The sequence below is a fragment of the Bactrocera dorsalis genome, chromosome 4 (assembly GCF_023373825.1).
Source record: "Bactrocera dorsalis isolate Fly_Bdor chromosome 4, ASM2337382v1, whole genome shotgun sequence".
Taxonomy (NCBI): Eukaryota; Metazoa; Arthropoda; class Insecta; order Diptera; family Tephritidae; genus Bactrocera; species Bactrocera dorsalis.
Window position 1 is genome coordinate 14,320,308 of NC_064306.1, and position 288,358 is coordinate 14,608,665.

At 35.9% G+C, this 288,358-nt stretch overlaps 20 protein-coding genes and 1 long non-coding RNA gene across 72 annotated transcripts; 11 read left to right on the plus strand and 10 right to left on the minus strand.

The window, feature by feature from the left end:
* Positions 1–10,903: 10,903 nt before the first annotated feature.
* Positions 10,904–14,971, minus strand: LOC105222969 (DNA replication ATP-dependent helicase/nuclease DNA2). The gene is made up of 5 exons (XM_011200549.4): positions 14,264–14,971; positions 13,950–14,183; positions 13,062–13,892; positions 12,593–12,998; positions 10,904–12,530 (listed from the first exon to the last, which is right to left on the minus strand). Exons 1-5 carry the CDS (start codon positions 14,843–14,845, stop codon positions 11,197–11,199), a joined length of 3,387 nt encoding a protein of 1,128 aa, XP_011198851.2. The 5' UTR covers positions 14,846–14,971; the 3' UTR covers positions 10,904–11,196.
* Positions 14,972–15,454: 483 nt separating this feature from the next.
* LOC105222967 (hypothetical protein) lies at positions 15,455–21,020 on the plus strand. Of its 7 annotated transcripts, none has more exons than XM_029548983.2 (6): positions 15,456–15,653; positions 15,758–16,070; positions 16,218–18,245; positions 19,742–19,993; positions 20,230–20,354; positions 20,867–21,020. In XM_029548983.2, exons 2-6 carry the CDS (start codon positions 15,924–15,926, stop codon positions 20,886–20,888), a joined length of 2,574 nt encoding a protein of 857 aa, XP_029404843.2. In that variant the 5' UTR covers positions 15,456–15,653; positions 15,758–15,923; the 3' UTR covers positions 20,889–21,020. The 7 variants fall into 7 exon arrangements, with proteins under 7 accessions (XP_029404845.2, XP_029404843.2, XP_019844741.2 ...); XM_019989182.3 differs by having other exon boundaries at positions 15,782–16,070; XM_011200546.4 differs by having other exon boundaries at positions 15,782–16,070; positions 19,745–19,993.
* On the minus strand, positions 21,015–23,826 carry LOC105222968 (plectin). Its single transcript, XM_011200548.3, has 3 exons — positions 23,153–23,826; positions 22,293–22,805; positions 21,015–22,238 (listed from the first exon to the last, which is right to left on the minus strand). Exons 1-3 carry the CDS (start codon positions 23,439–23,441, stop codon positions 21,142–21,144), a joined length of 1,899 nt encoding a protein of 632 aa, XP_011198850.2. The 5' UTR covers positions 23,442–23,826; the 3' UTR covers positions 21,015–21,141.
* An 860-nt stretch (positions 23,827–24,686) lies between these two features.
* Positions 24,687–68,464, plus strand: LOC105222966 (inositol hexakisphosphate and diphosphoinositol-pentakisphosphate kinase). 19 transcript variants are annotated; one of them, XM_049456714.1, is made up of 21 exons: positions 24,688–25,034; positions 26,498–26,823; positions 28,513–28,568; positions 47,874–48,065; positions 48,151–48,382; positions 48,445–48,599; positions 48,662–48,749; positions 50,131–50,347; positions 50,418–50,699; positions 50,763–50,951; positions 51,023–51,108; positions 51,915–52,083; positions 52,147–52,344; positions 54,014–54,947; positions 55,022–55,132; positions 55,243–55,468; positions 59,735–61,402; positions 64,166–64,651; positions 66,175–66,295; positions 66,522–66,768; positions 67,182–68,464. In XM_049456714.1, exons 2-21 carry the CDS (start codon positions 26,592–26,594, stop codon positions 68,163–68,165), a joined length of 6,873 nt encoding a protein of 2,290 aa, XP_049312671.1. In that variant the 5' UTR covers positions 24,688–25,034; positions 26,498–26,591; the 3' UTR covers positions 68,166–68,464. The 19 variants fall into 19 exon arrangements, with proteins under 19 accessions (XP_049312683.1, XP_049312684.1, XP_049312671.1 ...); XM_049456716.1 differs by having other exon boundaries at positions 24,688–25,022; XM_049456726.1 differs by lacking the exons at positions 26,498–26,823; positions 28,513–28,568 and having other exon boundaries at positions 24,687–25,398; positions 64,175–64,651.
* LOC125778520 (uncharacterized) lies at positions 30,190–30,990 on the minus strand. The gene is made up of 2 exons (XR_007422765.1): positions 30,724–30,990; positions 30,190–30,621 (listed from the first exon to the last, which is right to left on the minus strand). It is a non-coding gene; the product is annotated as an uncharacterized LOC125778520 (long non-coding RNA).
* Positions 68,465–74,826: 6,362 nt separating the features above from the next.
* LOC105222965 (phospholipid-transporting ATPase ABCA3) lies at positions 74,827–119,871 on the minus strand. 3 transcript variants are annotated; one of them, XM_011200542.4, is made up of 16 exons: positions 119,580–119,871; positions 92,027–92,382; positions 89,779–89,838; positions 86,166–86,748; positions 85,143–85,286; positions 83,433–85,047; positions 82,832–83,366; positions 82,432–82,778; positions 82,228–82,353; positions 79,501–79,725; positions 79,288–79,438; positions 79,029–79,205; positions 78,311–78,970; positions 78,139–78,246; positions 76,587–76,775; positions 74,827–76,088 (listed from the first exon to the last, which is right to left on the minus strand). In XM_011200542.4, the coding sequence occupies exons 2-16, from the start codon at positions 92,254–92,256 to the stop codon at positions 75,926–75,928; spliced, it is 5,313 nt and encodes a 1,770-aa protein (XP_011198844.2). In that variant the 5' UTR covers positions 92,257–92,382; positions 119,580–119,871; the 3' UTR covers positions 74,827–75,925. The 3 variants fall into 3 exon arrangements, with proteins under 3 accessions (XP_011198844.2, XP_011198843.2, XP_049312706.1); XM_011200541.4 differs by lacking the exon at positions 119,580–119,871 and adding an exon at positions 105,004–105,563; XM_049456749.1 differs by lacking the exon at positions 89,779–89,838.
* Positions 119,872–127,280: 7,409 nt separating this feature from the next.
* LOC105222963 (dystrobrevin beta) lies at positions 127,281–130,514 on the minus strand. 2 transcript variants are annotated; one of them, XM_029548960.2, is made up of 10 exons: positions 130,215–130,514; positions 129,939–130,158; positions 129,628–129,877; positions 129,251–129,538; positions 128,979–129,192; positions 128,722–128,815; positions 128,434–128,551; positions 128,229–128,364; positions 128,098–128,162; positions 127,888–128,036 (listed from the first exon to the last, which is right to left on the minus strand). In XM_029548960.2, the coding sequence occupies exons 1-10, from the start codon at positions 130,417–130,419 to the stop codon at positions 128,025–128,027; spliced, it is 1,602 nt and encodes a 533-aa protein (XP_029404820.2). In that variant the 5' UTR covers positions 130,420–130,514; the 3' UTR covers positions 127,888–128,024. The 2 variants fall into 2 exon arrangements, with proteins under 2 accessions (XP_011198841.2, XP_029404820.2); XM_011200539.4 differs by having other exon boundaries at positions 127,281–128,162.
* A 1,031-nt stretch (positions 130,515–131,545) lies between these two features.
* LOC105222962 (probable ATP-dependent RNA helicase DDX46) lies at positions 131,546–135,755 on the minus strand. The gene is made up of 5 exons (XM_011200538.4): positions 135,463–135,755; positions 135,132–135,410; positions 133,985–135,074; positions 132,677–133,677; positions 131,546–132,617 (listed from the first exon to the last, which is right to left on the minus strand). Exons 1-5 carry the CDS (start codon positions 135,480–135,482, stop codon positions 131,597–131,599), a joined length of 3,411 nt encoding a protein of 1,136 aa, XP_011198840.2. The 5' UTR covers positions 135,483–135,755; the 3' UTR covers positions 131,546–131,596.
* Positions 135,756–136,190: 435 nt separating this feature from the next.
* Positions 136,191–152,587, plus strand: LOC105222961 (leucine-rich repeat flightless-interacting protein 2). 7 transcript variants are annotated; one of them, XM_011200535.4, is made up of 7 exons: positions 136,191–136,340; positions 137,246–137,379; positions 147,777–148,076; positions 148,141–148,504; positions 148,575–148,730; positions 148,800–148,984; positions 150,607–152,587. In XM_011200535.4, exons 2-7 carry the CDS (start codon positions 137,293–137,295, stop codon positions 150,715–150,717), a joined length of 1,203 nt encoding a protein of 400 aa, XP_011198837.2. In that variant the 5' UTR covers positions 136,191–136,340; positions 137,246–137,292; the 3' UTR covers positions 150,718–152,587. The 7 variants fall into 7 exon arrangements, 6 of the variants coding, with proteins under 6 accessions (XP_011198837.2, XP_029404819.2, XP_011198838.2 ...); XM_029548959.2 differs by having other exon boundaries at positions 136,333–136,351; XM_011200536.4 differs by lacking the exon at positions 136,191–136,340 and adding an exon at positions 136,405–136,423.
* A 1,491-nt stretch (positions 152,588–154,078) lies between these two features.
* Positions 154,079–155,410, plus strand: LOC105222960 (glyceraldehyde-3-phosphate dehydrogenase). The gene has a single exon (XM_011200533.4). It carries the CDS (start codon positions 154,183–154,185, stop codon positions 155,179–155,181), a length of 999 nt encoding a protein of 332 aa, XP_011198835.1. The 5' UTR covers positions 154,079–154,182; the 3' UTR covers positions 155,182–155,410.
* A 2,923-nt stretch (positions 155,411–158,333) lies between these two features.
* LOC105222959 (nuclear nucleic acid-binding protein C1D) lies at positions 158,334–159,068 on the minus strand. Its single transcript, XM_011200531.4, has 2 exons — positions 158,754–159,068; positions 158,334–158,699 (listed from the first exon to the last, which is right to left on the minus strand). The coding sequence occupies exons 1-2, from the start codon at positions 158,976–158,978 to the stop codon at positions 158,472–158,474; spliced, it is 453 nt and encodes a 150-aa protein (XP_011198833.1). The 5' UTR covers positions 158,979–159,068; the 3' UTR covers positions 158,334–158,471.
* Positions 159,069–160,020: 952 nt separating this feature from the next.
* On the plus strand, positions 160,021–163,383 carry LOC105222958 (KH domain-containing, RNA-binding, signal transduction-associated protein 3). Of its 4 annotated transcripts, XM_049455705.1 has the most exons (7): positions 160,022–160,269; positions 160,327–160,448; positions 160,508–160,851; positions 160,908–160,991; positions 161,357–161,436; positions 161,648–162,666; positions 163,064–163,383. In XM_049455705.1, exons 1-6 carry the CDS (start codon positions 160,110–160,112, stop codon positions 161,761–161,763), a joined length of 906 nt encoding a protein of 301 aa, XP_049311662.1. In that variant the 5' UTR covers positions 160,022–160,109; the 3' UTR covers positions 161,764–162,666; positions 163,064–163,383. The 4 variants fall into 4 exon arrangements, with proteins under 4 accessions (XP_029404811.1, XP_029404810.1, XP_049311662.1 ...); XM_029548951.2 differs by lacking the exon at positions 161,648–162,666 and having other exon boundaries at positions 160,021–160,269; XM_029548950.2 differs by lacking the exon at positions 163,064–163,383 and having other exon boundaries at positions 160,021–160,269; positions 161,633–161,970.
* A 1,962-nt stretch (positions 163,384–165,345) lies between these two features.
* Positions 165,346–166,694, plus strand: LOC105222955 (nucleic acid dioxygenase ALKBH1). Its single transcript, XM_011200528.4, has 3 exons — positions 165,346–165,483; positions 165,565–166,100; positions 166,158–166,694. Exons 1-3 carry the CDS (start codon positions 165,382–165,384, stop codon positions 166,606–166,608), a joined length of 1,089 nt encoding a protein of 362 aa, XP_011198830.1. The 5' UTR covers positions 165,346–165,381; the 3' UTR covers positions 166,609–166,694.
* A 136-nt stretch (positions 166,695–166,830) lies between these two features.
* On the minus strand, positions 166,831–167,533 carry LOC105222956 (uncharacterized). The gene is made up of 3 exons (XM_049455725.1): positions 167,283–167,533; positions 167,152–167,217; positions 166,831–167,043 (listed from the first exon to the last, which is right to left on the minus strand). Exons 1-3 carry the CDS (start codon positions 167,310–167,312, stop codon positions 166,831–166,833), a joined length of 309 nt encoding a protein of 102 aa, XP_049311682.1. The 5' UTR covers positions 167,313–167,533.
* A 2,080-nt stretch (positions 167,534–169,613) lies between these two features.
* LOC105222954 (uncharacterized) lies at positions 169,614–173,417 on the plus strand. Its single transcript, XM_011200525.4, has 5 exons — positions 169,614–170,218; positions 170,272–171,246; positions 171,307–172,091; positions 172,162–172,831; positions 172,885–173,417. The coding sequence occupies exons 1-5, from the start codon at positions 169,952–169,954 to the stop codon at positions 172,957–172,959; spliced, it is 2,772 nt and encodes a 923-aa protein (XP_011198827.2). The 5' UTR covers positions 169,614–169,951; the 3' UTR covers positions 172,960–173,417.
* A 14,060-nt stretch (positions 173,418–187,477) lies between these two features.
* Positions 187,478–211,703, plus strand: LOC105222985 (uncharacterized). The gene is made up of 14 exons (XM_049454896.1): positions 187,478–187,893; positions 187,962–188,012; positions 188,124–188,270; positions 188,343–188,417; positions 188,488–188,562; positions 188,622–188,945; positions 193,644–194,636; positions 201,106–201,396; positions 201,465–201,515; positions 201,622–201,723; positions 201,788–201,862; positions 201,940–202,014; positions 202,074–202,397; positions 210,471–211,703. Exons 1-14 carry the CDS (start codon positions 187,612–187,614, stop codon positions 211,485–211,487), a joined length of 3,882 nt encoding a protein of 1,293 aa, XP_049310853.1. The 5' UTR covers positions 187,478–187,611; the 3' UTR covers positions 211,488–211,703.
* Positions 204,657–206,823, plus strand: LOC125778379 (gastrula zinc finger protein XlCGF7.1-like). Its single transcript, XM_049455704.1, has 2 exons — positions 204,657–205,594; positions 205,674–206,823. Exon 2 carries the CDS (start codon positions 205,692–205,694, stop codon positions 206,667–206,669), a length of 978 nt encoding a protein of 325 aa, XP_049311661.1. The 5' UTR covers positions 204,657–205,594; positions 205,674–205,691; the 3' UTR covers positions 206,670–206,823.
* Positions 211,704–218,392: 6,689 nt separating the features above from the next.
* LOC105222953 (uncharacterized) lies at positions 218,393–254,242 on the plus strand. 11 transcript variants are annotated; one of them, XM_049455658.1, is made up of 10 exons: positions 218,393–218,756; positions 218,815–218,931; positions 218,990–219,127; positions 219,182–219,571; positions 219,652–220,110; positions 220,188–220,679; positions 221,087–221,485; positions 222,787–223,221; positions 248,643–249,551; positions 250,431–251,537. In XM_049455658.1, exons 1-10 carry the CDS (start codon positions 218,499–218,501, stop codon positions 251,352–251,354), a joined length of 4,521 nt encoding a protein of 1,506 aa, XP_049311615.1. In that variant the 5' UTR covers positions 218,393–218,498; the 3' UTR covers positions 251,355–251,537. The 11 variants fall into 11 exon arrangements, with proteins under 11 accessions (XP_049311615.1, XP_011198826.2, XP_049311616.1 ...); XM_049455661.1 differs by having other exon boundaries at positions 218,615–218,756; positions 218,812–218,931; positions 218,987–219,127; XM_049455660.1 differs by having other exon boundaries at positions 218,615–218,756; positions 218,812–218,931.
* Positions 254,243–265,074: 10,832 nt separating this feature from the next.
* Positions 265,075–283,950, plus strand: LOC105222950 (uncharacterized). The gene is made up of 9 exons (XM_011200520.4): positions 265,075–265,489; positions 265,548–265,688; positions 265,745–266,224; positions 267,430–267,431; positions 281,779–282,034; positions 282,085–282,216; positions 282,294–282,374; positions 282,425–282,757; positions 282,825–283,950. The coding sequence occupies exons 1-9, from the start codon at positions 265,205–265,207 to the stop codon at positions 283,806–283,808; spliced, it is 2,694 nt and encodes an 897-aa protein (XP_011198822.2). The 5' UTR covers positions 265,075–265,204; the 3' UTR covers positions 283,809–283,950.
* LOC105222951 (zinc finger protein 878) lies at positions 271,922–280,362 on the minus strand. 6 transcript variants are annotated; one of them, XM_049455678.1, is made up of 5 exons: positions 279,876–280,361; positions 279,687–279,818; positions 276,881–277,261; positions 276,100–276,222; positions 271,922–272,940 (listed from the first exon to the last, which is right to left on the minus strand). In XM_049455678.1, the coding sequence occupies exons 1-5, from the start codon at positions 280,146–280,148 to the stop codon at positions 271,963–271,965; spliced, it is 1,887 nt and encodes a 628-aa protein (XP_049311635.1). In that variant the 5' UTR covers positions 280,149–280,361; the 3' UTR covers positions 271,922–271,962. The 6 variants fall into 6 exon arrangements, with proteins under 6 accessions (XP_049311635.1, XP_049311636.1, XP_049311640.1 ...); XM_049455679.1 differs by having other exon boundaries at positions 276,100–276,219; positions 279,876–280,354; XM_049455683.1 differs by lacking the exon at positions 279,876–280,361 and adding an exon at positions 279,355–279,619.
* A 108-nt stretch (positions 283,951–284,058) lies between the features above and the next one.
* LOC105222949 (DNA-directed RNA polymerases I, II, and III subunit RPABC1) lies at positions 284,059–284,981 on the minus strand. The gene is made up of 2 exons (XM_049455713.1): positions 284,251–284,981; positions 284,059–284,173 (listed from the first exon to the last, which is right to left on the minus strand). The coding sequence occupies exon 1, from the start codon at positions 284,888–284,890 to the stop codon at positions 284,258–284,260; it is 633 nt and encodes a 210-aa protein (XP_049311670.1). The 5' UTR covers positions 284,891–284,981; the 3' UTR covers positions 284,059–284,173; positions 284,251–284,257.
* Positions 284,982–288,358: the final 3,377 nt, after the last annotated feature.

A 288,358-nucleotide genomic window follows, 5' to 3' on the forward strand; every position in this document is an offset into this window, starting at 1 on the left:
GTAGGAAATTTTGTATTGTAATATAAATTTTTCAAAGTTATAGGTTTTTTTATTTATAAAAAACTGATTGCAAAAGATAAAGTAATCCTATGTTAAATTTGCGGGATCTTGCTTTTCCCTTTTTTAGGCACGATTTAAATGAAAAATAAAGAGCTTGTTGGATCCTTTTCTTATGGTAAAATCTGAAACTTCAGGAAGCGTGTGCAAAAAATTAAGGAAGTGACGAACACCCTAATGTATATATATATATGTATATTAGTATTTATAATAAAGTCAGATCTGTCTGTAGTAAGGAGAGTTAGAATCTCGTCACTTGCATCGAGACCGCCCAGCTTTCATCAGGGTATGCTTGAAGCATCCCCATATAACTTCAGCCGTTCAGTAAATAGACTCCAGACGCTTTATCAATATACTCGTAAAGGGTTTCCCAATAACAGTGATATGATTTCTGTTCAAACAAAATATACAATAATTGTTAAGGAAATTCAAATGTTTCTTATTTAATGTGAAGTGCAATCGATAAAATAAAGTTCTGAATATAACATCATTCAAATTGCCTCCACGATTTCTTTTACAGAAATGAATTCGATGAACCAAATTTTCAAGTACTTATTCCACTAAAGCAAGTCGTATGTCATGAATAGCTCGTTCAATATAGACTTTTAAAGGTTGAACACTAGAGTTAGCCTGATTAATTGTTAAAGACCAATGACTTCAAATAGCCCCACAATAAATTGTCTAATGGTGTCACAACTTTTTTGGAGGCCATTCAATGTCACAATATCTTGAAATAATCGAATCTCCAAACTTTTCTCGCAATAATTCGGTTGTTAAACGTTCTGTGTGACACGTAGCCCCGTCTTGTTGAAGCCAGTTATTGTCAAGATCAACTTCCTCTTCAATCGCGGCCGTAAAACTTGATTGTCATCGATCTGTACCGCTCTCCATTGACAGTAACGGTATCATTAGCTTCATTTCGAAAGAAGTACGGATCGATGATTCCACCAAAAACCACACCAAACTGTCAATTTAGGTGAATGTGATGATTGTTCATGAATATTATGTGGACCATTTTCTCCCACCAGAATCGACAGTTTTATTTATTTACCTCACCACCCAGCCGAAAGTGAGCCTCATCGTAGAAAATGACTTTCTTAAAAAAATATTATCGTTTTCAAACTGTTCCAAGGCAAAATCAGTAAATTCACGACGTTTGCGGTGGCTTCAGTTCTTGAATGAGAAATCTAAATCAAATCCTTTCTCAAAATGCGCCAGGTTATGGTTTGATTCAGTCCTAATTCTTGCGAATGTCTTGGAATCGACAAATTGCGGTCAACAGCAACACTTGCCTGAACGTCAGCAATATTTTCATTACTTCGAGCGGTTCTTTGTCTTATTGGCACTTGAACATTCTGTAAAGATAATGTTAATTGGAAATTTTCAACAATTCGACGAATATGGAGCACAGCTGGACGATTATTATGATCATAAATAGAACATAATGAAGTTGTAAACATTACTGAATACAATGAGAAAAAAATACAGATCACGACATTTTAAAAGTGGCCGAAATAACACTTAGAAATCATATCCTCCCTAAACCCGGTATAAAATTTTTTCTGCATCCTTTGTAATATCCATTGGTCATATTAGGGAGTTTGATTGAAAATTACCGCTTATCGTTAGTACGCCTTCTTCCAAGTGAAATTTTCGCAGCCTTATTGATTAAATAATATTGCTTCACATGATTTTAATTTGCTCTGCTTGTGTTTGAAGCGCAGTTGGCTGCTCTTATTTCAATAAAGAAATATTTTTAAACTTTTCCAGACCTGCTTTGCATTCCGTAACTTTATTAGAAACTTCCCGTTTATTAGTCAAACTCTCTGAACTTGCCCGATCGAAATACATTTAAGTCCCGCCAAGATCATCGGTGTTGCAATAAAACTAGTTTTTGCGGTTGTTTGTAAGAAAATGAAGAAGTAATGCAATTTCGCTTTTGGCTAATGTTTCTTAGACAATAATTGAAAATGTCAAATGCCTTTGTCAATAAATTGACCTATTCAAAACTGGCTACAGCGTGACCTTCTTTTTCTTTACTCAGTTTTTGGCCAAAAAGAAGTATTTTAGTTAGTTTTTTGTTGGGCTGCAAATACATACATATTTGTCTTTTTAAATACATTACGAAATAATTTATTTATTTAACTTCGCTTTTTCGCTTGTGTTTTTACATATGTATGTATGTGTACGCGGGTGTATGTTTTTATACAGCTATTTATCATTTTTTCACTTTCATGCTGGTTAGTCTTTATTAGCATTTGACCCAAGCGGCGCATTTGCTCATTTGTCTCACCCGCCATTCTCCCCATTTTTGTACTCATCACATTAGTCACACACTCCACTTTGTAACAGATATTTACTGATGAACGGTAACGCTCCGCTGTAACTCTTTGAGATGATTGGTCAAGAAATTTTAGGTGTTGTCATCTGTAAATTATGATTATTTATTTAATTGCATAGCTTCAAATTTGTTTTGTGCATTTTTATGTTTTTATTATTGTATTTTTCTCGTTTTTTGCTCACGTTAGTTACTTCATTCATATTTGCCTTTTATGGCAATTTTAGTTTTCAAATTGTTTGGTTTTCTGCAGTTAACTCAACACCTTGAATTGGCCGTTGGACGTTATGGTCTAATGTTGTTGTTACTGCTTTTAGGCGTGCGCTTGATTTATAAATATTTTTACAGTAATTTATTATTATTATTTTTATTTATATATATGTATATACAAACATATATACATACATATTTATCTATGTGTAGGTATGAATGCCTTTTATTTGTGTTGTGAACTTTCATTACGGTATGACATTAACATTTGCTTAATTACATAACAGCTTGTGGATACTTTCATTGTGTGGCGGTATTTTAAAGGTATATTCATACATACAAATGGAAATATGGACAGTATTGTGCACAGCGTTAGCAACATTTGACAAAATAAAAATGATTTTTCTCAGATTTTACACGACTTACAAAAAATGTTTTTTATTTTAAAAGTGGTAACGCCGAACTCAGACTACTGTCAGAGTCACAGTTGGCCGTCCACTATGCCTATGTTATGTAGATAAGCAACGAATAGTAATACGCAGAGGCGAACAGGCTAACAGATGCGGCATTTAAATTAGCGTTCACAACCGTTATATATATGCTAACCATCCCTCAGTATTATAAATATCGAACCGAAGTTTTGCACAAATCCTGTTCTCCCCAAGAAGTTGCAAACCGCTGATATCGGGACCACTATAGCAAATAGTTGTCATACAAACAGATTGAACAAAATAAAGTCCTTTTGTGGAAAATGTTTATATTGGACGAGATATCTCCAAGTAATTTAGCATATTAAACTATCCTAGAAAGATCTACAATCCCCGAACAAATTGTGTAGATGGGATCTTTAAACCATATATCTGTCAACAAACTAACCTATAAAAATCATTGTACGGAAAGCTTTTTTATTTGTCAGAATCAAGTCATTGAATAGAAAACATTTTTTTTAACTGAATATCTTCATGAAATTTTTCATAGATTTTTATCGAAATCAGCGGTATAATTTCCAAAGAAATTGTTCAGATCGAATCACTGTAGCAGCTATATGCTATATGTCATACAAACTGAATGATTGGAATAAAGTTCACGTAAGTTAACATTTTTTCTTGTTTCGAATACTTGAAACGTTATACATACAAACACGAAACCACTCTAAAGTGGAGAGTTCGACATGATTTCAAACAAACACCATACAACCCAGAAGCCGAGAAATCGAAAATTACTAATGATCAACTTCAAGCACAACAAAAAACATGTATTACCTGAAAGCGAACATGAAGAGAACTGCCCACAGAATTCCAAAAAAATATTACACCAATGTTTGTATATGTTCAGACAGGGCAAGACTAAATCCATATGCTACACTGAGGAGGTCCTTACTTTTGGAATTTCAGTTTCAAAGGCGATCTGTAAAAGAGTCTCAGTACTAAGCACGAGCTCAAAGTAATGAAATGTTACGATTTAGGTGGATTGTCTAAAAATGTTTAATATTTTAAATAAAGTGTACAGAATGTCTAAATATGGCTTAAGCTGTTTTAAGGGGGTATTATAGTCTAGAAATTAAAAAAAAAATCGAAATTTGTTTTAATATTTTCAAAGTTTAACTATTCAAGAATATGTGTACAAGAGGATTTTTCAAAATTCAAATTATTTTCGGAGATATAGGCATTTTTCTGACCCGACATCCAAACTGGTTCGGCCGGAACGCGAAACTTTAAACGCGTTTTTCTCAAAACTGACTTTTTCGGAACGATGCCCACGATTTCTCAGCTTCTACTGGACCGATTTACTTAAAATTTTTATAGAGTCTTCTTTGTAGGCTTGTCTATGGTTGGAAGTAGCCTTATCCCCAAATTTTTATTCTTATTATTTTTAAAAAATTCGAAATAGTCAGAAAAAGTGATCCAAAAAAAACTTTTTTTTAGGCAGTCGCCATTTTGTGAAAAATTTATTTCCCAATTTTCCGTAGTTCCGACCATTGCGACATCATTCTAGATTAATAATCTTTTTTTCTTTTTGGTTTCAGATAACTAGGAGGGTTGAAATCATGGTTATGGTCATGTGGAAATTTTTAGAGACCAGCCACTTCGTTAGCTCATAATTTTTTAAATTAACAAATAACTAATAAAAAAATGGATAGTAAAAATATTAATTGCCTTTTTTTACGACACTTTAAAAATTACCTGAAATTCATGCTTCTAGACTAGAATACTCCCTTAAGAACCGTTATCGTTTCTTCTTTGAAAAGTATTACTTATACAAAATAGGAACATAATATATGTATAAATTTTAATTAGTTTATTGGACCAATGTGGTCATCAAAATCTCCGGCAGAACCCTTCCCCACGGTGAATACTGGGAGTGGATAGATATCACTGTGTTACGATAATTCCAGAGATGGGCTGGAAACAGTTCGCCCTTGTTGCAGTTGGAAGATTGCGGCATAAGGTCTGACTTTATAGTTGGGTATTCATAGGGGGTTCTCAAGCTGGGGCTGATTCAAGATAGCGTGCGATCTGTACCGAGGATCAGCCTGGCTGGGACCTAGCCCTAGCCCAGTCTCGAATAGAGCTTACGAATACCTGGTGCCTTTCGTAATAAGATAGTCTTTCTTGAGGCTATGCTTAAGTAAACTAGTTTCCCCCAAAAAACAATATTAAAGAACGGCTCTTCTGGAAAAAAGGCGTAAGCAACTAGTTGTTTCGTGAACAGTTTAGTTATGTCACGAGCTCGAACGCAGCCAGCGCAAAAACAGGAGCTAGGCTTGTTCTAGCTTCAAGTTCTCGCACTAACTATGTAGCTGAAGATAAGCCTAGTTTCAGAAAGTCAACGAGCTGTTTTAACAAAGTCAGACCAGAATGTTAGAGGAGCTAATTTGAGGGGTTATGCAAAGAGAGGTTAGTATCAAGCGGAGAATCGTTGCATGCACGACATTTGTTTGGTATTTTGAGGTTAAATCTAGTAAGGGAAAAGGGCACTTCGCCCATTATATAGTATATAATTTGGAGAATGGAGAAAATTCTGTTAAATAATTTTTCATTTGGGCTACTACCACAATCGTAACCACCAACCGTCCACCTCTTCCAAAATAATCGACTAGTTCACTTGAAATAAACAGACAATGCCGAGTGTATACTATATGTGTAATGTCACTCAAACTCCACTAGGATGCCGCCCCAATTTAGCGCGTTCTTACTTCTGCTGCCAATAAGTTTGGGTAAGCGACGAACACCTCGAATGCTTCGAGTGTCGCTTTGCATCTATCATTAAATGGAAAAATTCCTTTCTTTGTCTTATAAATGACACTTACGTGCCCGAATCCGTCACAAGACCTAGCCGCTTACCGGCAAGCCAATATGGTATATGACATGCTAACTCATTGCAGTCTCTGCAGCTAAATTGGCTATAACTGTAGTTAGCTATATACACAAGTGAATATGTGTGTGTGCGAATATGCGCTTTGTCGGCTCGCCCTGTCGGCCATCATGTAGTCTGCACACGTTCTATAGCTCATCATCACCACCATCATTTACAGCACGTCAATGCAATTCCATCCACTCATTATTCCAAAACATATGCTGTTTGTTGTCTGCAAATAGTCCTCTCCTCTTCGAAACGGATATGCTCGCTTCATTTCGTTTTTGCCATTTTTTTCTTTTTTTTAGTGCTTTTTGACACGTCATTTTAATAATATTTATGCACCTCAGGCAACAGCTTAGCGCTGTGAGGTGCCGGTATTCAAATACGAGTATGTACTGTTTTGACGCGTCGCCTTTCAGTGGAGTGCCCTTCAATCACATCTCAATATTAAAGTGTTCGAAAAATTATCAAAGGAAGGATGAACAAAAAAAGTAGACGTTAAAAATGTAACTAGTTGCTTTTATAAATATCGAAACGCATTAAATCTAGTTAGATCTAGTAAATTGTAGTATGAAAGTATGATTTAAATCGACACAAACCTATTATTGATGTAACTTGGTGCACAAATTCCTGATTATTCAAAAACACAAAAAAGCATTGACATTGGTATGTGAGAAGAATTTTATGTACCGAAATTTAATTGAAATGAGTCGAGGAAGTCCCAAGATATGTGGTTTCAGCTAAAGGAGGGCTGTGCCATGTCCACTTTTTAAAAAATATTAGCCCACAGGCACCCATGCTACTGCGTTCCCCCGTACCAAATTACAGTTGTAACTATATCTCAATTTAGTGCTTAGTTATGTCACTTTTTTTCAATAAACACTGGTACCAAGTTTCATCAAGATATCATAATTTTTAGTCACTCGGAATTCAACTCGACCCAATATCTAACTCAATTATTTTGAGTTGATTACAAACAACTGTTAGGTGAACAAAACTATTATAATTTGTAGCAACGAGAGTATAAAAATGTTGCGTAAGAATGCTACATGCATTTTTCGAAGAAACCGAGAATACTCACCTAATTTCATTACATTTTCTTTCGTGTCCAAAACTTGAGAAAAAAATAAAACTGAACCAAAAGGTTTCTTTAATAAATGTAGTGGGTATATCATTATGATACGAGTATATGGTGCAGAGGCATGGACGATGACAACATCTGATAAGTCGACGTTACGAGTTTGCGAGAGAAAGGTCCTGCGAATGATTTATGTTCCTTTGAGCGTTGGCAACGTTGGCGAATACCGCAGTCGATATAACGATGAGCTGTACGAGATATACGAGGTATGACAATTAAGTAATGTGACTGATTCCATAAAAACCGTATATTTGAAAATTATTCTACAACTCATTCATCCCCTTCAAAGTAGTCCCCTTGGACAGCTATACAGAGATTCCAGCGCGCTTTCCATGCTTCGTAACATTTCTGGAACGATTCGACTGGAATGTTCGCGAGTAGCCTCGTCACGGCCGCCTGGATGTCCGTAATCGACTCAAAATTGGTTCCTTTGACCACCGATTTTGTTTTAGGAAACAAAAAAGTCATAAGGTGACATGTCGGGCGAATAAGGCGGCTGTTGCAACACGGCGATCCCATTAGAGGCCAAATACTGAGACACGCTGAGGGCGGTGTGGCACGGCGCGTTGTCATGATGAGGAATCCAGTTACGAGCGTTGTCTGGGCGCACCCTGTTGACTCGTTTTCGCAATCTTTCGAGTACTTGGCAATAGTAGACTTGATTCACAGTTTTCCCCGGTTGAACGAATTCTTTGAGGACGATTTCACGGCTATCAAAAAAGGCAATAATCATCGTTTCACCTTCGACTTGCTCATGCGAGCTTTTTTCGGGCGGGAGGCGCGCGGAGACAACCATTGTGAGCTTGAGCACGACTAAGAGCACTATCACCATACACTCTTACCATTTAAGCATACGTTTCCGAAGCTGTTTCGCCCAATCGGCGCAAAATTTTATCGCGACGCATTGCTCTTGATTTCGTTTTTTCATTTTCGTGACGAGCACTACAAACACACGTCTACTCAACTTGACGCAGCAGGCGAACTAAACAAGCTAGAGCTATGGTAAATATATCAATCGAGAGGGGAGGGATGCCGGAAAAAGAGGAAGAGGAATTTCAAGGTCACAGGTTTACCACAAGCGCGGCAATGAAATCAGTCTCATTACTTAATTATCAAACCTGGTACGACGAGCAGCTAGATGAAAATACTCCAGCACTGAGAGTACTCGACACAGTACCAGGCGGGGGAATCAAAGGAAGAAGAAGACCACCAAGCCGTTGGAAAGACCAGGCGGAGAAGGACCTGGCCACACTTAGAATCTCCAATTGGCGCCAAACTGTGAAAAAGAAGAACCACTGGCGCGCTATTGTAAACTCGGTTATAGAGTTGGAAATCGTTATTTTAGGGATATGAGTTACAGTGTAAGGTCTAGACTAATTTCATGCATATTCTACATTAAACCACATTATGATTAAAAATTCTCTTAATTTCATTATAATTAGTCATACATTTTAATAAAAAAAAAACGGTTTATAGATGAAAAGTCACGGTTGGAAACCATTATATCGTGTATTTTGATTATCATCATTGCATTAACTTTAAGCACTAATGAAGTAAAAAGTAACTTCGAGAACATGTTTTCGGGCATTTTTAGGAAGATATCTATCATATTGACTGATATATTCAGTACACATAGAGTCTGCTAGAAAAACAAAAGTCATTATACAATATGTACTAAATGGAAGCTGTGGTAATTTGTAGAGCAATTTCGGTATTATAATATTTTATGTGTCCGATTTATACGTTCACTTAATTTTGCTAAATATCCTGCTACTGATATATACGGTATAAAATTAACCGAAAGTTTGAAATTCATATACAGTATTAGGTATATTGGGGCTACGGGAAGTAGTTATATTGATCGGACGTAGTCCAGCCTAACACGTCAATCGTGAATCGAGGGATTGGAGCTACAAGATGACTGTACAGACAATATATTGTTATTTTACTTAAAACGGTTACCAACTATTTTCAAAGAAAACTGGCAAGTCAACATCAATAAATCGTAAACTCTTCGGTTATGGAGAACCAAATGTTATTAGAACGGCCATTGAAGATGTTGTTACCTGATTTAAATCCTAAATGAATGGAACATGCATACAATATGCGTTTCAAAGTAAACAGGTATCTTTTTGAATCTAGCGCCCCTGTTGGCGTCATCTATATGTCGATTAGTGCGTTAGAATCTGTTATCTTTATCGATTGTCCAGTGAGAATTTCTTGACATTTCATTGATTGGAAGTGATGTTATTGCGTTTAAGTGTCAGTATGTTTGTGTTATCGGTGCGAAAATGAGCTTCGAACAAAGAGTCAACATTAAATTTTGTCCTAAAATTGGTAGAACTTTTAGCGAAATGTTTCAATTGATGAAACAACTTAATGGCGGTGATAGGTATATCCCGTAGCAGAGTGCACGAGTGGTTTCAACGTTTTCAAAGCGGTCGTGAGGACATAAATGACGATCAACATGTGGGCCAATCAAAATCCGTGATCATCGATCCATCGAAACTGTGCGTGAATTCGTCAAAAATCAGCCGAAATCTTCTTTGAAATTCATGGAAATGGAATTGAACATCTCCAAACTTTACGAAAGGTGTGTGCACGGTTTGTTTCGCACAAATTGACAGACGACCAAAAATTGCCCAGAATCCAACATTCGATTCGACGCTTGTGTCCGATTATTTGACCAAAAATCACATTTTAACCATTAACGACTCCCCGTATCAACCTGATATGGCACCGTACGGCTTCTGCCTTTTCGGAAAAATTCATTATCTCATGAAAGGAAAGTGTTATGCAGACGTAGAGGCCAATCAGAAGGATTGCACCGGCATACTGGCGGCCATGTCGGCCAACGAGCTAAACCACTCGTTCGACATGCTTAGGACCATGCCACAAGCTGTATTGAAGCAGAAGGAGACTATTTTGAATAAAATAAATTGATTTTGTTGAATAAAACATGTGTTCTGTTTTTTTAAGTCCTATTTACTTTGGAACACACCTTGAATAGCAGGAATGTCTCTACACATCTGAGCTATTCTCAAACATGTGCGGATCAGAAAATCAGCAGTAAATATGCCGCCAGCTGTTTGTTAGTAAAAGCTATTTTCAGAAACTAGTCTGGCTTGAAGTGAAATCGCCCGAAGTGAATATGCCGACGTATAAAAACCAGAGCAACCTTTGCTAAATCGCGCTCTAAAAATTGTAGTAACCTTATTTATACAGGCTATAGGTATCCTGATATATCCAACATATTTCCTCATATTTCACTCTCCCTAATTGCTGCTGTTGCAATTCAAACATTAATTTCGAGCCATGGTGTCGAGTTGAAAGTCCTTGGCCGTATAAGAATCCGAGTTCTATACGATTACTTAGACCAGCTGTCTTTCCCTATATTCAGATTCTTTACAAACCTAGACCTACCTTTAAATCAATGACAATTAGCCTACCTCTCGTCCATTTAGGGTTTAGATTAACCACAATAACAACAACCACTGAGCTAAGGCTTGCGAACATCAAATAACAAAACTTGTACCGAATTTTCATTAAACAATTACCGATTCCCACATCAGAAAAACTTAAAGCTTCACTTACAAAGTTGTTACATGTAAAAACTCGGCTATCTTAATGACTTTAATATATTTAGAATTTTTCTTCACAAATGACACGATTATTGTAAAAAATAATGTCAAAATAATATTTTTCATATAAATAAAACATTTTTTCTTAAAATAAAAGCAAAACAAATAAAAAAAAATACAGAAAATGGGCTGCATTATAGATGCGCTGTGTGGCAAAGACGAAGATGTAAGCAAATTAAGAAATAATTTTATAACAAAAATAACGGATCAACATCAAAAATGTAATAATTCACAGTTGCACTCACCAACAACTAAATTCCAACTTTATAACATCAATGAACCAATAAAATACAAAAAGGAAAATCAAAAATACGTGCCGTGCAGCCCACAGCGTTGGACAAGTCAGTATAGAATTCCAGCTTTTCCTTGATTTTGAATAAATAGTGTTGTCAATATACAATCATTGCAATCAAATAATATAATAATATCATGCTTAAATTAAGCCGAAAATGCTAAGTCTTAATAACACTAGATATATTACTCAATAGTGCTTGCCATTCGAAACCAAGCTTACCATCCTCCAGCTGTAACTTGCAGTAGCTTGGTATGTGCTCGAGCAACAGTTGAAAAGGCGTATATTTAGACAGGCACGCAGCGTCGCCAACAAGCAATAGCTTGCGTTTAGCGCGTGTAATCGCCACAGTAAGGCGACGTTTGTCCTCCAGAATTTCTGCTTCACGTGCACGTTCATTGGCATCCACAGCGCCAGTGCGCGTGCCAGAAAAGAGTATAATATCTTTGTCCCGCCCTTGATATTGATCAACGGTGTTGACTTCGACCGAGGTAAAACTCAGCTTCGACGTTCCGGTATTATGGTGAAGCTCAAACTGTGCAGTTAAGTTAAGCAGCAGCTCCACTTGTGCGCGATAAGGCGCAATCACGCCAATACGCGCCGGTGCATAACCTGCCAGCAGTAATTTCTCAACTATATGCATAATAATTGCAGCTTCGCAATAATTTGTATATTTGGAAATACGCTTGGTGCTTTTATTATGTTGTTCATTGGTAGTTGGTGTTGAAGCGCATTCCAGCGCAGTGCTCTTTTCGCCGCTGTTAAATGCGTTGAGCCGTTCAGTGCAGTCCTTGGTATCCAATAAGTAAACCGCTTGATCTATATGAGTTTGCAGGGCGCGCTGCAACCACTTCGCAGCTTCATTATCCTTTGACAAATTCACTTGAAGCGTGTCCAGTTCAACCTCTTTAGAGGCACATTGCAAGGCGCCCTTGTAGGTAAGTTCGTTGGCCAGTCGCGTTATGGATTTATTCATGCGATATTGCAGTGTCAGTACTGCTGTGGCGGTTTTTGTGTCGAGGCGCTCGAAAAGTGATTCGTCAGCACCCAGTTGTCGTGCCTCTTTTGAACGTATCAGAGGCGGCAACTGTTCGGGATCCCCGACTAATATAAATTTATCACAAAAGAAGAGCGGACGCAGCGTTGTCGGCTGCATAACCTGAGTGGCTTCATCGACTATGCAATAATCAAATTTTTTATGTAAGAACAGCGGATGCGCTGATCCTAGACATGTGACACCAACAATGTTATACGAATTATATTTTTGCGTTAAGTCTTCCACAGATGCGCAGTCTTTCAGCACTGTGTGTTCGGCAAACTCTTGCAGCTCGTCGTTAATACGTGCACCGGAGCCCAAACGCAGCATCGGCAGTTTATGTGCCTTCAAGCGCACTAACAAATTGTCGACTGCGGAGTGTGTATGACTGGTGATGAGTACCGATTTATTCATCAAATGTAATAGGCGCACAATCGCCACGAGTGTTTGCGTTTTGCCTACGAAAACAAAAAATATATATGCCATGATCAACCAGATACGAAAGTTATCATTTGCTTACCCGTGCCTGGCAGACCTTTGATTAGCATATAGCGTTCTACAGTTAATGCCTTGAGTACCGCAGATCGTTGCACCGAGTTCAGTTGTTTGAGTATATTTGCACCAGCAGTTGCAACAATTTTTGGCAGTACTTTGCGGTAAGTGGGTTGTACGCGTTGCACTATAATATCCCGCAACGTTTTAGCACGCTCGTTATTATCCAGCAACAAGCTTACATTTGTGAAATTGAATGCGTTGCCCGATTGTGACTCATGTTTGTCGATGATAAATGCAACGTTTGCATAGTTTTTCTTCAGGTCGCGTTCGAGACTAACGGTAATTTCGGTACTTGTCATATTGACAATTGAGCCAGCTGCCACAGCCAAGCGTTTGCGTGTGCTGATTATCACATATTCGCCGATAGAGAACTAAAACAAACGGAAGTTATTAAAAACAATACAGGAACTACGTGTATTTGTTGTTATAATTACACCACTCAACAATAAATCCGCGTCTTTATAATCACCAGTCGCCTCTATCATGAAATTGTTTAAATAATGCGTTCCCTCACAAGTAACGTTTTTCAGCTGTACATCCACAATTGCGAGACCATTTTTCTTACGTTGTTCCGGTGTACTCGTCCACAAAGTGCGCAAGTTGTTCGCTTTTTTCATTTCTTTTTCTTCTAATGCAAGCAAACGACACCAGTGAATGAAATACTTGTAATCGTCTGTTCGTAAGTGATCGGTAACATTCTGCATAACTGTTAATAAAGGATGACCTTTCCTTAAGTGCAGTTCTGGATCAGTTTTTGCGAAAGTGCAGCAAACGGTTGCATATTCACAATTGCCACAGGCGCTATGATGTGAAATGGGTTCGGGCAACTTTAAAGGCTGTAAAAATTTGTCCTGTTCTTCAGTTGCTACGAGTGATGTATTAGTTGCAGGTTTTTCACTTAGATATGATAGATAGTGCGCTAAATCATTACGTAACATTATAAGGTCACGCTGCTCATTACGGGTTCCACGTAATTCGCGCATTATGCCTTCGCGTAAATAAAGTAATAAACTGGAATTTGTTTCACGTCCAATTGCAGTTAGCATCATTTGGTATAACATAACCTGACCCTTATGTTCCATTGAAAAAGTGGCGCGTCCAGTTTTCAATTCTAACGGTATGGCATTTGTTGTTTTTTCGTGTTTTCGTTGCTTGATGCGAACCGATACATCTACTTTACCTTTTAAACCGAGTTGTGGCACCCAAACATTCTCTTCAATGTCCTGTATATGTTCAATAGTACCTTGGAAAGTATCTTTAAGATGCTGTTAAATTAAAAATGTATTACTTCAAATAATCTAAACAAATTTATATGTACGTACCACATTTGGCGGAATACCTTTAATGTATTGTTCTACAAAACTTATCACATTGGGTATAAACTTTTGTAGTTCAAATTCTAGCTCATCACGTGACATTAAATTCGCATAAAGTTCATAAGCTGTTTCCTTGGAGTGTAATAATTCTCTAGCAGTGGACTCAATATCTTCTGCGTTTCTAAGATTTTTCTGTAGTACCAACTGCAGCATTTCATGTACCATTGATCCCACTACCATCTGTAATTAACAATTAGAAATTACGAGTTGCAGTACGTGTAAATATGAACATATGCACATATAAAAGTGGGTACGCTTACAATTTTGCTATTTGCATCAATTCCTTTGAAGCGCTCTTGCAACACTGCTTTTCTACGACAGAAAAGCGAGCCAACTACACTAGTGCTTGAAATTAACGTGTCAGGGTTCGTGACACAAAATCCATGCTCATTATTCACTTTATAGCACATTAATTTTTCATCCCATAAACATATTAGGGAAATAATGTCATCTCTCTTAACAATGGTGTGGCTCCATTGTTGCTGCAGGCGACATTTAGATAATGAAGTGTTATTTTCCTTCTCGAAATCTTCCATTTGATCACAGTTTGCTAGTCGCACTTGCAGCACCAAATCGAAAGTAGATCGTTCGCGCTCCACTTCTAGTACAATGCATCGTTGCCATTTACTAAGATCTAAGGATTTATCTTGCAGCACTGATAAGCTTTTGCTATTTATAATTGCCTCAAAGTCATCATCACCGTCAAAAAAGTTTTCCAACTCTGTACAACTATAACCATCAATATGTAATGGTTTTTCCTCGTTTTTACCAATTCTTAACTTCTTTGTGGGAGTTTCATTTTGTTGCTTCATTGGCGATGTAACTCTTTTTAATGTACTCATAATATTATCTACACTAACGATAACAAAAAATATAGTTTAATTTTAGTATACAACAATTTGCTCAGCCGTTTAAGAGATTATATTGGTTTCCCGCCACTTTGAAACATCTAAACATCCGCCAAATATAAATATTTACATTTCATAACAAAATTATGGTGGCCATACACGTTAGAGTTCACTCTTCGCGACTGTATGAACTCACAACAATATTTTTCGTATATTTAAAACTAAATAAATCCAATTAAATAAAGTGTAATACATTAATTTTTTTTTTCGAAAAGGATAATATGCCAAATGGTTACTAAATCTTATTATTTTTGCATCTTCATTGAACGCTTTGAAGTTTGAAGTTGGAAAGTATTGACTGTGGGTTTTTATTCACATTTAAAAACAAATAAATAATGAATTATAAAATCAAATCTGAACCCATCACAGTTTAATTTTATGGTTAAAAAGTGCAACACATAAGATATTGTTTTGTTAAGTCTTCTTAAAATAAGTAACTCTCAAAGCTAATTAACCGGTTTACAGACCGACTATAATTTTCCAATTTCGCTAGGTGTTGCTATTGTGAATATATTCATGCATGAAATAAGAACGTGCATCCAATTGACACTTGATGGAATTTGTAAACGTTGTTGGTAAATTTCTGTAGATTCACTGAATAGAAGTTAAAGGCGCGAATAAATTGATTTAGATATTTTGAATAATTTATTAGTCCAAATAAACAAACAAACAATTTACGACTTCAATATTCGTGAAATTATTGGAGCATCGTAAATGCAGTTTCGGCTGCATGCGTCCACAGGTAGTAGCCATAGAAACGTAAACAAATAGATTGAGTGAAAACAAAAGCCATAAAATTTCAAATTTTCCACATATTTTTAAATTTGTTTTCTTTATATTTTGGAGTTTTTTGCCAAAATTAAATTTCAGAATGATATAAATTTGAAAGAGTTAAGTAGTACATATTATACTGCGAAAATAAGAATTCTAAATTCTACGTTCATATTACTAATTAAATTAACAACCAAGAATCGGAATTTTCAGTGAGAAAAAAGAATATATACATATATCTATGGTTATAATAATGGAAGATATTAAGTCAGATATTATAAGCGCAGCGGGTACTACGCGCATAAACCCGATATTTGCCCCCTCAATATCTGCATCAAAGTTTGTGTCGGTGTTCCGCATCGATGGAGTTCCTATTATACCGCCATTAGTAAGTTTATATGATAACTCTACAGCGAACTAGCTGCAGCCATGTATTTGGGTGTGCGCTTCACGCGCTATTACACTACAACTAATCGCCTTTTATATACTCGTGCAAATATACATATATGTTCAATAATGTTTAAACATTTTTTAGATGACGGCCGACAAGCGACGACAAATGCAGAAATTAAAAGAAAAGGCAATTAGAATAGAGCAAAGTTTAGAAGAAAATCGACATAGGAAACAAAGATATAATTTGGAATATTCCGCAGAGCTTGAAGAGTTAAAAGAAGATACAGATGTTATAGAGAATAAAAACGAAAGTAGTAGTAACTGCAGTTTATCTGAGCATTTAATAGAACTTGATGCCCAACGTATAGAAGCAGAGAAATCGTATATGTTACTTTCAAATATTCTGACACAAAATGAAAATGAATCGAAGTTATCTACGCCCAATCAGAATCGCGCGAAAATAACTCGTCAAACTGCCGGTGAATGTGGTGAATTTAATGTTCAAATGCAACAGTCTAATTCTTTGGAAATGAATCTTATGCACCGCATGCAAAAGTTACAAAAATCAGAAACTTTGATTTACGACCATCGTTCTAATACAATCATCAGTCCTTTGACAGAGGACGAAGTGCAAATCTTCCAACAACAACAGCAACAAATAAATTTGGATCATCCAGATGAAAAGCCATTTGGACAAAAAGTTGAATTGATAAAAGAAGACGAAAACGCAAATATAAATTGTGCTGCACGTCAGAAGTCGGAAAAGGTTCTAAAGAAAATTCCATCAATTTGTATTGATCCACCAACACCAATAATTAGTTCGCGTTCAATTATTGATACTCTAAAACAACAAAATAGTATTGACACTATAAATGTGAATAAACAAGAAACACCTAAAAAAAATTTGAACAAATCGTTGCAAGATGAAATAAGTTCAGACGAAAGCTTCAACTGCGTGGAGTCCACCACAAATCGTGAACGAGATTTGAAAACTCATCACAAAGTAACGAACATCACCAGCAAAATCCTTAAGTTTGAAAATTTTACCGTAACAGACACAAAAACGGATAAACCCAAATGCTCTAACATAAAGCCACCGCAGAGATCGGCAACAAGTCCATCATTGAAGCCATTACTATCCGAGAGAACACAGTCCAAAATTAAATCTCTGGATGTTAGCCCTACGACACAAAATGAAAACGGTTTAGTCCGCTCAAACTCCTTTACACTAGATTACCCTTCGAAAGCATTAATTGAACACATTCGTCAACAACAAGTACCTAATGACGCTTATCCCACCAAACGTTCCAATTTGTTTTCTATGAGCGCCACACGCGACACTGTCGAATCAAAAGCGAAACGTGTGCAAAAAGTCGATCTTAAACCACGCGCACAACCAATGCGCTTACAACTAAAGCCTTCAATCACAAATATTACAAGTCCATCCTCAACACACCATTCAGGCACTAAAAGTAAACGTTCACCTTATGAGCAAAGATTAATTAAACCAAAAATTGGACGTCAGCTTAAAAAATCTGTTTCCGGTACAACCGCTATCAAACAAATGAAACCCACGCCTTCAATGCCAAGCATACAAACTACTAAAGTAACCACGGAAAGTGCACGCGAACGCCCAGCAGGCAATCAACAATACAACGGTATTGAGGATGAACACCGTCAAAAATTTCTCGAGTTATTGGCGCAACAAAAACGTGAACAACAACGTATGCAGCAAGTATTCGAAGAGCAACAAAGGTATTTGCTAGAACAGCTGACAAATAAAATAGGCAATGTACAAATACAACATGCCGTAGATCATGTGAACAACAAAAGAGTTGACAGTAGTTACCATGGCTCGGTAGAAAACTCACCAACAGCAAGGTCAGACTGTGCTGAATCAATGAGTGCAAACAGTTGTGCTGCAACAAATTCTTTGGATTTGATGTCAGGTGCAATCCAACTACCATCGTTGGAGCTATCAATCGGCTCATCAACATTGCCGATGACCTCCCAAAGCAGTAATCACTGCACTCCTCGACGACGGCTTTTTTCGCACGACCTCTCACCAACAGCTTCAAACAGAAGTGTGTCGATTAGCAGCAACCACAGTGGAGTAACTAATAATGTTGGGCGCTCAAATGGTACAACTAGTGGAGCGTCAAGTAGTCGCGTAAGTGTGCATGATAGTTTTGAATAATATATTTACGTGCATATATTCGAAAATTGTGAATAAGATTCCCAGTCTTAAGTATACATACATATGTATGTAATATTTTATAACAAAAGTTGGGAATTACCTATCAAACTTTACATTGTCGTTTAAAAGTTCGGATAACTTGGCCTTCAATAAACTCTAAACGCAGTTTTAAACGTTTTTAATGCAAAGTTTCATTGTTTGTTGTTGTTTAATTTAAAATTTGAAAATCCAATTTTCCATCTTGTAATAATAATTAAATTTTTAATTCCGAGTTTGGGAATTAAATTTTTGAAAATTAATAATTTTATTTTTTTTTTATTTAATGGTAAAAATTGAAAATTTACGCTTGAATCTCAAACATCTATTTTTATCATTATGTTTTCAATCGTTTGAATGTGTAAGTTAGCCGACCACTCTTCTATAGTATTTAAGATGATGGCTCTATTCGTGCTCTATTCTAAATGGTTGAACACGAAGTACACAAAAGCGAAAAATTTTAATTTATGAAACAATTTTTTTTAATAATTTATTTAGAATTAAAATTTTTCTTTCAATCCGGTATTTGGGATTAAAAAATTAAAATAACTGATTTAAAAATAAATCATACATTTTTATTAAGCTTTTCACCATGCTTTTTTTTTTACGCCTTTATACAAATTGATTCGTGAAATTTTACCAACAAAAACAAATTAGCTAAACCTCATAATATAATATGTTATTTTATGCTATTCTCTACTTTTTATTCGCTGTTATAATATGTAAACTAACATTTTTCTATTATTATCTCATATCTATTTCTTCTCTTTTCCATAAAATGAAAAAGCTTTACAATAACAGTTGATAACATTTCAATGAAAGGAGAAGCTTTTCCAATCGTTATTCAAATATATTGCATAAATTTCAATAACTAATTCCAATACGATGATCACTATCTGTGCCTTATTAGTAAACAATCAATCAAATCTAGCCGCAACAGTCAATGCTGTCATTTAAGTATGCGCTGGAGTGTGGGAAACATCAAAGGTTTCGTTGGGAGACACACTTTTGCATATACATATTTATGGTTGACCATTACAATAAAATGTGCCACTTCGCATTTGACATTATTCTCATGCATTTGACATTATTTACATGTATTTTCCTACATACCTACATATGTACATATGTATATGTGTGCACAGAAGGATGGTAAACACACATTAACATAAAACTCTTTTTTAAACTGCTTCAATTTGAATTTCTAAGTTTTTTCAAGATAACACTTGTAAAATTTACACAAATGTATGTATTTATTTATACAACATCCTTGCGGCCATCACCGAGTACCTAGAATAACCTTAAAAAATGTTATATTTTCAATGAATAAGTTAGAAAATAAAAATTTAAACTTTCACATGTACAATTTTTAATTTAAATTATAATAAAAACATACATTGGCTACTCGAAAACATTTTTTCCCTAAAAAAAAGCAGCGTCAATCGTTGATTACGAGCACATCCGTAGAAGCTGAGCGACGAGCGTCTGCTGCAACCAAGATCAATGCGTATGTACGCGGTTATTTGGTGCGTCGTCTCTTTCAAACGGAACAAGTTCAGCGTGTTGTACAGACCATCAAAGATACATTAATATTCGTTTTGAACTTACACATGGAGACCAGCGAAGATCCAATAGAAGCGGCTGCTCCTGATAATATCAGATTTAAAGCACGACTTTTAAAGCAGGTGAGCAAACAAATTTTATTAATTCCGTGTGGTATATTTATAACCTGAACAGTGACTAAAAACTTTGCCACAACGTTTATAACATCAGTGATTTTCAATATTTTCGTGTCTTCTGTTAAATAGGGCAGGGTTTGTGTAAGCTTAAATCTACTCCTTTTTTATATTTTCTGTATTAATTTATTATTTACATTTTAATATACATAATATATACATATACACATACATATATATTTTAGCTGGTTTCTGCGATACGCACCCTTCATCTGATTCTTTTCCAAACAACGCCTAAGGAACGTATGGAAATAATTAGTCGTGATCGTAAACGTATTAAAACCAAAATGCTGAAAAATAATTTGAAATGGTGATTAAATACTCATTTTTATTAATGTATATGTAAACTGAAGTAGCTTAAGTCGATTTATATTAACCCTGCTGTTAGGTTAAAAAAAAAACTTACGAATCTTAGGTTAGAGGACCATTTGGTCCATACTGGAGTTTTCATACAAAATAACAATTTAATCTTAGTCTTTATATTTCGTTTGGTTCAATACTTGCTAAATATTATTATTTTATTATTTACTCAACTCTGGTAAAATAAAAACTAGGCGAGGGGTTCCCCCGTTTTGCATGTTACAAAGAAAAAAAAAACCTAACAGCAGGGTTAATGGTTGTAATAAGACTTATTCGGAGCAACTTTCGCTAGACGAACTAAACATTAGTTTTAAATTGCGATCAGAAAGCTTTGAGATATATACCAAGATTTTTACTTTAAATTAATATGTTTAACTTCTCTTAAGTCGACTTAAGCTATATCAGCATAGGCATTAGTACATTTAGCAACATCTAATGACTTTATAACTTTTTTACTTACAGGTCCCCGCGCTTTCAAACGTGATATATAACGCCATCCATCTTTCAGCACATTCTATTAGATTCTTAAAAACTATTTCTTAACTGAACTGTAAATTTTTTATACACTTAAGAGAGCCAAGCTCATTTTTAAATACACAAATGTACTACATTTTTATTTGCAAGAAATCATTTATTGCATGTATGTTTGAAAAGCACACGAACAAGTAACAAAAATATAATGAAAATAAGCTGAAACAAGCTGCAATTATCTACGCTTCCATCGCTGACGCATACGTTTAAGTGAATTGATTCAATTCTTTCAATTCCAACATAGTATATCGCACTTTGCTGTTACTGATTAACGATTCACAATCGTCCTCCTTCTTTGCTTCGGCCACACGGTTGCTTGGCTTCAAGCAGTCTACCAATCTGTTATCACATTTTTCCTTGCTACTGCCAGTCTTTTTTGTATCAGCCGCAATTAGCTCGCTAATTTTAATGCAATTCTCAAGTATACTCTCTTTTATATTTTTCTCTGTCTTCGCCAACTTATCAGTTCCTGAAGGCAATTTACCGATATGCAAAGCCTCAGCCGAGCTAGTCGGTGTTAACTTCGATTTTGAGCTTTTCATTGGCACTGCCGCGGCGTTGTGATCGTCATTTTGCTTGCTATCTCCTGGCTGTCGTGTACCAATGTAAAGCTGTGACAATAGGTGCTTTGGTGTTTTCCTTTCACAGTCGATGCCGCGATCACGCTTATACTGTTGCACTACCTTAACGAATGGATATAGTGGGCGATCCTTTTTATGTGCATCCTCCATAAGATTTCGTGCATATTCGAAAAAGAATTTATCTTCGCGCTCCTCGTTATTACTTTCGCAAGTGCGCATAAGTTCTTTGTCTTCCTTTTCGTTGCGTTTTTTCTGCTCCATTTGCTCATGTAAGGTTTTACGCGTGTCTTGCATTTTGGCTAGACGCTGTTGCTTTTGTGTCTCTTCGAATAGGCGATTTACTTCACAGTTCTTAAAGCGTGTTGCCATATCGTAACGCTTCTCTTCATCACTGCGACGCTTGGCCTCCTTTTGCTGTTGTAGCTCACGCATATAGGCCTCGATACGCGCTTGTTTTGCCGCTTTGTCTTTACGTATCTTCTCTTGCTCCTCAGCTGTGAATTTCAACTGCATACGACTGATATCACGACGTACACGTTCATCGTCTTCTGCTTCGGTCTTAGCTTGAATGCAGCGAAGAAATTGAACTTGCATCTCTTGTTTCTTCTCTTCCTCTGGTGTGGGTTTCTTGTCCTCTTCTTGCTTTGCAGCATCCAAGTCTTGTTTGCCCAAATTGTAAACACAACAAAGGCGGTTTTCTATCTCCTCAGTCATACGTTCTCCTAGAAAAGAAAGATGATTTTAAATATAGGGGCGTAAAAATAATAATGGCATACTTAATCTACGCTGTTCAACCATTTTCATGGCCTCTAATGCGTTTTTACGCAAAGCAGCTCGTTTTTTCTCCATAATTGCTTTCTCCTTTTCGATTTGTGCTTTGATCTCCTGGTCCATAGCTTCTCGTGCTGCTTGTTGTTCTTTAATTAGCTGCTTTTTATATTCCGCGCGTTGTTTGGTGCTGTCGTTAATGGTCTGTAGCATTTCCTTTTTGTAAACGTCCATTGCCTGATGGCGTTCTAATTGCCGCTGTATATCCTCCTCCATGAAACCCAAAGCTTGTTGTTGGCAAGCCATTTTATCCATGCATTCTTGTTGTTTAATAGCCCTTTCGAACTCCTTGTTTATGTTTCTTTGCACGTTACGCGCTCGAAGGACTTCACTTTGTAAGGCAGCCGAGTGCAGCTGCTTGGGACCCGGTTTTAGTTGCTCGATTAGGTTTTGTGCTTTTGCCAGTTTCTCGCTCCGCTTGCGTTCTTCATTTTCTTTTGTCTTATGGAAATTTTCCTGCACTAAATAAATAACATGTTCCAAGAATACATTAAATAACTTAAATAAAACTGTAATAATAAGAATAAAGTTCTTAGTGAACATTTAAAACGGATAACATAAAATTAATATTTGTTTCGTTTTTATTTAAATATGACATTTTGCTCGACGTGAACCAAAATATTTAACATACATGAATATATAATTTTCGGATATATTGCTACTTAAATTTTGATTGAAATATGAGAATTGGGTCTAGTAGTGGTGTACTGAATGTTACATGTGAGGCTTTTTGGCTTTCTGAGTTCTTTGTATTTAACTGGTAATATTTTAGACGGTTTCTTTTTATACAAGTATTGAGATGGCTCACTTTTTGTAATCTTCTCTTCCATATGCGCTTTGATTTCAGCCAACTTCTCATCCTGAGTTCGTTGTATGTTACCCTTGAAATGTGCAACCAATTGATCGGAGCCCTCTTTCAAATACTCTTTGTACTTCTGTTCCTCTTCTAGTTCCTTCTGAGCTCGCAGCTTATCAGTCTGGTTAGCATTGTTTAACAATTTGTTAAAGCGCTGGGATGAGAGTACTATAGGTTTCTTATTACCGACTTTCGGTAGTTCGATTGCAGCTTCTTTGCCCCGTGATGTACAATTTAACATCGTGGATTTATGTTTGGTTTTTGTAAAAATTATTTAAAGGTATCTAATATAATAAAGCTTAAATAATCAAAACGTGATTTCTTTTTCTTCCAAAACCCAATTTTTGATTATGAAAAAATTCGAAAGTTCCAAATGATATTTAACAAATAGGTTGCTACGGTTGCCGTAGCGATATCGCCAAGTAACAAAAGTAAACTAGGTAGGTTAAATGCTTGACTAGCTATGACTAAATTATTAATAGTTACTTTGCAACAATAGTTTAAAAATATTTTTAAAAATATTAACTCCGCAAAGCAGGCGGAATTTCATAAAAAGCTTTTTTCCAAACCTAATTGTGAAAGGAGATCTTTAAAGTGCTCACTTTCACATCCACTTATTTGAAAATGGATATGAATGTAGAGAAAACGTTAAATGAGGCTTTATATTGAAGTACATAAGTTACTAATTACCAATTAGATACAGGTTTCACCTCCAAAGTACCTTTAGAGTAAATGAGAACGAGATTAGTATGTCGTAAGAGAATTTGTAATCTTTGAATTTTTCTGCGATAAAATTTGAATTTAGCATGCACCTTTTCCGTTAAACCGTCGATTCAAACCATTCATACATCTCTACATACATATGTATACACCAGGAATTAATATACACATTAAAAAGGGCAAATGATGATGTTTGAAATGTGCCTGCACGGTACACTATCAGTATTATGGACTGGCACAGATTTTCCATTTCTTAGTTATTAAAATTATTTTAAACATTCATTTTCGAAATCACAGTGGTTTTCATTTATTGATGCCATATTACTTTTTTCTTGAATCAAAGTTGTTGGCAACTCATAAGTATTCTATTATCGATATATCTGTTAGAGAGTATCGATAATGCGGTTTGTTAAAACTTTAATAGTGAAACAACTTTCATTCATATTTTAAAACTCAAAATACTCTTTCTAGCATTCAAAACACCATATAGAATACTTTACAAAAAAATCTACAATAACCGTAACAGGATAATATGCTACCAATACCAAAAGCAAAGTAGTGCTGATCAACGTAGATGGTATATGTACATTGAATACCCATTGTTGTTGCTACGTTTAGCGTTAGTAAACAAAATACAGCTGACTGCTTGTTGCAAAACAACAACAACAATGTTCATCTGCACAAATTCCTACACAGCTGATTTCTGCAAAGTATATGATGAACTTCAAGCCATCAGAGGCGCGAACAGAAATGTCAAACAGTTGGGCTGCAAAGCAAAACAAAAAAATCATTATTAGTACATTTTGACAGCACAGCAATTTGGACGAGATTGTTGTGAATTCTGTCTAGTCTATTTAATTAAACTTGGGTGCCAGACAAGTTTGTGTGAAAGTGTTAGAAATTTATGTGTGAAGTTTTTCCACAATTACTAATTGGTAGAAATAGCATTCGAAAATTATATAATTTGCAGATAAAAAGTTCTTACGCTGTGTTGAATGAATCAAAGTGTAATTGTGCTATTTGCTGAAGATAAAAAATCAATAGTTATGGGCAATGCAAAGTGAAAAAAGTGAAGAAGAAGATTCTTAGTAAATTGTGAAATGTAAAAATTCTAGTGAGCAGTACCTTCTAGTTTTTCAATTTATCAACAACCATATTTGTAATTAATTAACAAATACTAAGCACAACTATCATTCGCTGTAACCTCGCAAAATTGCCCATTCCATACTTTGCATGTGAATGCTTTTGACATTACCAATTCCATATAGATTTCTTTTAATCTTACTGAGAAAAAACATTAATAACTACGTTAAGTGATAAATGATTTGTTAGTACATGTCGATAGAAGCATCATGTCCTACACAGAACTCGAATCAGGATACCAGGACTTAAGGCAGTCGTCGCAGCAGGCTCAAACCCAGTCATTTTCAAATGAACGCAGCACACGACCTGGATTTTTTGTTGGCAGTGATGGCAATGTAAAACATGCATTATATCTTTTTTAGTATTTATGTATATATGTATTTTAAATCTTACTTATAAACATAATTTGAAAAATGTCAATAAGTTATTATATCTACGAAACTGGCATTAAGAAAATAAGTGTATATTTGTCTTTTACAAAGTTATCAAATTTTTAGCTGAAAATCAATATGCAATTGTGATGTATGGTATATTAGCTGCGCAATGCCAACATTGTGGCTGTCCTTGCTTCTTTGCACATTTATATTTTTTATGTCAGCTAAGTTTTCAAGGACATTTTTTTTGTTTATTTAAGAAATGTACATACACTTATATGTATGAACGTATGTACGTGTGTTGATTGTTTTATAATCCTTCCCTAAATGTTTTTAATTAATACAGAACAAATTTTTAATACTTTATATACCATTTCTGCGTTTATGACTTAATTATGAGAGTTCCTGTATACATATAAAAAAAAAACAGGAAATGTGATTTTTGTGATAAATACTCTAAACCACTTGATTCTATCTTCAATATCTATAATTATTTGAAATAAAATATTCATTCTAAACTTATGGATTGGTTTTAAATTGGTCGCACCGATTTTATGAGCATGAAAATTACGTTTTTGTATGTGGTATATGGGTTTTAATTATAGCTTTCGGAACAGAAATTTCACAGTAAATTATTATTAAGCAGATTCGATTTTAATATTTGTTTCAACTCTGTTTTGTCGGTTAAATTAATTTAACATGAAAATAGAAACTATAACGTTGAGCTATATGAACCTACTTATAACTTTCTTTTGTAGAGTATTTGTTATCATTTAGGTAAGTGTTTTATGAGGTTAATAACTACAGAAAGGGAATTTAATTCACATTTTCATATAAGAATTAAGGGATCCCTACAAAAAGCTGTATATCAAAATTCTTTTCGTACAAAATTCTGTAAACAAGAATTAACCCTCATTTGTTAACACAGAACATGAAATCAGCAAAAATTAGAAAATTTCTGCATAACGACTAATATAGTGTATATTCATTGCAAATATTACATCAATACTATTTTCTATACATATATCTTATCATAAATACATAAATATACAAAAAATAGTGTGTTAACAAAACAAAATAAATAAACAAAAATACAATTACAACTTACAAAAATAAAAAGATAAACAGTGAATGTAAAAAAGTCACAAAACACGATGGGCAACAGTTTTGAAAAATTTGCGTTCACCGGAGGCAATCCTGGTCACATTTGGGATCGCCATCGTCATCGTACCATGCCAGCGCAACAAACCCAACATCAACAATGTAGTGGTGAACGAAATCCCTTTCGTCAGCAACATTCAGTCAACTCACAGACGGGAAAGGTGGCAGCATGTGGATGCACAACGAAAACCCTGCCTCATGGCAATTCGACGCCAAACCTTGGTGGTTCGTATAAAACAGAGTGCAGCAAATGTATTTTAATAGCAAATTTATAAAGACAGCGTAAATCAGGGAAGAATATGAATGAAAAAATATAAATTATTGTATAAAAACTATTGAGACAGTTGAAGTGAATTTTGTGCAATTTTTGGTCATAACTAGATTGGTAAAAAGTATAAAACACAATTCATTTAACGTATGATCTTTTTGTGAGATCTCATGAACTTTTTTGTCCAACATGCTACTACCACACTTCCAGGACCACCACTAGACACTCGCGACAAACCTGTTTATAATCGATCGAAGAAATAGTTAAATTTATGAGTTGGGAAAACGTATCGACTAAAAAAGCTAAACTGCCGTTCAGGCCTTTCGAGTTGTACCGATTTTTAATACGTGTAGATCGCAAGCAAGGTAATGGTGCAAACGAAATCTACCGTAGGGAAACTACCCTAACATGTCAGTGCATAACTTTCCGTTGGGCCAAAACGACGGATATTTTAGTAAACGAGTCCGACACTTTACGCTTAACCGATCTAAGTTCATTAGCCCAGAGGGTGATGCGGAAGCATTTAGGCTCGACCAGATAAAAATATCGAACCAAGGTTCTCTATCTGTCGACGACCACTATTCAAATCAGAAGAACCCCGAGCCCAGGGAAGTATACTCGAAAAGTACAATTTTCCCAATAGTGAAAACTACTACTCCCTGCCTGCACTCACCACTTGAGTATAACAGACCATCAACATGGTTTTTATTGTGCCTGAAAACACAGTGTTTCACAATGCCAGAAAACATCGAACAAACTGTGCTCCCTCCTGGGTTGAAGAGGTGGACCGGCAATCGTCCGTACTAATTCGAGGTCAAAATTCTAAGCTAAGGGAATTAGACAGGAGGACACACCAGGTGTGACCCTTGGCAGCTCTGGATACTGTAGCAGGTTAAATTCCTACTTATCCAGAATAGACCCCGACATATCCAATATATGTCTTGCGTGCAATTAGTCTCCACATGACACTGGCCACCCTAACACATTTTATGAATACATCTAATTTCAGACACGCACTGAACGCCACTCAGAGTGAATCCAATAACAAAGTCGACATCGACATATCAAATACCTACATACATATATGATCTGTGCGCAATAAATCCTCGCATAGGTCTAACCACCTTTTTGCATACCCAATGAATTCCTATACTCCGACCCCATCGAAACATCATGTTTCCGGGGCCTCTCGGTATATGATTTCGATGACAATTAGATTGTGCCTTGCTATACAAATAGAGTGAAGATAACAACAACAACAATGGCAAAAATCAACAAACACTGCCACAGCCAATTACTAAAAACTGACAACTGCCAAACCAAAAATAAATGAATACATACATACATATATAGGTACATTAAAATTACAAAACGTTCAAAAATTTGGGTTTCTTGAAAGCTCACGATAAGTTAAAATGAAGTTTCAAACGAATGTGAAAGTGTTGATGACAAAAAAGAAATCTTATAAACTAAACACAAATTTTATTTTGCTGATACTTTGAAATTGTCACTTAAGTATAAACAAACTCCACAAAAATACCGCTTTTTATTATTAAAGTTATTTTTTCCAATTTCATTTCTAGTTTTCTTATTTTAAATTGTCTTTCTTGTTTGTTTCTTATATTTCATTTCTATCAACTATATAGATGTTGCCTCCACTGTACAGCCATTGGATTTTCGTTCCTCCTCCTACACTTACGGGGTGAATCTAAGAGCTCTCACAAGTTTCTTTAATTTTCTTTCCTTTATGTTACACTTTTAATAACTTACGCTCTACAATTGGACCACTGTGTCTGCTTGCATCTGAATGCGCTTGCATGTGTTTGGTATTTTTAATGTTGGCATGTTACTCATACGCCGCGTCGTGTCGACCTGCAGTGCATGACGAAGCTTTATTTATTTTAGTTATTCCGGTTTCCTGTTTGTGTTGACATTTACAAAACTAACAACTATATTTTTAAGTATTCACTATATAGTATATACAATTATTGTTGTATACAATAAACATATACCGGCTTAGACTTTATCCATTGATATTATGTCTTTGGATGCTATCAGTATTATTAGACTTTTATTTATTTAAGTGTACCCTTACACTTCTGGATGAGTAAATTCAAATATTTGCTTATTATGTTAAGGTGTATTATAATGCTTATCGAAAAAAAAAATCAATATTTTTCTTCTTTTTGCTGAATCTCTAAGCAAAAATAATAAATCAAAACCTTTTTTTTTGTTTTCTTTGAAAGACAAGATTTATTATGAATAAATACTGCCGCGTTAAATATTGAACGTGTAAAATTCACTCGCGATTCATCAATGCTCAATATGAATCACGTCCCAGCGGGATATGGTAGACATTGGTAAGCGAGCAAGGTAAACGATAGAGCATGATTGTATCGCTTACCCCGACCGATGAAAATTAACACGGCGATGTCCTACGAAAAGTAACAGATCACCTTTTACGCTTACCATGGGACGAAGAATTCTTCGATGCCAAAGTAAACGAGGAATTCTTTGATGCCACAGTTAACGATGAATTCTTCGATAACATAGTTAACGAAGATTTCTTTGATGCCAAAGTAAACGAAGAATTCTTCGATGCCACAGTTAACGATGAATTCTTCGATGCCATAGTTCACGAAGAATTCTTTGATGCCAAGGTCAATAGGAAAAATTGCATATTCGTATGAAAATAAGTATTATGTGTACAAAAACTCACCTTATAGGCCACTCACACTTTTTGTTAAAAAGAAAAATGCACTAGATTCAATACAATCATTATAAAGGTTTTATTTTATGCGAAATGCACTTAAAAATTGTTATAACAAAATGTGTTTAAATGAACCGAATTATTACAAATTGAAATAGTTTAAAAACGTTAAATACATATTATATGTATATGTATGTATGTATATATAAAATGATCAAAGGTTGAAAACAGTTTTAAAAACGTTAAATATACATATCGTCACCTGAAATGCAAATTAACGTAACAACATTTTCAGAAATTTACAGTGGCATGAATGAAACACGTAATAAAATGGAACATGAGTGAAACAAAATATTAATATTGGTTAAAACTGGTTTATATATGACCCCAGAACAGAAAATGTTGAACATATTTAATATTATGTATATAATTTGAAGTAGTGAAGCGTAATCAATAAGACACTCAATTTCGAATTTTTTGATGATACGTTATTTTGCATTTCAGGTGACGATATATACAGACGGGTAACTAGCGGAAAGAACCGGGATGCTGCCAAAGCGGAGATGTTGGTCGCTACTCATTTAGCCATTATGGTTTTCTTTTAATTTTGTGGCTGAGTCTCTTGTCGTTTTTTTTCAAGCAACGAGACTTGAAGAAACTCCGTTTGGCGAGTTTGATAATTTTTTGAATTTGGTGAATATAATCCGATTCGGTGAAGCCTTCAACTTTCACACATTCTACAAAAAAGTTGAAAGAGTATGTTTATAAATTTGAAGCTATGTCCTTCAATGTTAAAAACACGAAATACTTACCAAATAGTAACCAACTTTTTGCTTGATGATTTGACGAAATAATGAAAAAATTTACTTATAAATTTTATTCCATCAATTTGTATTTGTCGTTTTTCACGTACTTACTTGACTTGTAAATATGAACACAGTAGAATTTAGCCGCATAGCTTACTTTTATGCATTACCTGGTATCGAAGAATTCTACATAGAATTTTCTTCGAAGCATTCTTCAAAGAAAAATGTAAGCGAGGAACCTTTATTCCGCATAGCTTACTTTTATGCATTACCTGGTATCGAAGAATTCTACATAGAATTTTTTTCGAAGTATTCTTCAAAGAAAAATGTAAGCGAGGAACCTTTATTCCGCATAGCTTACTTTTATGCATTACCTGTTATCGAAGAATTCTACATAGAATTTTCTTCGAAGCATTCTTCAAAGAAAAATGTAAGCGGGGAACCATTATTCCGCATAGCTTACTTTTATGCATTACCTGGTATCGAAGAATTTTACATAGAATTTTCTTCGAAGCATTCTTCAAAGAAAAATGTAAGCAGTGAACCATTATCCCGCTGGGGTTCTAAATATTAAAATAAATATTGAAGGTGTGACAGGTGTCATTGGCTTTCTGAGATTCTTATGGAGTAAAAGAGATAAAAATTATCAATTTATATTCACTGTTACAGTTAAAAATTACGGACGATATTTGTGTCGATATCAGCTGCGACAAGTTCAACTCAAAAATGAATTCCTCTGCCAGTTTTCAACATTTTTGAGTATTTCAATCAATAAAAAAAATTGTAGATGTAACACCAAAATATTCTTTTCATGGTAAAAAATTACTTTTTGTGAATTTATTTCTTAAATATGGATTGAGTAATTTTATTCGGACTTTTTGTACATTATTGAGCACACTTTTGGCAATACAGGGTAATTTTTTCGACACTTATTAAGTTTATAAATGTTAGACGCGTGTTTTTTCAAAACTACTTTTTCAAAGTCCGTGTTCACTGTCACTACTTGACCGATTCATTTCAAACTTTGTACTCATTTTCGACATAAAAAATACCCGTTTTTTTAATTTTTGGTTTTTTTTTACATTAAGGGTATTTTCTTCTTCTTCTTAATTGGCGTAGACACCGCTTATGCGATTATAGCCGAGTTAATAACCGCGCGCCAGTCGTTTCTTCTTTTCGCAACGTGGCGCCAATTGGATATTCCAAGCGAGGCCAGGTCCTTCTCCACTTGGTCCTTCCAACGGAGTGGAGGTCTTCCTCTTCCTCTGCTTCCCGCGGCGGGTACTGCGTCGAATACTTTCAGAGCTGGAGTGTTTTCGTCCATCCGGACAACATGACCTAGCCAGCGTAGCCGCTGTCTTTTAATTCGCTGAACTATGTCAATGTCGTCGTATATCTCGTACAGCTCATCGTTCCATCGTATGCGATATTCGCCGTGGCCAACGCGCAAAGGACCATAAATCTTTCGCAGAACTTTTCTCTCGAAAACTCGCAACGTCGACTCATCTGTTGTTGACATCGTCCAGGCCTCTGCACCATAAAGCAGGACGGGAATTATGAGTGACTTATAGAGTTTGGTTTTTGTTTGTCGGGAGAGGACTTTGCTTCTCAATTGCCTACTTAGTCCGAAGTAGCACCTGTTGGCAAGAGTTATCCTGCGTTGGATTTCTAGGCTGACATTGTTGGTGGTGTTTACGCTGGTTCCAAGATAGACGAAATTATCTACAACTTCAAAGTTATGACTGTCAACAGTGACGTGAGTGCCAAGTCGCGAGTGCGACGACTGTTTGTTTGATGACAGGAGATATTTCGTCTTGTCCTCGTTCACTGCCAGACCCATTTCTTTTGCTTCCTTGTCCAGTCTGGAGAAAGCAGAACTAACGGCGCGGGTGTTAAGGCCGATGATATCAAGGTATTTTACACCCACAAAATGGAGGATTTTTTTTAGTGAATATAGCAGTTTTTACTTTAAATAGCCGCAAAAAGTTAAAAAAAAATGATCAGAGAACGATGGGGTTAAGATTTGATTATAATTTAAATAATTTTTCTTCTTTTTTTTTTATTTTCGGATAATTTCCAGCCGAGTTATGGTGAACACCGCAAAGTGTGTTTTTCTCAAGATGTTCTGGGAAAAGTTCTGTTACCGGCTTATGCTTCAATATTTCTGCATGATTCATATTTAAGTTATTTCTTAACATGAACAAAACATGTATTTCTTTACCTTAAAAACCTTACCTCCGCCCCTTAATGAACTAAAAGGAAAAGTGTTAGATAAAAAACGTTTTTTCATTAGTTTCGTCAATTACAGTTCAAAAAATTACATACAATATAGTACTAATTACGAACGAAAACAATGCAACAATTGATTTATAATAGTTACAATTTTTAGTTCTTATATAATTTAAGAAATTGAACATTTTGCAGGGTGTAATGAAACATTTGTACAATGTTGCCATATAACGAGGCAACTTTTTAGTCAAGAAAAAAATTGGTATTATATGCAAACGTGTATTGTAGTCGAAACGAACCCGGTAAACTCCCAAGGACGAGGACTGTCAGCTCAAGCACATTCGTGAATATTACCATATATTAGGTTCAACAACAAATAATGCTCCGTTATCGAGTTTTTTAAAGCCTAGTTTTTATTCTCTGGCTCTCTCCCACGAATAACTCAGTTTTTCTTTCATAAGAACTATCTTTTTTTTAAATGGGCAACCCTTACATACATATGCTTGTATATGCATACATTTATATAAAATTAATAAAGTTTGATTTTATTTGCTGTTATCACATTTTACAACTTCCAGACATATTTGCTTACCTTAATTAAGCTGCTCGCTATAAAATCTGCTTGCAGGAAGCGTTGCTTTTATATTATCGTATATTTACGCTCCAAAATTGATTAGCAAACACCAACAAAGAGCAATTCGCAAATTTGCTTTATTTTTTCCTAATTAACATTCATTGACGTTTGTCGTAGTTGCGTGCTTTTGGTGCTTTACTATTACTTGATGGGATATAAGTTCGTTTTCAGTACTGTGTAAAAACAGAGATTATAGAGAAAGTGTTTTACTAAAAACACACACGTTACTCGTACCAGGTTGAACGGTCAGTGAGTGTGAAGCTTGCTTGTTGCCACTTGACAGCGCCAACTACGTGTTTATTACAAAAAAGAGAGGAAACTTGGCCTAAAATGTTACTAAAATATACTCGTCAATTATATATGAACATTTGAAACCAATTTTCGCGCGTTTGGCGCGTTTGACTTATCTATATTTGTAAATGTGGTTGAATATCTGTATCAAGTTAATCGCCAATGTGTTATTCAGTTTGTAGTAGCATCTAATAGGCGCTCGCATTAAGAAGTGGTTCGCGTGCGCGTTCAAAGTTTATTTCCGCTTTTGCTACATTTTGTGATAAACTTATAATTTCGTGGTGGCTGGACAACTTTTCGATTAAAATATGTTTTACGATGTAAGTTTTAAGGCATTTGTGGAATGGTGAATATGGAAAATGAATTCAGTTAAAAAATCCAGAAAATAAAAATTAAAAAACATCACAAATTTACTAATAAAATTGTCGCGAAATCAATTAATTGCTTATGAAGCCTTCTATACATATTGCTGATGCTATCAGATAGCTTTCTTATTAGTAAAAAACAAAACAAAAACAGTTTTCACCGATTGTGAAAAAATTTATTTTAGCGTTTATAAATGTTTGTAAAATAAATATAAGTCACTTTGGGAACTAAAAATATTCAAGAAAAATAACCAAACTGAATGACAGTGAGAGAAGTTGGTAAACATCATACTTGAGTAAGATTTATTTTGACTCAAATTCTACTTCTTATGCGTTAAAATTTGTAAACCAATCTAACTTTTCATTTTCTTCTTCAGCTCTACAAGTGTTTAGTTTGGAATTTAGGAGAGAATTACGCTCATGTTTTAAATTATTAGCTTGGCTCATTTTCTTAGCAAATTATGTTATCTACGAAAATAAATATAAATATAAATATAAATATAAATATAAATATAAATATAAATATAAATATAAATATAAATATAAATATAAATATCTATTATAGATTGGTCGATTTCAAGGTTCAGGATAATGAGAAAAGTTGAATTCGGGTGACTATCTGTCTGTCCGTCCGTGCAAGCTGTAACTTGAGTAAAAAATAAGATAAACAATAAAATAAGATATACAATTCTTATTTGGCAGAGGAGATCGTAGTAGCAAGGGGCACCTATGGGCTTAAAATTTAGAAAAAGTGGGCGTGGCTTTGCCTTCTAATAAGTTTAATGTACATATCTTCTAGACCCCTACAACTACAATAGACAAATTCGAAGCAAACAGTGTATAACAACAACAGTGTAACTTCCCCATATAACGGTACTTTTAACAACTACTTAAAGTGCGATAAATCAATAACTAAATACGCCAGAGACATTAATTTTCACCCCCTCATATGGTATGACAGGGATTTATAGGAGCCGGTGTAAAATTAGACAATGGGCATGGCACAGCCCACTTTAGGTAAAATCACATACCTCAGAACCTGCTAGACCGATTTCAACCAAACTCGTTACATAACGATCTTCTACCATTCTTATTTTAGTGCGAAAGTGGGCGTAATGGAACCGGGTCCACCCCTATTTCCCATATAATACAATTTTAATATAACTTTGCACGAATAATCCTTTTAGAGTATTCCCCATATGACCAACAATTGTCCAAATCCAAATAAAACTGTTCAAGCCCCTAGGTACTGAATATTTGGATCTCAGTAGCCCCAATAAACTTTAATTGGCAATAGATGTCAAATTTCATAAAAATGTTCTTTCAAAACTCAAAGTCTTTCTAATTCGAAGTGTTTTTTATGAATTATGGTGATTTGAGTTAGGGAAGTTCAATTGTACATATAATTGCTTGAATTCGGATCCTCTGGTTGACGGGCTTGCACCATAAAAGATTTCCTGATTTGATTCTTGCAAGTAGCTCTTCCTTACTTGTTATATCCTGTTTATATTAAGTTTCGCATGAAGTTTCAAACACCCAGAACGTGAATAGATCAGCGCGACTAGCTACTTAAGTCCATTTAGTCACGTCCGTTTTTGAGATATTGATCTGAAATTCTGCACACATCTTTTTGTCCCCAAAAGCCTGCTCATTTGTCGGAACCGATGCCGATATCACACCACTATAGCACGTAACTGCCATACAAACTGAATGGTCAAAATCAAGTGCTCGTATCAAAAATTATATTATATTTATTTATATTATTATATTTGACGAGATATCTTCATGTAATTTAGTATGTATCATTTATCAAATTAAAAGTAATCATTATCATTTGTCTGCTCTTCAATTTTCAAGTAAAGTACCACAGACATGTTGTCAACTATTTATTTAGGAAACACCATAAAGTGCTTAGTTTTCAACTGAATGTCGTGTTTTTATTTACTCGGCTTTTAGGTAAGGTGAGCAATGTAGTACATATAAACTTACATTCTTAATACTCTATTCAATTACAAAAGTAAACGAATAAATAAGAAAGGTATAGATTCCGTTCGATACGATTTTTTCATACTGTCTAAAACATAACCATAACATATATTTTTTATATGATATAAATGAAGTTTACGGAAAAACATTTTTTTTTCATTTTTGAAAATTTGACAATTTTTTTAAATAAATAAAAAAATATAGAAAAAAATCGGCCCACTCCGGGATTAGCATGGATAGTTGTCAAATTAATTGAAGTTTTTTTTAGGAAAAAATAAAAAATAAAACTGACGAACTTCCAAAAAATGACGAAAAAACCGATTATTTTCTATAATTGATGTTATTTTTTTCGTGTATTTTTTCGAAAAGTTCATTCAAAAACAAAAATTTAAAAAAAAGGTCCCCAAAAGTCAATTTCTACAAAAGTTATGGCTATTTGAAAATAAAAAAAACCATTTTTAGCAAAAAATAGCAAAATTCATAACTTTTTTGAAGTTGGACAAAAAATTTTGAAAAAATTCTCAAAAATGTTTTTCAAAGGGTAGAAAAGGGTGGATAAGTTTCAGCAAAATCTAAAGGGGTCGGGTTCAAAAGTGCTCGATTTGGTATGGAATACCCTATATACATACCTATTATGCCACAAATTCTATTATAAAGTTTACAATGACACAAATACGTAGCAAAAATAGTCGTTATTGTTTAGTATAAATTGTATGTAGTGTCTACTCATATGTATAAACGGTGACCGTTTTCGAAGTTCACTACTTTCTAAAGAAAAAACACTTCCATTTTAATGGAAAATGTTTATTATCATTCGAAAAAACATTCTTTGGCATTTTTTTTTTTTTTTTGAAGATTATCTCTATCTATGTTTCAGATGTTCCATCCGTTGAGTTGACTCGTTTGAGCATTTCGACTAGTAACTGACGAATGACCTGCGTGATGTTTTGCTCTAAGGCCTGAGTCGAGGTGTGGTTGTACGCATAGGTTTTAGTCTTAACATATCCCCACAGAAAAAAGTCGAACGGTGTGATATCACACGATCTTGTTGCCAAATCGACCGACCCAAAACGTGAAATTATCTGCTCACCAAAGTGTTCTCTCAATATATCCATTGGTTGATGCGATGTGTAGGTACTGGCGCCCTTTTGTTGAAACCAAATGTCGCCGAGATCACGAGCTTCAATTTCAAATATGAAATAGTCAGTTATCATGGCGCCATAAATGTCGCCATTGACGGTTACGTTATCACTGGCATCATTTTTGAAAAAATATGGACCGATGATTCCACCAAACCGTTCTTTTTTCTCGATGAAATAGCAGCTCTAGTTATCTCTTCAGCTTGCTCTTCGTTCCAAATGCGGCTATTCCGCTTGTTTTCAAGAGCCCATAAAATTACAATACAGCTTGACACGATTCACACGTAATCTGTCAAAAAAAGGCTAATGTAAAAAGTACCTCAACTTGGATCATCTGTTGTAATACTCAGTTTAGTCTTTGCTTCCGCTTCTTAACTATGGAGTGAGGAACTAAAGAATATCGTATTGCGGTGTACGATGATATTCAAAAATGAGCTTCTTAAAAAACTCAGTATTTCAGGAATTAGTTTTTCCCTAACAAATTATAAGCTTTTATTTTATTTACCTCAAGTCAGTGCTTTGAACCAGTTTCTAAACAAAATTGAAAAGTTCATGACATAAAAAGATATGATCGCTCTTATGTGGTTCAAATCAATTCAGAAATAAGAACCAGTCCCAAATGCATTCGCAGAAATTCTCTTATAAAGTAAATACAGTGGCGTGCACAAATGAGTACATAATTCATTTCTTAACTTTTCTGAACGATAAAATAAGTAATAACAAAGAAAATAAAAACAAATATTTTTTCGTTTATTCGTTGTTCCATTCTAAATAAAACAGCCAAAAATTCAAAACATAAAGCAACAAATTCATAGAGATAAAAAACCATAACAAAAATAACTCACATGTACTCAATTTTGCACTTTTCAATAAAGTTGTTAGTGGAGCACTTTTTTAGTACTTGGTCCATAACCCTTTATTTTTTAGTACCATATTAATGCGCTTTGGCATGCTTTCAACCAGTTCCTGTATTATTTCTTTTGGTACATTCTGCCATTCAGGCTGTACTCGTGCCCACAGCTCTTCTAGGTTTGATGGAGCTGATTGGTACAATCCCAGCCGTCTTCCCACGATTGACCATAAATTCTCAATCGGGTTGAGGTCGGGGCTTTGGGCTGGCCAATTCATCAGATGAAAATTTTGCTCACTCAACCATTTTTTCACTATTTTCGCAGTATGCTTTGGGTCACCATCCTGCTGAAACACGACTTCTTCTTCAGGATACGCACACTTGTCAACGAACTCGGGAAGATGAGTCTGCAAAATGGTGAGGTAATCTTCCTTTTTCATTATACCTTCAATTCTGTGTAATGGCCCAATATACCACCAAGTAAAGCATCCCCAAACCATGATGTTTCCACCACCATGCCTCACAGTTTGCTTGACGTGGTGGCGTTGAATGGTATCACCAGGGCGACGCCAGCAGTACTGCTTACCGTCCGATTGGAAACGATTAAATTTTGATTCATCTGACCAAATAACTCGTTGCCAGTCATTTATCGTCCAATTTGTATGCTCTTTTGCAAATTTCATTCGCGCCTTTTGGTTTTTTTTGGACAATGCAGGTTTATTTTTTTTAACGGCTGAAATATAGCCAATGTTGTGGAGCGCTCGTCGTGCTGTCCATTCACTAACGTGCTTATTTTTGGCAACTAAAGTATTTTTCGGTGTAATGGTCTTGTTCTGCCTCATTTCTGCCATCATAAGACGTGCATCCGCGTCGGTCAACAGTTTGCGGCGGCCTTTGGTTTGCTCTTTGGGAGCAGTATGTCGTCTTTTTTGAACGCGAATGACCACAGATTGACTAATATTTAACTCCTTGGCTATTTCCCGAGATGAAGCACCATTATTTGTTAAGGAAACTACATTATTCTCCACATCACGCGATAACTTTTTAATTTTTTTTAAATACAGAATATTATTGCGGTACACTTGATATAACACTTTATTTATTACTAATCACACGTTTTTACACATAAATTTGCATTACTGGTCGTAGACGTTAGCAAACAATTCAAAACTAACGGTATAAACTGGTTTTATGCTGAGTACATACAAAAGTGCAAAATTGAGTACATGCGAGTTATTTTTGTTATTGTTTTTTATCTCTATGAATTTGTTGCTTTATGTTTTGAATTTTTTGTTGTTTTATTCAGAATGAAACAACGAATAAACGGAAAAATATTTGTTATTATTTTCTTTGTTATTACTTATTTTATCGTTCAGAAAAGTTAAGAAATGAATTATGTACTCATTTGTGCACGCCACTGTATTTCTCCTTGCTGCAGTAACGTGTTTTTTTTTAGGCGTGCGGCTTTAAGTGAGACAATACTTTTTCGTAGTTGGTCTTTTTGACAGCTGTTACTCAGTTCGGTTTGAACATATCAACCCTGGAACAACGTTTGCAAAACAGCTTAAAAATCTCTGTCTCGAAACTGGGTTTAGGCCCATAGTCTTTTAGACGGATTTGTCCAAAATGATTCATAAAACGTTTCCCGCATATGTGATTTTACTGTTTTTTGGCTACCTCTAAATCGACCCGTTCTACCGTACAGTCCCCACTGAAACCGCTGCCTGTGGAACAGAGCATCGGAGAATACTCGAATGAGTCCATCTGCCATCGATGGCAACAATTGAAGCTGTGCGCATCCACTTTAGGGAAGATTTTCCGTGCTTACAAAATCCAGTTCGTGCAGGAATCGAAGCCGAATGACCATCAAGTGCGTCACAAGTTCGGTGAATGGGTCTAAAATGAGTTGTTCAACAATACCGATTTTCACAAGAAAATTTTGTTCAGCGATTAATCTAACTTTTGGTTGAATGGATATTTTAATAAACAAAATTGTCGCATTTGGTGGGATGATATTCCACATTGATTCATATTTATTCAGAAATTAAGCCTCCCATAATGTTACAGTCAATAGAGAACGCTACAGAGCGATAATTAAAAACTTTTTCCTGCCTGGATTGTACGGCCAACGAAACCATTAATTTATTGAATGAAACTTTTGGTGAGGCTGTGGCGATTCCTCCAATATTTAAGTACTATATGACACCGCTCAAAAATTTTTTTGTTTTTTTGTGCAAAAAAGACCGAGACAATTGATGTATTGGAATCGAATATTCGGAACGTTATTGCTTTCATTCGGGTCAATTACTGCAATAAAAATGGTCGAAAATTGGGCCTCACATGGTGTAATTTATTCAAGCCTGCCACGGCGGTAACTTGCCAGAAATTATTTTTAAAACATTATGACAAACTTTTATCTTTATAGTAAAGCCAAATTCTTGGCCATAACATTAGATTATATGAGGTTTATTTAATCTTGAAAACCACATGTCAAAAAAACTCCCTTTATAATATTCACCGACTCTCACCTGTTCGAAGGGCTGTATGTTATCTTATTTTGTTATTGTTAACGAATTTTTATACCCTGAACAGAGTATGTTAAGTTTACGACTAAGTTAGTGACATCCAAAAAGAAGCATCAGAGACCCAACTTAATATATACAGTCTGTCAAGTAAGAGCATAGTCGACTTTACCGACAATTAATGAAAGATTTCACTCTAATTCCTTCGCGAGCCGATAGAGGGAAGCTTTGTCCTTGATGCATTGTCAACAAAGGTTCAGTTGTCGTTGATCTGTTTTCGCGGAATCCTGCTTTAACACTGCGGCAAGGACAAATAAAATTAATAGCAAAAGGTTTAGATATATCCTACGAAACTATCCGAACCCTTCTTCATACTCATGATCTGAAATGGCGCAACACAATGAAGAAGCCTCTGTTGACTGAAAATCTTGTGACAAAGCGACTCGCTTGGACGCATGAGAATATTGATAGAGATTTTGAAAATGTCATTTTTACTGATGAATGTTCTATATGGGCACGTTCTGTCCTCACGAGAGCCTGGTCAACTTCCACCAATAGGCTTGTTCAGCGGACTGTAAAACATGGAATAAAGGCGCATCTTTGGGACTGCTTCTCAAAGCAGGGATTCTGCACTTTGTACCTCTTTACTGACAATCTGAATGCCGAGAAAATGATAAAAATCTACAAAAAGGCTTTACTGCTATCTGCCAAACGATGGTTCATCAGAAAAAATTAAAATTGGATTCTGCAGGAAGACAACGATCCTAAACACCGCAGCAAGCTCTGTACACAGTGGAAAACTGAATCTGGTAGTACATATATTAAACAGAAGATTCGTGGAAGACTTACATACACTTTGAAGCAGTTATCTTGCGAAATTCGTCGAATCTGGAGATCCTTGCCATTAGAATACGCCGTCAAATTAGTAGAAAGCATGCCTCAGAGATGCCAGGCAATTATCGACGCCGGTAGTGACTGGACATATTATTGACCAAATTAATTCATTGTTTGTAATGTGTACAATGTATATATATATAAATATGAAAGTTTTATAAAATACTTTTTTTTTTATAAATTAACACGACCTCTTACTTGACAGACTGTATATAAGATTATGACAGCAAAGTTTCTTGCGTAGATAAGGATATTACGTATTGATATATTGAAAAAAAAAATGATTTTGAAAAATTTTGAGTTGTGACTCTTTTGTAGTTAGTGTGCGATATGTTTACGAGTGTGTGAAATATTTTATAACTTTCCTAGAGATGTTTTAAAATAGCTTAAATAAAATTAATTATCTAATAAATTATTAGATCGAAAATCAATCTTGTTATTTATTTAAAAAAATATACATATATGGAAAACTTTGCTATTATTTAAAATTCATATTTTGATTAAGTCGATTCTTTCAACATAATGCCATAGATTTGATTATCACCTTCTTATAGTACGAGTATGCCATATTTAACACAAGTTTAATATGACATTAATGCGAGCAGCAAAATGTAAATAACGCTTTATTTGCCGACAGCGTACGCTCTTCATATTTAACAGTGTACTCTTAGCTACTCTGAGTCTATATTATATTTACACTTACCTATAAATTACGTAGTATAGCAAAATAGGCATATTGCCCGCAAATTTCTTACTCGTATTTTATTTACAAAATCGTTTACTCAGTTGGTTTTCGAAACAGCGCGGAGAGCAAGTGCGCCGCGATAAGTGCTATGCAGAATTATGACTGATCGAGCGTACGAAACAGCTGTCGGTTTTCAGTTTTGAAGCGGCGCCATTACCGTTGAGTGTTGAGTCAAACGAGTGCTTAATATTTTTTTACTAGATCCGCCGTGCGCGTTGGATTATCAGCGAGTTTTTCTTGTTTCTCGCTTTTTTATTATTTATTGTTTTTGTTTTTTTTTGTTTTTATTGGGAGCAATCGACCTAAAATTGTCTGCATCAAAATTGATTTTTATTAATCGATAAATTTGTGCGTAGAAACCACTTAAAAGTATGTCCAATATGGATTGGGTGTGGTGGAAGGATTGGTGGCGCGTCAAGCGGCTACGTAAGCGTTTACGGCATGCTTTTGATACGCGCGAACAACAACAAGCCGCCGAAAACGCCGAGGGCACACCAGCGTCCAAACATTGTCGCGTGTGTAATAAGGCGCTACCGGATATTAGTGGCATTGCCGAGGCAGTACGCCCGTGTCGTCGTTGTCGGCGCAGACATTTCGCCGCCAATACGGCCGCGGCATGTGGCAGCGCGGTTGAATGCTCGGCAGCAACAGCCAATAAGCCAGATGACTATGAGAATAATGGCTATTGTTTTGAAGATCATCCTGATGAGGAAGAAGATGAAGAGTGCGGTGGACACAATGATGTGCCACTGGGTGTTGGCTTCGATGACGTTAATTATTATTATAGGGAGGACGATGATGGCAGCTATGATAATGTAGAGGACGATGACTTTTGCTATTGCGATGAGTGTTGGAATGTACGTATGTATATGTTATTGCCAAATATGTATGAGTGGATTGAAAGGCAGCTGATACCAGTATGTTCATATGCATGATTTGTATGTATGAGATAAGTGCATAGATAACATTGGAGTACAATTTATTTTTAATACATTTTCATGAACATCCCAGTTTAATGAATACAAACATACATATGCTTAGGTACATATATTTTTTCGAAAGTATTTATAACTTTCTGCTACATTTCTCTTCCGTTATTTCGATAATTCTCGTAAGTCTTTTATACAAAATATTGACCACTACTTAATTATATTAGTAGCAGGGCAAAAGCTTTATTTAAGGTAATTTTTCGGTCTATTATTTGAATGATTCTAGTACTTTCCTGACGTCCATCCGTTACTTATCTATACTTCTCATTTAAAATTGTTTTTTTTTTTTGCTAAAGTTCCTGCGGCGTAATTTCTTAACCGTAGTAATTTATTTGAAGGCGGAATAATACAGGTATATTAGTTTCCACACAAGCAATACTTTTTTTTTGTATTGCTACTAACTCTATATACCGTTACTTTTAGCTGAAACCCAATTTTAGCTTAAAAAACTCTTTCAAAATATATTAGTGATTTATATTAAGTTAGGTATGCCTTGTACTGCTATTATTATGAACATAACTATATATAAGTAGTATATGTATAATACGTTCATGCATACATATATATTCACGTACCGCTAAATAATTAAGTTTGAACTAGAAATGCAAACAATTGAATTTATATCAGTTACGTTTTACAATGTGCGCTATTGACATACATACATACTCATACGAGTATATAGTATTATATATAGCAAATACATACATAAGTATATTCATACTACGTAAATTACTGAAACATTTTTCAATTGTTTGCACTTATAATTAGTTTGTCTTGAGAGAGTGTCATATGTGTTTAAAAGATAATTATATAGATAGTGGCATTATTTATATTCCAACGTTTTCAGTAATATTCGTAGTATAAACATGCTTATTCATATCACTGAGTCTCTTGTTGAAACCCACGAAAACAATGAAATAATTATAATTTCATGAATTGTTATGATCTTTGTTGCGATACTCACACCTTGAATTATGACGTTTAAAACATCAATCAGCTGTTCCTGAGTAAACAAATACATTTTTTACATAAATTCTTGCATATATAATATTCATAGTCTTTAGTAAGGAGCTAAACCGTGGCAATGCTGGAAAATTTGAAATATTTCCGCATGATCGTGTTTCAATTCTCTTAATAATATTGGTTTTTTATGTTAAAACCCAAGATTACATCGAATACTTTTTGAGCTGGAGTGTTTTCGTGCATACGTAGGACATGACCTAGCCAGCGCAGCCGCTGTCTCTTAATTCGCTGTAATATGTCAATGTCGTCGTATGTCTCATACAGCTCATCGTTCCGTTGAATGTGATATTCGCCGTGGCCACCGCGCAATAAACCATAAATCTTTCACAGAACCTTTCTCTCGAAAACTCGTAACGTCGAATCATCAGATGTTGTCATGTCCCTGCTAAATATATATTCGGAGCATTATCTTGAAAAATATCCTAATAAAAAAGTTTTCCATGCAAGAATTTACTTTCGATCGTTCAGGTTATGTGGCAGCTAAATGTTATTGTGCCCATATATCGGCGGTTTCAGCAAATTAACATTTTCTGAAAGAGAAAAGCACGTATGCGAGACTTCAGATTGATATCTCAGGAACTGAAGAACTAGTTCACGTATATACAGACATACATAGCTAAATCGCCTTAAAGCGGTTTCTTTTCTCGATGAAAATTTTTCCTCTTATAGCAACATTGTGCAAATGTTCCATGACACCCTGCAAAAATGCTAAATGATAAAAGAACAAAAAAATGACACTCCATTATACGAGGTGTGTTCAAAAAGTATCGCGAATTTTGTGTTTTTTCAAAAATTATTTATTTATTCATGAATATCTATTTTGTCCCGTTCAAAGTAATCCCCATGAGATATTAGATTGTGCCAACGGTTTTTCCAATCTTCGAAGCACTTCAAAAAATCATTGTTTTTTATCTTCTTCAGCTCCTCCTTCGATGCCGTCTTTATCTCGTCAAGAGAAGCGTAACGTCGTCCTTTCATGGGCCTCTTCAGTTTAGGGAACAAGAAAAAGTCACAGGGGGCCAGATCTGGGGAATACGGTGGCTGCGGCATCATTAGTGTGTTGTTTTTGGCCAAAAAGTCGCGCACAAGCAACGATGTGTAAGCAGGGGCGTTATCGTGGTGCAAAAGCCAATTTTTGTTCTCCCACAAATCCGGGCGTTTCTGGCGGATTGCTTCGCGCAAATTGCGCATAACTTGCAGGTAATATTCCATATTGTCCGTTCTTCCCTGTGGCAAGACCTCATGATGCACCACGCCCCTGCAATCGAAGAAAACTGTCAGTTACGATTCGCGATACTTTTTGAACACACCTCGTAAATCAGCTGTTGCATTGTTTTCGTTTTCATAATGAGTACATATAGTACAATAAACTTGTTAAACTGTAATTTACGAAAATAGTGAAAATAATCATTCATTTAACACTATTTTTTTACTTCTAAGTCTGAGTAAGCTTCAGAACGTCTTCCATGAATCCTGTAAGCCTGAGTAGGCAGTGGCGTAGCTACAACTTCGGGCCTCGGGGCCAAGGATGTTCTGCCGCCCCCTTTTATCTACCTACCTACAAGCTTCAGGTTCGAGGAAAAGTGAATTTTTACAAAAAGCTTCGATATTAAGTATATAAAATTTAGGAACTAGAAGCCACCTACCATCCTCATTTCCTTCTCACTCATTTGCAATTTCTAATAATTATTTTAATGATCATATATGCATATATGTATATGTATATACATATATAGCGCCTCCGACATTTTCTTCTTTGTGGCAAACTTAATGTAGTCTGATCATGTCATAAATATCGAGGAAGTGCAACAAAAATTTTCAGTTATAATACAATTTTCACTTGCGTGTTTAGAGGTCGAAGTTCGGCCTAATGCCCAATTAATTTATGTTTATGTTCACGTTTTTGGATAATGTCGATAATAATATCAATAGAGATTACACCACTTTCGTTCCGTAACATTTTTGTTTACTTTTAATCTAAACGTAAATTGGTAACAAGTCTGTAGGGTAAGAGAGTGTGATAGGACACGTATTTGTCTGTTACCTGACAAAAGCGGATATAACAAATAGTGTGAGAAAGAAAAGAGAATATACTATATCCTAATAATTGTCTTCAAAGTTTTCTTATTACTGTTTTTTCGAGGTTTAGAATGATTTAGAAGGATAGCTTTCGATAGAAACGCAATTATTTGATAATTATAGCTAACTAGCTTAATGGGTAAATAAATGTACAAAATGTTCATATTCGAAAAAGTCTTTTCGTATTTTGTCAATAGATATCGTTGCAGTCATATATATCCAGTGCTACCAATCACTTTGTGTCATACCATGAAGTGTTGTAAAGGTGAGATTTTTAGCTTCTTTAAATCAATTAATTTGGGGAAGTTGAAAAAAGTCACAGCTGTTCATGAATGAATGAAACTAATGAAGAAATTCGCTTTAGTTTGAAATTTTTGTATGAATCAGTTCGCGTAGCGCAACAATGGTTCGCTTGCTTCCTTTCTGGAAATTTCGAAATTTCAATTTACACTGATGGAATTATGTCCCTAGTGGAAAACTGGCAAAAAGTTGTCGACAAAAATGGTACATATTTGTGTATTTATTTATTACTATAAATATAAAAAAATTAGTTGAAATTCGATTAGTAATACAAAAGGACTTTTTCGAATAATCAATATTTGGAATGCAAACAATCTTTGAAGAGGCTCTCTAAGGCGTGGGCCTTAGGGTGTCCACTCTGCGGGCATCCTTATGGCGGTTTTCTTGTATATATGCCTAAATTTTCGGCATTTTTAAAACTAAGGTAAAGAATTAAAAACATTTTCAAAATACATTTTTGTTATATTTACAGACATTTAAAGAATATAAAAAAATAAAACAAATAATCGTCGAATTTCAGGCCGGTGGAGTGGGGGCTGCAAAAGAACAGTACTTCCTGTTTGATATGATTCTAACTATTGTGTGGTCTAAAAAAGAAATTTTAATATTCTTCATTAATAAACATGTCGATACCGGATTAACATTTTCCGAAGAAAAAACAAATTCACAAAAAAGCATATACTTGGAAAAAAATGTTACTCTTTAAAATTTTTCAATTTGTCGACTAGAGTTCCCCTTTATGGGTTTGTGTGAAAGGCTCATAAATTTTTAAAAATGAAATTGGTAAATAAACGCTTTAGGTAAAAAATTCCCGACTATTAATATCTCTACGTCAATATCAACCTTATCAGTGCTTAGAAGGGGGATCTAAGTTTAATTTATTTAAATACCTAGCTGAAACATTGTTTATGTTATAATATAATAATAGAAAGAAACCTTACTTTATAAAAATTTTAAAATTTGTACTTTACAAATAAATTTTAAAATTAACTCAGCTTCGATTTTGCTTGTGCTTTTGGTAGGGCAATGCGAATCCATTATGACGAAGACATGTGTTAAATGTATACGTAATTATACATATAAATAACAGCACAAAAATAAATAAATATTTTTTAATTTAAAACCAATGTGTTTTTATTGACTTTAAGTTTAAGTTTAATTTGCAAACCCTTATTTCAAATTGCATTGGCTTGGGCGCTGCCTGCAATAATTTCAATGAAATTTCGTTTATGTAAATAACAATTATTTCAAGCAACATTTTTTCAGCTTTAGGGCTTGGCGATAGTTATAAAATAATATTGTATTTTGAAATTTTTATTTTTAAAAATTTTTAACTTTATTTTTAACAATTTTACTTGGCTATCATTGATAGTTGCTATCGAATAAAAAACCAGTCAGACAAATTTCAAATGTTATACAAAAAAATTTATTGTTTATTTCAAAAGGGAGACGGCGAGAGCAATGACGGTATGGACTCGGATTGCAGCACTTGTTCGAATCCTGGGAAACAAGTGGTTGTAGGAATTTGCGCCATGGCTAAGAAAACGCAATCGAAGCCGATGAAAGAGATCTTAACACGCTTGCAAGAATTTGAATTCATCAAAATGCTTATATTTTCTGAAGATGTCATTTTGAAGGTGAGTGTATGCTAATCTGTAAACTGATAACGAACTAATTGTAATAAATGTGAAATGCTTCTAAATAATAATTGTAACATTTTAGGAACCGGTAGAAAATTGGCCGTTGTGCGATTGTCTCATCTCGTTTCATTCGAAGGGCTTCCCACTGGAGAAAGCCATACAATATGCGCAACTACGCAAACCCTACGTGCTCAACAACTTACACATGCAATATGATATACAAGACCGACGGCGTGTCTATGCTATACTGGAGAAAGAGGGCATTGAAATACCACGTTATGCGGTCTTAGATCGTGACTCACCAGACCCAAAGCGTAAGTCAGTAACTTTTTTGCTAAATCGCAGTTAAAAAAAATAAATTCGTTGGCATAATTAGAACACGAGCTCATTGAGTCTGAGGATCACGTTGAGGTGAATGGCATTATTTTCAATAAACCGTTTGTGGAGAAGCCAGTCTCCGCTGAGGATCACAATATCTACATTTACTATCCCACATCGGCAGGTGGTGGCAGTCAGCGTCTCTTCAGAAAGGTGTGGTGACAATTGTGCGCATGGGTAAAGCAAGCATACTACATACACACTTCTATTTACAGATTGGCAGTCGCAGTAGCGTTTATTCGCCAGAATCGCGCGTGCGGAAAACCGGTTCATTCATCTATGAAGATTTCATGCCGACTGATGGTATGTATTCGTACTCCTTTAACAATTTTTTTATAACGAAATTTGTTCCTTGCGCCAAAAACCAAAAAAATGCACTAATTTTCTTCTGATACGTTTAGCCCATCGTTCGCATTTGATTTTATTGCGAATACCATACAAATTTCTACTGAATTGATTTTGTTTATATTTTGCGATTTTTAGCAACGCATTTAAATTTGGTTTTTGAGAAATTATATTTGGTATATCTTCACGGGCATTCGTAAGTGGTTTGATTGCTTAACTTTATTTTTAAATACGCTTATATAAGAAAATTTAATATCAACACATGTAGTATTTGCATCATAACAATACCGTTGTTTTTATATCAATCACTGATTATGAGCACATCATGCATCCCTAAATAATTACATTTTTTTTAATCTGATAAGAATAATTGTTGAGCTCAAAAAAGCGAACTTTTTTAAAGCATCCAATCATAGTCACCCGAATAAAAATATTTCCTCATCTGTAAATTTAGCAAAAGATACGATTCTTTTTATCGTATAAGACTATAAATATTCATCTAGATTAATTATACATGTACGAGAGCACTATTTCGCTGCATGTATTATTCATCATTACCGTTAATATTTTAATCAAATATAAATTTTTGTACTCTAAATTATAAAACATTTTAAAATATTTCTCAATAACCTTAAATTAAGTGTTATATGTTTCCATATTTGAAAGCCAAAATTGTGTTTTCAAATCACTTTGGATTTTTTTGGAATATTTTGTATTCCTAACCTCAAATTTAATTTTATAAGATTTAGTTTTAGTTAGAATTGTTTTCACAAAATAATTTTTGGCACTTCTACATTTCCAAGATATTTCGAATGTGTTCATTTTAACCATAGACGATATTTTCTTGAAGGATTTCTATAAACATTCTATTTAGCTTTACCTTTCCATACAAAGAAGTGTTAATTCATTCTCCTTCCTTGTGTTTTATTTTGAAATAAGTTTTAGTAGTGCAAAAGAGGTCTTAGAAAACACTTTGACTCTTATCAGTTTACAGAAACTGAAAAGTTATGAAACGATGATTGTGCTAATAAAAACTAAAGAAATAAAACTAAGTCGTGTTAGTTAAACTGTTTATAACTAGACGACTCGTGTTTTCGCTCATAGCAAATTTTTGTCACATTTAGTATCATCGCACGTTCATTCTTATACAAATACATCAGACATATACATATGTATGTAGATAATAATGATTTTTGTAACTATAAACAATTCGTTAATTAAAAAAATTGGAGTGATTCGTTTCAGTTGCTATTCATTGCTCATCAGCTCAGGCGTCTTCTATACTCTTTATAGCACCTGCAAGATCGACTAAGAATCCAGCATTACTTTTAAAACTTAGTATACTTTTCAGGCACGGACGTTAAGGTATACACAGTCGGACCAGATTATGCACATGCCGAGGCCCGTAAGTCCCCAGCACTTGATGGAAAAGTCGAGCGTGACAGCGAGGGTAAAGAGATACGATATCCGGTTATATTAAATAATGCTGAGAAGCTCATCTCACGTAAAGTTTGTTTGGCTTTTAAACAGACAGTGTGCGGCTTCGACTTGCTACGGTGTGTATAAAAAGTCTTTTATAAATTTGCTTTTGCTAATGCATTTAGTGTTATGTTTCTAACTACACAGCGCCAATGGAAAATCGTATGTTTGTGACGTGAATGGTTTCAGCTTCGTTAAGAACTCGAACAAATATTACGATGATTGTGCTAAAATACTGGGCAATATGATACTGCGTGAGCTCACACCAACCTTGCATATACCATGGCTAGTGCCCTTTCAACTGGACGATCCGCCCATAGTGCCCACCACTTTTGGGAAGATGATGGAATTGCGTTGCGTAGTGGCGGTGATAAGACACGGCGATCGCACGCCCAAGCAAAAAATGAAGCTCGAAGTGCGACATCCTAAGTAATATTTGTTGGATTTTAAGTTTTCTAGTATGTAAAGCATATACTAAACGTGTATTTGCAGATTTTTTGAGATATTTGAGAAGTATGATGGTTACAAGGATGGTCACGTTAAGTTGAAGCGTCCAAAACAATTGCAAGAGATTTTAGATATTGCCAGATATCTGTTGTCTGAAATTCAAAACAAGTCAGCAGACGCGGAGATACAAGAGAAGGAGAGCAAATTAGAACAATTGAAAAATGTGCTAGAAATGTAAGCATGTGTGTGTGTTATATATATGAGTATTTTATGTATTTAAGCCCCAATTTCGTTTTTAAAATCAGGTACGGACACTTCTCTGGCATAAATCGCAAAGTTCAAATGAAATATCAACCCAAAGGACGACCGCGTGGCTCTAGCTCCGATGACGGTAATACTAAAACTATATATCTTGTGTTTTGCCCTAAATTCACACCCAGAATTTCCATGTATCTATGATATTTTACCAATGTACTAAATGTGAAAAGTTTCTAGTACATATTTTAATTATGTATAATTTGAGACTCGTTTGATAAGATTACGATCTTCGGTTTGTTGTGCCTTTTTCCAACACTCAATACTCAAACCACCTCATCCGTTTCAAGCACATAATGGAAGCCAAATCTATCGCACGATATTCAAGTCTACCTAACGGAACAAAAACTGTAAATTTGGCAGCATTCCTCAAATAAACTTGCCACGACCTCAACTAGCATTGTGCTTGAGCTAATGGAGGTGCGTGTTGTTTGAATACTACGTATTCAAGGATGTCTTCGTGGAAATATCGGAGCATATTATAAATTAATTTCCATACTCTGCATCTGGCACTTCCATCTGCAGTGGCCGATGCCCATCACTTGATATTGTTTGCAAAGTCCTGCAATTTGTAGATATTATCGTTCTCTTTTCAATTTTTCTTATTCCGTTGCCCCTTTAATGGTTGTGGATCTCTCGCTGGAGGCCTGCTGTATATTTTTTTATTACTATATTATCTATAAATTTATATAGATATATTTTTTCTTATTATTATTATTTTTCTTATATTTTCGACTTCGTGCTTTTTCATTAATTTATTTATTTTTGCTTATCAAAATTAATATTAATATACTTGTTTTCTTGATACACTTTTGCTTGTAATATTTTAAATTTAATATATATTTTTTCTTAACATCCTTTACAATCATTTATGCTTTGAAGTAGATGCACCGAAAGAGCCGTCATTAGTTCTGATCTTAAAATGGGGTGGTGAGTTAACGCCTGCTGGTCGCATACAAGCGGAAGAATTGGGACGCATATTCCGTTGCATGTATCCTGGAGGTCAAGGTCGACAGGACTATTCGGGCACACAAGGCTTGGGGCTGTTGCGGTAATACACAATTTTTCACAACCATTTTTTATACTACAACTAAAATGTTTATAACATTTCTAGATTGCACTCCACATTTCGCCATGACTTGAAAATATATGCTTCTGACGAAGGTCGTGTGCAAATGACTGCAGCCGCTTTCGCTAAAGGTCTGCTGGCATTGGAGGGAGAACTCACACCAATATTGGTGCAGATGGTGAAAAGTGCTAATACGAACGGGCTACTAGATAATGATTGTGACTCTAGTAAATACCAAAATCTGTAAGTATGTTGGCGGATATATATAAAACAAGAAAATAATTGCACCCAATCTGCAACCTTAACCTTCATCTGGCTTTTCATCGGTCAGTATAGCTGTCTAACACTATATGCTGTATTAGTATGATCTGAAAAATTTATTAAGAGATTGTATCGTTGCCTCAATAATAATCCGTGTTGAATTTCGTGAAGATATCGCTTCAAATTCAAAGATTTTCCATACAAGTTTTTATGGCAGCTATATGTTCCAACCAGAAAAAATAAAACGCCTTTCGCTGGAAAGATATCTTGCTAACTGAAAAGTTTTTCATAGAAGTACTGGATTTTTATACTCTTGTAACCAGTTGCTACAGAGTATTGTAGTTTTGTTCACCTAACGGTTGTACGTATCTCCTCCAACTAAGCGAGATAGATATAGGGATATATATAAATGATCAGGATGACGAGAAAATTTGAAATCTGGTTGACTGTCTGTCCGTCCGTCCGTGCAAATTGTAACTTGAGTAAAAATTGATATATATAGATGTGTGTTCCTTAATACAAAAAAAAAATCCAGTTCGTAGATGGGCGTAATCCACGCACATCATAAAGTGCCATAACTAAGGACTAAGTTAAGATATAAAACTGTGAATTTGGCACAGGGAATCGCAGTGACAAAGGGCACTTGTGGATACCAAATTGATATCCAAAGTGGACGTGGTCCTGTTCCCTAATATGTTTAGTGTGCATATCTCCTAAACCAATAAAGCTACAACAACCAAATTCGCCAAGCACGAAGATTGCACGAACTACATATTACGGATAGTGCGAAAATGGATGAATTCGGATGAAAACTGCTAAAAGCGCGATAAATCAATAACTAAATACGCCCGAGACATTAAATTTTACGACTGCTTTTTGATGAAATCTCATATCTCGGGACTAACCGATTTCGACAAAATTCAGTACGTAGCATCCTTTTGATATTTTTATGTCCCATTGTGAAAATGGACGAAATCGGACTACAACAATGCCTACTTCTCATATAGCACAATTTTAAATATAGAAATTCAGACATAATCCTTTTCCTGCAGTAGTATTTCTGTGGGATCGGGTCAATACTTCCCTGAGCCCCTATATGCCTAACATAAAGATTTTCCAACTTCCGGGTGACTTTGTACCGCATATATCGACAAATATGTGAGTTATCTCAATGAAAATTCATCCGGCTGATTTTGTATAATGATTTTGGTTTTTCTAACAAATCTTATGCCGAATATATGTATACATATGTAGGTCAATATATAAGTTATGTATATAATTGCTAGATTACGATCCTCTGGTTGACGTCTTACATCGTAAGGTATTTCCCTGGTTTTGATTCCTGCAAGTTCCAAGAGTATAAAATGTTCGGTTGCACCCGAACTTAGCCCTTTGTTACTTGTCGTCGTTGAGTTTGTATGACAGCTATATACTGTAGTGTCCGATGTCGACGGTTCCGTCAAATGAGCAGCTTCTTTGGAAAAAAAGTACGTGTACAAAATTTCAGATAATATATATGCGTGCTTTTTGTATGTTCGTATTCTTTTAATTGGTGCTTTTTCTCACTATTAAATCTCCTTTTACTTTTGTACTACATATTTACATTACAAATTTATAGTTTCACTTTGCTAATCCGCGATATTTATTTCAGTGCAAAGCAACGCTTGCATGATTTGATGCGGGTAGACCGCGAATTTACAATGGAAGACCGTGAGGTGATTAATCCGTGCAATAGTATTTCCATTAATCAAGCCTTGGATTTTGTTAAGAATCCTGTAGAATGTTGTAATCACGTACACAAGCTAATCAAAGAATTATTAACCATTATAAGCGTAAAGAAAGAAGATCCCAAAACTAAAGACGCTATACTGTACCATGGCGAGACATGGGATTTGATGGCGCGGCGATGGGAGAAAATTGAAAAGGATTTCAGCACCAAATCCAAACAATACGACATTTCAAAAGTACCCGACATTTACGATTGCATCAAATACGACTTGCAACACAATCAACACACGCTGCAATACGATCAGGCGGAAGAATTGTACATATACGCGAAGTACCTAGCAGACATCGTTATACCACAAGAATACGGTTCAACTGTGCAAGAGAAGTTGGCCATTGGTCAGGGTATCTGTACGCCGTTGCTGAAAAAAATCAAAGCCGATTTGCAGCGAAACATCGAAGAAGTGGGCGATGAGTCGGTAAATAGGCTAAATCCACATTATAGTCACGGTGTCGCCAGTCCGGGTCGTCACGTGCGCACGCGGTTGTATTTCACCAGTGAAAGTCATGTGCACTCATTGTTAACTGTTTTGCGCTATGGTGGTTTGTTAAATGTGTTAAATGATGAACAATGGCGTCGTGCAATGGATTACATTTCCATGGTGTCGGAGTTGAATTACATGTCACAGGTTGTGATAATGCTCTACGAGGATCCCACCAAAGATCCCACATCAGAAGAACGCTTTCACGTGGAACTACATTTCAGTCCGGGTGTAAATTGTTGCGTGCAGAAGAACCTGCCACCCGGCCCAGGCTTTCGGCCACACTCGCGCAATGATTCTGGCAATCCCAAGCAAATGGTTAGTAAAGAGCCCTCAGAATATATGTATATATATTGATTTATCAGATAAATTTTTTAATTCTATACAAAAAGGGTTCAAGTAATTCTTTTCTCAAAACCACTTCTGCGGTAGATGACGCAAATCCGCCGCGTATAGAGGAGGAAAACGACTCGGAGGATAGTCCTGTGAGGAGCCAATCAGACGTAAGCAATTCTTAATTAGTGTTTTGTTGGATTGTAGTATTTTATATATTTAAAACAACAAAAATCACAACATTTTAATTGATTTGCACTTTTAATTGAATTCTTCTTAGGGCTACGATAAAGATTCACCACCGCATACTAAGCATCAAAAATCGAAACCCATACCAATCGGTGCGCACCATACGGTAAGCGGACATGAAGCGGCGCATTTGGCAAAGCGTCTGAATGAAGAATTGGCTTCACAACAACACTCGCTGGAATCGCAACGCCCCATTAGTCCCGATGCGGAGCCACGGTCACGTAGCTATGAACAGCGCGATCAAAAGCGTGCAAAAGGTATGTGTCATTTGGTATGTAAACAATTTTACGTTGTTGCTGCTGCGTTTGAGTACGTCTCCTGTTTTGCTTTTCAACAATTTGTTTCTTTTTTGGTAACAATTAACACACTATTGTCCACCATTAAGTTTTATGGTCCACCATTAAGTTTTATGGTCGGATTATGATTTCATACACACACACACAAGTATTTTTATTATATTTTTGTCCATTAATGTCCTTCAAATAGCATGTGCCGGTCTATGTGGCGCTCCATTGGTCATATAATATATACAAGTTTTTATATGATTTATTTTTAAAATACAGTTTTGCAGCCGGTTTATTATGTTACCAACAATTTTTTTTAAAGAGTAACAGTAGCGATCGAATGTTAAGGAATAGATTAAATTAGGTAAAGTTTTTTCAGTTATTAGTATTTTTTTTGTAGATGAAATTATAACAAAGAAAAAGCATATCTTCATGGTCGGCAATTTGTTTATCAGCTGTTTATAAAAAACATACAAAATACAAGAAGCTGTAATATCCTCCATAGCAGGTATTAAAAGATATTTATTTATTTTTCAACGGTCAATTTGAATGACAAATACATATGTATGTGCAATGGTGGTCCGATATGAACTAGTTGTTGGGAGATTATAGCGTTGCCTTCTACGATAGTCTACGCCAAATTTCGTAAAGATATCTTGATAAGACAGTTTGTATGGTATAATGGTCACAACTGAAGAATTTGTACGAAGATTGTAGCGCTGTCTTGAGTAGTTTAATATACTATATACAAGAATTTGATTTTGTTTGATCTGTTTCAATGGCAGCTATACCCTATAGTGGTCCAATATCGGAGTTTCGGGCAAATAAGCAGCTTCTTGGGGAGAAATTACCTGTGCAAAATTTCCAATCGATATCTCATAAACTGTAGGACTTGTTCGCCTATATACAGAGAGATGACAGACAGACAGACGGACATAGCTAAATCGTCTCAGCTTGTCACGTTGATAATTTATAGATTTAATTCATAGGATCTCCGACGTGTTCTTCTGAGTATGGCAAACTTCGTAGCAAACTTAATACATATATACCGTATGTTCAGTGTATAAAAATAAGCTGTGACAACTTTATAGTATTTTAGTTTAGTCAGACAACTGGTGTTTTCCTAACAAGTGCGTAGTAAAGTAAAAAACATTCATGCAAATAAGATATTGAATTTCAATCCTGAAATATGTACTTCGATCATAGCTATATACTTTTAGTGAAAACATTACATACATACACACATACATATTTTTAGTGACAAGAAAATAATAGTAATTTAATTATTTAAATTTTCACAAATCGAAACTTTACAAAAGCTCAGCTTATATTTGTATATTGCTAATTGTTTATTTTATTTTTTACATTAATGCGATTTAAGTTATACATAAGAACGACACAAACTCCTCCTGCTTATTATGTTTATATTAATTTATACTATGTTCTTTTAAGCGCATTAATCATATTTAATTCAAATTTAAATTAACTAAATTACTCTCTTATTAACATGAAAACAATTCAATACATTTGTTTAAACTTTTTAACACAATGACAAAATTTTCGTATAAGCATCTGGCTGGGAATTTCCGTGTATTTGGCTGAAATTCGGTGTCGTCTTTTGCTGTCGTCTTTGAATACTGCTGTCATAATTATAAATATTTCTATAATCGACATAGCAAGAAGCGAATATAAAGCTAGACGCTGAGAAATGTTCATAAGCTTTCACTCAAACGGAAAGCCATTTTGTATAAAACGAAAGCATTTTGTCCGATTCCTGCTAGTGGCTATGTCCAATGGTAGAAGTCGTAGAAAATGTTAGATGACGCCGTGATGGTAGCATCCTAGTCATTGCTGACATTTGGCAGCGTCTGACTTTTGGCTTTAACTATGTATGTCTTGACCTCTCTTTGTGTTCTGTGTACATAATATATAAGTTATTCAGTTTCTTGGTTTTTAACGTTTTCTTGACAGTTGTGTATTTAGGTACACTTCTTCTAATTCCTGAGGTTTGTTTTTTTTTTTTACAAATATGTGATTTTCATAAATTTTGGAGCTCAAAGTGCACATGAGTAATCGCAATGTTTACTGATGTACGTATGGTTTTTCTTTGTGCACACTTACTCTTTGTACATAACTGTGTTTCTTTATTTCCCCGTATGTGCGCTTGCGTGCTGATAATTAATACAATCATAAATGACTTTTAGCCTTTAAACAAAATTTCATTTATTTTATGTGGGACATTAGATGATGCACAAATCGTAAAAACGAATTCATTTCAGAGAGTAAGCAATCGATAGATATACTGATACTATGGTAAAAGGTCGATAATTATTGGATGATTAACAAACAATCCAATTATCATGAATATGTAATATAAATTAAATATAATAGAAATTTTATAAAATAACTAAATTATTTTAAATAAAATTGTGTATAAAGTTAAAAAATATGAAATTAAATTAATAAGTCTAACTAACGTAGAAATGAAGAAATCACTTTAACTTCGTTTGCACCGAAACTATAATACCCTTTACAGATACAAAGGGTTCCATATAAATTCATACATATATATATATATATGCTATTGTGGTCCGATCAGAAAAGTTTGTTCGAAGATTATACTTTTGCCTTGGACAATAATCCATGCCAATTTCGAGGGAAAATAGGGTACTTGACATTTACTTCAGTGCGTTACAAACTTCGTGGCAAACTCTCTCTCACAACTCTAAAACATAATCAAATGTAAACAAGCTCTTAATTTTTCGTTTAAATACTGCTTAAATCACATTGGAAAAAAGGTGATTTTTCGATTTAAAAAAAATATTAATTTAAAGCTTATAAGCTATCAAAGTTATACATTAAATGCACATACAACTGATTTATACCTTCTGTGTTGCTCATACGACATGGTATACTGTATTTGAAGGATAACTTTGACTGCGTAAAACTCTTAAATTAATATATTCATGAAAAAATTAGCAATAACTTTTTAGAGAGCGGACAATTTTGTATTAGAATATGTAAAGTTGTAGATTAATTTCGTTTAAAGATAAAACAAGGGAAAAATATATTGCAAAAGTTCGAAAATCCCGTGTTAAATATAGTCTATTCAAAAAGTAAACTGATTTAGGTGCAATTTAAATTGAAAATAAAGCGCTTGTTTACGTTTGATCTTTTTTTAGGAAAAAAACCTAAATATAAGGTCCGTTTGCAAAAAACAATTAATTTGAGCTATAACGTACACCCTAAATAAAACATAAATGAAGTTAGCAGCAAAACTTAAATCATGAAACCTAATACTAAATATTGGAATACATTGGAATTACATAATTTTATTAATCGTATTAATTATGTATGTTTAAAGGCTAAAGTGTATGAATTTATGACTTAATTACCTGTTCAGAAGTGTACAATACGACAAGCACCATATTACAACAACATGTTCCCAAAGTTAACAAAATACAGTTTCTCTATTACTACTCCCAAAAAAACTGAGAAAACCAAAAAACGTACTCTCGCAAAACTTCATTGTACTTCACCATTCCAAATCCTGGCACTTTTGCTTTCGAGTATGTTTTATTTATGTACTTATGCAAGTAGATTGTGTTAACTGCCACGTTTATCTGCAAATTGAATTTCATCATACTACTTACAACAAAAACATACAAAATTTTTGTACGGTTTACTAATTTAACGCCCTTTGCATGCCTACTATATTGTAATATCGATACGATGTAATACAATAACAACAGTCAAAATGTAAGCACACACTTAACTACATATAATTTCGTATATCCATATATAACAATGTATATGTATACGTATGTATACATTATACATATGTGCATAATATGTAACTCCTAACACTGCCAAAATTTTCTGTACGAATTCAAACTGCTTGCTGCCACGCCTTAATGTCGTACTCAATGTGACTTGTCCAAGCCAAACATATCTATATATTTAAGACGATTCTCATAAATTTTACAATATAATGTACATGAATGACAAAAATTTTTAATGCATTTAATCATGAAATCTGTCATTTTACTCCACATGGCGTCTGCGCTCCCCATGTCTGAACCGGTCACTTGTAACAAATAAATTCAAATGCGAACTTATATACTCGTACAACTTATACCTTCGTTCTGTGCGCTTATTTAACACCTTTTCCGGCAAAATTCATTCTAACAATTGCTTTGTGTACATGATTCATGAATAAATTGTGTAAAAAACGCGTAGATACCGCTGTGTCTACGCCTATACACACACCCCCTTTAACTAGTACTAATAACAAGCATGAATTCAAGGAGATACTCAACACGCGCTCCAATCCAAATTTCGCTGCAAACGCTGGCGGCACATTTCACATACGCGTTACTGATAGCTTGACTTTCTATAAAATCGATTCGTCTACCAACGAGTTGCCACTGTCCGATATTGACTTCTCACTGAATCCATTAACGCCGGAATCCCCTTGCAACGAACATAAATCGAATTCGCCATGCGAGACGCGTCAAAAACGTCACGTGCGCTTATTGACTATGCGCGCCATAGCAAGCATCGATGAGCCCGATGCAGCTAACGAAATGTATTTACCGAAAATATCGCCGTTAGCCACAAATGAACGTCCGCTTTCGTGCAATTGCCTTAGCGGCGGTGGTGCTTTCGACGATAACCTGCCGCACTCGCATTCGAAGAGCATGGCTGATATCAGTCCGCTCAACGATGGTGAAGTTTTGCACTTCGTTTTGGGCAGCTCGCCGATTTCCGCTTCACGCGTGGCCTCCATTGATGACTTTCAACTGTCTTGTTCGGCGCCAGCCACCATACTCAGCAGCGAGTTCAGATTCCGTTTGCAGGAGGAACGGCACACGATAGTCGATCAACTGCGCGTTGGTTCGCCCACCAATTCGCCGACCGCTTCTACCTTAAAATTATGCCAAGAGTCCGATGAGCGGCAGCTGCAGCAGCAAGCGAAATCGCAACAGAAATATGCCAACGAGCTGTGCAGTGGCGTGTGTGCTGACGTTGAGCGCGCGCCTGACATAAAGACCGTCTCAATGAGCAGTTTGCACACCGTACAGTCGGCGCCGGTGATGATAAATGTTGAAAATCCCTTCAAGTTTACGCAGCAAGCTCAACAACCATTTGTAAATAAATTTACTACAATCAATGAATTTGATAATACACATGCTACTAACACCGCTTTCTCTTCTCCCGTTCAATCCTCGTCTGCCTGCGACTTTGACACATTAATCCAACAAAAATACACTGACACGCACGCTGACAAACGCGTCACCAATTATCATCATAACTCACGTATACGCCGACAAAACCAACACCAACATAAACTATTTAACCGACAACAACAACACACACCACATACACATACCGCGCGAATACCTGACGTGATCGTCACTTTGAGCTCATCCTCAACCGATTTGTCTAATCTAATGCCTGATACTAACCAATTCAATTCGAAACTCACTCCTACCATTCCTACAACTTACGACCCAACAAACACCACTACCACAACAACCATAACCACTACGAACACAACATCAACGCCCAATGTCAATGCCAATATGTCCGCGTCCGCGTCCACGTCCATGTCTACATCTAAATCCACACCCATGCCCTCGTCCGTGATTGTCACCTGTACCTCCACCGCTACTTCCGCCGCAGATGGCAATGCGACGCCAGTATCCTCCTCATCGTCGGTATCGTCTCGACGTCAAAGACACAGTATTGCCGGCCAGATGTCGTATATGAAAATGTTGGGATTCGGTGGTTTTAGCAAGAAGATGGCCACTAGCTCAAGTAGTCTATTTAGCACGGCAGTTATAAGCGGAAGCTCATCAGCACCCAATCTAAGGGATATGATACCATGTGCGGTCTCATCGTCAGGTAAGCGGTCAATATCGAATTTATACTCCTTTAGCCACAAGGAAAAACAGCTAAATAGAATTTTAGAAACACCTTAACGTTTATTAATAAGTCGCAAAATATTTATGTTGTCATTAGCGTTTACATTTTAAGATCATAAATATACATTGTGACAAAAAAACACCCAGAAATTGTAATTAAATTCCCCAGGTAAATGATATTTCAAAAAAAATGCTAAATTTTTTTTTTGCTAAGTTGGTCCTTGACTTGGTCTGTCCTTATTTAACATGCCTAATATGAGCGCGATCTGTCATGCGCTGTGATTTTTACAATGGATAAAAATATCGACCGAAGAATTTGTCTCAAATTTTGAATTTCTAACCAAATTTCGGTTGCGAAATCTTTGCGAATATTGGAAAAAGCTTACGGTTTTTCAGTTTTATCAAAAACACAAGCCTACGAGTGGTACAAAGCCTTCAAAGACTGTCGAGAGATCATTGAAGATATGCCTCATTCTGGACGACCTTCGATCGCTTCAACTGAAAAAATATTAAAAAAGTGAAGGATATGGTGGTTGAAAATCGTCAAGCCGGTGTTAGAGAGATTGCCATATCGACATCTCTTGCAAGCTCTTTTAAATTATTTTGGTGGATTAGATTCTTACTCGACTCGTCCCGATAAAGCTGATTTTTTTCAAAAAGAGTACCGTAAATACTCCTTTTTCAATTCCACATTCATGAAGAGCATTATAACTGGCGATAAGACATGGGCTTATGAGGTTCACATGCAAATAAGGGATATGATACCATGCAAACAAGTCATCAATCAGTCGAAACCAAATTCACTGAATTAGCTGAAGGCCATCCCAAAAAGTGCTTATGAAATGTGTTTCGAGGATTGCATAAGTTTATTACATCTACAACATAAATATTGATGAATAATTAAATATTTTGCGTTTTATTTACAATTTCCGGGTACTTTATTGTCACAATGTAGATCCAGCGAAAAAAAGACATTTCTTATAAAGTCAGTCAGTCGCCTTGAGCAGTTATTTCTTGTGGTCACAGATTCATAAGTTAAGTTAAACTTAAGGTGTAGAATAATGCAACTAAGTTAAGTTACAATTTAATATTTTCCTTAAAATTCCCGCATATATGGAAAACTGCATAGCTGAGTTTTTTCCTCGAGCTAAAAGCTTCCAAATTTATTTAACTTTAGAAAACTAGGTTGTTCGCACCAAACTGCATTTCAAAACACATTCCAGCTATGTAATAATAAACATACTCTTTATGTCTTGTTTCCTTTGAAGGACTGTTGTTTTCTGATTCAGCTTTGAGAGAACGACATAGCCTGAAGACTTCGTATCACAAATTTTTTAACGTCACGCCTTTGATATTGAGCTGTGCAACTACCGCAGCAGTCGAAGATAGCGAAACCCATATCGTCGTCTTCTTCTGACTCCGACTCCTTCTTCTTAAATACTTCCTTCTTTTCGGCAGCTGGAGCAGTGGTCGTTATGTTATTCAAATATCGATGATATCGATGGCGATACTCCGGCTATAGCGACCTTCTTACTTTTCGTAAATATTGTTAATTTTTAATACGATTGGTATTTTATTGCCAAATACTTCCTAGTCTCGACGATTACTTCTTCAGCGAGAATTTTTTTTATATTTATTTAACAGCAGAAAAAACGAGGGACCGATACCAAATGAAACGATAAAAATAAATAGTTTGGTAATTTGAATATTCTTCATATACTAGTACATCCTGTTGCATGAAAGCGACCCTATTATAGTTGCAGATCTTGCATGGCAGAATGTTGTGCTCTTTACAGTGAAGAAATGAGAAAAGTTGTGTGTACTTGCGAACACTTGTTATCGCTTCCAATATCTACCGTTCATTTGGTGCAATCATCAGCGTATGAAGTGACAGAAATTCATTGTGGTTCGTTAAGGGGTTTCGAAATATAAAAGTTAAATAGCAGCAGAAGGAGGACGCCGCCCTGAGTAACCCCTGTTTAATTTTTCATTTTTAACTCAGTACAATGCGGACGATTGACGACCTCTTAGATAAATCATCTACCTTCTCAGGCCTCTGGAAGCAAGATCAATGTCTTTTAGTAGCATTCTGATACTCCCATGACACTCGGCTCTACGGTACTGGAATTTACCCAAATTCTATTTGGCCAAAGACTGTCCTCTAGCCGATTTACCCTTGTTCGGATCAGTAACTAACGGTTTGTCAACTCATTTCCCGTTGAGACTGTTTTTAAGCGCGCATAAACAGTGAATACGATTGATAAACTATTAAGAATGCCCATACAACTGTGATTTAATTTCAAAGGACACCAGTGCCGCCAGACTAGCATAATTTAGCAAGTTCTTTGTTTTGAAAAATAATAGGAAAAATAGGAAAGATTGGTTTTCGGATCTACTAGCTTCAAGTCAATGCCTTGTTTCAAGGAGTTGCCGGTATAATATTATCGGATCGTTCTATCTTTTTAAAGACCTCAGCAGGATTAAAACCTATTTTTCAAGTTCTCAAAAAAATAGAACATTTATGTTATGTACTCGTAAGTGTATCATTTTCGCTTTTTAAGATAAATATATTATTTACATCTCTTCTGGGTACCGTTAGTGTTAGAGTACAATTAAGCATCTTACCTGCATTAATTTATGTACCTATAAAAATTTGTTTACATATCTACCTACATTTTCTAACCTAATTATCCTTTTACGTCATCGTCATATAATCACCTTACCGCTTAACCTTCGGATGTAGTACTTGAAGGTTTCGGCGGTGTACCACCAATTCGACCACTAGAAACTTTACACAACGCACTATCACTGAAGCAGCTCGACCAATTTCTACATAAAATGACAACATCGCCACTCTACAAAACGCCAGCATCATCGCCGCCCAAGCATCCATCAACACCGCAACAAACCCTACAGGGAGCATTACAATCTATGTGCTCTTTGGAGGCGGCCACAAGCTATCTATCCGGTGACAGCATGTGTCAATGCCAAGAGGCAGCACCCACACAGGGCGAAAGGGTACGTGAGCCGATATTAAAGAATGCAATTTGCATGCATCCAACAGTCAATCTAGCCGGGAATGTCCGAAGACCGCTGCAGCAAGATGCAACAGAAGTGGCAACAGCAGAAGTCGTAACAGCAACAGCAACGTCCGAACGCGCCAACAAATGTAACATTGCTGGCGCGGCTGAGGCAAACGCAACGGCAACAGCGCAGCCGACTGCTGGAAGTAAGTTGGACGATTATATTGTAAATTGAAATGTTTCTCTCCACTATTCGAGTGCATATTGCGTATGCTGTAGTGCGTTTAAATTTTTCGATATTGCTGAGAGCTTTTAATACACTTTCGCTACGCGCAAAGCACACAAAAGAAACAAGTTATTTTGATGTCACAAAACAGCCTTGAAAAGTAATCTATTTATTTTCGTTGTTTTTAAATATAAGAATTTTCTATAACTACATACAAGTTTCTTTTCAAAAACAACAATGCAGTAATTACGTACAGCTCATACACTGCTTAAATGTCATCCAAGCAATTGTTGTGTTACGGTAACCTTAAAAGACGATTAATAAATATCGATAAATTACACCTTCACCATAAACATACACAACGTAAATTTAAAATTGAAAAGCATCTTGTATTCGTAACCGCCTTCACAAATTTATAAATTATTGTATACATATGTTGTATGTAATTGAATGTATTTTTTAGTATATGCAACCACGAAAATCTGTATTATAGCACAACAAAATTACTGTAATCTATTTAATTTTATAACTTATTTTTGCTTGCAATTTGTTATGCAATGAGCACGTGAAATTTGATTTATTTTCTGATAAGCACATTTTATAATTAGGAAGAAAATGTTAAATGAAAGTAATTAAGAGTTGCGATAACTACCTAAAGTTTTCTATTGATTTGTGGCTAATCTCTTATAACTGGTGACCGAATATTGTGTATTGAGTAAAAACTACAAGTTGAAGTGAGAGATAATTTAAGCAAGCAACTGAAGATTTGATTAAAATTAATAAACCGGAATTTAACTATTTGTAAACCGATTAAACTCAATGTTTATTTATTTTATTATAATTTTTCTTCACTTCATTTCATTTTGTCAAAATATATGGCACACTACGTCAGCTTAACCTGTTATGTTATTATTTTCTAAAACTACGATTTTTTAAATAAAAGCAACTACTTAGAACTCCTCTCCTCAGATACTAGTTGAAAACAAATCTGCTATTATTACGATTTAAAAGAAATAGCACCTACAAGAGAACCTTAGAATGTAAAAAGTAGATTGCATTGCGTCCCAAGTTATATCGTGTCCTCCCCTCTGTCGGAAAAAATCACATAGACCCAGCTGAATAATAAATTCTAGCATTCTACTGGCTGCTATTGAAAAAATGAGGAGAGCATTTGAATAGTGTGCGAGTTTTTCAACGAATTTCGGTGTTTCTATCTCTAAAAAAGTTTCTTTCCCTTTGAATGCTGTTATTCAGATTCTATAATAATTAAAATATAAAAAATATTTTGAATTTATGCTTTTGTATTTTTTGGTTAAAATTTCCAGTAATTGAAGTGTTTTCCAGCAGTCGGTAATTTTGTTGAGCACGTTTTCTCTATTATAGAATGATTTCTTTATTTATGAACATTTTGCGAATGAGTTTTCAATTATTTGAAATAAATTATAGAATTCAAATATCAGAATATATTTAATATTTGGTAAAATACGAAAAAATCATTGCTAGTGTGGAGCCAGCAGTCAAGCGTTGCTAGCAGCACCGAACCCTCATCCCCAGCCATTTCGGACACGTACTCGCATGAAACACCCAGCGGCGAAATGTCCATTAGTATAACCAGCGCCGAGGGGTCAGTATGACAATTTTGCCTATACTACATGTACATACATATATTGATGTTTGAATGTCAAAGCTAATGCCAATACATTTTTTTGTATTTCACCGTTTTTTTTGCAATCTCAATATTTTTTTATTTTTAAAAACTGTGTTGGTATCATTATGCAACTGTGAATATTCGCACACTTTGTAAAAAATGTGAGACAAAAATATTTCTTAAAACGTAAACAAAAAAGTAGCGTTAACATCCTGCCCGTAGCCGAGGAACTCGCCAAATTCTTTCCACAACTCGACGATGAGGACCTGAATGCCGTTTCGGTGTATACTCCTATGAATACGGATGCCTTGGAAGTCGATGCTGACGGCGTATTCACATTCGGCGCAGGTAGTAGTCGTGGCGATGTGAGTGCCTGCTTAACACCGGTCAGCTTTGGCATGGACATAAGCATGATTGCGAACAAGGGATCGATGACTCTTTCAGTTGATGTGAGTAAAAAGTAAAATATATTTTAGCGGAGGGAGTAACGGTTACTTTAAATAACCAGAACCGAAAGTATTTTAAATTTCACTTTCGCTCAACAATATGCAACGCTTAAAAAAAACTCCTTTCCTCGTATTCTATAACGGTAAACACCTTTTCAGATCCAAAAATCAAATAACGAATATGAAGTCCTCATATTTATTTATAATAAAAATTGCAACCAGTCATATGCCTAATATTATAATTTTGGATATATTCTAGATAAGGTCCGTAAATAAATGAAACCGGTCAATAAACGTAATCATTTTCGTATCGTATTTTGAATATGTAGAACATTTTATAAAGTTCTTGAATTTTTGAAATTTTTGTATGTATATACTCCAAAGTATTTTTTAACCTTAACTCTTTTAAAATACAGGGCTTTGAGGATGATGACGAAACTACACTTTCAGCCGCCACAACACCATCGCTACCTGTAGATGAACCAAAACTTGAGACCTGCTATTGCTGTCCCACTCATGCTGAGATGGCTGAACCACCTGATGTCGAAGATACATTCGATACACTTCCCGAACCGCTTAAAATACCAGATACAAAAATTATCAGTTCTTCACCGGAGACAAATTATTTCGGCGAACCGACATCATTGCCTCCGCTGCCACTTTGTGGTGAAAATACGCTACGACGTGGTGCACGTAAAGCAACCGATCCAATATCGCCCAAAATCAAGAAGCAGATTAGTCTCTTCGAGGGCGGCGAATATGAGCGTCAAAAGGAGTACAATAATCTACATGCGTCCATCAACATACCATCGGCCTCCACGTTAAAGCAGGATGCACGTCTGCGTAAATTTGAGACACTCACCCAGTCTACTTCCAATTCCAACTTTCCATTTGCAAGTAATACACTGAAACGCGTGCAGCACAATGCTTCCGAACTGGACGATGTCAGTCACACACAGTCGTGCATTAATCTGAAAAGTTCGGTATGCGCTTCGCCCGCAGCCTCCGCTACGGGATCGCCGCAGCACAAAGCCACACCGATTGCAATTGTAACACAACCTATTGCTACAACGTCCACCACAGTGACGGCGCATGGGGCTGCCGTCGGCACTGAAAGTGTGGGTCCACCACGACCAGGTGCTTTGATTGTTAAAGAACGTTTCATAGAGCCGCCAAAACGAATTCCGCGTAGTTTCCACAGCAAAACTCAGTCCATGGATGCCGACTTCTTATTTAATGAGTTCTTGTTAGTACCAGCCCGCTCGCCGACCCACGCACCCATTTCACCCGAAGGTAGCAGCCGCACGAGCAGCGCAAGCACGTCGCCTGCAACGCGCTCCAACTCGCGATTTATGGCGACTAAAATTTTGGACGATATGGCCACTTTGCAACATAAGTGAGCAGAATTAAAGAGCGCTAATAAAGAAATCGCTTTAAAATCGCTGTTTGAAAAGGGTTATTTATTAAAATGAGCTACTAAATATAGTCGTAAAGAGTTGTCAAGTAAATGCCAACAAAATCAAATGAATCTTGATTTAAAACTATTTTGACTAATAAGATAATATGTGAACAAATTCCTTTTTAATTGTTTATTTTTCCTATAAACTTTGCATATACGCAACACTTCCAAACTTATATGTACCGAATTATCTGTGGTCTAATAAAGTGAAAAATTTTAAATTTACTAACTTTAGAAAAACTTTTTAAAATTTCGTATGTGTAATATCTGTAAGTAAGACAGTAAGTATCATCACAAATGGACTAGTGGATAGTGAGAGATCTTCATCAGTTAACGTACTTATCATCAAAATATTTGCTAAGAGTGAGAGAAGAGTATCTAAAAAGTTCGAAGAACAGAAATCTATCAAAAAATTGCCATTATTTCTAAATTATATAGAGTAAAGTCAACCGGATGTTCGAAAATCCTGATATTAGTTATATAGGGGCTAGGCCAAGTTTCCGCTCAACTTTATCTATTTTAGCACAAAGATACACTGTTATGAGTAAACACGCTTTCTTATTTTCGTTGGGATAACTCACATATTGGCCGATATAAGCGCTTCAAAGTCACGCCGAAGTTCGAAAATCTTTATATTAAATATGTACAAGGTCTGTCGCAAAAGAAACAGAACTTTTTAAATATAATTGTTTCTGGTGGCGCCACCTATTGGTGGGTATATGAAATAAAAAGTTTGATCATTGTTGACATTTCGTAAAAATTTGAAGACAATTGGCTAACTACAATCGATGTTATTGATCAAAAAGTGACAGCAGCTTTAGGTCATCGGTCGTTAAATGCATTTTGAACAAAGAGCAAATATTAAATTTTGTTTTAAAATTGGGAAAACGTTTACTGAAACATTTCAAATGATGAAAAAAGTTTATGGTGATCAGTGCCTATCCCGTAGTAATGTGCATGAGTGTTTTAAGCGATTCCAAGAAGGTCGGTGAGGTGAGGACTTCTGTGACGATCAGACGTCGGTCGTCTTCAGAAGTCAAAAATAAAGACAATGCTGATTTGTTTTTACGATTCCGAGGGTATTGTACACCGAGAGTTCGTCCCACCTGGCCAAACAATTAATACTGTGCTTTACCTTGGTGTTATGAAGCGTCTTTTGCCACATTTTGACATAGAGATATATCATTATAAAAGAATGATTGTCCCTTAATTACAGTTATATTGTATATACCACACATTGACCGACATTTTCAATCAAAAGTCAACTATTGGTACCGGGGTCTAAGTATTGCGTACCTAGGTGCTTGAACAGTTTTTATAACAGTTATAAATATTTTACCATCTCGGTGGTAAGATTTAATGTCTTGAGCATATTTAGCTATTGGTTTATCGCGATTTTAGTAGTTTTGAACAGTACCGTTATATGGAGAGTGAGCGGAGTTATCTTCCGATTTCATCCATTTTCACAATGTTGGTAGAATTTCTTATAGGATTTGTATTCAGCAAATTTGGTTGTTGTAGCTTCAGTAGTTTAGGATATATGTACAATAAACTTCTTAGGGGCTGACCACGCCCACTTTGCAAAATATATTTCTCCACAGGTGGCCCTTGCTACTGCAATCCTCTCTACCAAATTACAGTTTTATATCTTAATTTAGTGCTAAGTTATGTATGGCACCTTATACAGTCTGCCAAGTAAGATCGTGGTCGACTTTACCGACAGTTAATGAAAGATTTCGCTCTAATTCCTTCGCAAGCCGATAGAGGGAAGTTTGGTCCTTGATGCAATGTCAACAAAGTTACAGTTGTCGTTGATCTTTTGAAAGAGAATCACATTAAACGCCATGAGTGCTGAATACGCGTCGCGCTACGAAGCTGTGTTCCTTTGCATCCACCCGAAAGGTCCCGAAATGTCGCAATCAGCGGCTGCTAAATATATGAGAAAGTCGAAGGCATTTGTACAGAAGTGGATACAGCGATATATAGTGGCTAAAAATGTCGATGATTTACCAGAACGTGGTTCGATAGGAAAAGTGAACAAAAAAGATGAAAAAAGAATAGTGAATCTGTTTTCGCGGAATCCTGCTTTAACACTGCGGCAAGGACAAACAAAATTAATAGCAAAAGGTTTAGATATATCCTACGAAACTATCCGACCCCTTCTTCATACTCATGATTTGAAATGGCGCAACACAATGAAGAAGCCTCTGTAGATTGAAAAACTTGTGACAAAGCGACTCGCTTGGGTGCATGAGAATATTGATGGAGATGCTAAAAATGTCATTTTTATTGATGAATGTTCTATATGGGCACGTTCTGGCAGCGGACCGTAAAATATGGAATAAAGGTGCTGCTTTGGGGCTGCTTCTCAAACAGGCCCGTAGCCAGCTTTTCATTTCGGGGGGGGCTGAAGTAAAAACATATATGTATAAACTTTAAATTTTCTGTTTATTAAAAAAAACGATATAAATTCATATACATATTACTTAAATGATTTGGTAGTTGTAACTTAAATAAGTAATATTTTTCTTTTCTTCTTGTTTGCCATATCATTAATTACTTCATCTGGATCTATTTTAATATCCCAGTGCACTGCAATAACAGCAAGTGCACTCAGCCGCTCATTGCCCATCACACTGCGTGGTAAAGTTTTTATTCTTTTTAAGGTTGAAAAAGTTCTTTCAACGGAAGCGGTCGTCATTGGAAGAGTTGCTAAAATTGTAAGCAGGTAGTGAATATTTTTAAAATACGTTGCATCGCAATGTTGCAGTAATTTCAACACTTCTATGGTTGGATCTATTGTTGATAAGCTGGCACACCACAATCGATACTCTGATTTTAATGCTGTCATTGATATTTGCTCCTCGAAGTAAATAGTTAAATTTTTTAATTCTTCGGCATTATCAATTGCAGCAAAACCTGGGAGTAGAATTTGAAATGACGAGAGTATATCCTCATTCACTAATAAACGTTCTGTCATCTTTTGAATCAGAGCATCAACGCATGGAATAAATATTGTAACTCTGAAGTGGCTTTCAGGGGTTGTGCAAGGTGGATTAGCACGAGTAGTTTGACGCGAAGTGTCAAAAAGATCTTTAGACATTTGTGATGCTGTTTGGAAAATATCGTTGAAAAAACCATCCGCTGTTTCTGTTGTAGTTTGTTGTTTTAACGGTTAGCTAATCCCCGTTAGGATGGTAAGGGTTGTTTGTGTTGTCGTCGAGATCATCTAACGGTAGGCCCAAGAAACGTGCTGTTTCGACGGGGTCGGATCAAAGGGAAAAGGGTGTTAGATGGGTGGGGTTTGTGGGGCATGCAAAGAGGTCGCCAGTGTCATGCGGAGACTCGTTGCATGCAGGACATACATTAATACCTAATGTCGGGGTCGATTCTGGATAAGTAGGAGTTTAACCTGCGACAGTACCCAGAACGAAGTTGCGCTAGGGTCACTCGCGTTTCTCGCGGCAACTGGAGCTCTTCATCTGCAATAGGTGGTGCTTTGACTCCAAGAACGCCATTCACGGGAAGGGAGTCGGTGAAGGTGTTAATGGCTCCACTGTGAATGGCGGTCAGTGCCTGTCTGAAGTCTGTAGCGTCCGAAGTGCGGTCGGCGTACTGTACGATGTCGTCGACGTAGTCGAGGAATGACCTCTTGATGCTCCTAGGAGGCGGCTCCGCTCCAAGCAGATGGCTGCAAGGGTGATTCCTACGGAAACACCCCAGCAGGAACTGCCTGGAGAGGAGTTCATTATGCTCCTTTACAAGAAGCATGCGCGTCTCACTATGGAGGTGTTCGATGGGAGACATCAAGAGACATCCCGTCGTAGTCCGGAGTGCTGTGTTCTGGCAGGTCTGTAGTTTCCTCATCTGCGTGCCACTGCATCCAGGCGACCATATCGGTGCTGCGTAGTTGAGGACCGGCCGGCCGATTGCCTTGTAAGTTGCCAACAACGTTTCTTTGTCTTTTCCCCATGTGCTGCCGGCTAGCGACTTGAGGATCTTGTTGCGGCTCTGTACTTTGGCGATAATCGCGGTCGTATGGGGAGAGAAGGAGCATAGACTATCAAGGGTTACGCCTAAAATTTTAGGGTTATTGACAGTCGGAATTTTGACGCCGTCGACTGCAATATCAAGCTCAAGTCTATACTCCTTCGTCCAATTTGTGAATATGGTCGCTGTGGATTTGGTGGGGGAAAGTTGGAGATTCCGTGCAGTGAGGAAACGAGAAAGGTCGGAGAGGTAGCTGTTCACTTTCGAACACATGCCATCGATTCCATTGCCCGACGTCAATATCGTGCAGTCATCAGCATACGAGGTTATGGAGACCCCCTCTGGGGGTTGAGGAAGTTTCGAGATATAGAAATTAAACAGTAACGGGGAGAGGACACCACCCTGCGGAACCCCCTGTTTAATTCTTCTAAGTTTAGATGTTTCACCTCGAAATAGTACGGATGACTGACGACCGTTCAGATAGTTCATGGTCCACCTCTTAAGCCCTGGAGGGAGAGTGGTTTTTTCAATGCCCTGCAGTAGCGTTGTGTGGTTGACCGTGTCAAAAGCTTTTGACAGGTCCAACGCTACGAGGATCGTTCTTTCGCAGGGTGGTTTCTGGTTGAGGCCACGAACTATCTGGGCGTTTATGACGCTAAGTGCTGTGCACTTTTCGGAATCCTGGTGGCTGGCTAGGCTCAGGTGGTGAGTGAAGGTTGGGAGTAGCAAGGCCTCAAGTGTCTCCACTACTGGGGAGAGTAGAATTATAGGTCGATAAGTTTTCCTTTGTTGGCGGGTTTCCCAAGTTTCAGTAGTGGGACCACTCTACCGACTTTCCACACATTGGGTATTTGAAGAGTGGTCAGCGACAGGTTGAAGACCTTGGTGAGATAACTTACTCCCGTCGAGCCTAGATGCTTTAACATTAGCATGTTGATTCCGCTGTTTCTCTTATCTGGTGCAGAGTTCTTATTAATTCTTTGGCTCGGTTCACTGCTGATACAAAATCCATAGATTTTTCTTGGAGTTGCACAGACAGTGGCAGCGTTAAGCTGAACAATTGCTCACAGACGAATAGACTAAGCAAAAAATCGCTTTTCTCTACCGCTGCTAAGAAGGCTGATGCTTTAGACCAAATGGACCATGTCTTACTCGAAATTATTTCCAAACTTAGTACAATGAATTTGAAAAGCTCCACAAAGCTTATAATGCTTTCATGCCTTTCTATAAACCTTGTTTCACAAAGGCGAACAAGTCGTCTTTTTTTGCTTTCTGGTGCGTGCTTCTGTATAACGTCCTGGAAAGTTATGTTTGCATTTGAATGGTTTCTAAATAAATTTTCTATTTCATTGACAATACCAAGGCAGTTCCGTATTGAACGTGCTTTTGGATACAGTTGTCTTATCCTGGTTTGCACTCCACTTAAATGCCCTGACATGTTTGCTGCTCCGTCATATCCCTGTCCAACCAACTTTGCCATATCAAGATGGAGATCTGTACAACGCTTAAGTATGACTTTTGATAAGTTTTCAGTCACCGTCTAGTGTAGTTGCGTACGACTGTTATAGGTTTGAGCTGAGTTGTGTATAAGAGTGTCAAAAGATTCAGTCAGTGATAAATCTTTTTTATTTGCGATTTATTTAAAAAATTTCCTTATTTCGGGGGGGGCTTCAGCCCTCTAGCCCCCCCCCCCCTGGCTACGTGCCTGTTCTCAAAGCAGGGATTCTGCACTTTGTACCTCTTTACTGACAATCTAAATGACGAGAAAATGATAAAAATCTACAAAAAGGCTTTACTGCTATCTGCCAAACGATGATTCTTCAGAAAAAATGAAAATTGGATTCTGCAGGAGGACAACGATCCTAAACACCGCAGCGAGATCTGCACTCAGTAAAAAACTCAATCTGGCATCGTTACATTGGATTGGCCGTTGTGGTCGCCCGATGGAAACCCTATTGAAAATGTGTGGGCATATATTAAACAGAAGCTTCGTGGAAGACGCACATACACTTTATCTTACAAAATTCGTCGAATCTGGAGATCCGTGCCATTAGAATACGCCGTCAAATTAGTAGAAAGCATGCCTCGGAGATGCCAGGCAATTATCGACGCCGGTGGTGACTGGACATATTATTGACCAAATTGTTTGTAATGTGTATAATGTATATATAAATATGAAAGTTTCATAAAATAGTATTTTTTTTATAAATTAACACGACCACGCTCTTACTTGACAGACTGTATGTTTTCCGATAATGGCGATTTGTGGGAGTGGCTCCGATTATGCCCACCTACGTAGTCGGAATTTTTCTTGTACTAAGGAATGCACATACCAAGTTTCATCGAGATATCTCAATTTTTACCTAGTTACAGTCTGGATGAATGGATGTACAGACAGTCAACCGGATTTTAACTTTTCCTGTCATATTGATCATTTATGTATGTATGTATAATATATTTATATATATATATTATAATATAATATTTATCTCGCTTAGTTTTAGGTGATACGTACAACCGTTAGGTGAACAAAACTATAATACTCTGTAGCAACTGGTTGCAAGAGTATAAATATTAATATTATTTGCTATGTTAAATTAAAAACGAGAGAATTGTATCAATGCTAAAATTAGCAAATCATAACTTTATTAGAATAAATAGCAACATCACACAGTAATTTCAATATTTGTTTTTCGTGTAAATTGTTGGGTAAAAAGTTGTCGTTAAAGAGTACCATCAATTACTGGCTTCAGGTATTTTGTAAAAACATTTTTCATAACAATAATTATTCATGTAAAATTATAGCTTTTACTTAGCACATTCAAAGCTTACTGCACATTTATACAAATATAGCATATTTATTATTATATTATTATATTTAATATTATATATTTTTTATATTTGTTTAGGTTTGCAATATTTTTATTATTTCTGTAGGTCTATCTTAATATGAATTTGTTAAGAAACTAGTGCCAAAATATTTTATAATACTTTTCCAACTAAAACTAAAAACATGTGGATTTCGTTCGTGGATCGTTTCATTTGTAATACATTTTAATAAATTAATGTAAAATACTAAATTTTCATCAAAATTTTTTTGAGATACTTTCTTAAAAGTTATTATTTTAGTTTTGATTAATCGTCTTAAACAAATCTTTAGTACAGTAATGCATGTTTTATAAATTAAAATTAATCAAACTAGCTATTTACTTTCGAAAGTGCTATGCACAAGTAAAATGTTAGTGGTTAAATATTTTTTGCGCGCACACACCTATATATAAGTAAAACATATATACATATATACTTATGCTAGTAAAGCGAGTTTGCGTCAAAAAGACATATGCACCTACATTTTGTGGCTTTTCGTTACATTTATGCATATATACACACATGAGTATATTTAAGCAAATATAAATATGTTTTTTTTCAATAATACATACATACATATATAATTATATGCGTTTATGTATATGTAGTATATAGGCACATTGACTTTTCATTAAATGTTTAGTAATTTTAGTTGTTTGTATATTTGTTGAAGCCAACATTTGCAAAACTTTTTGGCGCTTGACTGCAACTCTTTTCCTCTTAAGCATACTAAAGCTCTTCGGTTTACATTTTTGCACATCACAAAACCTTTTCGTTTAAATCTAGTGTACTTAGTGTGTTTAAACTTAAATATTGCATACACATATACATATGTATGTAAATTTATACTGCAACTCCGTTGTTTCTGAATTGTCCTTTCGTTAAGTCATTCAGCTCACGCTCCGATGCCTGCAACCGGTATTCGTTTTTATGCGAATCAACTCCCGTAATGCAATTCCGCATTGATTGCCACCTCGGACACCAAGCACAGCGCTTTTTCTTAATGCTTTTTTTTTCAAATTAATTAATTTTTGGAAAGAATAAATTATTACAATTTTTTTCATACAAATACACTAAATATATACTTAGATACACACATGCAAATATATGGCATGCGAAAATTCGCATAACAGCTACATACATGCTAAAATTTTTGGCATAAATTACATACAAACGTATATATGGCAATATTTACAGGAGCGTATGCTTGAATATGTATGTGTGTGGGTACGAAAAGTTATGCACGCAACGCGCTTCGATTTGGAGTGGTTAGTATGTACTTATATTCGTCATGCTTTAATTTACTGGGGAATTTCTTGCTGATATGTAAGAAAGTATGTGTGTTAGAAGTTAGCCAATCATAAGCTACAATTTCGTTTAAATTAAACCAATTAAATTAAGTGAGTTAATGATTAGTCGACTTTAACTACGGAGTTGAGGGTTACAGACAGAAGAACTACAGTAGGTTTCAACTACGGGATTATTTATTAAGTGTGTTGCTCACTTAAGCGTGCGTGGATCTTCACGCTGATACTTCGCAAACTCCAAGAATATCTCTTCCAGTGTTGTCTGGCTAATGGAGTAGTCCTCGATGTTGAGGAAATCGCGATTCTTTTCCATTAGACCGAATATGCTTGACCACTTAATACTTGAGAGCGGAATGTAGAATGTGAGTATGCCCTGGTATTCCTCTCTGCAATGAAAAAATTATTTATAAAGTAGTGCGCGTAAATTTATGCATACAAATGTTTATAAAATATTGTAAATCCAACTATATCCGACAAAATTATAAAAATGGAAAACATCTCGAGGTCCAGTGAGTAGCACTTTAAAGCATAAAATTTCATATGTGTATGCGAAAACTGTCATTGTATGATTTGCAAAAGTTCATGATTCACAAATAAAAGATTTTCCATACAAAAACTTGATTTTGATCGTGCAGTTTGTACTCGTATGACCGCTATATATGGACCACTTCCAATTAAGAAAATTTTCAAAAAATTTTGTGAAGACACCTCGTCAAATTAAAACTTTTTTCACACGACTTGATTTTCTTGTCTTATTAAATTCTACAACACCTTTAGAATATAGTCCTAAAATTCGAGTCGAACCGAGTAATAGCTTCAGAGATACTATCTTTATAACTTGTGGTCCCTTTTATTGCCACTCAAATCCTTTGACGCGTTTTTCTCGAAACTGTGTTTTTGAAGTTGGCAATATTTCTCGAGCGCTACTCAACCGAGCTTCATGAAACTTAACACAGGTCTTTAAAATAGAATTCTTAAAGACTTGGACGAAGGCTTTTTTCGATTTCAACTATTTGAAAAAAAAGAATGTCGCGGTATTTTCATTTTTTTGTAAAAATGTCTACCAAAGATCCAATTTTCAGTTTTTTCCTTTGTCCAAGTTCTAAGTTAAGTTTTTAACTAAATTGTGTATTTTTCGATTCGTTGGGGAGTAACGATTATACCTGTAATTGTTTCCGTTGGCCATACTTCAGTTTGCAAAACAAGTTACTTCTGCTGCATAAGGTTAAATCCGACTACTTCTTGCAAGTACAAGTATATCTAGCAGCATCTGTTATTTTAAGTCTTATTAAAGACCCGAGTTGTATTATAGGTTTCAACATAAGTAGCTAAAACTGAATCGCAGATACTCAACATAATTCGCGAAGAGCTTTTACCTATAGCAACCAACAGGCAATGGCTGCTTGGCTCCATGAAACCTGATTAAAGTTTTATTTAAGCAAATCTTGAAAATGTTAGGCAACAAACTTTCATTTGAAAATTATTTGATTTGACATGAAATATACGTTCGTCGTTACGGTCCGTATTTTTATGTCAAGATATATTGATTAACGTTAACCGTGATCTAACTTCTATATTGCACAAATCCGATACCCAATAAATCGCACAATAAACAAATAAGGTTTATCGTTCCAGGCTGCAATCTCGGATAAACTCAAAATGTTACAACAAAAACATTATCCCCCATTTTCAGCATACTTAATAAAACAATGCCTAAATATCTTTGCCAGTTGTTTGAAATATACATACTGTAATATTGCCTGCGGGAACATGCGCTCAACAAACTCCTTCACCGAGATAATGTCCTGTTGCATCTTCACATGGGTGGGTGAAAGATCTCCCCTACCACTTCTTGAACTACAAAAAGTAATACAAAATAGTTAAATTCTCCATGAATGTGAGACAACTATTATTTACATACCTTCTTAAAGACGGTCTGAATTGTTCTGGTGCGCGTCGCACTTTGATCTTCAGGATCAAACCCTTAGAAAATTTATTCTTCAAATGCTGCGTTGAGCCAATACATTTGAACTCGCCATTCACCATGATCGCCAGTCGTGTACACAAAGCCTCACACTCCTCCATACTATGTGACGTGAGCACTATCGATTTGCCTGAATCACGTATGCGGCAAACCATATTCCAAAGTTGGCGTCTAGCTGCTGGATCCATACCGGTTGTTGGTTCATCGAGATATATCACGCTGGGACTACCGATTACGGCAATCGCTGTACTCAATTTGCGTTTATTGCCACCGCTATAAGTCATTGTCGGTTTGTCCAAATGCTTCTTGAAACCGAATGACTTTGCCAGATCTTCAATTATACGATTTATACGCGCCCGACGTACGCCACGTAATAGACAAAAGATGTACAACGTCTCACGGCCGGTTAGATCGTCTAGTAAAGCATCGAATTGTGGACAGTAACCAATATCTTGATAAATTTGATTCATCTCGGATTCCAGCGACATGCCCTTAATATAAGCCGAACCGTAAGTGATGCGTTCGTCGCCAGTCATCATTTTAAATGTCGTTGTCTTGCCGGCGCCATTAACACCCAGCAGCCCAAAGCACTCGTTTCTATAATTGAATAAAAAATTTTAAGATTTGCACTAAAAATATAAGTATATACGCTTACTCTTGGACACATAGTGAGACCTGGTTGACCGCCAGAAAGTTGCCGTAATATTTAGTGACACCATTAAGCACCAAATTTTGACTAGCCAATGTATCGGTGGACATTTTCTGTATGCGATTCTTCTCGTTGTCAACATCATCATCAAAGTAACCATCCTCGGGCGGCGGTGGTGGTTTACTGAGGTTGTATAAATATATTTAGAAGATTTATAAAATGTCTGCACACAAATAGTTGCAAATGTAAAACTACGATTACTTACAAAGCTCTCTTTCTGATCATGTATATGAGCTCATCAATTATGCCATATTCACGGAAAATGATAATTAGGAAGAATACCACCGTAGTAGCGGCCAGATATACAATTTCCAGCAGAATACCAGGTTCCGCGTATGCAAAATAAGGGATTGTAGCTGAAAAAATAAACATAATTTAGCTTCATTAATAATATTTAAAAGATAAATTGATGACTTACTACAACACTTCGGTAAAAGACGGCAACGCAATGCATCGGGCAACAATTGCAACACCTCGCTATTGCAGGTATTACGTGTAGCCCAATTAACATATAAATTATTCCAGCCCATTGCAAGTGAAAAGTGTGGGAATATTCTGAAGAACCACTGCAAACCATCCGCAACATCCTTGGTATCAAATATGTCATATGACATTATTACAACAACTATGAAAAGTGCAACACCTGTAAGAAAAAATGCGGAAAATTTATTAAATTTATTCCCACAATAGATGTAATGAAGAACCTTGATTGGGAATTATAACTGTATAATAACAATATTAATTTTTCCTATATTTTTTTTATTGAATTTCAACAAACGACACCGTTTTCCTGGCCCCTAAGCAATTATCTATACTTAGCATTATAAAGAGGAAAGATTGCATTGATTTCTTTGTTTGAATTGAAAATCCTCCGAAACTGCTTGATGGATTTGAAAAATCTTTCATTGTAGGGAAGCTACATGATCACCAGTGAATATGTGTTTTTTTATACTTTTAAAAAAGTTAAGGATCCGATTTAAACACAACTCACAAATTTGCCGATTTATGCGGTATAATGTGAACTGGAAGTTAGAAAATCTTTTTTATTATGTATATGAGGTGAAACAAAGGTACTTCATTACTTCACTTCTCTCCGAGTTTCAAATCTCACAGACTCACCGATATCTTCGATAAAAAATTCGCTATTGAAACTTTAATCCACATATTCGGTATCTAAAAACTTTAACAGTTTTGGTCCGATTTGGACAAGTTTTGGTCATGAAGTGGAATACTTTAAGCGCACGTAATATGAGATGTAGACGTCATTATCAAGAAATAAATAAGCGATCATGTGCAGAAATAAATATAACTAATATAATTATTTAAAAATTTTCCATTTACTTTACACTTCATATATTGGTCAATATGTATGTGGGAGTATCTTAATGAAACTGAGAGGGAATTCTTTACTACACATAGATAAAACAACAAACAACACTTAGCTTACTATTATCGACATCTCTTGGAATTTATATTTCAATAACTTGTTTGCCTGCTTGACGTGACAGATATTTCTGTGAGGTACTACCACAGGCGCAGAAAAAGAAAGATGCCGCTTCCGAAGAACGACGACTCTCTATTGGATTAAATAGTTGCATCAAAAAAACAGAAACTAGACCGACAGACAATTTTTTATGTATTACTTGCTGCAAGAGTTATTAGATCTTTTTTTTTTTGATAGGCATTAGGTTTTAGGGTATAGGGGTTTTCTATAGGACACTACAAAAGTAGACCGATATGGGGACAGCAAACGACGATATTTTTTCCCGCTATTCTCTTCAGTAAGGTTTGCCATTTCATAACGGAAAGATATACGATCGGAGTCAGTGGCCTCAACTTTAAGAGCGGATTTTTCAATACTAGTGCTACAAAAGATTTTTTAAATACAGCAATGTGGTTATCCCAAACCAATCAACGAAATTAGTTATTTCTGTAAAAGTATATTTGTACGTACTCCATGAATCGCAATTCCATCCCGAAAAAATTACGGTTTGGTGAGAATTGCTTTATTATAGAAAGTATAAAGACAACATTTTTCAGAATAGTCCTTGTCAGAATTAGATTATACATAGGCTGCTATATATATTTCTGGACTAGGCAACACTAAGTGTGGCGAGGTGCAATCTGACATTTCCATTGGAAAGTTTGACATTTTTTAGCATAACATCACTCAGAACGTTTTGTCATTTAATAGTGAATTGTTTTATTTACAGGGAATTAAAAAATTCATCTCGGCCAAAAAATGGAATTAACTCGTGAACATTTTCGTGCGATCATTTGTCACAACTTTCGACATGGATTATCACGACAAGAGTGCATCGATGAACTAAAATCTTTGTATAGCTATGAAGCACCATCCTATAGCACTGTGAAAAACTGGTACAACGAATTCAATCGTGATCGACGCTCGCTCAAAGACGAATTCCGTGAAGGTCGTCCAAAAACAGCCGTTGTGCCAGAAAACATCGATGCCGTACGTGAACTGATAATGCAAGACCGTCATGTAACATACCTTCAGATAGAGCTATGCCTATTCATTTCTCTCACCAGCATACATTCGATATTGTATGAACACCTGGCCGTAAAAAAGGTTTGTTCTCGTTGGATCCCACACAATTTGACAATCGCTCAAAAAAAGGCTCGTGTGGATTGGTGTAAAGAAATGCTGAAAAAATACGATCGCGGTGCTTCTAAAGACGTTTATAAGATCGTCACAGGTGACGAATCATGGATCTATGCGTATGAGCCCGAAACAAAACAGCAATCGACCGTGTGGGTCTTCCAAGACGAGCCAAATCCAACGAAAAAAAAACACATTTTCGTTGATAAATATGCCTATTTTCATTATTAGGCCAGAAATATATATAGCAGCCCTCGTACGAATTCAAAAAAATCATTTTAGTATTGAAATAATATTTGACTGTCACATTTATGAGAGACAACATACGATAACTGATAACTCTACATATAATCTCGATTCATCTAATATAAATCATGTCCAAATAATAGAGCTCTAATCACTTTCTGACGTTAAGAGTTCAGCAAAGATTGGTAAAGCGAATGTACTAACTGCTTTAAAAGTTACACAATAATATTTAATTAATAACCGTTATAGTATAGAAATTTTTAATATTAACACACATACCTGCAAATATATTAATAGTTGAAGCGCGAGAAAATCCGGTGGCTGGCTCACTGAATAAGAATGAAAGCAAATAGGTAAAAGGTAGAACGGAGAATCCGAACATTATTAGCAGGAAGTAATAGCGAACTGGAACGAAAAATTCAAAAATATGTCAATTCTTTGTTTGTATATTAAACCCCTATAAACTACTTATATATGACTTACTTAGATCGGAGAAGTATGCAAAGCCCTCCTCTTGGAAACAAGCCAACGTTATAACCACTATTAAAGCAGTTATAGCAAAAGTGGCCATGTCCCAGAGCATCTGTGACAGCCAGAAAGTCCACACACGCACACCACCCACAAATTGCAAAAGTTTCGAACGCGTCTCACGCTCCTTAATCAGGAAAAGTATATAGAAAGCGCTTACAAAGCACATGCAGAAGCCAACATTGGTAGCCAACTGAGTGCCCACATTTGTGCCAGCGTTCAATTGCGCCAATTTAGTTTCGAGCGAATATGGCAATGGAGCATTGTAAACGGTTATTGATGCTTCTGGTCCAATAAGAACCCTAAATTGGAAAACCGACTTAATTTTTGTCCGTACATAACCTCAAAAACTTACTTTGCCATAGCATTGTGCACGAGATTCACAGTCAACGGCGCCGTGTGTAACGGTTGGTTGTTCAACCAAGCAGTAATTTTGCTGTCACTCACCGTCGCGGCTGCCACATAGCGCGAATTAATACGCACTTGTTCGGTTTCGCCCAAATCCAAAATATATTTTGTGAAATTACTTTCGCCTGTAAGTTGTAGCTGGTGGTTGCCACCATAAGAATTAACAATGGTTTTATACTCAGCGGCAATACGCTGCTCCAGTGAACCCGGTGCAATGTTACTGGACGTCTCGAGTACCGTAAATGTTCTTGGATATTGTGCCAAGCTAATCTTTATGGCAGGCAGTTGGCGAAATGTACTGGAGTTGCGCGAGATCAAGATGGTAATGATCACAAAAAATATGGGTAACAAATTTTGTAAGAGGAACAAAAACTTTTTACGAAAAGTGTAAAGAAACTTCTTAAGCAGCATTGCGTGCCATTGATTGAGATAAAGATCTGTGCCTTTTAGTAAGCGCGTGTTCTCCGAAAACATGCTATCGGCTAAGAAAAGATTTATAAAATAGATATTAGTGTTAGATAAACCTAAATATGAAAATGTGTACTTACAGTTCGTAGATTCGATATCATCGTCATTAAAACCGGAGCTGCCATTCATGATGGCCATTTGCTCTTTCTTTGTGCCATTGCCGGAATTTTCTGCGCCCACTTTCATGAACACCTCCTCCATTGAGGTAATACCTACACCGTAACCGCCGAGCATTAAGTCATCTGACTTTGTTTCCAATTCGCTAAACATTTCTTCGAATTTCGCCGAGTAGTTATCCGGCAACTGGTAAGATAACTCAGCGCCAATATCAGCTTCTGGTCTTATACCTGGTATATATTGATTTAGTAACGCTGTTACTTCGTTCGCATTGCAACCCTCGCGTTTAACACAAATTAGCCTATAGCCAGAGCCATATTTCTTCTTCAAGAAGAACGATGTGCCATGACACTTGAGCTCTCCATCGGACATTATCGCAATGCGATCGCCCAGTACATCGGCTTCATCCATAAAGTGTGTGGTTAGTAGTAATGTGCGCCCGACTTTCTCCGCCTGTAATAGATCCCACAATTGACGTCTGGCTGCGGGGTCCATACCCGAACTTGGCTCATCGCAAAGCACCACTTTTGTGCCGCCACATAGCGCACAACAAACCGATAACTTACGCTTCATGCCACCAGACAGTTTCGAAGACGCCACATTCGCTTTATCCTCCAACTCGATCATGCGCAGGTACTTATCTATCTCTTCTTGAATTTCGTCGCCACGCAGACCTTTCAAACGGCTAAAGAACACTATGTGATTTGCCACACTCAAGTCATCGAACAACACATTATGCTGTGGACAAATGCCTAGTGACATACGCGCGGTTTCAATATTGGTGCGTATATCGCTGCCATTGATTATCGCTGTACCAGCCGTTGGTGGAAACATACCGGTCAGCATAGAAATTGTCGTTGTTTTACCAGCACCGTTATGTCCTAACAGCACTGTTATCTCATCTTCATACATATTCACTGACAAGCCTTTGACGGCGTATTTGTCGCCGAAACGTTTTTTGAGATTTTTCACTTGTAAGCCCACATGTTTGCCAGCTGGTTCGGCCTCAAAGGCATCTGGATTTTTAAACTCCATCGAACCATTCGACATATCCTCAATACCAGCATATTCCTTTTGACCGCACCAATAGCTGACGGTGAATGGAAAGTTCCACTTCTTAGGCACACCAAAGTCGCCAGGCATAATTTGCTCCACATACAAACAAATAAGCATATAGATAACGGAGGAGAGCAACATCATCAACATGATTGCGCCGACCGTAAGATTAGAGTCCACAGAAACGGTTTTAAACAAATTGTTCCATTGTAAACCCTCGCCATTGCCTTCGAAGCCAAGTATTTCTTTGAAACCGAAACCCATGGCGGTATTAGAGATCAAACACCAGCCCAATTTCGAGCCCAGCGACATTGTTTCGTAGGTTTTTACCGTAAACGACAAAGGCAAATAGGTAATAAACCAAACTAAGCCAGTAACGGCGGCTGCTGTGCTGGCGCTTGAGAAAAAGGTTGCCATCATGAAGCAAAAACAAATACTGGCTATGGTGTAGATAAGTAGGAACACTAATAATATGGACCAGTTGCTAAACGTGAGCACAGAAACTCCTTCGAACCATTTAATCTAAAGGGATCAATAAGACATAAGTACATATGCTAGTATCACTAACTCTTAAAAGCTCTTAACTATATTATGTTAATTAATTTTATCAAATTTACCTTGATTAAAACTACGATTAGCACGGAGGATATGCCCAACATCAAAAACGACTTGATGAACCAAGCTGTCCAGTGTAGCCAGTTGTCCAGACCCATAATTTTCATCACTTCTTTCAACTGTCGCTCCTTTTCAACGGTAATGTTCTGCAAAATTTTGAGGTATTTGTATGTGTATTTATAAATATGTGACAACTGTTTTTAAAACTATTTTAAAAATTAAAAAAATATGTGGGTCTTCCATATAATAAGTAACATTTTCTCTATCCGAACCGGTATCCACTTTTAGCAGTGTACGAGGTTTGACAAGTAAGTAATGAGACTGATTTTACTGCCGCGCTTATGGTAAACCTGTGACCTTGAAATTCCCTTTCTCTTTTCCCGGCATCTCTCCCCTCTCCACTGATATACATATGTACCATCGCCCATTTTGAGTCGATTACGGACATCCAGGCGGCCGAGTCGAGTGTACTCGCGGATATCCCAGTCGAAGCGTTCCAGAAATGTTACGAAGCATGGAAAACGCGCTGGAATCGTTGTAAAGCTGCCCAAGGGGACTACTTTGAAGGGGATGGCAGAGTTGTAGAATAATTTTCAAATATTCGGTTTTTATGGAATCAGTCTCATTACTTAATTGTCATACCTCGTACATACCCCTGCAGTATTTATTGTAACACAAATATTAGTAATCAGCGATCAAATTTTCCCTACTTTAATTTCAGCCTTATGAGCGATAATCCATACATACAAGTATATCTTTTTAATCGGATATACATATGTATGTAGTGTTCTTTCGAGTAGAGTTCGACTCTTTTTTGCGAACATTTCTTGAGTAAATTAGCTCTCTGCTTGGATTCTCCGAAACTTAATTTTAACGGGTGAAATCGCGTACCTACGAAGTTCAAGTGATTATGGACCAATTTGGACCTTACATGCTCCTGGCCTATAGTATATCTAAACTGAGTTGAGTCTGGATAAATTGAAAATTGGAAATTTCTAGTGCTCTTAATAGACTATAATATTTACCTTCGTTATTGACGTGCACGGATAAATGAAGCTCAAAACAACGATCAAAGACAATATCGTCTCCAAAGCCTGGATTAATGGATCACTAATATAATCCGGATAGGGATAACGTTGCATTTCAATATACGGCAAAGTCTCCTTATTGCCTGCCAACTTCAAGTAGGCCATTGATAGTGCTTGTTGTACCGGCAGAAAACCTTCTCTTAGATAACCCACTGGCAGACCGCCATCGTCATTCTCTGGATTTCTTGGACCCGCCATATCAATAAGCGGAAATAACTTCGAAGTCAACCAAGTCCAACCCAAGGTGCGTGTTGCTGTACGTAATTCACTTGGGAAACGTAGAGAAAACTCAAAGTTACGCGGATAATCGGTGATGTTCCGTAGAGAGTCGTCAAACTGAACGCCAGCCAAATAGTTGTTTGTGGTAAATGAAGTTTCCAAAGCACTCGCATTCGGATACACTTCATAACCATCTAGATTCAAACTTTCTGCAGCCTCTGTAATTATAGCCTCCAAGAATGTGTTATTGGGCGAGAAGGCCAATTTGTAAGTGATCGTATTAACTCTCCCAAATGCATCACTGTGAGATTAACGTGCGTTTGTAGTTTTTATTATATGTATAAAAAATATAAATCGACTTAATTAGTTCTTTAGAATAAAAATACAAATAATATGTACATAAAGATATAAATTTTTGGGTGCAGGCGGGAAGGTATTAACAAACATAATCAGGCAACATACATATATACGAGATGAAAAATTTAATTAATGAAATGAATGATTTATTATCTAGACATATATGATGAGAGTTAAAAATTTGGTTTATGTACAGTTTTTAGTAGGAAAATTGTTTTACATATACTTGAGTAAGTAATACAATATTTATGCACTATGATTTGCTGCCCTCAAGCTATTTTTGTGATTGGAAGTAATTTTGACGCGGTTTATTTAATGCAGCGGGTTCAATGTGTCAAAGCGTATACATTTTAGAAATATGCTCTCTGAACTTTAGTAATATTCTTAAATATTGACCGCTAAAAGTGGATGTTCGAAAAAATATGTGTAAGCTATAAAGGGACTGTGGAAAAAATTGGTCCGATTTTACCCATTTTTGACACAAGATCATGTTGTCATCATAAAAATATTCTCCCCATATTTCAATGCTAGACCTCACAAATTAAAAAGTCAGACACATGCACTGGTACCACATATTTGGTGCAGGTCATTTCTCTGTTTTGAGCGTAATATGAAATACCGTAAGAGCAGTATTTGTGCAAAATTTGTATCAAAGCTTAACGTATAGTGTAGGGTGTTATTTTTTTATTGTGATCGTAATTCTCTTCAGTCCCGTCACGAAATTTCCTTGGAAATACCTTGAAGAATTAGAATTTTTATAGATGTTATGCATTAAAAAATCTATGAAAATTGCATACAGCCTTACTTAAAAAGCTGAATAACTCGAGAAGTATTAATGATAGCGATTTTGACCTCGGATCTTTTTTATAGCAAATAAAATTTCCTACAAATTTGTCATGTACATTTTTTCTATAGCTCCTGTCATTTACGAGATATATACAATAAAATGCGAAATTCTTGGAAAAATCGGGTTTAGAGCCGCGTACTACCTCACCAGTGTGAGTTACGACTTCGTTGCACTGGACACTTTTATAGAGTGAACAATTCTGAGAAATATGCGTCTAAAGTCAAAGCGATGCCATAAAATACCTCTGATCTGTAGGAATTTAAAGATAAAAACTCACGATTGTAGTGTATTTTCTATGGAAAATTTTTACAGGCCTTGGTCCAGTTCTTAATGTTAATATTAGGGCTAATATTTTCAGGGAATTTTTTGTTAGTATATTTCCAAGGAAATTTCGAGATGGGACTGATATAAAATTAATAGTTAAAAAAAAAACACCCTAGTATAGGGGTTAGTAGCCAAGACTATTACTCCGCTATAGACGGATTCGGACTCAGTTTGCGGACAGTAAAACAATATCAGGCAACAAGTTTCTAGAGGGATATCTGTCAAAGTAAATAAATATGCTTGCTATTTATGTCATTTAAGTTTAATAAAAAAAAACTATGCAAATACCTACATTCATTGCAAGAATATCTGAAAATCTTAGAAATCCTTACAAACATTTTCATATTTATTTATCTCTAATAATTTAATTCTGGTTTAAAGAATATCTTAAACACAAGAATTGTTAAATTTGAAGAACGAAAAATCATAACAAATCTCCAGAAAAAGTTAATATTTAAGGTCCTTTTAGTTATGACGATATGTATTATAGGAGCTTCGAAGATCTCTAGTTGTTTAAAATAAAAATACAAGGCAAATCGACTTGTGAAAAATAAAACTTTGATGGTTGAAAGCGATCGTATTTTTTTTTTCTTCAAAATATTATTCTCGCTCTTAGAAGTTTTGGAAACACTTTCATTAGCCCCTTTGTGCAGTGATAACCAGTATACAAGTATTTATTAAGTCGACAGCGTTGTGAAAGGAGTAAGGTAATGTGAATGAAAAATTATTTAGTTTACTTTATTTGTAAAAAAACCTTACTACTGTTAAACTTATACTCTTACAAACAAATAACTAATTATGATATTAATAATTTAATTAATAATTAATAATTATTATGACTTCTTAAGAATAAATTTCATATGGGCCATTGTCGAATTAATAGGTATGAGATACTTCAATCAAAGGTGGATTTAAATTTAGAAACCTGAAATCATAGCCAATTTAAGGCGTTACATGGGTTTCACGGCTTCAATTATTATTTTCTAATTTTAGATTACTATATCTATAGATTACTATGTTAAATTCTCAACTTTATCCGAGAAATAGATTTGGAGATACAGCCTGAAATGGCTTCGAAACTGGTTAAACTGTTTTCAAAGCCGATTGCCAAGAAATCTCGCGAACTATTCAACCGATCTTAATAAAGCTTTACACAAGTCTACGAGATATAAATTACAAAATTTTGATTTTGTTGTACAATTACATCTATGTAAACAAACTAAAACGTCGAGAAAATTTCAACAAAATTTGCATTTTTTTGTAAACACGTCTGCCAAAAATGCAATTTTCATTTTTTGTCATTCCTTCGTCCAATACCTAGCTTATACTTCTAGTTTATGGTTACTTTTGATTTTTCTGCTGTTAACGCGGAGTCACCTTTTCCGAGTGCCTGCTGGAAATGACGTCGTAATGGCCGAGTTTTGAATATTCTGCTTTGAAAATTCCACAAAATCTTTTTAAAATACGTGTCTTTGGAATAATAAAAAGCTTGAATAAAATTTTTATTTTTTATATGAAAACCATCTATTGAAAATAGGCCGTTTTTTACTCTTCTAAACCCATGTTACCCTTTAAAAAAATGAACGCAAGAATTAGTATTGTCCATTGTTAGTAAAACGAATACGTTATAATACATATAAAATTATTAGGAACACAAAGATATCTACAGAAATAATACTGTTAAAAGTGCATTGAAGCTAAAAATTCTTTCAAAGCGCAATTAGGTGTGGTTAAAGGTGCATTTTCGCCAATTGGGTGTGATAATCGGTTAATTATTTTTATTTTATTTATTCGATCATTTACCTGTCCCCTTTGTATAAACCCATAAGTTTCTTCACTCTTCGAGCGTTTTTTAATTCATCTCTGTTAGAAATATAAAATAAATAAAAATCAAGTATATACCGGACATATTTAGCATGGTTGTTGATACTCTTCATTTAAACAAATCAAATCAAATTTCTCTGGAAAAAACTCCATATTTGCTAATAATTCTAAAGCTGCAAAATCTTCATAACAATGCAAGAAGACTCATTTTTTCACAAAAAAATGTACAATGGTGGCAAAAAATACTTACTTTATTGACGATGAAACGTGAACATTGAACTTTAAGTATTATTTATATAAAATTCAGTACACTACCGCTTCGTAGGAGCCAACTGCACTTTATTTCATGATATTACACACCTCCTGTGACCCAAGGACGCCTACATAGAATTTTACACTTTGTTTCGTAGCTATGAAAACATTATTTTTTTGTAAAATACTGCAAAAAATGTGATCCCCATTATGCTTTTTTAAAGCGCTATGGTAACTCTAACAATTCTATAAAAACAATATTTCTGCTAATGGTATTTTTCGTACCATTGTATATACATAGATAGTATGAGGAATGCAGTGAAAACGGTGCTTCATTGCTATAAAGGCAGCCCTTCCATCTCCCAAAAATTTATCTTTTTACTCAATAATTTATTGTGTTTCCAATATTATTGATAAGCGTGAATATTCGATTTAACATTGAGTATGTGTAATGAGAAAGCATTTTTGGGGTTAATAAAACCTATGTATCCAAAATAGCTGTTTTCAGCTCAGAAATCGTATTAAATTGAGATGTTCTCTATAGAACTTACTGGCCATTCCAAAAGATCGATATTTTAACGTTGAAGCCACGCTTTCGTTGACCTACTCGTATGTATTCTTGCGTTGTCTTGTTGAAAAGAAACATATTTTTGCAGATAACTGTGTATATAGGGTAGCAGATTTGCTTCTAATACTTCCTAGTACTCGGAATTATTCATTCGGCAAGAAGGGTATGCAAGTGGTACTGTCCCAGAGTTTTAAAAATATCATGGCTCTTTACGTAAATCTCTCCCGTATCTCAAAAAGCCGGCTGGACCATCAAGGTTGAACTTTTATTAACGGAAAAAAACACCTAGGACTAATAGTACAGTTTTTTATAGGCGCATTGTCAACTTTGCCGCAACTGTATTATTCAAAATTTTATTTTTCTTAATCTTACCTGACACCAATCTTTATTCTTGTGATTTTGGCTAAAACTGAGACGAGAGATTTTACTGTGTGGTTTCAAGAGAGGCGCTTTTTGCATTTGCTCATATCCAATGTTAGGATGTCGTTTCACCGCACGACAAATTGTTAAAACAGATGCAGAAATTTGGTTCTCTCTATTCACTCTCAGTATTGACGTCATTTTATTTGACAACTGTCAGCAAATTTCTCTTTTCTGCCGCGTGTTAATAATATTTTTCGACCAGAGTAAGTTCTCTGTGATAATTTTCTTTATTATTCAGATAATGACACACTGTTACCGAATTTCCCAAATTCCAAGCAATGTCGCGATTGGTCAAATCTCACCATTCAAAGCGTCTATATGCTTTTGCGCGGCATTCTCTGATTAGTTAACACAATTTAATAAAGTTAATTTATAACTCTAAATGACACTGAACAGTACGAGTGTCTTTATATCGATGAAACACCGTTTTCAGAATTGTTAGAGTTACCATAGAGCTTTAAAATCACCTATCACCTAAATATAAACCTCTGGTTATTATTAAAAGATAAAATAAAGACTTGACTTAATGACCAGAAGCTTTAATTTTAATAAAAAAATAACTATCCGTTGTTTTTTGTATAGAACAATTCGTTTTGACCGGTATAATGTGGCAACATATGTACATATGTATGTACGTGAAACTCTTTAAAGTCTTTTACTTGGACTAATTATATATTATGGAGGCGTAAAAGTAATTTTCTAGCCACCAGTGTACATATTTGCTTTTTGCTAATAAACTAATTGAAATGATTTATAACCTCACACTTATTTAGATATAATGTATTAAATTCCATATAAAAATTCCTTTAGTACGATATGCATAAAAACTAGAAATAAATTTTGACATTTTTAAATACCAATGAAGCACGGAACAAGCACTAAGTATTATATAATTTCTTCGCTGACAAATTTTCACCAATTTTCGTACACAAAGCAATATTACTAATTTTTATAAACGTGTAAAGAAAAACACTCGCTACTCACTCGAAAATGTCTAAATTAGAAATATTTAACGGCGGATAGGTGGTCACACCCATTGTATCCACTTCCACCAGCACTCGCACCAGCACCAGCAGCAGTGAAAAAACGGCTGGTAAGATCAATTCTATGCCCAGTTCTAGTTTGTGATTCCATTGTAGTGTCCAGTTTTTCCATAATAACAATTTAAACTTTTCCCAATTGGTAACCTTCGCGTTATTGCTGGACGCATCCATTGCGTACAGCAACTTTTTTCTAATCTCTATTTAATATAGGATTGTGGTATGAACCGAGGCAGTAAATGCAGTGCGGTGTAATGTTTCAGTTGAGTATTTAGAAATGTTGATGCTTAACCGTCAAAACTGAAAAAAAGTAAAACAAAATCATGAAACTCATCAAAATTGGCTTACTATACGTAAATTCCACAGACGTCAGTAAAGATCATGATATGATAAAGCTATAATTAACTTGTAATAATACAAACAAAACTGCTTAACCAATTGTTTACGTAACTATTTTAGTCATATCAGAATAATCTTATCGTGTTATTTTTTTAGACGTCGATACATTTCGAGACTAAAAGTGCAACCGTTATTAATTATTGAAATCGAGAAAGTACTAAGGTACATAGAAAAATACTTTTGACATCAACACATACTGCCAAATTCTTTTTTCTTTTCTTTTTGACGATGTAGACTGTAAAAGTTTCGTAATCGATATTATTCTTATAAATAAATCTTCTTAGACGAAAATTATACCATTAATTTGTTTGTATCAGATTCAACTTTTTTATTCAGTTTCTTCTCTTTTTAAGAGTGACCAGTTTAGCTGTTTTAGTCAATTAAAAATTCAGCTTCCTAATTTAATAGAAATTGCTAAGATAATATGCGCTAAAAAGGGAAGAATGCCATGAAATTTGTGAAGTTTAGACGGTGCTGTATCAGTTCGTGTAGCACAACATTAGTTCGCCCGCTTCCATTCTGGAAATTTCGAAATTTCTATTTACACTGATGCAATAATGTCTTTAGCGGAAAAATTGCAAAAAGTGGTCGACCAAAATGGTACATATTTTTTATTTATTTATTAGTATAGAAATAAAAATATAAGTTGAAGTTTGTTTAGAAATACAAAAAAACATTTTCGACTACACAACATTTTGCTAAGTTGGTAGGACTGTCCTTAATTACTATATGAGCGCGATTTTTCAACCAGGTTGTTTACAGCAACTGCTTAAGTCGGTACACCTTAACAGAGCGTTGCGATTCTTGCAATGGATAAAAATATCAAACAAAGAATTTGTCTCAAATTTTGTTTGTATAACCAAATTTCGTGTGCGGAATCGTTGCAAAGCCTTCTTTGACGGTTGAGAGTTCGTTGAAAACGTGCCTCGTTATGAAGGATGTGGTGCTTCACAATCGTCAGGCAAATGTTAGAGAGTTGGCAAAAGAGTACAACAACGAGTCCGTTCTTATAATTTTGGTGGATGTTTTGGGTATGAAACGCGTTTTTGCTCGACTCGGATAAAACTGATTTTTTTTTTTTCAAACAGAGTACAGGTCTGAGCAGGGCTCTTTGGACATGATTGATCGTGCTAGTTCCGATCCCACAATAACTGCCGATGAGGCAAGTAAAGGATTTATGAGTTTGACAAACAAGTAAACAATCAACGCAATGGAACCCGTTTTCAGTCGATTGAAGAGATAAAGAAAATTCGCTGATAGAGCTACTTTGAAGGTGACAAAATAAATATTGATAAATAAATATTTTGCGTTTAATGCATTCATTCCAAATAGTAAATCTCCTAAATCTTTTCAATAAATTCTCTTAGAATCTTAACTTTTCTTTATGCGTATTTTACAATTCGTTAAATTCTATGACAGTTGTAGGCAAACCAAAGAAAATAGTTGTTATTTAATTCAAAGTCAAACTTGAAATAAAATTTCTTTAAAGCCCTATTTATTTTTCAAAATGGTACGCAATTTGCTTTTGATTTCAAGACCAAGTTCACTGTTGTAACAGTCTCCTCTCTGTTTCATTTTTTGTGTCAATGATTTTTTTCTTCCAATTCAGTTAATATTTCAGATAAAAAAGTGTTGTTTATACTAATAAAAGCTAATTAAGCTTCAATTTAATTTGGAGCTATTGCTTTTTTTCGCTTTCAATATTGAATATTGATCATCAGCATTTAGATCTTTAAGAAATTTAAAAAGTATATACAATAATATTTTGACGGTTCCTCATCTTGTATTGATTATGTTTCGATATTTGGAGACTCGTTCTTAAAAGTTTCAACGCGCAAACACGATTTTCTATATATTATAAGCGCACTCTTTCCAAACAGCTGACTTGTAGTAAATTTGGGTAAAATACCTTGAGCGGCTTCCCTGATTGTGGCTATAATATGACTGAAGGGCTTAGGTGTTTGGGACAATCGTAATTAAAAATTCGTCCGTATAAGTTTTAAGTAAGTAAAGTTAAGACCTAGAGTCCCAATATACAAATGAAAACTTTTTTCCCCATGTAAGTAGGTCGTTACTACGTTTTCGGACACGTCAAGCGATTGACAACGGTTTATGAAGCTGCTTCAGTGACATATAATTGAACTTTTGACTTTTCAAAATCGGAACCCCATAATTGCATGAAATCATCAAACGCAATAGCAATTGTAGAGTGATTCGTCGCTTCTAAACAAACGACATTTAAAAAATAAGTTTTGATGTAAAATTCCCACGATAATGTTTGCAACAAAGCTTCCTCGTATGTCAGTCGATTGAAATTGATTTTTCAATTAAAGCTAATTAAAGTTTTTTAGGCAAAATATGCAAATATATTCTATGTATTGAGGCGAAGTATGTGAAATGTGTTCTAACAAATCGATGCCAGCTTAAGGCAGTGATGACGAATATCATTAAATTTATTTAAGTCATAAAGACGTATGGTAATAAGCCGGGAAAATATTTAAGCTAGATATATGTATATTGATTTAAATTTAAATTATCTATTTTGTACGACTTTGACTCTTTAAACAATGTCAAATCGATATAAGAGCTGAAATAATATTTACCGCACTTTCTAACCTTTTCAAGGCAATCGATAATTCATACCGCTTGCATTGTAAATCGCTCTCGCCTTGACCTGGTGGGCAGTCAGAATCACCTTGTCCTTCTTTGGTACACTTTCATTGAAGGAAGACTCCTCTGATTACGAAATGTGCAGACACGTTTGTTTAACATTAAATAATCATCTTTATTCGATGAGAAAATTAGCCATAACCACACAACAATCAAAATTAAGAGAGCGAAAAAAGACAGTAAATTTGTTTACAAAAAGCTGAGCAATTAGTTTTGGAGGATTTATTTAAAGATTGGTCCTTAGTTAAACTTTATCCTTTGTGACTGTCAAAGTAAAATTGTAAAGTTCATTAAAAAATATTTTTGAGTGGAAGATTATTTGAACATATAGCCCAATATTTTTAAGTTTAACAGTTTCATTGTGAAGCTCACAGTACGTATAATGTCATTGATTGGCTTAGTACACACTTACAAGCATACTCGTATTACTTTGTCAATCGCTTCACGTGTCCGAAAACGGAGTAACGACCTACTTACGTGGAGAAAAAAGTTTTCATTTGTATATTGGGACTCTAGGTCTTAACTTTACTTACTTAAAACTTATACGGAAGAAATTTTAATTACGATTGTCCCAAACACCTATTATTACTGTTCTTCATTCATATTATAGCCACAATTAAAGTACATATAAACACAAAATTACAGTATTTACTGAGCTCCAATTTCATTATCGACAAATGTATGTAAATTCACTCTATTCAACTATTGTGAAGTTCTTTGACTTTAAAATACGATCATTGCGATATTTTATCTCTAGCCAGTTAACTCACGTGATATGGCGATAAGTGAGCGGAAAGAATACAAAGGTGTGCACATATTTGTGGACTAACTTTAGTTATGTTAAGCATAACGAAATTTCGGGATTGTGAACCGTTTCGCTAAATAATACTATACATAAGTTTAGAGCAGGTTTAAAATTTCGATTTGCTTTCGCGAATATTGGGGAACTCAAAACCGACTATTCAGTCGGTTCTTTATTTTGTGTCGTTAAATTTACTTTCGTCTTTATAAATACTGTTCGTATTTCAGCTGTGAACTTTGTAAATCAAAGATGTAAAATCAAATTTCAACTGGTTTGAGGTTAAGTATCACTAATATAATACGTCACTGCGGACTCATCTCTTACGACCCCAAAGATCTTTTGAAAATTTTCATAATTTATAATGCGCCCAGTTCGAGAACAAACGGATAAGAAACCATGTTAAAAAAAAAGTTCATCGGGATTGCAGTAACTAACACAATATGACATACATATGTATCCTTGTGTTTAGAATGTGGCTGAAACTTTGAACTTGACGATTACAGTTTATTTATGACTAATAACTACAATCGAACCCTTGGCAAACGTTCATTCAGGTGCAAGTTCACAGATAATGACCATTTCACTCAACACATGCGTACATATGTACATACATAGATACATATATGTATGTATATGTATACGGGGACATATAGATAAAGTAATATTTCTACATGGAAATAGATACCACATTAGGGCCAGTGTTGCATTTATAGAATACCAAATAAGAGAGTACAAAATGTAAAGGCTCGTAAAATGCCAATAAAGATATCAATTTAGTTGCATAATGGTTATAAATTGCATTGAAGTATACCTTTTATGCATGTAATAAATAATTTTGGCACGGTAATATATTTGCAATAGATTATTTTAAGATAACTTCACGCCTCGAATTGCCTGTTTTCGTTGTACATAAAGTGTACAATGTACTTAATGTATGTACATATATTATAGTCAGTGAGACTAAGTTCCATTTCGGAACAACCAAAACCTGAACTCTTTGAATAATAGTAGTTCATGTTTTCCTACAGAAAAATGTAATCTCACAATTATTTCCATTTTAATTGTCTTAAAAAGGATATCTTTTAAGCTAGTACTTTTTCGTCAAAATACTCTATAAAATCATGAGAGAACGTTGATGGAACAAAAATGATAGGTAACTTTCATGTTACCATGGTGGCGTTTTTGTATTTTTTCACAAAACACCCCTACAATTAAGAGGCCCAGCTTTGTCATACCTCAGATGGTCACCATCCATACCATCCACCAAGAATATGTTGACTATCTGATTGAAATTTAATATACAGTTTATATTTAAAAATGTGATTTCACTGAAACCTGTACATATGTATATAATTAACGCTTTAAACTAACGCTACTGTGGAACCGAACACCCAAAAATAATATCGGTAAGGCGCTATTTGCATACTTCAGTGGTAATGTGGAAACTGCAAAATACCCAAAAGTTGTTTATAAAATGCCCAATCTAATATTTTTCAGCAGTGGCATCATTGGCAAATGTTATAAAAAATGCGAATTTTGACAGCTCTCTCTCGAACCAAAGAGACTCGTATCAAGTTATCTATGATAGCCGACTACTGTCAAGTCTTCCCGAAGCACTAAAAATGTATCACGCGAACATTTTGCTATGCAGAACTAAACTTAAAGACTGCCAGCACCGACCTGTATAACTATAAGAAAAAACTAATATCGCCAACTAGTGCTCTATCACCTCAAACGTACGACAAACTTTGAATTCAAAATATCTGACATCTTTAATTATCAATTGAGAACTTCTCATAACGTGTTTCTTTACTTCATAGAGTCAAAATATGTTTCAAATCCCTAATGCATAAGTATTTCTGTTCTTCCAATAAAAACAGTACACGCAGTGCAAAAAAGCGCATGCAGTGGGTTTTAAATCACACAAAGTACTCCTGAAAACTTAAATTACCACCCTAATGTGTTAGTACAAAATAATAAAGATATGCAAAGGCATGTGTAACTTACGTGTATCAAAAAGTACCCAGTAGGTAAACTAAAGTGTTTGTGAATAACTTTATATTTAAATAACGAGAAATAAGCACCACTATGAAACAGTTTATATGAATTGTTTTATAAAACATAATACTTATTTTTTAATTTATTATCTAATAATTTTCATATAATTTACTTTGTGGGTGTTTTAACTTTTTGTTAACATAAAAGTAAAATATATAATAAACATAACCTTAAGAAATTGGCGCTTTTCGGATTATTCCTTGGCGTGTTTGACAGTTCGAACAGTTAGGATTTTTCGGAAACTAAATGAATTTATTGCACTTCTAATCTATTGGGTTCGAAAATAAAAATTTGTAATGTTTTTGCCACAAAATGAATGTTTTCGAAAAACCGAATGTCAGAAAAAGTCAATAAATTGTGTCTACTGTATTTTTCTAAATCTTCGGCTTTTCAAAATATTTTATATGGAAATTATGTTCTAATTCATGTCAAATTTCTCATATTACGAATATCTGCAGGAAAAAAAATTAATTTGTTATTTTTGACATTTCACCATTTCAACTCATTTACCACACAAACACTTCAAATATGTGTACTTAGTTTTCGCTGTAATCTATATTGTACATGCATATATTTATTAATTAATTGTACATACATACATACACATATATGTGGATTAGTACATATTATGTACATAAATATTGCATGAGGGAGTAATAAAATTTCAATTAATTACTATACGATATCATCGCGTACTTGCAACATTTATATGTATGCAGCTACACATGTATTTACATGCATGTTTGCACACATGTCTAACACGCTTCTATTCTCTCTATCAAAATATTTATGTACATACATACAACTTCTGTTCACATGGTCATTGATCGGATAAGAACAAATTTTTACCCACAAACCTTTGCACATACAAACGCACCACCGTTTCAGACCACAAACACTAAGACTATACCCGCGCGGCGAGGCTTAAATAAGTACTGATTCGACAAAATGAAATATTCGCAAGTTTATAACTCGCTTGTAATAAAAACATAAATAAATGAATAACTACAGTATCCCCCGGATAATTGCACTAAAAAATTATTGCAAAATTTTGGGTTCAAATAGCCGAAGAACTCGTTCAATTACGTGAAACATCATGCAATACCATCTTCCCTAATTTTGAATAAAATAATAGGGGTATTCAGACCGAAGCCTGTTAATTTGGTAATTCGTTAGTTGATACTTCGTTAAAAGGCTTAACTGTGAACATACTTTTTGCTCTACCTTGGTAGTATGGTAAATTTTATTCCGAAACAGCTGATTCAATTTTATTAAAGAGTAAAAATGCCTCAACAAAGTGCAAAATCAAAAATTGTCAGTCATTTAATTGAAAATTATATGGAACAGATCAAATTTATTACTGGTAAGTACTTTAAATTGATGTACAGAGGAGCAGGAGAACAGCTGATGTGATATTACCGAGTAACGAAACAATTATCAAGCTTGCCAGATGGATAGTTCGTTACTCGGTAGAACGATAGTCTGTTAGTTTTACAAAAACAAAATACATGTAAAAAACTACCGAATAACGACTAACGATTTAACAAGACTGGTCTGAATACTCCTAATGTGTGAAGTTCTTCTAGGTATTTTAAAACTTCGAGAACTGGCGGAGCTTTTGGAGAATTATCTTCCCTCTGTTGGTTCGGAACATAAGCACCATCCAAAATATTTTTAATAATATCTAAATACGCCAATAAAGAAGAAGAAAAAAATTTAAATCTGTACGATCTCCATTACACACTTCCTTGTCGTGTTCCGAATACTTCAAATGCTTCTCTTAATTTCTCTTCGATTTCGAATTCTTTTACTTTCCTTATTTTCTTTTTAATGAGATGTTAATACAAATTTCCCTTCATTCACTTCCTTTTTAAAGAACTTTTTTATAGCTAGCTAGCTCCATAGCTAAAATTTATTTTCTTATAATGATTTGCCTATATTATCATTTGAATAAATGAATTATTGGAGGCTGAATTATTGACGTTGTATTTGCCGATAAAATATATTATAGAATATGTTTTAATTTGAAAGTTTTGTTTAACAAACGTTTTCTGTGCAACTAACCGGAGGAAATTAGAAGGATATTTTTTCCAATAACACATTTTTTTACCCAATTATGTGGGGAAACCAATTAGACGAGTCCAATTATGCGGAAATACAAGTAATTAATATATTTTTGACCGATCTGGTAATTCAAATAAATAATCAATTAACCGATGGTCAATTAAGCGGGGGATACTGTACATATGTGTCACATGTACAAACTAAAAGGAAAGTAGTTCAGTTGTATAAGTTTTTAGCGATATCTGTCGTGATGCCGAATTTGAATGAATTACTCAATTCCTATCTGATTAGCCATTTTGAGACATAATAATAATCATATCGCGACAATTTTGATCATGCATGATGACATGGCAAAATTAGAAAAGGTCATTAATATTATTTATTATTGCGCTGGTTTATAGCTTATTTTCTTATTTTTATAGCAGACAATGTTGAAATAGAAGGAGTTATTCTGATGATCTTTGCTTTCTCCCTCTTTATCAAAATGATATAAAGACATCAATGCTAAGATATCTTAACAGAATGATGTCGTGAAGAAAATATGTATGCTTGAATGAAGAAAAAGCGTTCACTTCGGCTGCACCAAGGCTACAACGTTTTTGACTACTCCCAAGTGAAAGGCGCTCAAAGAATTTTCCTGACTCATGGCTTCATCCTCACCGAAGATAGCACACCATTTACAAACAAATTTCCATACAATAACTTGATTTTGGTCACCAAATAAAAGAGTTTTATATACAAGCACTTGATTTCGATCGTTCAGATCGTATGGCAGCTATATGATATGATAATAAGCAATTTCTTGATTAGAAGACGAGTGCTAAACTTCAGAACGATATCTCAAAATTTGAGGTACTACAGACAGACAGACGGATATGGCAAAATCGATTCTAATTCTTCTTACTTATGGGCCTTTATATCAAACTTAATGTACCCTGTTCAATCTATCAAATTGGTCTTATATTAAAATACATGAAGTGCTGTACGAGTATTTAACACGTGGATCAATAAGTCCCGGGACTAAATAAGAAAAACAAATTTTTTTGGCAAAATTCGACTTTATTCATCAACATAGTCTCCTTCAAGAGCAACACAATCAGTCCAGCGCTTCTCTAACATTTCAATACCTTTCTTATAGAACGATTTATCTTTGGCCTCGAAATAAGCGTTTGTTTCGGCGATGACTCCCGCGTTGGAGTAGAATCTCTTTCCTTGGAGCATTTTTTTGAGGTCTGCAAACAGGTAGTAGTCGCGGGGGCCAGATCCGGCGAATATGGTGGGTGCGGAAGCAATTCGAAGCCGAATTCATGCAATTGCGCCATTGTAGCGAGCGACTTGTGGCACGCCGCTTTGTCTTTGTGAAAGAGCACTTTCTTCTTTTTCATATGGAGCCGTTTCTCAGCGATTTCGTCCTTTAAACGCATCAATTGTCTACTGTAACGTTCTCTATTGATGGTCTTACCTTTTTCAAGGTAGTCGAAGAGCAAAACTCCATGAGCATTCCAAAAATACTGAGGCCATAACCTTACCAGCCCACATTTGCGTTTTTGGCCACTTTGGACGCTTCTCACCGACTGCAGTCCACTCGGCTGACGACCGCTTTGACTCCGGAGTGTAGTGATGGATCCAGGTTTCGTCTATTGTCACATACCGACGGAAAAAATTCGGTTTATTCCGGCGAAACAGCTTCAAACAGCGCTCAGAATCAACGACACGTTGTCGTTTTTGATCCACCGTGAGCAAACGCGGACACAAGAATATCAAGACAAGCGTCACTTAAACCACTGTAACTCGTGAGCCAAACATCAGAATGACATGAAATTTTGACAGGTATCTTTTGATTGGAACTTATGAAAAATCATACGGAACTTTTGTTGGCAGCGCTATCTATGCGTCAGTCCCGGGACTTAATGATCCACGTGTTATTTGCTTCTTCACGCTCTTATAGTTAATTGTACACATACTACATACATACAGGGTCGTAGAGAGAAAATCGTGAACCAGAGGTAATTGTAGTGAATTGTGGGCGGAAAAAATCTGCAAAACATTGTTGCAAAGCACCGGGCTCTCCTGAAAACCCCGGGCTTAGGGGAGGGATTGTCCCTATCTCATTTACTATACATAAGTGCATGATTAACTACTTGCTTTCCCAGACAAATTCAATGCGGATTTCAACTCACCACTACGTGCATCAATTTGAGACTAAAACTTGACAATAATATCATTTATAACTGTATTCTTCAATACTACTAAAATTACGATAAACGATGAAATCCAATTTGTACCCACATTTATGACGAAATTACCACTGCTCAAAACACTCGAGCAATCTGAATAAGCTACGTCTGCTTTATACTCGTATCCTAATCCCATTCTGACTTTATATTAGATGACTCAAGCATAAAGAAAGTCAAAATCTTGCATACCTTTTATACAAAGAAAGAACTTTAGTAATATTTTCACTCCTATATTAGTGAATATCAATATAGTGAAACTCGGAATTAATATTTATTTGTCTAAGGCAGATATAATCAGATATTAGAAAAGCTATTCTGTCTAAAAGAAATCTCAATAAATTTTGTCTTGAGATTTATACTAGTCTAGAGTGAAGAAGAAAAAACGAATAAATAAAATAAGCCTATAATACTATTCTATACTAAAAATATGCACTAAACTATAAACTACAAATTTAAATTTTTCTGTAGATAAACTTTTTTCATAAGTTGGGTTAGAAAAATTTGTAGTTTATTTTAGTTTCCCAATAAAAACATTCCTTTTCGTTATTCCTTAAAAAAAGGTATATCATGCTTGCCACGAAGTTTGTAACACATCCAAAGAACCGTCGAAGACCATAGAAAATATATATACAGAGGCGGACAAAAGTCTGTATGAAGCTACTCGTTTGTCGGAAGTGCCGATATTGGATCACTATAGCATAACTGCACTACAAACTGAAGGAGCAAATATAATATGTGTTCGCATGGAATTTATCTAAGGCAACAAAAAAATCTCTGATGTATGTATTTTTTTTAAGATCGGACCATTATAGCACATTGTTGCCATATAAACTAATCAAAATTTAGTCCTTGTAGGTAAAACTTTTGCATTTGACGAGATATCCTTATAAAAATTAGCACTTATTATTGTTCACTGATACACACTGACCGATCAAAAGCAGGATAAAGATCTTTGGCACGATTACGGTTTTTCCGGCGCCGCGATTTGATGGTACGGATGGATAGAGGAGGTCCTCAGGATTAAAAAATGTATACACATATACCGTCCTCAGACGCATAGTTTCCGAGATATTTCACTTTAAAGTTCCACAATTTTACATGCAATTTAGTCCTATTTTGTTTTGTTTTGTTTTTCTTCACATGTCATTACAAGTACCAGTGTTGCCACATATTATGTTATAAAAAAAAACTATGAAAAATTTTTCTTTTTAACATTTATAAAGAAAATGATACAAACGGTTTTTGTATATTATGTTAATTGATAAATAAAGATAAAAAATAACATTCCTTTGTGTCGAACTACTTTCTGCACTGGCGGCCTTCGGCCGCGCTTCAAAAAAATAACCCTCATCGATCGAACACCGGGGTATTCATAGTTCTTTTGTGTCGAACTACTTTCTGCACTGGCGGCCTTCGGCCGCGCTTCAAAAAAAATAACACCCTCATCGATCGAACACCGGGGTATCATAGTTCATTTGTGTCGAACTACTTTCTGCACTGGCGGCCTTCGGCCGCGCTTCAAAAAAAATAACCCACATCGATCGAACACCGGGGTATTCATAGTTCTTTTGTGTCGAACAACTTTCTGCACTGGCGGCCTTCGGCGCGCTTCAAAAAATAACCCTCATCGATCGAACACCGGGGTATTCATAGTTCTTTTGTGTCGAACTACTTTCTGCACTGGCGGCCTTCGGCCGCGCTTCAAAAAAATAACCCTGATCGATCGAACACCTATTTTAATCAAAAAGAGAGAAAAACTGAAAAACTTTCCATTCAATAATACGTTTTTTTCTATTTAATATATAATATACACATTTTTGATTATATTTTCAGGGACACAAAGTATGGCAACACTGCTATTTGTCATAAATGTAAACACGCAAATCACTTGAAACTTTGAATGTGCAAAATAATTTTTAAAGAATATTTATTTTCTTAAAAAATATACAATTAGTGTAAATTTTTGATAAATACGAATGTGTACAGTGTAATTAAATATATATTAATTAAAAAATATGTGAAAAGTGGGTTAAACATAGTGAAATAACGAGCATTGTTTTTACAAATTTTTGAACTTTAAAGTGAAATATCTCGGAAACTATGCGTCTGAGGACAGTATATCTGTGTACATTTTTTAATGCTGAGGACCTCCTCTATCCATCCGTACCATCAAATCGCGGCGCCGGAAAAATCGTAATATTGCCAGATCTTTTTACACCCATTTATTTTAAAAGTGAGTTTGTGAGGAATATTATAGTTTCGGTGCAGCCACTTTTTTGGCCTATCGGCGAAAATTCTCTCACTAATGTAAATTTTAAATTGATGCAAAATGCGGAAGCTTTTTATTTTATATCCTTAGTCACCCTCATTTAGAATAAAATGATTTTAAAAACTGAAAGGAGCATTCCAAAACTACTCAAATTACATTTTATTCAGGCGAAAATTGTCAATAAATTGTAATTTAAGTAATTTCGAATACAAGTATAACACATTTGTACATACTTGTACATATATGCATAACACAGGTATACCTTTAAGAAAAATATTGAATATAACGCTTTTAGGATTCGCAAATTTTAAAAGTTATTAATTAATAAATTTTAATTATATTTTTAACAAATACATGCGTACCATATACATACATACATATGTATCTGCTAACTTTTGTAGTAGTATCAATATCCTAGTTACCTTTTTCTGTTTTCCAATACTTCTGTCAATTCTGCTCAATTAAATAATTTTTATTTTACTCTATATACAATATTTCGCAAATTCACTACTTAAATTCCATATACTTTAAGCACAATATTAGCTTTTATTTACAATTCAAACAAATTCAGCAATTATTGCGCGTCACCGACACCACTTTTGTTTTTTATTTATTACTTTGTACTTTGTTTTGGTAATATTAATACGTCAGTCTGACAAAACGAAAAAAATCACAATATAGGCGTATGTATGTGTGATGTGTAAGAATTCACGATAAAAAAAAAGAAATGCATATGAATCAGTCTCGCGACGTGAAATGAAAAAATTGCACGCTTTCAACAATGAACCAGTTACTTCAAAGTATAAATAAACAACGATTGTACTATTTTCTAATATAGTTATGTGTGTACACTTTGGTATACGTTCTTGGAATGAACGCTTTTTAAATATTCAGTCACTACAAAAGTATTTTATTTAACTATTTTGTAGGCGGATTGCCGAAGTACGGCACAACTAACCGGCACTACACTCGGAAGCGCACTGAATTATTTTCCAAGCAGAAGTTCTAACCAGCGTGGCCATAATATTGAAGGTAGTCTGATGTCATTTTGAAAATCTTTATAAAATACGTTGTGAGCATAGATACATATACATGCATAATATGTACGTGTTGAATCGTCAGTCAGTTCTAGCGGCGGCAATAATGTACTCATGCTAGTAGCAGAACTTTCTGAGCGCCACAACCAAGGTCGGCTAAGAGAGAATCAGTGCCAATGTTAGTGGAGGCACATGTGAACGCCAAACATATAGACGCGCTCATATGGCTGTATGGCACCCAATCAGCTGATTATTGCACTCGTTTGGGCCGTATAGTGTGCATAAAGCTTTTGAGGTTTTGAGAGTAAAGTTGCACGCGACGTATTTGGCGCTCTGTCTGCTTGTTTTTATGGCTGGCGCTAATCGCTGAAAATATGAATTTCTACAGAATTCCTACGTATGTATCTAGTGTTTATATGTTTCAATATAAATATATATATTTATATAAAAATAGCCTTGAATGCACTTTTGCGCAGCGACTCTCAAATTGTTTACGTTTGAAGTAATGCAAGGAAATGGGCTGGGTGCGACTTTCGGCATTAGAAAAATTGTATTTTTAAACGCCCTCATATATAAATATAGTATGTATGTATGTAGGAGTGTAGCAATTTGTGCTTGTAGGAGAGAGTGGTATTTTCTATGGAATTTATAATATTTTTATGTGTGCATGTACATAAACAACTAAGCAATGTTTTTAAAAGTTTACTTTCAAAATAAAAACAAACCGGTCGATGTGATCAAATTTCTTCTCCTAAACCATTATTTTATTAAATTTTAGCCCCTTGAGCTATTAACATGTCACATACTAAAACACTAATCATATAGAGTAAAGTCAGCCGGATGTTCGAAAATCCTGATATTAGTTATATGGGGGATAAGTCAAGTATTTACCTAAATTAATCTATTTTAGGCACAAAGATACACTGTCATGAGTAAAACACGCTCTGTAAATTTTATTGAGATAACTCAAATATAGGTTGATATATCCAGCGTAAAGCCACATTGAAGTTCGAAAATCTTTATATTAGGTATATGGTCGCTAAGGGAAGTATTGACTTGATTCAATCAATTTTGTCGCCATCGGTCAGTGGGGTCCCGAGATATAGGATTTCACCAAAAAGTAGGCGGTGCCACGCCCACCGTCCAATTTTTACCTCGGTCCCTATAAAGCCTTGTCATACCATCCCTGCGGCAACTTTTTGTGTCTCTGGCTCATTTAGTTATTGATTTATCGCGCTTTTAGTAGTTTTGAACAGTGTCGTTATATGGGGAGTGAACCGGGTTTTCATCCGATTTCGATTTTCACAGCATAGGTAGGAGTTTTTGTGGTATTCATGCTGATCGAATTTGGTTATTGTAGCTTTAGTAGTTTAGGAGAAATGCACATTAAATATATTAGAGGGCGGGACCACGCCCACTTTTTCAAAAATTTTTGCCCTCAGGTGCCCGTTGCTACTGCAATCCCCTGTGCAGTTTTATATCTTAATTTAGTGCATAGTTATAGCTCTTTATAGGTTTTCGGTTAATGGCGATTTGTGGGCGTGGCAATGGTTCATTTACGCCCATCCACGAACCCGAATGGTTTTGTACTAAGAAACCTGCATACCAAGTTTCATCAATATCTCAATTTTTACCCCTTGTTACAGCTTGCACGGACTGACGGACGGACAGACAGACAGTCAACCTGATTTCAACTTTTCTCGTCATACTGATCATTTATATATAAATTTTCAAAATAATTTATTTTTTTTGTAATTTTTCTAAAACCAATCAGAAATTTTATCGTTACATATTGGAATATCAATAAAACGTTTAGACAGATTTTCTAGGTGCAATACTCGTTTCCTCGCAACAACCAACCTCCAGCAGCTATAAAGGCGGTTAAGTACAATCGAACTTTGGCTGAAATACGAATTACATTATCTTTATTACAATTATCAGCACCTCAATTTATATCAACGTTTTATAAAATTTTAATGCATTGATTAAGGCGCATAAATAAACTTGAATACTCATGATTAATTAGTCAATGAGTCGAGTCAATCAAAAAGTCAGTATTGATCAGCCGCCTTAGAACGAAGCAAAACGTATACTTATATAATGTATTTCTGTAGCGATCGGATATAGATTGACAATGTCAATCCAGCAAGTGAAGTTCTGACATGAAAAATCAGCCGTTCGCTTCTTCATTCATTAAATATTAGTAGAAGAGGTTCTGACTAAAACATACATAAACATAAGTATATGCACACTTAATGATAATGATATAATCGTTTCGATCAGTCAATATAAGATGTTTTTTTTATATTTCAAGGCAAATTTTGGGTAATATAAAGAGACTTTAAAATTGCAAATAATCTATATACTCCAATTATAAAAGGCTTAAGCCAATTTTTTAATATTTATGATTATTGATCGAAAATAACTCATAAACATGCCAATAAATATTCAATTTATAAAAAGTTAAGAAGGGCTAAGTTCGGATATAGCCGATCATTTCACGCTTTTGCAATTGATTTGGACAATTTTTAGTCAGAAGGTGGCATAATTTAAAGGAATGCAAAACTTTATGCTGATATATTAATTAATTATTGATTTGTATACCGGAAAGAATAAAATGCAACTTAAAAGAGAGAGTTTAAGAGGGAAGCGAGACGCATTTGAGCTTGACAAGCTGACAGGGGTGATGTTCGAAAAATCTACGAAAAAATGCGAAGACTAAGAGAAGGTTTCAAGACCGGAGCATACTCTTGTAGAACCCTAAGAGGTGATCTAGTAACCGATGCCCAGCATCGCGTATAAGGTTCTATCAAGCGTATTGTGTGAAAGATTAAAGCCCAACGTCAACAAACTGATTAGACCTTAGGGGCCATCCATAAATTACGTCACACCTTGAAGGGGGGGAGGGTATCATTAAGAAATGACATTATGTGACAAGGAACAGGGGGGGTCAAAAGCTTTGTGACATCACATTTCAAAGAACGATGTTCCTGACATCCAAATTCAGAACGAATATGAAGTGCTTGATTTACCAGTAATAAGTGATATAAAGGAGTGGATCAAAAGTCCATGGAAACAAGATGATTAAGTTTTGTATTTTTAATTAGCATAATTAAGTATCTATTATTTCTTGACTAGTCATTCGTTGTCTCTGTACTTTAATATTTAACTAAATGCTGATTTTATTAAAGATTATTCAATAAATATAAGAATAAATAGAATAACCTGTTTTTTTTATATTTTTTAATTAATCCATAAAATTGGAAAATGTGCGACGTCACAAAGGGGGGGAGTTCAAAATGTGACAACTTGCGACAAGGACAGAGGGAGGGGTTAAAAAGTCTTTAAATTCGTGTGACGTAATTTATGGATGGCCCCTTATCAGTGTGGCTTTGATCTAGAAAATCAACAACCGACCAGATATTCACCATGCGCCAAATCTTGGAAAAGACTCGTGAAAAGAGAATCGACACACACCACATCTTCGTCGACTTCAAAGCTGCTTTCGACAGCACGAAAAGGAGCTGCCGCCGTGCCGTTATGTTGGAATTTGGTATCCCCGCATAACTAACGCTGTGTAAACTGACGTTGAGCAACACCCAAAGCTCCGTCAGGATCGCAAATCACCTCTCCGAGCCGTTTCAGACAAGGGGACTACCTGTCGTGCGACTTCTTCAATTTGCTCTTGGAGAAAATAATTCGAGCTGCATAACTTAATCGAGCAATCTTTTATAAGTGTACAGCTGCTGGCATATGCCGATGATATTGATAATGGCCTCAACACCCGCGCCGTTAGTTTTGCTTTCTCTAAATTGGACAAGAAAGCAAAGCAAATGGGTCTGGCAGTGAACGAGGGCAAGACTAAATATCTCCCGTCATCAAACAAACAGTCGTCGCACTCGCGACTTGGCTCTCACGTCATTGTTGACAGTCATAACTTTGAAGTCGTAGATAATTTCGTCTATCTTGACACCAGTATAAGCACCACAAACAATGTCAGCCTGGAAATCCAACGCAGAATAACTCTTACTAGCAGGTGCTACTCCGGACTGAGTAGACAATTGAGAAGTAAAGTCCTCTCTCGATGAACAAAAACCAAACTCTATAAGACATTCATTATTCCCGTCCTGCTATATAGTCCAGATACTTGGACGATGACAACAATTTAAATATTATTATATGTATATAGCAGTTTTACCATATGCACATCGAGAGCAATGAAGCTCGTAGGCATTACCATAACAGTAGGGTCTGCATAACCGAAACGTACACGAAGTTTTTTCAGGACAAGGACTGTACGTAAATAAAAACCCTAAAACGGCAACAGTTAGTAAGAAGATTTTTTAGAAGTCGCCCTATAAAAGCCAACTTATGTATGGATATGTATGTTGTTTATGTACGATTAACTAAGCGCTGGATGCAACCGCATGAATAATGTTTCCAATGCAGTTTTACACATATACATACATATCCATATCTTTTCATATGTATGTATGCGTCAATTCACGTGAATTCATTTTAATTGTTGACATTTGTTGAACTTTTTGTTGTGATGTATTTGCAATCGTTTACGTTTCCTATGAATATGTAAATTTAATCGTCACTTGCCAACAGAAAGATGCGAATAATATACACTAAAAACGATTGCAGTAAAAAACGTAAACAACTCATATTAAAATAAATAAATAAAAAACTATAAACTATTAAGATTGGAATGAATGACGAATTTATTTACATAAATTTTCCCGCCAGTTATGTCAAGACCCATGAGTAAGAGTTTCACTGTAAGTTGCTAGCAATTTCATTTAATGGATAATCAAGATTCAGGGAAATTTTGAAGCGATGGTTTTAAGCAGACAATGTGTCATAAAATCTTTTGTATAGAAAAAACAGTAAGCTAAGCTCTTACAGGTTCCTAAAAGAGAAATTTGCAAATAAACTAATTCCCATGTTGTAACCAAACCGGTGCGAGTTGCTGCCTTCGATTCGCCCAATTGTACATTTGGATCTTCTCAAATCTGCTTTCAACAGTGCGCTATGACCATTTTCAATTCGCCGCTTTTCTCATTGAACAAGACAATTTTATGTTCGAAAGTAATAAAATTAACTGTCTAAAAGATATCCTCAGATTTTTAAATTAAACAAGAGCGATACAGTAGGCCTACAACTAAATGAATTCAAATATGGTATTGCCCGAATTTTTAATTTTTTAAAAATACTTCAAATCAGAATTTTTGGAAATTCAAGGCAGACACGATAGAGTATTGTATAAAGAAGATATATACCAAATTTCAAAGGAATCGGTTTAGTAGAACTTGAGATATCATGCCAACCACTTCAAAAAAAGTAGTTTCGAGAAAAACGTGTTTAAAGTTTAGAAGACAATTCTAATGAACACGGACGCCACTTCACAAAATCGGCTGTATCTCCGAAAATAAGTTTACTTTTGAAAAATCCTTCCAAGGTCATATTTTTGAAAGTCTAAACTTTCAAAATATGCAAAAAAAATCGATTTTTTCAAAATCCTAGACCAGAATACCCCCTTAATAATTTAGATAATTATTTTGTGCATTTTATAATTAAATATCCTGAACCAAGCTTGGTTTGTAAAAATATAACTCTTTTCCTGTCCAACACAATGGCAAAATACTCCATTTCGCTGAAGGCAATAACGTCGAAGATTCCAGTGATAAAATCCTGTCAATTTGTAACAGCTTCCACACACTCACCAAGGCTTTCTGCAAGGAATTATCCCTTTACGACATGAGTACAACAATTACACTGCGGTAGCACGGCGCTTTGCAGTACCCATCCCAGCCACCTAGAACCGTTAGGAATAATAAATATGTCATTATAATAAATGATGTAACGGCTACGATAAAGATGGATAACTGTTCACTACCCATGGCATATTTCTAGTGACATTTGATGAAGAAGTCGAAATAAATGGGTCTCTCTTCTCAAATATGAAGAATATTGTTAACCGACACCCGGCTCAGCGACATCGGCGCACTTAAATATCTGAGCTCATCAAAAAATTTCGAGTCTACCTTACCTACAATGCCGGAACATCAAGAATCTAAAATAAATTGATGACGTAGAAAGAAACCAGCAATGTTCAGTATGACTGTCTTCCTGATTATAGCTATGGTATTCTCTATTTTGAAGTTTGATCGAAAATTCAAAGAAACCAGACGCAAATCTTACTTAAAGATTGTTGTTGACAGCTTGAGGAAGTCCGTCAACGACCACCCTTTAGAATGGGAGGAGTTAAATTCCTCAGTTTTCGCTTCATGGGGATGTTAATGCCAACAACAGAAGGAAATCGTATTGAAAACTTATGCCCAACAACTGTCCAAATCGGACCTAAACTATTCAGATGCCGAATATGTGAATTAAAGCTCCAATTGCAAGCTTTTTATCGAAAATATCGGTCTGTAGCATATATTATATAAATTCGGAGAGAATCATTTTCTAATAATAGTATGATTGTATGTCAAAAAGGGGTTCAACCGGAGCAATCATTTCTTTTCCCGTAATGCAGTTTCTGTAAACGCAATATAAAGATTTTCGAACTTCCAGTCGACTTCATATCTCAAATATGTGAGTTATTTTAATAAAATTAATGCAGCATGATTTTTAATAACGGCGCATCTTTGTGCTTAATATAGATAAAATCGGGTGCTCTAGACTCCATATATCTTACAAACCTTATGCATCTGGAGGGATTTTCTTGTTTTTGATCCTGGCAAGTTGGAAGAGTATGAAATGTTCGGTAGCATCCGAAATTAGCCCTTCTTTACTTGTGTTTAGTCTTAGTAACTTTGCTATTTTTAAAGACTGCAACTAAATCGTTTAATAACGAATATTCTGATTTCCGTCTGTCCGATTAACTTTACAACCGCGTCTTAAATTTGCATAAGTATGTGTTTTCTACACCTTTTAACGGTAGTTGAGTAACATTTCATGTCAACTCTTAAAGCTTTTCTGCAAAGATTACAAATATTCAGGCTACAAGAATGAAAAAATTATTGTCTTGAATAAAGAGAAAATGAATTATTCTTGTAATTACTGTTATCTTCTTTCTCAGAAGTAGATCATAGAATTTTGTTGCTGTTTTATATCGAATTGCTGCATGTGTTTCAAAACCAGCCAGGAGGTTGTGTTAGGTTGGAAATTTTATTTAAAACGATTTGATATAACATACATATGTACATATATACTTATCGCTCATTTGCTGCAAGACCGGCATAAGTCAAAAAATCGATTCTCCAGAAAACGCGTTTAAAGTTTTCAACTGACTACAACCTTACACGGTGACTCCAACCTTACACCTCTTCTCAAGCGGAGCATATAAGAGGTATTCATATGAATTTTTCACTCAACATGAAGTATGATATAACGAACAATTCTGCAGCATTAACTCAAAAATCACGTTTTTTGATTTATGCCGGTCTTGCAGCAAATGAGCGTTATGTCTACAGCTGAGTTGTAAACAAAAATCCTAATTCCAAGAAACTGTAGCTAACACGCTTCCGCATTGCATAATGTCTTGCTATATCATTTCTAAGAAGTTCTTAAAAGCTCATACGGACCATATTCAGATGATTATATACATAAATACTACTTTTGCAAGTATTACCAGACAACCATAAATACTATACTGTTGGAGGTGTGCCGTATATAAATATGTAAATATGTATGTACATTCAGATGCACTTGTTGTTCTATAAGCAAATAGACGAAATGACTACTGCTTGTGAGCTTTTAAAAATATTTGTTTATATGTATGTATGTATTTGTCTGAAATAAATATTACACGTTTAATTGCATTCGAGTCTAATTGCAGAGATACAATAAAAACATACAGAAGCGCAAGTATGTATGTATGTTCACAAGTATATGTACTACATACATACTATGTGCATATGGGCCAATATACATATAGCATAAATATGTGTGTAAATGGCAGTGCGAAGTTGTACATGGCTGCGTAAGCTCAGCGTCAATAAATGCTTTGACACTGAAAATACACAGTATTGCTGATTAGCGTTGCCATGTTTATTCTTTTAATTTCGTGATTCCGTTATATATAGGGGTTTTCATGATTATAGTAACAGTATTTCAGAATGCAGATATTCGTAAATTTTTGACCACATTACATTACATGTACATTTCTATGTATGTGTGTACAAAGCTAGGCATTTTTAAGACCCAAAAACCTAATCAACTCTATTAAGATATCTGATCGATATCTGTGGTGAAACTCTAATTAGAGTGTATTAAGTGGCGTCTATTTGCAAACAACCTGAACTAACCAATCGAAAAAGATATCTCTTAAATGTGTCCAGCACATCTTTTCTTTCCCCCATATCTAGTATTTGGTAGGGAAAAAACGATAGTATCCAGTTTTCTAATCGAAGTAGAAACAAGTATCCATAAATTTTATTCCACACGACACATAATTTCAGCTAATGTTGAGAGTCAACTTCGCAGACATTACATTTCAACCAGGCCAAGGATTCTTTAGGAAAATCAAGGAGCTGATTAATCTGCATTATTTTTATCATGATGGTGCAATATAACATAATGGTGTGCTATCAACCGAGCACTACTCGCTCGGACTTACTCACAAGGATCTTTTCACCAATTCCAGTTTAGTTTGATACCTAGATATTTTTAATGATATTTATGTAACAATAACATTTCATAGTGTCTCTTCCGGGATTAAATGAACGTATTCGCTAGAAAATAAGAAACATTTCATGGAATTTCATTAAGTTCTCATTTTCTATTTATAAGTTTTAAAAAACGAAATTTCGACTTTAATACTTTCAGAATAAATTAACATGTTTGTTCCTTTTTATCTATTCATTTTCTCATTGTTGAAAAAAGGGTCTACAATATACTGTAAACTACTAAACTCTTGATCGAGCTGAAATAGCAAAAAACACAGTAAATTACCAATAAATTTCATACTTTATTTTTATTTTTAGAACGTAATTATATTTTGTGCGTATTATCTTTGCTACTTTGACTACACGTTGTTTCTCGTGATCTTATCATATCATATAATACAATGTTATGTTATTAAATTATCAATTTACGAATTGATAAGTCGAAAAACAAATTATTCTTTTACGACTTTTAATCAAAAAACACTGAAAATAAATAAAAATTATTTTCTGAATGTAAATGAACATAAGTATTCAACAGATTACACGGGTCAACACAAAAGTTGACTATAACTTTAAAACAGAAATTTTCCGTGATTTAGGTCGTAATTAAACGAAAAAAAATCTATGCCATGAAAAAGTTTGCTTTTTTATTTAGGAAACCGCTTTAACGATAGTATAATTATATATAATTATTATACAAGGTCTGTCGCAAAAGAAACAGAACTTTTTAAATATAACTGTTTCTGGTGGCGCCACCTATTGGTGGGTATATGAAATAAAAAATGTTAAGACAATTGGATAACTACAATCGATGTCATCGATCAAAAACTGACAGCAGCTTTTGGTCATCGGTCGTAAAATCCATTTTGAACAAAGGTGATGATTTTGAACAATTATGAAGCGTCTTTTGTCACGCATTCGTCGTGCTGGACCACAATACCGTGAGGCAGGGTCCTGGCGCCTGTTGCACGATAATGCGCCGTGTCACTGATTTTTTGACAAAAAACTCCTTATTAACCATTAATCACTCACCCTACTCACCTGATCTGGCACCCTGTAATTTTTACCTATTTGGAAAACTTCATTTGCCCATGAAAGGACACTGGTTCCAGGACATTTCAGCTATCCAAAAGGCAACGATCGATATACTCAAGAGCATTCCGAAAAATGACCTTAAACACTCATTTGAAATGCTAATTGATCGCACTAAACGCTGTATCGAAGCACAAGGAAACTACTTTGAATAAAAAAATATAACTTTTGAAAAATATTAATTTCTTGTTGTTTTTTTTAACAGTCCTGTTTCTTTTGCGACAGACCTTGTATAGTATTATTACTATAACTTTTACAAAAGCAAAATTTTATACGAAAAAAAGGTATTTTCTTATTGTTTTTGTTCATAATTAATCAGAAAATCATAAAATAAACTTTAGGACAAAGAACGAAAATTTGTTTGTAGAGTCGTGTTATTTTTCAAAATTTTTTAAACATAAAATTAAATTTTATAAACGGTGGCAACTGTCCAAAAATTTAACAATAAACTATAGTATATCTTGTCAGTTTGTGCTGTTTATTGGTCTCACACATGTTTGTTAAACAGTTTTCAAACCGGTGACATATCCCCATTAAAAAAAAAAAAACATAATTGGCAATTATTTTAAACATACATATCCTCTCCTGTAGGAGGATGGAGCCGTGGACATAAACGATTCTTTTACATATGGCTCGAGCAGCTCACGACTTCCGGTCTTTGACCAAGCATCCTCTGGATAGCCAGAAAACATTCGTTTGAAGGCGAGCTAAGGTGAGAAGGCGAAATATCCTCTCCACAAGGTTGTGCCTGGGTTTGGGACCCAATGAAAACCAATGAAAAGTGGAAAACAGCTTCGGATGAGAGATCCCCCTTTTAATGATAACCCCTGCAAACGTGTTAAGTATTACGAATTAAGGGCATGCACCTGGAATGTCCGATCCCTTAATTGTGAAGGTGCCGCTACTCAGCTGGTTGTTCCTCATTAGAGTGAAGGCTGACATCACCGCCCTGTAAGAAATGCGATGGACGGGGCAAGGACTGAGGCGAGTAGGTCCTTGATGTATTTACTACAATGGCCATATAAAGGAGCGCAAATTGGATGTGGAATTCGTGTTGGAAGAGAGACTCCATCGCCGAGTACTGTTATTCACCTTGGCGAATGAACGTCTACCCACAATCCGCATCAAAGCGAAGTTCATCAACACATCTCTGATTTGATCCCATGCCCGATGGAAGAGAAGGACGATGTGAACAAAAGATGACTTCTGTGAGCGTTTGGAGCGCAAATATAAGAGCTGCCCTCACCACGATGTCAAAATATTGCTAACCGACTTTAACGCCAGTGTGGGCAAAGAAGATATCTTTGGCACTACGGTCGGTAAATACAGCCTCCAAGATGAAACATCCAGATCGATCACGTTGTGGTACACGGAAGACACGTCTCCAGTATTTTAAACGTGCGTACGTTCCGAGGTCCTACCATCGACTCGAACCACTATCTAGTTGCAGTCAACATACGCACCCACCTCTGTGCAGCAAAAAACACACGTCAACAAACACAAAGAAGGTTCCACGTCGAAAAGCTGCAATCAAAACAAACACCCGAACGATTTCCTACTCGACTTGCACTCCTGCTCTCTGAGAGCTCTCGTCAACAACTCGGTATAAGGGAACTGTGGGACGGCATTTCAAACCACTTACGTACAGCTGCAACCGAAACCATTGGTTTTCGGAAAATGCAAAACAACAGCTGGTACGATGAGGAGTGCCCTGTCGTAGCGAAGAGAAAACAGACTGCCTACCTCGCAACGTTACAATCGACCACAACACGTGCGATGGGATAGATACCAAGAGTTTAAGAGGGACGCAAGACGCATTTGCAGACAGAAAAAGAAAAAGGCCGAATTTGTAAGTATGAAGAGCTTGACAAGCAGGCTGACAGTGGTAATACTCGAAAAATCTACGAAAAAATGCGAAAACTAACAGAAGCTTTCAAGACCGGCGCATGCTCTTGTAGAACCCTCAGAGGTGATCTAGTAAGCGATGCCCAGAGCATACTACAGCCTGATGAATGTCAGTGAAAGCATAACGCCAGGAGAAGGCGAACCCGTTCCAGTGCCCGACCATGACGATTTAGCCGACCGTTCCATTACCTGTCTGAAGAACAATAAAGCAGGCTGGAGCCAATGGATTGTCTGTCGAGCTATTCAAACACAGCGACGAAGAACTGATAAGTACCATGCATCAGCTTCTTTGTAAAAAATAATCGGACGAAAGCATGCTCAACGATTGGATTTTAAGTGTGCTATACCCAATCCACGAAAAAGGAGACCACACAATCTTCGCCAACTACCGTTGTGTGAGAGATTTAAGCCCACCGTCAACAAACTGATTGGACCTTATCAATGTAGCTTTAAGTCTGGAAAATCACCAACCGGCCAGATATTCACCATGCGTCAAGTCTTGGAAAAGATCCGTGAATGAGAATCGACACACAACACTTCTTCGTCGATTTAAAGCTGCTTTTGACAGCGCGAAAAGGAGCTGTCTTTATGCCGTTATGTCTGAATTTTGTATCCCCGCAAAACTAATACGGCTGTGTAAAATGGCGCTGAGCAACCCCAAAAGCTCCGTCAGGATCGAGAACGACCTCTCCGAGCCTTTCGATACCAAATGGGTTTCAGACAAGGCGACTTCCTATCGTGAGACTTCTTCAATCTGCTGCTGGAGAAAATAATTCGAGCTGCAGAACTTAATCGAGCAGGTACAATCTTTTATAAGAGTGTACAGCTGCTGGTGTATGCCGATGATATTGATATCCTATGGCAGTGAACGAGGGCAAGACCAAATATCTCAAAGCAAAGTCCTCTCTCGACGAACGAAAACCAAACTCTATAAGTCACTCATAATTCCCGTCCTGCTTTATGGTGCAGAAGCTTGGACGATGACAACAACTGATGAGTCGGCGTTACGAATTTTCGAGAGAACGGTTCTGCGAAAGATTTATGGTCCTTTGCGCGTTGGCCACGTCAAATATCGCATTCGATGGAACCTTGAGCTGTACGAGTTATATGACGACATTGACATAGTGAAGCGAATTAAGAGACAGCGGCTGCGCTGTCTAGGTCATGTCGTCCGTATGGATGAAAACACTTCAGCTCTGAAAATATTGGGTGTAATACCCACCGAAGGAAGCAGAGGAAAAGAAGACGTCCACTCTTTTGGAGAGATCAGGTGGAGAAGGATCTGACTGAAAGTGGTGCCCCTAATTAGCGAAAATTGCTAAAAGAAGAAACTATTGGCGCGCTGTTGTTAACTCGGCTATACGCCAGTTAAGAAGAAGATTCTCTACTGCAAGCTTGCTCAAACTTATACAGTTTGACAGTTATATTAATAATGATTTAATATGTAAATTGAATTTAAATTTTTAAACATGTGGTAACTCCGTTCAAAAGATATTTTTAAATATACACACATAAACCTGTTCATTTTCTGCCTTGTAGGGTTTCTTGTTTTTAAATATTTTTTAACACAGTGATGCCACAATTCAAAATTATCTTCAAATATTACTATTCTTAAATCTAGTTTGATACTCATATTATGAAAAATACTTCACACGATCAATTTACTGAAATACAATTTTGTAAATGGTGGCAACTCGCTAAAAAATGTTTTCACCAAAATCTCTCAGATAGGCACGGCTACCGAAGTTCCAATGCATTGATAGAATTAGCGCGGAAACGAGTACAAAAGATTCAACTCGTACAGTAGAGTTTCGTAGTAAATTGTCAATTGGAACTTAAGAAACTCGTAAAGACTTTAACAGGAATCTCTGGTAGTACAGCTGGGTAATAAACCGCTGACATAGCTTTAGTAGACTTGTTCAATTTAAATTTTTTATGTTACGTTAATTTTTTATTAGACAATTGACAAACAGTTTTCAACTTTCTAAGTTTTCGGTTTTAAACCCATCGGATTAATGCACCGGATAATTACAAAAATATATTCCCGCGCTGAATACTAGGAGCGTAACCTAATTTTGTTGCGTTACACATTTTTTTGCAATCAAGCAATTTTACTATAGTTTTTCCTTTCAGCAAATTGCTCCGTCATGGAAGCTTTGAAAGCATACACTTCCTCTGTTGCCGTACTGAGCGTATGATTAACTTTTATGACTCGAAATTTTACATACTTGTACATGTCCCTTATTTCGCCACAGTTTTAGTTTTAGATTATTCATTAAAATTTACCTCGAATTTTTGTTTTGTTAGAGCTTTATACACACTGGCAGGTAAGTTGATTTAAAAAGGTTTTGGTTTTTTGTTTTTAAATTCAATGTTAAAACACCGATTTATATGTTGTTGAAATGAAAACTTTACACTTTATTTTTGATTTCCAACAACATCACTTACATTTTGTCTCAAAATTATTTATAAAATATAATAGATACTATAATACACTTATTCGAATAATCAACGCATATTTGTGCCGAGCTCACATCAAACCGAAATAGTTTTCTCGCCGCCAAAGCGGCAACTGAAAGCTGAAAATACGTCGCAATGCGATTCTGGGAATATGCTGTTCTTCGAACTTCTATTAGCATTCGCAAATATTACAAATATGGCATGTACATATGCATATACATACATACAAACACACATTTGAACTTTGTAAAAAAGACAATATACGCGATCTGATGCAATTCTCTTTTTTTCATATTAACATATAGTACATGCATAATATAAGTATTTGTTACATACTATACATTTCTATTAAAGCGTTCTCTCTTCCTGTGTATATGCAAGTGGGCGCGTGTGAAATAAAATTCTGAGAAGCACAATAAGCTGCAAAATGCAGTTTACACTTTGCACAAACCGTTATATGTACGTATGTACATATGTATGTATATATGCTAGACATTGGCAAAATGAAAGCTTTCAGAGCGAGTAAACAGTGACGAACAAACGTAATACAAAAATTATAAAAAATCAGTTTATCTGAATATACTTACATATTTACTTATACTTACATATGTACTTATGTGCCTAGCCTCCTATTAAAATTAGCCTATAGCGCTAAGCTACACACCTAGAGTGATCACCTAAAAAAAGGTGATTTTGGGACATTAAAAAAATATAAAAAATACTTCATATTTTACACATTTTTCAAGATAATGAAATTATAATAAAATATAAAAAAAGCTTAGACACACATATGGAAAATATTGTTTTGAATCCGATTTTTTTAAGTCCAATATTTTGCTAAACCTCCTTTGGCCTGAATAACTGCTTCCAACTGGGTTAGATGTTTGCCCATTCTGTACGTATGGCATCTTTAAGAGAATCCTTGGATGTTATGTATGTATTTTTTTCTCCAGTAGATGTCAAATAAGGCATAAGGATAAGAAGAGATTGATAAGCTGGCCGACAGGGGTAATGCTCGAAAATTCTACGAAAAATGTGGCGGCTTACAGAAGGTTTCAAGACCGGAGCATACTCTTGTAGAACCCCAAAGGTGATCTAGTCACCGCTGCCCAGAGCATACTTAAATTAAGGAGGGAACAGTTCTCCAGCCTGCTGAATGGCAGTGAACGTACACCGCCAGGAGAAGGCGAACCCGATTCCCCAATCGATGACGATGCAGCAGACGTTCCATTGCCCGACCATGAAGAAGTGCGAATAGCAATTACCCGCCTGAAGAACAACAAAGCGGCGGGGGCCGATGGATTGCCGGCCGAGCTATTCAAACACGGCGGCGATGAACTGATAAGGAGCATGCATCAGCTTCTTTGTAAAATATGGTCGGACGAAAGCATGCTCAACGATTGGAATTTAAGTGTGCTTTCTGCGCCAACTACCGTGGAATAAGCCTCTTCAACATAGCATATAAGGTTCTATCGAGCGTATTGTGTGAGAGATTTAAGCCCATCGTCAACAAACTGATTGGACCTTATCAGTGTGGCTTTAGGTCTGGAAAATCACCAACCGACCAGATACTCACCATGCGCCAAATTTTGGAAAAGACCCATGAAAGGAGAGTGGACACACACCACCTCTTCGTCAATTTCAAAGCGGCTTTCGACAGCACGAAAAGGAGCTGTCTTTATGCCGCGATGTCTGAATTTGGTATCCCCGCAAAACTAATACGGCTGTGTAAACTGACGTTGAGCAACACCGAAAGCTCCGTCAGAATCGCAAATGACCTCTCCGAGCCGTTCGATACTAAACGAGGTTTCAGACAAGGCGACTCCCTATCGTGCGACTTCTTCAATCTGCTGCTGGAGAAAATAATTCGTGCTGCAGAACTTAATCGAGTAGGTACCATCATCCATATCATCGGCCTCAACACCCGCGCCGTTAGTTCTGCTTTCTTCAGACTGGACAAGCAAGCAAAACAAATGGGTCTGACAGTGAACGAGGGCAAGACTAAATATCTCCCGTCATCAAACAAACAGTCGCCGCCGTCGCGACTTGGCTCTCACGTCACTGTTGACAGTCATAACTTTGAAGTCGTAGATAATTTTGTCTATCTTGGAACCAGCGTAAACACCACCAACAATGTCAGCTTGAAAATCCAACGCAGGATAACTCTTGCCAACAGGTGCTACTTCGGACTGAGTAGGCAATTGGGAAGCAAAGTCCTCTCTCGACAAACAAAAACTAAACTCTATAAATCACTCATAATTCCCGTCCTGCTTTATGGTGCAGAGGCTTGGACGATGACAACTTATGAGTCGACGTTGCGAGTTTTCGAGAGAAAAGTTCTGCGAAAGATGTATGGTCCTTGGCGCGTTGGCCACGGCGAACATCGCATTCGATGGAACGATGAGCTGTATGAGATATATGACGACATTGACATATTTCAGCGAATTAAAAGACAGCGGCTACGCTGGCTAGGTCATGTTGTCCGAATGGACGAAAAGACTCCAGCTCTGAAAGTATTCGACGCAGTACCCGCCGGGGAAGCAGAGGAAGAGGAAGACCTCCACTCCGTTGGAAGAACCAGGTGAAGAAGGACCTGGCTAAGCTAGGCGTAAGCGGTGTCTACGCCAATTAAGAAGAAGAAAATGCCAAATAAGCTCTATAAGGTTAGTGTTTGGAGATAGCGGAGGTGTTTTTAATTGCTTACAATGGTTGATAAGCCATTCTTGCATAAGATATGACGCATGCTTCGGGTCATTGTCTGGTTGAAGCAAGAAAGACTGCCCACTTAAGCCCAACTTTTCAACGCTTGGCGCTAAATTTTCCTTTAAGATTTTCAAATATGAGTGCTTATCCATTTAATCATATATAAAAACGAGATTTCCCACACCAGATGCTACAGTATACCCCCAAACCATTACGTTACCGCCGCCATGTTTCACAGTCTTAGTTATATTTAGTTATATTATTTTCCTGGAGCTCTATGTTTCGTTCCAGAAATAATTGGCTTACGTCGTGGAACTGGCTCTCGATAGCCAGTTTTGTGTAAAGTGTTACGTACAGTTTGAGGCTCAAAGTTTTTTTCCAAGCTTTGTTACATCTCTTAACACGGCTTTACTGCTGAAATCTTCAGATTCTGAGTCACTGCAGCTATTAGAGCTCGTTCCTGACGTGGTGTGAATTTTTTGGGCGTCCAGATCTGTTCTAACGCTCTAAATTTCCGGTGTTGATGTGGTATTTTGCAATATTTAGCTCACTTGAATGAGGTCTCTGTACTGTATTATCAAAATCACGATAAAATAGAGAAGAAAATGTAAAAAAATAAGACGTATATTTCCTAAAAACTTAACTTACTCACAATTTCACAAATAACGGAATATTTCTTTGCTTAGTATGATATCGTCCCCTCAATATAACAATAGCGTATGTGCTGATACGCCATTATTTTTTTATTGCATATTTAGAATCTCCATCATTGATTCTATGTCTGGTCAAAATTTCGTCAAATTCTACTTCCACAAAGTGGGTCAAAATGTCATTAGAAAAAATGGTGTATAATTTCATGTTCAAAAATTTCCTTCAATAAGTGTATAGACATCTGATTTGACAAAAACTTTAAACTCGATTTTCTCAAAACCCAAAAAAAATTATACGCTATTGTTATATTGAGGGGACGATATATAGCACGCCCCTCATATCTCAGGACTATGCCGGAAAATACCTTCCATGACGCCTTCAATGCTTGGAAATCGCGCGGGCAGTGCTGCATCGACGCAGAAGGAGCTTATTTTGAAAGTTTTTAAAGAATTGTAACGATTGATTCAATAAATTTTTTTAATTCGACCCAGTCCTATTAAACATTAAGAGATAAAACAAAATTTGCTGAAGCAGCTGAAGGCCATCTCAAAAAGTGCTTATGAAAAGTTTTTCAAGGACTGGAAAAATCGTTGGCTTAAGTGTATTACATCTGATGGGGATTACTCTGAAGGTGACAAAATAAATTTTGAAAAAATAATAAAATATTTTGCGTTTTAAAGGGTGATTTTTTAAGAGCTTGATAACTTTTTAAAAAAAAAAAACGCATAAAATTTGCAAAATCTCATCGGTTCTTTATTTGAAACGTTAGATTGGTTCATGACATTTACTTTTTGAAGATAATTTCATTTAAATGTTGACCGCGGCTGCGTCTTAGGTGGTCCATTCGGAAAGTCCAATTTTGGGCAACTTTTTCGAGCATTTCGGCCGGAATAGCCCGAATTTCTTCGGAAATGTTGTCTTCCAAAGCTGGACTAGTTGCTGGCTTATTTCTGTAGACTTTAGACTTGACGTAGCCCCACAAAAAATAGTCTAAAGGCGTTAAATCGCATGATCTTGGTGGCCAACTTACGGGTCCATTTCTTGAGATGAATTGTTGTCCGAAGTTTTCCCTCAAAATGGCCATAGAATCGCGAGCTGTGTGGCATGTAGCGCCATCTTGTTGAAACCACATGTCAACCAAGTTCAGTTCTTCCATTTTTGGCAACAAAAAGTTTGTTAGCATCGAACGATAGCGATCGCCATTCACCGTAACGTTGCGTCCAACAGCATCTTTGAAAAAATACGGTCCAATGATTCCACCAGCGTACAAACCACACCAAACAGTGCATTTTTCGGGATGCATGGGCAGTTCTTGAACGGCTTCTGGTTGCTCTTCACCCCAAATGCGGCAATTTTGCTTATTTACGTAGCCATTCAACCAGAAATGAGCCTCATCGCTGAACAAAATTTGTCGCGAAACACATTTCGAACCGAACACTGATTTTGGTAATAAAATTCAATGATTTGCAAGCGTTGCTCGTTAGTAAGTCTATTCATGATGAAATGTCAAAGCATACTGAGCATCTTTCTCTTTGACACCATGTCTGAAATCCCACGTGATCTGTCAAATACTAATGCATGAAAATCCTAACCTCAAAAAAATCACCCGTTATTTACAGTTAAAATACCCGGAAACTGTGTACATTGAATTTATTAGGGGCGGGGCCTCGCCCACTTATCAAGGATTTTCAAACATACATACATAAATGTCCCTCTTTAATATAATTCGTCGTGCCAAATTGGAGTTCTTGATATTAATTTACGGATTAATTATGGCACTGTATATGTTTTCGATTAATAACGTTTTGTGGGCGTAGTGGTGTGCCGATTACTTTTGTCTGTAGCAACAAGTTGCAAAAGTATAAAAATCAAAGCAATCGGATAATTTGCCTTCGAATTACAATTGTTACCAATTTACAGAACCTACTCCAATAATCTTTTAAAGTTTAAAGCTAAAAATCGTTTGCTAAATATCGCTTTTTGACTCTTAAACTAGTATGGCAGCAACTAACCCAACTTTGCACACACTTATTAAAGAGGCCACAGTGCAATTCAACGTTAAATCAACACTATAATTTTGGCTGTTAAAGCCCGGGAACCGTATTGCAATGGCTCATCTACTTTTCGAGCGATCGTTCAGTATTCATCTTCTTTCAGCAAGTTCGATGCAGCAGTGGCTCCGTGTTACGACAATGGTCACAAAAGCAAAAATCGAATCACTGACCGATATTGCTCCTTTTCCGTTTTTTTTTTAAATGTTTCCTAATTTCCATTCCACAAATAAATTGGCGTCATCGAGCAGTAAGGCTAAGTACTTACCGGACCGATATCTAAGATAGTTGAACTTCGGTGGCAGAATAAAGTAACAGGAAGCAAAGTCTGGCGAATTGAATGTTTTAGCAGTAACTTTTGTTCATGCTTCATTGGTAGACATTTATTTTCCAACCTTTACTTGATGTTGTTTTTGTAAAAAAGTTAAAGTCCGTTGATATTAGTCGGGTGACGATAGGCTTCATTTAACAAAAAAATTACTATAAGGTATTGAAACTATAAAAAAACATATATTGAGAGCCGCGGATATATGTAGCTCTCATTCTAACTGCATAGTTTCTGAGCATTACTTTCCTCAAGCTTTTACAATATCCCAATAGTTATTTTATATTTGGGTTCTTTACAAAGCAGAGTCCATCAAATGCTTAAGCAACATTTTTGATGTTTTCACAGACTAACTTTCTATTGGAAACCGAGCAAGCAAAAGTTTTCATTTCCATAACAAAAATTTATGGACGTATAAATGCATATTAATGGTGTACCATAACATAAATACGGTAGTACCTATACATCTATTAGTGTAGGATTTACAATTACCGGATAAAAACCGTTTCCGATTTCAAGTCCACTTAGTTCCCCTCAAATCAAAGTATAAGATTTCTATATTTTTATATTTTGCTTTCAAATTTAAATATTCGTTGGAATACTAACGAACTCGGCTTTCCTCGGAACTCAGAAATTCAATTAATCAAGATCCGTCTAAACTAGCGTTATAGTTACTTGGCAGCCATATATTCGTTCATCAGTTAATCACGTCGCCTCGCTTCAATACAAATTTTAAATTGAAAAGGAGTTTTGGAGCATAGTTTTCGAGCTTTTATACAGCTATAAATTACCAGCAACCGTACGAAACGTATTGGAAACCCGTACATATTTGTCAGGCACCATAAAAACAGGAGTTCGGCTAAATAGCAGCAGAGCGTTAAAAATGTGTTCAAAATTACAAGGAATCCTCGGAGTAAGTAGTTCGACAGCGTGTTTGGAAAACATCGCAAAAACGGTGCTTTTCCTGAAAACATCCACAAATCATCGCTATAGATTGTCTAATTTTTTATTTTTCCAAAGATATGGTTTAAGAAAACATCTGTAACATCCGCATCTTCGAGGCAGAAAATAGTTTCTTTATTCCTTTCCTCCGCAATTGTCGCCTTTAATAGAACCATTCTAAGGTAATCTGGTAAATAAATATTTCGCTCTTAACAAATTCACTTTGAGCACTATACAGAAAGCTGCCTGTTGCAACAGTGAAAGTTTTGTTAAAATTTTGTGCTTTTGAATTCTCTCATTTTTAACGCACACATAAATAGCTTTACTATAGAGTTGATACTCACTCCCGCAAAGCTTTACTATTGAGAATACTGTGAGATGAGATAGTGGTTTCCAATCATTGATAAAAGTTAATATATGCATAATATATACTAGTATATATGTATGTCCGTATAAACAAATGAATATACACATAAATGAGAATACAACTTATTCGGTTCTGAATTGAATACATGTATGTAGGTATATATGTGTATTAGGGTATACCTTATTAATTTTACAGCTTTAATAATAAGATTATACTACGATAATTTCTAAAAAAAAAATAATTACGAAGGAGCCGAGTCCAGTGTATCGAGCTACAGGGAGTCATAATATGTTGAGAAATATTCTTCTTTTCTGTATTGGCGAAAGCACCGCGTACGCGGTTATAGCCGAGTTCACAACAGCGCGGCCGAAATTATGGGAAAACAACTCTTGGTTCCTTCATCGCGATAATACACCAGCATTGGTTATTCGCTACATTTTTGTCAAAAACTCGTTTCATATCGTTCCGCTTTGGAAATATACTTCTAATTACGTTAACGTATTTTGATTTGCCTTTATTATTTATAAAGCACACATTTTTTTTTTATTTTTAGAGTATATACATATATGTAAGTAAATATTGTCTTCTACTGTTAGTAAATTGTAATTGTCATAACATACACATGGCTTTTGTCAAGTTTCTTCATTATTATTATATTATTAAGATTATTAACAATATTCTCATATAAAGCAAATGCCAACATTTTATGTTTTCACACACCTCAATTATTTTTTTGCAGTTACTACCATTATTTATATAAATTTGAGTTTGCGTCTATACAATAAATTTAGTTTTGATTTTGGCGAATTTCAGGTTAGGTTCAGTATATATGTAACCTGGCTTATATGTATGTACAAACTACACTAAATACTTATTAAGTTAATAAAATGTTTAGCAATCTACTGTTAACTTACACACTTATTGTTCAGTACACATACACATTACATAATTACAAAGCTGTAATAGTCATATATAAATCGACTTGCTACATTAAGAGCTGCTTCTACGCTTCTCCTCATTCTTTACGATATTGTCTAGCACATTCTCCAAATTTTGTGTTGCTGCTGCTAATTCAGTATTATCACTAAAAGAGTCCTCGACAATCTCTTTAACTTTATTCAATAACAGCTTGAAATTAATCATATCGGTATCACGCAAGTCAACGATTTCAAATTCGTCATCTGTTTCCGTTCCATTTCCCTTAGGTTTTGAACTAATTTCTTGAACAGTTTCTACACAATAATCTGTGATGGTAGTGTTCGGTATTAAAACCGAAGATCTACGCTGATTAAACCACGTACTCACATCGTTAACTGAAGCATCCGATTTGTTCGCTTCTAAATAACTTCGATTCAAGTCGGCGCCATTAACTGTGCAACATTTAATAAAATTACGAAACTTATACAATATACTGTAAAAAACCTAAAATTACTTACTCGAATGTGTTAGATTGCTTCCCATAACACTAAAGTGGTCCACTGCGGCTGCTACGTTTTGCATATGCCCTTTGTCAGAATGGGATCGATTCGGCGTGCTCGACGTGGGATACGAACTCAACGACTTCGATATTTGCTGAAAGCAGATTTTGTACATTTTTGTATATAAATAAATAAAAACAAATTAATTAAGTTCTTTTCCTACCGAAAACCTTCGCATTTCATTTATGATTCCAATCAGAAAATTTTGATGCGATTGCAGAAAATCGGAAATTTCCTCATTTGTCGCAGTTTTCACGATTTTAATTTGTTTTTCCAATTTGCTAGAACGACATAAAATAAAAATTGGAAGAATTACTATTGTCTGATCTAGTTATTTCACAATACCACTGTTTCACGAAATTTCATAAATAGTTTAGGAGCAGAAATCCGACACATATTAGGCAATAAATTTTAACGAAAAGTCAACAAATAAGTACGGATTTATACTCACGAGTTCTGCTGCAATAGCCTATCGATAATAGACTGCAGATGTTCCGAAACATTTGATGCAGTTGAAGCACTAGTTGAAAGTCCAGCAATCGAAGCTAGAACACACGTAAGAATGAAATAAACTGTTTTGAAATATATAATAATTGAAGTTTTTAAATACAGCCGAAATCAAGGAGTCGTACTTATATTCGACCACAATTTTTCGCTCGTCAAAATGTCCGACGGCGCCTTAACAAATATTATAAAACTCATAATTACTTTCAATTGCATCCGTTTTGGCTTCAACAACTGTGGTCATTGTTTCACTTTTTACTATGTGATCAGATGCTATTATTTCCAGTTCCGTTTCATCAACACTAGTAGATTCGTCTGCATTACAAAAGCCTTTAGATTCTTCGTTGCTTTGTTTCTTCATTTTGAAAAAATTGCAAATTGAAGCAAAGAAATAAGAGATACGCTTGGGCGGTTCATCCTAAACGGAGTAATACATATTCAAATTTAAAATTCATTTTTAATAAAGTAAATATTACCTCTTTGAATACTTCGGTCAGACGATGCCCTACGCCATGTTTTCCTTTTACGTAACCCTTTGCGAAACAGGATAAACAAAGGGACAAATCGTGGCACGATCTACATTTGAAGCGTATACCGATTATTTGTATATTGCAAGCAGCACAGTTTTTGTTATGTGTAATTTTTTCAGTGTCTTGCATGCGTTTAATTAAATTTATCAGATTTGCAAAAATGCTAAACTTTGTGCGATTATCATGCCATAAGTTTTTAAATTGTACCTCAGTTAAGCCATACGAATTCTGTGACTGAATATAAATAAATAAAAATAAATATTTAACTTTAGTGTATTTACTACTCTGTACAGACGTGAGGTAATTTATTTATCTAGTCTGACCTTCTCAAAGCACTGTTCCATTATAATGGTTTTATTTTGAGAACCATAAGCAAGCTCCTCACCGATATAGCTAAACATTTTCGTCAAAATATTCAACAAATACTCGAAGTTTTTCTTTGAAATACACATAGTCTTAGGATCATGCAGCAATTTATAAAATTCTTCACTCCAATCAAGTAATCCAATATGTTTTGAAAGTAACAAAAACATAACTTTTATTTCTAAAACAGAAATGGAATGACGTCGATTCCTAAAATCAAAATTAAATATTTAACCAACATATTTAATGAAATATACACATGTGCTCTCACGGATCAAATAAATTCCAAAAGAAAGTCGCTAACACACTTGTTGCCTTTTCAATACGATATGTTGTGGATTTATTGAAATGTCCTAATGTTTCACAAGCATAGTAGAGATCATGAATAAACGTTGTCAGCTGGAACGGGGGTACCATAAAATTAGCATCTACGTCCAGTATATTATATCGCCCCATTAACGCTTGTACAAGTTTGTATGGTATATTTGAAGCTAACAAAGACAAAACAGTTACTAAATTATGATAAAATATTGATGTTTGTGCTTACTAAATAAAAGTTTTTGAAGGCTTATAATTTTAGAGGCGCATCGATAAACGGTGTATTTGTAAGCGGCATGTTCCTCCTGTACAAATGTTAAAATTCCTGATATTTTTGTATAATCACAAGAACGACTTTGCTTTTGGTCTTTGCAACATTTGTTCGGTAAATCTTTTACCGTTTGTGGCTGCACAAATAATGCCGCAGCGTCCATTCTTTAAAATACACCAATTTCAATAGTTTATATATTTTATTAGAAATTGTAAGCAAATTGAATTATTTTCTCCGCGGTTAATGGACGGTTTCAATTGAAGTTGTCAAAATTTAAATATTTGTTTTAAAAAAGTTGGCAACAATGCAACAGGTTCAATATGAAAGTTGCCACATTATTAAACTCTTACATAAACATTTGCATTTTGTGCACCCTGTGCCATGACGTCATCACAGAAGGTGATTAATAGAGAAAGTTCATGATCTACCGATTTCACCATAAGAACTTATTAGCGCATTTCACCAAACTTAACATCAGAAAAGTCGAAAATTGCAAAAATTGAGTATTTAAGGGTTAAATGATTTCTCAACGATGTTAATTTCAATGCCAAGAAATGTACGCTTACAGATTCGTTTATTTACATGGCAGAAACTAATCTGCATATAATTTAGATATATTCTATATATTATATATCAAAGCACTATTTCATGATGAATTGCATGAAATGTTTTAGAGTATATAATAAAGTAATGTTTGTATTACATATACATATATTTATATTTTATTGATATATAATATGTACTTTATAAAACATAATTATATATTTATTTGCTTTGGTCATTCAAAGATTTGAAAACATCTGAAAAACCAAACGGTCGTACCGTTCCGACGACAGTGGGATCTACATAATCGAAACTGACACGGATTTTTTATCCGGTTAAGGACTGTAATGTCGGCAGATTTCTGCCGCTTCAACACAACCAAGCGGTCACACCTATTCACATATATAATTATGTGTGTGTAAAGCTTTTATAAACAATATAAAAAACAGACATATAATACAATAAAACCATATTGCTTAAGTAAAATCATAAGTTTACTAGATAAAAAACTTAAGAGGCATCGGTATCAAGAATTACGTTACTGTATCCAAGTTGTTTATAGAATGTCATATGTTACCCAGGAATTTCGATTTGATTCTAACATTCTCTGTTTTTCCTTTACCGGACTTAGCAACAAACTAATTTTTTACTTAGACATAATTTATGCATCTATAAAATTATTCCCAAATACTTACATAATAATCAAAAATTCACGTGTGATTTGTATATCCTGATAACTAATTTATTATTATATTTGATGTTTAGGTTCTACAAAAGGTTCTTATTATTACGAACGACTAGAGCACCTTATATCTGCCTTTGTTAAAAACGTGATGCGCTGAGCTTAATTTCAGTAGTTCCTCCTTGATAAGACGCGTTATTTCACGTTTTGCCTTTTGTACAGCCAATTCACTACAGCTTTCGATCGCCAAGTATAATTTACGTTCACCTTCAGGTGGATTTTTACCGGGTGGCACGTAGGTACCGCGAACAGTTAGTCCAGCTTCGGAATATTCTGATATTTGAGCTAATGCTTCTTTGGATGTGACCTTCCAACGAGCTTGCTGTGGGAAATCATTAATTTCCAGTTCTTCTTCATACTTTGTGAAGGAATTTGGTTGATTTGGTAGCAAAGGATTGGAGCCATCCTCATCATCTTTTGGCTGATAATTCAATTTGTTATTTAATTTAGCAGCTAATTGTTCTACTACTGAACGTGCCGTTATCATAGGTTGTCCTGTGTTGCCGCCCTTTAATATAGTTTCCGCAGACACTTGTGGTTTACCGTCCGCCATTAAATTCTTTGTTGTACTTATCTTCGAAGCGAGACGTTTAGCCAATTCTAACTTGTCTGAACCAGAAATGGCAATTGTAACGTTGCTGACTGTGGAAGTCGTGGTACCCGTGGTGGAAGTCACCGCTACTGCTGGTATTGGTACCGAGGTATCTTTAACTGTTCGTTTCGCTGCAAATATTTGTTCAATTTGTTGATCAATATCCTGTTCAATATCCTCCTCATCATCCGAATCTGCCAGCCCAAGTGCCGCTTTCTGCAACTTTTTGCTCTCCTTTGCGGCGTTAGCTTCTTGTTCATCAAACTTAAAGCCCTTTCCACTAAAGCCACCACCAGTATGAACTTTCTTGCCTTCGGCTTCTTGTGCTGTTTTGTACTCAGTCCATAACTTTTGTAAATCTTCAGGAACTTTCGCCTCGGATAATTCCAATGCACGTATAATGTCACCAGCATAACGTGCTTGTTCTGCAGTGAGAAAAGTCCAAGCGCAGCCCTTTTTTCCGGCACGTCCGGTGCGCCCACATCTAAAAATTCAAATGATATTATTAGTAAATATTGTAGTAAATCAAATATACAATTTTACCTGTGAACATAGTCTTCATAGTGATTTGGTACGTCATAATTTACTACAAGTATCAAGTCTTTCACATCCAAACCGCGTGCAGCCACAGATGTTGCAATTAATAAACGAACTTTTCCCGATTTAAAATCAAGTATTGTAGAGTCGCGATCAAACTGGTCAATCCCACCATGTAAACTCATACACGGGTACGAAGCTTTCATAAGATCTCGCAACAATATATCGGCATTCTCTTGCTTATCCACAAACACAATTATACTACCATGCTCTTGATACACACCGAGCAATTCGAGAAGTTTGAAGAATTTTGCCTCGTCTTCTAGTATGGCTACATTCTGTTCAACATCTTTGCACACCACCGAACGCCCACCGACAATTACTTCAATGGGCTTTTTAAGTATGCGACGTGCTAATGCCTCCATTTGCCGTGGGAATGTTGCACTGAACATTACCGTTTGCCTATCTGGGCGCACATTATCGATTATGCGCATCACTTGCGGTTCAAAACCCATATCAAACATGCGATCAGCTTCATCCAGAACAATGTACGTCACCCTGCGTAAATTTGTGACACGGCCAGAATTGGCCGCCAGCATGTCGATCATACGCCCGGGTGTGCAGACAATGATTTCTGCGCCACGTTTCAATTCAGCTATCTGTTCCGATATACCAGTGCCACCGTACACGCAGACAGGGCGTAGTCCAATACTTTTCGAGAATTTACGTATGTCCTTGCCGATTTGCATACATAGCTCACGGGTTGGTGCCATGATAATAGCGACAGCTCCATCACCATCCTCTAATGGCGGCTGATCCAGTATATGCCTAAACATTGGTAAAATGAATGCGAGCGTTTTGCCACTGCCAGTTTTAGCAATACCTATCAAATCTCGTCCAGACATAATTGCCGGAATCGCCTGACATTGGATGGGTGTTGGTTTCTCGAACCCTAGTTTGCGCAAAATATCCATTTCTTTCTTGCTCACTCCACATTGTGCCCAGGTCTACGCAAAAGAAACCGAAACAAATTATAAACATACATATGTATGTGCATATACATATATCAGTTAGAGGGAAAAAATTTAATTGTAGTTGAAACACTTAATTTACCATGAACAATAATTGTATATACAAGTACAAATATGGGTACTAAACTCCTCATATTTCAGTCAACCAATGGCAAAATATCGCTTTTAGAATTTAACCGCATAAAACATAGACAAAGCAAGAATGCAAAATTATAAATGTTAAACTAAATTTGTTCGATAAATTTGTTTTGTGAATATATAAATTTGTATAGGAAATGTTTACCTTGATAGGCTTCGGACAACCCTTCCCTTTAACTTGAATTCCTTCTAGATCGGCACGATATTTGTCTACTTCTTGTTGGGACATGCGCGCCAACTCTGGTACTTCAACGTAGAAGTTTTTACGAAATGGTGCATAATTTACGCCCGAATGATCGATTTTAGCTAATTCTTTTCGGTGCTTGTTGGCTAAATTGGCGGCAGTATCTTTAATGTCTTCCAATTCCTCCTCACTAGAATATTCCAGACTGTCCATGTTTTGTTCAATTAGTTCGCCTTTGTTAGCTTTTTCTGTACTCTTTTTAGCTACACCCGTGAGAATGACAACGCCTTGCTGTTTCTTGGGTTGTGTTACAATATGATTCACGTTTCGCACTTCCTTGTCAACTTCCTGCATATACGCATCTAAAGGATCGATATCGTCATTTTCATCAACTTCTTTTTTTGTTGCTTTATCATCATCATTCTCGTCATCATCAAGTTTGGATAGCTTTTTAATTTTTGGTTTTTCTTCGTTTTCATCTTCATCATCCTCTTGCAATTTTTTCAAACGTAAAAATTTCGCGGGCGGAGAATCTGGCTCTTTCTTAATATCAGTTGCTGGCACTGCTGGATTACCGTTGTTATCTTCTTCTTCAGACTCATCTTCCAAACTCCACTTTTTGGAAGTGCTAGATGGTATTGGTATTGGCAGAGGTTTTAGTTCTTTTTTATTGATTTCTAGTTCCTTCAGTTTTCGTTCAGCACGCCAGCGTTCAATGCGTTCCCTTCGTTTTATCATCTCTTGCTCAAGGCGACGTTGTTCCTCTTCTTTGTCTAATTCTTCCTCTGAAGAGCTACTGGGCTCCTCAACGACTGTCTTTACTATGGGTTGCACAGTATTACGCCTACTGTCTATTTCCGCGTCACGATCCTGATCTCGTTCTCGTTCCCGTTCACGGTCCCGATCACGATCGCGCTCACGATCACGTTCCCGATCACGAGCCCGATCTCTATCTCTTTCTCGCTCTCTTTCCCGTTCACGTTGCTCTCGTTCACGATCCCTATCTCGTTCACGTTCTCTTGCGTTTTCTCTATCACGATCAAAGAATCTCCTAAGCATGGAATAACATCAGTTGAATTATTATATTTTTGTAAAGCAGAATACTTACGATTTCTCTCGTTCATAATCTTTAGGAATGGATTTTGATCTAGAACGCTTTCGTCGTTTATCTTCCCGTCTACTCCTTTCAATTTCTCTTTGCTCTCGCTCTCTGTCTTTTTTACGGTCATCACGACCTCTACCGTTTCCATTGTCATTTCGAAAAGATTTGCTTTCTTTAGGAGATCTTGATCTACTTCTGGAATACCGGCGTTTTTCACGTTCCCTTTCCTTCTCTCGCTCTCTTTCACGGTCCCTGTCGCGGTCTCGTTCCCTTTCACGGTCTCTCCTAAAATATTATTGTAAAATATATTTACAAAAGTGACATAAGTACTACTCACCCCGAATAGGACTTGGACATTATGATATAAAGGCAATGTCGTTCACTTCCAACTAATTGACCTTTCTACAGTTCTTGGTATTTCCCGGTAAAAGACTAAATTAGTATATCCACAAGGGTTCCTATTTATTAAATTATTTTAACACTTGGTTTCTTATCTGAACACAATCGTATTTCTCATTTTTAGTAGTTAGTTCTCCAAAAAAGTATAAATGTATAAAAACAATTTTAATAAACCAACATCAGAAAACCACGATATGATGCATTCACGCAAGTGACAAATTATTGTGAATTAATTCTGTCGTTTGTCGTTAGGGATGTGCCTTTTTGGCATTTTGCGAACGATACGAAATCTATCTCGTATTAATCGACCCTACATACTTATTAAATGAATGAATGAACATATGGAAATTTTGGTACTGAAAACAATTAAACATTTCGCTAATTTATAAAACAAAAAAGATAAATTTTTATAAAAGTAACAACATTATTTTTAATCACTTTTGTAGGTTTTGTGTTTTATGTAAATGAAATTATTTATGAGTTCTCAAGTCTAAATTTTAAACTAACCAATGTACGTTAAAATGTTCGTTAAATAATTAATTTAAACATTTTTTTATTATCTATATATGTTTTGTAAATTGATAGTTTATGAACTACATTTTTTAGTTGGTGTGGCATCTCATTTTCCACAGAAGAGTTTTGGCAGCATTGATATTTGTAAAATGGATCTGCAACACTGGAAATCAGCTTTTGTATTTCTGTCAGAGTGTGTGTGTGCCAAAATCTTAAAAACCCGACCGACAAATTCCGGAAAGAAAACACAAAAATAAAGCGAAATACTTCAAACTTTAAATTTAGCAGCAGCAGCCTTGGTTTGTAAGTTAAATGTGCGTTTTCTTGTTACAGATTGGACTTTTTAGCCTCATTGCCGGCAGTGTTTGATGGTAGAAATTTACCGAGTGAGTGACGTTGATGTGATAGATTTCGAACGTACGGGCAGTGTAAGAGGAGAAAAGTAATGAAAGATTACTTGGAGGGGGCGGTAGTGAAGATAATAGTTTCAAACGAATATAAATGTGGGGCAATTAAAACATTTACAAAAAGTGAAACTAATTCCTAAATCAGTTAATAACTTTGTTATCACCCCTTATAGTTTTTTCTACAAGATTCATGCTTAATGATCTGCTTATTAATGTCCTATAAGAATGACGTACAAAAGCATAAGGTGTTGGCCGCAACTTAAGAAAGCAATATTCTGTTTTGTCAATCTCGTTTTTATTGTTCTTTGTTGAAGAAAAACTCATGTGTCAATCAATGATATAACTTCTTTATCCTTTAAAATAAATCGTTTGAATCTATAAGTTTGAGTTAAAAATTGTGTTCAATGAATTAGTCGCCTTAAATCTTATAAGCCTACATCTATTGTTTTAAAACATATTGAGAATTCTCTAAAATACTCTGATTGGTCGGTTTACATCCTTGAGTAGTGTATTAGTTAAATTGATAAACATGGGCATTTATATAATATATGAACGTAAATAAAATATGTCATGAAAACCCCTAAAAGGCTTCAAATTAGAATGAACATTGCTAGTATAGAAGCTGCAACTGGGTGCGACTAACTTCCAATTCGATTAACTATACGGCAATGCGCAAACCAACACCATTATTGACAATTCCACTTTTTCGCTTTACATTTATATCACAAGTATTTGAGTATGAAATATGTATATGTACGTTTTTAATATGTTTTATATTGATGAGATTCTATATTCTCCTAGGTTAAATTCTTTACTGGTATATAATAAAATACCAGGTTTTTGAAGATATGGACAGCAGTGGCGCTGTTGGCAGGCGCCGAGGTAATTCACGCATAAATGCTGAAGATCAAGCACTGGATCAAATAGCAAAAGAAGTGAGTAAATTTACTAAACTAATCAAGTTGTACATTTCACTATGACGAATTATTCATGTCATTCGTTGAGGATATTGCTGTTCTTGTTGTAGCAAAAGAATTCTGCCGAGTTGACAGTCTTTGATTGAATAAAAAATGTGGATGCATTCCGGTTACGTAGACCCAACTGTCGTTGGAACGGTTGAGATTATTGCTAAATGATTATGATAACATTCATAACTTCCTAATAATAAAATATTCCGGAACATATATTAGCTATCAGTAACTTCCATATATAATACATATGTATGTAGTGCTAAAACCGGGGAAATTTTTTTGTGAATAGCAAAAATGTTTAAAATGAATAAATAATTACTCAATTAAATACAGAAGTTTAAGATTCGGTTGGTGGTGTTTTCTACTTTAACCGTACTTTAACCAAATAAACCATTTTTTATTAAGTGTATTACCTTATTTTCTTCGTGTATATGTTTCAAATTGTCGGTGATTTGAATTTTCGGTATCTTGATCGGCATTATGGTATATGCCTAGTTTATCCATATATTATAATTAATTTGTCATTATAAAGAAAGATACAATCTTTAAAAATGACTCGCAATAACAAATTATATTTTAATCCAGCAATTTAAAATTGTCAAATCGGCAGTTAAAACAACGAAATTAGACTGTCAAGATATAAATAAATCTTAAATTGCTCTGCATCCTGGCATTCTTTTTAGACAAAATTGAATATTAAAATAGTAGTATGTTAGTATTAGAAAAATGTTATAAGAATCAATTTTACAACGATCGACAAATATAAGACCTATTACAAAGTTCATTTTAATCCAACATATTTTCGTTAGAATTTATCTCAAGTGCTTGGTTGAAATGGTAAACGCAGAAGCGTCGGACCCAAGCAGCCCCACTAAAGGCAGTATTAGGCTTATCATGTTATTCAAAATACTTCACAGTTTGAAAATCCCTAAACCATACAGTCCCCATAACAGACAGATATTCAAAATCGGAACGATCCCGAATTTTATGTCAAATAGGGAAGTATGGTAAAATTTGTTGCAGATTCCATTCCCAAGACAATGAAGCCTATGTAACCGAGATGGACACGAAAACTGTTAACTCAAAGCAAATAAACTATAAAATTATACATATGTACATATACAACGTCTACCAAAATTTGTGAAAAACTTTGCCAGTGTGTTCAGTCCTCCTCGTGAGGTTCAGGAAACGCAATTGCATGTCCGAAAACTCTTTTAAAATGAAGCAGAAAACATCGATGTTAACCAACCGTAATTTGATAAAATCGACGCGAATGATCTCTGGTGCGCCGCCTCATGTTTCACGTTTAAACATGTACGCATTGTGTGCCAAGTTTGGCGACTCGTTAATTTCGAAAAATTACCCAGGAAAATGGCCGCGCAGATCATGCGATTTAACGCCTCTAAATTATTTTCTCTTGGAGTATGTTAAATAAGACATTTTTTATTATTTTGTATCATTGATCTCAAATATTATTAAATGATCATCTAAGCTGGATGAGTTTTTAATTCAGCGATTCTGTTTACCTTTACTTGTTTTCGCTGCCTCTATAACTGAAGACAACACCAACAACGAAAGTGAGACATATCAAACGTTGGACCTCTTGAGTAATTTTCATACCTGCCTAGCAAAAATATACATATTGCATATACGTCTATACGAAATATATGTACATACTTATGTATGGGCCGGTGTACGCACAAAAATCGTCAAGGTATACCAATTGTATAAAAATGCTTGGCAATAATTAGAGTAGTTCGAAATTCTCTGAAATTATTTGTTAACACATTGACGGACAGTAGGAACAAGTAAAGTTCGAAAATTGACACTATGTGTTATTGTAATTTTTAGAATATTTAAAGTATAGTTTTACTATTTCTGCTTAAATAAACTTAATTTTGAATAATTCAGCACCTTTAATTAGGTTGTTTCCAATTGTTTCCAAAACACGACAATAGGCTTCTACTTGTACGCCGGTAAATGCACATTTGTGCTGCGATCGCCGCAGTGTCTGTAAACGACCGTTTCGTTTTAGACGGCTGTCGCCGTCATGCCACAGTGAACTTCGCTTTGACGGCTATAGACGCAAGTGTCCGTCAACGTGTTAATATAAGAGAGAAGATATTTTAATTTTAAAAAAATTTTTGGTTACCATATTCTGTAAGGAAAATAGAAAAATCATCTGATCTTGCATACAACTAAACCTTTTGCTGATATAACGGACAAGTTATTTAAAAAATTCTTAGTTTTTACCATAATCTGTAAGGAAAATTTAAAAAAATCATAGTCATTACTTTATTTAAATAAATATTTGACAGAATTTTTTTCGCTAATTTCCTGTACCTTTGATCTTGCATACAAATAATTCATCTGGTTTACCCTAATGCTCTTACCAACATTGGTACAAACATGTGTTAACTAAAGTTACTCAGCACTCCACTATTCGGTACTCTTTTACCCCTCTGCGCTCTTGTGCGTTCGTTTTTCATCGCTAACTATATCGGTGATTCAACCCAAGCAATCGATCAACCCAACAAACGAGCGCAGTGCTCTCTTCTCAAACTTTACATTTCATTCAAGTATAATTTACCATATTTCAAAACGGCGACTTTATATTCTACTTGCTCTGCCATTTGTCGTTTTGAATATCGTTGTTGTCATCGACATTTGTTTAAATTTGAGCTCTAGCGCTAATCCCCGTCGACATACTTAGCTCTTCTTCGTACTGGAAGTTCGCACTCTCTAGAGCCAATCAAGCGAGTCTTCAGTCAGTTGCTAGTCGTTGGTGAAGTGAATACGTACTAACCGCATGTCTTCGTACTAAATCGTTAAAAAAACAACGAAAATTTACTTATCACATTCCAAGAGGCAAAAAATTTATAAACAAATGGAAAAAAGTGAACAAAAAGAACGTTAATACTGTTTGTTGTTTTTGTAAAATGTTTAAAATATTATATAAGTCTGCTATTTAATTGTGTTGACAACTAACTCCGCCAGTTCGGCGCGCAACCTGCAAAGGCATACAAAAAATACAAATACAAAAACTTAAATAATAAAAAAAAAATTGAGCTCAAGGGCTAACCAGTTTCAATGTGCTAAGAAATTCATTTACAAAATTTTAAATGTGATAGTAAAACAAAAAATAAACGAAATTGTCACAATATGTCAGATGCTCTAAACAATAACGTCCTGTCCCATGTTGGTGATGATGATTGTATGAGCACAGATTCCACAGATACATCTAATAAGGAAAAACATCAAACAAACAACGATTGTGGTTTAAATAAAAAGTACACAACAAGCATTAGTACGAATAGTAATGATGAAATCATCGAGGAGGGATTCGACTATAGCGAAGCTGACCTGTTAGACGAGTTAAATGCTAGCGACGACGACGAAGTCGTCGACGTAAACAGCGGCGTTAACGACAATGTCGAAAGAAATGCGAACATTCAAAAATATAACACTCATGATCTTCCCATCGCACAAGATGCGGACAAGAAGGGTGAAGCATGTGCAAATATTACCGGTACATTTTCTCTTAGTACCCATGTAACCGACACGAATTCTCATGACAATAAAACAAGATCAACGAACGTTGTTGCGAACAACGACGACAGTGATTATGTGCCAATTGTGAGCACTGATAATGCGCCAAACAGTGCAAGTGATAAGCAAAAAGTTACACCGACTAACTTAGCGTTGTGTAGCGACACCGGCCAACCAAACGCAAGTGAAGTTGGCGTTGACTCATATTGTCCCATAACACCGCAATGTATAGTTGATGTTGAAGCTGAGCCTAATCCATTGTTAAAAAGTAGTTCCACAACACGCATAGAAAGCAACAATAAAAATGTTGTTGATGATGCCGGAGTTGCTAGCAACAATGATCATGGTGATGAAGGTTATTATTATTCCGATGAGCCCGAAGATGAATTAATTGTACAGTTCCTGGGAGAAGCCAATCGTATTGTAAGCAAATATTTGCATTGATTAGTGCACACATTCATGTGTTTACTCATTTAGGGTAAGATGTTCTGTTGTGCGCATCCAAATTGAATTATTATTCTTTTTAATATTGGAGATCAAGTATAAACACACAAAAATAGCTTTGGATGTATGTATGTACGTATAGATGACAGCTGATCTTACAGGCAGCCTTCAATTATGTCATTTGTAGATATCTCATTTCATGAAGCAGTATAGTGAGGCATAACATACTCAAGATTATCATCCTATGTGATAAAATTCATCGTATTTTTAAAGAAATAATCATTCAAATTTAGTTTCGTAATTTTGCTTCTTTATTGAATGTATGTATGTAGAAATGTAATGCTCGTAAAGATGCAATTAAACATATAACAGTATTACTTCATCGCTCAATGGGGTACATTTAACTAGCGTACATTTTAGTTCATATATACATACATATGCATATGTATGTATATACCTACATTCAAGTAAATGCTGATTAGGTTTATTTATTCTTTACAAATTACATAGTAATACACGCAGTTGATTTAACTAATGTTGAAGGTTTCCTCAACTTTTTTACAGTACCTTGAATATAAATATGTATTTTTAAATACACAGATGCAATATGAGCATACATATTTATATCTACAATTAAATTAAGTTGAAAGTGATTATAGTAAAATTTTAAAAGTAATATTTTGGCGGAACTTTCTCATACTCTAAATTCAAATGCATCATTTTGAGCTCTAATCGAAAAAATCTTTCTGAAAGTCTTCAAAAGACGATTTCCCGCAAATCATTTGCCAAAAATATTGGCCAAACAAAAGTAAATAAATATAATATAGCTAAAATACTCTTTACAAATACAAAAGATTCCTTACAAAAACTGGATCGCTCAGTGTGTATGGCTGCTATATGCTATAGTGACTCGATATGAAAATTTTATTCAAAAAATGTAACGTTGCCTTGGCAAATCTTTTCATTGGGGGCGTTTATTTCGTGGCGCGTCCCAAACACAGCGCACAACCCTGTGTAGGAGATATTTCACCTTGTGACTTTAGCTCGCCTTCAAACGGATGTTCTTAGGCTACCCAGAATATCGCTTGGAATATCCAATTGGCGCCACGTAGCGAAAAGAAGAAACCACTGGCGCGCTGTTGTTAACTCGGCTATAATCGCGTCAGCGGTGTCTACGCCAATGAAGAAGAAGATCTCTTAAAATAAAAAAGTTTCCGTACAAGTACTTGATTTCGGTCGATCAGTTTGTATGGCAGCTACATATATGCTATAGTATTCCGATCTGAACATTGTGTTAGGAGATTAATTTCGTGAAAATATCTTGTCAAATAAAAACAACAAGAACTTGATTCCGATCAATCGAAATTACAGATTGCCTATTGGTGGAAGTTGACCAGGCTCGCGTGAGGACAGAACGTGCCCATATAGAACATTCATCAGTAAAAATGACATTTTCAAAATCTTTATCAATATTCTCATGCGCCCAAGCGAGCCCTTTGTCACAAGTTTTCAGTCAACAGAGCTTTTTCATTGTGTGGCACCATTTCAGGTCATGAGTATGAAGAAGGGTTCGGATTGTTTCGTAGGATATATCTAAACCTTTTGCCATTAATTTTGCCTGTCCTTGCCGCTGTGTTAAAGCAGAATTCCGCGAAGACAGATTCACTATTCTTTTTTCATCTTTTTTGTTTACTTTTCCTATCGAACCACGTTCTGGTAAATCATCCACATTTTTAGCCACTATATATCGCTGTATCCACTTCTGTACAAATGCCTTCGACTTTCTCATATATTTAGCAGCCGCTGAACGCGACATTTCGGGTGGATGTAAAGGAACACAGCCTAGTAGCGCGACACGTACTTAGCACTCATGGCGTTTAACGTGAACTGAACCTTTGTGCTCGCGAAGGAATTAGAGCGAACGCTTTGACTTGACAGACTGTAAGTTACTCTCCACTTACATTCCATTCTACTCGTATGAACTGTGAACAGAACCTTTAACAAACTTAAAAATGTTATACGCATTTAAAGTGGGTTGTAAAACAATACTACAATAATTTTTTTAAACAGGCTTAGAAAGCGGCCTTCGGTCGGATAAAATCTTGGTCAATTCCGGTAGAACCATCTGTTGTGGGAATTGTGCAATGTTATTATTTGGTATCAAAACAGAAATGAAACGCTTTCTGCTTTCGGTTTTCAAAATAAGTTTCAGTAATAATAATTTTAATAATAAATTTATTTTACTGGAAAATATTATTTTCATACTAAACCGGGTTCAGCGCTTCAATCGGTTTCGTTCGCTTTCATTTTAAAATTAGGACTAAGGTTTTATATATTTTTTCACAATTATTGTTAAATAAACATGGAGATCTGACATTTCAAATTTGTATAATACATTGTTTTTCTAGAACATATAATGATTATTAATATAAATTAACACCGAAATTGTAAACAAAGGTGAAAATTTTATTTGTGTCAGAAACGGCTTTGAATTTTACATGGCATCTTTTCTGAAACCACACTATATTGAGTTAAACTGCCATTGTTCTGCAATGTTCTTATTTTTTGTCTAATTCTCAATGTGGCATGTATTTATTATGTGTTAATTTCAATTATGCAAATAGTGTTGTAAAACTATAAATGGGAAGTAGCGAAAATTGCACATTTTACTACAAAATGTGCTAAAGTTTATAAAGTTTCAAAGTGAGTAATTAACGTTTTTCACCTTGTATTCTCATTCAACCTCAAACTTACTTATGTATTCATACATATATGTACGTACTATGTGTCTATAGAGGACGTACGAAGTCATGCTATTGCTAAAGCGGTTACTCTTTGCAGCGCTTAACAGTAAAAAAAGTTGATGATATCGATAATGTAGAACCGGCTGCCGTGATAGTTATCTCTGACGCTATAAAAAAATTGGTCAGAAAAGTCAGTTTCCACAACAGTTGATTTGGAAAATTATTTAGGAAATGTTTTCTATGAGATTGGCTATCGACATAACGTCCTTTTAAGACGTATTACATTTTCTTGCGAGCAAACAAGTCATCAGCAACAATCGTTTGTGATTCATTAGATTTTAGCTTTTACAAATTATATTATGCAATGCATTTAAATTAACTTATTAATGAGCATGGTTTTGTATCTGTTTACATATGTATGTATACATACATATGTATACTACATATGTATATATGTATGTATACATCCCAATTAATATACAATATGTATATTGTTCATGATTGCTGTTTTTTTTTATGAATATTAACAGACCAATCTTTATGCAATAATATTCAAAACTTCGTCGTATGTTTTTAGGCAAATTATTAAGCTTAGTGATGACGTAATCTTCAAGTGACTGTGTTTGCTTAACGTATAACCATCGTTAAATTGTGCAAACATACATATGTACACCCTTATGTGCATGTGTATGTGCACACATTCATTAGCCGTCCGTGCTTTAATTGAAAAAGGTGTAAACAAATAGTTTTCAAAAAGTGTGACTGCAGTTAGTATAATACTTGATAAAATTGCTGCTTAAAACTTCAAGCCAAAACTGTGTGTATACCTATATATGTTTATATACATATATATAAATGCTTGGAAATAACTTGCATTCTTTTTGTCTTTGTTGAAAATAATCTAGCATTTATTTAACGCTTGCGATAAGGCGCCAATATCTCAATGACTCAGTGTTATTGCAATTTTTTGCGAAAGTCTTAAACATTTATCGATTTATAAAACAAAAAAATAGAAATTAGCTATTCTATTAAGCTATATACATATGTAATTGAACGAGCTAAGTCGATTAGTAATGTTCGTCTGTCTATCGGTCTAAAATTTCGTCCTTTTATCGTCAAGTTACTGCTCATTTGTCGGAACCAGTAGAACAGCCTTGTAGATTAAGAACTTTTAATTTATCATAAAAAAGAAAAATAATCACGGTTACTTTAATGCGAATAAAATGTTTAATGATATTCATATACACTTCTTCATTTTTATTATTATTTATATCAACTGGTGATTCGATCACGCTAACATATGTATAGCTGCAAGGCAAACTGAACGATCAAATACATGTTCTTGTATGAAAAATATTTTTATTTTCCAAAATGTCTTCACAAAATTTGACATTTTCTTAAAAATAAAAAATACGCAATTTTACGTGCAGCAAAATTCTGCACCTAAAGCAACGGAATATGCTGATAGAGTATGGCCGAAATGTGGTATATGAGAAATTTGGGATTAGCGTAACTAGTAGACGAAGGCGTCTCAATAATGCTCAATTGTTTGGAAGAATAAGCCGAAAACAACCATTGATGCCCAACGAAACATAAGAGCTCTGCTGAACATTGCTAAAGAACATTTAGGAAATGACGACAAATTTTGGGCAAGAATTTTCTTATGGAGCTATGAAACAAAGGTAAATCGTATTGGATCCGATAACAAATCACTTGTCAATCGCCCCTGGGGTCAGACACATAACACCAGATACACCACAAAAACGGCGGGGGTAGTGTGATTGAAGAAGTAATAACACAAAACATAACATTTCTCATAATTTTTCTTAATTTCAGAAGTGTGGCCTACTGTGGTATTTCTACGCCTAGCCCAAAATATGCAATTGGAAACTCAACAATTTTTTTTAAAGAATTATTGAAATATTCTTTTTAATTTTTCTACATAACTTATTTACTCCTCAGCATATTCTACGTTGTTTGTTTCCTTTGTATTACATGCTCAAAATGTGCATATTTTCTGTTCATACATGTTAATCGAACATAACATTTTAACTTTCTTATTATACCCTTGATCGTCGAACCTAAATACCGGATTACACCCAATATCTTCAGTTTATGTGGGAAACTCCTATGTCCTCTTTTTCTTTCTTTATATGTATACTTATGTATGTAGTATGTTTTTTTTTTCAAATTTAAAAAAAATTCTCGAAACATATTTTTCTACAGAATATTGAAAGTTGTTCGAAATGTTTATGAGTAGCATTTTTATTATATCTAATCTTGTATATGTCATTATTTACCTTTCAAAGTGTAATAAGTGTTTTATTTCCGTCAATTGGTCTTCAATTGTTTTGTTGCCGTATTTGTGTATACTTTAAACAAGAATGATAGAAAAGTTTCTATATGCTTCTATCATTATATATACTATATAAGATATATCGGAAAGTAATCGAAAAATCAATGAAATGTCACTGGAACTCAATTATTTATCTGTATTCGTGCACTTTGTTTTCAAAGATATGTTCTTATTTAACGAGAATGTTAAAAAGTTATGTAGACTAAGTGAACTCAATACTGCATAGCAGTCTGTAGACCAAGACTAGGCCCATGGATCTATATATGTAACAGAATAGGAATCATAATAGCACCCACCAATTCTGGAATTTTTCAGAGTGATGGGCCTATGCGAGTCTGTGTGGCAGAAAGAAGGGGAAAACTTTAGCATACCGTCTCAGGATTTCAGGAATAAAATGGGTATGGTCGGATAGAGGTGGTTCTCCAGATTAAGAATATATATAGTTGCGTTTAATGTTGAAAATTACCACCACTAAATCAATAAAAAATAAAGGAAATATATTATACCCAAAAAAGTCTTTTTGCAGTTGTCTATCGAAAAAAAATCTTTTTATTACCCGCCACTGGGATGTGTCAAGTTTTTTTTCACGTAAAACTCCTTTTTCCGTTGGCAGCCTTCGGCTGCTCTTCAAAAAAATAACCTTGGTCGGTCCAAAACGCAGTGTGTCAAGATTTTTTTTCGTGAAAAATTCCTTTCGTTGGCGGCCTTCAGACGCGCTTCCACTAATTTTTGTGTTGGCCTGGTCGGTCCAACAGCGAGGTGTGTCGAGTTTCTTTTTTAGCACTGATTACTTAACAGTCTATAACTCTTTTGTTACTGTTAAATAAATTGAATTGAACAATAAGTTAAATATTAATAATAAATAGTATTAAAACTACTTTTGCACTATATAATGTAAAATATAGGTATAAAATTAATTTTAAATATAAAAAATATGTACTTGAACTATTGGTAATTTTCAACTTTAGACGCAAATATCTCGAAAACTATATATATAATTTATCTGAAGGAACTCTTCTATCCCACCATACCCATTATAATCCTGAAATCCTGGGGCGGTATTCTAAATCCGACCGGAGAGAAGTATAGGATAGACATTGGGCCGCTGTGCAAGTGTATTTCTAACCACGTAGGTTCGACTGTTGTGGAGTGAAAAACTTATTCTATGCACATATCTACCATTTGTTGATCATATAAATTCATTTAATATTACTAAACATACAATTTTTGTTGCAGAAATACATTTACTTATATTCTATTAATTACAGGCCGAGGCCCGTTTGGCTGCTCGACGACAAGCGCGCGCTGAGGCACGCGAAATACGGATGCGCGAGTTGGAACGCCAACAGAAGGAGCAAGAGCAAAATGCAGACCGTGTTTTTGACATGCATACCTCGAGCGGCATCGACCCATTATCGCGGTCACGGCTCGCCACCGGCGTCGGCAGTTCACCGCTCGGTGCAGTGCTTAACAGCACACGAGCCAACTCGATGTCATCACGACGCAGCAGTGAAGACTCACTAGAGGAAGAAGGCCGCAGTCTGCGTGATATACGACATGAACTCAAGGTGAGTGTAGGGAACTAAACCGGAAAGTTGCTAATTTTACGAATTTTTTTCTATTAAAATGCAGGATGTTGAGGAAAGGTTTCGAAAGGCCATGATAGCCAATGCCCAGTTGGATAATGAACGCGCTTCGCAAACGTATCAAATACAACTCTTGAAGGATAAACTAGAGGAAGTGGAAGAATCTTATGCGCAGCTTCAGCGTGAATTTAAGGATAAGTCACGTGAATGCAATGCGCTGAAAAGAAATCTGGATAAATTAAGTGAAGAGCTTAAATTGGTGCAAGGTCAACTAACTGAACGCGACAAACTAATCGCGGATCAGGGGTTAGTTATTGTAGCCGTAGAGAATGAAGACGGTACCGACGCAAAACGTGCTCTAGTCAGTGTTGAAAATGCTCAGCTGTTAGGTTCAGTGCAAGGCTCATTAGGTTTGTATTACTATTTAGTGTACATAAATATATTGCAAGAATGTGTATATACAAATATTTATGCTGCCAGATGTGCGACTGAAAAAGTTCAGCGAGGAGAAACAACAACTTTTAGCAGAAGTGCAAAAACTGCAGGAAACATTAGAAAATTACAAGAGCCAAGGCAAGGGCCGGTCCAATTCACTTAACGGACCAACAGGTTCTGACGAAGATTATGAAGCTCAGAGTAAGAGACAGCTTATTTGCTAAAAGTATTTCAGATGCTAACAAAGTTTATTTTGTAATTCATACTTAGGGGAGGCGAATAAAATAATATCAGACTACAAGTATAAACTGCAAAAGGCTGAACAAGAAATCGCCAGCTTACAAGCGAGCTTGGCACGTTCAGAAACGCAAGTTATACGTTATAAAAGTACAGCGGAAGCGGCTGAAAAAGCTGAAGCTGAACTTAAAATAGAACGGAGAAAACTGCAAAGAGAAGTAAGAATTCAATTACAATATTATATATACTCAAATAGATTTATTTCAAAATATTTATTAAAATATATATTTTTCCAATTTAATATAGGAATTATTAGTTATACATTTTTGGGATGAATGTCATTGCCAATAGATAAGAGTAAATCGTTTTTATAGTTATCTAAAGCAAAAACCTAAACGCTTCAATCCAAACATACATACATAAATAATTCATTAAGAACCATGTTACTTACGGTATAGTTATATATTTCAAAATATATACATGTGGTTTGTTCCCCGAATTTCCTAATTAATAAAAGTTCTAACTGTATCGTTAAGTGCATGAAGAAAGAAAATCCTAAATAAAGGTCAAATTTAGTCGAAATATTTCAGGAAAATAAAAATATAGTTCAATTATAAATTTATCGTCATTAATATTCAAAACAATTATTATTTTCATTAGGCCAAAAAAAAAATAGTTGTTATATACACATATAAGAAAAAATGCAATTCGCTAGAGAGAGAGAGGGAGCTAGAGAAATACAATAAATGTATATAAAAAATTAAATTTATTTAATGCGTGATTCTTTTTAAAGGTATATTTTTATGAATATAGTTTGCACATAGCCACAGGTGTCACGAACACACACTCAGTCAGAGAGAGCTTAAAACCCATTCTTAGAGTGGAATTAAAGATGTAATTTATTGAAATGTAATTGGACGTATATCATTGAAAAAACCCGAAAAAGTGATTTTATCAAATAAATTTCAATGATTATACCAGCTTTAATAAAGCTAATAATTTGAAAATCATCTGAAAACTGCTTCATTTGTAAAAGTCGAAGGGCTACAATAAAAAATCACTTATCGTTCAATTATGTATACAAAAACTTATGGTTGACTTTTCACCGAAAAGATCTGTCAATATGTGAGACATTTTCTTTCTTGATAGTAGTATGTCTATGTGTTACAAATGGGTGGAATCGAGTTAATAATTCCCTGAGCGCCCATATACCTAATATTAAGATTTTCGAACTTCCGGGTGACTTTATACCCCATTTATCGGCAAATATGTGAGTTATTGTAATAAAAGTTCTAAGAGCGTTGTATTTCTAATAACCGTGCATATTTGTATTTGGAATGAAAAAATTCGGAAGAAAATTTGCGTGTAATCAAAAATATAAAAATAAATTAGTTTTTTTTTTCTTTTTATTACATAAAGTAAAAATTTTAAATTTAATTTTTCTTTTGATAGTATAGTTTAAGTTTTTTATCATTTCATACAGTTTATTCTGAGACAGCCGAGTAAATAAATACATGAGGATCATCGAAAAATCGCTCATGAATTCATTCGTGGCTTCCCCTTTTTCACTAATCAACATATGTATAAAATAAATTATAATACTTTATGTGCCTTGACATTTTTATTTTTATAATGTCGAATAATTTTGCAAGTATTTAAATTATTATTATTTTTTTGTTTTTATTTTGTTTTTTCCGCTAAGTTGGTTTTTTGTTACAATGCATTTTCTAAAATTATTTACTTATGTACTCGATTAACCTCAAAGTGTTGAATTTTTTATAAACTTATTATATATAATGTAAAGTTATTGACAATAGCTAAATTGGATATTTTTTTATAGAATCGTGAAGCCATGGAACGTATGGAGGAATTGGAAACTTCAAATAATCACCTGCTGAAGCGACTAGACAAACTAAAGAATGCTAAAAGCGCTTTGCTTAAAGATCTCTGACCGAAATCCATACATGCAACAACTACCAGAAAAACTTTCAGTATGGATAAATGCCAACATAACGGCGAAACTTTAGTTAGATGCGAAATCTGTAAACAATAAATCAGAATTCATGCATTCACTTAGTGACGTCAATATACAAACATCGGAGCAAAATTGAAAATGAGTCAAGAATTGTGTGCTAAATTGAAAAAGAGTAAATGAGAGTGTTAATGACATGCGATATTAGCTAAATCGTTGTCACTTAGCATTGCAGCATGGATAGTCAGAAACAAAATTATATACATATGTCGCCTAAAAGTAACAGCATAATCAATTTAATATTTATTAACATACATAAATAAAAGTTAAGTGCACAACGCATACAACATTTATCCATAGCATGTAAGTATGTATATTTACATACATATATTAGGATCATACTGTCAGTAGTTAATAACAGGAAATGTCAAAAGTTTTTAAGTTTGCTTAAATATAATACTAATTAATATTGAAAAAAATTATTGAACTTTAAACAAAAATATATAAAACAACAACATTAAATTCCATTATGACAACAACAAAAACATGACAACTGAACTAATACAAATGAATTGCCTGCGCATGGATATTCTAAATCGATGGACTTAAGCATAAATACGTAACAAACATACGATGAATATATGTACAGAGAAGAAACATAAAAATCTTGAAACATCTGCTGAAAATAAATTCATATGCGGATAAATCATGAAATTATATCAATAATTTACGTTGCCTAAAATTGCATAACCACCCGGAACAGAGAAACCTTTAACTAATGCTATAATCGGTTTAACCAGAAAGGCGTATAAAAGCATAATTTTGTCCAAATGCAATGTTAAAGTGTCGGAGAGTTTTAAAAAAGCTTATTTAATTTTTTAATCTGTTTTAGAATTTATTTTTTAAATTGTTTTAACATTATGAATAATCGCATCTGTGGATCTTCGACCACTATAGTAATTTTAAAATACAATATGGTTTGAATCCAACAAGCAAATAAAAATGGATGCTATGGATTTTTTGTTAAAGGAACTAAAGTGAGATATTTGTTTCTGTGATTAAGAAATTACCACTCAAATTAAATGTTTTTATTATTTATAATTCAATTAAAATCAGTTAAATATTTGTTTTTAGAAATTCTTCGCAAATTAAAAAAAAAAATAATAATATCCAGGTGGTCATTATTGTTTTCTATCGAAAATTCGATTAGCAGTATTCATATATTGTATATATATTCACATGTTTAAAACAAGTTTTGCCATTATTAGCATACAAATAAAGTATTTTCAATTGTCTTTCTCATCAACAACTTCAACGCCATGATAATTAAATTTATATACCATTTATTTACTAACATTTAACGTTAAGTACGATTCTCAATTGCAAAAATCAGTTACGTCTTCAATTATATATTTATTTTTATCAGTTGCCTGTTGACAACAAAAAGAAATTATAAAAAAAAACCACTACCACACATTAAGACTAAAAATATTAAAATGAAAGTACTTAAATTTTTTATATTACGAAAGTGAAAGAATGCTTACGAAAAGTCGTTCCGAAATTGAAAAATGTTGAAAAACATCTTGCCAAGCGTATATTTAACAAGATATGGCATCAAACACAGAAAAGCCCGGCTACTTTATTTACTTTTATCGCAAATGCACTACACATTGTTAATACATTGATATTGATTATGCTTCGTCCACATTTAGAGAGATGTGCATAAAGGCATCAAGAGATTAATTAATATGGTTCTACGTAATTTAATCGGAAATTTTATAAAAAAAAAGTTAATAAAATATTATTTAATTAAAAATAAACTAATTTTAATACACATCTTCAAAGTAAATTTTTAATTTATTTTCAAATAGTTGTGTGGGTAAGTACTGTAGTACATTCTTCAAAAAACCCTAATATAAATATATTATATTTTTCATTTATTCTTAATTTGCGACACATACTTTAACTTCATATTGCTTTAAAGGGTGGAAAAAATCCGTTTACAAACGAATAGGCCATTGAACCGAACAGCCATAGTAGAGCAACCAGAGGGAATTCAGTAAAATGTGCGTACCAACATTCTATAATTAAAGCGGAATGAAAAGTTGATGTCATATAATCTGGACACCGTTATTAGTTAAGGAGTGCATAAAACGGTTTAACAGGATACGTGTCTGAGAGAGATAAGCTTCTCAATAAACTCCAGTCAGCAGGTTTAAGATGCACATAGTATGGGCATAGTTTATCTGCAATAGGCCTATTCTGTGAATGGTATCTGAAACACTGCAGCATTTGCTTCTGGATTGCGTAACAAACTGTAGTCGAAGGAACAAGCCCCTGGAATCCACATATCCACTGCGCCTACCACGATCCTCGAATTTATAAGCGTGCTGTACCTATGTGAATCCCTGTGAAATAGGGGAGGGTTAAATTGACCATAGTGCAAACCTCAATACATTTACATATATATCTATCTGATCATCTATCAGCCAAGATAAATTCCCCAAAAGAATTTTTTTCACTTGGTAGTAAGCAAACAAATCTATTTCCAGGTTATCTAAAATTTACCGATCCAAACGGGGTTAGTTAAAAAAAAAATCTCCAGGTTATTATTTTAACCTTATAAATAGTTAAACATCAAACAGAGATAAAGTTATTGTCGAAATTTATTAAAACTGAAATCTTTTAAGTTTTTTATTTATATTCGTAAGAAAAGTTAAAGAAATTTTAGTCTTCACTATATTTCGTATTCATGGTAAACATAACAAACTAGTGGGGGGAGTTTAATTTGTCTGCAAAGAAGATAGCGCAAACTGGAAAAATTAAACGAAATGTCTGTATTTATTTCTTCGCCATGAGCGCTGAGCTATTAAATTATTGAATGCAAAATAGAATATGTTCTCAAATTAACGAGTAGCTGTTTTATTAATTACGTATAGGGTCGGGTTTTGGTACGATCAAAACTTTGGCCCGTATTTATACTGGATAAATGCAGTTCGTAACCCATTTTAAATTATGAAATAAATTATTTCATTAAAAAGCAAGTTTAGTTCATATTCTCAACGAAAATATTATTAATATTCGTGAAGTGATAAACATTTGTATAGTGATTAAAAGCTGTTTGGTTTAGAACGTACCTATGGCATATTGTGTTGGCAACACTTCAAAAGCTTTCACAGAAATAATAGTACTAGCCGTTCCACTCCAACAAACGAAAAGTTTAAATTGTTGGAAAAATACCAGCGCAGCAATTTGCAAAACTTGGTGGATGAATTCGAATGCCCTTCAAGTGACATTGAGGATAGCCGGTATGCTTTTTCTCTAACATTGCTTTACTACGGGTGAATTACAGTTCTCAGTTGTTTCTCTGCTGGTGAATTGAACGGTAGTTCTTTTCATAACTTAACTAATTGAAGTCAATAAGCCAAGTGTAAAAAAGTGAAGATGTCCAAAATCGGTATTAACGGATTCGGTCGCATCGGTCGTCTGGTACTACGTGCCGCTGTCGAGAAAGGTGCCCAAGTTGTTGCGGTCAACGATCCCTTCATCGATGTAAACTACATGGTTTACTTGTTCAAATTCGATTCGACCCATGGTCGTTTCAAGGGCACCGTTGCTGCTGATAACGGAGCACTTGTCGTCAACGGGCAAAAAATCACTGTCTTCAGCGAACGCGACCCAGCCAACATTAACTGGGCTAGCGCTGGTGCTGAATACGTTGTAGAATCGACTGGTGTCTTCACCACAATCGATAAGGCTTCTGCTCACTTCAAGGGTGGTGCCAAGAAGGTAATTATTTCGGCACCATCTGCCGATGCACCAATGTTTGTTTGCGGTGTCAACTTGGACGCCTACAAGCCTGACATGAAGGTCGTATCTAATGCATCTTGCACCACCAACTGTTTGGCACCTTTGGCTAAAGTTATCAACGACAACTTCGGTATTGTTGAAGGTTTGATGACCACTGTACATGCAACCACTGCCACCCAGAAGACCGTTGACGGTCCCTCAGGCAAACTGTGGCGTGATGGACGTGGTGCCGCCCAGAACATCATTCCCGCTTCAACTGGTGCCGCTAAGGCTGTAGGCAAAGTTATCCCTGAATTGAACGGCAAACTGACTGGTATGGCATTCCGTGTCCCAACACCAAATGTCTCAGTTGTAGACTTGACTGTACGCCTTAACAAGCCAGCAACATATGACCAAATCAAGCAAAAGGTTAAGGAAGCTTCAGAGGGTCCAATGAAGGGTATCTTAGACTACACCGATGAAGAGGTAGTATCTACCGATTTCGTCAGTGACACACACTCGTCTGTCTTCGACGCTAAGGCTGGTATTCCCCTGAACGATCAATTCGTTAAGTTGATCTCATGGTACGATAACGAATTCGGCTACTCCAACCGCGTCATCGATCTGATCAAATACATGCAGAGCAAGGACTAAAGTGGATATGAGAACAATTTATTAAAACAGAAGTACTGCAGCTCGTATGGGTTTAATAAACGTATACACACAATAGATCAGCAGCATTTAATCGCAATAAACGAATTAAAGTTCGCTTTACTTCTGTAACAAATAAAGTAGTATGCATATGTTTACATCTAATTATCAGATGATCCAACTGAAATTAAATTATCTCTAATAAATGACACGTTAAGTAAAAAGAACCAAATATGATTTTTTTCCTTCGAAATTTGTGAAACAAATACACATATTAAAATAGAAGGGAGGGATCGAAAGTGGGCATTATAACAGATATTAAACATGTTACATTTGGATCATATTGTTCTGCTTACTTTATTTTAGCACGTAGTTGTATTATGTAATGCATTGACTATTAAATCATAGGTATCTCTGTGCATATAAAAGTATGTATGTAAAGAAGAAGTAAACGAGATAGTATAGAGAAAAGCAGTGAACCAGGAGAGCGATTCATTTTATCAGCAATAAAGCTCGTGAAATTGTATTTTGGCGAGAGAAATTCGACATATAAAAAGAAGAAATGTGAAATAAGAATTGTTGAGAGAAAATCGTGTCGCTACTAATGTGAAGTTGTCCACCACAATGCACAAAATTATTCATTTTTATCTTGCATCTTCGATATTGTTCTAATGGAAACTTACAGTTTTCTAAAATTATAATCAAATATGTATGTCTATGTACAAATTATCTCATGATATGTTGTAATTCCTGTTATATATGAAATATAATATAAATGTTACAATTGAAATATTAACACTTCTGACGTTTTTACTCAAATTTTGGTCAATAATTGCATTGCGGCTTTGTTGGTAAGAATATGAAGTCTATATTAGCCTATGTACAGAAAAAAAAACTTCAGGTGTACGTAAAAGCGTGCAGCTAAAGGTCCATTTGTGGATTCATTGATTATAAAACTTTAATAATTGGTTTATTTTTTTATAATAATGTAGACACACCTCCGGTGTTTATCAACTGTCATATCAAAGATCAAAATATAGTATTTATACGAATGTTGAATATATACATATGTAAACATTTGTTTTGTATATATGTATATACATTCATTAAATGTATTTATGGAAAAAATTTCTGAATTTATTTACATAATAATTCAACGATTATTTAGCTACATAGTAATTAAATTTTAATCAAAAAGAAGATTGAAAGGGAACTGAGTACTACTAAAATGCATGTAAACTTGTATATACAGATAGGTATGATGAAATACATAGGACAATATCGAAAGTAAGTAAGTTATGATATTATGACCGTTCTTATACATGTATGTATGTATGTATGAATATAATCCTTGTGTTGTCATCGAATATGCGCTTGACTAATATGTACTTTTATTTAAAATATACATATGTATGTGCATGCAAGGTAGAGGTCAAAGCCAGAGGTCAGATATATGTACATACATTTAATGTAATAAATCTCATACATACATTTGTACATTTGCTTTCCTTAATAAATTATCGCTTGTCGAAGAAAGTGAGAGTTAAAGAAAATTATTTCAGTAAAATAAATGTTGTGCGTACATTTGGCAAATGAACAAACAAATAAAAAGCAAAAAATGCCGGCTTCTATATACTTAAGTTGTGTGTATAGTAAATTCTCGTGCTTCTCGTTATTTGTGTGACCTTGATTTTGTTACACTCTTTATGTGGTATAAGATATTTAAATGGAGACATACCTCCAAATCTACATAAGTATGTTTTATGATGTATGTACATCTGCCACAAGATCAAATAGGTCAAATTCACAAAGAATTTTGTATTTACGTATGTATATTTTTATATAATATATATATGAATGTATGTATGTAAATAAATTATCGGAAAATTCATTGTTGTACATCTACATACGTACGTACATATTATATGACCATATGTATGTAAATAATATATATGCAAATATATACATTCATATGTATGTATTTCATCATTACTCTTGGGACTTTCTCTCATGACTCATGTCCAGATATTTCGCTATAAAAACGCAGTTCAAAACTAACGTTGAGTTTTATGCTATTGTAATTATTATTAGCTTCGCAATTACCATCTAAATTCGTGTTGATTTGATTTCTTCGTACTTCCCACAACAGCCGGTTCTATGATAGCGAAATCGACTCGGAGTTTATTCAAGGCCTGTTATTTCGGTGATCTGACCCTTTGCGAATCAGTAGATATTTAGTAGTAAGATGAGTACTTCGTGTCGTCTTAGGACATATTATTCAGACTTTCGAAATTTACACTCCCTAATCCCTACTTGTTATAATTAAAAATAAATTTTTTATAAATTTAAATTGTATGTTCCATAATTAGATGACAGATAATACTTTAGCAAATCATTCTAATCTCAGTGGTATTTTAAGGGATCGTCTCTTCGAGAAATTGATTTTTTTGTTGCATTATCGGATAGTATAGACTATAATAAACATTCTCTCAATCTTAAAATCGAAATTCAAATTATTACAATCGCTACAGCGTTTCTTGTAGAAAGGGAACAGAGTTTGGAACATAGCGACCCCAATCTTTAAATTCGTTTTTCTCAGAATGGTGTATTTCAAAACGCTTTACAATCTCAAAGGAAGATACATATCTAGTTCCAATTTGAGAGAATATTTTAACGTCATTCGCTATCGCGCTATGAAAGCTTTTAATAATTAGTTAATTCAGCATTAAAAAAAATCGCGAAAATTTGTGATTTTTTCAGCGGGTCACACTGACACGATCCCTTAATAGACTTACATTTTTGTTAATCTTCAAAACTAAAGAATAGATGGAATGGTATGAAGCGATATGCAGAAGTTCACGCAAATGAGGAAAGGTCTTTGAGCGTCATTCACTTGGGAGTGCCCATAAACGAACGACTTTACATATGTCTAAAACAGCTAACCACTTCCCGTCTTGGACAAAGTATCCTAACAAACATCAAAAATTCTTTTGAAGGCGAGCTAAAGTGAGAAGGCGAATCACCTCTCCCAAGGATTGTGCGCTGGTTTTGGGATGCGCCACGTAAAAAAGACCCCCCATGAAAAGTAGGCGGTGTCTACGTCATTAAAGAAGTTTATAAGTATATTTATTTATCGAAATAATGAAAAGCTCTAATTAAGTGTTAATATAGTTCGAAATTGGAATACGTCTATATATTTCTAATTTTTTACTTATCGGCATTAAGATTTACACAACTAAAGATACTTCTATTATTAAGAAAAAGAAATTACATTTAAATTTCATTACAATTTATTATGGACTTGTAGAGGAAGTCATGACCGTATCCTTGTTCATCTTATTATTGCTGGAGTTTTCAGTAAGCCTCTCTCCGTCTTCATCAAATCTTACATGCAGGCCGTGTTTAATAAAACGTCCAGCAGCGGCTTTGTCTATCACCGGTCTTATGGTATTGCGCTCATATATTTGCTTATCGCGTACAATAGTTTGACGCACGCGGGAAAGCTCATTTTTTATGCCATGCTGTAAATGGTAAACAAAGTAATTTAAAAGATGGTTTTGATAAATATTGACTACCTCATTAGGATCATCTCCTCGTAGCTTAACATGCATCCAATATAGCGAGTTTATTGCATATGCCAGATAATTATCTAGTTTAACTTTTTCTTGTGTTGAAAGTTCTTCGAATTCTTTCAAATCGACGGCTGTGCTAAGGCTTTTTTCGATTTTATCCAAGGCACTTGAAAAATTGTTCACTGTTTTAGTAAACTTATCATCATTCCTCAGCTCGCCAAAATCCATGATTCTATTTGAAATTTTCAAAATATAAATTCCCTACAAAAAATATATTCAAAACAAATACATATGTACTTGGCAAATTAACCATAAAATTCTCAGATGATTTCGATCTGTCAATAGTGCTGCGCTGAATTCAGACTTAAGCCCAAACTAGTACCTACGCAATAATATGTATACATAATCGTAGAAACTCTACATATTGAAATTTATTTAATATTAGATATGGTTAATTATTTCATAAATAAAACGGGTAAATGTAAATTGGAATTAAAAACACGAATTTTAAAACATTTCCTGTGAAAATTGGTGCACGTTTTCAGAAAAGCCGCTCTCTTGAACATTTACCATAAAACAAATTGTGGAAGAAAACGCAAGAACTAGTTAGATATACAAATTTCACTATTTAATACTATGTTCAGACCGACACTTAATCACACGATTTCGGCTGTTGAATGGATTATCCCACTAATCTTAAAAATTTATCAAGATTTCGCCATACAAAAATGGCAGTTCCAAATCACTTCATTGAAATGATTTGAAACTGATCCACGCTAAATCTGTCCGTGCGACTCTGATTTTGCCCAATATACTTGTCAGCACTGGAAAACTGTTACATTATCACAGCTGATTTAGACACTACAAAGGGAAAAAAATGTAAACAAACAAATTTTTTTTAAAGCAATGAATCTAATTTCACCTGAAATTCGACCAAGCAAATGAAAAAATGCATCCATTATTTCTATTATATGGAAAATATTAAAAAAAGACGGCTTTTATTTCAAAATACTATATGACAATCTTTTCTTTTGATAAATATTAAGCGATGTGAATTCATGAATGACAATGACAGCTGTTTTTTGATCTTTCTAATGGCAGTGAGAACACTGTTGGATTATGAAATGCTTAAATGTAATCTAATCTTTGAAATTTTCGGTCTGAACATAGTATAAATTTGTATAATTTGTACGTGTTAGCACTACTTAATTACGTTGGGTCTATCCAGCCCATAAGTATTTGGTATTATTCTAAATTGACTAGGCATCACTGGTAATTTTATCCACATAAGTTTGTTGTATATGAGAGTTTCTTTTATGTGTAATAGCTTGCAAAAAAGGTTTCTTAAAAAATATTAAAATGGCCAGTAATTTTAATGAGGAAGGTCCAACACGTAAAAATGAGGAATATGAAGGTCCTCGAATTAATGGAGTTGCTCAGAAATTTCTTGCGGACCTGAACGAAGAACGAGAACGCTTAGGTAGCGAATTTCCTTTATGTGTTCAAGTCATTGACGAAGGTATACGCTGTAAGTAGGGTTATATGCGACCGACTTATCCAAAACTTACAATTTTAGCAATTGAACGAGTGTACACGACTGGTCGAATTCCAGGCACTGAATACTTGGCTGATGTGTATAAGCAAAAACCAATGAAGATTACTCAAAAAGTGTTCGTTCCTGTTAAGCAATATCCCAAGGTATATAATATTGAATACGCAGAGAATTTAACATACTTGATACTTTTTTTTTGTTCCAGTTCAACTTTACAGGAAAATTATTGGGACCGAAGGGTAATTCATTAAGACGTTTGCATGAAGAGACGCAGTGTAAAATTATTATAAAAGGCCGTGGTTCAATGCGGGACCGTAATAAGGAAGAAGAACTAAGACAATCAGGCGATCCTCAACATGCGCACCTAAATAGAGATCTCTTCATAGAAATAAGCACTGTAGCAACTCCAGCTGAGGCACATGCACGAATTGCTTACGCTTTAGCTGAAATACGTAAATATCTTGTACCAGATAAAAACGATGAAGTTTCGCAAGAACAACTGCGGGAACTTATGGAAATAGATCCAAAATCGGCTGAAACATATTCAAAGTAAGTTTCTATACGATAAATCTCATATGGTAATATTTAAAATAAAAAAATTTCAGAACGGTGCTTAATAAGTTCTCGACTGGTGAAGGTGCATCTAAATTTTTAAATCTAATTAAGCATCACGGTGCTTCCCCAGAGAGGTAAGTGTAATCGATTTGTAATATGATTGTTTAACGAAATGGTGTTGTTGTTTTTTCAATGAGATTGGTTTGTTTAGTAATATATTCAGTCGTCATATTAAATCAAATTTTGTTTTTTAAATGACTATGGGGTAAATTTCGTGGTGTAATTAAAAAATTAACAAAAGTTCACAATGGTTGGGTCTACGAAACCGTAACAGTCCATGATTTTTATCCGACCTTATGCTGTCGACTATCTCACAATCTTCAAATGATATCCATGAGAGCTTTTAGAAAATAAATTATTTTCATTCCTGGTTGAAATAGGCAACTCCTTCGAATCTACTTTTATAAATTTTTAAACTAACTTACTTTTCTCATTTCAGTTTAGAGGAACAGTATGAAGAAATAATTGAATATCAACCTCGAATCCCAAAGCGTACTATTCCAACTCCATATATAAAAGGTATGTTGTCTACAAATACAATTCATATTTCAGATTTGTTATACTAAGTATTTAAAAAAAAATATATATATATATAAAATGGCGTGGGTATTAATAACAATGCAGTATTATTTATTAAACAATCAAAGATAAAAAAATTGAAATTTTCTTATAACTTTGTATATAAAATAATAATTTTAAAATAATTAAGTAAAAGTTATCCCATCAACAGTGCCTATAAAACGACCACCAACTACTGTTATTGGATCTGGATTTAAGCGTACACGCGAGACTGCAGTCAAACCTTATAAACCAATATATCAAAGTATTATTAGGAAATACAAATAAATTTATGATGGTATAAAACCTTTAAGAATCAAACATTGTAATCATAACTAACTACTATTCAAAAAATAATATAAAATTCAAACAATAAAATCAATATTATATTAATCACTACATTTTCGCAATAAACTAAATATTGATAAAATAATGTAATTGTATGTCGTCTAGAATTTGTGTGCAAATAATAATAAAGAACAATACAATTAATAATAGCTTACATTTTATCTGAATAACTTAACAAAGTTTATAATATTTCAAAAATATTCATATAATACATAATACTCTTACTTCAATCATGTTAATCTGTGTTACTGAAATAAAACAACAAAATTGAATAAATTTCGAAATTGATAAAGCTGTTATATGTATATAAAAAGTTTCGAAATATAAATTTGGCTAAATTATAATCTAATAATATGTTGAAACAAAGAATTGTGCCAAACGGAATGCCTCATAATGCAGTTAATAAAATAAGGGTCTTGAAAATCCTATAATTTAGTAACATAAGAGCTAGAATAACCATTCTCAATTGTATATGTACGAATTTTTTATTATTTATGAAAAATTTGGTTAAAAATATTAACCAGTTTTTTTTTTATATAGTCAATATGGTAATAGTTGCACGATAGCCAACATAGGATTTAATATGAAAGTATATAATGAAAAAATATAGTAATAGTAGCGTGTTGTGGCACAGGAAGTTCCTAAACCACCTAGGAGAACGAAGGAATACAACTTAAATAATCAACAAGTTTTGCGAATGTAATCGCCCTATCTAACGTCATCGATGAACAAAACTCGGACAAATAAAGTTTTGAGATACAACTCAACGAGATAATGGAACAATACAATAACAAACATAAAAACTTTATTCGATTTACTTTTGTGCCAATCCAGTATGGTAAAGTACGTAATTATTTAACAGTTTCCAACAAAAGTTCATTTTAAGTTTTGTTTATTTGTTCTATTTAAACCACAGGAAAAAAGTATTCATAAAGTTCAGATTTTAATAACAAATATTATAGGGTTGGGATCATGTTAAAGTATATCGGATATTCTCTATTTTATGGAAAGCTGCACCAGATGTTGAATCCATGTGGAAAATTCGTAGTTGCAAATTTTATTTTCAGTTGTGTAATTATTACATTTGTACAGTAATGTTTTTTTACTGTTTAGTGTTGTAAGAAAATATTTAACTGCGATATCTAAAATTTATATTTTAATCATTATAAAATGGTTAAATTCGGTTAATAATAATTTTAGAAACAGAAATATATCTCATATTTTTTCTAATTTAAAATAGAATTGGGAGCATCAGTACATCCCCGACGATGTTTGAATGCACCTCTCAGCTGAATCCCTGTTGAATAGAGTCAACAATTTGGATATTATCGTTATGAAGAAAGAGATCCTACTTGGGTAAATAATCAAGAAGGCGAATGTTAAACAAGATCTGGTCATCTGTTACAAATACTAGCGGAGCATATAACCAATGAATATATGTGTTAACATATCGAACTGAGACTTGCGTCAAGTGTCCTACTAAATCTTGAAACTGTGGATCAAAATTATGATTTAGATAAATATGAATAAATCATATCTCAATTTGAGTTAAAAATCGTATTTATTTGATTATTCTAGCAAAAGTATTCGCGAAGACATATAAGTGTGTCAAAAAGTTAATACCGAAAAAAGGGGAAAATGTAATTTTTGAAACGTTAAAGCAATATTATTTCACTAGACAATAAAAACAAATAAATGTATTATTTCTTTTTTGCTGCTCAACTCCTTTTACCTTAACTTCAAATAATTATAACTATCATTAAAAATTTCCACTTTTCAGTGGAAATCAGAATATAAATTGGAAAAATCCGAAAGGATCTATAAATAAGTTTAAGTTCAATTTCGATTAAAAATCGTACCCCACGGAAATAATTTTATTACTTACTAAAGGGTGATTTTTTAAGAGCTTGATAACTTTTTTAAAAAAAAAAAACGCATAAAATTTGCAAAATCTCATCGGTTCTTTATTTGAAACGTTAGATTGGTTCATGACATTTACTTTTTGAAGATAATTTCATTTAAATGTTGACCGCGGCTGCGTCTTAGGTGGTCCATTCGGAAAGTCCAATTTTGGGCAACTTTTTCGAGCATTTCGGCCGGAATAGCCCGAATTTCTTCGGAAATGTTGTCTTCCAAAGCTGGAATAGTTGCTGGCTTATTTCTGTAGACTTTAGACTTGACGTAGCCCCACAAAAAATAGTCTAAAGGCGTTAAATCGCATGATCTTGGTGGCCAACTTACGGGTCCATTTCTTGAGATGAATTGTTCTCCGAAGTTTTCCCTCAAAATGGCCATAGAATCGCGAGCTGTGTGGCATGTAGCGTCATCTTGTTGAAACCACATGTCAACCAAGTTCAGTTCTTCCATTTTTGGCAACAAAAAGTTTGTTAGCATCGAACGATAGCGATCGCCATCCACCGTAACGTTGCGTCCAACAGCATCTTTGAAAAAATACGGTCCAATGATTCCACCAGCGTACAAACCACACCAAACAGTGCATTTTTCGGGATGCATGGGCAGTTCTTGAACGGCTTCTGGTTGCTCTTCACCCCAAATGCGGCAATTTTGCTTAGTTACGTAGCCATTCAACCAGAAATGAGCCTCATCGCTGAACAAAATTTGTCGATAAAAAAGCGGATTTTCTGCCAACTTTTCTAGGGCCCATTCACTGAAAATTCGACGTTGTGGCAGATCGTTCGGCTTCAGTTCTTGCACGAGCTGTATTTTATACGGTTTTACACCAAGATCTTTGCGTAAAATCTTCCATGTGGTCGAATAACACAAACCCAATTGCTGCGAATGGCGACGAATCGACATTTCACGGTCTTCAGCCACACTCTCAGAAACAGACGCAATATTCTCTTCTGTACGCACTGTACGCATTCGTGTGGTTGGTTTAATGTCCAATAAAGTAAACTGAGTGCGAAACTTGGTCACAATCGCATTAATTGTTTGCTCACTTGGTCGATTATGTAGACCATAAATCGGACGTAAAGCGCGAAACACATTTCGAACCGAACACTGATTTTGGTAATAAAATTCAATGATTTGCAAGCGTTGCTCGTTAGTAAGTCTATTCATGATGAAATGTCAAAGCATACTGAGCATCTTTCTCTTTGACACCATGTCTGAAATCCCACGTGATCTGTCAAATACTAATGCATGAAAATGTTATATACTGGCAGCACTGAAACACATATGTGTTGCGCGCAAGAAGAAGAAATGTAAACAAATCATTTATAAGAAACAGACATTAACGTAAAAAAATATTAAAATCATGAGAGCAAAAAACTTTTTTTTAACACTTTGTATTAATTCTAGTTCCAATACGTACCCATTATTGCACGCCGCGAACTTCTTTTATTATCTGGGGCAAGTACTGCCAAATTAAATAAACAAATGCTTAAAATAGTGAACACCACCATATGGAATAATATTCATTTACACATACTTATGTATTTAGAATAAATCTGACGGGTGTTTAACTATACATATGTTTAGATTTTTTTTTTGATAACTTTTTAGAAATTTTAATATGTACTTTTTGTGAATTTAAAAATGTTTAAAGAAAAGTTCAAATACTACAAACGAAAATCACCTGTTCCAGATTTTGGCTCTGTTATAGATCTGGATAAAAATCTCCAAGAATTTGCCGCACATGTAAATTTACATTGTTTTATGAGTGTTTTTTTGAGTAGCCTAAAATAAAAATATTAATATTAACGCAATTCTATAATTTAGGTACACCAAGTCGACTTATCTCACAGACAAGATGTGAATGAACAGTTTCCAGGTCTGGAACCTATAAACAAGTGGCTCTGTTATACTCTCAACTCCTCAGGTGCTATTGTAATAAGAAATCCATTCACCGTGCAAGGCCAACGTTACTGGATGGCTCGTTGTTTAAAAGACTACCCACAAACTCCAAATATAAATAATTTAAGTCCACAACTCTTTCCCATAGAAGTGCTAGATGATTGGTGGCGATCTTTACAACAATGCACTGACATAGATGAAATACGTCGTATGAACATCTCAATGAGGTGGACTACTCTTGGATACCACCATGATTGGGATTCTAAAAAGTACTCTGAAGAAAAGCGTGGGGAGTTCCCAAAAGATCTTGCCTCATTAAGTGCACACTTTGCTTCGGTTTTAGGATTTAAATTGTATGAAGCACAAGCAGCAATTGTAAATTTTTACCCAATCGGCACAACCCTTTCTGCTCATACAGATCATTCAGAACCTAATCGAACAGCTCCATTGTTCTCTTTTAGGTACCATTGAAATTCATAGAAATTAACTTAAATTATTAATGCAAACTATTGTTTTAGTTTTGGACAAACTGCGATATTTTTAATTGGTGGAAGAACAAAAGAAATGTGTCCATTAGCAGTATATTTACGTAGTGGAGATGTGCTCATTATGTCTGGTGAATCCCGTTTATGCTATCATGCTGTTCCACGTGTAATGAAAGCTCGTGATGAACCTTGGAACAATTTTGTTCATACAGAAAGTTCAATATCAATAAGTTCGCCCAGCTGTAAAAGGGCCCGAATAGATTCTACGCTAGTTGAAAAAGTTAATACATATGGTATAGATACAACATTATATAAAAAAGTAATTGACGAAGCATTTTGGTTACCATTTAAAAGCTACCTTAATTATGCGCGCATCAACATTAATGTGAGACAAGTATTAAATGCTGGTGAAACCAGGTTACCAAGTTTGGATAGTAACACTGAAGATATAAAAAACACGAATGCCATTAGTAATGACAGATAATCTTTTTTAGTATTACTATAATAATACATGTAAGAGGTGTATGTTACTAGTTTAAATGTAAATATATATATTACTTTCAACAAAAATCTCTCATTGTAGTCATAAATGCAGGAAAAAGTGACCATAGCTGTTTAATTCAAAATTGTTAATTACACTTAACTCAAAGCGCCACAAACATAAATTATCTGAAAAATTAGTTTTAAAGTAAAATCGTACTCTCTATCAGTTCGAAATCATTGGTAAGTCATATTCCTGTGTTTGTGTTTTATGAAAAACCTGGAAAGGTGAGGTGCTCATCAGAAACGGACGTGATAGATGAAGACTATGTGTTGGAACAAGATGACATAGAGCCAGAAAGTCGTATAGATTTACTCCCAAGACAAAAGGCCACAAAAAATATCGAATTTTCTTCGCCGGAATTCGTTGCTTTGAATTCTATTAAAAGGGAAAACAATGAAATATTTAGATATGGTACTTATTTTTTTTACACGATATGCTTCTTATGCTGCATATTTTTACAATACAACTAAACTCTGAACTTGCCTGCGTTAATAATGCTTTGCTATTAGTGCTGCGTGTCATTATAACCGACTTGTTGGTAAAATCGTCCTATTAATACAGAGAAATATTAAATCAACCTAAAGTTGTTTAAGACTGATCGGAGTATAACATACCGTTTTCGGATCGTAAATAAAATAATCCATGAGTTGTTCTCCAATATTATATCGTTATTAGTATCCTTTTGCCGAATATATGTTGGGATTCTACTAAAATATAAATTGGAAAGAACCAAATATGTACATAAAATATTTAACTTCACACTAAAGAATTTTTATTTGTCAATCAAGCGAAAAGATATATCATAGTTTTTTCTTAATTGTAATGTTTTCCGGTGCCAAGTGTTCATTTGTTGTTTTTTATAACATTTATTCTTACTAAAATAATTACGAAAATTGTGTACATTTCGAAGAGTAAGGCTTTATGATCACATAATAATTTCTTTTTTTGATTCTAAGTACAAAATGGCAATTGTTCAGAATAGTGGCTTTTCTGAAAAAGCAAACAACATTTATTTATTTATTTATTTATTAATTCACGCCAATCGGCTATGTACAGAAAAGTATAACAAAAATAAGAATAAAAAAGAAGGCATACCCATGACTAGGCAAATCACACATTAATGATACAGTATTGATACATTATTAATTAATTCCTTAACCCTAGAGACGTAGCTCACATATGTATGTACAACCAAACATATTAATATTTACATAATGTCTATTGACTAAGTCTACATATATTTATTGGTTTTAACGAAAAAATGTAATATTTACGAAGTTAAAAATATACTTTTATTCATTATAATCTAATGTATAACGTAATGCCGACAATCTAAGTCTCGAAATTTAAAATTCCGACAAATCAAAATGCCTTGTCGGACAGAAGAACTACTACTACATTCAATAAAAAAACTGTTAGTATGGTTTCTTGATCCCAAAGTAGAAAACATCACTAAACGAATGTAAAATTTCTGAATTTTTGTTGAGTAATTAAAAACAAAAAAAGAATATGTGTAGATGGCTTAAAGTTTGTTTTTTCTATTTTTTGCAACACTTGAAAATAAAAAGCGCGATTTTAGCTAAAAAAAATTGCGGTTAATTTGTTAATAAAAAATATAAAAAAATGGAAAAAACTTTATCTGATTACCTCGACAAATACATCACCTTTAAAACGCATATCAGTTTTTTTTCAGATGATCGGGTAACGAGTTGTAATGTTCACCACTTTTTTTCAAGACGCTTCTGGAGATTCCCCGTCACAGGCTTATTTATTAATATTTTTCATTGAAATTTTTTTTTAATATACTTCAAAAGTTGTAAAATAATATGTCAATAAATTTAATAAAATTATATTACTCATGTCAGACAGAGTGAAATGACTCAACGCTTGATATAGTGCTGAGAGATAGTACTATCTAGTGGTACAATGGACGGGCACTACAGGCTCAGGAAGCACTTGTCCAACATGGGCATAGTCTCTTGCGCAAACCCTAGATTCCATCAATGGGGACAAGGATCACAGCAGCGCCCAGCATCCTCTTGGAATTATTGAGGATGAGGTGACCATATGTGATATAGGATAGGGCGCAATAGACCTTAGGTCGCAGTGCAATACCTCATTATTAATTATCTATGTATGTATGTGTGTTTTATGAAGACTGGCGTTCTACGTTCAAGGCCCTGCGTATTGAGAATAAACGATTTTCTGACCTTAACTGAAAAAGCTGCATACGCCTTATTTAGCGGTCAATTAACGGAGAAATCGATTTTTTTGTTGCATTATCGGATAGTACACACTATAATAGATTTTCTAAAATTTTGAAAACGAAATTCAAATTATTACGGTCGCTACAACGTTTATTGTAAAAAGGGAACATAGTGCTCTAATCTTTAAATGCGTTTTTCTCATAATGGTGTTTTTCAAAACGGTTTCCACTCTCAAAGGTAGAATTTTGTAGATATCTAATCCAATTTAGAGAACATTTTTAACATCATTGGCTATCGTGCTATGGTAGCTTGTATTGTTTCTTTGAAATTCTTCCATTTTTTTCTACGGAAAACTATCGAAAAAAATGGCAAAATTTGATACTTTTTGTTCAAACCGTCTCCATTTTGTCGAATTTCAAAATAACAAGAAAAACTTCCAGATAGCGACTTTCCTACAGAATAATAATCTTTTTGAAATTTTTGTTTTAGACCAAAATTTCGGCCGCAATCGTAGACACCGTACAGGACCTTTTTTACGTGTAATTTCAGCAGTTTATTTAACTATTGTACACCCTATAAATAAACATAATCATAATCATCACATAATAAATCATTTTTTATTAATAATTCCAACATTTAAAAAAATCGTGAAAATTACTGATTCTTCGAACAATCCTTTTAAGACGTTTTCCCAAAAAGGTATAATTTTTTTCACAAAAGCCGCCATTCTGAGTATTTAACTTAAATTTTTTATCGATATATTCCAATTTACGTTGTGATTATGTTGAAACTTGACCATGGTTGAAGTCTTTGCTAACGATTGTTCAAATGTCTGCATTCTTAAAGAAATTTTGTGTAAATTTAAATATTTTGATTTGGTAGCACCGTCAACCAGGTAATTTTACCTGGCTTAAAGGAACAAAAGTGACAGGTCAAACAGTTAAGTTCAAAAGGAAAACAGCTGCCATTTTAAAAGGATTAATAATCTGTAAAGTTTCGCTGAAACATTGTTTATTATAGTTATTTTTATTTTGTGATATAAAAAAAATCAATAAAATTGAGGAGCACTTAAACAAATGAATCGTATTGAAATTGTGAATTTAATCGATCTTAGTGTTGAGGATGACGATAAACAAATACAAACGTTGCATCAAAGTAATGCATCGCCGCGTAGTCTGCCCAATCCCGAACAATCAATCATGGAGTGCACATTACCAGATTTTCTTATTGTAGAAAATGAGGGACGTGAAAGTCTTGATAACAATCCTTTTGACTTGGCACAAAAATTATCAACTCGACCCGAAGATCCTTTTGATATAGTTGAAAAGGAGGCTTGCGTAAAGGTAGGCAAAATGTATTAACATTAAATACTTATTACCGATTACGTTTATCATAGGCACGTTATTCTATGCAACCCCAAAATGAAGTTAAGATCGGAAAGCTTTTATCACTCAGCGATGACAATATACTGGATGATAATGGTACGTGTCCTGTTAAAGAAACGGATACTTTGGAGAAAATCGATATAAAAAATATTGACATGACTGCTTCAAACTGCAGTTTATCAATCTATCATTCTGCTTTAGTCCACGAATTAGATAATGAGAGCCCACCAATTTCTATGTCCATTAAATCAACCCCAGATACTTGTAGTTCTGCGATTGAAAGCGATGAAAGTTCCGCAAATAGTGCTGATGGCTATTCGGCTAGAATACGGAAAGCAATGGAAAATCGGAAACGTCTACTAAAATTAAGCATAGCAAATTCAACATTTAATTCTCCATTGAGTTGTCGATCTCGACAGACTGATAGTGGATTTTCAACTGCATTTTCCGCTGCTGCGCACTTCAGTGATTATGTGCTTGCGACGGAATCGCCTTTGAAATTAGTAGACGATGATCTACTGAGGGAAGAACCACCAAAACTATCAGACGCAGAAAATGATTTCGAAGCCGATCTAGAAATGTTGAGTATCCCCATGTTGAGAAAATTGCCATCACCAGTTCCTGAAGAGACTTCGTTATTGACAAAGGAAGCAGAAGATATAATGCCTGCGCCGCAAAATTTGACAGTTCCAGATTTATCGGCTCTAAGAGAAAAATTACGGGCAAAGCGAGTGGAGGCTTGTAAGGGTCAAGATGTTGTGTCTTTAATAAATAACTTAAAATCTTTGTTATGCGATAATGAAATTGTGGATGACGATAAAAAAGAGAAAGCCAACTGTTTGTTAAAAAAACTGAGTACAGCCTTAAATACTGAAAAATGCGAAGATAATAACGATGAATTAAAAAAAAATGTAGATGATAGTGAACCATCAACGCAAGTGCCACAAACCATTGTGCGACAGGGAACTTTTGATATGGAATTAGAGGTATGAGAATGTGAAAATGCATATATTAAAATTGATAAACTATTTAATTTGTTTTTAAAGACGAAAAGCAAAAATGGTAGTGACAAAACTAGTGGAACTGCAGTATCAAATGATGATAACTCCCAAATGACACATTCTATTCAGTCCACACAATCTTCGCCACCTACGAAAGAAATGCCAGAAGTAATGTTAAAATCATCTGGTACATTTGATGGCGAACCAGTAGCGGAAAGGGAGAATCTGCTCTTACCACATGTCGACGCTCTTTCACCAATAACATCGCCAATCTTTAAACCATCCTTACAGAACACTGCCGCAACAAATCCAGATGTGAATGATATCATCGAACAAATAGGCAAACTACTTGAGCAGCACCAAATTGCTACCCAAGCACCTAATATGGATGCTACGAAAGGTAATAATTCGTCAGGAAATAACCCGTTGCAGCAATCCACAATGTGTAACCCCACATTTATTGTTGTCATGCCAACAAATTCAATACAACCAACTAATACCCAAGATATTAATACCTCCAATTGTAACGTTGCATTGGATGATATGGATGGTAATATTGTACCTCGACGACGTGCACAATCTTTATCAATACATGACAAAGTTAAAATTGTACAATTGCCAATACGGTCGCAAGCAGCCCCTTATATTACAGGTGAAGTACAGTCTCCTCTTATTGAGGGTGCGTCCCAAATAAATACCTCTATAGTAGAAATGAAAACACCAATACGTTCTACTCAACGACGGAATTCGTTTTCCAGTGGTACACCACATACGCCTCTTAGCTCATTAACTCAAGGAGCCGGTGCGACAAACTATCGACGTTTACAAAAGTAGGCTTAAGTTCTTGAAATATATTTATACTATATAAATGTATGTTAAAATGTAATTTTGTTTTGTTAGCACTTCAACAATCCAGTCGCGTTACTCACTCGGTCCTTCTAAATTACAAGAGCATGAATCTCAACAACATGCCGTTATGCACCCAATTTCACGAACCAATTTGAATGTTTTCAAACCTGATTTAAAGAAAAGAACCAAAACTCAGACGACGAAAACCTCGATTATGGCATCCAATGGTCCACTTAAGGCTGTAATGCCAATTAAGAAAGTAGCACCCATGCTTACAACTACAATCGCTACCCCAGAAGGATCCAGTGTAAATTCACATATACCCTCTCAAACCACTAACATGGAAACTTCAATGAATTTACTTACCATGGCTGGTAAATTATCCAATACGAGCACACCAATGCCACCAACTCGAAGTGGGGAACAGATTTCAGGTTTTCCTAACGCATGCTCAACACCAGCCATTTGTAGTATTGCTAAAAGACCCAATGGCACGATAACAAAGAAAAATCCTCGGTTTTCAGTCTCTACACCGTCAAAATTACAGCAGCCACTTGCAAATACTTCGGGAGTAAAGAAACGGGCTTTACCTGAATTGACGAAGACCAAGTCACCGGTGCGCTCGCGAAAAAGTTTGAGCGGAATGTCTGTACCAGTAGTACGAGGTAGACAGTCGATGGTGAAACAACAGAATGTTTCAAAACAGACAACATCTCGATTGGTAAGTTCTGAAAATTAAAAATGAAATAGTTATTACATTTTTTTTTGTTTCAGAGCTCGAGATTAAGTACTCGTTCATCACTTTGTCCGGCATCTACATCTACTAATAAAGAAAATAAAAAGCCTTAAATTTTCGAAATAAGCAAGCCCATCAATCCCTTACTATTTCTTTTTGCACTTACTTCTTTAATCATTTCCCTATTATTTAGCGAATAATCGAAAATATCTGCAAAAATTGTTGTTTAGCCGCTTCAGTGTGAAGGATTCGTTGTGTTTGTTTCGTACCTATAATATGTTTGTCAACGGAGTTTTATCAAGGCTATACGTATAATTTACTTTTCTTATATTTATTGAACTAAAAATTGTATTATATATGTAAATGTTCAACTAAGTGTAGAACCTTTATGTTAAACTCTATTCCACAAAAAATAAAAAATGTCTAACGAAGTTAAAAACTTAAAAATATTAGTTGCATTCGTAGACTAAACAATAACTTTCTCTTTAGTGAAGGCATATACATATGTACATATATTTATTATAAGGCAATTGAACGCAAACTTATTAAAAACTCACTAGTTTTGCATTCAGTTTTTGTTTACATCTTAAAAATAAACAGAAAAAGAGAATTACACCGTACTAAAAAAACGTTATTACCCTTCATAAATAATTAAAGTTTTCCCTACAAAAATTTTATGTTGATTGTTCAATTTCCAATAAATGAGCCCCTGTTTGGAAAGAAAATGCGATATCTCAAAATCTGAGGGCCTAATTCGCGTATATATGTACAAACAGCCGGAGGTGCCTAAAACGACTCGGCTCGTCGTGCTGGTAATTTATATACATATGTATACCTTTAATCTATCGTCTCCAATGATTCCTTCATGTTGTGGCAATCCTGAAGCGTTTACTGTATTTAAAAGCTCCTGGGAATCGATATTAGTATGGTATCTATCGATCTGTATTTTGTTATTTCTCCGTAAACCTTTCGAATAATTAAATCGTTTCTTTCGTTGACACTATCACTTCTGGGTGACACTATTGCCCTAGCACACAACCAATGAAATGTCTTTTCACACAAATTCTCGATGTCAGATGCATCTATTAAAATGTTTAAACTATGGACTACAATTACTCCTTAAATTTGGAGTGGGAAAATTCCTTCCCCAAGTTTAAGCATTTGCTGTGGAAAATCATCAGTGATTCAATGAATATCCGATCTCATATCCGTCCGTAATTTTATATTTTCAATTGAAGTCCATAATGGCGACGATATTAAGCATGCTTTGATGATATCTGCTCGCGTACTTCTGTTAACGACAGGAATAATCTGTCGGAAATCTCCAGCGAATACAAAAGTAAAAGTGAAAAGGGGAAACGGTAGCTAAATCAGCTCACTTCAAGCGCATTTCAAACAGTAGAAATTCGAAAATGCCTGCGCAGAATAACCATTCGACCATTTGAGATAATCAATTTCTTATAAAGCTATTTGAATTTGAGTATTTTTTTCAAACATTAAGATATAGTAATAATCCATTCGGATACAACTTTATTCGCTCTGTTTGACATTTCATATATATATTGTTACAAAAGTAGTATTAAGTTGTATTTGTATTACTATATGCATCCCTGATTATGAACAATAGCTGTAGGTATATGGAATAGCATTTGTCTTGTTGTAGACATCTGGCGCCACAGCTGTCTGCTTGTCGAAACAATAGACATCTGGCGCCGCACTGTCTGCTTGTCTAGTTAAACAATTGCTGAGTCTGGCGCCGCGACTGTCTGCTTGCGTCTGGCGCCGTATAGCCGTATGTTCTGGTAATTTCCAGACGCGATATTCTAGAAGGACACGTCGGCATCAGCGAGAAGTGCGTGGCTATATAAGCCGTGGCAGCGCCAACGTAATCAATCAGTGCTAAGAGTAAACTGCTATAGTGTAGACGAGTTGTGAAATAAAGAGTTGTTGAATTAAATTAAACAGTGTTGATTTTATTTGTCAATCCAGAGATACGAACCTAACAAAGTAAACTAGCAAGAGTAAATTCGTAACAATTGGTGTCAGAAGTGGGATTGTCAAATAATCCAAATTCAAGATGGTTAAATTCGGAGAATTGAGAATTCAGCAATTAAAAAAAGAACTGGAGGAGCGTAATTTGCCGATAAGCGGGCAAAAGGCGGATCTGCAGGCACGATTACGTGAAGCAATGGAAGCGGATGGAATTAATGTGGACGAGTTCGAATTTAATGGGCCAGAAACTTCTACAAAGGTAGAAGAAAAAGTAGAAGAACAACGAACATCATCAAGTGCAGACACGAACATGCTGTTAGTGGCTATTAAGCAAATAATAGCTGAAAATATATCACAAATAACAGAAAATGTAGTGCAAACAGAAAATCGTTTGGCACAGCAAATGACGCAAATAGCTGAAAATACATCACAGTTACAGCCGGTTTCACGAAACTGATTTAAGTGAAAATTAATTTATTTCAGTTTCACCATTTGACTTAAATTGTATTTAAATGGTCACCCTTTGCCATTTAAATATTATAATAATTATAATTAAATACTGTCATATGCAACTATGTTAACGTTTTCCAATTAGCTGCTTTGCAAGTAGCAGAAGATAAATACTTATATTGTAAAAAATGGAATCTGACGACGAAAGTGATATGGAATGCGAGGTTTTAATAAATATATTTATAAATCGTCGCTCTCTTATAATGAGGGAAAGAAAAAATGCACTAGGCTTAGCAAAGTAGAAATGTCACTTGATGAAAAATTCTTGCTTCGAGCTACACTCTCCATTTTTATTAATCAGTACAATTTATTTGTTTACATAAATCAGCTGTTATTCTTACTAACATCCCTGCTTTGTCATTTTTGGGTTGCCAATTATGAATAATGGTGAAACGCTGCAAACTTAAGTGCAAAGTTAAATAAAAATCAAAATTAAAATTAAATGAAACTTAATTTTCAATTAGAAAATTTCGTGAAACCGGCTGTTAGAGTCTCGCCTTACACAACAGATTACGGAAAATACTACGCAACTACAAAAACAAGTGCAAGAGAAATTTTCAAAATTTGAAGACGAATTAAGCACTTTAAAAAATGGCGAAGAAAATTTAAAATCAGAAGTTCTGCAATTAAGTAATCGTGTGCGAGAACTGCAACTACATGGCCCTGCACCATCAACAAATAATCAAAGATTGAAGGCACCCACATTCGATGGAAGTATTCCATTTCAAATTTTCAAACTTCAGTTTGAAAAGACAGCGATGGCCAATAACTGGAATACAGCGGACAAAGTGGCGTCCTTGTTTGTATCATTGAAAGGACCTGCGGCAGAAATCCTTCAGACTATTCCAGACTGTGAACGGGACAACTATGAGGCATTGATGAGTGCGATAGAAAGACGATATGGCAGTGAGCACCGGAAACAAATATACCAGATCGAACTGCAAAATAGGGGTCAGAAAATGAACGAGTCATTGCAAGAGTTCGCAACTGAAATAGAACGACTGGCTCATTTGGCAAATGCAGATGCACCTGTGGATTACATTGAGAGGGTAAAAATTCAATGTTTCATAAATGGAATTCGTGATGTGGACACCAAACGCGCCACATATGCATTGCCAAAAAGAACGTTCGCTGAAACGGTTTCGCACGCCCTCACACAGGAAACAGCTTCCCTACTAAGTAAACCAGCACACAAAGTACAGAGGGTTGAAATGGAACAACCGGCGCTGATGGAAGAAATGTTGAAGACTCTGAAGGCAATTGCTGCACCGCGAGTAAATACAACAGGAAGATGTTTCAACTGTGGAAAAGCGGGTCACTTTGCCCGAAATTGCAATATAAAGGTAAACCCATCAAAACGGAAACAACCAACAGATAACGAGGACGGAGCATCCACATCTCACAAGTCGTTAAACTAAAACGGAACAGTTCAAAGGGGCGTGAGCTGGTTCCCACAACTATTTGCCCCACCATCTCGATATCACAAATAGGTCGCCATGACAACAATCTTACTATCAACGGTATCGTAAATGGACGACTGTCAACGCTTACTTTGGATACTGGTGCCACACATTCAATTATCCGACCGGATGTGGTAAGAGGAACGGTTGAACCATTAGTCGGTTGCAAGCTTCGAACGGCCACCGGAGAGGAAGCAGCTGTCGCGGGAAAAGTGTTTTGCGAAGTGATGATTGGTACCCTGGAAGTTAATCACACGTTCATCGTAGCAGAAATCACGGATGAAATTATAATGGGAGTAGATTTCATGATTGATCACGGGGTTACTTTGGATTTAAACAAGCAAATGCTGTTTTGCCAGAACATGGAGATGCCTATAAACACCGGATATGTGACCAACGTTGAAAGTAAGAGGGTAATTGTTGATGATAATCAGAGTATTCCACCAAAGTCTGAGGCGATTGTATGGGCTAAAGTGAATGGAGGAGGTGGGACTGAAGAGTTGTGGATTGTGGAACCAACAAAAATAGATACACCCATATTGGTAGGAAGAACGCTTGTGAAAACTAGAGAAGACGCCACCATTCCGGTCAGAGTAGTGAATGAATTCAACACGCCTATAAGGCTGAAGAAAGGAGCAGTAATTGGACAGTGCCAGAATATAAGTGCAATAGCACGATGCGAACGGTCAGAACAAAAGCCTACTATTGAGCCACAGCAGATAAGTCCTACATTCCTAAATAATTTACTGAACGAACTGCATGGAAATGAAAAATTAAAAGCAGAAAAACTATTAGAAAAATACGCATCCATATTTGCAAACGAAGGAAACACAGGAAGAACCGGCATTGTCAAACATCGCATAAATACTGGAGACGCTAAACCAATCCGACAAGCTCCGCGTAGGGTTCCACTAGCAAAACGTGAGGATGCTAACAAAATTATTGAAGACATGCACAAAAACGGTGTAATCGAACCTTCAATAAGTCCATGGAGCTCACCTATCGTCTTAGTTAAAAAGAAAGATGGTAGCACCCGTTTCTGCGTAGATTATAGGAAGTTGAATGATGTCACAAAGAAAGACAGTTATCCTCTACCGAGAATCGACGATACATTAGACACCTTGTCTGGAGCGAAATGGTTTTCTACATTAGATCTACAAAGTGGATATTGGCAAGTCGAGATTGATGAACGTGACCGTGAAAAGACCGCTTTCAGTATGGGCGACGGGTTATGGGAATTCTCTGTGATGCCATTTGGGTTATGTAATGCGCCTGCAACGTTCGAGCGACTGATGGAACATGTGTTAAAAGGACTCAACTGGAAGACATGTTTGGTGTATCTTGATGACATTATCATCATGGGAAAAAGTTTCGATGATCATCTGAAAAATCTAGAGGAAGTCTTTCAGCGAATAGCATCAGCCGGATTACGCTTGAATCCCAAAAAGTGTTCATTATGGAAGAAGCAGGTCACATATCTCGGACATAAAGTGTCAACTGAGGGGATTCACACCGAAGAGGGAAAAATAAAAGCAGTTAAAGATTGGCCTCAACCCACCAACATACATGAACTCCGCAGCTTCCTCGGCTTATGCACGTATTACCGCCGTTTTGTACCTGGATTTGCGAACGTGGCTAGAAGTTTACATGATTTAACAAAGAAGAATCGCCCGTTTGTATGGCAGTTGGAACAAGAAAAAGCGTTTGAGCAGCTTAAAGAACTACTTTGTACGGCGCCGATGTTGGCTTATCCAATACCTGGAAAGAAATTCATCCTGGATACAGATGCGAGCGCTTATGGAATTGGAGGTGTCCTGTCTCAGCTCATCGACGGACAAGAAAGAGTAATTGGGTATTACAGCAGAGTGCTCGGGAAACCAGAGAAAAACTACTGTGTGACGCGAAAAGAACTACTAGCTGTGGTGGAATGTGTAAAACATTTCCACAAGTATTTGTATGGACAACGATTCTTGCTGAGGACTGATCATGCAGCATTAAAATGGTTATTACAGTTTAGGAATCCGGAAGGCCAAATTGCACGATGGATCGAAAGATTACAGAATTACGACTTCGAAACGGAACATCGAAAGGGGATTCACCACAAAAATGCGGATGCATTATCACGTCGCCCTTGTCCACTGGAATGTAAACATTGCTCCAAATCAGAAGGAAAAGAAGGAATAATCGACGTGCGATTACTGAATATAGAACCTGAAGATGATTGGACTCCTCACCGCATCAGAATCAATCAGCTGGAGGACCCTGATCTTGCAAAGCTGATAATAGCCAAAGAAAATGGGGTACGACCACCAAAGGAACAAATAAGTAGCGAGAGTCCAACGGCAAAAGCATATTGGGCCCAATGGAACAGCATAAACCTCGTTAATGGATACCTTCATCGTACCTGGGAAAGCGAAGATGGCAAGCAGTCTCGTCTGCTGATCATAGTACCGAAGTCCATGATCCCGAAAGTATTGAAAGAATATCACAATGGACCTAGTGGAGGGCACCTTGGAATTACAAAAACTATAGAGAAGATTAAACAACGGTTCTACTGGATCGGTTGTCGAGATTCCATAGCAGAATGGATAAGTAATTGCGTAGAGTGCATGGCAGCTAAAGGTCCTAAAGCCAAAAGTCGCGGTAGGCTGCAACAGTACAACGTGGGATCACCATTTGAACGAGTCGCAATGGATATTGCAGGTCCGTTCCCAACCAGTACGGCCGGAAACAAATATCTACTGGTTGTCATGGACTATTTCAGTAAATGGCCAGAAGTATATGCCTTACCAAACCAGGAAGCGAAGACCGTAGCCGAAGCGTTTGTAGAAAATTGGATAACAAGGTTCGGAGTGCCCGTCGAATTACACTCAGATCAAGGCAGGAATTTCGAATCTTCCATTTTCCAAGAAGTCTGTACATTATTGGGCATCCACAAGACACGGACAACAGCGTTACACCCACAATCAGATGGGATGGTAGAGAGATTCAACCGAACGCTCGAAGAACATCTGCGGAAAATCGTTGATAAAGATCAACGGAATTGGGACAAGTGCATCTAGATGTTCCTGCTGGCGTATCGTTCAGCGAAGCACGAGACAACTGGTTACACGCCAGCAAAGATTATTTTCGGATCTGATCTGCGACTCCCTGCTGATCTTAAGTTTGGAACGAATCCTACAGCTGTAAGGAATGATGGAGATTATTGTTCTGCCTTAAAGGAAGAAATGAATGAATTGCATCTAATGGTAAGACAGCATACGCATCTGATGAGCAATAAGATGAAGGACCGGTTCGATCAAGCGGCAAATTCAAAAGGTTTTGAAGAAGGTGATCTGGTCCTGTTGTACAATCCACTTCGAAAGAAAGGCTTGTCCCCGAAACTGCAGACAGCCTGGGAAGGACCCTATATGGTGATGAAACGACTTAATGACGTGGTATACCGCATACAAAGAAATGGAAAAGCACGATGTAAAATGAAAGTAGTACATTTGGAGAGGCTCGCCCCATTTGGTTCAAGGGGATTTGTGCCTAATCGGGACGATTAGGCTTTAGTGGAGGGCAGTGTTACAAAAGTAGTATTAAGTTGTATTTGTATTACTATATGCATCCCTGATTATGAACAATAGCTGTAGGTATATATATGGAATAGCATTTGTCTTGTTGTAGACATCTGGCGCCACAGCTGTCTGCTTGTCGAAACAATAGACATCCGGCGCCGCACTGTCTGCTTGTCTAGTTAAACAATTGCTGAGTCTGGCGCCGCGACTGTCTGCTTGCGTCTGGCGCCGTATAGCCGTATGTTCTGGTAATTTCCAGACGCGATATTCTAGAAGGACACATCGACATCTAGCGAGAAGTGCGTGGCTATATAAGCCGTGGCAGCGCCAACGTAATCAATCAGTGCTAAGAGTAAACTGCTATAGTGTAGACGAGTTGTGAAATAAAGAGTTGTTGAATTAAATTAAACAGTGTTGATTTTATTTGTCAATCCAGAGATACGAACCTAACAAAGTAAACTAGCAAGCAGTAAATTCGTAACAATACACATTGTATTGCGTCTAGAAACCACCAGAACATACTGCTATACGGCGCCAGATGTCGCTAGATGCCGGTGTGTCCTTCTAGAATATTGCGTCTAGAAACCACCAGAACATACTGCTATACGGCGCCAGATGTAGCTATTGCTTCGACAAACAAACAGCCGCGGCGCCAGATGTCTACAATAAGACAAATGCTATTCCATATACCTACAGCTATTGTTCATAATAATGGATGCATATAGCAATACAAATACAACTTAATACTACTTTTGTAACACTGCCCTCCACTAAAGCCTAATCGTCCCGATTAGGCACAAATCCTCTTGAACCAAATGGGGCGAGCCTCTCCAAATGTACTACTTTCATTTTACATCGTGCTTTTCCATTCCTTTGTATGCGGTATACCACGTCATTAAGTCGTTTTATCACCATATAGGGTCCTTCCCAGGCTGACTGCAGTTTCGGGGACAAGCCTTTCTTTCGAAGTGGATTGTACAATAGGACCAGATCACCTTCTTCAAAACCTTTTGAATTTGCCGCTTGATCGAACCGGTCCTTCATCTTATTGCTCATCAGATGCGTATGCTGTCTTACCATTAGGTGCAATTCATTCATTTCTTCCTTTAAGGCAGAACAATAATCTCCATCATTTCTTACAGCTGTAGGATTCGTTCCAAACTTAAGATCAGCGGGGAGTCGCAGATCAGATCCGAAAATAATCTTTGCTGGCGTGTAACCAGTTGTCTCGTGCTTCGCTGAACGATACGCCAGCAGGAACATCTGGATGCACTTGTCCCAATTCCGTTGATCTTTATCAACGATTTTCCGCAGATGTTCTTCGAGCGTTCGGTTGAATCTCTCCAACATTCCATCTGATTGTGGATGTAACGCTGTCGTCCGTGTCTTGTGGATGCCCAATAATGTACAGACTTCTTGGAAAATGGAAGATTCGAAATTCCTGCCTTGATCTGAGTGTAATTCGACGGGCACTCCGAACCTTGTTATCCAATTTTCTACAAACGCTTCGGCTACTGTCTTCGCTTCCTGGTTTGGTAAGGCATATACTTCTGGCCATTTACTGAAATAGTCCATGACAACCAGTAGATATTTGTTTCCGGCCGTACTGGTTGGGAACGGACCTGCAAAATCCATTGCGACTCTTTCAAATGGCGATCCCACGTTGTACTGTTGTAGCCTACCGCGACTTTTGGCTTTAGGACCTTTAGCTGCCATGCACTCTACGCAATTACTTATCCATTCTGCTATGGAATCTCGACAACCGATCCAGTAGAACCGTTGTTTAATCTTCTCTATAGTTTTTGTAATTCCAAGGTGCCCTCCACTAGGTCCATTGTGATATTCTTTCAATACTTTTGGGATCATGGACTTCGGTACTATGATCAGCAGACGAGACTGTTTGCCATCTTCGCTTTCCCAGGTACGATGAAGGTATCCATTAACGAGGTTTATGCTGTTCCATTGGGCCCAATATGCTTTTGCAGTTGGACTCTCGCTACTTATTTGTTCCTTTGGTGGTCGTACCCCATTTTCTTTGGCCATTATCAGCTTTGCAAGATCAGGGTCCTCCAGCTGATTGATTCTGATGCGGTGAGGAGTCCAATCATCTTCAGGTTCTATATTCAGTAATCGCACGTCGATTATACCTTCTTTTCCCTCTGATTTGGAGCAATGTTTACATTCCAGTGGACAAGGGCGACGTGATAATGCATCCGCATTTTTGTGGTGAATCCCCTTTCGGTGTTCTGTTTCGAAGTCGTAATTCTGTAATCTTTCGATCCATCGTGCAATTTGGCCTTCCGGATTCTTAAACTGTAATAACCATTTTAATGCTGCATGATCAGTCCTCAGCAAGAATCGTTGTCCATACAAATACTTGTGGAAATGTTTTACACATTCCACCACAGCTAGTAGTTCTTTTCGCGTCACACAGTAGTTTTTCTCTGGTTTCCCGAGCACTCTGCTGTAATACCCAATTACTCTTTCTTGTCCGTCGATGAGCTGAGACAGGACACCTCCAATTCCATAAGCGCTCGCATCTGTATCCAGGATGAATTTCTTTCCAGGTATTGGATAAGCCAACATCGGCGCCGTACAAAGTAGTTCTTTAAGCTGCTCAAACGCTTTTTCTTGTTCCAACTGCCATACAAACGGGCGATTCTTCTTTGTTAAATCATGTAAACTTCTAGCCACGTTCGCAAATCCAGGTACAAAACGGCGGTAATACGTGCATAAACCGAGGAAGCTGCGGAGTTCATGTATGTTGGTGGGTCGAGGCCAATCTTTAACTGCATTTATTTTTCCTTCCTCGGTGTGAATCCCCTCAGTTGACACTTTATGTCCGAGATATGTGACCTGCTTCTTCCATAATGAGCACTTTTTGGGATTCAAGCGTAATCCGGCTGATGCTATTCGCTGAAAGACTTCCTCTAGATTTTTCAGATGATCATCAAAACTTTTTCCCATGATGATAATGTCATCAAGATACACCAAACATGTCTTCCAGTTGAGTCCTTTTAACACATGTTCCATCAGTCGCTCGAACGTTGCAGGCGCATTACATAACCCAAATGGCATCACAGAGAATTCCCATAACCCGTCGCCCATACTGAAAGCGGTCTTTTCGCGGTCACGTTCATCAATCTCGACTTGCCAATATCCACTTTGTAGATCTAATGTAGAAAACCATTTCGCTCCAGACAAGGTGTCTAATGTATCGTCGATTCTCGGTAGAGGATAACTGTCTTTCTTTGTGACATCATTCAACTTCCTATAATCTACGCAGAAACGGGTGCTACCATCTTTCTTTTTAACTAAGACGATAGGTGAGCTCCATGGACTTATTGAAGGTTCGATTACACCGTTTTTGTGCATGTCTTCAATAATTTTGTTAGCATCTTCACGTTTTGCTAGTGGAACCCTACGCGGAGCTTGTCGGATTGGTTTAGCGTCTCCAGTATTTATGCGATGTTTGACAATGCCGGTTCTTCCTGTGTTTCCTTCGTTTGCAAATATGGATGCGTATTTTTCTAATAGTTTTTCTGCTTTTAATTTTTCATTTCCATGCAGTTCGTTCAGCAAATTATTTAGGAGTGTAGGACTTATCTGCTGTGGCTCAATAGTAGGCTTCTGTTGTGACCGTTCGCATCGTGCTATTGCACTTATATTCTGGCACTGTCCAATTACAGCTCCTTTCTTCAGACTTATAGGCGTGTTGAATTCATTCACTACTCTGACCGGAATGGTGGCGTCTTCTCTAGTTTTCACAAGCGTTCTTCCTACCAATATGGGTGTATCTATTTTTGTTGGTTCCACAATCCACAACTCTTCAGTCCCACCTCCTCCATTCACTTTAGCCCATACAATCGCCTCAGATTTTGGTGGAATACTCTGATTATCATCAACAATCACCCTCTTACTTTCAACGTTGGTCACATATCCGGTGTTTATAGGCATCTCCATGTCCTGGCAAAACAGCATTTGCTTGTTTAAATCCAAAGTAACCCCGTGATCAATCATGAAATCTACTCCCATTATAATTTCATCCGTGATTTCTGCTACGATGAAGGTGTGATTAACTTCCAGGGTACCAATCATCACTTCGCAAAAACACTTTTCCCGCGACAGCTGCTTCCTCTCCGGTGGCCGTTCGAAGCTTGCAACCGACTAATGGTTCAACCGTTCCTCTTACCACATCCGGTCGGATAATTGAATGTGTGGCACCAGTATCCAAAGTAAGCATTGACAGTCGTCCATTTACGATACCGTTGATAGTAAGATTGTTGTCATGGCGACCTATTTGTGATATCGAGATGGCGGGGCAAATAGTTGTGGGAACCAGCTCACGCCCCTTTGAACTGTTCCGTTTTAGTTTAACGACTTGTGAGATGTGGATGCTCCGTCCTCGTTATCTGTTGGATGTTTCCGTTTTGATGGGTTTACTTTTATATTGCAATTTCGGGCAAAGTGACCCGCTTTTCCACAGTTGAAACACCTGCCTGTTGTATTTACTCGCGGTGCAGCAATTGTCTTCAGAGTCTTCAATATTTCCTCCATCAGCGCTGGTTGTTCCATTTCAACCCTTTGTACTTTGTGTGCTGGTTTACTTAGTAGGGAAGCTGTTTCCTGTGTGAGGGCGTGCGAAACCGTTTCAGCAAACGTTCTTTTTGGCAATGCATATGTGGCGCGTTTGGTGTCCACATCACGAATTCCATTTATGAAACATTGAATTTTTACCCTCTCAATGTATTCCACAGGTGCATCTGCATTTGCCAAATGAGCCAGTCGTTCTATTTCAGTTGCGAACTCTTGCAATGACTCGTTCATCTTCTGACCCCTATTTTGCAGTTCGATCTGGTATATTTGTTTCCGGTGCTCACTACCATATCGTCTTTCTATCGCACTCATCAATGCCTCATAGTTGTCCCGTTCACAGTCTGGAATAGTCTGAAGGATTTCTGCCGCAGGTCCTTTCAATGATACAAACAAGGACGCCACTTTGTCCGCTTCATTCCAGTTATTGGCCATTGCTGTCTTTTCAAACTGAAGTTTGAAAATTTGAAATGGAATACTTCCATCGAATGTGGGTGCCTTCAATCTTGGATTATTTGTTGATGGTGCAGGGCCATGCAGTTGCAGTTCTCGCATCCGATTACTCAAATGAAGAACTTCTGATTTCAAATTTTCTTCGTCATTTTTTAACGTGCTTAATTCGTCTTCCAATTTTGAAACTTTCTGTTGCACTTGTGTATTACTTTCTGTAATCTGTTGTACCAAACGCTTTTCTAACTGCGTATTATTTTCAGTTATTTGTTGTGTAAGGCGAGACTCTAACTGTGATGTATTTTCAGCTATTTGCGTTATTTGCTGTGCCAGACGATTTTCTGCCTGCACTGCATTTTCGGCCAGACGATTTTCTGTTTGCACTACATTTTCTGCCATTTGCTTAATAGCCACTAACAACGTGTTCATGTCTACACTTGATGATGTTCGTTGTTCTTCTACTTTCTCTTCTACCTTTGTAGAAGTTTCTGGCCCAACAAATTCGAACTCGTCCACATTAATTCCATCCGCTTCCATTGCTTCACGTAATCGTGCCTGCAGATCCGCCTTTTGCCCGCTTATCGGCAAATTACGCTCCTCCAGTTCCTTTTTTAATTGCTGAATTCTCAATTCTCCGAATTTAACCATCTTGAATTTGGATTATTTGACAATCCCACTTCTGACACCAATTGTTACGAATTTACTGCTTGCTAGTTTACTTTGTTAGGTTCGTATCTCTGGATTGACAAATAAAATCAACACTGTTTAATTTAATTCAACAACTCTTTATTTCACAACTCGTCTACACAGTTTACTCTTAGCACTGATTGATTACGTTGGCGCTGCCACGGCTTATATAGCCACGCACTTCTCGCTAGATGTCGATGTGTCCTTCTAGAATATTGCGTCTAGAAACCACCAGAACATACTGCTATACGGCGCCAGATGTCGCTAGATGCCGGTGTGTCCTTCTAGAATATTGCGTCTAGAAACCACCAGAACATACTGCTATACGGCGCCAGATGTAGCTATTGCTTCGACAAACAAACAGCCGCGGCGCCAGATGTCTACAATAAGACAAATGCTATTCCATATACCTACAGCTATTGTTCATAATAATGGATGCATATAGCAATACAAATACAACTTAATACTACTTTTGTAACAGTATGTATATATTTTCCCGTAGTTCCTAGGTGGAACATAGGGCCTCAACAGTTACTTGGCAGAGCGTAAAAAGTTGGCCGAAATTCTGCTTCATCTTGCTGCGTTGCGCTTCGATGTTAAAGTACTCAACTTTTCTGTCAAAGCAAATGTCAGAAGCAAAAGCTGTATGTGAATTAGCATTATAGTTTGTAAATGTGCTGGATCTATTTTTTGTAACTTTTGTTTTTCATATTTTGTAAATAGAAAACAATAATTTTCTTCTTAACTGAAGCGCAAAAAAATGAGCAGATAAAAATTTAGCAAATTTAGGATTTTATATTTGCTAGCTATTGTAAAATTTTCAAGTTAATCTGCTTTTGCATCCTGATGGCCACACTTCGCCAATAATTTTTTTGACATATTATCGAGTATTATTATGTGCTGAACACATTGAGCGCGACAGACTGCAAGCGACCTCTGTCAAATATTAAAATACACACGTTCTTAAAACACAGTTTTTTTGACAGCTGCACGACTACACGACTGCAGGCGGACAGTTGTCGCTCTCGCTAACTTCAATATATTTTTATATTTACCAACGACAATAGAGTTGTCAGTAGAGAGATGAGGTAGAGTGGTGATACCACTAATATGTAAAATTTAAAATTATTCAAAGCTCTAACAAACCTGACGTTATTTTACAAATAAAAGCATAATATCTCTAGTTAGTAATAGCAATTTCACTTTGAACAAAATATAAAAATTGCCACAACGAAATTGTGTATATGCAAAATGGACAGCTGTTGTCTTGTGTACATGCCGGCCATTGTTATGTTGCTGCCTTCTCACAAATGTTCATGCAGAAGGATTCACAACGCCATTTTCAGTACACTGTTGTGCTGCCATGTTGTGTCTCGCTCAATGTGTTCAGCACATTAGTGACATCACTTAAATTGTTGGTGGTCAAATTTGTTTACTTTCCTCGCAGATTCATTATTTTTAACTATAAAAATAATATTCCTGAATAATAGTGAAATATTAAAAACCACTAAACATGGAAATTCAAATGGAAAAACATAAAATAGAATGTGCTGATTTAGAGAAATGTGGAGAAATTACTACTCAGTTGTCAATTGGCCAAAAAGAATTTTTCTTAAATTGTAGCTTTTGCGACTACACTTTTCTTCATTTAGGAGATTTCATTCAACACATTTGTGAGGATCATATGTGTAATTTTATGAACCCTAAAGTTAAGGATGAAGATGATTATTCCCTGCAAGAAGATATTGAAGATATTGAACAAGATAACAACTTTCCGACGACAGTTTTAAAAGAGGTGATGTTTGAAAATACAATAAATCGATAGTTGTCCATTACATACTTTACATTAATTTTTAATTACAGGAAGATATGGACGATGATGATGCACAGTTCTCGGCGGCAGATTCGAATGAGGTGATGTTCGGAAACTTAATTAATCAAACATGAATTTTCCATTATATACATAACTCCCTTTCATATGAATTCATATTGAAAAAATGTATTTAAACATATAAAGCCTTACAGGACAGCGATGACAGTAAAACGAATTTACAAGACTTCGAAAAAGTTGAAATAGAGTTGGACGATAACCAGGTGAAAAAATCTATGAACTTTAAAGAGTTGAACATAACGGATGGATACGCCAGCGAAGATGCTGAAGATAGTATTAGCGTAAGCTTTAAATACATATGTATATATAAAGTTAATCTATGTTATAGAAATAATTTTCTTTATTCAATACAGGAAAGTGAAACAGAAAAAAATTATATTGATAATGAAGATGATGTAGAGAACTCTGAAATTGCGGCTCATTTAAAGGTAATGTTTATATAGTTATATTTTATTTATGTTAAATTATTAATATTATATTATTATTATTTTTTAACAGGAAAATTATACACCCGAAAAAAATATTTATAAAGAATGTAATACAGAAAATTCTGAGATTTCTGCTTATATAGAGGTATAATAGTTTGTATGTATTGCCTTATATGATATGAAAAGTTTATATTAATTTAACAGGAACTTGGTTTAAATGGATCGTTTAATAAAAATAAGATGCTCGCAATATTTGAAGGGTATGAAAAGCGGCCTTTTCTGTGGGATAACGATTTGCAATTACCCAGAGATAATAAGAAAAGAGAGAAGGAAATAAAAAATATTGCTGAAGAAGTGGGTATTCCAAGCGACTGGGAGTCCATTCGTAAAATGATTGGAAAATTAAGCAGTAAGCTTCGGACTGAATTGGTACGGAAAAAAATTTATCTTTCTAAAGGCAAAATATATACACCTGTTTGGTATAACGATCTTACTATGTTTTTAAAGCCAAAACGAAAAAAAGCTGAGGTAAGTTAAATAAAAAAATATAATACATATAATTAGCTTAGTTTAAATAATAGAGAGTTTAATTTAAGTTCTATGAATGGTAAAGATATGTGCATATATATGTGTATAGGCTTATGATATGCTAGAAAATCGTTATTCCTGCTGATTCCTAAATGAAGCTAGCTAAATTAACCCGGCGTCATTGTGGCTACTAAATAGAACTTGTTCGTTGTGGGCTGGTGTATTTTACCCGTGGACATTGCTGAACACTGAATCAATCTTATGCCAATACTAGTATCCTACATTAAATAATTGGCTAATAATACATATTAACCCGGCGTCATTGTGGCTACTAAATAGAACTTGTTCGTTGTGGGCTGGTGTATTTTACCCGTGGACATTGCTGAACACTGAATCAATCTTATGCCAATACTAGTATCCTACATTAAATAATTAAACATTTATTTATTAACAAATCAACAATACAATCAAACAAAAAAAAAAAACTATTTATTCTGAGATCAATCAATTTTAAAATCGCTCGGGTATCAGATACCCGGCAACAATGACGCCGGGTTAACTATGAACAACCGAAAATGAAAAGTATTTATTACCTACTAAGCTTTAGTAGCTATATTCACATTTACCCTTAAGTCATTTTATGTTTTAAAGTTACGTTATACCACACTACACAATCAGAATGTAATGTTTTTAACAATTCCCAGCCGGTTCTACGCACCGGAATTGACTCAGATTTTATCCGACCAAGGGCTGTTTTTTCGGCGATCTAACCCCGTTTGGATCGATGAGTACTAATTTGTGTTTGTTGTCATTGGCGCAACGCCTTGCAGCAGGGTTGCTCCGTATCCTCCTGACTCGTGCTGGCATTGAGTCCAACCCGGGCCCGATGGAATTTTTCTGCTGCGTATGCGCACAAAGGCTCCATCCAAACTCCCCTCGGTCAGGTGTAATACGTGCTATGGATGGAGCCATCTTAAGACCTGCTCAGGCCTAAAGACTCACAGGGAGTGGACCACGCGTTACGTGGCCCCATGTTGCCTGCGCAATACTGCGGCACAAGCCTCTACGGCTGTGCAATCTGCACATCGTTCGCGCGCCTCGCCGCCACTCAATCAGAGTGGCCAACAGAGGACCTCTACGGTCAGGAGCTCAAACAGGCAACATAGCTTCCACTCTGACAACCGCCCCTGCGGGTTCTGCAGCTGCAACAAACACCACTAACACGTCACTCCCTCACCCCCAGGATCACCCACGGACACCCGCGACAAACCAGACTTCTTCAATTCAACTGCAACGGACTCCAGAGCAAGATCGAAGAGATAGTTGCACTTATGAACGTGTATCGATAGCTGCGGTCCAAGAAACCAAGTTAAACAGCCGCTCAGATCTTCTGAGTTGTGCTGGTTTCAACGTTATACGTAAAGATCGCGAGCGAGATAGTGGTGGTGGCCTAGCCTTCATATTGCACAACACCGTGCAGTATCGTCTAATCGAAGAAGACATCGAACCCAAGGATACTACCCTAGAATGTCAGGGCATAGCTATCCGGTCAGACGATGTCGAGCTCGAAATATTTAATACATACATCCCCCAGTTACATGTTGCCCTACAGGATATCACCCGAATATAGGTGCGCTACTTCGTGGTGTAAACCGTATGGTACTAGGCGACTTTAACGCGCACCACGATCTTTGGCATTCCTGCCTGTCAAATGATCGTAGGGGGATGGAGCTGGCGGAACAGATTGACGACTCGACATTCTGCACAATGAATGACGAAGCCCCCACCAGAGTTATGGGCACCTGTAATAGCTCGCCTGATATTACCATTGCTAGTGGTGGTCTGATAAATAGCATAACCTGGCGACCTATGCCAACTCTCGCATCAGACTATCTGTCCATAATTATCTCGATCGAGAAGCCTCCTGATTTCGTTTCTGTGGACAACCGTACCTTCATTAACTTTAAAAAAGCTAATTGGGTCGGCTTCACAGAATTTACCGAGAGCACCTTCAACGCTCTACCCATTCCTACGGACGTATGCGTTGGCGAGCGTCAATTCCGCAAGGTGATCGCAGCAGCTACCGCTCGCTTCATCCCGGCTGGAAGGATAGCCGAAATCCGCCCCAATTTCCCAGCCGAAGCAGCTGTTTTAGCTAATGAGCGCGACAACTTACGCCATGCCGATCCCGGGGATCCCCGAATAAGGGATCTCAGTTCAGAGATTCGGCGTATGGTAAATCAACATAAGCGGACGAAGTGGATAGAGCACCTGAAGTCCTGCAACCTCTCCACCGGTGTGAGTAAGCTTTGGGCTACTGTCAAAGCTTTGTCTAATCCGAAGAGACATGACCGAGTTGAAGTTCAATTCAATGGTCATGCCTCTTCGGACCCGAAGAAGTGCGTGAGCTATTTTAGCCGGTAGTTTACACTGCACCCTTCGCTAGACAAAGCCAAGAGATGTGTTAACCGACGGCTGCGCAAAATGCCAAACAACTGCGCGCTACTTACTTTCACCGATGAGGAGGTTCAGGGTGTCATCAACAAGGCAAAATCTTCCAAATCCATTGGCCCTGATGGAATCAACATGCTAATGTTAAAGCATCTAGGCTCGACGGGAGTAAAATATCTCACCAAGGTCCTCAACCTGTCGCTCACCACTCTTCGAATACCCGATGTGTGGAAAGTCGGAAGAGTGGTCCCACTACTGAAACCTGGGAAACCCGCCAACAAAGGGGAATCTTATCGTCTGATAATTTTCCTCTCCCTAGTAGTGAAGACACTTGAGGTCTTGTTACTCCCGACCTTCACTCACCACCTGAGCCTAGGCAGCCACCAGCATGGATTCCGCAAAGTGCACAGCACCACCACAGCACTTAGCGTCATAAACGTCCGGATAGTTCGTGGCCAGAAACCATCCTGCGAAAGAACGATCCTCGTAGCGTTGGACCTGTCAAAAGCTTTTGACACGGTCAATCACACAACGCTACTGCAGGACATCGAAAAAACCACACTCCCTCCAGGGCTAAAGAGGTGGACCATGAACTATCTGAACGGTCGTCGGTCATCCGTAATATTTCGAGGTGACACATCTAAACTGAGAAGAATTAAACAGGTGGTTCCGCAGGGTGGTGTCCTCACCCCACTACTGTTTAACTTCTATATCTCGAAACTTCTTCAACCACCAGAGGGGGTTTCCATAACCTCGTACGCAGATGACTGCACGATATTGACGTCGGGCAATGGAATCGATGGCATGTATTCGAAAGTAAACAGCTATCTCTCCGACCTTTCTCGTTTTCTCACTGGACGAAACCTCCAACTTTTACCCACCAAATCCACAGCGACGATATTTACAAACTGGACGAAGGGGTATAGACTTGAACTTAATATTGCAGTCGATGACGTCAAAATTCCGACTGTCAATAACTCTAAGATTTTAGGCGTAACCCTCGATAGTCTATGCTCCTTCTCTTCCCATACGACCGCGATTATCGCCAAGGTACAGAGCCGCAACAAAATCCTCAAGTCGCTAGCCGGCAGCACATGGGAAAAAGAAAAAGAAACGTTGTTGGCAACTTACAAAGCAATCGGCCGGCCGGTCCTCAACTACGCAGCACCAATATGGTCGCCTGGATGCAGTGGTACGCAGATGAGGAAACTTCAGACCTGCCAGAATACAGCACTCCGGACCACGACGGGATGCCTCTTGATGTCTCCCATTGAACACCTCCACAGTGAGACGCGCATGCTACCTGTAAAGGAGCATAATCAACTCCTCTCCAGGCAGTTCCTGCTGGGCTGTTTCCGTAGGAACCACCCTTGCAGCCACCAGCTTGGAGCGGAACCGCCTCGCAGGAGCATCAAGAGGTCATTCCTCGACTATGTCGACGACATCGAACAGTACGCCGACCAGACTTCGGACGCAACAAACTTTCGACAGGCACTGACCGCCATTCACAGTGGTGCCATCAACACCTTCACCGACTCCCTTCCCGTGAATGGCGTTCTTGGAGTCAAACCACCACCTATTGCAGACGAAGAGCTCCAGTTGCCGCGAGAAACGCGAGTGACCCTAGCGCAACTTCGTTCTGGATACTGTAGCAGGTTAAACTCCTACTTATCCAGAATCGACCCCGACATACCTAATGTATGTCCTGCATGCAACGAGTCTCCGCATGACACTGGCCACCTCTTTGCATGCCCCACAAACCCTACCCATTTAACACCTTCATCCCTTTGGTCCGACCCCGTCGAAACAGCACGTTTCTTGGGCCTACCGTTAAATGACCTCGATGACAACACAAACAACCCTTACCATCCTAACGGGGATTAGCTAACCGTTAACAACAACAAAAACAACCCGACACAACACGCCATTGATCGTATTTCTTGTAATTTCTTAATATGTTCAATTCCGAAAGCTTTTTGGTTCGAGTTATGTAATTCAAAATTAAATACATCCACGCCATAATATTAGAAATTATGAAAAATATTAGGCAGCTTCCGGTCGACAAATTATTGCAAACAAATTTCAGCGATCACCATTATTAACGCAGATAGGAAACGATTCACTTCTTTTTTCATTATGCCATACAGTTGATTAATTCTTAATGAAATGTGAGTTCTAGTTCACAAAAATACTTTTGTTTTTCGTAACTAACTTTCTAAAACAAAATCATTCACTATTTTATTACAGGTAAAACCAAAAACGTTACTGAGGAAATTCACAACTCCAGAAACTATTTTAAATGATGAACAAGCTATAGTTTTAGCTAAAATTTATAACAGTCTGTCCACTCTTTGGGATGAAACAGAAATTACATACAGATTTAGTAATAGAAGGCGAGAAGCTTTACAAATGCTACTTAAAGATTTTAATAAGCAAACTGGATTAAACCTTACAAAATATGATATGGAATGCGAAATTTCAAGACTACGAAAGCTTGCTTCTAATGAGAAGAGACAAAAATTTATGTGTAAACGACAAAATAAGATTTTTAAGCCCTCGTGCAAATTTTACAGTCACATCGCATTTCTTGAGACTGACGTTTCGCCTTACGAATGTCCAATATGTGAAAAGTTATTAAGTGGCACACAACAATACAAGGTGCATTTGGCATCACATGATGGTTCGTTGCCATTTAAGTGTCACATTTGTGGGCATGGTTTTAAGTTGGTGACCAATTTAACGGTACATTTACGTAGGCATGCTCAAGACTACTTGTATAAATGTGAAGTGTGCGACAAACCCTGTGCAACAACAACTGAATTGAGGACTCACATGCGATGTCATACTGGGGAAAAACCATATGTTTGTGAAATTTGTGGCAAAAAATATCGATCATTAGCAGAATTGAGGCCGCATAAATTACGCCACGATAAAAAACCTCTGTATCAATGTGAAATTTGTAATAAAACATTCTATATGAAATCTTTGTTGACAGAACACATGCATGTGCATTCCGAAGTGCGAGATAAATTATGCAATATATGTAAAAAAGGATTTACCAGTAATAAACATCTACGTCAACACATGCTAATCCATTCTTCCGAAAAGAAATATGCATGTAAAATATGTGGTAAACGTTTTGCACAGTATGCTGGACTTAGCGGCCATGTGAAGTCACATGGTACGACATTAATTGAGATTAGTTCTAAAAGTGTTGATTTAGTACAAGAAGATCAGGAATAAATACTTATTAATAAATATATTTATCATAGAGTCCAGTATTTATGTATATTTTTTGCCTCTATGTTTATCGAAGAATTAGATTTTACTTGTACTTGTTTTCCCGTGATAATAAGCAATAAAAATTTTGTATGAATAAATTTAGTAAATAATATACATATGTATGTATTTTTTCAAACACACTATAGGGGGTTTCGTAACCGTGCAATAGCAACACTGCTGCACAAAAATACTAGTTAATTTTCGTACAGTGAGGCGTAGCAAATTATTTGCTATTTGTGGCAGTTTTATTAATATATTATAATGAAATTTTGTATTTAACAATATAATACTGTCAGGTTAATAAAACCGGGTAAAGCAAATTTTGTGAGACCAAAGTTGGATTTGGGCAACGTTGTTAGTGAGTTAATAATTTGAAATAAGTATGCATTTTTTAATCATACATACATTTACTAGATGTATGTATGAGGCAATAAATTTAATCGCGTATATTTAAAGCTATACTTTCTTATTATTTGTAGGTCAAATGCAAAACTGAGGCTACCGCAATTGTTCTTCCTACAACAACAACAGCTCCAAAAATGTCAATGCCCGAATGTCTTTTAAATGAGGTTCAAAGCATTCTCTTAGCGGAAATATACAAACAGTATTCTTGTCTTTGGGATGAAACAGATATAGCATACAGATTCGGTAATAGACGCCGAGAAGCTGTAAAATCGGTTCACGATACATTTAATAAAAAAAACAGGATTAGGTCTGACACTTTACGATATCGGATGTGAAATTGGACGACTTCGAAAAATATGCTCTCATGAAAAAAGACAAAAAATATTATGCAAACAACAAAATAAGAACTATAGGCCAAGTTGCAAATTTTATGAACACATTTCATATCTCGAAGTAGATGTTACTCCCTATGAATGTTCGATATGTGGGAAAATAATTGCGGGCGTACGCCAGTACAAAGTGCATGTTGCATCTCATGATGGTTCACTTCCATTTAAATGCCATGTGTGTGGTCATGGTTTTAAGTTGGCCACAAATTTATCAGTACATTTACGAAGTCATGTACACGACTACTTATATAAATGTGAGGTATGCAACAAGCACGCGCAACGACCACAGAAATAAAAACCCATATGCGCTCACACACCGGTGAAAAGCCATACGTTTGCGATGTCTGCGGTAAAAGTTTTCGTCCCCTCCTCCCTCGTAATGGACCGTAACGTTTTTCTGGCGCTGCGGCCGTACTATAGTTTCACAATTGTCTTGGACACTTTTGAACACTCTTGTGAGATGTGAAATAGATCCCACAGGTTCGACATACTTTTTGCTTTAGGTCGGATTGTACAGATGGATAAAAGAAGTCGCAAGGCATCTGCTTAAACCCTTCTATAGGAGGTGACAGATCAAGGGACAACCTCACAAGAAGTGCTGAAAACTTGAATGTTCCTTTGTCTAGCAAACTGGGTACTACCAGCTTTCTTGGGGTTTGAAGTATTGGGCAAGGTGGCGGCATGAAAGTATCCGCAAACACAGATGTAAATGCACTTCTCGGTGGCGAACAGCAGGATTCATCCGCGCATTTTATAACCTGTAAGAAATATTGTTATTCACGGATGTGAACGCTATACCACGTTAGATTTGGTTCTGCTGGATCCTGCAGGCTATCTTCGGACAGTCTATACTCCGCCGAAACGTCGTAATTATCAATTTTCATTTCTCTCCACACTTCTGCAAGTGTTTCTCCAACGTGCTGAAAATTGTGTTTTTCCAAATCAACATCCGTAATTCCTTTATTGTCGAGATGAGAACCAAAATGTTCATGAGTCAGAATGACGCCAGCCAGTCGTTTGCTGAGGGGAGCCATGCGACGCTCAACTCGGTTATATGCGCTCCGCCCAGGAGCATTAGTCGCAATAAACAGGGCATTAAAGTGTTCAATCGCAAAGTTTTTGACTTTGCGATAACGCGGGTTTTTGTCCGGCCCACCATCTACAAAGATGATGATCACTGGCTTCACGGTACCCGATTCTGTCATCATTAAGGGTTTGAATGAAGGTTTTGATAAAAGTGATTCGAAATCATAAGCATGGGTGTTCGCTGTGGAGGATGCATGTTTCCCACTTCTTATGGATATGTATGTCGGCCCGCTGTACCCAACAGCTTCTTCCTTACCGAAATTGTTAGGTTGCACGTTGACGCCGGCATATACAGAAGGAATAAGTTTGTGCCGCTCTGCCACGACCCAGTCATGATCTGGTAAAAGTATTCTGAATTCCATATGCATTAAAAAAGGGCTCCGACTTTTTACTGCCGGTAAACCTATTGGTACACGTGCCTAATCGTCTTGTGAGAGAACGAATACTTGTTGCGGTCCCAAAAGCGACGCGAGATTCCAATGACCTGATTGTAGCAGTGCAAAATTCCCCGTCCTCGTGCTTTTTGTGCATTATGGTCTGTGGTCTTGCTAACTTTACATAAAAATAAAAATATATGTTGACTTTGTTTTATAATATTTTCGAAATTTATGTAAAATTGATTTATTTTTAACCTTTTCGTGTTTAAGTTGCTTACAAAATAAAAAGAAACGACAATCGATTAATATCTATGATGATCTCTATTCAGTATATTCAAAATGGCAGACGAGAGTTCTTTTTAGTTTTGTGACCTGCTACCAGGTCTCAATATTTTGAGACTAACGCTAGAGACTGTTTAGTGAATAGTAACTAGTTACAAATTGAGATTTTGCCTCAAATAGAGACTGGTTACAGAATCCCGCTATTAGATAGATATAATGAAATGAAGGAATGCTCTGCAAACTGTGGTCTAATGTACCCTCTTCCGTTATTACAATACTTCGTTTAACCCAGTCTAATCAAAGAGACTTAGTAAAGCTCCTGGGTTAATGGTTGTAATCGACATCGATCCGTGAAACAGTACCCAAATCTATGCAGATGACACTGCTACAGTGGCGTAGCTACAACTTCGGGCGCCCGTGGCCAAGGATGTTCTGCCGCCCCCCTTTATCTACTTACCTACAAGTTTCCTGAGGTGGTTCGAACAAAAGTGAATTTTTACAAAATATCTTCAATATTAATTATATAAAATTTTGGAACTAGAAGCCACGCAAATTCTGAAGTTTCAAAATTCACATAATACGGTTTTTGAGAAAATTGATAGTAAATTTACAAGGCATCTTATTAAAAGCCATAAAAAAAAAACAATTTTCGCCCTATATCTTGTACACTTTTGACATAATTTGCAAAATAAATTTTGTAAAAAAATTTGTTGAAGTATTTTTCTGAGTATTAAAAAACAGCGAAGATTGTTTTGCCGCCCCCAAACCGTTGCGCCCGGGGCGACAGCCCCCTTCGTCCCCCCTAGCTACGCCACTGCACTGCTATCTGCAGGGACCTGCATAAAATCCCACAAGCTGCCCTAATTTGTTTCTGGAAAGAGTCAATAGTTTCTTTAATTTTCTAGCTCATTTCCATTAATGTCTCTATGTCAAGGAAACAAAAACCAAACTCTCTAAGCCACTCATTATTCCCGTCCTGCTATATGGTGCAGAGGCATGGACGATGATAACATCTGATGAGTCGGCCTTAGGTGTTTTCGAGAGAAAGGTACTGCGAAGGTGCTGGCCACAACGAATATCGCATTTGATGGAATCTCCAGCTCTGAAAGTATTCGACATAATACCCGCCCGAAAAGGACCTGGCTTCGCTTGGAACCTCCAATTGGCGCCACCTTACGAAAGAAGAAACGACTGGCGCGCTGTTGTTAACTCGGCTATAATCGCGTAATCGGTATCTATGCCAGTAAAAAAGAAGAATACCATTGCTAATTACAAGTGGTTTACTAGTACTGAGACTGACAATTCGTTCCTCGTGACAGATTTTCTCAAGAATAATCTCTGCACATCTGCTAATGGCATAGACTTCGGATTAAAAAATTATTGGAAATCTGCCCATGGGCATTGAAAGTTTGGTACGTTGTCTCACCAGAGAACTTAAAAGTATAGAGAAGATGCAGGTTCGACTGCGAACATTTGATAGATTCGTAATAGGGAATTCGCCGCATTTGTTAACATTGTAGGTCGGAATTCGCTTCACAATTTTAACATTGTTTACAATTCTCCCACATATTCTAACCGAGAATATGAAGAGACAAAAATATATGTATGTATTTACGGCATATGATGACGAGGCATATATGTATGCCGAAGCAGAGAATATGAAGAGACTCCCACGAAGAATTTCGCTTTGCTTGTTTATATTTTGTTTCATTTTTGACACCGAAAAATGTGTACAAAACACATTATGTTCTCTGTCTCATATACTCAAGAATATGAAGAGACATAAATATACATATGTATGCATGAATATGAATATGAAGGCATTTTACATATATTTCTGCCACTGCACATGCTCAATTCTGCTAAATAGCAGCGAGAACGGCGAATTCCCTATTGTGATTCTATCAGCTCTGTTAGCCGCGCAATCGAACCATCATACAGATTTCGATTTGCATTTCGATAAGTTCTCTGGTCTCACTATCCATCTGCTGTTTTCGAGCCGTATGTATACCATTGCATTGTGCTCCTACGAAGGTATTTCTCAAGGATGAAGTCCTCCCATTCATTTTCGCTGACGAGTGAGATTATAGAACATATTAATTGTTCAAAATTTATGAATAACGGAAGTTTAAAAGATGAATGATTAGTTTTTCCATCTTTTAGAAGAGCTGAGCAATTCCTGACAAAGCAACTGCTATCGCTATCTTCCCTCATTGTCTTATTATAGCAAATATTAAATTTGCAGGAAACGTCCAAAAAGAAATGTTGTGTTTGTTATTATTCACGCTATAACTCGTCCTCGTATAAGTATGTTGTAGCTTAGCTAAATGTTAAATAACATTCTCTGTCTAAATTTAACATTCTCTGTTAAAAATAAGTAATGATTTTTGGAATTTTCTCTCGTAAGTCGTTTAAAAATTTTCTTACAAACCACGTTCATTGTATTACCTTTAAAGTGGTTCAGGTCATTTTTCATTTCATGCAACGGTTTAGTCAGCTATAACGAACAGACAAAAGCCTAACTTATTTTTATATATAAGAAAGCTAGCGATATAACAAATAGTTAACGAACGAAAAGCTTGCAAAGAGGGGAAACGGAAGCTAAATCAGCTCACTTCAAGCGCATTTCAAACAGTAGAAATTCGAAAATGCCTGTGCAGAATAATCCATTCGACCATTTGATGTAATCAATTTTTCATAAAGCTATTTAAATTTGAGTATTTTTTTTTTTCAAACATCAAGATATACTAATAATCCATTCAGGTACAACTTTATTCGCTCTGTTTGACATTTCATACTTTTACTTTAAAGCGAAGAAAGCACAACTTATAAAGAAATGACAGTTTTTCTTTTCGAGTTACTTATTAATAAAAATTGCAACAGTTACTTGGCAAAGCGTTAAAGTTGGCTGAAATTTTGTTTCACCTTGCTGCGTTGCGCTTCGATGTTAAAGTACTCAACTTTTCTGTCAAAGCAAATGTCAGAAGCAAAAGTTGATGTGAATTAGCATTATAGTGTGCAAATGTGCTAGATCTATTTTTTGTAACTTTTGTTTTTCATATTTTGTAAATAGAAAGCAATATTTTTCTTCTTAACTGCAGCGCATAGAAAAAATAAGCACGAGAGAGTGATAAAAATTTAGCAAATATTAGGATTTTCTTTTGATTTTGGAAAAACTTCAAGTTATAGCGGGATTCTGTAACCAGTCTCTAGTCTCTATTTGAGACATTTTGAGGTAAAATCTCAATTTGAGACTAGTCACTAAACAGTCTCTAGCGTTAGTCTCAAAATATTGAGACCTGGTAGCAGGTCACAAAACTAAAAAGAATTCTCGTCTGCCATTTTGAATATTCTGAATAGAGATCATCATAGATATTAATCGATTGTCGTTTTTTTTATATTTTGTAAGCAACTCAAATACGAAAAGGTTAAAAATAAATCAATTTTACATAAATTTCGTAAATATTATGAAACAAAGTCAACATATATTTTTATTTTTATTGATAATGATGTTTTTTAACTATGTTATAGAAAATTTAATATTTGTTATCGACATATTTATTATCATTCATGTGTAAAAACATCTCTGAATAATGAAATGTAATAGATTTTGTGACTGTCGCTTACAGAATAGCAAAATCGTCTCAAGTCTCAAAAATTGTTTCTAACTCAAAGTCTCAAATTTAGAGACTGTATCACAGTACAGAATCGCACGTTAATCTGCTTTTGCATTTTGATTGCCACACTTCGCCAATAATTTTTTTTGACAAATTATCGAGTATTATTAGTGACATCACTTAAATTGTTGGTGGTCAAATTTGTTTACCTTCCTCGTAGATTCATTATTAAATATAAATATAATATTCCTGAATAATAGTGAAGTATTAAAAACCATTAAACATGGAAATTCAAATGGAAAAAGATAAAATTGAATGTGCTGATTTAAAGAAATGTGGAGAAATTACTACTCAGTTGTCAATTGGCCATAAAGAATTTTTCTTAAATTGTGGCTTTTGCCACTACACTTTTCTTCAGTTAGGAGATTTCATTCAACACATTTGTGCGGATCATATGTGTCATTTTATGAACCCTAAAGTTGAGGATAAAGTTGATTATTCCGTGCAAGAAGATATTGAAGATATTGAACAAGATAACTTTCCGACGACAGTTTCAAATGAGGTGATGATTGGAAATACAATAAATCGACAGTTGTCCATTATATACTTTAGATTCATTTTTAATCACAGGAAGATATGGACTATGGTGATGCACAGTTCTCGGCGGCAGATTCGAATGAGGTGATGTTCGGAAACTTAATTAATCAAACATGAGTTTTCTATTATATACATAACTATCATAATAAATTCATATTGAAAAAATTTATTTATATGTAAAACCTTACAGGACAGCGATGACAGTAAAACGAATTTACAAGACTTTGAAAAAGTTGAAATAGAGTTGGACGATAACCAGGTGAAAAAATCTATGAATTTTAAAGAGTTGAACGTAATCTTTAAATATATATAAAGTTAATCCATGTTACAGAAATAGTTTTCTTTATTTAATACAGGAAAGTGAAACAGAAAAAAATTATATTGATAATGAAGATGATGCAGAGAACTCTGAAATTACGGTTAATTTAAAGGTTTAGTAATGTTTATAAAGTTATATTTTATTTTTGTTAAATTATTAATATTATATTATTATAATATTTTTTAACAGGAAAATTATACACCCGAAAAAAATATTTATGAAAGATGTAATACAGAAAATTCTGAGATTGCTCCTTATATAGAGGTATAATAATTTGTATGTATTGCCTTATATTATTTGATAAGTTTATATTAATTTAACAGGAACTTGGTTTAAATGGATCGTTTAATAAAAATAAGATGCTCGCAATATTTGAAGGGTATGAAAAGCGGCCTTTTCTGTGGGATAACGATTTGCAATTACCTAGAGATAATAAGAAAAGAGAGAAGGAAATTAAAAATATTGCTGAAGAAGTGGGTATTCCAAGCGAATGGGAGTCAATTCGTAAAATGATTGCAAAATTAAGCAGTAGACTTCGAACTGAATTGGTACGGAAAAAAGCTTATCTTTCTAAAGGCAAAATATATACACCTGTTTGGTATAACGATCTTACTATGTTTTTAAAGCCAAAACGAAAAAAAGCTGAGGTAAGTTAAATAAAAAAATATAATACATATAATTAGCTTAGTTTAAATAATAGAGAGTTTAATTTAAGTTCTATGAATGGTAAAGATATGTGCATATATATGTGTATAGGCTTATGATATGCTTGAAAATCATTATTCCTGCTGATTCGTAATTGAAGCTAGCTAAATTAACCATGAACAACCGAAAATGAAAAGTATTTATTACCTACTAAGCTTTAGTAGCTATATTCACATTAACCCTTAAGTCATTTTATGTTGTAAAGCTACGCTACACTACACTACACTCCACTATCAGAATGTAATGTTTATCACATCAGAATGTAATGTTTATCACTTGATTTTAGTTTTGAAGTATTTTTTTTTCTAAACCCTTTGTAGTAAAGTACTATTAATTTCTTTTATAACTCCATTTTTAATAAAACAAATATTGGGAAACTTGACTTGTTGGTTTAGTTGTTGGTATATAAATCGCGTTGAATAAACATTTTTCCAAGGCGAATCATACAAGATTTTAGTGGTCAAACATAGGTATATTAAGTTTGTCCCGAGGTTTGTAATACCGAGAAGGAAGCGTCGGAGACTCTATAAAGTATATATTTAAATGATCAGTATTTTGAGCTGAGTCGATTTAGCCATGTCCGTCTGTCTGTATATATACGAACTAGTCCCTCAGTTTTTAAGATATCGTTTTTAAATTTTGCAAACGTCATTTTCTCTTCAAGAAGCTGCTCATTTGTCGGTACTGCAGATATCGGAGCACTATAACATATAGCTGCATACAAACTGAACGATCGGAATCAAGCCCTTGTATAGAAAACTTTTGCAATTGACAAGATATATTCACGAAATTTGGTATAGATTATTTTCTAAGGCAACAATGTAATCTCCGAAGAAATTGTTCTGCCATACAAACTGAATGATCGGAATCAAATGATTGCATGGGAAACTTTTTCATTTGACGATACATCTTCATGAAATTTGACATGGATTACTGCTTAAGGTAATAATATGATCTCCGGAAAAATCGTTCAGATCGGATTACTATGGCATATAGCTTCCATACAAACTGAACGATCGGAGTCAAATGCTTGCATTGTAGACTTTTTCAGGTAACGAGATATATTCCAAATTTGGTTGAAAACCACTGGCCGGTTACGACTTTAGATTTACTTAAACACATAGTTACTAAAATAAATGAACCTGTTACCTGAAGTTAAGGTTTTTTTTGTTGTTATGAATAAATTTTGTTATGTATTGTTGTTATCTGCTATCTTAAATCCATTTTTTTTATATATATTATTTATTATATTTTGACATGAATTATTTTCAAAGCAAACACTATCTCCGAATATCTGATTTAGATCGAACCACTACAGCATGTAGTTGCAATACAAAATGGTAGATCAAAATCAAATTCTTGTTTGGAAACTCTTTTATTTGTGAAGGCTAGAGCTTTGGTGTAGATAGATAAAAAATTGAGGAATGCAAAGCGACCTTAGGTCTATTGTGCCCTCTCCTAACTCACTGGGACTCAATTAACCCCAGCATATTGATAAAGTCTAGTATCCTGCTGGGACCTAGTGAGGCGATGTGATCCCTATCCGGAAACAAGGATCCAAGGGCCTTCGACCTGCGCCTGCAGATTGCGATGCAGTCGATTAGCAGGTGCTTCGGAGTTTCGCAAAACCGGCAGTTAGCGCAAGAGGCTAGTCCCTTGTTAAATAAGAGTCTTTTCAACTTGCAGTGGCCGGTGTAGAATGCGACTAGAAGCCTGAGTTTATCCCTTAGGAGGTTTATTATTGGGCGAGTTCATCAGCCAGTTCGTTGCCGGCTATACCTCTATGGCCAGGCACCGAGATTAGGTGCACCTGGTTCCTTTCAGCTAGGCTGTTCAGCCGTTCTCTACACTCCTGCACTAGTAGCGAATTGATCTCGTACGAAGATTTCGCTTTTAGTGCCGCTTGGCTATCGCTGAGTATGGTTATTCGCTCATTGCGATAGTTGCGATGGAGGTTGGTCTATATACACCGACTTATGACAAAGACTTCGGCCTGAATTATGCTCGGAAAGCTTCCCATCGGTATGGAGAGGTTGGGACGTGGACCTGCGATCCCTGCACCAATTCCTTCCGACGTTTTCGAGCCGTCGGTGTACCACTTCAGTGTGCTATCCCTCAGCATCAGCTCAAGAGTGGAGTCGTTCCACTCATTCTTGCTGCCGAGGGTAACCTTAAACTTCTTCGTGAAGTTGATTGTTTTGGTAGTCCTGTCTTTCGGGAGGAGGGCAATTGGAATATTGCCACTTATCATCTCCATTCTCTGGAACGAGATTATCTTGCCTGTACCACATCCCTCTGCCGTTATTTCCAGAAGTGAGTGCTTGGCTACTTGACCGATCACTATGTGAAGCGGTGTGAGTTCCAGCAAGACCTCCAGCGCTGCCGTTGGACAGGTTCGCATAGCGCCCGTCATCCAGACACATGCTAGTCGCCGAAGCCTGCGACGCTATAGAGGCCCAGGACACCGCCCTGACTATCGGTCGCGCAATCATGGTGTACAACCACCTAACGATCCTTGGCTTGCAGCCCCAGGATTTTCCCGCCAGCCGATTGGTTTGGTGTAACTGAAAATAATTTTTCTTCTATTTTTTATTTACAAATCACCATTCATAAAATCTTTCTCAAAGTTATTATGACAAAGTTTTAAAAAAATCCTTCAAAGAGAATTGATTTTTTTTTATAATACACAATCGAAACGAAGTTCAACACTAACATGACCAGATCAATAGACTTACCCAAAAAATATTCAAACTGCTAAAATTATGCTCTTTATGCTTGAGACCATAAGAAACGAAGAAATGGTATCGTCTTATAATCTTTAGTTTTAGGCAGATGATATGTATACAACAAAATATTGAATAAAAGTAACTGTTTAATCGTATTTTTGTAATTTCTTAGTAATCTGTTCAATTCCGAAAGCTCTTTGGTTCGAGTTATGTAATTTAAAATTAAATAACATTCACTCCATAATAAAATAGAAATTATGAAAAATATTAGGCAGCTTCCGGTCGACAAATTGTTGCAAACAAATTTCAGCGGTCACCATTATTAATTAAATTATCCGCAGATAGGAAACGGAAAGCTGTCGATTCACTTCCTTTTTCATTATGCCATACAGTTGATTAATTCTTAATGAAATGTGAGTTCTAGTTCACAAAAATACTTTTGTTTTTCGTAACTAGCTTTCTAAAACAAAATCATTCACTATTTTATTACAGGTAAAACCAAAACCGTTAATGAGGAAATTCACAACTCCAGAAACCATTTTAAATGATGAACAAGCTATAGTTTTAGCTAAAATTTATAACAGTCTGTCCACTCTTTGGGATGAAACAGAAATTACATACAGATTTAGTAATAGAAGGCGAGAAGCTTTACAAATGCTACTTAAAGATTTTAATAAGCAAACTGGATTAAATCTCACAAAATATGATATGGAATGCGAAATTTCAAGACTGCGAAAGCTTGCTTCTAATGAGAAGAGACAAAAATTTGTGTGTAAACGACAAAATAAGATTTTTAAGCCCTCGTGCAAATTTTACAAGCACATCGCATTTCTTGAGACTGACGTTTCGCCTTACGAATGTCCAATATGTGAAAAGTTATTAAGTGGCACACAACAATACAAGGTGCATTTGGCATCACATGATGGTTCGTTGCCATTTAAGTGTCACATTTGTGGGCATGGTTTTAAGTTGGTGACCAATTTAACGGTACATTTACGTAGGCATGTTCATGACTACTTGTATAAGTGTGAAATGTGCGACAAACCCTGCGCAACAACAACTGAATTGAGGACTCATTTGCGATGTCATACTGGGGAAAAACCATATGTTTGTGAAATTTGTGGCAAAAAATATCGATCATTAGCAGATTTGACGCCGCATAAATTACGCCACGATAAAAAACCTATGTGTCAATGTGAAATTTGTAATAAAACATTCTATATGAGAAAATTGTTGACAAAACACATGCGTGTGCATTCCGCAGTGCGAGACAAATTATGCAGTATATGTAAAAAAGGATTTACCAGTAATGAAACTCTATATCAACATATGCTAATCCATTCTTCCGAAAAGAAATATGCATGTAAAATATGTGGTAAACGTTTTGCACAGTATGCTGGACTTAGTGGCCATGTGAAGTCACATGGTACGACATTAATTGAGATTAGTTCTAAAAGTGTTGATTTAGTACAAGAAGATCAGGAATAAATACTTATTAATAAATAAATTTATCATAGAGTCCAGTATTTATGTATATTTTTTTGCCTCTATGTTTATCGAAGAATTAGATTTTACTTGTCCTTGTTTTCTCGTAATAATAAGCAATAAAAATTTTGTATGAATAAATTTAGTAAATAATATACATATGTATGTATTTTTTCAAACACACTATAGGGGGTTTCGTAACCGTGCAATAGCAAACAAAACACACGCAAAAAATATGTAATCGCTGCAAAATATGCTACACAAAAATACTAGTTAATTTTCGTACAGTGAGGCGTAGCAAATTATTTGCTATTTACGGTGGCAGCTGTTTTATTATTATACTAGAACCCGTTCACGCTTCACTGTGGCTGATATATAGATAATACTACTACTACCATCTATATGAATGAATTAATGAATCATTAATTGGATTATAACTATTAGTTAATGAGATATAGCATTTTTCTGAAGCAACTTGTGTTATTTTTCAAAGAAATGGATCATAAAGCATTTTGTGTTAACAAAGCATTGCTTTTTGGGGGAAAATACTGTTGAATTTTGGCTTAGGGAAATCCACCGTTGAAAAGATATTTGCTAAGCAGGAAACAGGCGAAGTGAGCATCGAGGACAGAGCGAAAGCTCAGTGCAAGGTGGCTGCCTCGCAAGTTCATAATCCAACAAAAACAACGAATAACTGGTTCTGAAAAGTGTTTGAGTGTTCTTTAATCGTAATAAAACAGAATTCTTGCGTCGGTGTGTGACAATAGAAACATAGCTCCATCATTTCCCACTGGAAAGAGGAAGACATCAATCTTTTGGGATCAACGACTGATTACTGAATCAGTTATAATCTAATTCACTTCGTATTTGGTTGCAGCTCTTTTCTACTATTCCAAATACTTAGCAATTGTATTATTTTCGAGGAAGAATCTGTTAAAAATTGTACGCATATATTCAAATGATTCCTACAAACATGAATTTTGAACAAATGCTTATTATTTGAAATATAATTTTTGTATTTATAAGTTGTATTAAATTTTAACATAAAGAGATAAAAGGTATTCTATGTCCTTACCCTGGTTCTAAGCTACCTCTTCACCAATTTTCAGCCAAATCGGCTCAGCCGTTCTTGAGTTATAAATGGTGTAACTAACACAACGTTCTGTTATATATCGTCACCTAAAATGCAAAAGGCCGTAACTAACAAAAAATTCAAAATTGACTTTTTGGTTGATTATGAAGTACTTTACCGAAATACGTGTACACAGCAAATTTTACATGCATACGTCCAAAAATAACGACTTTATAGGCGAGAATCAGAAGGCCGCAACTACAACTTCAACAATTTCATAAACCAAAAAGCCGTAACTACCCTTTTTTCATTCTCTTTGATTCAATTTCAATGTGACACATTGTGTTATCCGTAGTTACAGTTGTTTTCATTATCTTTCATTCTTTATCAAATTGTGTTATTGTGTTACTGCCTTTATTCCCCGAATAAAACAAAATTAATAAAATGAGTACTAATTGTGAAAATGGTTGTAATGAAAAACTTAAAAACAAAATAATAAAAGGTCTGGATATATAATAAACCGATTGAAAGGAAAAAATACGTGGGACTATCGAAAGGCATTATTAGTGAAAAAGCTCCAAGAGAACTTAAAGCTGGATGTACTTCAAAATTCTGTGAGAAAAGTGCTGTACGGAATTGTTCTACATTTTCCGAAGAAAATCGTAAGGAAATATTTAATGGGTTCTGAAAAATGTCATGGGATCAAAAAAAAATGTATGTCGTTAATCTTGTTGAACGCGCGAACATAAAGCGAATTGGTTTTGAGAACTCTAGAAGATCAATTACAAAACGTTACTATTTAAAACATCATTCTAAACGTGTTCAACTGTGCTTTCATATGTTTTTATCTACGCTTGGATTAAATGAGAAAATGGTGATGAATTGGGTAAATTTCAATGACTCCCATGGCACCAATATTTCGCCAGAAGAACAAAACAAAATAACATCAGAACGTAAAGCATTTACTAATGAAGGAGTCTTATTTCAAAAACGTATAAATTTTCTGGAAAAATGGTTGCATGACATTCCTAAGCTTGAATCAGAAATGAGAAATGAACAGTATACGAAGAAACTGTACTTGCGGTACGATTTTAAAAGCTACAAACAGTACGACATTCATAGAAAGGATATACAAGACATGAGAAATGAAAAGTTAATTGACATAGAAAACGCTAAATCAGGATTACACTTGTTGTTATGCATTGACATGCAGGCAATGAAATTGATTCCACAGACAAATGCAAATGCCACGTACTATAAAATGAAATTACAAGTGCACAATTTCATAATTTATAACGTTATTTCACATGAATCTGACAATTTTGTCTGGGACGAAACAGATGGTACCCTTGTTGCTTCTATCTTTGCTACATGTATATAAAAAAATACATAAAAAATTCTACTAAAAAGTCACCAAATATTCATCACATAATTATATATTCCGATGGTTGTTTCTACCAGAACCGAAATGTAATTCTCTCTAATGCAATACTATCTTTATGTGTTCAAGAAAACATAACGGTAGAACATAAATATTTAATAGTGGGACATACACAAATGGAGTGTGATTCGATCCACTCTCTCATTCAAAGAAAAATCAACAAGAGACAAATAAATTTACCATCTGAGCTGTCTGGCTTGATTAGAGAGTCTCGAAAGAACCCATTTCTAAAAGTGCACCATGTTGATTACAAGTATTTCCTTGACTACGAAAGTATTCCTAAGCGCTACGTATCTATTCGACCAGGTAAAGATTTACATACATGTATAAATTATGTATAAAAAACTCAGCATCTTCAATACAGGCAAAAAATCCGGAGAGCCAACTGTTAATATGATCCGTGCCTTGGCATATGATCCATCTGGAATAATTTATTATAAAACAAACATCAACGACGATTATAACGTTTTGCCACAACGTATACAACAAAAATTTAGGGACATCGAACCTTCACAGTTACATACCGAAAGAATATCAATATCCAAAAAGAAATGGGAACACTTGCATGAACTTAAATTTTTACTTCCGGCTGACTGCTACAGCTTTAATATACCCTTTACATCTTAAACCTATTCTAATTTGCTATTTGTATTTCAGGTTTTGTTGTTTTCAAATGAATTATTTTGTTTTTCTTAACTAGTTTAATTTAATTTTATTTTCTCGAATTAAATGTATTAATTAAATAATTTCTTTTGTGTTAAAACACTTACAATAAATAGATACAAAAAGACATAACTTGTTAAAAACTTTTTTAGTTACAGCCTAAAAGCACATTTTCTTATTTTAACCATTGCTTTCATTTTATACACAATTTTTTTCAAGTAGTTACGGCTTTTTGGTTTCAGAAAAATAGAGTGCAAAAGGCCGTAACTAACATTTCTTAAAAACTGCTTTTTCCTATCAATTTGGTTTTCAGAAACAAATCCGTCTTTGTTTTCTAAGCTTAAATCTACAATTTGGATATTTAGCTTTAAGTAGTCTTTAATCTATAACGTTTTTTGCTTCTCCTGTAAAATACTAAAAATGTTAGTTACGGCCTTTTGCATTTTAGGTGACGATATGTATATAGATTATAATGAAATTTTGTATTTAATAGCACAATACTGGTTAATAAAAAAAATCATTTGAAATAAGTATGCATTTTTTAAACATACATACATTTACAAGATGTATGAATGAGGAAATAAATTTAATCGCGTATATTTAAAGCTATACTTTCTTTTATTTGTAGGTCAAGTGCAAAACTGAGGCTACCTCAATTGTTCTTCCTGCAACAACAACAGCTAAAAAAATGCCAATGCCCGAATGTCTTTTAAATGAGGTTCAAAGCATTCTCTTAGCGGAAATATACAAACAGTATTCTTGTCTTTGGGATGAAACGGATATAGCATACAGATTCGGTAACAGACGCCGGGAAGCTGTAAAATCTGTTCACGATACATTTAATAAAAAAACAGGGTTAAGTCTGACGCTTTACGATATCGAATATGAAATTGGACGACTTCGAAAAATATGCTCTCATGAAAAAAGACTAAAAATATTATGCAAACAACAAAATAAGAACTATAGGCCAGGTTGCAAATTTTATGAACACATTTCATATCTCGAAGTAGATGTTACTCCCTATGAATGTTCGATATGTGGGAAAATAATTGCGGGCGTACGCCAGTACAAAGTACATGTTGCATCTCATGATGGTTCACTTCCATTTAAATGCCATGTGTGTGGTCATGGTTTTAAGTTGCCCTCAAATTTATCGGTACATTTACGAAGGCATGTCCACGACTACTTATATAAATGTGAGGTATGCAACAAGCCGTGCGCAACGACCACAGAAATAAAAACCCATATGCGCTCACACACCGGTGAAAAGCCATACGTTTGCGATGTCTGCGGTAAAAATTTTCGTGCTTCGTCAAAAATGAATATACACATGCGAAGGCATGAGAATAAACCTACCCACATGTGTGAAATATGCAATAAGGGTTTCTATAGTAAATGGTTTTGTAGAGAACACATGAAAGTGCACCAAAATGTGCGAGATAAAATTTGCAATATTTGTAATAAAGGTTTTATAAGTACCAGGCATCTGCACCAACACAAACAGATCCATGCTGTAGAAAAGAAATATGCCTGCAAAATCTGCGATAAACGATTTGCTCAATATGCCGGTTTAAGTTCTCATATGAAGTCACATGGGACGACATTAGTTGCAGCAAGTTCAAAAGACCCTATAGTTACGCTTTAAAGTAAAATACAATTATAGTGCTTCTCTATTTGGTTAGTGAATAAAAAAGTATTTATTTTATATTTAAACACAAATATTTTTAAAATTTATTCTGTAAACACTATTGTCATAACGAAGCAAACAATTTATGCAAAGTACTCAGACACTTGTCGAAAAGCAGACTAGGTGAAATTTAAATACAAATGTATCATACATAGGATTCCTGATTGTCATATACGTATCGATCGACATAAAAACGATTTCCATAATCACATTTCACGTTGGTTTAGCTCTGGGATGTTTTAATTATTCTGTATAGGTTTTCTCGATAAACCATTAAAGTTAAAATTCTTCCTTGAGTTCGATCACTCAATTGTCAGATAAAATTGCAATTAAATGCATCCATGGATATACATTTCTTATTTCTTAATCGATAACTTAACGCTTCTTTAGCTTTTTTAGATAGATACATATAATGAAATGAAGGAATGCTCTGCAACCTGTGGTCTAGTGTACCCTCTTCTGTTATTACAATACTTCGTTTAACCAGTCAAATCAAAGAGACTTAGTAAAGCTCCTCGGTTAATGGTTGTAATGTTTTTTCTCACCGGATGGTATGTGCTCTGGTGTGTCTTCGCTTTGGTTACACAGCGACATCGATCCGTGAAACAGTACCCAAATCTATACAGATGACACTGCTATCTGCAGGGACCTGCATAAAATCCCTCAAGCTGCCTTAATTTGTTTTTGGGAAGATCCAATAGTTTCTTTAACCTTCTAGCTGCTTCCCATGTCATTAATATCTCTATGTCAAGGGATCCATGCTAGTAAGATATTGTTTTCAGTGCACCCTTCTAAGCATTTTATGCACTCCATTACCATTGTACTGCTACTTTAGGCTGAGTAGGTAATTGAGAAGTAAAGTTCTCTCTCGACGAACAAAAACCAAACTCTCTAAGTCACTAATTATTCCCGTCCTGCTATATGGTGCAGAGGCATGGACGATGACAACATCTGATGAGTCGGCTTTAGGTGTTTTCGAGAGAAAGGTTCTGCGAAAGATTTATAGTTGCGGCTGCGCTGGTTGTTCATATCGTACGTAAGGACGAAAACACTCCAGCTCTAAAAGTATTCGAAGTGTTGTTGTTGTTGTTGTTTTAACGGTTAGCTAATCCCCGTTAGGATGGTAAGCGTTGTTTGTGTTGTCGTCGAGATCATCTAACGGTAGGCCCAAGAAACGTGCTGTTTCGACGGGGTCGGACCAAAGGGAAGAGGGTGTTAGTTGGGTGGGGTTTGTGGGGCATGCAAAGAGGTGGCCAGTGTCATGCGGAGACTCGTTGCATGCTGGACATACATTAGGTATGTCGGGGTCGATTCTGGATAAGTAGGAATTTAAACTGCTACAATATCCAGAACGAAGTTGCGCTAGGGTCACTCGGGTTTCTCGCGGCAACTGGAGCTCTTCGTCTGCAATAGGTGGTGGTTTGACTCCAAGAACGCCATTCACGGGAAGGGAGTCGGTGAAGGTGTTAATGGCTCCACTGTGAATGGCGGTCAGTGCCTGTCGAAAGTTAGTTGCGTCCGAAGTCTGGTCGGCGTACTGTTCGATGTCGTCGACATAGTCGAAGAATGACCTCTTGATGCTCCTGGGAGGCGGTTCCGCTCCAAGCAGATGGCTGCAGGGGTGATTCCTACGGAAACAACCAAGCAGGAACTGCCTGGAGAGGAGTTGATTATGCTCCTTTACAGGAAGCATGCGCGTCTCACTATGGAGGTGTTCAACGGGAGACATCAAGAGGCATCCCGTCGTGGTCCGGAGTGCTGTATTTTGACAGGTCTGAAGTTTCCTCATCTGCGTACCACTGCATCCAGGCGACCATATCGGTGCTGCGTAGTTGAGGACCGGCCGGCCGATTGCCTTGTAAGTTGCCAACAACGTTTCTTTGTCTTTTCCCCATGTGCTGCCGGCTAGCGACTTGAGGATTTTGTTGCGGCTCTGTACCTTGGCGATAATCGCGGTCGTATGGGGAGAGAAGGAGCATAGACTATCGAAAGTTACGCCTAAAATCTTAGGGTTATTGACAGTCGGAATTTTGACGCCATCGACTGCAATATTAAGTTCAAGTCTATACTCCTTCGTCCAGTTTGTGAATATAGTCGCTGTGGATTTGGTGGGTGAAAGTTGGAGGTTTCGTGCAGTGAGGAAACGAGAAAGGTCGGAGAGGTAGCTGTTTACTTTCGAACACATGCCATCTATTCCATTGCCCGACGTCAATATCGTGCAGTCATCTGCGTACGAGGTTATGGAGACCCCCTCTGGTGGTTGAGGAAGTTTCGAGATATAGAAATTAAACAGTAACGGGGAGAGGACACCACCCTGCGGAACCCCCTGTTTTAATTCTTCTAAGTTTAGATGTTTCACCTCGAAATAGTACGGATGACTGACGATCGTTCAGATAGTTCATGGTCCACCTCTTAAGCCCTGGAGGGAGAGTGGTTTTTTCAATGTCCTGCAGTAGCGTTGTGTGGTTGACCGTGTCAAAAGCTTTTGACAGGTCCAACGCTACGAGGATCGTTCTTTCGCAGGGTGGTTTCTGGTTGAGGCCACGAACTATCTGGGCGTTTATGACGCTAAGTGCTGTGGTGGTGCTGTGCACTTTGCGGAAACCATGCTGGTGGCTGGCTAGGCTCAGGTGGTGCGTGAAGGTCGGGAGTAACAAGGCCTCAAGTGTCTTCACTACTGGGGAGAGGAGAGTTATGTTGGCGGGTTTCTCAGGTTTCAGTAGTGGGACCACCCTTCCGACTTTCTACACATCGGGTATTTGAAGAGTGGTGAGCGACAGGTTGAGGACCTTGGTGAGATATTTTACTCCCGTCGTGCCTAGATGCTTTAACATTAGCATGTTGATTCCGTCTGGGCCGATGGATCTGGAGGATTTTGCCTTGTTGATGACACCCTGAACCTCCTCATCGGTGAAAGTAAGTGGCGCGCAGTTGTTTGGCATTTTGCGCAGCCGTCGGGTACACTACGCTTGGTTTTGTCTACCGAAGGGTGCAGTGTAAACTGCCGGCTAAAATAGCTCCCGCACTTCTTCGGGTCCGAAGAGGCATGACCATTGAATTGAACTTCAACTCGGTCGTCGTGTCTCTTCGGATTAGACAAAGCTTTGACAGTAGCCCAAAGCTTACTCACACCGGTGGAGAGGTTGCAGGACTTCAGGTGCTCTATCCACTTCGTCCGCTTATGTTGATTTACCATACGCCGAATCTCTGAACTGAGATCCCTTATTCGGGGATCCCCGGGATCGGCATGGCGTAAGTTGTCGCGCTCATTAGCTAAAACAGCTGCTTCGGCTGGGAAATTGGGGCGGATTTCCGCTATTCTTCCAGCCGGGATGAAGCGAGCAGTAGCTGCTGCGATCACCTTGCGGAATTGACGCTCGCCAACGCATACGTCCGTAGGAATGGGTAGAGCGTTGAAGGTGCTCTCGGTAAATTCTGTGAAGCCGACCCAATTAGCTTTTTTAAAGTTAATGAAGGTACGGTTTTCCACAGAAACGAAATCAGGAGGCTTCTCGATCGAGATAATTATGGGCAGATAGTCTGATGCGAGAGTTAGCATAGGCCGCCAGGTTATGCTATTTATTAGACCACCACTAGCAATGGTAATATCGGGCGAGCTGATACAGGTGCCCATAACTCTGGTGGGGGCTTCGTCATTCATTTTGCAGAACGTCGAATCGTCAATCTGTTCCGCCAGCTCCATCCCCCTACGATCATTTGACAGGCAGGAATGTCAAAGATCGTGGTGCGCGTTAAAGTCGCCTAGTACCATGAGGTTTTCACCACGAAGTAGCGCACCTATATTCGGGTGATATCCTGTAGGGCAACATGTAACTGGAGGGATGTATATATTAAATATTTCGAGCTCGACATCGCCTGTCCGGATAGCTATTCCCTGACATTCTAGGGTAGTATCCCTGGGGTCGATGTCTTTTTCGATTAAACGATACTGCACGGTGTTGTGCAATATGAAGGCTAGGCCACCACCACTATCTCGCTCGCGATCTTTACGTATAACGTTGAAACCTGCACAACTCAGAAGATCTGAGCGGCTGTTTAACTTGGTTTCTTGGACCGCAGCTATCGATACACGTTCCCGATTCATAAGTGCAACTATCTCCTCGATCTTGCTCTGGAGTCCGTTGCAGTTAAATTGAAGGAGTCGGGTTTGTCGCGGGCGTCCGTGGGTGATCCTGGGGGTGAGGGAGTGACGTGTTGGTGGTATTTGTTGCAGCTGCAGAACCCGCAGGGGCGGTTGTCGCACTGGGGTGTTGGATGGCGACGCCACTGTCGTGAGTTGCGGGGGCAGACTCCTGCAGCATGGGGCAACGTAGGATTCACTCCACTCACGTGTGGTGCGCAGGCCAGAACACGTCGGGAAGTGACACCAGCCAGCGCAGAAATTGCACTTGACTGATGTGACATTCCGACGTATGACGGTCTGACACACGGAACAGACTGTGCGAGGAAACAAGAGTTGCTGATTGGTACTCGCACGAGGATTGGAGCGGGATGAAGGTTGGGGGGGGGGGACAAGTCAGAGTGGGAGCTATGTTGCCTGATTGAGCTCCTGACCGTAGAGGTCCTCAGTTGGCCACTCTGATTGAGTGGCGGCGCGGCGCGCGAACTATGTGCAGATTGCACAGCCGTAGAGGCTTGTATCGCAGTATTGCGCAGGCAACATGGGGCCACGTAACGCGTGGTCCACTCCCTGTTGGTCTTAAGGCCTGAACAGGTCTTAAGATGGCTCCATCCATTGTATGTATTACACCTGACCGAGGTGGAGTTTGGATGGAGCCTTTTTGCGCAGACGCAGCAGAAAAATTCCTCCGGGCCCGGGTTGGACTCAACGCAGCACGAGTCAGGAGGATACGGAGCAACCCTGCTGCAAGGCGTTGCGCCAATGACGAAAAACACAAATTATTACTCACCGATCCAAACGGGGTTAGATCGCCGAAATAACAGCCCTTGGTCGGATAAAATCCGAGTCAATTCCGGTGCGTAGAACCGGCTGTCGTGGGAATTGAGTATTCGACGTAATACCCGCCGGCAGAAGTAGAGGAAGGGGAAGACCTCCAATTCGTTGAAATGACCATGGAAAATGACCTGACTTCGCTTGGAATCTCCAATTGGTGCCACCTTGCGAAAAGAAGAAACGACTGGCGCGCTGTTGTTAACTCGGCTATAATCGCGTAAGCGGTGTTTTGCCAGTAAAGAAGAAGAATACCATTGCTAATTAGAAGTGGTTTACTATTACTGAGAGTGACAATTCGTTCCCCGTGATAGCTTTTCTCAAGAATAATCACTGCACATTTGCTAATGGTATAGACTTCGGATTAAAAAATTAATGGAAATCTGCCCATGGGCATTGAAAGTTTGGTACGTGGTCTCACTATCCATCTGCTGTTTTCGAGCCGTATGTATACCATTGCATTGTGCTCCTATGAAGGTATTTCTCAAGGATGGAGCCCTCCCATTAATTTTTGCTGACGAGTGAGATTTTGAACCCCTTTTCAAAGTAAATTCTCTCGGTCATGTCGTCTCTAGGAAAGAGTGCCAACGGTACCATTATCTGTTTCGCCATGCCCTGCTGACAGCGGGTCTAAAGTAGACCTTTTTTCTGTTATCTCCACACTGATATGGATATTCCCCTCTAGATATCCATGACCCCACTCCATACACGACCCAGCATATTTTGTCTGATTTGTAGCCATGTAGCCTTGACAGCGCACGCTTTTGGAAGTTAACAAATCCAGAAGTTCATCTACAACTGGACTCCTGTGGGCATCCCTTTAATATTTCTAGTTGGATGCTACCTGAGCCAATATTAATTTCAGCGATCCTCGTCCTGTGAACCGCATTTTCCACCTTATAAGTGGATTAACTTTACTTATTTCCAGTAATCGGGTAACAAAGGAAATAGCCCATCTTACGAAGACGTTTTAGCGCTTTATTACAAGTTATTCGAATTTACAACTTCTTACCTTTAGCTCATTACTAAGTAGCACTATATAGTAGATCTTTAACAAAACATCGCCTCTCGAACATTTTGACAATTGCGATTTTCACAGTCTAGTTGATTCTGGCATTGCATCGTTAATTCTGTTTTGTTCTGGCATTCGTGTACGTCACAATTCATGCTTGTAAAATGGTATTGCTATCGAAATCGCTTTGAAATTTCTTAACAATATTTTCTTTATATTGAAATCAGCAAATAAAAGGTCGTTTTATTTTATTTGACTATACACGTGAAAGGGAAATTTTCACTTCAAAATATATGAGGGGTATTCTCTTGCTCTTGCAAGATTGCAGATTGCAAAAATACTACATCGAAATATACAAGGGCACGAGAGCACCCATTGCAGAATCTAGTGATATATGAGCGATTGTGTATGGCTATTGTGAATTGGCGCACCGTCTGCATACATATTTAACAAACAAAACTGTAACAAAACTTTATAATTTAAATAGAAATTATTAAATCTAATTAAAATTTACCTTTCTCAACAATTTAAGGACGTAATATGTCTTTGTGTAAAATGGCAACTACAACAGGGTTGCAATTTTAGTTTTGCGTGACATTGCACGCAAATATACATGGGTTTTGGTCTGACATATTTCACAGCCGTGCAAATATTTTTCTGCGTGTGTTTGTTGTTGTGCCATTGTAAATCTGCAATGCTTGCACCGTGCACCGGGTGTTGCAAGAGCAAGAGAATACCCCTTTGTAGTTATAATCAGTTAAAAAATTAAGTATGATTTATTCAATTGTTAATGTACTGTTACACACAAAATGTTCAGTTGAAATAAAAAATGTTAGACGTAGAACCCATGTAAAACGAATAATTGTTTCTTATGATATATCGATAACAAATTAATATCCCTTTCCATACTAAACTCAATGAGCGTTGTTTTAATTTTATTCAAGGATTGTTATAAAAAGAAAGTTTCGCCGTTTAAGATTTAATAATGACTCTAGAGTTAAAAGTATTTAATAAATGGGGTTTAACAAAATGTGGGGAAATAGCAACTCTATTGTCAGTGGGAAAAGAAGAGTTCTTTCTGATGTGTGAATTTTGTGACTTTACATTTCTACAATTGGATAAGTTTATACGACATATGTGTGAGAATCATAGGCTGAGTTTTAATACCTTGGAATCTGAATCGGAGAGAAGCCCTACCTTAGAAGACATAGAATTCGAGGAACCATGGCAAAATCCTATTGAGGTATATAATTGTTTTAAAAATACTATTTTTCAAGAAATAATATATTGTGTGTTAGTAGGTAATCGATGACAAAAGCTGTATATTAAATGAATTTGAGAGAGTTGAATCTGAATCGGAGAGAAGCCCTACCTTAGAAAACATAGAATTCGAGGAACCATGCGAAAATCCTATTAAGGTATATAATTGTTTTAAAAATACTATTTTTCAAGAAATATTATGTTGTGTGTTAGTAGGTAATCGATGACAAAAGCTGTATATTAAATGGATTTGAGAGAGTTGAAATAGAACTGGATTCAGGAGGAATGGATACTGCGTTACATATGAAGGAAGAAGACATTCCAAACGAATTTATAAGTGAAGACAACGCGGTTGTAAGTTTGCTATTATAAATCTATAAAAAAAAATATTATTCTGTGTATTTATAGAACAATCCCGAAAACAATAGTCCCAAGAAGACAGTTGATGACAATTCTAAAAATTTAACTGATACAAAAATAGTAGACTACAAAAATATGGATGAAAAAGAGTTCACTCTTGAGCTAATAGACGTGTACCGAAATTTACCATCACTATGGAACAATAAACATAAACATCATATGAACAAAAACAAAAGGCGAGAAGATTTTGATATTTTATTAAATAAATATAGAGAAAAATATCCCAATGCCAATAGAACAGTTGTTATAAAGAAAATTAAAAATCTCCGATCAGTATATCGTCGCGAATTAAAAAGATGTCCTCCAAATGTAGTATCCCGTCTGTATTATTTTGAATCCATGGATTTCTTGAAGGACAACTATTTAGCAGAAAAAAAGGTATTTCAAATATGTAACTATATCTTAAAATGTTATATTAATTTGATAATTAGGTAATATTAATATTTTCTTCTTGCTAGATATCGTTTAAAGTCTGCAATAATGTAAAAACTCAGATAGATGCTGATGTCGCCAATAACTCTAATATTTCTACCTCAGATCCTAATGGAATCCACTATAAAAATACTGTTAAAAAAAAACAAGATGGCCTAAACTCTGAGCAAAAATTCGTTATTGAGCTTATTGAATTGTACCGCACTTTACCGGCGTTGTGGGATAAGAAATGTATTCAATACAACGATCGTGAATCCAAAGCGATACAATACAATATTTTGCTAGAAAAATATAAGGAAAGATATCCAGATGCTAACAAAGATGACATTAAAAGAAAAATGAAAAGTCTACGACTAAATATGGGTAAAGAATTAAAGCGTCCTTCTAGAACAAAGTTATACTATTTTGATGCATTGCGATTTATTTGCAACACTGACGCTCAAAGTGAAAATCAAAACTTATTGAATGATCTTGACGATACAAGTGTAAGTGTTTTTATATAATGTACTATATATTTCTTTAAATCATTTTCATTACTGACATTCATATTTCATATTGACAGGATATTTCCATGGATGGAGATAACGAAGAACGTACAGATGAAATAAGCGAAATTGACAGTGGAACAGAGTACACCGAGATTTCAAAAGAACAAAGAATAGAACAAAGTGAAACTGAGCATGATTTGGATAACGAACAGAATGAAGAACATACAAATAAGAGAAAATTCATTATTGAATTTTTAAATTTGTATCGCACTTTACCGGCTCTTTGGGATTTTAACAATGCATCTTATCAAAATCGAGAAATTAAAAATAAGCAATACGAAATTATGCTTACAAAATACAGAGAGATAATGCCTAATGCCAATATATTTGACGTTAAGAAAAAGATAGCTACTCTACGTTCAAATTTCCAGCGAGAGGTAAAACGGTTAAGCACATCTAAATTGAAACAGCCTGCTCTGTTTTACTATGACGCCATAAGTTTTATACGAAAAAATGACTCGGAATGTGATGGACAAGATAGAATGGATGATTTGAATGAAGATGAGGTAAGTGGTAAGATTTTGAATAAAACCTATGAGTAAAATTTATTTGTTTAATAAACATTTTAAATTGACCTATTGCTTGCCGAAAATTGTATTCGTTAAAAATCATCTACAATCCCTTCTAATTTCCATGTGAAATATATATAAATTTAGGTATTTTATCACCAAGTTTATGTATGTTTTCATTTATTCTTCTTTGATTGGTTTGAAGCGTATTACCTTAAAAAATCTACACAAAAGTTTTCGATTATCAAATATATTATTAATTAGAAATATATTTTTTATTTGGCTGTCTCGATACATCAATAATAAAAATAGGATTCTAGAGATTTGTGTTATAAGCAATGACATAATTGTTTAAATAATTCTTACATACGTATAATATTGTATTACTTATATGATATTGTCAGGATATCTCTATGGAAGGCAACAAAATTGAATCAACGAAAGAAATTAATGAAAACGAAAATATATCTCAATGTGCTGCACTTACAGAGGAAAACCAATTTATTATAGAGTTCATTAATTTGTACCGTTCTTTACCGGCTCTGTGGGATATGAACATCAAATCTTATTATGACCGAAATATAAGAAACAGATATTATGAAGTTATGCTTGCAAAATACAGAGAAATAATGCCAAATGCCAATATGTTGGATGTTAAGAAAAAAATCGCTGCTCTGCGTTCGAATTTTCAGCGGGAAGTGAATCGGTTGCGCGAGTCCAACATGGAAGAACCCTCTTTATATTACTATGATGCAATGAGTTTTCTACGTAACAATTATTCCGATTGTAATAAGGAAATGGAGGTAAGTTCATCTGAATAAAAGACGTAACAAGGTGAAAGGGGCATTTTGGGGCTATATTGCCGATTGACCTACCTCTATTGGGATTCATCGATTATCTAAAATCTGAAAAACCCTTGTTTAAATTTTGAAAACTATCAATATTTAGTAAAATTTATTATTTGTTTATATTATGTTTACTTGTTTTTAGTTTAAAGAGTGGTACTTGAAGTGTGGTATTTCAATCTAAAGACAATCCAAGGGTTATTCAGATTTTGGATAATCGATGAATACAAATTGCCTAAGAGAAATGGATCTAGTTTTTATTGTTTTAAACTTTATATTCTCAAAATTATCCACCATTGCTATAATTTGTTGCAGACTAAACTCCATCGAATTAGTAGTTTTAAATGCAAGTTTGTATAAAATATACTAATTTTTGCCCTTTTTTGAATTGGCGAGGTCCATAGATCCGGTGCTAGAACCCAAGATTAGAGCGGAGATCTAAATTGTTCCAACTCGGGTGAAAGGGTGCCTCCTCTTGCTCGCTCATCGGCTCTATAGTTTCCAGTGATTCCGCTTAGGCCAGACAGCCAAACGGTTCTGATTATAATGTAGCTTCTGATATATCTAGTGAGGATAGGCACTCGTTGACTTGTATATACTCTGTGGGTATTGCTGTTGCAGATAGGCTTAATCGAAGACTTACTATGCCTGCAGAATGTCTCCAGGCTAAAAACTCTATAAGTAAGCCAAAATTAATCTGCAAAATTTAAATTTGGTACAGAGAAGGGCACAATATGGAGAGACATCTGTAGTTGAAAATTGTTTACGAATTGGGCGTGACCCAGCCAATTAATAGTTTAAAGTACTAAAGTCATATCAACAAATCATGCTGAAAAAACGCTCTAGTTAATTAATTACATTTTGTTTGCTTAGAAGATGTGTTATTAAAACCAAGCGAGACTACTGCGATTAGTATTGTGTCATCTGGTAGTAAATATGAATGTAGGTGTTTGTTTTGGATGCTTTAGATATGTATATGTAGATATTGAATTTGTATGCAAAATTTTTGAATATGAAGCTTTGCTCACGCCTGAAATGTTTTCGCGTCTTTGATCCTTCTAAATTACGATAGTATAAAATGTTCGGTTACATCCAAACCTATCCCTTAACATAAGTACTTATTTTTTCACTACATATGGGGACATCATTAATAACTTTTGTATTTATGTATATATTTGATCGAACCCCCATTTTTTTTACTTAAACATCTATTTGCCACTAATAATTTTCTTTCTTTTTCAACACTAAAAAATCAATAGCAAATCCTGGATGAAAACGGAGATTATGATTCTTTGGATGAAATTGACGACTCTGAAGATGATTCATTTGTAGAACAGACAGACTTCTTACTATATACCGATGAAGATACACAAGATCCAATTGAAAGGAAATTCACTTTGGAATTAATCGAAGTATATCACTCTCTCCCCGCATTGTGGAAAAGGAAGAATAAACACTTTTTTAATAGAGAATTTAGAAAGACACAATATGAAATTTTGCTAACAAAGTACAGAGAAATGTATCCCAATGCTGAACTAAAGGACGTAAGGAGCAAAATATACAGTCTCCGAACAAACTTTTGCACGGAATTGAAACGTGTTGGCCCAAAAGGAACATCTAATCGATACTATTTTGATGCATTGAGCTTTCTACGCACTAACAATAAACCAGTAGAGAGTTTAGAAAAAGTTAAGGTAAGTCTGTTTTTGGGTATTTTTTTTTACTAATCCATGTCAACGGTCGTTTGTGTTTGTTTACTTTAATTTTTTATCTCTAATATCTTTAAAGTGCTATTAACTATAGCCATTTGAGTTAATAACATTGATAATTTGAATAGGAAAATTTTAATTTTCGAGAGTCCAAAAACCGTTTTGCGAACCTGGTATCTTAGTTTGCCGCAAAGTTTTTTAACACCCATAAGTAAACGTCAGAGACGCTATAAAGTATATGTAAAATAAATGATCAGTGTGGGGAGCTGAGCCTATTTAGCTTTGTCCGTCTGTCTGCCTATATATAGACTAAGACTTCCGACAATATAGCATATAGATGCTATCCAATGAACAAAATCACGTTTTTACGTTTTTTCTGATAAAATATCTTCACGAATTTTCGCATGGGTTATTGTCCAAATGGGTGGTACAGTCTCCGATGAATTTCAGATCGAACCACGTCTTCTTCTTCTGGCGTAGACACCGCTTACGCGATTATAGCCAAGTTAACAACAGCGCGCCAGTTGTTTATTCTTTTCGCTACGTGGTGCCAATTGGATATTCCAAGCGAAGTCGGGTCCTTCTCCACTTGTTCCTTCCAACGGAGTGGAGGTCTTCCTCTGCTTCCCCCGGCGAGTACTGCGTCGAATACTTTCAGAGCTGGAGTATTTTCGTCCATTCGGACAACATGACCTAGTCGGCGTAGCCGCTGTCTATTAATTCGCTGAACTATGTCAATGTCGTCGTATATCTCGTACAGCTCATCGTTCCATCGAATGCGATATTCGCCGTGGCCAACGCGCAAAGGACCATAAATCTTTCGCAGATCTTTTCTCTCGAAAACTCGCAACGTCGACTTATCAGTTGTTGTCATCGTCCAAGCCTGTGCACCATATGGCAGGACGGGAATTATGGATGACTTATAGAGTTTGGTTTTTGTTCGTCGAGAGTGGATTTTGCTTCTCAATTGCCTACTCAGTCCGAAGTAGCACCTATTGGCAAGAGTTATCCTGCGTTGGATTTCCAGGCTGACATTGTTGGTGGTGTTTACGCTGGTTCCAAGATAGACGAAATTATCTACGACTTCAAAGTTATGACTGTCAACAGTGACGTGAGTGCAAGTCGCGAGTGCGACGACTGTTTGTTTGATGACAGGAGATATTTCGTCTTGCCCGCGTTCACTGCCAGACCCATCTGCTTTGCTTCCTTGTTCAGTCTGGAGAAAGTAGAACTAACGGCGCGGGTGTTGAGGCCGATGATATCAATATCATCGGCATACGCCAGCAGCTGTACACTCTTATAAAAGATTGTACCTTCTCGATTAAGCTCTGCAGCTCGAATAATTTTCTCCAGCAGCAGGTTGAAGAAGTCGCACGATAGGGAATCGCCTTGTCTGAAACCTCGTTTGGTATCGAACGGCTCGGAGAGGTCCTTCCCGATCCTGACGAAGCTTTTGGTGTTGCGCAACGTCAGTTTACACAGCCGTATTAGTTTTGCGGGGATACCAAATTCAGACATAGCGGCATAAAGGCCTTTTCGTGCTGTCGAAAGCAGCTTTGAAATCGACGAAGAGGTGGTGTGTGTCGATTCTCCTTTCACGGGTCTTCTCCAAGATTTGGCGCATGGTGAATATCTGGTCGGTTGTTGATTTGCCAAGTCTAAAGCCACACTGATAAGGTCCAATCAGTTTGTTGACGGTGGACTTTAATCTTTCACACAATTTTATAAACTATAATTAATTTCTCAGTACCTGCTAGATCTGGTGGTTTTTTTCCTAATTTACAGTTATACTTGTATATGTGAAGAAGTCTACAAAAGTTGTTTTTTATTGATCGCAACTGTATTTATGCTCGAAATGCACATCAAGTTACATATATGTATGTTCATAACGTAAAATTTGTATGATTGATAATTGTATGATTCAAAACTATTTTTTTTTTTAATTTTTAACTGTTTGTGACATGGATTACAAATTTTTTCTTAAGAACAACCTTATATAATTTAATGATATTCAGTTATAACTCTAAAAGCACATTGCCATTGTTTGATAATGTTTAAAAATTTATTTTTTTATCATACGAGCAAAACACAAGGGCTGATTTTGACGTGAGTGAAACACTTAGGACAAATTTTTGTTTTTGGTTTTTGCAACCTTATATAATTGAATCTGATTGCAGTTGAAAATATTTTTTTTTTAAAGAAATTTGTCATATAAATTGATAATATTTATTACTTATAGCGTTGTTTCTGAAAAAATGTTGAAATTTAAACAATTTATTAAGCGGAGTAGCCACCTGTTCAAAACTGAGCACAATAATAGTAATTAGTTCTGGTTCCTAAAAAGTCTGACATTTGTCACTTCACAGTACTAAGCGTTCAATAACACAAACACATGCGTACTACTCAAATGTAAAAATAATAATTTTTAATTTTTCCGTTTAAACATTTTGAAGCAATATATAAAATATATAAACTCTTGCCGATTATAAATATTATTTTTTTAAAAGCTGATAATCGTTGTGGGTCTTAAATTAGATAAGATTAGAAAAGTAAATGAGGATTGCACCGCGACCTAGGGTCTATTGTGTCCTCTCCTAAATCACAACGTTTCAACTAGCCCAGAAAATTGTTAAATTCCAATTTTCCTCTAGTGCTATTGAGGCGATGTGATCCCTAATTGGAAACTTGGATCCAAGGGCCTTTATCAGTGTAAATAAGTGCTTCTTAAGCTTACAATGGTCAGTCTAGAAGGCGTCAAGTAGCTTCACCTATTCCCTTGGGAGGTTTATTACATATTTAAATATTTTAAGGTTGCACCCATTAGCAACTTGGCAAGGCGCATGCCTAGGTGTAGTTGCCAATGCTTCTCCCTATCATCTTGATCATTGCGGAACAGCTCCTTTATGGTGTAGGGACCAACCGCAATGAAAGGTTTCGGTCCTACCATGTTGGTTGATGCTGCGGAGCGGGCAAGCTCATTAGCCAGTTCATTTCCGGCTATACCTTTGTGACCTGGCACCCATATAAGGTGCACTTGGTAACGATCTGATAGACTACTCAATCGTTCTATACATTCCTGCACCAAAAGCGATTTCTATCGCTTGGTATAGCTATACGTTCATTGCGATAGTTGCGTTGGAGGTTTGACTCTACACACCGCAGAGTGGAATCCAGCGTGAGACCAAGGTATTTGACTACATTAGTCATCTCTATATCTTTTATCCTCCGAGTGTTAGGTTCCTGAGGCCAGGCAAAGACCTGCGTCTGGTCGTCTTCAGGAGGTTGATATTTAGTCCAACACCTCTGCACTATGCCTTGGATAGGCTTAGTCCCCTTGTACGATATCGCAGAGAGTGGCGTCAAATTTTCCTCTGGCTATGATAACAATGTTGTCCGCATATCTTTGACAGCGGATTCCATTGTAATTTGTCCACGACGAGAATGGCGAGACGCATACTGGTATCTCGTACTGTGGTTGTGGGTCTTAGTATTAAGCTTTCAATTTAGTTTCGGTGTTGTTTTGATTCACTTCATTCTTCAACTTAATAAAGTCAATTAAACTGCGTATTGTATGGAAGATCGTTGATTTATTCAGACATGACAACTGTATAAACGCCTCAACATTGGAGAGATAAAATACATTGAATATTATTTCTGTATGGGCTATTATAGTGTTGCCGCTTCTAAAATTATATACATATGCCCTCTTGTTACAGGCGCAACGAAAACGGAGTACAATTAAATTCACCCCACCAAAAGACAAGTTAAATGTTGCACAATGCGTGATGCTGGCAGATATGTATAAAGGATTCCCATGTCTTTGGGACGAAACTAATATATCATTTAGATTCAATAATAGGCGACAAGAAGCATTAACTGCTCTTCAAGAAGAATTTAATAAACAATCTGGAAAAAATCTAACACAAGAGGAATTGAAAAAAGAAATCCGACGACTGCGCAAAATATGTACTAATGAAAAGAACCACAAATTATTTTGTCAACAAGAAAATTTTACTTATGAACCAACATGTGTTTTTTATGCCCACATTGCATTCCTCGAGATGAACGTAAAGCCTTTTATATGTGCGGTATGCCAACAATTAGATATTTATTTAGATCAACATAAAATACATTTGGCATCACATGATGGTTCTTTGCCATTCAAATGCCCTCTATGCGATCGTGGGTTTCTGCAGTCAACTAATTTTACTACTCATTTACGGAGACATGTACAGGATTACACATATAATTGTGAGATTTGCAATAAGGCACTTGCAACAACTACAGATTTGAAAGTACATATGCGTAATCATACCGGCGAAAAGCCATTTATTTGTGAGATTTGTGGCAAAAGTTTTCGATCTTTATCACAATTTAATTCACATATGCATTGTCACGACGATCAACCACGATATAAGTGTGATCTTTGCGATAAATTGTTCTATAAAAAAATGTCACGAGATGAACATATAAAGTGTGTTCATCACAAAGTGCGTGACAAAATCTGCCCAATATGTAATAAAGCATTCAGCACCGCAAAACAACTACGGCAACACAAAGAAATCCATGCCATCGAAAAGAAATATGTGTGTAAGATTTGTGGCAAACGCTTTGCACAATGTTCTGGACTTAGTGGACATGTGAAGACACATGGTACAACACTAACTGAAATGACTCCTAAAAGCAATGCCAGTGTTTATTTATAATTTAAAATATTCTGTTAATAAATGTTATTTACAGTAAGCATTTGGGAGTTAGAATTTTTAGTTATATTACTTAACTATGCATTGCAATTTTAGTTTAGTTATAACATACTGCATATTCAATGAAACTAAATAAAAATGTACAATATTCTAAAATTATTATATTTTTTATTAAAATAATTAGAAAAAGTAAATATGCAGAATATATTCTCAGAGAATTACCAATGAAATACAATATTATACACATCATAAACGAAATGAACTTTCAAACTTTCGTAATGATTACTAACAAAGCTTTCCCTACATTCTTTCATGAGGTCCCGAACCCTTCCATTTTTATACCCTGAACAGGATATATTAAGTTTGTCACGAAGTTTGTAACACCCAGAAGGAAGCGTCGGAGATCCTATAAAGTATATATATAAAAATGATCAGTATGTTGAGCTGAGTCGTTTTAGCCATGTCCGTCTATATGTACATATATATACGAACTAGTCCCTCAGTTTTTAAGATATCGTTTTGAAATCTTGCATACGTCATTTTCTTTTCAAGAAGCTGCTCATTTGTCGGAACTGCCGATATTGGACAACTATAACATATAGCTGCCATACAAACTGAACGATCGGAATAAATTTCTTGTATGGAAAACTTTCACATTTGACAATGTATCTTCACAAAAGTTGGCACTGTAATTGTTCTGATCGGTTAACTATAGCATATAGCTGCTATACAAACTGAACGATCGGAATCTAGTGCTGGTATGGAAAACTTTTGCATTAGACGTGGTATCTTCACGAAATTTGACATGGATTACAGCTTAAGGTAATAATATAATCTCCGAAAAATTGTTCGGATTACTATATATTATATAGCATATTGCTTCCATACAAACTGGACACATAGTTACTAAATGAAATGCACCTGTGAAGGGTATATTAGCTTCGATGCAGCCGAAGTTAACGTTTCTTCTTGTTCAGTTTAAGAAAGTAACTAACTTCTGTAAACACAAAGCTTCTAACGTACACATATATGTATAAGTATATATAGCTAAGAATTGGAACGGTTATAATTCTATTTTACTATACAAAAAATATACCCATCTTATATGTAAAAATGAATCGCAAAATGTAAGCGCATCACTCAAAAACGGCTGGACCAATTTTGCCAATTCTTTTTTTAAAATGTTCGTTGAGGCTCAAGGATGGTTTTTACGGCAAGAAAATTTCGAATAATTGGCGGAAACTCCCTAAAAACAGCCCTTTTCTTTTTTCCATACAAACGAATGAATGTTTGTTTATTAGTAACGCTAAGGGGCCGACTGAACCAATCTTAATGAAATTTTCAGAGAATGTTCTGTGTGGATCGAAAGGATCTAAAATATCTTATACTTTTCATAAAAAGTCGGAAAATTGAATAATTCCAAAAAGTAACTTTTTTCCATACAATTTTTCTTTTTTAATTTTTTTTGTTTTGTTTTTCAATTATTTGAATCGTTCAAATTTGTCGTTTGCTTCAAAAATGTTTGAAAATTATTCGGTGAAAATGTTATGTGTGTTTCACACAAAGTGATTAATTAGAGATTGAAATTTGTTACGATGCCACGAAGAGGTCGCGCTAATATCGGTCGGCGTTCTTTTTGGCATCAACATAGATTATTGCACGTGCAAAAATACCGATGTTGATGACTTAAACTGGAAGATTCAAAGTCAAATTCCGGAAGACTTGCGCTCTTACAAATCGATCGATCCAGTGGAATTTCTAAATACTTTGTAAAGGTTTGGTATGCCACCGCATCATTTGCGCCTCAAAGTTGGATCTGTCGTTATTATGTTTCGCAATCTACAAGCACCGAAACTGTGTAATGGAACCCGACTGATTGTGACGCACCTATCGAATACAAGGGGCAGAATGCTTGATTCTATGAATTCCTTTGAGTTCTATCTATTTGTCATTTCAGTTCAAACTGATTCTGTTTCCAGTAAAAATTGCATTTGAGATGACAATCATCAGGTATAAATTTGGAGCCGCTATGTTTTTTACACCGCCAAAAATACGTGGCGTTGTTGAGTACGAGTTGGAAAACTATCTTCTCTGTACATTTACGCACCGGAACAGAAACCAAAAAATCAAGCTGCGTTACATTGAAAAAAAAGAATGATAAATTTAACTTTCTTTTCATTTCAAAACACATATGTATGTGTGTAATTTTACGCAGGAAAACGGCTGCGGGGTCAGCTAGTGTTTTATAAAATATTCCTAGGATTAAATCTATGTTTTCGCTAAATTTATCTGCAATAAGCAGAGAAAATATTTTCCATTACTGTTAGGTGGAAAAACTATATATTAAACAAGTAAGGGAGGACTAAACTCGGGTGCAACCGAACATCTTCCGGGAATCAAAGCCTTCAAAAGGGATAAGACAAGTATTGGTCCGATTCAACCCATTTTTGACATACAGACATACCATTATAAGAGAAGGATTATGCCTTTATTTCAGTTATATATACCACACATTGAATGACCGATCAACTATAGATACCGATGCTTCTTGATTGTGTACTGGAAACTAAACGAATCAAGTGGAATTTAAAATTGTGCTATATTTTCATAATGTGACATAAAAATGTTTAAAGAATGCCGCGTACTAAATTTTGTCAAAATCGTTTGGTCAGGCCCCGATAATGCGATTTAATCGAAAAGTGGGCTGTGCCACTCCCATCGTCCAATTTTTATACCAGCTCCTGTAAAGCTTCCTCATACCATCTCAGTGGTAAAATTAATTGTCTGGCGTATTTAGTTATTGATTTATCGCGCTTTTAGTATGTAGTTTTGAACAGTACCGTTATATGAGGAGTGAGCGGGGTTAACCTTCCATTTCACGCTGTCGGTCTTGTTGAAATGCTGCCGAAATAACGAGCTTCAATTTCAGGCATCAAATCATCATATCTTCGAGGAACTTCCCAAGAGCCCATAGAGCGAAGAGACGGCGCTTGGGAAGGTCGAGCGGCATTAGGTCTTCCCCAAGTCATATTCTGTATGCTTTCAATTTAAGATCTCAACGTAAATTGCGCCAAGTCGTTCCACGTCAGTCCGAGTTGCTATAAGGTAAACTTTCGTAATAAAGATGAACGAACGATCTCACAAATTAACTGATATTTTCGGTAAAAAGTCAGCCATGGGCACTGGGGTCCTCATTTCAGTATTTGAGGCCTTGAAAAGTTCTAATCCGTTTTTGACAATTTCAAGACGGGCTATAATACCTAAAAGGCCATAATTTGTGAAAAGATTTCCTGCAATAACTCCATTGATTCTCAATTTATAATTTGAAAAATAAAAGAATGGGATGGAATTGAAAATTGTTATACTCGCGAAAACTCGAACGATCGGAAACTTGAACATTTTTTTTTCTCCATTTGCTATTTTAAAACTCAGCTAGAAGTTGCGGAACGACCGATGCGTGCACTGTTGTTAGATGCGATTTTTTTTATTGTATAATGGGACGAAAATTGAAAAAATTCGACCTGAGCAAAAAAGGCTGAAATAATTAATGCAATAATGTGTTAAAATACGCTATCGGGCCCTGGAAAACGTAAAACGCTCCGTGTTTCAGAAAATAACAAACGCACTATACAAATGGTTTTTATTACAACCCAGCAAGCATTACCCGATAAACGGATTGATTTTAAAAGAAGAAGCTAAGGAGATTCATGCCAAGTTAAGCAAGGACCTTTCAAGGTTTTTTGCCAGCGATGGATGGCTTCAAAATTAAAAAAAAACGTCATGGAATACGCCTTATTTCAATCTCAGGGAAAAAATTATCTTCGTGACCGGAACTAGTAAAGCCGTTCAATGCTAAGGTACAATAAATCCTAGAGTATTTAAACATTTTACTTTCCCAGTGGAGTAAAAAAGTACAAAATAAGCCTGAATGACATCAACTCTGTTCAAAAATTGGTTTCATTGGTTTTTCCTTTGTACGACAGGCGACTACACTACTCTACAAACTGAATACCCACTAACAATTACATTCTTTAACTAGGTGAAATCATATTTGAAAGAGATCGAATTGCCTCAAAAGGCTTTACTTCTTCTTGACAACGTCACCTTCGCATCCACCGAATGTCACTCCTTTGATTTAGCCAAAGCATTAAAACGCTATAAAAGTAAAGTTATATTATCGAAATTCTCTGCCGGCAGCCATTTTCTTCGATGAATGCGATTTGGTCGAATCAATGAAAAAAAATAATCCATTGAAGAAATCAATTCTGAAGATGAATTTGAAGCGGAAGGTGAAAATGAAGCAGAACGTATGAGTTCATCCGAAGCAGTATCAATTTTTAGCAGAGCTATACAATGGGCAACTGCTAAAAGAGTTAGTCCAAGAAAAATGAATGTGATGCAATCATTGCGCGAAAAGACCGTATCGAATTCGGTCGAAAATAAGAAACGTCCAACAAAAATCACTGTTTTTTTTCTAACAATTAGAAAACAACCATCATCTTACATACACATGTTCCTTATATTATTGATAAAAAAAAAAATAAAAATGTTTAGTCTAGTCATGAATCATAAAACAGTAAATTACAGAATTTTGAAAAGTGCAAGGAAAATACATACATATGTACAAAAAACATATCAGGGGCGGAGTCACGCCCAATTTTTTAAACCATAGTGCCCCTCCCTAATTCGATTCGTGGTACCAAATTACATTTTTAGACCTCATTGTGAAACTTAGTTATGACACTTTATAAGTTTTCGATCAATGGTGTTTTTTGGGCCTGTCAGTGTTCCGACTCCGCCCATTCGCAATACAAAATCTATCTTGGGCCCCAAGAACCACGTGCACCAAGTCTCATCATGATATCTGAAGTTTTTTTAATCAATTTACAGCTTGTATAAAGCGGACGGACAAATAGTTACCCGGATTTCAAATTGTCTCGTCATACTGATCATCATGATTGATGATTGACATAATTTCATTGCATTCAATCAAGTTTACAATTTCATAATAGAAAGATATACGCAAGAACAACGTTTACAAATTATTCAATTTTATTATCAAAATAATCGTCTTCAAATTGCAACCTTTCGTGCGCGTTTACTATTTTATGTTCCTAATAATCGTTCACCTATGCTCGCTATTCGTCTTTACATAATGTTCAAGGGCCAATAAACCCTATATCTACCTCGGTTAGTTTCAGGTTATGCAAATAAACATCAGGTTATATAACGAGAGTATAAAAACTTAAAGGAATATGAAATAAAGACATGTATAGGCAAGTAGAAAAAAGTATTTCTGTACACCCAAATTTTGCGGTGGATGCTTCTATAGAAAAAAAAATGGCATTGAAATTTCTATCTGTAACTTTAAAGCTTCTTCTTCTTCTTTACTGGCGTAGACACCGCTTACGCGATTATAGCCGAGTCAACAACAGCGCGCCAATCGTTTCTTCTCTTCGCTACGTGGCTCCAATTGGATATTCCAAGCGAAGCTAGGTCCTTCTCCACTTGGTGCTTCCGAATACTGCGTCGAATACTTTCAGAGCTGGAGTGTTTTCATCCATCCGGACAACATGACCTAGCTAGCGTAGCCGCTGTCTTTTAATTCGCTGAACTATGTCAATGTCGTCGTATATCTCGTACAGCTCATCGTTCCATCGAATGCGATATTCGCCGTGGCCAACACGCAAAGGACCATAAATCTTTCGCAGGACTTTTCTCTCGAAAACTCGCAACGTCGACTCATCGGTTGTTGTCATCGTCCAAGCCTCTGCACTATATAGCAGGACGGGAATTATGAGCGACTTATAGAGTTTGGCTTTTGTTCGTCGAGAGAGGACTTTACTTTTCAATTGCCTACTCAGTCCGAAGTAGCACCTGTTGGCAAGAGTAATCCTGCGTTGGATTTCCAGGCTGACATTGTTGGTGGTGTTAATGCTGGTTCCTAAATAGACGAAATTATCTACAACTTCAGAGTTATGACTGTCAACAGTGACGTGAGAGCCAAGTCGCGAGTGGCGACGACTGTTTGTTTGATGACAGGAGATATTTCGTCTTGCCCCCGTTCACTGCCAGACCCATTTGCGTTGCTTCCCTGTTCAGTCTGGAGAAAGCAGAACTAACGGCGCGGGTGTTGAAGCCGATGATATCAATATCATCAGCATACGCCAGCAGCAGTACACTCTTATAAAAGATTGTACCTGCTCGATTAAGTCCTGCAGTTCGAATAATTTTCTCCAGCAGCAGATTGAAGAAATCGCACGATAGAGGTCGCCTTGTCTGAAACCCTCAGCTCGGAGAGGTCCTTCCCGATCCTGACGGAGCTTTTGATGCTGCTCAACGTCAGTTTACACAGCCGTATTAGTTTTGCGGGGATACCAAATTCAGACATCGCGGCATAAAGGCAGCTCCTTTTCGTGCTGTCGAAAGCAGCTTTGAAATCGACGAAGCGGTGGTGCGTGTCAATTCTCCTTTCACGGGTCTTTTCCAAGATTTGGCGCATTGTGAATATCTGGTCGGTTGTTGATTTACCAGGTCTAAAGCCACACTGATAAGGTCCAATCAGTTTGTTGACGGTGGGCTTTAATCTTTCACACAATACGCTCGACAGAACCTTATATGCGATGTTGAGGAGGCTAATCCCACGGTAGTTGGCGCAGATTTTGGGGTCTCCTTTTTTATGGATTGGGCATAGCACACTTAAATTCCAATCGTTGAGCATACTTTCGTCCGACCATATTTTGCAAAGAAGCTGATGCATGCACCTTATCAGCTCTTCGCCGCCGTGTTTGAATAGCTCGGCCGGCAATCCATCGGCCCCTGCCGCTTTGTTGTTCTTCAGGCGGCCAATTGCTATTCGAACTTCTTCATGGCCGGGTAATGGAACGTCTGCTCCATCGTCATCGATTGGGGAATCGGGTTCGCCTTCTCCTGGTGTTATGCGTTCACTGCCATTCAGCAGGCTGGAGAAGTGTTCCCTCCATAATCTAAGTATGCTCTGGGCATCGGTAACTAGATCACCTTTGGGGGTTCTACAAGAGTATGCTCCGGTCTTGAAACCTTCTGTAAGCCGCCGCATTTTTTCGTAGAATTTTCGAGCATTACCCCTATCGGCCAGCTTATCAAGCTGTTTGTACTCACGCATTTCGGCCTCTTTCTTCTTCTGTCTGCAAATGCGTCTCGCTTCCCTCTTCAACTCTCGGTATCTATCCCATCCCGCACTTGTTGTGGTCGATCGTAACGTTGCGAGGTAGGCAGCCTGTTTTCTCTCCGCTGCGACACGGCACTCCTCGTCGTACCAGCTGTTCTTTTGCACTTTCCGAAAACCAATGGTTTCGGTTACAGCTGTACGTAAGGAGTTAGAAATGCCGTCCCACATTCCCTTATACCGAGTTGTTAACGAGTGCTCTCGGAGAGCAGGAGTGCAAGCCGAGTAGAGAATCGTTCGGCTGTCTGTTGTGATTGCAGCTTCTCGACGTCGAACCTTCCTTGTGTTTGTTGGCGTGCGTTTTTTGCTGCACAGAGGCAATTTTTTTAAAGCAATTATCCCTTAATTTCGGAAATATAAAGTTTTATTTTTTAACACGCGTGACACGTTTTTTATAATAACTTAAAAAATATCAAGCTTCGCAAAGGCTTATAATTTCTTTACATCTGACTTGATTTCATTAATATAAATTAAATTAAATATGTTTTTTGGCCTTAGCCTCAACGTAGATATAACCAGTAAATGTTCTAAATATTTATTTGATATCTGCAGAATTAAATTTCTGCTTAAGATGCATCAATCGGGTCTTCTTTCAGTACAAACATGACAACTGTATAAACACCTGAACATTGGAGAGATAAAATGCATTGAATATTATTTCTGTATGGGCTATTATAGTGTTGCCGTTTCTAAAATTATATACATATGCCCTCTTATTACAGGCGCAACGAAAACGGAGTATAATTAAATTCACCCCACCAAATGACAAGTTAAATGTTGCACAATGCGTGATGCTGGCAGATATGTATAAAGGATTCCCATGTCTTTGGGACGAAACTAATATATCATATAGATTCAATAATAGGCGACAAGAAGCATTAACTGCTCTTCAAGAAGAATTTAATAAACAATCTGGAAAAAATCTAACACAAGAGGAATTGGAAAACGAAATCGCACGACTGCGCAAAATATGTACTAATGAAAAGAAGCAAAAATTATTATGTCAACGAGAAAGTTTGATTTATGAACCAACATGTGTATATTATGCCCACATTGCATTTCTAGAGGTCAACGTACAGCCTTTTATATGTACGATATGTCAAAAATTAGATTTAAGTTTAGATCGACATAAAAAACATTTGGCATCACATGATGGTTCTTTGCCATTCAAATGCCCTCGCTGCGAACGTGGGTTTCGGCAGTTAGCTAATTTTACTACTCATTTACGGAGACATGTACAGGATTACATACATAATTGTGAGATTTGCAATAAGGCACTTGCAACAACTACAGATTTGAAAACACATATGCGTAATCATACCGGCGAAAAGCCATATATTTGTGAGATTTGTGGCAAAAGTTTTCGATCTTCATCACAATTTATTTCACATATGCATTCTCACGACGATCAACCGCGATATAAGTGTGATCTTTGCGATAAATTGTTCTATATAAAAATGTCACGAGATGAACATATAAAGTGTGTTCATCTTAAAGTGCGTGACAGAATCTGCCCAATATGTAATAAAGCATTCAGCACCGCAAAACAACTACGGCAACACAAAGAAATCCATGCCATCGAAAAGAAATATGTGTGTAAGATTTGTGGCAAACGCTTTGCACAATGTTCTGGACTTAGTGGACATGTGAAGACACATGGTACAACACTAGCTGAAATGACTTCTAAAAGCAATGTCAGTGTTTATTTATAATTTAAAATATTCTGTTAATAAATGTGATTTGCAGTAAGCATTTGGGAGTTAGAATTTTATTTATGTTTTGTCTTAACTATGCGTTGCAATTTTAGTTTAGTTATAACATACTGCAAATTCAATGAAACTAAATAAAAATGTACAATATTCTAAAATTATTATATTTTTTATTAAAATAATTAGAAAAAGTAAATATTCATAGAGAATTACCAATGAAATACAATATTATACACATCATAAACGAAATGAACTTTCAAACTTTCGTAATGATTACTAACAAAGCTTTCCCTACATTCTTTCATGAGGTCCCGAACCCTTCCATTTTTATACCCTGAACAGGATATATTAAGTTTGTCACGAAGTTTGTAACACCCAGAAGGAAGCGTCGGAGATCCTATAAAGTATATATATAAAAATGATCAGTATGCTGAGCTGAGTCGTTTTAGCCATGTCCGTCTATATGTACATATATATACGAACTAGTCCCTCAGTTTTTAAGATATCGTTTTGAAATCTTGCATACGTCATTTTCTTTTCAAGAAGCTGCTCATTTGTCGGAACTGCCGATATCGGACAACTATAACATATAGCTGCCATACAAACTGAACGATCGGAATCAATTTCTTGTATGGAAAACTTTCACATTTGACAATGTATCTTCACAAAAGTTGGCACTGTAATTGTTCTGATCGGTTAACTATAGCATATAGCTGCTATACAAACTGAACGATCGGAATCTAGTGCTGGTATGGAAAACTTTTGCAAATTTGACATGGATTACAGCTTAAGGTAATAATATAATCTCCGAAAAAATTGTTCAGATCGGATTACTATATATTATATAGCATATTGCTTCCATACAATCTGGACACATAGTTACTAAAAGAAATGCACCTGTGAAGGGTGTATTAACTTCGATGCAGCCGAAGTTAACGTTTTTTCTTGTTCAGTTTAAGAAAGTAACTAACTTCTGTAAACACAAAGCTTCTAAAGTACACATATACATATGTATAAGTATATATAGCTAAGAATTGGAACGGTTATAATTCTATTTTACTATACAAAACATATACCCATGCTTTATAAAATCTTCCTAGATCAAAATATAATTTCCAAACCATATCATAAAACAATCAAAGCACTACGTTCGGCTGTATTCGCATTATATTCAATTCGCAATTTTTTGCAATTTTTTAAATTGCCACAAATTAACTAATAATTTCTTGATCTAGTTCGAATTGTTTTTTGTTATTTGCAAAGTCAAATTGTTTGATTTGTCAAAAATCCAGAAGCAAGTTAGGATTAAATCTATGTTTTCGCTAAATTTATCTGTAATAAGCAGAAAAAATAATTTTCCATTACTGTTAGGTGGAAAAACTATATATTAAACAAGTAAGGGAGGACTAAACTCGGGTGCAACCGAACATCTTCCGGGAATCAAAGCCTTCAAAAGGGGTAAGACAAGTATTGGTCCGATTCAACCCATTTTTGACATACAGACATTCCATTATAAGAGAAGGATTGTGCCTTTATTTCAGTTATATGTATATACCACACATTGAATGACCGATCAACTATAGATACCGATCTTCGATACCTAGGGGATTAAACAGTTTTTATTGGTTTTAAACAATTTTTGGTCATAAGGTGGTGCACATTAAAGACAAGATTCGTGCAAAGTTTTAACCCGTTATATTGATTGCTTCTTGATTGTGTACTGGAAACTAAACGAATCAAGTGGAATTTAAAACTGTGCTATATTTTCATAATGTGACATAAAAATGTTTAAAGAATGCCGCGTACTAAATTTTGTCAAAATCGTTTGGTCAGGCCCCGATAATGCGATTTAATCGAAAAGTGGGCTGTGCCACTCCCATCGTCCAATTTTTATACCAGCTCCTGTAAAGCTTCCTCATACCATCTCAGTGGTAAAATTGACTGTCTGGCGTATTTTTTTTATTGATTTATCGCGCTTTTAGTAGTTTTTTACAGTACCGTTATGTGGGGAGTGAGCGGGGTTAACCTTCGATTTCACGCTGTCGCTATTGTTGAAATCAAATGCTGCCGAAACAACGAGCTTCAATTTCAGGCATCAAATCATCATATCTTCGAGGAACTTCCCAAGAGCCCATAGAGCGAAGAGACGTCGCTTGGGTAGGTCGAGCGGCATTAGGTCTTCCCCAAGTCATATTCTGTATGCTTTCAATTTAAGATCTCAACGTAAATTGCGCCAAGTCGTTCCACGTCAGTCCGAGTTGCTATAAGGTAAACTTTCGTAATAAAGATGAACGAACGATCTCACAAATTAACTGATATTTTCGGTAAAAAGTCAGTTATGGGCACTGGGGTCCTCATTTCAGTATTTGGGTCCTTGAAAAGTTCTAAGCCGTTTTTGACAATTTCGAGACGGGCTATATATATACCTAAAAGGCCGTATTTTGTGAAAAGATTTCCTGCAATAACTCCATTGATTCTCAATTTATAATTTGAAAAATAAAAGAATCGGATAGAATTGAAAATTGTTATACAGTGCACTCGCGAAAACTCGAACGATCGGAAACTTGAACATTTTTTTTCTCCATTTGCTATTTTAAAACTCAGCTAGAAGTTGCGGAACGACCGATGCGTGCACTGTTGTTAGATGCGATTTTTTTATTGTATAATGGGACGAAAATTGAAAAAATTCGACCTGAGCAAAAAAGGCTGAAATAATTAATGCAATAATGTGTTAAAATACGCTATCGGGCCCTGGAAAACGTAAAACGCTCCGTGTTTCAGAAAATAACAAACGCACTATACAAATGGTTTTTATTACAACCCAGCAAGCATTACCCGATAAACGGATTGATTTTAAAAGAAGAAGCTAAGGAGTTTCATGCCAAGTTAAGCAAGGACATTTCAAGGTTTTTTGCCAGCGATGGATGGCTTCAAAATTAAAAAAAAAACGTCATGGAATACGCCTTATTTCAATCTCAGGGAAAAAATTATCTTCGTGACCGGAACTAGTAAAGCCGTTCAAAGCTAAGCTACAAAAAATCCTAGAGTATTTAAACATTTTACCTGCCTAGTGGAGTAAAAAAGTACAAAATGAGCCTGAATGACATCAACTCTGTTCAAAAATTGGTTTCATTGGTTTTTCCTTTGTACGACAGGCGACTACACTACTCTACAAACTGAATACCCACTAACAATTACAATCTTTAACTAGGTGAAATCATATTTGAAAGAGATCGAATTGCCTCAAAAGGCTTTACTTCTTCTTGACAACGTCACCTTCGCATCCAAACGAAGATGAATTAAAGTCGGAAGATGGTTCAATTGCAGCGATGCTTTTGCCACCGAATGTCACTCCTTTGATTTAGCCAAAGCATTAAAACGCTATAAAAGTAAAGTTATATTATCGAAATCCTCTATTGGCAGCCATTTTCTTCGATGAATGCGAATTGGTCGAATCAATGAAAAAAATTAATCCATTGAAGAAATCAATTCTGAAGATGAATTTGAAGCGGAAGGTGAAAATGAAGCAGAACGTATAAATTCATCCGAAGCAGTATCAATTTTTAGCAGAGCTATACAATGGGCAACTGCTGAAAGAGGTAGCCCAAGAAAAATGAATGTGCTGCAATCATTGCGCGAAAAGACCGTATCGAATTCGGTCGAAAATAAGAAACGTCAAACAAAAATCACTGTTCTAACAATTAGAAAACAACCTTCATCTTACGTACACATGTTCCTTATATTATTTATTAAAAAAAATAAAAATGTTTGGTCTAATCATGAATCATAAAACAGTAAATCACAGAATTTTGAAAAGTGCAAGAAAAATAGAACTGTTGTAAGTATAAAATCTGATAAACAAATTAATTAATCAAAATACATAACATTCGAAGACTCGAACAATATCTCATGCATGGTTTTCATTAGTTCGAGTTTTCGCGAGCGCACTGTACATAGGAAGTAGGCGTGATTGTTGTCCGATTGCTCATTTTCACACTGTAACATAAGGACGCAAATATGTACCAAACCGTTATATGGGTACTGGACGGAGTTATAATGCAATTTACCCCAATTTCAAATTATCGGAGGAGATGGCAAAAATATTTGCTCAGAAGAGATTGGGTTGGTTCAGCCTTAGTGCTTTGGAAAATACATACATATGTACAAAAAACATATCAGGGGCGGAGTCACGCCCAATTTTTTAAACCACCTCCCCCCCTCCCTAATTCGATTCGTTGTACCAAAATACATTTTTAGACCTCATTGTGAAACTTAGTTATGACACTTTATAAGTTTTCGATCAATGGTGTTTTTTGGGCCTGTCAGTGTTCCGCTTCCGCCCATTTGCAATACAAAATCTATCTTGCGGCCCCAAGAAACACGTGCACCAAGTCTCATCATGATATCTGAATTTTTTTAATCAAATTACAGCTTGCGTAAAGCGGACGGACAAATAGTTACCCGGATTTCAAATTGTCTCGTCATACTGATCATCATGATTGATGATTGACATAATTTCATTGCATTCAATAAAGTTTACAATTTCATAATAGAAAGATATACTCGTAGGCAAGAACAACGTTTACGAATTATTCAATTTTATTATCAAAATAATCGTCCTCAAATTGCAACCTTTCGTGCGCGTTTACTATTTTATGTTCCGAATAATCGTTCACCTATGCTCGCTATTCGTCTTTACATAATGTTCAAGGGCCAATAAACCCTATATCTACCTCGGTTAGTTTCAGGTTATGCAAATAAACATCAGGTTATATAACGAGAGTATAAAAACTTAAAGGAATATGAAATAAAGACATGTATAGGCAAGTAGAAAAAGGTATTTCTGTACACCCAAATTTTGCGGTGGATGCTTCTATAGAAAAAAAATGGCATTGAAATTTCTATCTGTAACTTTAAAGCTTCTTCTTCTTCTTTACTGGCGTAGACACCGCTTACGCGATTATAGCCGAGTCAACAACAGCGCGCCAATCGTTTCTTCTCTTCGCTACGTGGCGCCAATTGGATATTCCAAGCGAAGCTAGGTCCTTCTCTCTGCTTCCCGCGGCGGGTATTGCGTCGAATACTTTCAGAGCTGGAGTGTTTTCATCCATCCGGACAACATGACCTAGCTAGCGTAGCCGCTGTCTTTTAATTCGCTACTATGTCAATGTCGTCGTATATCTCGTACAGCTCATCGCTCCATCGAATGCGATATTCGCCGTGGCCAACACGCAAAGGACCATAAATCTTTCGCAGGACTTTTCTCTCGAAAACTCGCAACGTCGACTCAACGGTTGTTGTCATCGTCCAAGCCTCTGCACCATATAGCGGGACGGGAATTATGAGCGACTTATAGAGTTTGGCTTTTGTTCGTCGAGAGAGGACTTTACTTCTCAATTGCCTACTCAGTCCGAAGTAGCACCTGTTGGCAAGAGTAATCCTGCGTTGGATTTCCAGGCTGACATTGTTGGTGGTGTTAATGCTGGTTCCTAAATAGACGAAATTATCTACAACTTCAAAGTTATGACTGTCAACAGTGACGTGAGAGCCAAGTCGCGAGTGCGACGACTGTTTGTTTGATGACAGGAGATATTTCTTCTTGCTCTAGTTCACTGCCAGACCCATTTGCGTTGCTTCCTTGTTCAGTCTGGAGAAAGCAGAACTAACGGCGCGGGTGTTGAGGCCGATGATATCAATATCATCGGCATACGCCAGCAGCTGTACACTCTTATAGAAGATTGTACCTGCTCGATTAAGTTCTGCAGCTCGAATAATTTTATCCAGCAGAATTGAAGATTGAAGAAGTCGCACGATAAAGAGTCGCCTTGTCTGAAACCTCGTTTGGTATCGAACGGGTCGGAGAGGTCCTTCCCGATCCTGACGGAGCTTTTGGTGCTGCTCAACGTCAGTTTACACAGCCGTATTAGTTTTGCGGGGATACCAAATTCAGACATCGCGGCATAAAGGCAGCTCCTTTTCGTGCTGTCGAAAGCAGCTTTGAAATCGACGAAGCGGTGGTGCGTGTCAATTCTCCTTTCACGGGTCTTTTCCAAGATTTGGCGCATTGTGAATATCTGGTCGGTTGTTGATTTACCAGGTCTAAAGCCACACTGATAAGATCCAATCAGTTTGTTGACGGTAGACTTTAATCTTTCACACAATACGCTCGACAGAACCTTATATGCGATGTTGAGGTGGCTAATCCCACGGTAGTTGGCGCAGATTGTGGGGTCTCCTTTTTTGTGGATTGGGCAGAGCACACTTAGATTCCAATCGTTGGGCATACTTTCGTCCGACCATATTTTACAAAGAAGCTGAGGCATGCTCCTTATCAGTTCTTCGCCGCCGTGTTTGAATAGCTCGGCCGGCAATCCATCGGCCCCTGCCGCTTTGTTGTTTTTCAGGCGGGCAATTGCTATTCGAACTTCTTCATGGTCGGGCAATGGAACGTCTGCTCCATCGTCATGGATTGGGGTATCGGGTTCGTCTTCTCCTGGTGTTGTGCGTTCACTGCCATTCAGCAGGCTGGAGAAGTGTTCCCTCCATAATTTAAGTATGCTCTGGGCATCGGTGGCTAGATCTCCTCGGGAGGTTCTAAAATAGTATGCTTCGGTCTTGAAACCTTCTGTAAGCCGCCGCATCTTTTCGTAGAATTTTCGAGCATTACCCCTATCGGCCAGCTTATCAAGCTCTTCGTACTCACGCATTTCGGCCTCTTTCTTTTTCTGTCTACAAATGCGTCTCGCTTCCCTCTTCAACTCTCGGTATCTATCCCATCCCGCACTTGTTGTGGTCGATCGTAACGTTGCGAGGTAGTCAGCCGGTTTTCTCTCCACTGCGACACGGCACTCCTCGTCGTACCAGCTGTTCTTTTGCACTTTCCGAAAACCAATGGTTTCGGTTACAGCTGTACGTAAGGAGTTAGAAATGCCGTCCCACATTCCCTTATACCGAGTTGTTAACGAGTGCTCTCGGAGAGCAGGAGTGCAAGCCGAGTAGAGAATCGTTCGGCTGTCTGTTGTGATTGCAGCTTCTCGACATCGAACCTTCCTTGTGTTTGTTGGCGTGCGTTTTTTGCTGCATCGAGGCAATTTTTTTAAAGCAATTATCCCTTAATTTAGGAAATATAAAGTTTTTTTAACACGCGTGACACGTTTTTTATAATAACTTAAAAAATATCAAGCTTCGCAAAGGCTTATAATTTCTTTACATCTGACTTGATTTCATTAATATAAATTAAATTGAATATGTTTTTTGGCCTTAGCCTTAACGTAGATATAACCAGTAAATGTTCTAAATATTTATTTGATATCTGCAGAATTAAATTTCTGCTTAAGATGCATCAATCGAGTCTTCTTTCAGTACACACATGACAACTGTATAAACACCTGAAAATTGGAGAGATAAAATGCATTGAATATTATTTCTGTATGGGCTATTATAGTGTTGCCGTTTCTAAAATTATATACATATGCCCTCTTATTACAGGCGCAACGAAAACGGAGTATAATTAAATTCACCCCACCAAATGACAAGTTAAATGTTGCACAATGCGTGATGCTGGCAGATATGTATAAAGGATTCCCATGTCTTTGGGACGAAACTAATATATCATATAGATTCAATAATAGGCGACAAGAAGCATTAACTGCTCTTCAAAAAGAATTTAATAAACAATCTGGAAAAAATCTAACACAACATGAATTGAAAAACGAAATCGCACGACTGCGCAAAATATGTACTAATGAAAAGAAGCAAAAATTATTATGTCAACGAGAAAGTTTGATTTATGAACCAACATGTGTATATTATGCCCACATTGCATTTCTAGAGGTCAACGTACAACCTTTTATATGTACGATATGTCAAAAATTAGATTTAAGTTTAGATCAACATAAAATACATTTGGCATCACATGATGGTTCTTCGCCATTCAAATGCCCTCTATGCAAACGTGGGTTTCAGGCGGCACCTAATTTTACTGTTCATTTACGGAGACATGTACAGGATTACATATATAATTGTGAGATTTGCAATAAGGCACTCGCAACAACTACAGATTTGAAAACACATATGCGTTGTCATACCGGCGAAAAACCATTTATTTGTGAGCTTTGTGGTAAAAGTTATCGATCCATATCACAATTTAATTCACATATGCATTGTCACGACGATCAGCCACGATATAAATGTGATCTTTGCGATAAATCGTTCTATAAAAAAATTACCCGAAAAGAACATATAAGCTGTGTTCATAACAAAGTGCGTGATAAAATCTGCCCAATATGCAATAAAGCATTCAAAAGCACAAAGCACTTACGGCAACACAAAGAAATCCATGCCATCGAAAAAAAATATGTGTGTAAGATTTGTGACAAACGTTTTGCACAATATGCTGGACTTAATGGACATGTGAAGACACATGGCACAACACTCACTAAAATGGCCTGTAAAAGCACTAACATGTCATAAAAAGTGTTGATTTATAATTTCAAATATTCTGTTAGTAAATGGTGATTACCAAAATTGTATTAATAAAAACGCCGTGAGTTAGGTTATCTAAAAATAAGTGGGCTAGTTGTTTTATATAGTATTTTAACCATGCGTTGCAATTTTATTTTAGTTACAACATGCTATACATATATTTAATGTATTATAATTAAATAAAAATGTAAATTATTGTAGTATTTTATTATTTATTATTAAATAATTTACGAATAAAGGAAATATACTGTATCATGGAATGTCATACACTAAACGAGGTTTCAAACTTTAGTAACTATTATAAGCAAACAAAGACTTGCCTAAATTATTCCATGTGGTCCGAACCTTTATTTTTGAAAATGTGTGTTATAAATTCATACTAACTCATGTTTGATAACATTTTCCGGATCAAATTATAATTTCCCAGCATAACATAAAACAATCAATGTACTACGTTCGGCTGAAACATATGTATGTATATATTCAATTCGAATATTTTATATTAAATTCGAATATTTTATATTAAATTCGAATAATGTTTACCAAAAACATTTTTTAATTTGGCATAAAATAACTGAAAATTCTTTGATTTCGTTCAAATCTCTTTATTAATTTGTAAAATCAAATTGTCAAGAAGCAACTTCTTAACTTGCTAAATTATGGTTCTCGCTAAATGTATCGGTAACAATCGGAAATAATAATCTTCTATTACTCTTAGACTGTTAGACGGGGAAATATTTTAATGTTTTGCTAAATTTTATATTAAGGGGTCGGTATGGTAATCTTTTTAATTTTTTTTTTTGCATTTTCTGTTCCCTTATACCCTTAAAATTAATGTAGAAATCCACTTTACCATTGGAAGATTTCGAAAAAGGCCCAAAAATAATAATACCGCTCGACGTTCGGAGCGCTCGGAGTGCACACCTCAAACTTTAAACGCGCTTTTCTCAAACACACTTTTAAACTGGTGGACATGATTCTGGTCGAACTACTCAACCGTTTTACTTAGTTTTTTAAATGTTCACAAAACCCCTGGCTATCGTCCTTATCGTTTTTATAAATTATTGACAATATTATGACAAAATTTATGTAAAAAAATATGGGGAAAATTAAAAAAAAAAAAAACATTAATTTCCTTTTTTATTTATCAAGATTTTTTTATGGTTTTAGTAGGGACGATAACTATTCACGTACTTTTTAAGAATAAATTGGGTTTTTGTGTTTCAGATGATGATCCAAGCATGAGAAATCGTGTCCTCCAGTGAAAAAACGCATCTCATTTACCCAGCCATTTCACACCACGATATACCTCATGATATGTGAAAACAGTTTTATTATAGAATAAAAAATTCTACAAAAAAAAAATTCAAAAAACAAGCCAGATTACCCTATTGGCACCTTAAATAAGTAATGAAGGGATAAGTTCGGGTGTTACCGAAACTCTTACTACTGTTGCAACTTACAAAAATAAAATCCAGGAAATACTTTCCGACGTTGCAGAACTTATTTAAAAATATTGCGTAAGTTCGAAGAAGCCGAATTAATTACTATGAAAGTTGGCATATTATTGGCCTCAGATTAATCTTATTTCATTACTACACTTTGGCTGTCCGAAATATTTATATTAAAATTAGTAATAACTTATAATGAACATATTTGGGGAAAGTAATACCAATTTCATTTATATTATGAGCTAAATCAACAGAGGAAGATTACATTAACGGCATTACTCAATTACACTCGTCATCATGTTTTCACGCAAATTCGTGAATATAATTCACACCACCGACCAACATATTGAGCATAAGTTTATTTAATTTTGCTAAGATATCTTATATATTGACTACAATATGTATACATATATCGTATAAAGCCAATCCGTAGTTTGAAATACTATTTGTAAATAATACCCATATACCTAATTGGTTGTAAAGGGAAGTTGACCTAATTTCATCTCAAAGTAACTGAAATATGCGGTCTAAAGTCAACCAGAATTTCGAAAATATTTATATTAGGTATGGTATGGTGACTAGAAGTATTTTACCCATTTTTTTTTTGCACAAGGGCATATTCTCTTCGAATTTCAATGCTAAACCTCAGATTAACCGTTATTTTCAGTAAAAAGTGAACCATGGGCACCGGGGTCCTCACGTTTGGTTTCTGTTGCCTTGAAAAGTTATAATCCGTTTTCGACAATTTTTAGACAGAAGATGGAATCGTGGAATCCGAAATTTTATTACAATAACGTCAATGAATCTCGATTTATAAACTGAAAAATGAAAGCATCAGATGGAATTTAAAATTCGTATATATGGGCAGTAGACATGGTTGAAATCCGATTGCTCATTATCATAAAATTCTATACCAAATTTAACTGAAATCGGTCAAGTAAGTCCTGAGATATGAAGTTTCATCTAAACGTTGGCGGTGTCACGCCCATTGTTCAATATTGCCGGCCGTCACTATGACATTCATTTGTGCCAATCTAGATGTAAACGCTCGTTATATGGGTAGTGGGCGGGGTTATAATTCGATTTCCAAATTTGAAAGTTCGAAAAAACTTCATTGTCTTAACTGGTGCGTGAAAATACGCAATTCTTTCAATATTTTAAAAGTAGTTGTACAAATATTTACACCAAAATCAACTGCCCTCTGTTAAAGTATCACGTTCGGCATGAATTTTTGTTAACATTTGCAACAGCATCACGTTCTACCGTCAATTTTTACACGCAATTTACGCAAAAAATCTGCCACACTAAAATTTAGTAGAATATCAATTATTGTCTACCTTAAGAAGTATAAAATATTAGTGATACATTTTGTTAACTACTGAGAAATCTTAAGCTTCGCTAGGACTTCTAATTTCTTTACATCTGACTTGATTTAATCAATATAAATATTTAATACGACATTTACAAAATTAAATCAAATTTATTATCTAGGCTTTGCCTTAACGTGGAGATACCCAAAGTAATGTCATAAATATTTGTATTTTTATTTATTATCTGCAATGAAGCTTTCGGGTCGAGAGTGTGCATTTTTTTATCTATTTAGTTTAACTGATTTGCATATAAAAACCGAGATAAGTATCAAAAATTTTCAAATGTGCATTTAAGCAGCTTTCAAATCCTAAAAATCTCTCAGATAGTTGGATAAATCCGAAGTATTAGTATATAAATAATGTAAGCAAATCCAAACAATAAATAAACAAATCATAGAAAACCTAACGTTTAGCTGTTCACTCTATACGTCGTCCACTCGACCATTGGTTTTTAGTAACATCAAATTTTGTTTCGATTTCAGGATACAACAAATTTTGTTTTAGACGTTAAGCAATTAATAATTTTGGCTACGATTTACAAAGAGCACACCTGCCTCTGGAATGAAAAGGACATTACATATAGATTCACAAATAGGCGCGACGAAGCCATGCAATTTGTATGTGAAAAATTTAATAATAAAACTGGCTTAAATTTGACGCAAATTGATTTAGAAAAAAAAGTTAAAACCCTGCGAAAATTGTGTTCCTTCATTAAGAACCGAAAACTAGTAGCCAAAAGAAAAAATTTACAATATCAACTAAAATTTGCATATTTTAAACATCTTGAGTTTCTCGAAAAGGATGTTGGACCTTTCGATTGCCCGACATGTAAAAAAATAATACATGGTCCAGATGCCTTTAAAGTACATGTTGCCGGACATGATGGCTCCCTACCGTTTATATGTGACATCTGCGGACATGGTTATCAGTTGTCTTCAAATTTAGCAGTACACTTACGTAGACATGTACATGACTACACCTACGGTTGTGAGATATGCAACAAATTTTGCGCCACTTCCACAGACTTGAAGACTCATATGCGTTCCCACACCGAGGAGAAGCCATTCGTTTGTGATCTTTGTGGGCACAGAACAGGAACATCTTCTCATCTTTTAGCACATAGACGCCGACATCTGAAACGACGTCTATACAAGTGTGAACTATGTCCTAAAACCTTCTACGATAAACAAATATTAAAACAACACCAGAAAATTCACAGTAGTGTCAGAGATAAAATATGCGATATATGCAATAAAGGCTTCATTACCAACAATAAACTACGTCAACATCGTCTCATTCATGACCCAGAGAAAAAGTACTCTTGCAAAATTTGTGGAAAACGTTTTGCCCAATCTGCTGGTCTTTGTGGGCATATGAAATCACATGGAAATGTAAATTAGAATTAAAGTATTTTCACAGCTTAAAATAAGCAAAAAATAAAATAAAAATTTAACGCTCAATAAGAAGTGTTATTGAGTATCCAATGAATCAGAAAATTAATCAGATTGTTTAATTACTGGTCGAATGTTATAGCTTAACCAAATATTGCATTTATCGATGGTAATTTCAATTCAATCATTATATTTAGCTGACTTATGGTGCTGTGGAGCATAAACATTTAATAATATGTTTAAAAAATAAATCCAATTTATTATTTTTGCGAAGCATAACCATTTCATAAATATTTGTATTTTTATTTATTATCTGTTCATGAAAATTTGTTCCATATTATGAAAACATTTAAACACAAACGAACGAACTGGTTCCAGAATTAATAAGGACGGACTCCTTTGTATGGTTTATAGTATTTTTCTTTTCGTTTTGTAGAAGAACGAAATTTATACCTTTTCACAAGTGGCAAAAAAAGAGAAGGGTAGGAATTAGTAAACTATTTAATACTTACAGCAAAATTTTAAGAACTTTAATTATCTTAAGGTAGGGTACCGTTAATTTCTAACACTTAGTGACAACTTTGAGGCATGAATGCCACTAGTCTTGCACATAACTCTTTTGGAATGCTATACTAAGTTTCTTGTATTTTTCCACACAATTAATTGTGAGCCGTGTACTTGTAAGCTCCGAGCAAAAAATGTACATTTACAAAATTGCATTTTTTCTGTGATAAATTGTAAAAATTTAAAAGTTTCTCATATATGGTTGAAAGTAAATATTTTTAGAAAATAAATACTTTACAAATTAAAATGTGCACTCAATATGTCCTTCACTCGCCCATTGGTTTTTAGTAACAACAAATTTTGTTTCGATTTCAGGATACAACAAATTTTGTTTTAGACGTTGAGCAATTAATAATTTTGGCTACGATTTACAAAGAGCACACCTGCCTCTGGAACGAAAAGGACGTTACATATAGATTCACAAATAGGCGCGACGAAGCCATGCGATTTGTATGTGAAAAATTTAATAATAAAACTGGCTTAAATTTGACGCAAATTGATTTAGAAAAGAAAGTTATAACCCTGCGGAAATTGTGTTCTTTTATGAAGAACCAAAAACTAGTAGCCAAAAGAAAAAATTTACAATATCAACTAAAACCTGCATATTTTAAACATCTTGAGTTTCTTGAAAATGATGTTGCTCCTTTCGATTGCCCGACATGTAAAAAAATAATAACTAGTCCAGATGCCTTTAAAGTACATGTTGCCTCACATGATGGCTCCCTACCGTTTATATGTGACATCTGCGGACATGGGTTTCAGCTGTCCTCAAATTTAGCAGTACACTTACGTAGACATGTACATGACTACACTTACCGTTGTGGAGTATGCAAAAAACTCTACGCCACATCCACGGAACTAAAGATTCATATGCGTTTGCACACCGATGAGAAGCCATTCGTTTGTGATCTTTGTGGGTTCAGAACAGGAACATCTTCTCATCTTTTAACACATAGACGCCGACATCACAAACAACGCCTAAAAGTCTACAAGTGTGAACTATGTCCTAAAACCTTCTACGAAAAACGAACATTACACGAACACCAAAATGTTCACAGTGCTGTCAGAGATAAAATATGCGATATATGCAATAAAGGCTTCATTAACAGCAAAAGGCTACGTCAACATCGGCTGATTCATGATCCCGAGAAAAAGTTCTCGTGCAAAATTTGTGGAAAACGTTTTGCCCAATCTGCTGGTCTCTGTGGGCATATGAAATCACATGGAAACATAAAATAGAAATAAAATATATTCACAGCTTTGAATTTAACTCCTTAATTAGTAAGTTATTGATTATCCAATAAATCAGATAATTAACCGAATTGTTTATTTATTGGTTGAATGTTATACTTAATTAAATAAATAAATTAAATCAAACGTATATCTTACTTTTGGTAAGATAATAATAAAGAATTAATCGAATAGTTTGGAGTTTTTTTCATTTTGTTATAATTGTTATAAAATATTGACATCGACGGGTGTGGCTAAGTATAACTACAAAAGACACTACAATAAAAGGAAACCTTCTGGTCGTGGGTTTCCAAATTTATATCTATTTATAATTTCCGCATTTTTTCTGGCGGAAGACATAACTCTCAACGGTAAAAGTTTTCTCATAATTTTTATAACGAACGTTGCAATTAACAAATTTCACTTAGGGGCCATCCATAAATTACGTCACACGAATTTAAGGACTTTTTAATCCCTTCCCCCGTCCTTGTCACAGGTTGTCACATTTTGAACTAACACAACCCCCACCCTCCCCCTGTCGAGACGTCACACATTTTCCAATTTTATGGATTTATCAAAAAAGAAAAAGAAAACAGGTTATTCTATTTATTCTTATATTTATTGAATAATCTTTAATAAAATCAACATTTAGTTAAATATTAAAGTACAGAGACAACAAATGACTAGTCAAGAAATAATAGATACTTAATTATGCTAAGTAAAAATACAAAACTGAATCATCTTGTGTCCATTAGTGGTAAATTTATTACTGGTAAATCAGGCACTTCATTTTCGTTCTGGATTTGGATGTCAGGAACATCTTTCGTATCAACATCGTCTTCTTCCATCCATAAAGCATCGTCAGCATTCATTACATAGAGAATCTCTCGGGAACATCTAGCCGCAATTCTTTGAGGACGAATTTTCGCGATAGGTAATACATAGCTTTTGTTTTGTATGTGATTGTTTGTGTTGATTGGTCGCTTTATGTGAAGAAAAATATAGGCCACATATGCTACACGATCGTTGTCTTTTGAAATGTGATGTCACAAAGCTTTTGACCCCCCCTGCCCCTTGTCAAACAATGTCACTTCTGAATGATACCCTCCCCCTCCCTTCAAGGTGTGACGTAATTTATGCGTGGCCCCTTATTCACGTATAAGAAGGGTGTTTTCGGTAATGCCAACCGCGCAGCTCGTTTGATGCAACCAATTGGATAAAGCAAACCTAGCATCTTTGCCAAAATTTAAAGTTCGAAAAAATCACTATGGTAGCTATTGCACAAAAATTTCCACCAAAACCAACTGTGCCTAGCTATGGTAAAATGTCTTTGTAAGTTATTTATGTTAAATATAATTTTAATATTATGGTTTTATTATATTTGTGGATTTGTTTTTAAATTTATGGAATACAGTAGAAAGAGATTGAGCAAAATTCTGGAATAATCTGCTTGACTTTAAAGCTGTTCCCAATTAATAAATCTTTTTGCACTTTTCTAATTTAAATTGATAATTTTTGTTATTTAACTCCTACCAGCATAAAATCAGCAGTGCAAACTGCGCTGTGTTGTCAATATTTGCTGCATTTCCGAAAAAGCCCAAGGTCATACATATGTATATGCATCAAAAATTTACAATTCACAAAAGTGCCATTCTGCTTTGTTAATATCCCAAAAATTGACATAATGATGTGATACATTTGTAGTTCTGCAAGTGAATAATAAATGATACAAATCATAATTAACAAATGTAGACACTCTAATGTTTAGATTGGAGATGTACATACATACATATGTACATACATTCAATTTTTTGTTCCATCGACCATTGGTTTTTAGTAACAACAAATTTTGTTTCGATTTCAGACTGCACCAAATATTATTTTAGACGATGAGCAATTAATAATTTTGGCTGAGATTTACAAAGAAAACACCTGTCTCTGGGATGAAAAGGACATTACATATAGGTTCAAAAATAGGCGCGAGGAAGCTATACGATTTGTATGGGAAAATTTTAATAACGAAACTGGTTTAGATATGGCGCAAATTGATATAGAGAAACAAATTACGAGATTGCGAAAATTGTGTTCTTTCGAAAAGAACCGAAAACTAATAGCCAAACGAAAAAAATTGAAATATCAACCAAAATTTGCATATTCTGAACATATTGAGTTTCTCGAAAAGGATGTTGGACCTTTTGAATGCTCAACATGTAAAAAAGTAATGCGTGGTCCAGATGCCTTTAAAGTACATTTTGCCGCACATGATGGCTCCCTACCGTTTAAATGTGACATCTGCGGGCATGGGTTTCAGCTGGCGTGTAATTTAGCAGTACACTTACGTAGACATGTACATGACTACACTTTCAGTTGTGGAGTATGCAACAAACCCTGCGCCACATCCACGGAAGTAAAGATTCATATGCGTTCCCACACCGATGAGAAGCCATTCGTTTGCGATTTTTGTGGATACAGAACACGAACATCTTCTCATCTTTTAACACATACACTGCGACATCAGAAACGACCTCGTCACAAGTGTAAACTATGTCCTAAAACATTCTACGAAACCGGCTCTTTATACGAACACATGAATATTCACCGGAATATCAGAGATAAAATATGCGAAGTATGCGATAAAGGTTTTACTACTAATAAACAATTACGTCAGCATCAGCTCATCCACAACGCCGAGAAAAAGTACTCGTGCAAAATTTGCGAAAAACGTTTTGCCCAATATGCAGGTCTCAGTGGTCATATGAAAACACATGGGAACATAAATTCGAAGTGAAATAAGTTGAAATACATAAGAAAAACAAAGAAAATGAAGTCTTTAATTAGATGAGAGGTTGGGAGTCCAATAAATCAAATAATTAATTATGGGTCGAAAGTAAATCATCGAATTGAATTCGTACACTTATTAAAGTGGTATAACCGCTATCTTTAAGGCTATCAAGATTTGTTCTACTGTAGTGGATAGTTCAAATAACAAGTGAAAATTGCAATTTGTTTTTTTATTGTATTTTTAAAACATAAGACTTAAATTTACTTATAGTAATTTTTAAAAAACTAAAACAAAGGATTCCAGCAACGGTTTCTTCACTAAGAAGACATGTTAGCGCAGAGTTGCAATGTAAGTGCTGCTCGTTTGTTTGAACATCTGGTATAATTCATTCGATTGATTGGCAAGTAATGCTTGGAAAATTGACAGTTATTTTATGAAACGCTCTCTTGATTTAAATAACTTGAAATTGATTGTCAAGTTGAGAACAGATACGAAAATATTTTTCCTCTAGAGGGAAAATAACAATATTAATGTACTGCCATAACTTGTGATAATAAGTTCATTCGATGACGTGATATATTAGACCTTCATAAAATACCCATGGCCGCGCCGTACATACAGGCAAGTCAGGCATCTGCCTAAGCAGCAATTTTGGCGAATTTTTTTTAAGTATATTATTTTTTTTAAATAAAATATAAATTGATTTACAGAACTACTTCATTTATCATCCATATAATATTAACAACAACGGGAATATTGTATTAATTTGGTTAACCAATGAAATTTGTGAAGTTTACGGAGACGATGCTGTATCAGTTCGTATAGCACAACAATGGATTGCTCGTTTCCGTTCTGGAAATTTCGAAGTTTCGATTTACACTGATATAAGCTTTACACTGTTGCAATAATGTGGTTTATTTATTTATTATTATAAATATGAAAAAAAAATTAGTTGAAGTTTGATTAGAAATACGAAAAGACTTTTCGACTACCCTAAATTAAACGAAGTACAAGTTATTAGCAGAAAAATTGGTAATTAAACCACACCAACTGGACGTTTTTGAATTATATTTGTTCAAACTGTTATAGCTAACACTTCTTGAAACTTATCAAAACGTACATGAAAATGAAACAGTTTTCCAAATTAAAGGCACGAAAATATTTAAATAATTAACGGGTTTTCAACGTACTACAACGTAATATAATAATATTTTTTATTATGGTCCATATAACAGCTTTCAACTTAACTGAGTCCGTCATGCCTATACAACGACGCCACAGAAGACGACGCTAAACACACATTCTTTGAATGTGAGCGCTGGCAAGGAGAACGCACCGTCGTAGAAGACCTGGTCGGGCCAATAAACGCTGACAATTTAATCAGCGTCATGTTGGAAAGCGAAACTAACTGGGGGATTATCCAGAAATACAAAGCAATCTTGCTACGCATCAAAAAGCGAGACCTGGAGCAGGTGTGCAGATGTAAATCTCTCAATGAGAAAAATGGAACGCCACACTGAAGTAATACAAACGCGGTCTCAGGGTGGGCGACGGTTCCTTAGAGGGGGGGTTTTTAGTGACCTGCAAGTGGCACATACCGCTGCTATGACGATAGCACCGATGATGCGGAAGGCATTTTCCACCCCCTCACCCGCAAAAAAAAAAAAACTTAACTGAGTTTTGGTTCAAATTTAGTAATTCGGTTTAATCAAACATAAACTTTTTTGTGGTATTACGGTTTTCGACTCGGTGTCAGCAGGGTTGATTAGAGTATAAAAAATCTCCAACTACTACCAAGTTTTCGGTACACATACAGGGTTTGTCCGGAACGTAATATGACTGATTTTCTTCCGCCGCGACTGTACTTCGGGGCGTTCGCGCACCGACTGGATTCGGTAGAGGGCGTTACTTGTCTCCGAGCACCTGGAGAGTCAGGACAAACATTTTCGCGCGACGAGAAAATCTACCGTTTGTTAGAGCAGACGTACACGATTAAATTCTGTGTGAAACTCGGTAAATCTACGACAGAAACGTTTGATATGATCAAGTAGGCTTACCCAGATGTTGCTTTGGCAAGAAGTGGTGTGTTTTGGTGGGCTGGGAAGAGGTCGTTCATGAAGATCGTGCTGGGAGCAAATTTCAAAGTGAAAACGATGCATATTGTCTTTTTTGACATCAAAGCCATCGACTCTTGCAGGCATTCGATCATAATATCATATTGCATAAAGAAAGATAAAAGATCTAAATAAAAACATCAGGGTTTTCGTGGGTGCTTTACTGCTGAACGGTGATTTTGGACTGACATTTCTGGTCATTCCACGCCTACATATGTATGTGCATGATATTAACGCATGTATAAAACAACCATATTTATGGCGAAATGTCAATGCATCGGGTCTTAATACAAATATATTGTTACAAAAAGTAGTATTAAGTTTTAATTGTATTGCTATATGCATCCCTGATTATGAACAATAGCTGTAGGTATATGGAATAGCATTTGTCTTGTTATAGACATCTGGCGCCGCACTGTCTGCTTGTCTAGGTAAACAATTGCTGAGTCTGGCGCCGCGACTGTCTGCTTGCGTCTGGCGCCGTATAGCCGTATGTTCTGGTAATTTCCAGACGCGATATTCTAGAAGGACACGTCGGCATCAGCGAGAAGTGCGTGGCTATATAAGCCGTGGCAGCGCCAACGTAATCAATCAGTGCTAAGAATAAACTGTTATAGTGTAGACAAGTTGTGAAATAAAGAGTTGTTGAATTAAATTAAACAGTGTTGATTTTATTTGTCAATCCAGAGATACGAACCTAACAAAGTAAACTAGCAAGAGTAAATTCGTAACAATTGGTGTCAGAAGTGGGATTGTCAAATAATCCAAATTCAAGATGGTTAAATTCGGAGAATTGAGAATTCAGCAATTAAAAAAGGAACTGGAGGAGCGTAATTTGCCGATAAGCGGGCAAAAGGCGGATCTGCAGGCACGATTACGTGAAGCAATGGAAGCGGATGGAATTAATGTGGACGAGTTCGAATTTGTTGGGCCAGAAACTTCTACAAAGGTAGAAGAGAAAGTAGAAGAACAACGAACATCATCAAGTGTAGACATGAACACGTTGTTAGTGGCTATTAAGCAAATGGCAGAAAATGTAGTGCAAACAGAAAATCGTCTGGCACAGCAAATGGCAGAAAATGCAGTGCAAACAGAAAATCGTCTGGCACAGCAAATAGCCGAAAATGCAGAAAATGCAGTGCAGGCAGAAAATCGTCTGGCACAGCAAATAACGCAAATAGCTGAAAATACATCACAGTTAGAGTCTCGCCTTACACAACAAATAACTGAAAATAATACGCAGTTAGAAAAGCGTTTGGTACAACAGATTACAGAAAATAATACACAAGTGCAAGAGAAATTTTCAAAATTTGAAGACGAATTAAGCACAATAAAAAATGACGAAGAAAATTTAAAAGCAGAAGTTCTTCAATTAAGTAATCGTGTGCGAGAACTGCAACTACATGGCCCTGCACCATCAACAAATAATCAAAGATTGAAGGCACCCACATTCGATGGAAGTATTCCATTTCAAATTTTCAAACTTCAGTTTGAAAAGACAGCAATGGCCAATAACTGGAATGCAGCGGACAAAGTGGCGTCCTTGTTTGTATCATTGAAAGGACCGGCAGCAGAAATCCTTCAGACTATTCCAGACTGTGAACGGGACAACTATGAGGCATTGATGAGTGCGATAGAAAGACGTTATGGTAGTGAGCACCGGAAACAAATATACCAGATCGAACTGCAAAATAGGGGTCAGAAGATGAACGAGTCATTGCAAGAGTTCGCAACTGAAATCGAACGACTGGCTCATTTGGCAAATGCAGATGCACCTGTGGATTACATTGAGAGGGTAAAAATTCAATGTTTCATAAATGGAATTCGTGATGTGGACACCAAACGCGCCACATATGCATTGCCAAAAAGAACGTTTGCTGAAACGGTTTCGCACGCCCTCACACAGGAAACAGCTTCGCTACTAAGTAAACCAGCACACAAAGTACAAAGGGTTGAAATGGAACAACCGGCGCTGATGGAAGAAATATTGAAGACTCTGAAGACAATTGCTGCACAGCAAGTAAATACAACAGGCAGATGTTTCAACTGTAGAAAAGCGGGTCACTTTGCCCGAAATTGCAAGATAAAAGTAAACCCATCAAAATGGAAACAACCAACAGAACACCGAAAGGGGATTCACCACAAACATTGCTCCAAATCAGAGGGAAAAGAAGGTATAATCGACGTGCGATTACTGAATATAGAACCTGAAGATGATTGGACTCCTCATCGCATCAGAATCAATCAGCTGGAGGACCCTGATCTTGCAAAGCTGGTAATGGCCAAAGAAAATGGGGTACGACCACCAAAGGAACAAATAAGTAACGAGAGTCCAACGGCAAAAGCATATTGGGCCCAATGGAACAGCATAAACCTCGTTAATGGATATCTTCATCGTACCTGGGAAAGCGAAGATGGCAAACAGTCTCGTCTGCTTATCATAGTACCGAAGTCCATGATCCCGAAAGTATTGAAAGAATATCACAATGGACCTAGTGGAGGGCACCTTGGGATTACAAAAACTATAGAGAAGATTAAACAACGGTTCTACTGGATCGGTTGTCGAGATTCCATAGCAGAATGGATAAGTAATTGCGTAGAGTGCATGGCAGCTAAAGGTCCTAAAGCCAAAAGTCGCGGTAGGCTACAACAGTACAACGTGGGATCACCATTTGAACGAGTCGCAATGGATGTTGCAGGTCCGTTTCCAACCAGTACGGCCGGAAACAAATATCTACTGGTTGTCATGGACTATTTCAGTAAATGGCCAGAAGTATATGCCTTACCAAACCAAGAAGCGAAGACAGTAGCCGAAGCGTTTGTAGAAAATTGGATAACAAGGTTCGGAGTGCCCGTCGAATTACACTCAGATCAAGGCAGGAATTTCGAATCTTCCATTTTCCAAGAAGTCTGTACATTATTGGGCATCCACAAGACACGGACAACAGCGTTACACCCACAATCAGATGGGATGGTAGAGAGATTCAACCGAACGCTCGAAGAACATCTGCGGAAAATCGTTGATAAAGATCAACGGAATTGGGACAAGTGCATCCAGATGTTCCTGCTGGCGTATCGTTCAGCGAAGCACGAGACAACTGGTTACACGCCAGCAAAGATTATTTTCGGATCTGATCTGCGACTCCCTGCTGATCTTAAGTTTGGAACGAATCCTACAGCTGTAAGAAATGATGGAGATTATTGTTCTGCCTTAAAGGAAGAAATGAATGAATTGCATCTAATGGTAAGACAGCATACGCATCTGATGAGCAATAAGATGAAGGACCAGTTCGATCAAGCGGCAAATTCAAAAGGTTTTGAAGAAGGTGATCTGGTCCTGTTGTACAATCCACTTCGAAAGAAAGGCTTGTCCCCGAAACTACAGACAGCCTGGGAAGGACCCTATATGGTGATGAAACGACTTAATGACGTGGTATACCGCATACAAAGAAATGGAAAAGCACGATGTAAAATGAAAGTAGTACATTTGGAGAGGCTCGCCCCATTTGGTTCAAGAGGATTTGTGCCTAATCGGGACGATTAGGCTTTAGTGGAGGGCAGTGTTACAAAAAGTAGTATTAAGTTTTAATTGTATTGCTATATGCATCCCTGATTATGAACAATAGCTGTAGGTATATGGAATAGCATTTGTCTTGTTATAGACATCTGGCGCCGCACTGTCTGCTTGTCTAGGTAAACAATTGCTGAGTCTGGCGCCGCGACTGTCTGCTTGCGTCTGGCGCCGTATAGCCGTATGTTCTGGTAATTTCCAGACGCGATATTCTAGAAGGACACGTCGGCATCAGCGAGAAGTGCGTGGCTATATAAGCCGTGGCAGCGCCAACGTAATCAATCAGTGCTAAGAATAAACTGTTATAGTGTAGACAAGTTGTGAAATAAAGAGTTGTTGAATTAAATTAAACAGTGTTGATTTTATTTGTCAATCCAGAGATACGAACCTAACAAAGTAAACTAGCAAGAGTAAATTCGTAACAATATGTACATGTTCATCTGCAAAACGATCCATTGGCACTATCATTCTCCGAGCAATTGCTCAACATTGGAAATATGTAGGTATTGTTCTATTTGCATGGAGGCACACATTTCATCGAATTTTTGTACCCTGGCATATAAGAAATTTTTGAATTCATTGGATTTAACAGGACTTAATTAAAAATTGGGTCAGCTATCATTTTGCTGCCACGGCATTAGATTTGTCATAAAAATGTATGGGCAATGTTCTTGAAGCTACCGTTTTCAACGGCAAATTTGAAGGTGCAGTTGTTTTCTTGTCCCGAATCCCAATGATCCCTTCAGATAAAATGAAACAAATAATGTTATTTTTAAAAAAATTGATGTTATTTCAAAATAAAGAATTATGAAATTCTTTTATTATTAGTTGTTTTATTCAAACTTTCTTTAATATACTAATAGCTTGAAATACCATAAAGGATAATCTTGGTTATAATTATAAAATACTAACAATTACGACTATTAAAATCAATTTTTACTTTCTTTTAATTTTTGTCTTACTGAGAAGAACTCAACTTATGAAGAGCTTGAAAAGAGCGTGACTGTATTTACGAACTCCATAAATACAGCTTTTCACTGCGTATCCCCTACGCTACGACTCAAGCACAAAACAAAGTCTCCTTGGTGGAACAAGGAACTTGGGTCTTGCAGACGGAAAGTATGGGGACCCTTCAATTGGGCCAAGCTAGCAGAAAGCGAGGACTTTTAGAACGAATAAAAAGGTCTTCTAAAGGACTACAAGTAGCGGTGAGTAGACGGACAACTCATTGGAAGACTTAGTCAGTGTGCACTTCCCAGGCTGTAAAGATGCACTAAGTCCTGGTTGCGAGGAGAGTACTGAGGTTAACGTTCCCGAACACATAGCTAAAGGGGATTTTGTAGGAGATTCTTGAAGTTCAGCTATGTGCCCCACTCATGGAGAGAGGCGCTTCTTCTTCTTTACTGGCGTAGACACCGCTTACGTGATTATAGCCGAGTCAACAACAGCGGGCCAGTCGTTTCTTCTCTTCGCTACGTGGCGCCAATTGGATATTCCAAGCGAAGTTAGGTCCTTCTCCACTTGGTGCTTCCCGCGGCGGGTACTGCGTCGAATACTTTCAGAGTTGGAGTGTTTTCATCCATCCGGACAACATGACCTAACCAGCGTAGCCGCTGTCTTTTAATTCGCTGAACTATGTCAATGTCGTCGTATATTTCGTACAGCTCATCGTTCCATCGAATGCGATATTCGCCGTGGCCAACCGCAGTGAATGATAGTACTCGGCGACGGAGTCTCTCTCCCACCACGAATCCCACACCAAACTTCTCACTTTAGCTCGCCTTCAAAAGGATGTTCTTAGGCTACCCAGAGGATACTTGGTCAAAGACCGGAAGTCGTGAGCTGCTTGAGTCATATGTAAAAGAATCGTTTCTGGCCACTCCCAAGTGAATGGCGATCAGAGAACTTTCCTAACTTGCGTGAACTTCTACACATGACTCCATCCTCCTGGAGAGAGGCTAGGGTAGTTTTAATACCGAAGGCAGGTGGGAACAACCCAATTTACTCTAAAGAGTTTAGGCCTAACTTACTGGATCAGGAGTCTTTTGGTCTCTAGACGGATAAAAGCAGAATGGAACGACGCTAGAATGACCAGAGAAGTCTGTGGAGGTACTTCTCAAAGTGAAGTGCTATCTCAGCTTCTATGGACATTAAGGCCAAATAAACTGCCAAGAAACCTTGAAGGCAAAGCCCCTAGGATAGGGGTATATGCGGACGACATTGCCTTCTTAATAACGGGAAGGTGTCTACAGATTATTACCAGTACCACACTCAATACAGTCCAGAACAGAGCATCGTAAGCGGGTCTGGGGTTAAACCCGGAGAAAACGGATCTGCTGGTGTTCACAACAACGCAAAAAATTCCTCTATGGAGGTTCCCTTTTATTAATAGGAAACATCTATGCGCAACACTCTAAACATCTATACTGATTGCTTGATAATGGACGATGGAGTTAGAGCGAGAATATACTGCCTAGAGTTGGCATAAGGCAACTTTTTAGGTTTCCGGACCACTGCAGTATATTTCCAGCTGAGCTTTTGCACTTGCAGGCAATTCCAGAGTCAATATCTACGTAGATAGCCAAGCAGCAATCAAGGCAGTAACCTCGTATAGCATATCGGCCAGAAGTGTCTTGGAAAGCAGGGTAGCAGTGGAAAGCCTTGTAGGCAACTTCACTTCTACTGGGTGCCAGGCCACAAAGACATTGCCTATGCGACGACCTCGACAAAACGGTTAAGAAAATAAAAACCCGATGGAACGAGTGACTAGGGTGCAAAACTGTAAAAGTCATGTGCAAAACGGTGGATCGGAAATACACAGAAATTCTAATGACACTCGATAGAAGAGACCGTAAAAACATAATCGGAATACTAACTGGTCACTGTCTGGTGGCGGCACACGCCCACAAGATGGGCTGACAGATCAAGGAGACTGCAGGAAACGCCTGGAGCAGGGAGTAAGGGAAAAAATGGAGCAACTCGCATGCTCTTGTCCCGCATTGGCAAGACTACGATGTAAGCATCTGATCGATATTCTTTTTGGGGAGTAACTAAAAAGAAGTTATAAACTTTTCAGTTACTAAATTTAATTGAACCCTGAATAGGGTATATACCCAGAAAGAAACGTCGGATAATATGTATATACTTATGTAAATAAGTGATCTGTATGGCGAGCAGAGTCGATATAGTCACGTCGGTACTTACCCGGAATAGTCTTTCAGTTTTTGAGATTTCGAACTGAACATTTTCACACAACCTCTTAGCTTCAACTAAAAAATTAAAAATAATATTTAATATAAACTGACATTAATATTGAAAAACTGGTTATACGTAAAATATGGCACAAAGTATCCTAAGATTCTCTCACAATAATGCATATTTTATTGTTTTTTTCAACTATATTTATGCTTACTATTAATTTTATGTGCTTTAAAAGCATGCCACACTTGGTGCTTTCACTTTCTTTAAGGATATGTTTGAATACATTTGTTATTCAAGTGGCAGCATGGATAGTTGGTTCTTTAGGGCCGTCTTCTCAATTACTGGTTAGTGGCCATCTGTCAATTAAGTTCTGGTTAACTAACCGTGCGATTCTGTACTGTGATACAGTCACAAGTCTCTAAATTTGAGATTTTCAGTTAAAGGGGCCATACACGACACACAAGTGCGTTCGATTTGTATGAAATCGTTTCGCTATACACGACATACAAATCCATTTTGCGTTCGTTCATCACATAGTGAACATGGGCGACAAGCAAGCGGAAAATTATTCGTCCGTGATCCTTTCTATTTGGCGACACGAGAGAAATGAGATTTTGTGTGCACACAGCGCCATACACGACATACATGTGTGCATACCGAAAAAAAATCAAACATTTTCGCGAACATGGATCGGTATGCGCACAAGCCCAGACACGAGTAAACCGCAATCGCACACATATCGATCGAACGCACATGTGTGTCGTGTATGGCAACTTTTAGAGACAATTTTTGTAACTTGAGACGATTTTGCTATTCTGTGACAGTCACAATCTGTTACATTTCGTTATTCAGAAATGTTTTTACACTTGAATGAAAATAAGTAACTCGATAACAAATATTAAAATTTCTATAAAATAGTCAAAAAACAGTATTACCAATAAAAATAAAAATATATGTCGACTTTTAGCTTTGACAGACGAGCAAAATTAATGCTCATTAAAATTGTATGGTGACAGATGGCAGAATTGTGCATTTAGACAGCTGATTGTGAAACTTATTTATTTATCGAAAAAGCACAAGAAATAAAAATGGATAAGAAAAAATTATTAATGGCAATTTTATTTTTGGAAAATCAATATAAATTTAACGAAAAAATTCGTTTATTATTAAATACGTTAAAAGAAAAGAGTGCAATTAAAAGAAATACTTGATTGTGACGCGAAAAAAATGTGTGCGACAAAATTTAGAATATTAGAAAAATTGATCGCAAACCATGCGTTGATTATTATCTGCCATCTAAAAATATCAAAATTTGTTTTTGTTAATATACTGATTCATAATTATGTGAATTATAATTTAATTAGCAAAATAAAACTGCTTACCTCTGATGCAGTAAACGCAAAGGAGGTGACAGACTTCAAGCGACATATGTCAAAAAATAGTAAAAATCCGCAATTTTGTTGCTTACTTTTGGTAAATTCAGCTAAATGCAAGAAATTCTTGTGCCTCACAAATTTGCATTAACATGGATTCAAATGCAAATTAATGGGCAATTTAATTCAAATTAATCCCGCTAATACAAATTAGCGCTGTCGTCTGTCAGGAAGTTCTCCAGATCAATAATATATATCTCGATATTTGCGTTTAAAGTTGAAAATTACCACATTTGAATTACGTACACTTATATTTTTAATTTTTTTGTTCACTTATTAGTTTGTATACATTTTTTTTACATTATATAGTGCAAACATATATTTTACGTATGTATTATGCAAATATACTTAATACAATAGAAGTATATTAGAAAAGTGTGAATAATAATTAAGAATTAAAAAATATTTTGGTTCACCGCCTTCATTAAGCATACAAGAATTTGAGAATATGATAATTTGTCAGACGTGTAAACGCAATGAACGACAACAAATAAAAATTTGGGGATAATGAGTGACAAAAGAGTCCCCGTTTGAACAGCGTCAAAACGAAATTTTATTTCTGGCAAAAGAAGCGTCCGTTTCAAATGTGGTACTACGTGTTCGCCTTAAGTACTATCGATAGCAGTGAATATTCGATTTATTATTCTTATCCCGAGAAAAGAGTTTTGGTTTGGATGTTATTGTACGTGTTTTCATTTTAAACCAGTAGAATAAGGATTTTTTGGTGTTCTTGTAATTAAAATTTGGATGAAAAGCACATGATGGCGTTGGGTTTTGAAAAACAAATAATTGAATGTAGTAAATTAAAGAAATGTGGAGAAATAACTACAATGCTGTCAGTGGGAAAGAAAGAATTTTTCTTGAACTGCGAATTTTGTGATTATTCCTTTTTGCAATTGGAGAATTTTATGCAACACATGTGCGAAGACCACTTAGTCGAAATAAATCAAGCGAAGGTAGAGGAAGTGGAAAATGAAATTGATCAATATGATGAAGAAATAGAAGACTTGGAAGAATGTCTAAATTCGGTAAAAAATTTAGAGGTAACTAATATCAGCATTTAAAGTAAATTAAGATAAAACCAAAACTTATGTTTTACAGGAGGAGGATGATGACGATTATAATATGAGAGACTTTGAAAGAGTCGAAATTGAACTGGATACAAGTGAAATTAAGCCTTCTGTTGTTATTAAAGAGGAATTAACTCCAAAAGATTTCGTTAACGAAGACAGTATGGAAAATGTAAGTCTCATTTAAATTTTCCGGAAACAAATTAATTTGTATATTCTTTATTTTAGGACAACTTTGAAATTAATGAGAACCATGAATTGGCAGAGCATGAATACAAATCTAGCAGTGATTTTGACTACGAAGATTCTTATAATTTTGAAGAAAGCGATACTAAGCCGCCTGAAAACAGTTCAAAAACTAAATCTAGTAACTGTGACGCAAAACGAAGATTTATTATAGAACTTATAGAAGTATATCATTCATGCAGGGCACTGTGGGATTCGAAGTGCGACTCTTATACCGATAGATTGGTACGCAATCAACAATATGATATCTTACTTGAAAAATATAAAGAAAAGTATCCAAATGCTACAAAAGATGACGTCAGGCAAAAGATTTTTAGATTGCGTACAACTTTTCGACGAGAATCCAAACGGATATCGGCCTTTGAGAAGTCAACTCTTTACTATTTTGATGCAATGTCATTTTTGTTGGACAACGATAAGCGTGATGAGTATATCGAAAGAAGAAAATTGGAAAGATCAGAGGTAAGATATGAAATGAATAGCCCTATTCTAATGCCCTGAGGTAGGTGAGGTTTTTGTTATTTGTGAGGTTTTCGTATGTTGAGGTGAATTCAAAAGCACAAATGCTCATAACTTCCTACATTTTGCATATAAGCACCAAATTTAATAGATTTGCAGAATTACTCGTTTTTCTTGGTTGTTCATTTTTTTAATTTGTCTTGCTTGTTTTAGTAAAATAGCTGGTTCATAGCAAAGTGCTTTTTTCTTGTGAGGTTTGAGCAAGAATTGTGACGTTATTCAGAATTCTGCCGCTACAACAACAACAAGGTTATTCGCAAACCCGTTGTGCGGTTTTCTCAGATTAGGGCTGTAATACGTTAAAGGACAATAAGTAATATTATAAAATAAAGGAACTCGCTTCGTTCGCAATCAAAGATAAAGTCAATGATATTACTTGTACTGCTTTTTAATTATCATATGTTATTGTAAATAACCTTCGTCTAATCATTTTTTAATTATTTCCAGTATAATTGTAAACAATTCATAAAGAAACCCCCTCCTGCAGAAAGCCTTTTGAATGACGACCAATTTATTACGCTTGCTAAAATATACCAGAGATATCCAAGCCTTTGGGATGAAAATGATATAGCGTATCGATTCAGTAACCGACGTCGGGAAGCCTCAAAATCTGTTTATGAAGAATTTAAGAGTGAAACCGGTTTAAATTTAGAGAAACAGGAATTGGAAAGAGAAATCCTACGGTTACGAAAAGCTTGCTCCATTGAAAAGAAAGAAAAAATATTGTGCAAACAAAAAGATATCGAATATAAGCCTGCATGTCCTTATTACGAACACATTACATTCCTGGAAGTTGATGTAAATCCATATGTATGTACAATATGTGAAAAAGTAGTTTCTGGTTCTGGTCTGTATAAAGTACATTTAGCATCTCATGATGGTTCGCTTCCATTTAAATGTCATATTTGCGGACATGGATTTAAATTAGCAACAAATTTAACTGTACATTTACGAAGGCATGTGCATGACTACACTTATAGTTGTCAAATTTGTAATAAGCCATGTGCAACCACAACAGAGTTAAAGGTTCATATGCGTTTTCATACAGGAGAAAAACCCTATGTTTGTGACATATGTGGAAATAAATTCCAAACAGCATCAAAATTTAATACACATATGCGGCGTCATGAAAATCGACCACGTCATAGATGTGAAGTATGCGGAAAAGGTTTCTACACCAAAGGACTATATAGGGAGCACATGAGCGTTCACCGAGCTACAAGAGACCAAATATGCGATATATGCAACAAAGGATTCAAAAGCCCCATGCAATTAAAACAACACAAACGTATACATGACGCCTTCAAAAAATATGTATGCAAAATTTGTGGAAAACGTTTTGCCCAGTACGCTGGTCTAAGTGGGCATATGAAGTCACATGGCACAAAGTTAACCGCGAAAAAAACACCCGAAGAATTAAATGAATTTGCAGAAGTTTTCTTCGGTGAAAATTCAGATACGAAGAGTCAAGATACATACGGAATCAATGATGTATAATTGTAAAGGTTATTAATTTATTTTCATAATGTGCATAAAGTATGTAATCGGTACTAAGGAGCAAACGTTTTCTATGAGCTTAATTCAGGCATAAAATAAAAATATTGTTTCAAAGCTTATGACCTTTTACAATTACAACATTTTGCCAAATGAGAGTATTAGTTTTTTCTTAAAAAGTTTTTTTTTTTTATTAATTTAAGCACATTGGTTAGCATTATGTTTCCAGAAAAAAACTGATTAATGCATTTTTTTTTATACAAATGTTCATATACAAAAAAATTAAAAAAAAAATTTACGTACAGGGTCATTTTGTGAAGAAACTTAAGGGGCTATACCAGTGTAACCCATGAAAAAATATACGAATTGATAATTTTCAATCAATCAAAAAGTAACCGACGTCGGGAAGCCTCAAAATCTGTTTATGAAGAATTTAAGAGTGAGACCGGTTTAAATTTAGAGAAACAGGAATTGGAAAGAGAAATCCTACGGTTACGAAAAGCTTGCTCCATTGAAAAGAAAGAAAAAATATTGTGCAAACAAAAAGATATCGAATATAAGCCTGCATGTCCTTATTACGAACACATTACATTCATTGTATAGTATATTTATTCAACACTACTCGGTGTTAATTTGATTTTAGTCGATCGGTCAATTTCTCGTTGAGTTATGAAGTTAGTTATTTTGAAAAATGTTTCGAGAAAAACGCGCTTAAAGTTTCACTTACATATATATGTTCATACCTGCGAGCGGTCGCTCTTTAGAACGTTACGATTCAAAAACCTTGCCGATATTTTTGGAAATATAAACTATCGAAAAAGCAAAAAAAAAATTTTTTTTTTGAAAGTGACACTGGTATAGCTCCTTAACTAAATATATTCTCTCTCATATATAAAAACACAAATTGATTATCATATTTTATACATACATACAATTGTATACTTACAACCATTTTCTCATTTTCTAAAGTAATAAAAAAAACAGAAGGATAAAAAACAAAAGAAAAATCACAAAAAAGTATACGTAAAGTTTTGGAATATTATGTTACAACTTTTTTTGAGTAAATTAATATTAACTATTTACTAGAAAAGGCCGAAGCATTTTCGGACTGCACGTCTGTGTCTTTTTTTTTCAATTATCTCACATTTAGCCATCAAAACCCATTTTTGTGGACCACATTTCGACACGTCTTCGTGAGCGTAATACTTCGTCTTGTATTTTTGGTGTCGGTTACCTAGGTTCTGCATGTATGACACAGTAATAACGTTCATCCCTGGCAGTTAATTTTTTCGAACACCCTAAACCTCCAAAGAGGTCTAAACCAAGCGAAGGGGTGGTGTAGGGAGGTTGAACTGTATATCAACCCCTCCAAGACGACCGCAATCTCGTTTACGAGACGCAGGTCCCTACCCGGTCTTAGGAATCCTAGGCGGTGGCATGGGCTTCAATAGCGTCGCAAACTTCGGTTAAGACCAAACTATTGAAACTACAGCGTCTAGCCTGTGTCTGCATGACGGGTGCAATGCGCACCTGTCCCACGGCGGCACTGGAGGTTCTGCTTGAACTGACACCGCTTCATTTGGTTATCGGTCAGGTAGCCAAGCACACACTTCTGCAAATAACGGCAGAGAGGTGTGGAAAAGGCAAGGTAGTCTCGTCCCGGAGGATGGAAAAGATAAGTGGCCGCATACCATTGGCATTGGGGACAACGCTACCAAAACAATTAACTTCCGGAAAATATTTAAGGTCACCCTTGGCAGTAAGGACGAATGGAAAGATTCCAACCTCGAACTGATTCTGAGGAATAGCACGTTAAGGTGGTACACAGATGACTCGAAAATGTCGGAGGGAATCGGCGCAGGGATTGTGGGCCCACGCACTAAGCTCTCCATACCCATGGGAGAGTTGCCGAGCATTTTGCAGGCAGAAGTTTTTGCCATAAGCCGGTGTTTAGATATAAACCTCCATCGCAATAAGCGAATAGCCATTCTCAGCGATAGTCAAGTGGCGCTAAAGGCGATCTCTTACGAGATCAAATAACTACTAGTGTAGGAGTGCAGGGAAAGGCTGAACAGCCTTGCAGAACAGAGCCAGGTACACCTAATCTGGGTGCCTGGCCACAAAGGTATAGCCGGCAACGAACTGGCTGACGAGCTCGCCCGCTCCGCAGCCTCCACAAAGATGGTAGGACCCGAACTCTTTATGGGGGTAGGTCACCATACCATGAAAGAGCTGCTCCGCAAGGAAGAAGCAGTTGGCAGAGAGGAGTATTTGTACCAAACTCACGGTATGAGACATACCAAGCTTCTAATGGGAGGTAACAACTTGAGAAGGTTCAAAGCTGTGATAAACCTCCTCAGGAACAAACTCAGATTACTGGTCGCATGGTACACTGGCCACTGCAAACTGAATAGGGATCTGTATAGCATGGGCCTATCCTCTTGTGCAAGCTGCCGGTTCTGCGATAGGGAGCCTGAAACCCCGGAGCACCTGCTGATCGACTGCACAGCAGTCTGTAGACGCAGGATTAAGGCTCTTGGATCGATATTTCCGGATAGGGATCACATTGCCTTACTTTCACCCGGTAAGCTATTGGATTTCATTCATGTGCTGGGGCTAAGTGGGTCAATGTGAATCAGGAGAGGGCACAATAGACCAAAGGTCGCGGTGCATTCCTCATCTTTGAAATCAATCAATCAATCAACCTAAACGTGGTTTTACTTGCAAAGTTCCAGAATTTCCAATTGTTTGAATTATCTTTACACTCGATGAAGGTTTGTTAATAATTCGGCCAAGTGCATGTGCTCTATTCCCCTTTAAATACACACAATGTCACAATCAGATGGAATGTATGGAAGGTGTGAAGGACTTTGCTACGCCAAATATTAAATCTTTATAACATCGTTGAACATTTTATTTAAGTTGGATTTTCAGAGCATGAATAGTTGCGAAAGTTGTGTGTACGTAAACTTTTTTGTATAGCACAAAATAAAAAGTGAATTTTCGGCCAGAATGTACATGTTGATTTATTTTTTAAATTAGTAGCTGTCTGCGAATTGCGAACTCATGACTTAAATTACTTTTGAAATATAGATAAACAAAATTTAAAAACAGCTAATTCCCTTTTTTTGGTGCGTTTTGATAAAGTAACCATTCCACTTGCAGAAAATAAACGAAATCGTTTTAACACTAAGCTACACTTTATACATCACAAGTAATAATTTGCTCATGTTTGTGGATGTAGACGCAAAAATTAAATAAAATGCTAATAAGACAACTGCGACGGAATAAGGAAGGTACAAAGCGGTAAATGAGTTTTTAGAGCAGCTACAGATTAATCCTCTGAGTACTGATGTGTTTATGAGAAAGTAAAATAAATGTATTTTAATAGAATCTAGAATGAAAATTTCTCCGAAGGATCTATGCACTTAATTAAATTGAAATGTGTAGAATAAGAAAAATAATATAACATTCCCAAAAATATTTTTTACAACAAACACATCATTTTAAGAACAATATGCATATTGATCTTCTTCTTTAATGACGTAGACAGCGCTTACGCGGTTATAGCCGAGTTGACAACAGCACGCCAATCGTTTCTTCTTTTAGCAATTTGACGCCAATTCGAGATACCAAGTGCAGTCAGATCCTTCTACACTTGATCTCTTCAACGGAGTGAAGGTCTTCTCTTCGTCTCATTATTCCCGCCCTACTCAGTCCGATGTAGCATCTATTGACAAACCATACTGCGGTGGCGAGGCTGACGTTTTTGTTAGTGTTAATGCTGGTGCCAAAATGGACCCAAGTCGCAAGTGCGACAATTGTTTGTTTGATGACAGGAGATATTTCATCTTGCCCTCGTTCACTACCGGACCCATTTTTTTGCCACCCCTGTTTTAGTGAAACGCAAAACTTTACATAGCCAGAAAAAATTCGTTGTTGTAGCAGCAGAAAATATTCTTCAATTAATTTTTGAGAATATTACCGAATCTACAGCCGGATTAAAGTCTGTCACCCATTCCTGTTACGACCCAACTGTTGTGAAAATTATTATATTAAAAACGGAAGAAAGATTTTGATATATAATCAATTTAAATTTTTAGTTTTTTTTTTTTAAACTAATACTAATTTATACTTATGTATATGTACATATTTAGTAGAGTTTTTAAGCGCAGAAATGTTTAGTCCTATAAAAAATTGTCAGGAACGCTCGCAGATAATTTTGTGCCATGCGTTTTCATATGCCCACTGAGGCCGGCATATTGAGCAAAGCGCTTTTCACAAAATTTGCAGGCATACTTTTTCTCGGCGTTATGGATAAGCTGATGCTGGCGTAATTGTTTATTGCTAGTGAAACCTTTATCGCATATCTCGCATATTTTGTCTCTGATATTCCGATGAATACTCATGTGCTCGTTTAATGTTCCTGTTTCATAAAATGTTTTAGGGCACAGTTTACATTTGTGACGCGGTCGATTCTGGTGACGCAGCGTATGCACTAAAAGTTGGGAAGATGTTCGAGACTTTTGCCCACAAATATAACAAACGAAGGGCCTTTCGCCGGTGTGCGAACGCATATGAATTTTCAATTCGGTCGTTGTGGCGCAGGGCTTATTGCACACCTCACAATTATACGTGTAATCATGCACGTGCCTCCGTAAGTGCACAGTTAAATTAGATGCTAACTGAAAACCATGTCCACAAAGATGGCATTTAAATGGCAGTGAACCATCATGAGAAGCGACATGCACCTTGTATTGACCCAAACCCGATAATAACTTATCACATATTTTGCATTCGAAAGGTGGCACGTCAACCTCGAGATAGGCTATCTGCTGATAATATGGACAGTTGGGTATGAACTTTAACTTGTCTCTTTTGCAATGAATTTTTTTTCTCTTTTCAATCGAACAAGATCTACGCAGCCGCACAATTTGACTTTCCAAATCCTCTAAGGTTAAGTTCAGGCCAGATTTTTCAGTGAATTCCTTGTGTACAGATTTTAATGCTTCCTCGCGCCTATTCCTAAACCGGTATGCGATATCCTCTTCATCCCAAAGGCACCTATTCGCCTCATATATTTCAGCCAAAAGTTTGTAGTGTTCATCTTTTAGCGTAATATCCGTAGTTATCGTCATTTTCATAATCGCTGCCTTTGATTTAACCTGAAATAAGAGAATATATGTAATGTATTTTAAAATATCTGCGTTCAAATCGGTGAAGACTTCTTATGAACAAATACATAGTGAAGACGTAAAGACGAAAGGTCTAAAAAGACCACCTTCAAATCACCTTCCCACCTTCAAAAAGAGAATAGAAGGATTGAGAGCACCTTTTCAACTACTGCTAATATCAAGTATTTTTACAAAATTTTATAGGCTTAACCTTTAAGGTCTATCATAAATACTAATATACACTACTTCAACAAACAATAAATAAAACAATGTTTTGAGACCAATATTATTTGAGATTTATTTATTTATTACCGCTTTTTCTTAAAAATTTTAAATTGTTTTTAAAATTAACTTATAACCAATTATATTTAAGAGGAAACTAAAACCCACGAAAGTAAAGAAAACTTAATTCTTTGCCACAAAAAAATGTTAACAACTATTAATAATGAAGTTATCACTTCAATACGCCTTAAACACTTTCAATTGTGAATAATTATAGACATGTTTTCCTGAGCCAGTGAATGTAATTCTAAAATGCAAGCGAATAACCTTAAGTTCCAATGTAACCGAATATAAATATTTTTAAACAGCCAAAAACCTGGGCTGAGCCTACCGTTTGATAACTTCGATCTTGAACCTTACAACCCAAGAGGGTATTAACTAGCCGCTACAACAACTATTAAACAGCGGGTATGACCATGCAACGCCAAAATTGTTACAACAAAAACGCATGGATGTTTATAGGATATATTTCAGCTAATATAATACTTAACCTATACATGGTTTCTTGTTTTTATAAATGCAGGTGATATTTTATTTTGTTATAAAATATAAATATATTTTTATATATTAAAAAGTTCATAAAACTTATGTTTAAGTTAAATAAAATTTAATGGTTCAAATTAATATTATGAGAATTGTATGGGAGTAACATTTTAACCGTACAAGAAATATTTAAATAAATTAAACACTGAAAGATTTTACATGACTTAAATGCGTTCCAGACGAACATCCCATTTTACTATTATTTTGAATATTTGATATTTCTTACACTTTTTAAGTTAATAAAACATATTTCTATTGCAAACAATGGGACCCATCCCCTGTTTAAGTTGCTGAAAGCTTTGTACCATGTGTTTTCATATGCCCTTTAAGGCCAGCCGACTGTGAAAAGCGTTTTTCACAAAATGCACAAGCATATTTCTTTTCTGCAGCATGTATTAATTTATGTTGACATAGATGCTTTTTGGTTTTAAATCCTTTTTGGCATACATCGCATATATAATTACGGACTTGTGAGTGCGAAAGCATGTGATCTTTTAAAGTTCCCTTTTCGATAAAAGTCTTTGAACAGATCTTACATTGGTGGCGTCGTCGATTTTGGTGCCGCAAAGTGTGTATAAATAAGTGTGATGCAGTTGAACGTCTTTGGCCACAGATAGAGCAAACGTAGGGCTTTTCACCTGTGTGGAACCGGACATGTATTTTTAAATCTGTGGATGTAGCGAAAGATTTACTGCATATATCACAAGTATACGTGTAGTCCTGTACATGCCTTCGTAAATGTATGGTTAGATTACTTGCCAGCTGAAACCCATGTCCACACAGCGAGCATATAAATGGCAGCGAACCATCATGAGATGCTACATGCACTTTCAGTTTACCCAAACCAGGAAACAATGTTTCACATATTGTGCATTCGAAAGGTGACACATCCACTTCGAGATATTCAATATGCCGATAATATGAGCAGTGAGGTTTGAATTTTGTATTATTTCTTTTACAAAGAATTTTTTGTCGCTTTTCTATCGAAGTTATTTTTCGCAGTCTTACAATTTCACTTTGCAATTCATTATTAGTTAAGCTTAAGCCACACGTTTCATTGCATTTTTCTAGTATGGAATTTAATGCTTCTTTATGTCTATTGCCAAACCGATATGCGATATCATTTTCATCCCATAGACAAGTGTGTGTCTTGTATATATCCGCTAAAACCTGGCATTGTGTATCATTTAAAATGATATTTGGTATTGTTACTTTCGTGGGCTTCAGTATTGTTTTCGTCTGAAAAAAACCATTTGTAACAGTTACCATATATACCACCCAATATTATTTTTGAAATATTATATGTATATCATAATCCTTAATGTATAAACTTATCCTACATATTCCTACATACACACATAGGTGTATATGTGTGTAAGTATATATCACATAGTATTCACTTTTCATAGCCATAAGCATTTCGTTAACTTGTAAAATATTGACAAAAGTGGATTATGTTTATGGCACTTTATGCGTTTACGATTAATGTCGCTTTAGGTGCGTGTCAATGGTTCGATCCCGAAGTTATTATTATTCAAGATATCGAAATTTTAACAGAACATTGTTTGCACGAACGGACAGTCACCTGGTTTTCAACTCACCTCGTCATCATGATCATTTACATATATATACAATAATACACTTCATCTCCTTTTTACACGGACTAATTCGAAACTTATTATTTTGATTTTACCATTCCCAGAATATTTTTTGTTTGTTCCTTTTAACAGTAATACATATACATAAGCATGAAAATTTTCATAACACGAATATGTATATTTTACATGTAGAATAAGATTATTTTACACGTTTTTCTTTTTTTGCAGGGATTATTTTTTAAATTGGCCATAATAGTTTTGCAGGAGTAATTTACTGTCTCAGTTAACAGTGCAAAAAGGAGATCAAGGTATATACTTAATACTAGATAGATATCTCGATTAGTTTTAGGTGATACAAATACTAAACTAAACACCAAAACTGTTATACTCATAGGAACATGCTGCGAGAGTATAAAAATGATTTCAAATGCATTAAAAACTACTCGATCACTTTTTGTATCTCATGGGTTGTTAAAATATTTCAAATTTTCAAGCAAAAAACATTTAACCCGACAAAAAAAATAAAATTTACATATGAATTTCGTAGGTTTGAATATGTTTCACAAATATTATAACACATATATCACAGAAAATAGACAAATATTTTTTTCTGAAATATATATTAAATAGCGTAATGTATACATTTCGTAATTCCCGCACTATAGGTAAAGTTATTATCCTGTACTATAAGTATAAATATAAATACTAATAATCGAAATAAACTTACTTGTGCTTCATATAAACTCTCGTTTCTTTTATCTTCACTATGCCCAGAATCTGAGACTTGAGTTTCTTCTAACTCTTTTTCGACATCAGAGTCATCTGATTTGTAAGAATTGCCAGTCAGCTGCCAATAAGAATACAATAAGAATTCGATATAGATCTTTTTGTGTACTTACTAAAAATGTTAAATAATTTGTTTTTTTTTTCTAGTGAAAATTACTAAAACCTTTTAATTTCGGTTGAACTACAAATAAGTTGTCGTGTACATTTTAAATATGTAACATCAATTAACTCAACGAACCGACCTTTCCGGGAGACATATTATTATTAATTATGAATTCCCCTTTCAGCTGGTTCTACGTTACCATCATTGTCCCAGATTTTATTAGGGCAAGAGCTGCTATTTCGAGAATATCAAAGGGTAAAATATATGCGAAGGAAATGGCTAGAGCACCCGAACTCTTGCAATATCTTCGCCGATGCAAGCAATTTATGGGATACTGTTAAATCTCTGTCCAATCATAGTAGACACCACGATAGGGAATTGCACATTACCTCGTACAATAATTATTGCACGATATTAACATCGAAAAATGCAAACGCAAGACATGCATGCGCCGCTAAACCCACATACTTAACACTCCGTTTCATTTAGTCCGACTCCGTCGGAACAAATCGTGCCTACCGTTACCTACCGCTAAGAGATTTAGATAAGTGGTATACGAATTCGAAAGGCAATATATAATTTATATCGTTTGCACTAAAAATATTAGTAGTATTATTACCTGATTGCTATTTAATTCAAGTGTATTTTTGGGCAGGACATGACTATTTTCTTCGAAGTAAGAGAAATTTTCCATTTCTTGTGGAATTTCTGAGTCATTACCACTTTCTTCGCTTTTAATTTTATCATCTTTTATAAATTTTTTATTTTTCTTTCCATTATCATTTCGCCGTCGATTAACTTTAGATATTCTTTCTACTTCAATAATTTTTTCAGATATCGTGAAGTTATCAGTAGATTCTTCACTATTGTATTCATCATCTAATAATTTGTTTTTATGCTGTTTTGTGTGCTGTCGGTTACGAGTGTTTTCTTTTTCAGATGGCAATTTCACCTTACTATATCCTTTTTGGAATTCATCTCCATGTAAATTATTTTCAAGCTATGAAGGGAGATCAAAAATACAAATCAAATTATGGTTTTGTTATCAAATTTGCTCATTATTTACTAAAATAGATTGCAAATAAAATGTATTTAAAAAAAAAAAAAAAGCTATGAATAGGTAAATAAAAAATATTTGTCCTATAATTAACTGATTCTGATAATTTTAAGAATGTAGAGTAACTAAGTTAAAATAGCGATTTATTTACATATATGTACAGCCATGGACACATAAATAGCACACTTGGTCATCAAATAAGAAAACATTTATTTATTCCTTAGGTTTATCACTTACGGATTTAAAGAGGAATGCGTTTTATTTTAAAAATTATTCACTTTAATATAACTATAACACTGAAACAATAAATATTTTATTATCGCCAAAAAAAGACGAAAACATCAATATCCTATATGACAGCTTGGACACATAAATAGCACAATCTGAAAAGGGGTTTAAAAAAAGGTCCAAAAACTTATAAAAATTATTAGAAAATTGCAAAATATTTTCGTTAGTACTTTCTACTATATCCATCATTTTTAAGCAACCGCTCACATCTTTGCTGCATGCTGTCCACCAGTTCTTGATATCGTTCCTTTGGGATTGAATACCAAGGCTCCTCAATTCCAGCCCATACATTATCAAAATTTTTGAATTTTTTGCTTGCTATTTTGAACTTTATATCAATTCATAAATTTTCTATTGGTTTCAGGTTTGGGATTTGCGCAGGCCACTCATAAATTTTAAATTTTTTATTGCCGAGACCATACTTTACTACCTTTGCGGTGTGTTTCGGATCATTGTCTTGCATAAATGTCCAGTTTATGGGCATGGATTGAAATACATTTTATTTTTCAGTATATCCAAAAACTAAAACTGGTCCATTTTACCATTTATTCGAACAATTGGCACGATGCCATGCCATGAAAACACGCCCCAGACCATGATACTTCCACCGCCGTGCTTAATGGTTTTTTTGGTATACCTAGGTTTAAGGGATTGACCTTGTGGACGACGTAAAAATGATTTTTCAACTGGAACCTTCCTATTTATCTTGGTTTTGTCGTTCAAAAACACGTTCTTCCAAAATTGTGCTGGTTTGTCTCCGTGGGCCTTTCCAAATGCCAGTCGAATTTTGATGTGGCGTTTTGACAGGAGTGGTTTCTTGCTGGTAATTTGTCCAAAAAGTTGAGATAAGTTGAGTCGTCTTCCTACAAGCTTTCTGGACACATCCACACCATATTCGTCATTAATTTCGATCATAATTTCTCTGGTTAACTTAAAAGGATCCGCTTTGCTCTTCCGTACTATGTATTTGTCAACACTAATATCGGTTTTACGTGGTTCTGGTTTTCTTGGTATATTTTTATTGACACAAGGTGGATCTGTTTTGTTGCATAAAGAGCATTTTATAACATTTTTGGAGAGCAATATTTTATTTTAGCAATTTTGACAGGATCTTTTCCTTTTTTGCTCATATTGGATATAAGGACTCCCCTTTCCGGCGTGGAATGTTTTTTTTCTTCTCATTTTAACGAAATATCGATGAAATAATTATAGATTCGCAGAATTAAATTAAAAATATGCGAGAACCTCACACAAAATTAAAAAAAAAGAACGAACTTCAAAATGTGCTATTTATGTGTCCACCTCAAATCAACACTATACGCAATAAAATTGTCGCGTACAAAATTTAATAGAAAATAAACAGTATTTTTATGCAGGGAAATGAGCCTCATAACAGTGACAAGTAGATACATACCAAATTTTTATTGTCCAGCTACTTTAGGATTAAAAAAAATTAGAATTAACATGGGATTCAGATGTGTGCTATTTATGTGTCCATGGCTGTATATAAAAATTAAAAATTTGTTATTCCGAAAACCACACAATAGGGGTATTCAGACCAGCCTTCTTAATTCGTTAGTCGTTATTCGGTAGTTTTTTACATGTATTTTGTTTTTGTAAAATTAACAGACTATCGTTCTACCAAGTAACGAACTATCCATCTGGCAAACTTGATCATTGTTTCGTTACTCGGTAATATCACATTAGCTGTTCTCCTGCTCCTCTGTACATCAATTTAAAGTACTTACCAGTAATAAATTTGATCTGCTCCACATAATTTTCAGTTAAATTACTGACAATTTTTGATTTTGCAATTTGTTGGGGCATTTTTACTCTTTAATAATATTGAATCAGCTGTTTCGGAATAAAATTTACCCTACTACCAAGGTAGAGCAAAAAGTATGTTCACAGTTAAGCGTTTTAACGGAGTATCAACTAACGAATTACCAAATGAACAGGCTTCAGTCTGAATACCCCTAATATATTTTATACAATCCGTTTCGGAAACTACATCTGTAAAAAGTATAATTTTTTTACCTAAATGGTTTTTCATAACAAAAAAATATATATCTAAATTTACCAGGTTCTCTTCATCCCAATATTCTTTGGTAAAATTATCTCCAATATCGAGAGGAACGTGTTCTTCAGACATGTCCATTTCAATTTCTACTTTTTCAAATCCTTTTAATATAAAATCATTGGTATTATTATACTGAAAGTAATGTTGATTAATTGATTTGCTTTTTCGATTTTACATTATTTAGCTTACATCGTCGATTTCTTCGGGGTCTGTGTTGTACTTTTCCTCCATCATTATTTCCTCCATTTCACTGGGTTCTTCTTTTAACTCATATCCAGGAAATTCGTTGTGATGGTCTTCATACATATGTCGGATAAAATTATCTAATTGAAGGAAAGTATATTCACAAAAACCACAATTCAAAAAAAAGTCCGGCTTTCCAATCGACAGCAATGTGGCTATTTCCCCGCATTTCTTGAAATCACTGCATTGAATTTTAGCATTGTTTCTCTCTATCTCCATGTTTAACGGTTTCAATTTTTTCTACCACTTGTTTTAATTTATAAACTTTACTCCTTTTATTTAAAAACTCCTCAACATAAGACCAAATTGTAAACAAATCTATTTAAAAAATAATTTAGATATGGGATTTATGGAATTTTACTCGATAACTATTCGAAATGTCGATTCAGAAAATGAAACTGCATGTTGCAAATAACCGTGCGATTCTGTACTGTGATACAATCTCAAGTCTCTACATTTGAGATTTTGAGTTAGAGACAATTTTTGAGACTAGAGATGATTTTGCTATTCTGTAAGTGACAGTCACAAAATCTATTACATTTCATTATTCAGAGATGTTTTTAAACTAGAATGACAACAAATATGTCGATAACAAATATTAAATTTTCTATAACATCGCCAAAAAACATAGTTATCAATAAAAATGAAAATATATGTTGACTTTGTTTCATAATATTTACGAAATTTATGTAAAATTTATGTAAATTTTATTTATTTTTAACTTTTTCGTGTTTGAGTTGCTTACAAAATATAAAAATACGACAATCGATTAATATCTATGATGATCTCTATTCAGTATATTCAAAATGGCAGACAAGAGCTCTTTTTAGCTTTGTGACCGGCTAACTACCAGGTCTCAATATTTTGAGACTAACGCTAGAGACTGTTTAGTGAATAGTAACTAGTCTCAAATTGAGACTTTGCCTCAAAATGCCTCAAATAGAGACTGGTTACAGAATCCCGCTATAAGTCTAAGTTACCACACAACAGTATTGATGCAATCACGTGTTGTAACTACCCCCACCGCGAGAAAAATGAGATTTTGTGTGCACACCATACACGACATACAAGTGTGCGCACCGATCGAAAAAAATTAAACATTTTCGCGAACATGGATTGGTATGCGCACAAGTTCATGGTAAATTGCAATCGCACACATACCGATCGCTCGCACATGTGTGCCGTGTATGGCCACTTTAAACCAGCTATTTTATAAAACAAGACAAAATATAGAAATCTGCAACCAAGAAAAGTGAGTAATTCTGAAAATCTATTAAATTTGGTTGCATATACATATACTAATTTCATTACTTTTTAGGATTTCAAAATGTGAAAGAACAACTTGGGCAGCTGCAACATTACTGGGTATTATTTCAATATAAATATCTTTTTATCCGCACATCCATTAAATACATACATACATATGTATATAATAATAAAATCAAGAGCGAATTATTCAAACATAAATATGTAAATATCTTTTCATTTATACTTAGAAGGAAGTAAAATGTACAAACACTGTAAGTTACATCACAAATTTGTGAGGTAATTGCGTGCATTTGTTCCTTTGAAATCACCTTAACATACGGAAAACCTCACAATAGTGAGTGTGGTGGTTTTTGTAAGGCTACAGGAATAGGGTCGTTAGTTAATCCTACCCTTTATGTCGGAAAAGCTACTTTTAAATTATATACGGCAACGTTGCACTACGCATTCAATCTGTTTGTTTACAAATATTGTTAAAATATTTCTTATGGGACTACTAGACAAATAATATTAAAAATATTTCTTAAAATTTCAATATTCACAATTCGTATAAAAACAGTAGTCTGTGTGCTGATTTACTTAGTGCTGCTCTAATGACTATGGATTATAAAAAGGAACAAATAAAATGTGGAGAAATATCTGCTTTATTATCTGCAGAAAATCAAAAATTTTTTCTGAATTGTGTGTTTTGTGAATATACTTTCCTTCAGTTGGAAAAATTTATTCATCATATGTGCGAAGACCATTTTCCTCAAAATCAAAATGCCAAAGATATCGACCACCAAGCGTCAACAACCATTAAGGAAATCGATGTGTCGGATGATAAAATGGAACTGGAGGTAACCATAAGTATGTTTACAAAATTTTGGTAAAAATTGAATTTTTACAGGATGAAGATGAAAATGATTGCTATTTAAATGGCTTCGAAAGAGTTGAAATAGAATTAGATTCTGAAGATATGAGCAATGAAGTAGATAAAGATGCGGCTCTGCCAGAAGAATATGGGGACGGATTCAGTGATGTAAAAGAATTGATAACAGATAAAAATCTTATATCTTATTCCAATTTTAATAAGGAAACTATATTTCAACTTTATAGGATAATAATTTTGAGGAATCCGTAGATACCGATTATTCTGATGATGCTCCTAATGACTCAGTAATTTATAGAAATGAGCAGGTAAGCTTTAGTGTATAAAGTAATAATAAATATTAAAAATTCATTTACAGGTGAATGATCTTAAAAATTTGTTCCAAACTACCAAGATGACAGATATATTTTCTAGTTATGCAAAATACCCAGCATTATGGGATAAAAGAATTAGGCAACCAACAAAAAAAGAGAAAGAGAATTTATTAAAAGATATAGCCTCAAGTGTTGGTATGCCAGAAGAATGGAAAAATATTCAGAAGTTAGTTGCAAAATTCCGATTTAAACTTCATACTGAGATTATTCGAATGCAAATTTATGAAGCCAAAGGTCGGGAATACACCCCCGCTTGGCTAACAGACCTCAAATCCTTTATAAAACAAAAACCGCGTTTGCAGAAACAAGCGAAAAAGGTATGATAAGTCCTACGAAATGGAATTAGACTTTACATAAATGAACTAATATTATAATTTTTTTCAGGAACCTGTAGAAATTAGAAAAACTATTTCAAACCCGCCCCTATTAACTGATGATCAGTATATCGCTTTAGCCAAACTTTATAAAAAGTTTCCATGTCTTTGGGATGAAAATGACATTACATATAGGTTTAATAATCGACGCAGTGATGCTTTGGAATGTATACATAATGATTTCAATTTGGATACTGGATTAAGTATGACACAAAAGGATATAGAAAGTGAAATTGCGAAACTGCGAAAAATATGTTCAGACGAAAAGAAACAAAAATTACGTTGTAAACGAAACAAAATTGCTTATAAATCACCATACTCTTACTACGATCACATTGCTTTTATTGAAGTAAATGTGGCGCCCTATGAATGCTCAATATGTGGAGAAATACTTTCCAGTTTAGGACAATATAAGATACATTTATCAACCCACAATGGGTCCTTACCATACAAATGTCACATATGTAGTCACGAATTTAAGATTGCCGCTAACTTAACTGTACACTTACGTAGGCACGTACATGACTACACATATAATTGTGAAATATGTAGCAAATCTTGTGCGACATCAACAGATTTAAAAATACATATGCGCTCGCACACAGGTGAGAAACCCTACTTTTGTGATATATGCGGCAAGAGTCTACGAACATCATCTTTATTTAGTACGCACATGCGACGTCATGAAAACCGACCTCGTTACAATTGCGAGTATTGCGACAAACCTTTCTACACAAAGGGTTTATTAACAGAACACATGAACGGACATATGAAAGTTAAAGACAAAATTTGTAATGTGTGCAATAAAGGATTTACAACTAGGAAACAATTACGTCAGCACACATATATTCATGATAAAGAAAAGAGATTTGTTTGCAAGATTTGTACGAAACGTTTTGCCCAACACGCAGGTCTTAGCGGACATATGAAATCACATGGAACATCATTAGCAAACTTAAACAAGTCGCTGATTGACCAGTCCATGAATAGTTGATAATAGTTAAATAAGAATAACAATGGAACTGCATTAATTAATTTTTAAATTTTCCCTTCATTCGTTAAAACTTCCTGAAAGGAATTACATATAAATTTATCAAAGAAAAAAGTTCTCACAAATAAAATTAATATTTTCTAAAAAATACCTTATGTATTATTACTAACTGTTATTCATTTTATTTCACCGCTCATTTCTAAATATTTTTACGAGAAATCAATGTAATATTTTTTCTTAATTTTGGCAGTAGGCATATCGGAAAATTTTCGTATTTGGTATAGAGATTTATTAAAATCAGAATTCCAGTTGCATGACCACAGAATTTTAAAACCTTATATAACAGACCTAAGAAGTTGGTACAACACCTATTTCAAAGTAGAAATTACACCATTAGTTTCATACATTATCAAATTGATTTTTTATTCTACATCTTAACTCAAACCTTAATTTTAACAAACAAGTCGGTAAGATATATAACGACCGGCTGTTTCCGACGAACGTATAATTTTAACCACCTGTCCTCGTTTTAGACCAAAGTAACGCGCAACCGGATCTCCCGCTTGAATCCGCATTAACATATTCTCTTTCAGTTTATAACGTGCCAGTAACTCTTGCTTTTCTTCTGGTGTCATTACAACATGTTCAGGAACCAGTTCATGTTCTGTTATGTTGATTAGAAGTTCCGATTCAAGAAATTGTTCTAGAATATACTTCGGCGCCATATCAACCAAAGATTGTTTGGCCGACGGTGTCATGCCTGCTTGCACTACTACGATCGCACGATGTATATTCTCCTCTTGCATTCTCGTGCAATATGTTTTGATAGTTTTGATGCCAATTTTTGGTTCATCTGGGAAAAAAACAAACATCTGATCAGTTGGATCATCATTATGCGCCACTAGAACTATAAGGTCGGAACGTGCTGGCCGCTTTTCGCTGGGTTTATCACCAAACATTTCTTTAAACTGCTCCAATGTTTGATCCAATTCATCTTGTGTTACCAGATATCCTCGGTCGTGGCTGAGTTGCATTATAGTTTTACGAATGCGCCAAAGCTTGTAAGTCTCTGCTTCATCATCCATTTCGTTAACTTTATTGAAACACAGAAATTAAATTATGATATTGGTGGAGCAACCACAATGCTGGCTTTGACAACTGCTTTTATAGAATTGCCAACTATTTTCTAAAAGAAAGCAAAATTTTAATCGATAGTTATTATAAGTTGGAATCGATATTTTTTATTTTGCGGCAACTAATTTGCAGTTAATTTTAATGTTACTGTTAACTAATTTATCTGTTCTTAGTAATTATGCGGCTTAGCGCACATTGGTAAAACCATTGAAATGGTAATACTCACAAATCGAAAAAAGTTACAATTCTTTAACATATTTTTTTAGTAAGTATATATTCCAGTGTAGCACTTTATATGAAAAGGTAGGTTACAAACCTACAAATTGATCGGAAAGAGAGAAATTGAAACGTGGAGACTGGAAATGTTTGTATACATTATGTTCCCCTTTGATGACGACTATGGCAAACGAAATACGGACTACGAATTGAGGGCATGCACCTGGAATGTCCGGTCCCTTAATTGGGAAGGTGTCGCTGCCCAGCTGGTTGATGTCCTCGTGAAAATAAAAGCTGACATCACCGCCGTTCAAGAAACGCGATGGACGGGACAAGGACAGATACGAGTAAGTCCTTGCGTCATTTACCACAGTGGCCATATAAAGGAGCGAAAGTTTGGTATGGGATTCGTGGTGCGAGAGAAACTCCGTTGCTGAGTACTATCATTCACTCCGATGAATGAACGTCTAGCCACAATCCGCATCAAAGTGAGGTTCTTCAACATATCGCTTATTTGCGCGATGCGACCAAAGATGCCTTTTATGAGTGATTGGAGCGTACTTATGAGAGCTGCCCCCGCCACGATGTCAAAATCGTGCTTGGCGACTTTAACGCCAGGGTGGGCAAAGAAGGTATCTTTGGCACTACGGTCGGTAAATTCAGCCTCCACGAGGAAACATCCCCAAATGGGTTGAGGCTGATCGACTTCGCCGGGGCTCGAAATATGGTCATCTGTAGTACTAAATTCCAACATAAGAAGATTCATCAAGCTACCTGGCTGTCTCCGGATCGAAAAACTCCCAACCAGATCGATCATGTTGTGATAGACAGAAGACACGTCTCCAGTGTTTTAGATGAGCGTGCGCTTCGAGGTCCTAACATCGACTCGGACCACTATCTTGTTGCAGCCAAGATTCGCACCCGCCTCTGTGCAGCAAAAAACGCACGCCAACAAACACAAAGAAGGTTCTTTGTAAAATGTGGTCAGACGAAAGCATGCCCAACGATTGGAATTTAAGTGTGCTCTGCCCAATCCATAAAAAAGGAGACCCCACAATCTGCGCCAACTACCGTGGGACTAGTCTCCTCAACATCACATGTAAGGTTCTATCGAGCGTATTGTGCGAAAGATTAAAGCCCACCGTCAACAAACTGATTGGACCTTATCAGTGTGGCTTTAGACCTTTAATCAACAACCGACCAGATATTCACCATGCGCCAAATCTTGGAAAAGACCCGTGAAAGGAGAATCGACAAACACCACCTCCTCGTCGGCTGTGTAAGCTGACGTTGAGCAACACCAAAAGCTCCGTCAGAATCGGTAAGGACCTCTCCGAGCCGTTCTACACCAAACAAGGTTTCAAACAAGAGGATTCCCTATCGTGCGAGTTCTTCAACCTGCTTCTGGAGAAAATAGTTCGAGCTGCAGAACTAAATAGAGAAGGTACCATCTTCAATAAGAGTGTACAGCTGCTTGCGTATGCCGATGATATTGATATCATCGGCCTCAACACCCGCGCCGTTAGTTCTGCTTTCTCCAGACTGGACAAGGAAGCAAAACAAATGGGTCTGGTAGTGAACGAGGCCAAGACGAAATATCTCCTGTCATCAAACAAACAGTCGTCGCACTCGCGACTTGCACTCACGTCACTGTTGGCAGTCATAGCTTTGAATTTTTAGATAATTTCGCCTATATTGGAATCAGCGTAAACACCACCAACAATGTCAGCCTAGAAATCCAACGCAGGATAACTCTTGCCAACAGGTGCTACTTCGGACTGAGTAGGCAATTGAGAAGCAAAGTCCTCTCTCGACAAACAAAAACCAAACTCTATAAGTCACTCATAATTCCCGTCCTGCTATATGATGCAGAGGCTTGGACGATGTCAACAACGGATGAGTCGACGTTGTGAGTTTTCGAGAGAAAAGTTCTGCGAAAGATTTATGGTGTTTGCGCGTTGGCCACGACGAATATTGCATTCGATGGAACGATGGTACGAGATATACGACGACATTGACATAGTTCAGCGAATTAAAAGACAGCGGCTACGCTGGCTAGGTCATGTTGTCCGGATGGACGAAAACACTCCAGCTCTGAAAGTATTCGATGCAGTACCCACCGGAGGAAGCAGAGGAAGAGGAAGACCTCGGATCCTTTGGAAGGACCAAGTGGAGAAGGACATGTCTTCGCTTGGAATATCCAATTGGCGCCACGTGGCAAAATGGAGAAACGACTGGCGCACGGTTGTTAACTCGGCTATAATCGCGTAAGCGGTGTCTACGCCAATTAAGAAGAAGAAGAAAGGGATGTCCAACTTATTCCAGTGTGAGAGAGAGTTTCTTATAACATTTTCCATTATGGCTAGATGGGACAAAATCATAATTTTTGGGCATTTAAATTAAAACACCCAACATTTAGTACGAATAAAAATTACTATGTAGTGGTTAATTAATATATAGAGAATTTATTTTAATTTTTTTATGATATGTTAAGCGGCTGGCATTTCAATACCCAATAAAAGGATTTAAGTGTTTTAGCTCTCAATCAATGAATGTTTTTAATAATTGTCCATAGAAAATAACACTAAGATGCTTGACATTACAAAATGTTTCATCAAATGCATTTAAATTTCACAACTTCATTTAATTCTCATTGTATGTATTAAAATTTTTATACATAAGTGGTCTTGAACAATGCAACAAATCCCTACGTTTAGCAATTGTTCTCTCACTTCCAATGAGAGAGGAGTTGGTCATTTTTTTTTATCTCTGGATTTAGGTTGCGAGCCCCTGGTCCACCAAATTATTTTGGGAAGTCGATTGCCAGGTGAATTCAAATGCACTGCTTGCTAGAATGTTTTTGTTTACTTATATTTTTTTCTTTTTGTAGTAAACAGCTGATTTGGACAACTGTGATAATAGGGTAAATTTCCCTTCTGAAAAAAGAAGAAATTGGTCTTTATTTAAATATGCAACATTTGTATATCCAATACAAGGGGAACGCTAAGTTTGGATGCAACTTATACTCTTGCAACTTTCAAGAAACAAAGCCAGGGAAACACCTTAAGGTGACCTATTGGACATTAGGTTTGTTAAAAAAGCGATTTGGACAATTTTTGGTCAAAAGGTGGCATACTCTGAGTAAAATACATATAAAAATTAATTCGTCTTATTTACCCACCTACTCTAATCAAAGGGCGAAG

What these genes read in the sequence shown, in the direction of transcription:
- LOC105222969 (XM_011200549.4), bottom strand. Translation starts at nt 14,845, where the DNA reads ATGAGTACATTAAAAAGAGTTACATCGCCAATGAAGCAACAAAATGAA. An exon ending in CGGATTTATTGTTGAGTGGT is followed by an intron (nt 12,999 to 13,061) that starts GTAATTATAACA and finishes CGTTTGTTTTAG; the next exon opens with TTCTCTATCGGCGAATATGT. An exon ending in CAAAGGTCTGCCAGGCACGG is followed by an intron (nt 12,531 to 12,592) that starts GTAAGCAAATGA and finishes TTGTTTTCGTAG; the next exon opens with GCAAAACGCAAACACTCGTG.
- LOC105222967 (XM_029548983.2), top strand. Translation starts at nt 15,924, where the DNA reads ATGGTTATAATAATGGAAGATATTAAGTCAGATATTATAAGCGCAGCG. An exon ending in TTCCTATTATACCGCCATTA is followed by an intron (nt 16,071 to 16,217) that starts GTAAGTTTATAT and finishes AACATTTTTTAG; the next exon opens with ATGACGGCCGACAAGCGACG. An exon ending in CTGAAAAATAATTTGAAATG is followed by an intron (nt 20,355 to 20,866) that starts GTGATTAAATAC and finishes TTTTACTTACAG; the next exon opens with GTCCCCGCGCTTTCAAACGT.
- LOC105222968 (XM_011200548.3), bottom strand. Translation starts at nt 23,441, where the DNA reads ATGTTAAATTGTACATCACGGGGCAAAGAAGCTGCAATCGAACTACCG. An exon ending in GGAAGAGAAGATTACAAAAA is followed by an intron (nt 22,806 to 23,152) that starts GTGAGCCATCTC and finishes TTATTTATTTAG; the next exon opens with TGCAGGAAAATTTCCATAAG. An exon ending in GGTTGAACAGCGTAGATTAA is followed by an intron (nt 22,239 to 22,292) that starts GTATGCCATTAT and finishes TTTCTTTTCTAG; the next exon opens with GAGAACGTATGACTGAGGAG.
- LOC105222966 (XM_019989176.3), top strand. Translation starts at nt 42,409, where the DNA reads ATGTCCAATATGGATTGGGTGTGGTGGAAGGATTGGTGGCGCGTCAAG. An exon ending in TTGAAAAATGTGCTAGAAAT is followed by an intron (nt 50,952 to 51,022) that starts GTAAGCATGTGT and finishes TTTTAAAATCAG; the next exon opens with GTACGGACACTTCTCTGGCA. An exon ending in AGTATAACCAGCGCCGAGGG is followed by an intron (nt 66,296 to 66,521) that starts GTCAGTATGACA and finishes ACAAAAAAGTAG; the next exon opens with CGTTAACATCCTGCCCGTAG.
- LOC105222965 (XM_011200542.4), bottom strand. Translation starts at nt 92,256, where the DNA reads ATGGATGCGTCCAGCAATAACGCGAAGGTTACCAATTGGGAAAAGTTT. An exon ending in TCTTTTACCGAAGTGTTGTA is followed by an intron (nt 79,439 to 79,500) that starts GTAAGTCATCAA and finishes TTATTTTTTCAG; the next exon opens with CTACAATCCCTTATTTTGCA. An exon ending in GTCTCACTATGTGTCCAAGA is followed by an intron (nt 78,971 to 79,028) that starts GTAAGCGTATAT and finishes ATTCAATTATAG; the next exon opens with AAACGAGTGCTTTGGGCTGC.
- LOC105222963 (XM_011200539.4), bottom strand. Translation starts at nt 130,419, where the DNA reads ATGGACGCTGCGGCATTATTTGTGCAGCCACAAACGGTAAAAGATTTA. An exon ending in AGGCTATTGCAGCAGAACTC is followed by an intron (nt 128,552 to 128,721) that starts GTGAGTATAAAT and finishes ATGTCGTTCTAG; the next exon opens with CAAATTGGAAAAACAAATTA. An exon ending in ATGAAATGCGAAGGTTTTCG is followed by an intron (nt 128,365 to 128,433) that starts GTAGGAAAAGAA and finishes ATCTGCTTTCAG; the next exon opens with CAAATATCGAAGTCGTTGAG.
- LOC105222962 (XM_011200538.4), bottom strand. Translation starts at nt 135,482, where the DNA reads ATGTCCAAGTCCTATTCGGG. An exon ending in GATTATGAACGAGAGAAATC is followed by an intron (nt 135,075 to 135,131) that starts GTAAGTATTCTG and finishes TTCCATGCTTAG; the next exon opens with GAGATTCTTTGATCGTGATA. An exon ending in TATGAAGACTATGTTCACAG is followed by an intron (nt 132,618 to 132,676) that starts GTAAAATTGTAT and finishes TTGAATTTTTAG; the next exon opens with ATGTGGGCGCACCGGACGTG.
- LOC105222961 (XM_011200534.4), top strand. Translation starts at nt 140,578, where the DNA reads ATGTCAGATGCTCTAAACAATAACGTCCTGTCCCATGTTGGTGATGAT. An exon ending in TTCAGTGCAAGGCTCATTAG is followed by an intron (nt 148,505 to 148,574) that starts GTTTGTATTACT and finishes TTATGCTGCCAG; the next exon opens with ATGTGCGACTGAAAAAGTTC. An exon ending in GGAGAAAACTGCAAAGAGAA is followed by an intron (nt 148,985 to 150,606) that starts GTAAGAATTCAA and finishes ATTTTTTTATAG; the next exon opens with AATCGTGAAGCCATGGAACG.
- LOC105222960 (XM_011200533.4), top strand. Translation starts at nt 154,183, where the DNA reads ATGTCCAAAATCGGTATTAACGGATTCGGTCGCATCGGTCGTCTGGTA.
- LOC105222959 (XM_011200531.4), bottom strand. Translation starts at nt 158,978, where the DNA reads ATGGATTTTGGCGAGCTGAGGAATGATGATAAGTTTACTAAAACAGTG. An exon ending in GAGGAGATGATCCTAATGAG is followed by an intron (nt 158,700 to 158,753) that starts GTAGTCAATATT and finishes TACCATTTACAG; the next exon opens with CATGGCATAAAAAATGAGCT.
- LOC105222958 (XM_029548950.2), top strand. Translation starts at nt 160,110, where the DNA reads ATGGCCAGTAATTTTAATGAGGAAGGTCCAACACGTAAAAATGAGGAA. An exon ending in TGTTCAAGTCATTGACGAAG is followed by an intron (nt 160,270 to 160,326) that starts GTATACGCTGTA and finishes TTACAATTTTAG; the next exon opens with CAATTGAACGAGTGTACACG. An exon ending in CTGTTAAGCAATATCCCAAG is followed by an intron (nt 160,449 to 160,507) that starts GTATATAATATT and finishes TTTTTGTTCCAG; the next exon opens with TTCAACTTTACAGGAAAATT.
- LOC105222955 (XM_011200528.4), top strand. Translation starts at nt 165,382, where the DNA reads ATGTTTAAAGAAAAGTTCAAATACTACAAACGAAAATCACCTGTTCCA. An exon ending in TCCAAGAATTTGCCGCACAT is followed by an intron (nt 165,484 to 165,564) that starts GTAAATTTACAT and finishes TCTATAATTTAG; the next exon opens with GTACACCAAGTCGACTTATC. An exon ending in GCTCCATTGTTCTCTTTTAG is followed by an intron (nt 166,101 to 166,157) that starts GTACCATTGAAA and finishes CTATTGTTTTAG; the next exon opens with TTTTGGACAAACTGCGATAT.
- LOC105222956 (XM_049455725.1), bottom strand. Translation starts at nt 167,312, where the DNA reads ATGGATTATTTTATTTACGATCCGAAAACG. An exon ending in TTATTTACGATCCGAAAACG is followed by an intron (nt 167,218 to 167,282) that starts GTATGTTATACT and finishes CTGTATTAATAG; the next exon opens with GACGATTTTACCAACAAGTC. An exon ending in GCAAAGCATTATTAACGCAG is followed by an intron (nt 167,044 to 167,151) that starts GCAAGTTCAGAG and finishes CCCTTTTAATAG; the next exon opens with AATTCAAAGCAACGAATTCC.
- LOC105222954 (XM_011200525.4), top strand. Translation starts at nt 169,952, where the DNA reads ATGAATCGTATTGAAATTGTGAATTTAATCGATCTTAGTGTTGAGGAT. An exon ending in AACTATCGACGTTTACAAAA is followed by an intron (nt 172,092 to 172,161) that starts GTAGGCTTAAGT and finishes TTGTTTTGTTAG; the next exon opens with CACTTCAACAATCCAGTCGC. An exon ending in AACAGACAACATCTCGATTG is followed by an intron (nt 172,832 to 172,884) that starts GTAAGTTCTGAA and finishes TTTTTGTTTCAG; the next exon opens with AGCTCGAGATTAAGTACTCG.
- LOC105222985 (XM_049454896.1), top strand. Translation starts at nt 187,612, where the DNA reads ATGGAAATTCAAATGGAAAAACATAAAATAGAATGTGCTGATTTAGAG. An exon ending in CGGCGGCAGATTCGAATGAG is followed by an intron (nt 188,013 to 188,123) that starts GTGATGTTCGGA and finishes AAAGCCTTACAG; the next exon opens with GACAGCGATGACAGTAAAAC. An exon ending in AGATTGCTCCTTATATAGAG is followed by an intron (nt 202,015 to 202,073) that starts GTATAATAATTT and finishes TTAATTTAACAG; the next exon opens with GAACTTGGTTTAAATGGATC.
- LOC125778379 (XM_049455704.1), top strand. Translation starts at nt 205,692, where the DNA reads ATGAGGAAATTCACAACTCCAGAAACCATTTTAAATGATGAACAAGCT.
- LOC105222953 (XM_049455658.1), top strand. Translation starts at nt 218,499, where the DNA reads ATGACTCTAGAGTTAAAAGTATTTAATAAATGGGGTTTAACAAAATGT. An exon ending in ATGATCTTGACGATACAAGT is followed by an intron (nt 220,111 to 220,187) that starts GTAAGTGTTTTT and finishes TCATATTGACAG; the next exon opens with GATATTTCCATGGATGGAGA. An exon ending in AGAGTTTAGAAAAAGTTAAG is followed by an intron (nt 223,222 to 248,642) that starts GTAAGTCTGTTT and finishes TTTCGATTTCAG; the next exon opens with GATACAACAAATTTTGTTTT.
- LOC105222950 (XM_011200520.4), top strand. Translation starts at nt 265,205, where the DNA reads ATGATGGCGTTGGGTTTTGAAAAACAAATAATTGAATGTAGTAAATTA. An exon ending in ATGATAAAATGGAACTGGAG is followed by an intron (nt 282,035 to 282,084) that starts GTAACCATAAGT and finishes GAATTTTTACAG; the next exon opens with GATGAAGATGAAAATGATTG. An exon ending in TGCAGAAACAAGCGAAAAAG is followed by an intron (nt 282,758 to 282,824) that starts GTATGATAAGTC and finishes AATTTTTTTCAG; the next exon opens with GAACCTGTAGAAATTAGAAA.
- LOC105222951 (XM_049455678.1), bottom strand. Translation starts at nt 280,148, where the DNA reads ATGGAGATAGAGAGAAACAATGCTAAAATTCAATGCAGTGATTTCAAG. An exon ending in ATTGGGATGAAGAGAACCTG is followed by an intron (nt 277,262 to 279,686) that starts GTAAATTTAGAT and finishes CTCCCTTCATAG; the next exon opens with CTTGAAAATAATTTACATGG. An exon ending in AGAGTTTATATGAAGCACAA is followed by an intron (nt 272,941 to 276,099) that starts GTAAGTTTATTT and finishes CTCTTATTTCAG; the next exon opens with GTTAAATCAAAGGCAGCGAT.
- LOC105222949 (XM_049455713.1), bottom strand. Translation starts at nt 284,890, where the DNA reads ATGGATGATGAAGCAGAGACTTACAAGCTTTGGCGCATTCGTAAAACT.